Source organism: Anas acuta, chromosome 1 (genome assembly GCF_963932015.1).
Source record: "Anas acuta chromosome 1, bAnaAcu1.1, whole genome shotgun sequence".
Taxonomy (NCBI): domain Eukaryota; kingdom Metazoa; phylum Chordata; class Aves; order Anseriformes; family Anatidae; genus Anas; species Anas acuta.
The window spans coordinates 168997247-169266698 of NC_088979.1; the positions used below are offsets into that span (position 1 = coordinate 168997247).

General features: G+C 42.5%; 3 protein-coding genes and 3 long non-coding RNA genes across 12 annotated transcripts; 2 read left to right on the forward strand and 4 right to left on the reverse strand.

Moving 5' to 3' along the window:
• Window positions 1–4839: 4839 nt before the first annotated feature.
• Window positions 4840–37806, reverse strand: LOC137849554 (uncharacterized). The gene is made up of 2 exons (XR_011091953.1): window positions 37495–37806; window positions 4840–6704 (listed from the first exon to the last, which is right to left on the reverse strand). It is a non-coding gene; the product is annotated as an uncharacterized lncRNA (long non-coding RNA).
• On the reverse strand, window positions 6713–27829 carry LOC137849553 (uncharacterized). Its single transcript, XR_011091952.1, has 3 exons — window positions 27086–27829; window positions 14233–26221; window positions 6713–13822 (listed from the first exon to the last, which is right to left on the reverse strand). It is a non-coding gene; the product is annotated as an uncharacterized lncRNA (long non-coding RNA).
• Window positions 37807–41697: 3891 nt separating the features above from the next.
• On the reverse strand, window positions 41698–124851 carry MSRB3 (methionine sulfoxide reductase B3). Of its 6 annotated transcripts, XM_068669294.1 has the most exons (9): window positions 124662–124801; window positions 115809–115926; window positions 105955–106081; window positions 101677–101748; window positions 93062–93170; window positions 91183–91260; window positions 80823–80851; window positions 48851–48948; window positions 41698–44448 (listed from the first exon to the last, which is right to left on the reverse strand). In XM_068669294.1, exons 3-9 carry the CDS (start codon window positions 106028–106030, stop codon window positions 44284–44286), a joined length of 627 nt encoding a protein of 208 aa, XP_068525395.1. In that variant the 5' UTR covers window positions 106031–106081; window positions 115809–115926; window positions 124662–124801; the 3' UTR covers window positions 41698–44283. The 6 variants fall into 6 exon arrangements, with proteins under 6 accessions (XP_068525395.1, XP_068525397.1, XP_068525394.1 ...); XM_068669296.1 differs by lacking the exon at window positions 101677–101748; XM_068669293.1 differs by lacking the exon at window positions 115809–115926 and having other exon boundaries at window positions 124662–124770.
• Window positions 124852–125160: 309 nt separating this feature from the next.
• On the reverse strand, window positions 125161–173572 carry LEMD3 (LEM domain containing 3). 2 transcript variants are annotated; one of them, XM_068669299.1, is made up of 13 exons: window positions 171798–173564; window positions 153220–153257; window positions 151106–151172; window positions 144284–144351; window positions 142251–142330; window positions 142024–142172; window positions 140191–140292; window positions 139205–139307; window positions 138812–138990; window positions 132330–132411; window positions 127832–127937; window positions 127672–127750; window positions 125161–127375 (listed from the first exon to the last, which is right to left on the reverse strand). In XM_068669299.1, the coding sequence occupies exons 1-13, from the start codon at window positions 173269–173271 to the stop codon at window positions 127212–127214; spliced, it is 2691 nt and encodes an 896-aa protein (XP_068525400.1). In that variant the 5' UTR covers window positions 173272–173564; the 3' UTR covers window positions 125161–127211. The 2 variants fall into 2 exon arrangements, 1 of the variants encoding a protein (XP_068525400.1); XR_011091954.1 differs by lacking the exons at window positions 125161–127375; window positions 127672–127750; window positions 127832–127937 and adding an exon at window positions 133999–134122 and having other exon boundaries at window positions 171798–173572.
• Window positions 173573–190394: 16822 nt separating this feature from the next.
• WIF1 (WNT inhibitory factor 1) lies at window positions 190395–229970 on the forward strand. The gene is made up of 10 exons (XM_068669300.1): window positions 190395–190631; window positions 190722–190861; window positions 211595–211703; window positions 214827–214967; window positions 218907–219002; window positions 220332–220427; window positions 221826–221921; window positions 226096–226191; window positions 226751–226846; window positions 229140–229970. The coding sequence occupies exons 1-10, from the start codon at window positions 190499–190501 to the stop codon at window positions 229259–229261; spliced, it is 1125 nt and encodes a 374-aa protein (XP_068525401.1). The 5' UTR covers window positions 190395–190498; the 3' UTR covers window positions 229262–229970.
• A 15390-nt stretch (window positions 229971–245360) lies between these two features.
• LOC137850296 (uncharacterized) lies at window positions 245361–248951 on the forward strand. The gene is made up of 2 exons (XR_011092445.1): window positions 245361–246554; window positions 246693–248951. It is a non-coding gene; the product is annotated as an uncharacterized lncRNA (long non-coding RNA).
• Window positions 248952–269452: the final 20501 nt, after the last annotated feature.

The window sequence follows — 269452 nt, forward strand, 5'->3', positions numbered from 1 at the left end:
GTCAGGGTTTTTAATACAAGTAGAGGATTTGCTTATAACCAAAAACTGCCTATGGATGTGAGCCAACCAGTGGGTTTGGCATTCATATTCAGTAAGGCAGGTTCAAGTGAGACATTGGGTGTTTCTTGGTGTAAATCCTTGTACTGGTATACAGCTAGAGAGATTTAAGGGTGCTCCCAAATGCCTAATAAAATCACCACTGTAGAAAGACCTGGCTCTATTAGGAGAAGTATAATACCCTCAAGTATAAAATGAAGCTGCTTCTATATTTATTTTTTATCACTCATTATACAGACATTAAGAAACATGGTATACAAATATGATGCATCTGAAATGTCATAGATTGCTGTCTCACAGATGTCTTCTTTTGATTTGTGCTGTGATATTCCCCAAAAATCACGGGGTCATCTGCATGGCACCAGTATTGCCAAGGTGATCAAGACTCCAGGTCATGTAGCCTGAAGCAGGACATGCAGGGTGAGCTCTGCAAGGGTGAATTGGTGTGGCCAGGATAAGGCCTTCCACCTCCTGGGAGAAGGGTTTAAGGGAACACATCCCCTCCTTTGGTCACACAAGTCTGAGGCACCCACTGAGAACAGCAAGAGAGACGCGAGGAAAAGAATTTCAGTGGGCACAGATATTCCCATCTTTAGGTTTAGGGGAGAGCTGAGAAATGGGCTTTGAGGATGATGGTTTGAGACATAAATGCCTGATGGTTTTAGGGTAAAATTTTGGTATTCAAGTGCTTCTGTGAATCTCATACCTAGTACTTTGAAAGAGGAAATACAGCACAATTGATAAACATATTTGGAAATCAGTTATAGTGTTGAGAATAAACTACATGCAGTGACATATATTTTATGTGTATGTATCTTAGGGAAAAGATTTTAACATCAAGAATCAAAACCCATAAGAATGATGAAAACCAATGACTATCCACCACGTCCTTTTCACTATACCATTCTGCCAAACAAAATTGGTGAGACATTTCAATTTACTTACTGTCACTTCCCAAATGTAAACATTCTGAATGGCTTCAAACACTCAAACCTTGCCATGGCATTACAAATCTAAGCCATGATAATGAAGAGTGCAAGTATTTTGCAGACTGAACAGCATCTATGTTGTTCAATGGCTAAAAGATATGTAGCAGAAATTAAAACTTGGTAAAGTAAAATCTGAAGGACAAAATGCTCCTCCTTTTAATGCTTTATTGTTAACTTGAAGGCTTCAGGTTAACTTAATTTCCTTCCAGCATGTGAATCAACAGTTTGACTTTGCTAGATGCGCAGTTCTGTTCCTCTGAATCCTAAAAGCATATTGTTTACACGACATAATCAGCAAATGAAAATGATCTTGTTCACAGAGGGTCCAGTTCCCACAAAGTATCCACACCCTTCCTTGCTCATGAATTATGGATGTCTGGGGTCTGTGCTCTACCAGAAACTTGGCTGGGCTATGTAAAACCATTTTCTGGAGAGCATGTTTTATTTTGAATGAAGCAGGCAGGCAAGAGGCCAGTAGGATTAAAATGGATCCTTTATTTAAAACAACTCACAAAACACAGCAGCTCCTACCATTTTGTTAGTCTCCCCTGTTCCTCCTGAGATCCCTTTTCCAGGCTTCAGCCAGTGCTCCCCAGTACCCCCTGCACCTCTCAGGGCGCATCAGAGGGTGGCTGCTACCAGGGCCAGTCGCCTCCCGAAAGCCCATGGGCAAGAGAACAAGGAAACTCTTGTGGCAGCCCCAGCCGCCGAGTCACTAGGTCCATTATCCTAGCCGCAGCATCAGGAAGGTCCATCCATCTTTCGGCTCCCTCGGCTTATGGGAAATAATTCCTCCAGGTATAACTGGGAAATACTGTGAGGCTTTAATTCTCCGAATCATGACAAAGAGCTCTCAGACTCCCCGGTGAAAAAAGGGAATGCTCTGTATCTATCTAAAACTACACTGCATCCAAATCTTCATGAATTTATTTGGACAGTATTAACAATGGTTTATTGAATACAAGCAAAATAGTGAATGGGACACATCCACAAGAGCTGAAATACCATGAGGTGTCCTGACAGTGCCAAGAATTGCCGTGCTTGACCCAGCACAATGCAGTTTCCTTTTCTGTTCTCAGCAAAATCTAAATACGTGATCTCCTGCAGACCTCTAAGTCACTGCAATAATTTTCTGCTGATTTACTTTCTGTAAAGCAAAATAAGAGCAGGTCCATCTCCAAACCTCAGACAAGTATGGAGCTCTGTTGCTGAAGAAGAGGCAATCTGACTTGTCCCAGGTTGAAAACTCTTTCCTTCCTCGTGACACCCTCGTTAGAAAAGCGGTCTTTTCACCTCTTCAGCCACTGCTCCTTCTTTTGTGTTTAGTCTCACCATGTTTGCTCCTTATCAATTTGTTTGGCTCAAGGACTTTGAGTTTTATGGGTTGTCAACACCATGGGCGCTACTCCTCACTGGGAGCCCTGAAGCGTGGGAACCTTTTTTGCTGCCCCTGTCCCAAAGCCTCCTCTTGCCCGTGTTGCCTCCCACCACAAGGGGCCGGGATGGGCAGAGGTAGGTCCTCATGGGTGAGGAAACTGATATTTAAAATGAGCTAAAAAAAGGAAAAAAAAAAAGAGCAAGAGCCCTGTTAGCAGCAGTTGGCAGCCACTATGTAGTTAGGAGGACCTAGAGGGCTCCAGAAAGAAAGCATTTCTCTGTGCGCTTTCCAAGATTTGTTTTGAAAAGATGCCAGGCAGAGCTCTGCAGAGCTAAGTGGAAGTAGCAAGCATGATGGTGACATCTTTAAACCTGGCTGGCTACCAACGAGCTTTTACGGGGCCAGAGCGATAAGGCTCATCGGAGATTATTTTCTTTGTTGTGAAGTCACGTAGTCCTTGCTCCTGACAGCTCTGTAGGTATTTATCCTAGAGTACATTTTAAATAAATACTTATGTCACTGAGACAAGAGCAACCAACATAATTTATATGGGAAGGCTGACATTCCAGAATTAAGTAGAAAACAAAACAAAACAAAACAAAAACCCATGACATTTGCCATTTTTAAATCACCTCCAGGCAGGATATCCAGTCAGACATTACCACAGCCCAATTAACCTGATAAGAGGAGGGACAACAGTTAATGTTCAAAATGCGCAACCTTCTCCCCTTCCCTTGCCTGAAAGAAAAAGTAATGAGAGTGGGATTATAAATTTGTTATCGTGCCTATTAATAATCAGGCCAAAGGCATGGAGAAGAGACCTTTTGACAAACCAGAAATTAACAAGAACTAGTTTAGGGAGATCTGCTTAGAGTAGATTAGAATTGTCTTTGAAAGGGTTTCCCCCCTCCCCATACAATGCTTTGATTCCCAGTATCATCTGAGGGGAAAATACTGCAAAGTCTGCCAAAAAGCATCAGAAGAAAATGAATATATAGAGGAAAGGCTGAAATGAGATGGTGATCCAAAGGTTACAGGCTTAATGTTCAGAATTTCTCTAGTCCAGTCTTTGTCCTAGCAGCAAAGGACACTGAGTTAAAATATATCACTGTGATTTCTGCTTGCAGATATTACTAAATCATATACATTTTTTTTCCTACATTGTGTACTTTTCTGGCTCATAAGGGAACTAACGTTGAGAGATACACAGTATGTGAAAAAAAAATAATAAATATATATATACATTCTGATGTATGGTGTCCACAAGGGTCACATTTCTGACTTCTACTATTTTTGCTCTGAGTGACTGAGAAAAACAGTCTTGTTCCATGTACAGGACAGAAGGGATAGATGGAAGTTTGCTGAAATCCATGATGCCTCAGATCAGAGGGAAGGAAAGGAGTATTTCTGGAGATGAGTAAATGCAAAAAATACAGAGTTGTCAGAAGCCACCACCAGCAACTAGAGTGAGAACCAGATGTCAAGGGTGTTTAATACTTCATGCAAGTGAGAAACAGAGCCAGGGAAGTAGGGGAAAAGTAGAGCAATACATTAAACTTCTTCTAGTGGCAATTTCACGCTAGAGGTATATAAATACCACTAGATAGACACAGTCAAGGAAAAGCAGCAGTCAACGGAAAGATGACCAATCAAGAAGACAAGCAGCAAGACACACTGATAAAACCACGCATTTTCCTGATATGATGCCATTTGTTGCATATTCTGTCCCTTCTCTTTAGTTAAGTACATAAACAAACAAACGAACAAGCAAACCAAAGCAAAATTCGCTAATGTCTTTTGTATGTCAAAGTGGAAAGAAGGGAAACAGAGAAAGACATGCCAGTTCACACTAAATCAACTTGCAGAGAAAAATGAACGCTCATGAGGCTCTATTGCTGATAAATTCTCTGTGTATGACAAAGTGTCCTAGCTTAACACTCTCCCTGATAGAAGGTATGTTCTGCCACGTACGTTAAAGCCATCTCATAATCACACCACTTAAGTTATTGCTTCCTTTCCAAGCATGGTGTAATCAGGAGAGTGAAGTGCTCCTGCCCATAATATCCCAACAGCAAGGGTGGCAGTACGTGAAAGAATGGCTTTCAAATGGTCTAGGGAAAACATGCCCAAGGGACCATACCCAACAGCTAACACAGGTAACAGCTTGCTTTTTCTTGGGCAGAGGATCAGATGGGGTGGCCCATCCTGGAAAGGAAGGAATTGAGTGTCTAAGAAACCTGGCAGGTGTCTTCCAGCGAACTGCATGGTGGCTTAAGGCATGGGAGTCCTCATGCCTTCCCTCTCCCCTGGAGAAGGCTATACACACTGCAGGGACCATACACCCACATCAAATGCACTTTAGAGGAAAATCCAGGTGAAGGAGGCTGCTCTGCCAGCCTTACCACCTGTGGTTGGTTGTGCACAGAGCCAAGGGCAGGGCTGTCAGCTGCTGGCCAGGGCTGAGGTGCACCGAGCAGGGCTGCCCCTCTCTGGTGGCATCTTGCATGATGACAGGGCTGCAGGACTCTGCCGAGACATTGCTGACCCCCACCAGCGTGGATGCCCGCAGCTCAGCACCCCAGGGGCAGAGGCATCAGCCTGCTCCCTGGCTGGTACCACAACGTCAGCCTAGGCTTGTAATGCGATTCAGGAACGACAGCAGGTTTTTGTGATTTAGCTTACATTGCGTGGGACAGGGTTATCACGTCTACTGGTTAAAATGTGTTTCAACACATGCTTCAGTTTACACGACTGTAGACAAGCCCTTAGTGTGAAGCAGCAGCAGTATTTTTTTTCCAAAGCAAAGATTCAAAGCAGAGCTATTTTTCCTGTGCTGTTTAATGAGATAAGACTAACCTGAGTGAAATCACAAGAAGAGCCTAAGTAAGAACATTTGTGTGCAATTGCATGTGATAAGATCATTCTCAAAAAAAAAAAAAAAAAAAAAAAAGGCTTAAGTGCATGGAAGTAATCATTAACATGAAGAAGGGAAAGGTGGCCCACCTTTAGTTTTTGCAGTGTGAAATTCTATGTCTTTTTCTGTGTCTGTGGAATTTAACACATATTATCACTCAGACTGTGACAGATATGTTTTAGCAGAGCATTCAAGAAAGCCTTCCCCTTTCTATCTGCTCTCCAAGATACCGTGGTAACACAAACCATTCCTTTCTCCATCTGTCTGCATGGCTCCTCATTATTAATTGTATTTCCCAAGGTTCAGGAGTGTCTTCAGTAACCTTGGGAAAACTTGTTTTCAAACTCCAAATGTGGTTTCTTCCCTGATCCCTCTTACATCCCCCTCTTTAAAATGAAAGGCTCCCATTCATAGTTACCCTTTCTTTCCTCCTCTTTTGCCAGTTTTTAGTCCAATATGCTCATTGTCCCTCTATTCCATGACTTCAGACCTTAGACATTTTAACCAACAGTGGAGAATGTTGTCAAATGCTTTCTGAAAAACGGAGTCTATAATATCCTTTCCCCTTCCTTACCAGGGCAGTAATTTCCTCAAAGAATTCCAACAAATTAGTTAGGCATGATCTCCTTTCCCTGAATTGATGTTAGCTGTCTTTAATCAAGCTCTGCTTTTCCAAGTGTTCCCTATTTGATTCCTTAAAGGAGTTTCAGAGTCTTTCCCCCTTCAGTGAAGTCAAACTGACAAGTCTGATTTTTCCCAGTGTCTGGGGAAGCCGTCTTCTTGTTTCCATTAAGAAAAAATGATGAGAAGTAAATTTCAAATATGTTCAGCAGCCTCCCACCTAGAGACACTTATTCCCTTGAATTTTAAGTGCAGCTTTTGCTGTCAAGAAGGGGGACACAAACCAAGAAGACAAGGGTGGGAATGGAGAGACACAACATTACAGATGACAATTGTGTGCAACTGGACAACATCGGGAAAGCTGGGAAACAAATAATGCCGAGCATTTCTGATGAGGTCTGAGACTTGCATGGCTAAAATTCATATTTGGTTTCTCCTGTGGACAAGCAACACCGGGACACACAGCACCACACTGCAAGCTTCCTCAGGGACCTTGCTGGGGAACATCTGCTGCGATGTGACCCGGTCTGTGTTACAGTCTTAGGCAACTCTGTGTGCTTCTGAGGCTTTGTATTGGACTCTTTGCAGGCTGCCCTCTAAGCTGTGCTTTCACTTCAGGTGTGAGTTAACTGGGGAGGAGGATGTAGAGGTTAACCCCTCTGCTGCCATGAGCACGGCCAGCCTCTGCAGGCATGGATGATGTACTGTATGGTACAGCACCTTTCACTGGTAAAGAAACAGACATCTGAAAAAATAACAGAAATCAGTCATTAACTCTTTTGATCGCTGCATTTTGAATGTACAGTGAAAATCAGATAGCCCTCAACAGGCCCAAATGTTTCCTTATGATTGTGAGAACAATATCCACTACCTACTCCTAAAACTGTCTCCTCTTATTTCCTTCTTGTCATCAAGCTCCATTCATAAAGCGTCAGCCTCCTGAAAAGGGACTCCTGGGTCACCAGTCTAGTCTCCCAGTATCACAGGAAATTGCACTAATTGCACTAAGTCATCCCTTTCATAAATTCCTTCCTAAAACTCCATAGGTTATTTGCTCCTGTTATTCCTACAAAAGACTAACTCATCTCTCTGCTGTTTTAATTTTCCTTCTTCCTATTTCCAGACTACATTTTTCATGACCCATTAATGTCCATTTGTCCTTGTGCCAAGATTTTCCTTTGACTTAAATATATTTTCTTGTTTCCTCAAAGGCCATTTTCCTTATGCCATCTTGCTCTTTTCACTGTTCTCCTTCCTTTCACGTTTTTGCTCTCTTCTTAAAATCCTATCTCATTCAAGACAGATAGTCTCAAAAAAATGTTGCTGGATCAGGCACCAAATCTTCCATTGGGCTGAAAGTCTCCATCATTGAGAGTCTGGATACATCAGGAGGAACATGACTTAGATACCATACATCAGCTGAACTGCAGGTAACTGACAACCATGACTTGTGCTGGGTAAATCATATCATTTCAAGACTTAGCAGAAGGGATCAAGACTAATATTTGAGACTCAAAAGAGCAATAAGTGTGGTCATTCAGCTGTGTTGCTCAGACCTGTTCTGGAACAAGATATGGCAGCTATCCCAGCTCCTGCAAATCTTACTCACACGTAGATTTCTTCATTGTAGAACTGATCCGAATTAGTGACATGGAGAAGAGTCCAAAAAGAGCTCCATCCTTACAACTCAGCTCCTGGGGCCAGCACAGGGCCTGGCATAATGAGAAGGGCTAGAGAGTCACTAAAACACTGAGCATTTGCTTTCACTCAAAGAAAAGTGAGTTGCACAGCATTACTCTGTATTTTTTGAGGCCACATAATATCAATCATATTATTCATTACCGCAATATTAATGAAGGACAACCCTGCAAGACTGGTGGTGGGTCAAAGCAGGGTAGTTGTTTTTTTTTTTATTATATTTTATTTTAGTATCTATAAAGAAAGTGTATAGCGCATGGTCACACCTTCATGCAGCAGTCAGACCAGCTTCTCCTTTTGTAACCAACAGCTTTTCACTGCAGTGGCTGCACTGTGCTCCAAGAAGTGGCGTTAGCTCCAATATTAAATCCCAGTCCAACTCAATGAGGGTTTCCAGATCTCCTTCAGAAACGATGCAGCATCCCTTTTTAAAAGGCAGAAATGGTAATGTTTTGATGGGCCATTAAATGACATGTTCCACTGCTACAATTTTGCTATTTTTGCCTGTGTTACCAAGACCTACAGCTGCTTCTTCCTTTTATCAGGTTTCACATTTTTAAGTAGATTTCTGATTGGTTTTGCATTATTACACCTGGAAAATGTATCCTTGCTACAAAGGCTAGAGTCTGATTCTGGTGTCTTGTTAATATCCATATTCCCTTTCTGTTAAATACTGTGATCCAGATAGTTTAAAACGGTTTGGTTTTGTCTTGAAAACAGACAGTCAGCTAAAGATGAGCCTCCTTTTCCAACCCTTTCCACCACCTGCTGTTTTTGGCTGGCTTTCCGATGCTGACAGCTAGGCTGGCCCTCGGTAGGCCGCCCCATGCCACCCACCCTTAGCCCTTACCAGGGCTCCACATGTGAGTCCGGATGTGAGGACAGGGACCTAGTTATGTCCTTTTGATTCCTGCTGTGCCACTTGTCCTGACTCAGCATCCCAGTGAGAGCAACGTGATGCCTGCTACCGCTGCCGCTTGCGCAGCTGGCGAGGTTTCCCCGCAGTTATTTGCCATCAGTGGCTTCAAAGTGCACCACCACCACCTCCCTGGGGCCCACCAGATGCAGGTTTGCGATCGCCTGCTTTGTACTGCGTGCCCGTTGCGACAGGACTTCGGGAAGGAAACCACAGAGAAATGAGCTGTGAGTGCATCCCCTGATCCTCCTATGGTGGGCTCGGAAGTCACAGCGCTGCAAGCCTGCCTCAATGAGAAGTGATTTCTTAGCTGACAGTTGTGCATGTGGAAGGCTAATAAGTGCTCGCACTGGTTTTCAGCCAGCTAATAGAAGTCAGTTGTAGTTTACATCTTGCCTTTGCCTCCATATGCACCAAGGAAGAAGTCACTGGTACTGTCCACTGAAGTCATCTGATTTTTTTCCATGTCCAGTCAACTCTCGGTGTTATTCTCAAAAAACTAATACAGAACATATGTAAATTGGGCTGTAAGAACATATTCAGTATATTTAACTCTGAAAAATGAAGTTAGGATGAAGAATGAACATCAAGAGAAAAGAAAAAATAAAAAGGATGGCTGGGAATATTTTTACCAGGGCACAGCTAATCCGCAACCTGGATGCACTGCTCCCAGATGATCAAGACCTGACTGTGTTTCAATCACAAATGCAACTCCTTTCATTTCTGCCTTAAACCAAAGCGAGCTCGAGTTCTCTGGGCTAGCCTACATCTTTTTCTCATTGCAGAACTTGGCACTACTCAGCACGAATAGCATGCCTTGCTCAAGGAACGGCAAGAGTAATGAAGGCAGGGGCTTTCTGGATCATGCCTGAGATGCATTAGCAGAGCTGTGGGGCACTTCCCGCAGCACCTGCCCAGGCTGCTCCTGGCAGCGCTCAGCACTGTTGGGTTTTCCCTTTCCTGATCCCCAGCTGAAAACAACTTTTAAAGAGGCAGTTCCCATGACATGTTCACGTTTGGCAAGTAATGGCTGATGCTTAGGTGGAAAGAGAGAAATCACCCTTCCCTGTTCGTCGTGACCTCTTTACCTTAGCTTCTCTCCACATCTGGTCCTCTTACCCCATGCCCCCGCCTCCGCTATGCCTTTTCTTCTTTCGTTTTTCTCTCTTTATAACTTATCCCCCTCTTATGTTACCACCTTTCAAAAACACAATAGCGTGGACCTAACATAATGTTTCCTGCTATCATTCCCTCCTCACCTCCTCACCGGTGGTCCTGGTTTCTGCCGTAAGCTCTTTGGGAAATGGCCTTCCCACCACCTCCTCTTTGCCTCTGCTAGAGGGGGGCCCAGTCCTGGTTGGTCTGCGGGCCAATCAACGTGGCTACAAGTAGTGATAACGAGTAGCAGTTTGCTCCTCAGTTAATTAATTTCTACATGTGTCAAGTCTATAAGCTTTCCTTTTCAACAAAAGCATGCATTTCTTGTTCAGAAATTGTATATCTAATATCAAATTTTACATCTCATCAATTCAAGGGACAGAAGTCACCTGACCTGGTGTGTGCTGCTGGCCTAATGCAAAATCAATTTTGAACTTACAGTAATGGAAAGGAATTTTTTCTTGAATCAATTGAAGACGGAATTGTTGCAGAAATTTTCGAATCACTCCACATAATAATCAATAACAATGAAGTCCCGAACCGCTCCTGAATGGTTCACAAGTCAAAAAAGTGCTGAACTTCATCCAATAAATTATTCATTGTGAATTGTTCGCACAGCTGTGCTCTACATACAAGGGAAGTTCAGGGGGTCTAATAATCCCTCTTCATGCAGAATATTTTGTTACATGGGGAAAACAGTAATTCAGAGGATGCTCAATTTTTATGCTCTTGTAATAAATTAAGAAACTGTTTGATTTTGTCATCTGTGAGGGAAATACTCTTTTTTTTTTTCACTGGAATGAACTATCTCAGAATAGTTTTTAATGGAAATGATTAGAATGTTGCTATTAAGAAATCAGCATTGGTCCAGCAATTACCACACAATCCCAAATGATGTAGTACAGGAAAATATATTTGTCCCAGAGACTGTGTGGTAACTTATGGTAAAAGTTGCTTCTTTAGGAGCAGCCACCACAACTCCATCTGTTTTAGCTAAAATATCTGTCCAAGTGACCCCAATTTCAACTTTATGAGGCTCATATTAATAGGGAATCTGAAGAAAATGAGCCAGAGTTTAGCTTCATGTCACTACTCACATTTTCAAGCTCTTTATCAAGTATCTCTTAAAAGTGTCCTGTATGCTAGAGCTCTGAATGCCTGTCTGTAAGTGATGGACTCGTCTTTAAAGAAACAGATCCACTTAATGTGTTCAGCTACAAACATGAGCCTATTGGTGCATATGAACTAACATGTCACCCCGTGATTGATGCTTCCCTGTTACTCTGCCAAAGTACATTAAGTTAAGCTCCTTTTCATCTCCACAAATAGTAGGGACTACAGATGGCCCTCATTTGTAATCCTCAACTAGCACAGCTGAGGGATGGGAGAGGGTGCTGGTACCCATTGCCCGCCTGAAACGGATTAAGGAGATTTCTGTACAGAGCAGCGTTACAAGAATAAAGTCCCAAAGCAAATAATAACAAAAAGGAAGGAGTGCTGACAGTGGCTGTGAGCATTGCCAAATGGTGCAGATGACAGTATCTCTGAGTAGACACTTGTATTCGGTGGTGAATATTTCAGCAGTGTGCACGACTCCCATCTGCCTGTCCTTTGCTGCTTGTCTCCCATGTGCCATGAGCAATGTGCACTATGAGCACTGTTGTACTGGCATCCCAATCACTCAGAAGCCCACAGCTAACCTGCTGACTTCAGTCACGGCCAGGATTTTGTCATTCACTGGAGCAGGTCAAGGCACCTCTCAACGTGATCAGTTGTATATAGGGAGCTCAGACCACTTGTCAGTGGCCATGCATCTACATTTTGAAGTTGTACAAAACAAATCCTGCAGGCTCTGTGCTCAAGCTGCTTTCTGGAGGTTTCTACTATAGTTGTTGGTGCTGCAGGCTGCTGAAGGAAACATTGGCCCCTGCAAGGCACTTCCAAGGTGTATTTTCCCAGAACACTGTAGTGTTTCAGAAAAGAGAGAGGAGAAAAGCCTCTACCTTTTTGCTTGGTGTACACACTACGCAGGTTGAAACCATTTCAGGACACAACATTGGGCACCTTCTCAGCAACAAAAATGTCCTCTTGCTGTTCTCTGAGGACAAGTGTGCAGGGTCCGTGTGGGTCAGCCCTTGGCATTGCTGTGGGAAGAGAAGGAGGCTGGGAGGGGCACTGATCTTCCCCATTGATGCTTTCACCTCATATCAAAGCTATTTCCATCTCTCATGTAGAAAGCGTGCATTGTAACACAGATTTTCTTCACTTGACACATATTACAAGAGTGAATTTATTCCTCTTTGCTTTCAAAAATATTTATTTGGGGAAAAAAAAATAAAAGAAGAAGAGAAAAAAAAAAAAGGAAAGGTGGCTGCAGTTTTGTGTGAGGGGTCTGTGGGACGGGGATCAGCATCTGGCTCTCAGTGGCTATGAGCAGACAGTGCCGAGCGCGGCCTGGAGGAGCAGGGCTGTGCTCCGGCCAGACAGGAAGGGAGCCCCGGCGTCCAGACGGCACGAGAGATAACAGCTGCCTTTCCAGACACCATTATCTGCTCCAGCGAGTCACTGGGACCAGCCAGCGGGCCTTCTCCAGGGAAAGCCACACACAGCTCCTCGGAGCACCACGCTTCACCAGGGGAACAGAGCTGGTGGTGCTCTGGCCTCCAAGCCGGTGCAGACACAGATGTCTCCTCGTGGGGACCTGCCTCTGCTGTAGGGCTGGCGCCTTGCTGGCCCTGCACTTGCAGCCACCCAGGAGTCTGGCCAGGCTGGGCTCTGGCCATGTGAGAGATGAACAGATACTCTTCTTCCACATTTTTGCATGATTTAGTTAGTCCTGACTGACCAAAGGTGAGAACAGAAAGGTCTCCTGGAGCTGGTGCTGATCCTTGGTGCAGCCTCAGTTTCCCTTCTACATCATCCACTCGCTTCTGGCGTCATCAGAGCAATGTCGTGTTGCAGCCAGCTCCTAACACGCAAGGTTTCTGCCATGAAAGTCAATATCCAATGCAAACTCCAGGTCTGGTTGCTCATGGCACAGTATTATGTCTCTTCTCACCACGGTGACCATCATCATTTACATGTTCCTCACTCCTTTCTTGCCTCGGCATGCAGGGAGTGAGGCTCCGTGGCATGGGAGAACCCAGAAATTCCCAAACCTCCCCTTCCAGTGCCTCACCCCAAGCACCCCAGCACAGCTTCTCCACAGGTCCCGAGTAGCAGAGAGCAGCTTCACAGCATCTCATGGCCCTGGGGCCACAGGTTCTCCTCCTGCAGCCCCCAAGGATACCCAGGACCCTCGGCATCATGGTCATGTTAAAGTTCTTCCCACCACCCTTCACCACACCTTCCTGCCCCTGTCACAAGGAGATTGAAGACCAGCTTCCAAGGGATACAGCAGAGTTTGGAAAGCTCCCTGGCTGGAGAAGCAGTGTGGAAAGAGAGAAGCAGGGGAGGGTGAGGAGGTGAAGTGGTGGGAGAACCTGGAGGCTGGGCAGGGGGTGACTCTGAAGTAAAAGGCTCTTTCCCCTTCATGCTAAACTGAGAATATCTTTTCCTTTTCAATACATAGCAAAACTTCATAAAATTGCATAAATTTTCTTGTCAGAGATTCATGTTCATATGTTGCATTCAATTTACTGATATATCTTTATCTTCATCCAGTTTCATTCAGACAGGATTTTTAAAATTATCTCCACAGAGCCAAGTGTTTCATCCCAGAGTCAACTGCATTGTACTTTAGAGTACAGAATTTATTTTATTGCAATTTTTAACAATCATATTTATAGGATTCCAATTAGGCTGAGCTTAAAAATAACAGCACAGTGCAAAGATACATGCATTTGGGTGGTTAACTAGGTGTTGAATAGCCAACATCAAAATGCACAAGTGATGACACAGGCACATAATTATGCATGCAGAGTATCCATATGCAAATTATTGACAGATTCTTATATTTGTATGCATAAAGGCATGCTTCCTTCTCTTATCTGGAAAGGCTATGGGTTGAACTTCTTCATCTGCTTTTCAAAACAAAAGAGACTCCCGAAATGGAACTTATTAGTGCAGGATGGTCTATATTTCCAGGGCAGCTGAAAAGGTAGTAAAAGCAGAATTATTCACTTCTCTTAAAATTTAACTTTTGCAAATACTTGGATGTTTCATATCTAGAGGAAGAATGTTCCCTTTTGGATACAAATAGCTTGATCCTGCATCCACCCCACAACCATATGGAATGAAATTGAAAACAAAAGCCATTTTCATATCTGCTGTCTGTCTTCATTTAAAAGGTGGAGTCGAGTGAACTTTCCCGTTAACTTTCCCATGAACATTCCCATGAATAAGATTTTGTTTGCAACAGAGTCAGACAATTGTGGGCTTTCACATGTGGTGCAGTTGGTACTGATGTGGCCACGTTTGCTGAGTTTTAAAGGCTTGGCATCTATTAGGGTGGAAAATCAAGTGGTTTAAGCTCTCTGTCAGCAAAGACCTATGTACTTACCTTACTGAAGAAGGACAAAAGCCTTGGAGAGGAGCTGCACTATATACTCCCAACAACAAAACAAGACCTGTGATCTGTGTTGATACTAATGTGCAGTAACCTGAAGAAACCACATGGAATAACTATAAATATTTTTTAAACTTATTAACTCATTTCTTTTATTGTATCTGCTAGGAGACAAAAATGGCAGAGCTTTTCCCTGGCATTCCTTTGTGTTACATAGGAGATAAAATCTTGCTTTCCTGAACAGAAAGAGTATCATGAGAAAGGTTCTGCTTTCCAGTTGGTCTCCTCAGAGGGGTCGGCTCCCACAGTGCGGGATTTGTTCATACCATAGGAGCTGAGTGTATCCTGGAAGGTGACTCGTCTGACGAGTACAACTGTGGTTAATTCTGCAGACAGAAGGACAAAAGCTCTTGAGAAATACAACAGTACCTCAAGCGTGCACAGATGCTGACTTTCTTGGTCTAGTGAATGGTTTGCCATAGAATAAGTCAAACTTCCCTTATCACAATTTTTGGTTCTGCTAAAAGAATCACAGAATCACAGAATGGTTTGGGTTGGAAGGGACCTTAAAGACCAGCCAGTTCCAATCCCACAGCCATGGGCTGGGACATTTTCCACTAGACCAGGTTCCTCAAAACCCCATCCAAACCTGGCCTTGAACACTTCCAGGAATGGGGCAGCCACAACTTCTCTGGACAGCCTGTTCCAGGGCCTCACCACCCTCTGAGTGAAGAATTTATTTTGTATATCTAATCTAAATCTACCCTCTTTTGGTTTAAAACTATTACTTCTTGTCCTATCCCTACACTCCCTGATGAAGAGTCAATACCCATCTTTCTAATATGCTTTCTTTAGGCACTGGAAGGCCACTACAAGGTTTCCCGGTAGCCTTCCCTTCTCCAGGCTGAACAACCCCAGCTCTCTCAGTGTGTAAAACCTAAAAACAAATGTAAAATTGCGTAATTTCCAAAGACATACCCACTGTTTATCAGGTAACTTCCGACATACTGTACATTGACTGTGTATCACTGTAGGAAAGCAAGCTTACTCTTGCAAATAGCAGAGACAAGCTGTTCCCTACAAGTAGTTATTGTAGCTCTACTAAAGAATTCAACTTTTCCCCTTTCCCTCTCCAGCAATCTGTTCTAGATTGAATTTTTCTCCCTCAAATCTCTGTTTATAGATCTCAAATGCTGACAAGAGTCCACAGATTCTCCTCTTACCAAACAAGCCCTTTCCATAGGATGTAGGGGGTCTTCCCAGGGGCTAGCACAGGATTTCACACAAATGAGGCAGCCTTCTGCATCCCAGGGCCTGACTCAATTTCTGGATTATCTGCTCGGCGGCAACATTTCAGCTGTTTGAGGAGTTTTCAAGCATCCCACAACCTCCGCTGTGTGCACCGAGGCTTTTATTTCACTGTTGGTTCCCCTGCTGTGCTGCCAATGACTGACGGCACACATATTCCCCTTGCGAGCACGATGGACTGTGCATAGTTCACCAGGGACATCCCAGCGGTTTGTGAACCGATGCAGGAAATATTGTCAACTATGTGTTAGTGATATATCCCAGCTCTTCCCATGACTCATGTATTTAAAGGTTTTTATTGTTATTATTTATTCCAGCAATTGGTGATGACTGGTGCATACCAAAACGGACCGATAACCAATGTGTGTTTGTTTTAGAATATCCCAGGCTAAAACTCGCTAATTTACTTTTAGGGGACTGTCTGAGAAGTCATTTGGTTAGCCTCTATGACCATATCTTATCATGAAGCTTCAGTGACATCTGTTTCATCAGCATGCACACACTCAGAGCTCAGACACACACATCACCCATGCTGCTAGCATACTCATGCTGATACACCTCGCACCCTCACACATCCACCTTGCACACTCACATCTCACATGCTTACACCCACACACGTTTTCAGCCTTGCACACACAGACACCTCACCAACCCACATCTCATACACACACGTGCTCACACAAGCCCATGCCTGCTACCACACACAGGTCTCACTCTCACCTTGCAAACACTCACTCCCCCAGCACTTTGCATGCACCCAGCCTCCCTGCCACCCTCCCTGCCCACACAACCCCTGCGATGGGTGCTGAGGAAGCTCACACCTCATCCCCAGCCTCCTCCCGTGGCAGTGTCAGACCTGCCTTTTAAAACACCAACAGAAAAAAAAATGGCAGTGAAACGGAGGGCCCTTGTCTCCTGCAAATATTTAGTACATCAGGAGCCAGTGCAGTGGGGCAGAGAAATCTAATTTGTTTCTTCTAATCAATCAACATTTGTTAATCAAGCATGACAAACTTTCACTCTCTCTGCCAATAAGGTAAAATGTGATTTAACCACAGCTGATTTTATTGTTACTTTACCAGTCACAACAAAGCAAAACAGGAAAGGGAATGTGCCTGTTGATCAGCTGCCTGTGGTCAATAGGAGAGGAAACAAAATCAGAAGCACAGTCTCTGGGTCCAGCCCAGGGCAGTGTCCCCTTTGCCAATGTCCCTTTGAGCCCATGTGTGCAGTGGGGCAGCACTTGGTGCTGTTTTCATGAAATGCTGTGTTTGCCTGATCCCAAATGTCTAAATGCTTCTGAAGGAGCCCAGCCCATCAAGCCCAGATTGCTGAAGATGCTTTTTTTCTATTTTAATCGACTCTGACTTCATCGGAGTTCAGCAGCCAACTCTCTGGAGAAATCTGGCTTATCCCATCCTGGGTGCAAGCTAATCTCCCCCTCTCCCATGGTGGGGCAGGATCACCTCTGCCCGTGTGAACGCTGCAGGGCTCTGGCTGAACTCACATCTATTTGGATGACTGACCACCTTCTCACCGTCTTTCTAGCTTATGGCTAAAACCCATTGTCTGGGCAAAGAGGGTAAAATTAAGTTTTTGAGAGGTGTTTGTCAGCAGAATATTGCAGGTTTTCTGTTAAAAGAGTCATTTACCAGAACACCACGATTCTGGAGCAACTTGTTTGCTGGAATTCAAACTGACAGGTACTGCAGCTAGCTGCAACTTCCCAGCTACGCGTGCAGTATCCTGGATCAGAGAAAAATCCACAAACCGTGGAGAAGTGGTTAAAGCTATGATAATTGCTACAGTCCCGTATTTTTTACCAGCAGTGAAATCAGCCTCTAACTCCTGTATGGAAAGAATTATTCCATACCACTGTCCATTGTTCTGCATCATTACCAGGAAACAGGGTTATTACAAGATCGGGTCTCTTATGTTAACCCTGGGAAAGAAAAGAGATACATTTTGTTTTTAAAATATATTAAAGAAAGAAGAAAGTAAATCCCTTCTGATCTGGTAAATTGCTACTGTACACATTCATTGAAAAAAAGAAAAAGACTTTTTAAAGAACATCACAAGCATAGCACAAACCAAGTAAAACCGAGAAAAATTGAAGTTAAGGCAGGCACTGTGTGCTCAGCTAAACAGGGGATAGCGTATTAAATCTTTTCAAGAAAGCCAAAGCTGATCTGCTCTGTGTAACAGGTAGCAGCTCTGGCAGACAAGCACCCTGGAGTCTTGCAGAGCCTGGCAACATTGCCACCACGCCACTGTGCCTGGAGTAGGGTCTGTCCTTTGCCTCCGTGGGTTCAGCACATCCTCCAGTGTTGCCTGAGGCAGCCCTGGGGACAGGAGGAGCAGTGAGACCCATCCCCAAGCTCATCCTGTTTCATCCTTCATGAGAAGAGCCAGCAGGAAGCCCTGAGCAGGATCTGACCTTACAGAGCTGTTGAGGCTTGACAAGTCAATCAAGATGACAGCCATTACACATGCTCTATTTTACAGAAATGAAATGATAACATTAATAAAACACAACAAATGGGTCATTTTAAGCATCATTACCTCCCTGTGTGACATTCTCACTGAGGCAGGGGAGAAGGAGCTGTTTCCAGGCTGTGCTACATAATGCTTTTTGTTCTGCTCTAATCATCATTTTCAGATTTTTTTCTTTTTTTTTTTCTTTTCTTTTTTTCTTTTATTTTTTCTTCTTTTTTTTTTTTCTTTTTTCTTTTTTCCTTTTTTTTCAGGGGGCAGATTTTCCCTCTCCTGCCACAAAGCTATAAAGAGGAAGGACTGTAGGATGAGAAGACAAATGCTCCCTGCCCCTTTTGCCTAAGTGGCCACAACACCAGGCTGCTTGTTCACCTGCCTTGGGTCTTCCTGGCTCCTTTCTCATTGTCTTGAGCGGAACCATGGAGCAAGAAAAAGAGGTGGTTCCCACTGGATGACCAGAAATCCTCCCCTCTGTTTGGGCCCCGACCCTGCTGGCAGGGAAGTCAGTTCTGCATCTCATGGACCAAAATGGAGGAGCAGGCCTGGGGGCTGCCCACTCTGCCTGCACACCTCAGAGTGCCAAGGATGGACTTCAGAGAGCAGGAGCTCCAAAACCTTTGCCCGGATCCTGGTGCTTCCATGCTAAGTGATAGGGGCTCACCTGTACCCCACACGGGACATCCTGGCCAGGTCTGGTGCTTGTCCCCAGGACATACAGCAGGATGGGGCCACCACTGCAGGAGGTTTTAGCCCAAGCACTGGCAGCACCCTTCTGGGGCCATTAGGCCATCTCCAGTCCCATGCACAAAAAGCATGCGTCCCACCCAGCAGGCTCACACAGCCAGCCAAATTTGCACATGCACACCCATCACACATCTTCTTTTAATACCTCCTTTTCCTCTCACAAACTCCCCGGCCACCCCAGTTGCATGTGACTGTCTGTAGTTACTTGTATGTTGAACCAGAAGCATTTAAATGTACTCTTTGATCCTCTGCTAGAAATGGTAGCCCAACACATTTGGCTGTTGGCAGGTTGTGAGGGACTGTATGTACAGGCCTGTAAAGCAAATATCTTTGGTTTTGTAGAGAAACCCAGCTGCGCTCGCACACGTGCCATGGCACACACTGCATTGAAGTGTGATGACAATCACAACTGAAAACACCAGACGCTTTGAAGGCCCTGTAATTGAAGCGAAAGAAGAAAGGCCTGGGCTTGGAGCCCATAGTGATCAGTACCAGGCCACGCAGCCAGCAGAAAACTGCCTTTTACGGCATTTTACAGACTTTCTAATTGGCTTCCAGGGCTGGTGGCTGCTGCCTGTGCAGCACTGGGAATCGGGGCCACGTGGGGCCTGAGGCTGGTGCTGCCTGAGCACGGAGACATGCCCCGCGGGGCCTTGCAGCTGCTTGGGAAGGCTTCTTGCCACACCGCTGCCCTGCTTCTTGGCCTCGGGAAGGGTGTTTCTGCTGTTGGCAGTGGTTTCATGATGAGACCATGCACACAGGGCGCTGTACCTGTGCCATTTTGGGGGTTTAATGGGAAATCGACAGGCCCATCCCACTGCTGAAGCCACTTGGAATGTGGTTGCTGTGCCACCGACCAGCGCAAGCCTGTGTAAAGGGGCTTGAGCGCTCCTCATCCTGCCTTGTTTGGTTTTCCCCAGATGAGTCTGCTCTTGCCCTCTCCCCATCTCTCTCTCTCTAAATACAAGCCTGTACATACCCTATAAGTATGTGCAGACCAAAACATACTCATACTGTGGTACTGTCCTTGTTTCCCTATAGGACTGCATGTTAAAGCTGCCCGTATACGCTCCAATATTCCTGAATCCTTTTGCCAAATATTTCCTGGCAGTCTGTTGGGCTGAGTTTGATCCCCTGATGGCAAAATTAGGTGAGACCAATGTAAACCTGCTGTCCAGAGACCTGGTAAACTCAATGCCCCATGTCAAACAGCAGGAAGGACTAACCTCTCTGCTAACATGGGTTCAGCAGGACTTCAGTAAAAGAGCTTTACAAGAAAAGCTGAAACAAGGACAGGAAACCTGACCAAGCATCAGTTTGGAAAACCTGGTGGATCTCTGCCCAGACACGGAGAAGGTGCATGGAGAAAGTTGTTCTCCTCTACCTGAAATATGTGTGGATTCGGGGAGGATTACAGCATGTTCCAGGCAAAGTAATCACACCCTTATGGCTTGGCAGAAAGGCTTGAGATATCTATGTTGCTACTTTTATTAGATACAGCTTAACAGAATCTTGCCAGTACTTGCTGCTATCAGTCTTCTTCTTCTCCACCCCTTCTGCTCCACCACCACATTGCTGTCCAAAAAAGCCCCGAAGTATTCCAGTTATTTTAACTAAGGAGCAGAAGTGTAGCAGTGTCTCAGAGGCTTATCCAAGTGGTCAGATATTCCTTCCCAGAAACTCTCCCCTCTTTCCTCACTCCTTGAATCCAAAGCAGGATTTTCTTCCTTGGACACAAACACTCAGTTTCTCTCAACTTTCAAACTCAAAGATTTTTTTACAACAAAAACAACAACAAAATTGGCTGTAACTGGCAAAGGCATCCTGGCTAGTGCAATTGGCTCCTTTCACTCTTCTACTGCTGGTAGGGGTCTGTCTGGAGCTCTCCTATCTCAGCTGTTCTTCTTTCTCACCTGTCAGTAGCCACCAGCACTGGGCTCTTGCCTTTTTAAGATCCCATTTTGTCCATATGCACATGAGTATGTCTATGAACTAATTGTACGAAGGGAGCTTCTGGGAAAAGGGAAGGAGACAGAGCATCTTCCCTGAATGTATGAAATTCAGGAAACAGAAGCATCACGTGAAGGACCCTAATAATAATTAAAAAGACCAAACAAGGGACATTGCATAGGCCTGTGTGGTTTTGTATATTCACTTGCAATATAAACTAAGGGCTGCTAGGCTGCAGAGGGCCTCTGGGGAATCTCCACTCTGTGAAGAGTCTCTCTTTGAAGGCATGGCCAAGCTGTGCTCTCCTAACAGTTCAAGACCTGCCCAGAGAAACTCTGGCCCCAGGTTTGAAAATGACTCTTCTAGCTGGAGATCTACAAAGCCATGGCTTTGATAGCAGACCTGTGGCAGAAACCATGAGCTTATGGTAATTCTGGCTGTTCCATCACTGGAAAAGAATACAGGACCAATTTTCCCCTGATTCATTTTCTACCTCTTTCTCAGATTAGTTTGAGGTCAAAAAAATGTGCCCAGTTTCATTGTTTTCCTTAAAAACTGATTCTATATAACAATATCAGTCTTAACTTGTTTCCATTTTCACAGAGCCTTATTTTTATAATTAACAACAACATTAAATCAAGAGAGCACTTGTTTAACATTTCAACACATTTTTGTCTGAAGTGATTCACTCAGATCATTTTCCTGGAAAAGGTGATTTCTGGGCCTGTAATCCCCTAGGTATGTGTTTCATCTTCCAATATTGAGCTGGTATGGACACATGGAAAGAAAATCTTATCTTGTTGAATAATACCTAATACCCTTTCCAGAAAAAACAATAATGATTTGGCACCTCTCCAGCTATTAATGCTTTATGAGTAACTAACTCCTCAATACCCAGAATTTTCTTCCCTCTTCTTCTGTACAGGAACAAAAAGTCCCAGGCAAGAATTGACAAACCAATCCATTTGCCAAGTTTCTCAAGCACCACGTCAACATGACTGCCATACGTGCTCTTTGTAATAACAAAAGTCATGGTGTATTCCTTGGTATTTATGTGGATATCTCATGTCATTTCATGAGCTTGCTTGTTCTTTCCTCCCCTCTTTGAATTTTTCCTTCAGCAACAGGTATGAACTCTAAGCGCAATACAGGGGATGTATTTAATACACAACAGTTGTTCTCTTACGTGCAAGTGTTTTCTATAAAGAAACCATCCATCACTGCTGTATAATAAGCCACATCTTTTTCTGTATGGTCTCTCCTTGTGAACTGACATATGTGGGGATGAATATTGTTCCCTGTAAAACAGGGAATGAGCAAATACCAAAGTAACTTCTGGAAGAGAGTTTTTAATTTGCAATAAAATGATTAAAAGTGCCCAGATAGCTTATGAGTCTAAATCCCATTTTCAAAAGGAGGTGAGGTCTAGAACAGGAAAGAGATGTAGATGCCTAACCAACACAAATAACCATAATGCTAATGTGTTGTTCCAGACATATGTTTGATCTTCAGCCCTTCTCCTGTCCTGTACAAGCTGTACATTCATAATTCCATCAGTGACATTCCCCGGGCTAATACATCCATATGATCACCTCAGAGCTTTTGAAGATCATTCTCACTTCCTGCACAGGTTTGTTTCTTTGATACATATTCTTTCTAAGGCTAGTGACTGGTATGAAAAACACCATGAGCATCCCAAGCCCATAATGTGTTTCCTTGCCCACCAAAACAACACGATTCCTAACTAGTCAGGAACTGGTAATTGATTAGTGGCAATTTGTCAAACCACATATGTTTCGTGAAAATACTTTTGATTCTAGAAACATTTGTCAGCCCCAGACTGAAGCTTTCTGGGCGATCCTGCAGGATCAGTATCTCCTGGGAGCACCCTGGTGGGCAGCAGAGCTCTGGGTAAGAGGCATGGCTCCCAGGCTCCGCTGCACAGCTGGGCATGTGGCAGCTTTTGTGACTCCAGAAAGGATAGGACTGAGGGGTTTCTACATGCCAGGTGTCACAGGATGCTGCAGAGTCACCTCTGGCACCACTGAACTTCAAACTGGACAACACTGAGAAGAAAGCACTCCCATGGTGCGATATGGCTGCTGCATTTGCTTTCAGAAATGGGAAAAGCAATGCTCTGAGCTTCTGAGAACAAACTACGTTCAGAATTTAGTTTCTACAGGAAAGGTAAAACTTTTGTAGTCTTTGTTCCATTCTGGAACAAAAACTGTCTGGAAAGGTCAGGATTTCCTACAGAGAGAAAATGCCAAGTTTTGACCCACATCAGCCTTAAATTGCTTTATTAAAAACAAATAATCAACCAACAACAAAAACGTTTTTTGTTAATAATTCAATTTCAGAGCAAGGATTGCTAAATATTCTGGGAGACTGCAACTTCAAAGCTCTTGTTCCTTATGAGGATATTTCAAATATCTGCACCCACTTCCTTCACCTGGCAGCTCCCTTCCCCTCAGTGACTGTGTGATACATGGCTGTGCTGGGGGATATTTCTGCCCAAGCATGGAACTGTCACAGGAAAGGAAATGCCAGCCTATCTGATTAAACCAGAATTAAATGAAATTGTAATGAGCAATGTGTGGCCAAAAAATGCTGTTGTGTACAAACAGAAAAGGACCTAACTGACTTTTTCAGAACAGCTGAGGGAATTAGCTACATTTTTCCTAATGATGTAGAAGGGAGATGTATGGTCAGGTCCTACTGAATGCATGGGTTTCTTAATTTTTCCTAGCATGAAGTGTGGTTCTCTTGCTATTGGCAGGGGACCTGATTCTCTCCTGCTTGCTCAGGGGCTCTCACTCCTGTGTAAAGTAGCCTCAAGATGCATCTTAGGCTCCATGAAAGTATTTTATATTCACCTGCTACTTCCAAGAGCAAGGCACTGAGAAAGTGAGCCTTCTGCCCTGATCAGAGAAGGGTGGCTGATGGGGAGTTAGGGAGTAGTCAGAAAACTGGAATTCATTAATTTCCAAGGCTCTGAAAAAAAATAACACAAATTTTCAAGATATTGCAGGCAAGCAAAATCCTTTCCCCTTTGTACATTTTTGCCTGAGATTTTGCATGTTGTCCTTGAATGTGGCAAAAGCCCCCCTCTTCTTCTTCCATCCTTCCCTAGGAAAAGGAGCCCAGCACTGATGAGGGCAGGCTCTTCTGCGAGCACCCAGCACCCTGCTCCGAGCTACCAGAAAGTGGGTGCCTGTACTTGCTGGTGAGCCTGGGCTTTGGACATCTCCTTTCCACCTCAGCTGTGCTCTCCCTGCTCCCTGTTCTGAAGTCTTGTGTTGTGGTCAGCACAGGTAAGATACTGGGTGTATAAATAGCTTCCTCCCACCTGAAGCTGCAATTTTTTTCTTTCTTAATTCAGCAACTAGGGTGTTCGAGTGGAGGACGTGAGTCTCACCTACTTATCACCGTTGCCTGCACATAATCAGATGCTTTCAGTAAAGAAGATCCAGATTCCTTTGTGGACCTTCTTAACAGGTCTTAACTCCCAGCTTCTTGATACCTGCAAGTGAGCAATTCTGCTTGCAATAAAAAATAATCTCCCAAGAGGACCTCTGATCTTAAAACAAATGCTGTTTAATTCACCACTCATTAGGAGTGTATCTGGATTGATTTATTGAGCACTCCTGACCCCAAATCTTTTGAACAGCATTCCTTCACGATTAAGTAGGGAATGGATTTGGGCAACACTTCTGGCAGGCAGACTGGGAGAACACAAGTGATTCTTAAAAACATTCATATCATGTAACCTAATGAAAATATACTACATGTTGGCATGCATTTGGCCCAGACCAGAAAGGATATGTTTTCCAGCCAGAGCTCAGGTAACTTCTGTAGTAAATAGGGCCAGAACAATTCATTAATTATACATTTGTGGTTGTCTCACCTTTGTGTATTTTGGAAATATGCAGCCACATTCAATCAATCAGGAAAACGGCAATATCTGGGGGTCCAAAGGAAATCAATGTTTTTGGTAAGTACACGACAGGCCAAGGCAGCAGAAAGCATTATATCCTCTAGGGGATCAGTTTCTACTTGCTGCTTAATATTCAAAGAACAGAGAAATGGAAAAAACTATCCCAAAAGTCTTTTATAAGTGACTGGCTACAGATGAATGCTTTCTAGATGAGAAAAGCAAACTTTCTTGCTAGTTGCACCCAAGTAATTAAGAGCATGAAGAAACGGCCTCTGTTCTTTAAGCATGTAAACAAAACAAAAAAAAAAAAACTTTGAATTTTGTAATAAGAATCAAAAGAGTCCAAATTATAACCTCCTACCATGTGCCTTGCCATTCTCATTTGACTGCAAAAACAAGATGAAGCCATGGCTGATGCATGGAATGGGCTGTTGGCTGCCTGCCTTGTTTGGCCAACGAAGGTATATGCAGTAAATCTGGTATGTGCCTTCCCTGCTCTTCTGGCTTCTGGTGAGCAGGAGAGTGCAGTATCTGGCTTGTCTCTCCCTGCAGAGATCCAATAGCAGAGAATTTGCCAGAATATTTGCATGCACATAAATCATTAGGAGCAAATGTTGCTTTAGGTGGCACTTGAACACTAAGCAATGTCATCAGCTCTCATGACTTATCAGAAGATTCCCAATAACATTTTACTCAATATTCCTGCTTAGGGGGAAAAGCGAATGACTATTTTAAACCAGACCTCATGATTGCAGGAGATTAGAGAGCTGGGGAAAGGCTTGATTAGTGATTTTTGAGGATGTAGACTGGGTTTATCCCAACTGTTTTTTTCAGGCACTTAACTGGCCAAATCGGATGCCTATTTCTGATGGGTTTCTTCCATGCCTAGCAGAGAGCAAGGCCTTGCAGAAGGCATTGCTGCACAGTGTTGGCAGATTCCTGTGAACCTGCTCCATCACTTGTGTCTGGACACACAGAATCAAAGGTTTCCCAAAACAGGGGCATGGCCGGGCTGGCTCCTCCTGTCATTGCATCGGGGTTGGCGGGGATGGAGAAAGACAACCTGCATGGCTAGGAAGGGTGCACATATCTCCTTGGGCTTTCCTGAATGCAGGTTCCTGAAACAACCTGTGGCTGTCCTCCTCCTCAAAACATTGCTCCTGGGAGAGATGACAAAGCTACATGGTGTCCTGGCCACTTGTAGAGTTTGTTGTGAAGCTGGTTGTGTTTCCCATCCCATCGTAATGTGCCCTGCTTTGGTCGGGCCCGCAGGCTTCTCCTGAGACACGAGCAGGAGTCCCAGCAGAGATGACTGGAAGCTGCCCACCTCTGCTCACCGTCCCACCCAGGGAACAGGACTGCTCTGTGCTGCAGGCAGGGGGGGGATCCTGCACTCAGTAGGACCTACACCCCTGAGAGCAACACAAAGCCATTAATTACCTCGCAGTGCTAACAACAGGTGACAGAAAAAGCTTTATATCTTACACCTGCTCGCACGGAAAGTTTGTTCACTCTTCTGAGACCTTTCCAAGGGGCCACACAAGTGGCAAGCTGAAAAAAAAAAAAAAAAAGCCAGTTTCAGCCAGATCTGCCTCTCGCTTGTGCCTTCTGGATAAAAAAATATGTGGTACATGAAAGAACCCTTTGAAGTGACTGATGTTGATGCTGCAGTGCATTTGGGAGAGCACACAGAATACCGCTGCTGACGGTGTCAGGCAGCAAGGGGGGCTCTTCCTCCACCCACGGGGAGAAGCCGAGGATATCTGAGAGCTCTTTCTGTATATCTATATTTAAGGGAGTGGGTAAATTTAGACTCTGCTGAAACAGGAGAACGGTTCATGACACCAGGGTGAGCAGAGAACAGCATCTGCCTCTCTGCAGCGGGGCTGCGTCCTGTCTCGCAGCGTGTCTGTGGCGTCGAGCCTACCTTTCCCTGGGTGGCTGCTACAAATTACTCTGACTGCGGGGCAGTTTTCTGACATTGGAAAATGCTCTCCGCAGATGCCAGCAAGTGGATTTATTTTTAACCCAAAGAAAATTTGTGATCTGGGGTCTCCTGAATAAAACACGCAGCCACCTCTACGGTAGGTGGTAATTTTAACAGCGATTTGCAGTTTCTTCTTTCTTCTCTCAGTGGTGAAACAATTCAGTGTGCTAGAGACAAGTCTTCCACACAGAGCTGTCATAAGGTAATTAGAAAGAAAGGGAAAAAGAGCATCATGAAAAGGCAATAAAGAGAGGAAAAAAAAAAACAGCTTTGTGTCATGTCCAGAGCTGCTGGAAAATCCACATCATAAAACAGACTGACGGTTGGTGGAAATTTCCTCATGTTAGGGTATATTTTAAGCATTATTTAGAAAACAAATGCTTAGTCTACCTGTCCAAGGGTGTAACAAAGAACAAAATCCAGCCTACCTCCTCCCATCAGACCAAGAGGCGACCACGCTACCACCCTGCTTGTGGGCACCTGCTGGGGCTGAACCCCTCCAGGAGCAGCTCTGCTCACTTTCAGGCAGGCAGTAGAGGACACCAGTGGCACTTATCTTAAGGGACAGCAAACACTGCAGAGGCTGGGAGCTGGGGTCACCTGGCAAAGAAGCAGGATGGTGCTCGTGTGCGAAGACAGAGCAGGAAAGAAGAAGAGTGAAGGAGATGCATGGGGTCACCTCTGAGCCTTGACCCCGTCATCTTCCTGTTTTAAGAAGGGAAGGCTCTGGGGCACAACTCAGCCTGAAGATGAATTCAGTCTGTTCAGCCGGAAGCGTTTCCCCATTCAAAAAGTCATGAGTCCTTCTCAAAGATTCCTGTGTGATTGAAAAAAGGAAATGCAACTACTTTATAAGTTTGGGGTTATGGGATTAGGCCCATAACAGCTTAACTCAGCTTTAGGGGCCTGATCCTGCCCCAGTGAACACGATGGGAGGTCAGTTATCAAGCCACAGGAGGTAAGATAAAGGTCTGTACAAGTTACTATTTTTAACTCTTAACGCTAGTCTTATTGGGCCCAGCCCAACTTCAGCTGAAGTCAATGAAAGGACTCCTGCTGACTTTAATGGGAGTTGGATTGGCCCTATTGTCCTTTGCTGAGCAAAGTAATTTCAAAAGGTCAGGAGGTGAATTAAAGGAGAAAAGGAACAACTGCATTGATAAGCTATATTCAGCATGCTCACCTTATAAAGAAAAAGTATTGTCTTAGGTGGTGGGAGTAGTTCAAACTAGTCCTTGTAGACTCTGGCAAGGATAAAAAACTATGTTATTTCTCAAAATGAAAGTAAAAATAAAGTGAAAATGATAGTTGCTGAGTTCTGATTTGATGATCTCCCAGTGACTTCTATCTGCTCAATTTGCAGATGAAACCATCACCAAAGTTAGATGCCAATCTCCGTGAAACCAGCTTAGGGCTGGTGTAATTCCAGTGATGTTAATGGATTTCTTCTTGACTGACAATGCTGTGAGAGCTAAAATAAAGTGCTGCGTTTGCAATTGCTTTGGCTGCAGTTTGTCTTGGGCTGTGGACATCTTGCTGCACTTTCAATATGGTTGCAGGTTTCATCTGCAGATGAAGCAAATTGGTTGTCAAAGTGGCAGGGGAAAAATGAGGAAGAGGAGGAGGATTAGTTAGTGTAACTATTGATGGTGTAAAAATGAGAGCAGTCCACAGCTAACTTTCCAAATGCTGCCTTGGTTTTGATGGACTGAGAAGACACAAAGGAGAGAAAACCTCCAGTGTGTTTTCCAGTTGAGCCTCTGTGAACCTTCTGGGTTTTGACTTACTTTGGGGCCTCTCCAAGTCAAAAAACTCAGGTCACAGGTTTTATCACCTTATTCAGCAGATGAAACGATAAAACGAAAAGTTGCTATTTTTACACAATACCTTTTCAGAGCCCAGTAGCATTTTAAATTGCAGACGTCTCCCTCAGAACAGCTCTCATGCACTAGATGTTGGAAGATGCTGCCGACAATCAACTTCACAAAAACTTTTCTTTTCCAGATTATCCCCCTTCCAGAATGCTTTTTAGGATCCAAGCATTATAAAACCTGCTGCCTATCTTGGGAAATGGCTGGAGGAGTTTGGTTTTGATTTTTAGCATTGTCCTCACTAAATGTTTCATGCTGTGAAATTCAGATAGTCTGCTCTCATATAGGCAGTAGCAATAGGAAAATTAAAGTTTACCTTCCCCCCCCCCCCCAATTTATTGCCATTTTCAATATTAAAAAAATTCTCTACCAAGCTGTGATGAATCAGACCCATCTTTCCAGCAGATGGTTAAAACTAAAGGGGGAGAAGGATGGCTTCTTTGGGCTTGTCCACGAAGCCCTCCGAGCAGTTCCCTTTGCAGGCAGGTTCACAGCCCGGCGCTCAGCAGGTTCTGGCCATCAAGGAGCTCACCCTTCCCTTCAACCTCGCCTCCCACCGGGCAGGAATTCAGTGCATGAGCAGAGGTCAGTGTTACTGCCATCTTGCTAAAGGCATCCAGCTTTCATTCACAAAACAAACCACTTCACTGACTTCAGGGCGAAAAGCAAGTAACCCAGCAGAAAAAACGCACAAAGATTGTCTATGAAGTGAGAACCAGTTTGTATAATACCAGTCGCAAAAGGGTTGAATCAGACATTGATATAATATATTTTTAAGCAGCTTCTTAAGTGAGAATCAAGGAAAGATTATTTTGCCCATGTCTAAGCTTAATGGCACACTTACACAAATAAGATGAGAAACTGCAGCTGCAGAGAACACTTGTGCTGCCTGTTGCAGTTTACAGAACAAACATTTGGGATCTATCTGGCTAATCATGATATATTTTTCATGTAATCATCTGTTTATGCTTCTTTGGTTTATATTTCATGGGACCGGGCTGTGTGCCAAGGGGCTGGGGGCTGAAGTCGGCAAACACCCCCCCAGACCCATGGGACCCTTGGTGGGACCCACAGCCCCAGCTGCCCCAGCCCCAGCCCCACATGGGAACAGGACCCCTGGTCCTCCTGCCCCCACACCCCTATCATCCCATCCTTTAGGATACAGGGTGCTTGGGCCATGTGGATTAAACCCTCCCTTTCTTCCCACAGCCCATCCTGTGCTGGAGCCATGGACCAAGCACACGCATGCAAGGACATCCATGTATGCCATGTAGCCTACATTTTAACCAAAAAACACGTGGGGGCTGACCTCCGGACCCACTTCCAAAAACCAGCCTTGAGAGCCTGCTAAAGCCTCCTGAAATACACGTGCAGCAGCAACCTGCTGCTACTTTTATAATCAGAAGAAACAAACCCAGGGTGAAATTTTGGCTGAGCAGCCTTCCAGGCGCTGGGAAGGGCTGGCTGCAGACAAGATCTGCCGTCTTTCTCCCATAGAGGGAGCACAGCTTTTCCAGAAGACGCTGAAGCAGATGCACTTCTGTGGCCATAGCAAAGTCAGAGATGAAGGAAAGAGAAAATCCACAAAGATGGGAAAATAGGAAGCAGTGCCAAGGGAAAGGAAATGCAGAATGGACTTGGAGATGTGGTTTAGTGAAGGACTTGTTAGTGTTAGGTCAGAGGCTGGACTCGGTGATCCTGGAGGTCTCTTCCAACCTAGAAATTCTGTGAGCCCACAAACACGCAGCCCCACAGCACTGAAATGCTCGTTACTCTGATGGTCGCTGAATTTACCCATTTTCCTGAATTACTGGCAAATAAATACTATCGTGTCAATTCTTTCTTCTCCCTCAAGTAACTGTCCCTGCAGCTCCCAGGCCCCACAGTCCATAGGGTGGGTCCATGCCCAGGACCAGGAGGAGCAGTGCCAACCACAGCCACCTCCAGCTCCTCACAGCTCCCTCATGTTCAGACAGCCAGGGCCCTACCTCACCCTGAAAGCAGTCGGGTTGGGTTTCTGGTTAGAAATGAGGAGCCCTGTGGATTTATTTTTTGCCCTGTTCAGCTCTATTTCCCAGCTTCAGCAGCGTTTGTGCAATACTCATGAAGAACTCCAGTTACTTGGAGTGGGTGGGTGGGGTGAGAGGAAGCCAGGAAGACCTCCAAGGCCTGCAGCGGGTATCCCTGCCCTCACCATTTCCAACCTGGAAGGCCAACGTGCAGGGTCTGCAGCTTCTGCAGCTCCCAACAAACCCCAAAGGGCAGTGCTGCAAGCGGGACTGCTATGTGAGGCAGAATGCTGGCAAATCTGGTTGAAAAGGGCAAGAAAGCACTTCTCCGGGCAGTCTCTGTCCTCCTGGAGATGTTTGCTTCACCCACAGCCTCACGGGCTGTGATGTCCCAGCTCATGCACTTGTAGAGAAATTATTTTTCATCCTGTATGGAGCTGTTACACGGTACAAATGATTCGCTTGCATCTCGGACTCTTTCAGCCAGAGCCTGGAGGCCTTTTCCCCATTTTGGGCATGTTAAGTCCCATGAAGGTGTCAGGGATAGCTGAAGGAGATAAAGCTATATCCCAGAGAGGCTGATGGTTGCTGTGTTGGCAACTTTTTTCCTTTCCCCAGTCATTTTTTTTGCAAGCCAGGATGTTCCCATCTCAAATCTCTGCCTAAAAGCAAAGGCCCAAGTTGCTTAATATTCCGGGTGTTGAGGGAAATTCAGATCCCTGCAGTGGGATATGTGCCTACAGAAACCCTTTGTACTATTTGAGACTCTCCATAACATTTGAGTGGATTCAAATTTTCTCTCTCTTTTTACAATAGCAACATGAGAAAGTGCAAAGCCTCACGTATCTGATGATTGCACGAGTGGGATTTGGGGTGTGGGGGGGATTATTTCAGTCTGATCTTTCTCCATTATTTTTTATTTAACTCTACATTCTTCTGTTCAGCTCTCTTTCAGGGAAAAGTGCAAACAAAAAGAAGTGTGTTGGGAACAGCACGTGGAGGGGAAGGTCCCCAGGACACTGTGGGTGCTGGTGGCACCCAAAGGAGCCAGCTTTGCTGATGGTCTGGGGGAGGAATGTCCTCGTGTTATGGGACGGTGATGGATAGCCACCCGCCTCTGGAAACGCCAGGTCTACGCAGACAAAAAATAAATCTCATACGAAATACGTGCTTTCATGGATCATCTAGCCAAGGTGAACTTTTTTTTATATCGTATTGCACACTAGGAAATAAAAAGCAAACTGCACTGACAGTGCCCTCTCGATGGCAGATCTTTATGTGTTTTCCAGAGTCTTTAATTCTCTTACTTCAGAGCCCCTCTCGCTGTGGATTTATGATATGTTTCCTGCCTCCCTCCTCCTCATCTGTTCCCCCAGCTCTCTTACTTGAACTACTTTAAAGTGACATGCTGACACAAACCCACGCGATGGAAGCTCTGGACTGCTTGCTGAGCCTTTGCAAAGGCCACCAGACACACAGAGAGGACAAGGAACATGCAGGTGACATCCTGAAGGACGTCTTGAGCAGCAGAGTTCACCCATCCTGCAGAAATGGCAGCGAGTTTCTCAGCAGCTCCCCACTGCTGCCTTTCTGCTGGGCAGAGCTTTTGGAGGAGTCACAGTTCTCAGGGCTGTGTCCATTCACCTCTGAAATGATGGGGCTGTTCCCTGTAGCCTTCAAAGGGATGCAGGTAGCCCAGCTGCACCATTTTAGGTAAATTTCTTGTTCCTCATTAGGGCAGCCATAAGCTAAATCTCAGGTGTTCCCCGTGTAAATGTGGAGCCACATCTGGAAAAGCTTCCTTCTGCCAGAGTCTGGACTTTCTCTGTCCCTTCATCCCCACATTCGGGATGCCACAGCTACGTGATGTTACAGTTATTATAGCCCTTCTCCCTACCTACCAGTAGAGTTTAAAATTTAAAAAAAGAGTATTTTCACCATAATACTTTTCAAATATTTATGTGAAAACATAGATCTGCTTTTTGATCTTCTTGTAAAAGCACTTGCCAGAAGATGTCTATAAGGAGATGAAGCATTTCCCAGTGTTAGCATTACTCTTAGAGCTCACTATCAAGATTAGCAAGGGAGCAGTTCTTAAAGAGGGCCCTGGAAAGTCATCACAAAACTTCAGTGCTGTGGGAGCACACCCTCACACACTTTTGCAAGGCACTGTGTATTTGGATTATTTCAAACATCTGCCACCTACAGTAAAAATAGTCATTGATAAAACCAGTTCAAACACAGCGCAATGTGTTTTGGTCCTTTTATTTTGCAGCACAGACCAGCCATTATTTTAAAAGAATGAAGCACAACTTCCAGAGCTGCAAACTCATGTCTGCAACTGTATCACTGATTTTAAATAGTAGGTACCTGTACTTCGAACATTTTGCCTAATCCCTCGGAGTCTGCATGTGCTTGTGCATCCTACAGCATCCTGCAGCAATGAGTCCCACAGAGCAACTCCAAGCTGTACAGAAGGGTGCTGCCTCTTGCTTCCACTAAACCTCCTGTCTGGAAATTTCACAGGGTCCCTTCGAATTCTCATATCGTATCATTCTCATATATGTCATATCACTGTTCCCCATCCATCTTCTCAACATCATCTTACAGCAATCTGGTGACCTGCCAGGGCTCTTTGAATGTACATAAAGAAGCAAAATCTTAGATGGAAACAGTTCAGAGGTTCAGACTTCCATACCATACTTAAGCCACCAAGGGAATAAAGGTAAACCCAGTTTCAAAGGGACCATAAAACAGGAGAGATGGACAGTCTGCCTGAAATCTCTTTCAAGTGCATCATGGTTGCAGGCACATTTCTGTGGGCCAAAGGCCTTTTCCATGCTTTTTGGTCAACTAAAGCTGGATACACATCTATTAACCCAGAAGGACAATTTTCTGAAGAGTTTGCTCATGCAAATAGCAGACTTTGCCTTTCCCGTGAGCACAGGATAGGGGCAAATGCTCACAAGGTGAATGCTGACACCCACCCAGGTTCATTATCAACTGCGGGCTAAGCAAGGGGTGAGTAGGACCACATGTCTATGGTGCAAATCTTTGCCCATCTGGCTTTGTTGTTGTTTTTTTTTTTTCTTTTTTTTTGGTGACATGGCCCTCTGTAGGTGGCACTGTCTGGGTATGAATGGCTGAAGCCAGAAGAATATTAAATTTTTCACATCGTGCTAACTTGGTAGTGTACAGCTGGGATAAGTCTTGAGTGCATGTTTCTTTCTGCAGTTCACAGAAGGGACACAGCTTTGCAGTCAATATCAGCTTTACAGTCACTGGAGGCTTTCAAGATGTCTTTCGAGATATTTTGCAAGCATTAGATAGAAGGCTTTTGTTCTCTATTTATGTGGATGGGAAAAGAGAGGCAGAGTGGTGAAGTTATGTGCTACAGCACAGCAACTTGTTACTCCCACCAGGGGTGACATTTCCTCTCTCCTCTCCTCTCCTCTCCTCTCCTCTCCTCTCCTCTCCTCTCCTCTCCTCTCCTCTCCTCTCCTCTCCTCTCCTCTCCTCTCCTCTCCTCTCCTCTCCTCTCCTCTCCTCTCCTCTCCTCTCCTCTCCTCTCCTCTCCTCTCCTCTCCTCTCCTCTCCTCTCCTCTCCTCTCCTCTCCTCTCCTCTCCTCTCCTCTCCTCTCCTCTCCTCTCCTCTCCTCTCCTCTCCTCTCCTCTCCTCTCCTTTCCTCTCCTCTCCTCTCCTCTCCTCTCCTCTTCTTTCTTCCCCAACCTACACACAGCCTGCTGACACCCTATAATTGTCCACAAGTGGGGCAGTCTGAAAGGCACTCTTTGAATCACAGCCTTTCATGTCTCTGGCAAATGGAAAAGCAGACATCGATATATGATGAATATAGTGAGAATTGTATTCTAATTGGAAATAAGACGTATATTACCTTGTACTGGATCAAATAACATGAAGGATTAAAATGGCTGTGCTGAATAATTGAGATCCCAGTTGTATAATTTTTCCTATCATTTTAAAGTCATGCCACGGAACCAGCAATATTCCACTAATAAAAAAAATGTTGCTCATAAAAAGGAGAAATATCAAAGAGCCATCGGTGAATAGGAGCATTAGAGAGAGACGCAGAAATTTTCCCACTCCTCACCTTTCTGCGTGTGCAAGTACCAGGCTATTAAGCTTTGATTCTTTCAGAAAATTCCAAAGACAGAGAAATTTGTGGCAAGCAGCTGCTGTACTCATACAGGCACTTCAGGTGTATGGCAGGGCTGGAGATTTTCTCGTCACCCTTCCACTCTTCAATGCCACATGCAATTGCGGTGCTGTGCAGTGCAGAATTAGCAAGGACTGGCAAAACTCAGCTTGATAACCTGAGCAATGGCTGCATCCAGCTGCACACCTGGGGGTTCAAAACTAGTATTTATGAGGGTTAGGCCAAAATCATCCAAAGGGATGGTTTTCTAAATCTAGGTGTTAGTAAACAGATTCCTGTTTGTCCTCGGTACTGCACGAAGCAAAGGGCTGTAGCCATAGGCATGCCTGAAGCCTCTGTGTCATATTACCAGTAGCTTGAAATTCAGACTGCAGCCTCTTTTAAAAGATAGTATTTTTCCAGAAGTGTTTATTTTAAATTTAGAGCTGTTATTGTTATTTCTGCTCAGTGGTGTAAAAGTCCAGTTGGAAGAGTTTTCTTTCCTCTGCATTGAGGTTGAAAATTCCTGGAAAGCCATGACAATATTCGGCATTCATGATTACACAGACAGACATATTTCATGAAAATTGCATAGCCTTTTAATACAGGATTATGAATGAGCTCTAATGTTGAAATTATATTAGATTGAATTTCAGAACGTATTTAACATATTTCCATACAGCAACCTTGGGATGTCTTTTCAATAACAGTGATTATTACGGGCAGGCTGTTTTTTATGAAAACATTTGTTCAGGGTGGACAAGGCTTCCTGAAAAATGTTGTACATCTTTATGGCTGACGTTTTAGTTGTTTTGAATTAACTTTTTTCACAGCCAGAATGAAACGTTTCACCATATAATTCTTCATGCATGTCTTCAAACAAACCTGGAGACTTTGCTGTGAATTTTCTGAACTGTAACACAATCTTGGGTATGAAAACGCTTTGTGAGCTGGAGGTGAGCATTTTGTCCCAAGTTATCCCGTTACTCTCAAAACATAAATATTCTTAGCTAACGTCTGGCTTTTAAAAGCAGCATTTCCCTCAGCTGTTTTGAAAGCATCTCTAAGTATCATCTTGTAAACAACCCCAGCCTTACTCTTCTGCAGCCCTTACTCTGTTGTCTGCTTGGCCCACGAATCGCAGTGAGGACAAGCTCTTTGGTTCCTGAATCAAGTGGAACAGAGGCCAGATTTTTCCTTGCATAATGGCAAACACATTAAGATGATGTATCGCCCAGCATAGCACATACATTTGGAAAGCAAATGCCAATGGGACAATCTCTGGGACTCCCAACCTTTGGGATCTGCCTGTAGGCACCTCCCAGTCTGTCCTCATGGCTGCTGACCTGGTGTGGCTCAAGGACGGCCACCTGGACCAGTGGCTTAGTGCTGCCATTTTGTCCTTTCTTCCTCCCTTTCAGGAAGTGGCAGAGCTTGTATTCCATTTCCATTAATATCTGTGGCTTAAAATGTAGTTAACTTGGAGATGTATCCACTAGGTAAGGCTCAAAGTCAGGGAGCATGTGTTTGGCAGTTTATATGTTCTCTGCCAGGGCCGGTGGACTTGCTCCTCTGTCCTCTCTTGCTGCCTTTAAGAGGACGTGGGTTATCGGGCTGTGTTGATGCTGTTTTTTTGCCTCTCATTCACACTGGTGGTGTCAGTTGGAAGTAACCCTACAGAAAACACTTACATTGTGCCAGCGCAAGGCACTGAAAGGCTTTCCCTCAACCATTAGCAAGTTTGATGGCTCTCATTAGTTCAGTCATTGGAGAAAAGAGATGTGTGTTTCCTACACTGGTGGTATAAATGCTCCCCTCACTTTTATACTACTGGAAGAAATGTGTATTTTCAGGGGTAAAACAGTAATCCATTCACGGCATGCTTCTGAAACCAACCCTATTTTATTCACCTCCCTGAAACGGTCAGAGCTGTGTAACTGGATGCCACAGCCCCTATACTCCTAACACCTAATAGAGATTCTTTGAAGGGATGTTTTGAAGACATTTGAAATAGGAAGCTATGTGCCCTATCCTCACTGCTGTTGTGAAACTCTAGGTGAGCCCACATAGATGTGGATTTTTATTACAGTTTAACATTGCTGAACACCAGCTTGCTGGTTAAGAATGGGCTGAATCATCTAAAACTGGCTTTTATTTTTGCCCTCTAACTTGACCCGCAGAATGCACCTACTAATTAAATATCAACAGGAAACAAATGTCTTCACCGAGTGAAAGCAGTTATCTATGGCAATTTTGGTTTGTGGTGAAAAAGCAAGGATAAAAACAGCCCACAGACAGAAAGTCGCATACACTTATAACAAAATAATGTTATAAGCTTCTACGTGGCCACCCAGATAGGGATATAATGGCTGGAGATGCATGGTTTCTCCAGAGCAGATTTGATAACCTCTAGGAGACCATGCTGTTTCAGCTGAGCTGTCCTCAGGTAGGACAATTCCCATCCCCTTAAAATGACCAGGCTTGGTCTGTCAGCAAGCAGAAGCAAAGCTCTGCATCCCCCTCGGTCAGTCTCGGCCCTGCAATGCAATGCAAAAGGAAAGGAAAACTGTATAATAAAGTGCCTCCGTTTGCACCGATAGTAGGAACCTTTCTCACTTTTTGTCTTGCTACTCTGTATCAACTTCTCAAGGATCCATTTCTTCCATTTCTGTGGTTTTGTGGGTTTTTGTTTGCTTGTTTGTTTGCTTGATTTTCCCACTAATGACTTAGAAGGAAACCTGGCTTGGAGAAATCCCCACAGCCTGAACAGCTGAGCCAAATGAAAGATGAAATAACATACCTGAAGGGCAGAGGGAAACCGACCATCCCACGTGGCTCCTGGGTGTAGGAAAAGTGCTGCTCCTCTACGGCCAACACGCTTTCAGACGTAACCCACTACTGGGCACTGTCTCAACCTTTGAAGAAATCACTTTCCACTGTAAACATTGACTGCAGTCAATGCAAAATATTTATTCCTCTCATTTGAGGATCCCCCACATGCTTTGAGGTATTTGAGTTCGTAAGTGAGAATACCAAATATTATTCCTGCTGCATGTACGTCAGTCAGCTCTTGGATGCCCTCCCTCTATGTCATGGTGTCAGTAAGGATGAGTTAAGCTGCCCTTTGGCCAGGCTGCTGTTTGGTTTAAAACATTAGATTTGGGTGTTGCTAAAAGCACCTCCCACCACCGCTGTCCTTGTTTTCCAAAGTAAACAGCCTCTGGCGTCTTGTGACCTGAACAGCCCCAAGTGTCTGACGTTGGAAAACAAAAAATATTTGATTTGCAAAGAAAATCTGCAGCCTAAATGATTTGGGGCACTGCTTTCCTTCCTCAGCAGGATGCTGGAATGTCCAGGCTTGGGTAGGATCTGCTTACATGCCACAGAAGTACACAGGAACGTATTTGCCCTTTAATGATATATTAGGCAATGGTTTTGAGCTGGCAGGCTACTAAAAGCCCTAGCCAAACAAAGATAAAATTGCAATTTATCAACAGAGAATACTGAATTCATGGTCACTTGTGACTGCTGGACTGGTGCTAGCCCACAAAGCTGGAGTTGGCAGTATGGAGACAACAAATTCTGAGGTTGTTTGGATTATTTTTCAGTTTAGGAAAAAGCTTTTCACATCTTTTTCCTAGAAACTGTTCAAATTAGGAGCTAGGTAAAGAGATTGCCTTTCTCAAGATCCACATCCATTCCAGCACCACTGATGTTCTCAGGGATACTGCCACAGTGATCTCTGGGAAGTGGCACCAGCAACAACTCATTTCACAAAAAAACAGTGAGCAGCAAAGAAATGGGAAGGGATGCTGGCCGTTACAGACCCAGCCAAATGTGAAGTGGTGCTCTGGAGGTGAAAGGCTCTCGACGCCATTACAGACCTTCTAAGTTTCCCAGTCCCAGGAGTGTGCTTTCAAGGGAAGAAAAACCTGTTTCAGATCATGCCAGATATTTTCTGCACTGCCCAGCAGTTATACCTGAGGATGTTCTCCAGATGTTCGCATTTGTATGAAACATACAATAATAAAGCTGTAAACTGGAGGAGACAATAGCCAGACTGCAAGAAGAAGGAGCGGCCTGGAAAAACATGAAAACTAACTAGCCCACACACAAAATCAACTTGTTCATTTTAATGGGATGATAAAGACACATTTTATTCGCTTTTCCAAAGAACTACTTTTCCCTGCAAAGTGGGCAAACAAAAATTGCTAAGGTTCTTCTATTACCTGTAAGGGATTGTTTGGTTTTTAGGGAACAGCAAGTCCTTGCACCAGGGCAGACAAGAAGGGAGATGTATGGAGTCTGAAACCATATGAAATCCCAGTTCTGACAGTTTTTAGACTAAAGAAGAAAAAAAAAAACTACACCATTGTCTGTAGTGCCAGCTACTGAAAAATAAAAGAGAATAAAACCCCTGCAGCAAGTGAAAAGGAAGGTGATGGAAACAGCTCTGCTATATGAAAACAGTAAAATTTTCTGGCTAGAAGAATTTAGACCTCCGATATCATCTGTACCGAAGCTATAAAGAGCACTAAATGAGATTGCCCTGGCTAAGACATCTGCAGAGTGAAATGTCTTCAGTGTTCGAAAGCTGTCTAACAAGAGGTGAATAAAACAGGAGTTTGAAACTGGGAGCTTTTTCTTTTTTTATTTCTGGAACCGGTTCTCCTTTTCTACTGGCCTACATTGGCCAAGTGAAAGGTCTAAGGCTGGCTATAAGTCCTAGGAGGTCTCTGGGGAAGGTCTCTGAGTGTACTATTTCTGCTTAATTTGGGCTGCTCAAGCATGTCCTGATCCCAAAAACATGTGGACATAACTGAGACCTTTTTGCTTAGTGCATTTAATATTACACTGGTGGCCTGTATAAGGTTTTCAGGATGTCACATGCCTCTGCTGCATGGAGTTTGGCCATTCCAGTAATTTGGCTGATTGTAGTGCATTTAGAAGTACTATCTTGCTTTTTTTAAAAAAAAAAGAAAATCATGGCTTTGATCTGAAGAGCAGTGTCAGGCCCTGTAGAGTATCAGTTCTTGTTATAAGAAGGAAGGAGCAAGCCAGGATGGAAGGCAACTATTCAAATACGCCGGCTTAAACATTTTTGCAGGTTTATTTTGGTACCTGTAGGTGGCCTCATTTTAATAGTCAATAAACCAAGAGCTATCAGTTCAATGAGTTAAGCAATGTTTTTTCTTCTACAGAATTTGGAAGCTGATAAATTTGCTTCCAGTGCCACTTAATGCTCGCCCTTTCTTTTTGTATACAAATGGGTACTGGATGCACTGATTTTAATGCCAAAAGTGCAGGCATCTGCTTTGTCTGCATCCTTACAGTCCTTCAAGGATGAGAAGGATGAGATGTTGAAAGTCTGAGGTAGGCCCAGTAAAGTAGCCTGCATCATCTACTTCCATCCCCTCACAGACCATGGTGGAAGGAGCAGAGAACTCCTGGCTGTGCACTGACATTAACCACAGGCACTTTGTAACATACTTAGCAATAAGAAAAATGAATATAAATCACATATTCTATGAGAGAAGGGTTAACCTCATGTTTTACCCAATTTGGTTGGCTAAATGGATTTCAGAACAAGGCTAAGTGACCGAGATGTTTCTGTACCATCAGTAGACTACCAAGAGCTGCACTGCGCATGGTGCTTGGGAGGATGTGCCCTTCAGCATCGCTCCAACAGAAGACTCGACTTAGCATGTTGTCTTATTTAACTGAGGGAAGAAGCCATTCTTTGGGGTGAGGAAGAGAGGAAACAAAATGGGGCATAACTAGTGGCTCAGAGAGCTCCACTTTGGGCACTGTTAAAGGGCACTAATGTCTTGTGCATCATGCTAGCATGTTGGGCAGGCCCAAGGGTCATTGCCACCTCTGGCACTGGGCTGAAATTGGGTGCTTCAGCTTTACCTTGCCTTTTAATGAGAGAGGACAAAGCGTTTGGACACCACTTACCTGCAAGTACAAATGAGAGGCCAACACAGTTCTTCACAAGCTCCCACTCCCTTCTTGGAGTGATGCCCTTGCTGTATAAACCCAGATGGCAGTCTATCACTGCCCACGCAGGGTATGTATGCTGTAGCTGCTGTGGTAAGGCCCCACTTTTAACCACATACACATAGGGAGTATTTTTAGCATAGCAAAGCCACCCAGGGTACCCAGATGTGTGTCCCATTTCAGCAGGTACCAGTTGGGCCATCAGTCCAGGAGCATCAAACCATCATTGGTCTGAAAGGGAAATGCAGGCCAGAGGCAGAAGCTAAAAGGGATTAATTTTTGGACTAATGAAGATTATATTAAACTGTTAAAATAAATCTGCAGTGTGTCCTAGGACACCCTGCAATGTTTAAGGCCAATTAGCGTGTGAATCAATCTTGCATTAACACCCAGGTCCCCTCAAATATAACCATGAAGCAGGTTTGAAAAGAGCCTGCAAGCTCTTCCCTTCCCTTGCACCCATCTTTCAAAGCCTGCTGCTGACTCGATTTACTGAGCGGCATTACCCTGCTGCCCACAGGGCATTCCCAACCTGCATCCTTAGAGATGGAGCCTTGTCAAAACCCAGATTTCCAGCCAAATTTCTCGGCCGCAGACCAAGACCAGGCACCACAGGGCTCCTACAGCTTGTCTGCCACTCGCCAGCCCCCACACCGAGTCATTCGGAAGCGGCCAAATCTTTTGCTAAGGTGAAAGCTGAGCCCTTCTCTAAACATTTCCCCCTCTCTGCTGGGCCTGGATGCTTGTGATATTTTCCCAGAGGCTGGTAAATGCGAGGCAACCTGGTACCCTGTGGTTCTGTGCCCCTACCAGAAAGCTGCCTGAGATAAAGGGCTGCTATCCAATATTTGCAGTTAAGGGAAAGCAAGAGAAAGCAGCTCCTATGCTGCAGCTATGGGCACATAAACCTGAAGAAAAAAAAAAAAAAAAGAAAAAAAGAAAAAAAGAAAAAAAGCAGCCCACAAACAAACAAAAAAAAAATAAATGAGAAAGGAGAATGGAATTATTTATAAAGAAATTTATTTTCTATTTGTGTACAACAAATATATGAAACAAATTTGATTTGAAAAATGTATATTTGATTTCTTAAAAGTATTGAACTCTTTTAAGGAAAGGTTTCAGTTATTAAAAAGGTACTGAAGGCTAAAATTATACTTGGATAGATATATATGCGTGTACGTATATATATATAAAAAACATGTGCAATTTTTTATATATATAGTATATATAAATAACATGTGACATGATGTTTTAAGGTATCCTATTTAAACATCTGAGTAACAATAGAGATATTATAAAATATAGTTTCCTATTTCTACAGAATTTGCATTCAGTTTTCATAAGCATCTAGACAGTGCAAAATGTAAAGATACAGAAAAAGCTCCCAAGTTTCCTCTGTCCTGATCATAACCAGACTGAACGAAATTTGGAGGGTTCAATACCAGCCCTTACTAGCGTCTTCGAAAAGCAATAAAAGGAAATCTGTCTTACCTTGACCTGTGCTATGCTATAGTTTGCGCACAAGAGAGAACAATGCATTTCCTATGTTAAATGGTCTAACTCCCAGAGATCACATACACCTCACCATATTGACTCATTTCATTGCACTCCATATCCTGCAAAAATAAATCTCCTGTAGGACAGCATACATTACTGCATACTGAAGTTTAAGTAATATATTTCTTTAACATAAGGCAGAAATATACTGAAATTTGATAACACTTAAATCCAACAGCAATCTGGAATTAAACCACATTTATGTACCACATTTTTATAGATGCTGCCTTTTTTACGTTTATGTCAGAAAATGTGGTAGAGAAAATCTACTTTACTTTAAATAAAAGCGAGGGATAAGAGCAGTCCCTCTACAAGAAATTGCTAAAAAGCAATGGGACCAGGAGAAATGCAACTGCCTTGAAGCAGCCAAGGTCAGTCGGCATCAGCCTCTCCTCCTGCTGATGAGCAATTCCTTGCGTGACACCTGGGGGAATACTCACGCGAGTAGGTGCTCACCACCACAGAGCCCAAGTGCTTCAGCCCTGAATATTTATCATCTTTAATTATTTGCATCTATTCTATGTTAAGGTACTGTATGCTTTTTTTTCATGCAGTTCTTATGTCATCAAAAAAAAAAAAGGTGATTCTGGCCATTCTGCATGCTTTTACAGTTGCTATATTTTAATCGAAGGATGTTTGTACTTTAGGTAATGTGTTTATTATCACCGACATAAAAACCTCAATCCTGCTTCCATAAAACTCTGTGGTTGTTTTGCACCTCCTGGAAATAAAATTAGATTCAAACCTGTTAGTTATGCAGTTTGCTAATAAAAGTAACTACTATATTCATTAAGTCTTGCAATACTTAAAGGCAAAGCGGTGTCAGCAAATACTGTGTCTTAACAGCTTAAAGAACAGCATTATGCACAATTCAAGGCAAACTTATCCAACAAAATCTAAAAGCAGCTGTGAAAAGCATCTTATGGGACAGCAAATTTCACTACATGATAATTGTTGCAGGCTTTTTTCGATTTTGTTTTTCCTTAAATCAACCCCCTCACTCATGTCCTACGTTGCAGTTGCCCAAAATGAAGGCTCTGCCCTTGTAGGCAGCACACATCCAGGCCAACTGCACCTCAAAACTCTGTGTTTCCAGAGGGTCTCCCTCTTCCTGCTGCACTCTTAAACTCCCTTTTAGCAGAAACTGTCCTGCTTCTGAAACCTTGACGGGATAAAGAGCCCAGTGTCATTCTGCATCTTCTTCAGTTCTCCAGTTTATCTCTGCACTTGCCCATATAATGGCCCCCTGCAGATTTCAGCTTTCATTCAGATTTCAGGCCTCAGAAGAAGACAAAGTCTCATTAGTAGCCTGCATAAGTGAGCCTTACTAGTTAAAACCTTGATTTAAATACCAAACAAAAGGGAAAAAATAGATGCTGAGACAATGTTTACACCCTTTCAACCACACCCTTGAAATGTTGGCAGGGAATTAGCCAAAGGATGGGCTTTACATCTGATCCATCTCTTCTAGTTGGGAAGGAACAGCCATAAATACAAGTTTTTGCAGGGTGCGGCTGATACCGGGAGATGGCTGAATACATATGACCAAAGGCTGCATGCCTCACAAGTCAGAACAAAGCGTAGATGTGCTGGGAATTCAGGATTTCTTATGCCCAGAAGTTTCCTATAAGCTGGAGATAAACACGATTCCCGTCTCCCACACAAGGATTACTGTTCAAACCTAGAGCAATGCAGCACTAAGGAGAAACTAGTAACTCATAGTGCCAAAGCCTCTTGAGTTAAGGGTACCTTAAAGCAATCTATTAAAAAAATAAAAAAATAAAAAAGAAAGAAAAGAAAGAAAAAAGAAAACCTGTGGAGTCAGTCAACACGTTTTTCAACCCAATAATATAGTAAAATGCACTGGCAGGCAAGGCCTCAGTTCCAGAAAGGAGAGGAAGAAAAAGGATGGTGCAAAATTCTTCCTTCATACGTTTACACATTCTTAGGATATAAGGTAGCAGGCAACTTAGCAAACATTCCTTGTAAGTTGTGTGGGATCAGAGCAGCTTTTCGTGGGGCTTGCGCTGTCCTACAGCTCAGCTTTGCCTGTTGGGGCAGGACTGGTGCTACTGCTGCCTTCCCCGGCGTTGCTCTTCTCTGCTGGTTTGAAGGATAAGGAAGCGGAGTTTGTGCAGTACCGTTTGCCAGTTGGACGAGGTCCATCATCAAAAATGTGCCCCAGGTGAGCCCCGCACTGGAACAAAACACAATAGAGGATCACTGGGTTTCTGCACAGCTCGGTGGCGTCACAGCGGCGTTAAGCAATGCCGAGCAGCTGCTTCCAGGAAAGCACATTTCGGTGCCTACATCACCCTTTTGGGTGGGATGCACAACCCACATTTAGTGACGAGACTGATCTGGGAAGATGATCTTCTGAGATATCACCGGCGCCTAAGACTTAGAGCCCGAATTTCCTGCACGTTTCACATCGTGTCACTGCACGTGTTGAGCTGGGTGAGCCCAACGCTCACCCCACGCTACTTTCTGCAGCATGTAGGGGACAGGGACACGTAGCTGAGCAAACACTGCTGCTCCTGCCTGAGAGAAAGGCACAGTCCTCTGCTTTGCAGAAGAGTACAACACTTTGAAGAACCTGATCCAGTTGGTCCTTATGCAGAAATGAGGATTACTCTCACTGCACATTACGGCTGACAACATATCAGGATAATAAGAGCTTCTTATAATTAGTCCCTTGAATTCCTCAAGTTCATTTTTACAGCCTGCCGTGAGAAATAAAAAAATAAAACCTTGTGCTGGAGAAATATTTATCTTGAACAGGAAAGTCATGCTGCTTTCCTAAAGAGCTTCGGCCTTTCAAGTCAATAGCTGATCTCAGTGAGAGCTGGCATGGTGTAACCGAGATCACAGCGCTGTTAGTGGGCTCGCAGTCAGACAGCAAAAATTAAGGACTGCAAATTATTCTTAACATTTAATTAATTCATAGCATCCCAAATACATAGAGGCAATACTGATTGCTCTGAATGGTGAATGAGTTAGTGACGGCAACCCTCTACCCTGCAGTTAATGTGCAGCTCATGTTCCCTGCTGTTCCTGCTTTTAATTCATCAAGGCAGCAAGAGGGATGTCTGCAGACGCAGGTAAGGTCTTGGATTCGGACTATGCTCTCTCAACAGATTCAAAGTCTACGGGAGGCTCTCACACCAGCAGGGAGGGACAGGAGCTCTTTGGGCTTAATGGCAGATAAAGCTGCCACAACCACGTCCCAGGGCAGGCTCCCAGCTCCCGGAGACGAGCTGCTGGCACAGCTTGGGCAGCCAGCCAGGACCCCAGAAGCACACTGGGGAACACTTCTAGACCATGGCATCAGCAGGATGAGCTCCCCAGGGCGATGGGAAAGGGCACAGATGACTCTGGGTTAAGAAGCAGCTGCTCGGCTTTGCAAGGAAGGAAGACAAAACAAGGCAAATGGGAAAAGGCAAAGGAAAGTTGCATGGGAAGTGCAGAAGACAAAGCCTGTTGTTCTTGAAAGATCACTGTTTTACAACCCTTTCCTCCATACGCCACCTCTTATTTCATTTTCCTTTATACTGGAGGCCTTTTTTTGGGCAGTTTTGGCAGAAAACCTGAGGCATTTCTCAGAGTGGAGTTTCTCACAATGGGGCACTTCACCTGATTAAAGCTTTTCCATACCTTGAAAAAAAATCCGAAGAAACTTAGTGTCCCAGAGAGAGCATTTTTCTAAATGCTCAGCATCCTAATTAAATCATCTCAACTAAGAATGCTTCAAAACCTCCTGGCCAGAAGTGTTAAACAGATCTTTTCCAGATTAACATTTACCCAAAGATAAATCATTCCCTCTCCATTGGACAGAAACAGAACAAGAGAAACCGTAGAGAGAAAGAGTCTGCAGGAGTAATATACTCACAAACATATAGACTACGAAGACAATCTATCAAAAAGGCTTTCCTCACAGAACTTGAAAAGCTGTGCTAGAACTCGAGGTAGTCTCATTACACCTTCTTGTGATGGCAGGATCACACCAGGATTGGATTACTGCAAAATTTGTTACCTTTTGAGATTACCCCTCACCAAAAATTTATGTGGCGATTCTCCCTGTAGAGGACTCTATAACTCATCTGCCCTGAAAAGGAACGTAATTCAGCCCTCTGTATCACACCATAAGAACACTGGTTCTCGGCTGAGAGTACAAAGGATGAATTGATTTTTACCGTCCTCCCCACGCAGAGTAGGTGCTGACCATTTTTCTAGAACGTACATACACGTCTGTAAAGCCTCCCCAAAAGAAACAATCATGCGTCACAGCCTTATATATAAATATCTTGGGCAGAATGCACTGGGGTGGTTAAATGGTTAGAGTAAAGCATCTGAAATATGTGTTTAGGAGCAGGAAAAGGGGGGTCACTGCTAACTGTCAGTATGCTTGGATCTCAAGCCTCCTGGTTCTACTAGGCTGCAGGGAGGTGCAGAAATTAGCTTGCAGACAGTTGCTGCAACCTATTCAGAGCTATCGGTGTGCAAGCAATACTTCTCCAACTACAGAGTTTTATTGGCTTTTACAGGTATAAATAATACTTAGGGAGACCTCAGGGGAAGGAATTCTTGAGCAAGAAAGAGAAAAAAGAGAGAGAGATGCAACCGTTTTTACATTATTCCTCAAATGCATTAGCAATTAACTTCCACCTGCCACTAACCATTTTACCTTTTAAATACATCCCGGGTAATGTGTTTCCAAAAACATGTAAAAGCAATTTCTAGGATAAGCCCATAGATGTCTTTTCTTTATGTTATGGCAGTTTTCCCCCATTGTTTGTTTTCTATAATGCAGAAGATTAAAAGTGAGGTTTTTTAGTCTCCCAGACTGGTGGGAGGACTTTTAAAGAAAAGGCAGCTACTTTTTCATCTGCAAAAGATTAATAAGGCTTTGGGTGCAGGAGAGGGTACTTCCCTCCAGTTTTACTAAGGCCTGCCATATCAATCCCCGTGCATTTCCAAGCTGCAGTAAAATTGTGAGTTTCGATTGTGCAATTCACAGTCCTAGGGCTCCGAGGAAAGGAGGAAATGGTTTTGTTATGGATACACAATGTGGTGGTATTAACCGTGCTGAGCGGTGGCTGCAAAGATGTTCACCACTCCTCGAGCTATTTTCCTGTGTGACTCGATCATCTGTGGGGTTATTGCACCAGGAAGCCAGCGTAACTGCTCGGAAGTTGCCAATGGATTATACAGCAACTCTGGTTGTATTCTTTTCTTAATGCTGTAAATTCACTTTTTGGTTTTGCTCCAAGTTTATGGTGTCTGTATGTGCCTGCTGCTAATACTACGGGTCTCAGGTCTGCTAGTGCTATTTTGTTTGGCAACAGGTAAATGGCACTCCCAGATTCCTTGTCCTGACCACAGGCTGCCTTGGGTTCGCTCTGGTGAGCCGAGGAGCTGTGGCCGTCTCTTGGAGGGCATCAGCAGATACAGGCTCAGCAGGCTGGTAGCACACTTGTTTCAGCACTGTTCAGCCCTGCTAAGCAAGGGTGAAGGAAGTGGGTTACATTTTGTGTTATTCCAGTAATTACTGGTGAAGCAAGAGGTTCCCAGCCCGTGGGAATTTAGGGAAATTGATGTTCCAAAAAACTGTTAAATGGATCTTCATTCTCTTCAAGAATATCATAAATGTAAAAACTACAGAATGATGTAGTACACAAGACATTAGCAGACATGCTGTACTGGGCCAGACCCTCTGCCTAGACCGCAGTTAGTGGATTCTCCATAAAGATGCTGCTGCTTCTTTTCAGGAAGCTTCTTGACTCACTCTAAGCATTTATATACGAGGACTGATTGGCAAGTAAGATGCATAGCATCAGTGCCAAAATCAGTTATCCCACCACTGTCTGGGAAGAGAAGAGCAGATTCTCACGGCCCGGATGAAGCTACTGCTCCTCTCAGAGGAATGTGAGCGTGTGGAGCTAGAGGGCTGCAAGCCGCTGGGTACATCTGCCGAATGCCAGAGCAGCAGCTTCTCCCTCTGCCAGGTAATGACCACGCCATACCCTTTGTGGAGAGGAAAGCAGCACAAAGGGTGGGAGCAAGTCGAATGAGACAGATAACGGAAAATTTGGGCGTGATTTGAATGACTACTGACTTCATTAGTACGGCAGACAGGATTGTTTGAGGCAGCTGTGAAGACTGAGCTGGGAATGAGTGCTGGGAACGAGTTAGCACCGCTGCGTGGTAATGCACAGTGATGGAATCGGCACACAGGCAGGCGCTCTGCTGCTTCCAGCTCCCATCTCAGCTGCTCACATGTGCAGCCGGTCAGCCAGGCGCAGGAGTTCCTTTGAAGGGACCCTCTTCAGGAAGACAATTTCTGTAGACTCAGCGCCGAGCCCGGCCATTTACATCTGCTCTGTTAAATCTCACCCGAGACAAGGACGCGCATTCCAACGAGCCCTTTGTGCCTTTGGCTCGTTCCACCCAGCTGTTATACCTAGGACCCATTGTGCTCTCTTACAATGATTGCTATTTAATGGAACTGAAAGGTTTGCAAATCTGAGGGAAGTACAGCGCTCTGTAATGATTTTTGCAGCCTTTGCCATCAGAACGGTCTTTGTGTGCTATAAACTAACCCGACTGCAGGATATTTCAATCCGATGCATCCCATAGGAGAAATCATCAGTGAGAGTAATTGCATCGGGGCTGATCACATCATAGAAGGAAGGCCAACCTGGAAAAGAGGAACAAGATAAGTAAGAAAAGAGGGTGTCTTTGTGGCAGATGGCACTGTAAAAAGCAGAGACAGAAACACACTTTGAAAAATGTTTATTTCACTCCAGAGCTCCAGAGTCAGAAATAACTGAAATGGACATTTTGGATCATAAATCATGTAGGTATGTTGGAACATTTTCCCCCAAATACAAAGTCCTTTACTGAGCTGCCAGCAGCTGCCCATCTTCCATCTCAACAGAGACTCCTGCACACCTCTGCCACCTCTCAGCCACCAATGGCCACTTATCACCTTCTGCCCTTCAGCTCTTCCTTGCCAGGTATCCCCCTTTCCACAACACCAGCACAAAGCAGCTACCCCAGTAGATACCCATTACACAGCTGGAACTTTTCAGCCACCCCTCAAAAAAAACTCTCATCATAGGCTCTGTTTCCTGAAGCTGGGTTCCCACATAAGAACCTGATAGGCTTTAAGGTCGTGTCAACATCTACCAGTGCCCATCCAAAATCCCACCAGATATCTGTCCCTCTCGGCCAGTCTCCTGCCAAATATTGCAACATGCACAGATAACTCTTGCTCTCTGTGTATTACACACATGCCCACGCAGAGAGAACTTCCTTGTTTGTTCCCCTAATATCTGCTAAGCATTTGCTACAGATGATTTCATAAAATGACTTGCAATAAGCTATAACAAACACAGCAGCAGCTGTGAATCACTGCATGCAGATGAGTAAAGGATGTACACAGCTTTCCATAAGTAACAGGAGTAAAAGTTCCTATTCAGTAAAAGGAGGTGTGGAAGCCATCAAGTTTTCTGAATGCGGGTAAGGAAAGTGTGTAAACTGGAATAAAAAATAGCATATGTCTTCATTTGTATCGTAAGCCATTAAATGGCAAAGAACACTTATTAGGATGCAAGCATAGCAGACATAAACGTTTAAGAGGTGCTCAGAAGTGCATTTTTCTCCATTTTGGGAACCTCTGCACACAAACAGCAGCATTCCTAAGCCTGCAACCTGAATGCATGGCAGGTCCCAAGTCCTGTGCTTCCAAGGAACCTGCTGGCATCACAAGTGTTTCCCCCTCCAAAACTCACTGCAGAAGCAGAGTCATTTCCTTCCCCCAAAATACTGCAAATGTAAGAGACAGCAGATGGATTGAAGTGGAAGAGGTCCGAATGGGGAAAATATCCCACAAGACAGGAACTCAAAACAGTGCAGAAATGACAACCAAAAAAAAATAATATTATAAGTTCTTCCCCTCGTGCAAAATATCACTGCCAAACAAATACCTTCACAAACAGAAAAGGAATAAACATATGACAAGTTTTGCAGAAGAGGTTATCCCGTTGACAGAAAAATTGATGTCTCCTAATTGGTGGCACATCTCCAACATCATTCATCATCTCAGCTGGGCCTCGGTCTAATAAAGGCCTTACAAAGAGCTGGTCAGACATTTTTGATGAAGCACTTTAGTTATTGCAATTTAAATATCTTGCTAACCAGGCATATCTACTTCTCCGTTTGTGTGACGGCAGAGGATTTCCAAAGAGGGACCTGCTTGGAGCAACCAGCTATCTCACCGTGTGAAAGCGTTTGGAGGAGGAACACTGCAGTGCTGCAGCAATTCTCGGAGGCAACCCTCCCTCCTCCACAATAGCAATAAGGGGGAAGCTTCAAAGGCTGCTGCACAGAGATTGAAGCAATCTGTGTCTTGCTGAGAAAATTATCTTGTGAGAAGGGTTTGGAGGAGATGTGTTTATGTCAGCTTTGACATTAAAGAAAGACCATCTATCCTCCTTTCTCCAGACTTTTCCTTTTGGTCTTCCCATTCAACACAGAAGAAAAAAATATGATTTGCTTTGGATGCATTCCATGCGCTTTTAAAAAGTGAAGTCATCTGAAACCTATATAAACAGTCAAGCTCCTCCTAAAGTAGCCTTTGTACCCAACTGGAGTGACTTCAGCTTCCTTCTACACATGCACATGTTTCAGAAGCTCCACCATTGCCACATGTTCCCCAAGATAGGGGCTAGGAAACGGCCTGTGCCTCCACAGGGCAAACTTCCAGCTCTCAGCTATGCCATCTCCTCTGGAGTACCATCACGGACCAGGCCCCAGCATTGCTGTGCCCAACCAACAACTCCATGAGGGTTGAGTGAAATCCGATCAAACCTAAAACAGAGAAGCTCCTGAAGGGCACTGTGAAGGACACCATCAGTCAGCCCTGAGGGGGTGACAAGTGAACTGCTCCTTGTGCTGATGAGCCAGAATCAGCAGGAAAACCAATCCCCCTCTGCTGTCTCATTTCCCCTCTTCAGAGCTAAAGTGGAAAACCCATTTGATAGTTTGCTAAGCCTTCTCTGGCCCTTTTCTCTGCTTTAAGAGCTGCCAGGAACAAGCTGTAGAAGCAGTCTGCTCGCCTTCACATTAGGCAACTCCCAGTGATGTTGGAAAACCAACTAGACCCCTGTGGGTTCTTCATACAATCTTTCTTTCTTCCTAAGCGGTGGATGACCCAGCAGTGTCCCCACTTTACAAGCCCCTGGCTACTTTTCTCGCCTCTCAGTGCTGCTGCTCAGCCACTCCTTTCCTTCTGAGCGCCTGTTCCTTCTTGCCCTAAGGCCGCAAAATGGCTGATCCATTCTGCATTTTAGATTGCTGTTGGCTGTGCTCTAATGCTTTGGCCTGACTTTGAAGCTATCTGGCAGGGCATGTTTCCACGGTGAACTAGGACTGGGGGGAAGAAAACCATTTAGGAGCTCTCCTGCTCCTACTGGAAGGAAGAGTGACCCCTGGTGCTATACAGACTGAGCTCTGGAGAAGGCCCTTAAAAGTGCTAGTGCTTAGACCCAAACCTCCACGGGTTGGGGCAATACAAAATAAGAGCCTGTTGTGTTTGTGCTCACTCTAGTGACCCTTTATATGTGAATCAGACCACTATGTCCTAAGGGCCAATATCTGCTTTTGTTAATAAGACAGACATGCAGGTGAAGAGTTATTCAGATCAAAAGCAGGTATCCTGTCTTAGATCTAAAACAAAGGAATAACATTTTCTTCTGTCAAGCACCAAAATGAAAGCCATGGTGGAAACTGAACATCACTGACAGATCTTTTCCACTCCATCCTGCAGGAATAACAGAAGGGATCTCGTGCTGTGGGGCATCACACATACCACGTGCATCTCCTTCTGCAACCGAAATGCTGAAAGTGGGGCAGTGCCTAAGTAAGAAAGATACAGCAAGCGGTGTGCCTACCATCCAGCCTCTTTTGTGTACTCCTGGTAGAGAAACGAAGTCCCAGCGGGAGAAGGTCATCTCACCCATGTTAACACAGGAAATTCTAAGGCACCTTTATCCTATGGGCTACTCCAGGACTGTTTCCTGGGACAATGCTGACCTCACGCAAAAAAGACGTTTTGTTCCTGTAAACATTTGGAACAGTCCAGCTGTTGAATGATTGATCAATTTTAGAAGCATCTCAATCATCCTACCAATTTCGCACACATTTTGTTGTACTTAGACCTCCAACTTCCTAATAAATGGATGCAAGCAGTTAGACATCTAACTGTTAAAATATGAGCCTATAATTATTTGCAGAAGCAAATCGGCAGGCTGCTTTTGAAAATCAGCCCTGCTAGGCCATTTTTCCCCCTCTTGTGAACTAATATTCCTTTTGACATTTTTTTTTGAACAGCACAATTGCAATCCCCAAACATCTAATGCTCTGACATTATTCCCATTTCATACACCTGCCGACTGGAGACCTCCAGAGTCTTTTAATAACTGTGATGTCTGTAGTTATGTTTTTCATTTTGGAACCCAAAGAGACTAAGTTCAACCTGCATTTTATCATTCTTTGCCGTAATTATTCCAAGCATTTACTTCAGTGAGTTATTTACAGATGGAGAAGTAGGGGGAGATGGAAGATGTTAGAACTACCAAATGACACCAGATGGAAAAGAGGACCTTGACCTGAAAAATACCTTGTTTCTCTGATGTGCTGTATTTTTAGAATTCTGATTCCCTTTTAACCTAATGTGGATTAATGAAAACCCAAAGGCTTTTTAAGGTAGAGGTTCATCATTTATCTTCACTGAGAAAGCTATGTCTGTGTAAAAACATGAAGCATATAGGATTAAAAAAGGTAATAAAGCTTCTGCTTTGAAACTGCTGTAAAGCTGAAGGGCCTTCACTTTCTTCTTTCTCACAGGTTTATTGAAACCGAATCTGAAAGACACAGGCATCCACAGCTGTAACTTCTCACATACAAGTTTAATGTGGAAGTCCAAAGTGACATATTCCTGTTATGTACGATGCCTGTGCAAATGCAGGGCAGTTTTTGCCTAACCTGTTGGGTTATTTTTCATAATATCTCCACGATGATGAATGCATAACAAATATTCTTACTTACAAATATTTTACCATCAGGTAGCACTACTTTCAGTGGAGGTCCAACTGTAGCTAGAAACAGACTCAGGCATGGAAACATTCATGTTCACCAGCAAATGGCTGGACATGAGATATGTAATTCACTGGAAAGAAAACAACTGGTCCTTTCCAGCACCATCTAGGCTTAAGACAGATGACATGGTACTGGTTTTCAGCAGAACATGTGGAGCGCTGCAGTGGTAGCTAGGTAGGGAAGCAGCCAAAGACAAAAAGCAGCTTAATTTTGGAAACAAAAATAAGGAAAAGGGGCCTCTCTAACCCACTGTCTCTAATAGAAAAGTTGGGCTGCCACAATAGGTAAACAGAATGCTGTGCAAAGGGAATTTTATAAAACAGTTGAATTCCTAGCAACAGCTTTTATCAGATAATCATAATCTGTTTGTTTTGTGGGTCTGTGTTTCTTTATGTTTCTCACTTGGGAAAGAAAAAAGTGGAAACCATAAATAAAGGTGGTGTTTGTTTTCATCCATGACGGCACTCCGAGCATCAAAACAACATTCTGTGAAACAGCATATGCAATCCAGATTTATTTCTTCGTTAGTGGGAGAAGGTTATATTTGTTTAAAGTGATTGTTAAGAGAGATCTGACACTTAACATTGAGAATTTCCTTTGACATCTGATTTTTTCAGAACGAGAGTGACCCTGAAGTCTCTTGAGCAATGAAAGCATGGGGCCTGTTCACTTCAGCAATTAATAACTGTATCACGATACAGCTATTGCCATAACTGCTTCCTTAGTCCTTTCACTGTGCTTTACAATACTGCTAAATACAAACTGGCTGTTTTAGAGACTTCCTCTAAAACACTTTTGACATCTCCAGCATCTGGGCTGCTGTTAAAATCAACAGGTAGGCAGGAGCTGGGATCTTCCTCAAGTCTTCTTACAAAGATTGAGTTACTAATGGTTTCTTTCTTGGTTCAGGTTCAACAAAACTACTGAACCTAACTCACTTCCTCCCAAAGGATGGTTTTCTCCCCTCATCTGAACAGTGTCTCTTGTTACTTTAAATCACGGCTAATGTTTTTAAAAATATATCTTACACATAAGTCAGTTGTAGATCTTCAGCATCAAAGGAACCAAACAGAATCATGTGAAGCGGTGTAACCTTAAGCTATAATTTTAAAATGCCAGTAAGAAATGTCTCAAATACTTTTCAGAATTTACTGTTGACCTAGTAACCTCAGTCCAAAACATTCAACTTCCAATAAATGTTTTTATTTTCCTTCCAAAACCAGTATTGGTAAAACAAATGTATGTATTGAGGAGTATCTTGCAATCTGTATACTTATGAGTTATCTTCAGAATTCACTGAAATAACAGAAGTTTTCATGCAGGATGAGTAAACTACAATAATAGTGGAGATGGCAAAACTTCAAGTGGAAGTTATTTGACAAAAATCTGAATACTAATGCAGTATATTCACAAAGAAAGGGGAAAAGAAAGCCCCAGTAAATGCAGCCCTGTAATAACCAGCATCCGGCACTGAAACAAGCAGCAGTCGCAGATGAAGTACATATTTGAAAAATTTGTCATGGGGTGTTTCTAGTGATGAACATCCACAATTTGTTTTAGACCTGTCGAAATATTTTCCTATCACATTATTATGCATGTCTGGGAAACAAAGTTTGTAAAGAACAGCCAGGACTCAGTTATATATTAAAACTACAACTACAGAGATGGAATTCTGACAGAAAATTGTTTTTAACTCAAAAAAAAAAAAAAAAAGCAGCTTGTGTTTTCTTCTTTTTGGAGTTCTATTCCTTCTGCTGAGCAACATGCCCATGTCAGTGAGTGCTATAGCAGACAAATGCCCTTCTCATTACAGCTGGACAAACAGACTCTCACTGCAGTTGTAAAGTTCCAAACAAGGGGAAGTGTTACTGCACTGATTAAAAACAAACAAACAAACAAAAAAGACAAAGGCCCCCTTTTTTTCTGCTTACTTTAGATATTGAATGAAATGTCTTGGTAAGGGAACTTGGTCACAAATAACTAAGGAAGGACAGCATATTCTTGGCCATAAAGGAAATCTTTTGTCAGGATTTGGGCCAAGATGGGGGCAGCTAGCAGATGGCAAGGTCTGCTCAAGACACACAAAGCTGAGTAACAACTGCAGGGTGGAAGTGGAGCCACAAACCGCTGCGTCTCCTGCAAGGGAATCTAGTCATGGGACAAAAAAAGTGGGGTAGGGCTCCTTCTGATGCCACCATGATGCAGTGAAGAAAACCCTCCTCTTTGTCCAATATTACAACTTATCAACGTAGTCCTAAAAACAGATGTATTTCCAGGACAGGGGTTTTGTCCCAGTGCAGGAACATCTCCTCATGAGCTGCAGGCACACCAAACGCCGCGAGGAACCTGACCACAAAGCCTTCCTTCACCTCAGGAGCACAGGAGCTGCTCCCTGCAGAGACTCCTCAGCTACAAGTGCCACCTTGCACCCAGTACCCAGGGTACTTTTACCATGCCCTCTGCCTAGGGCTTGGTCTGTTCAACACATGCTTGAATGCTGCACGGTCTTGTGCGAAAGGATGCAACAGCAACAAGCAGCAGAGAAAATCCCAAAAGAAGGAAAAAGGAATGATTTGTGGGGTTAGATTGTTTGGAGTTAGTGTTGGTTTGGAGGGAGGTTTAAATCTTTTTAACAACCTCTTATGCAAACAAAAGGAGGTAGGCAATAATGTTGACTAGAAAATAAAGACCTTTCTTCACAGAAAAGCCTGACAAAAACAATATACATGTGCATGCACACCCCCACACACCCTTTTTCTTTTAAGTTCTCTGTGGAAAACTTCAGCTGTACTTTGAAAACTTCTGAAAACCGAAACTATTGAAATGGAAAAGTTCATATTTCAGATTATAATGTTCACCTTCTGTTTTGCTTTCTGTTATGGTTTCTAAAGCAAAGCATGCCCTTTCTGCTAAACCCTGTATTTTCTTTCAAGAAAGATTTCAAAGGAAAACTTTTCACAGCCATTCTATGTGGCCGGTGACACAGTCCGAGGAAAGGAACAGCCTGGCAAACCGCTTTAAAAAAGATGTCATGAGGAGCTGCTCTCTTTAACACTCTGCTGTGGGAAACCCAGTGTTCCTGCACTGAGGAACCACCTGAGGACCGACCAGCACTCTCACGCTGCTCCAGCTCCGCACAGGTCTCTCCATGCTGCATCCTTGATCTTCTTCTTTTTTCTTCCAGATTAACCTTCTACAATATTTTTGGCTCAAATAAAGAAATGAAGTAAAACAAATGCGCTGCACACAAACCGCTCAGGATATGGAAGTCATTTCCAACCTAAGCTAAGAGCACTTGTAATTAGGTACAGCACAAACCGTCACAGTGGAAGTCAATTATACTCACTACATGTTTTTACAAACAAATAATATCAGTTTATAAACATCCAGCTCACTTCAGGGTCTTGTTTTCTCTTACGCTATTCTAAGTAAAGATATACCTAAAAAGGAACAATTGGCTTGGAAAAGAAATCTGGTGCAACAAGCAAAAGAAGAAATAGGAGAAGATTTAGAGAGAATCAGCAAAAAGGAAATGGGCCAGTGTGCAGGAGGAGACTGGGGAGAGGCAAGAAGCGAGGAGTGGGAAGGCAGTCTTTGAGTAGATGCATTCAAATATCTCAATGAAAACACAGGAGAATTTCTCCCAGGCATCACCATTTTGTAGTGCCTCCCACAGCAGTAGGCTAGCTGTCCTGTAATATACATCATCAGCCATTGGACACTTTTGGGATGCTCTCTTCTGTAATAACGAGAGGCACTCCGAATTTCTGCCTCCTTGGGCTCATCTTTCCCTCTCCCACAACTCAGGTGGAGCAGAAGCCCCAGCTCAGACCCACCCACGGCTCACACACAGACCAGCACAGGGTACCCGTGCTCGGGATGCCCAGTACAGCTCCAAGTTATATGGGGCCAGATCTTATGGCATGTGTTAGGACCACTGGCCTCACACAGCACGTCTGATAACACAGCTCAGCTGTCAGGCATATCTGATGCTTGGACCCTTTAAACAGCACAAGTGGCTATCTCCCAGGTGAAAACACTGGAGCTAAGAGCTATCGTCTACAGGCTGTTGAGCCTCTGCTGATCCAAATCTGTTCCACAGTCTCCCTGTTACCATTTGTCAGGCTTAAAAATGACACAGGCTTGCCCATAAGCATTTGTTCCTTTCAGGTCAAATGGTATGCTTGCAATCAAGTTTTGCCCAGAAAAACCTTGCATGAGAGAAATCTCAAAGTATCCGTGTTAAATCAGCATCAGCTGATTTGTGGTGTCAGTGGCTGCCTTGTTTCACTACACACATTTGTGCCCCGTATGCCGACTCAACAAGCTCGTGATAGGAGGGAAATAAGGAGCTCCTGTTCCTAGAGGGCACACAAAAAAATAACCTCAGCCACACCTGGATTAGCTCTAAGGAAGACCAGCCTCATGTGTCCAAAAGTAAAGAGGACAAGAGCTTTGTTTCAGCTGCAATGAGATATACGCTGTTATCCCGGAAAGGGAGAGAGGAAGGAGCGGAAAGGAAACGCGCACAGCCCATCATTTTTTGTTTTTTTTTTTGAGGAAAAAGATGATGTGCAACAGCCGGCGAAGACGTCCCTGCCGCTCCCCCTATTTCCATCTGTCTCAGCAAGGCTTGTGCCAAAGGTCAGACAGGACCACGCAAAAATATCCCACCAACTCCGGACCCCGGGCGCGGAGCAGAGGAACTGCGGCAAGCCGCAACCTCCGCCCGAGGCTCTGCTCTTGGCATCTCCTCCACCGAGGGTCTCGGGCCGGGAAAAGGCCTCGACCCGCTGGGAAGGCTCTGGGGAGGCTGGATGGAGGCTGGATGGAGGCTGGATGGAGCATGGAGCCCGTCGGGGCCCGTGGGGGTCCGCCTGGCGGTGAGACGGGGCCGGCGGCGGCAGGGGCCGGCTGATTGCCGTGTTCTTGTCTCCACCTGCTGCTGCTCCCTGCAAGCAGAGCTCCCAAACCCGGCCCGCAGGCACGGCAGGCTGCTTGGAAACCTGCCCGGCAGCTCAGCTTACAGGCACTCGCCACAGCTTGGGAGAGGAGCGGGGAGGGAAAGGCTGCAAAAAATAGAACAATAGAACTTGACCTTTTTTTTTTTTTCTTTCTGCTTTTTAAACCAAACTTTCAGGAACGGTGTCATTTGCCGTCTGGCGCCCCTCCTTGTTACTCCTGTTTGGGTACGCTCCTATACAGCGTATAGCTGATGACTGCACGACGCTGGGTTTGTCCCTTTCCTGTTCTTCAAATCTTTATAATCTTACAGAGTCATTAACTGCTTATTTGGGGTCTCAGAGTGAAGAATACAATAACCTGTCAGCCATAACAGATTTTCCCCCCTGAAGCACAGACCCTGCATTTACTAAGAAATGCCAGAATAATTATTTGGAGGTACTGGCTGTTCAAAATTTGGGGCCAGGCCCCTCACCGCCTTGTTGCACAATGACTGTCCTGTTACGAGTCTCTGCCAACCAGTAGATGAACGAGGGGACTGCACTGCTCACCAGGCACCCGGACCTCTGTGGTCTGCATTATACCAAGAATTACCATGGCAGGAGAGGCTCCAACAGGAGCAAGAGCTCCTTTTTTTCCATTTCCAGTCCTGTGCTGCTATACCCACAGCCCAAAGTGGCAGGGATTCCTTGCATCTTTCACCTTGCCACATAAATCTGAACTCACAGTCAAACCTCATGTGGGTTCCCACCTCAGCCCCTCTTGTTTGAAGTGCCAGCGAGCTCTGATAACAAACGGCAGCTAAACACCGTCATTTTACTCACAGAGGGAAACAAACACGGACGAAGCTCTTGTGTAAGCAGGCTAGTGTGCGCTCCAATCACTCTATAAATTTCTGGAACTCACTTGTCAAAAAGCATCATCTTCAACTCACTGAACCTTTCAAAAAAAGAACACACCAGGGCTCTGGAATTCCAGCCTAACCTGGCTTTCACCCTCTTTAGAAAGGACTAAAAAAAGACAGGGAAGGGATATACAAAGGCATTTCTCATCAACTGCTAAATGGTCCAATATACTCGTAACCTTAGCTCTCTGCTTTATAGCAAGTGAGTGATGAAAACCTGATGGGACAGGCTTGCAAGCTACACTCTAACACTGAGCCACTGGGGTGCATTTTCAGAATTGGACAAAAATATCCTTAAGTGGACACCTGGAAAGGGCATGGGCAGCCAGGGGAAATACTGTCAGGAGAGGAAGAGTTTAAAAAGGCTAAGAAAATCTCTGATTAAAATTTTATGAGGTAAAGTGCTGGCATGGATCAGTTTTCTTGAAAAGCAGGAATCAGTCTCTGAGCTGGCTCCTCAGACACTATTTGGAGACCTCAAAAGCAGAGTCGTTTAGAAAGCAACTTCTTCAAGGAGTCCAACTAAAACTACAAAGACATAAAATTCCAGTCAGACACAGGAAATTCTTAGGGGAATACAAGAATTTTATGAGTCAGAAGATAAAAATCCCTCTGAATACCTAACAAAACTAATCTAATGAAGTAGTCACCGGGAAGGCAGTTTGATGAATCTGCATGTCGTGACGGACAAATTTAAACAAACAGGAAATTGAACAACCTGAATCTGTTTTCGTTTTCACTCCCTGTGCCCTGCTCCTTTTTTTCTTTAAAGGTGCAAAGCAAGCTGACAGCTGCAGAAGCTGCCGAGTGGGTCTGAGGGGACTATTTCGTTTTAGATGAAGTCTCAATTTAAAATAAACAAATTGCCTGTCTTCCTTTTGCAAAGCTGGGAAGTCATTTATTTCTGATTCATTATTTGCACTATTGTAGACCCTACCGGCCCCAGTGCAATCAAGCCCACTAATCATTGCAAAGGAATACAGGGAAGAAAGAAGCCCTGGATGTTAAGGTTATAACCCAAAATGCAGCTTCTTCCATGGCAAGCAGAAATGAGGCTAAATGCTTCCAAGCAGGTATTTCACCCATGCTAGTGGCTAGAAGGTTCAGTCCTAAATGATACCGCTAGATCAGGTCTGGTTTTGTATCAGGGCACATACTTAGCTGTTTACATGGAAAAATTCTCACTAGTTTCCAGAAAGATCCTCACATCCACGAGGGCCTTGCCTTTAGGTGCAGATAATTTCAGGACCAGCTGTGTAAAGTAATATTAAACTGAACGCTACCCCCTCTCTGTCAGGGAACCAGGCAGAGTCTAGACTCAAAACCAAAGTTATACCTATGCATCTTCGGGCATCCTAGAAGCTGTTTTTAAGGAGAGAACAGCTTTTTCAATTTATAACCTTTCTGTTACAAATACACTCATTTTGGAAATAAATAGTAGCAATTTGCACTTTGCACTGAGCATATCAGAATTCTTAAAACCATGCTGATTGTTACTATTCTCACAATGTTGCTTCTAAATTAAAATTATTGTTGCATTAAAGCCCTTCTGTTACTTCAGATTTACATCAGCTTGAAGGAAGTAAACCCATAGAGAAGCCAGAAATTTTTGCTTCTTTCAATTTTTTTGTTTGTTTGTTTGTTTGTTTTTGAATGTCTTCATTCTAGAATGGGAAAAAAAAAGCCTTTAAACAAGTTTTCCTCCAAAACTCATCTTGAGTTAATTAAAATGTTTCATTATACAAACTAATTCATTATGCTGGAACTGAAATACTTTAATTTTTTTATTTTTTTTTTCCTTCATTTTATATTTCATACTAAAAATTTCAGACACAATATTGTGCAAAAAATAATTTTCAGGTGAAAAATGAAATCTTCTTTCCAACAAGACAAACCACTGGTCTGTCAGCTTTCATGGCTTAATGTGCTGCAGTAGACAGTATGTTAGGCACAGGCTGAACTGCCTGCAAACTACTTTTACATAAATTTAGGACACTGCTTAGTTTCCTATCTGAACTGCCTGTCTAGATCCTCCTATTTGGGGTTGATTCTGGACTCCACTTAAAATACTAATTGTTTATATTAAACAGACAAGAGAATGTGTGATGTATTTTAACTGTCAAAAGTGTTGTGAACAGCAGCAGCTGGAAGAAGAATGTTTAATTCCCTCTGCTACCCTCAAGCCTTTTACAAGCCTGTATCAGCAGCTACATCTTCCTCTTGCAGGCAAGAAAAACAGGGTATAAAGGGGTAGCAAAGGGGTAGCGCAGCAAATCTGCCTCTACAGAAAAAACAAGAGGGGTATACAAAAGCACTGCCATTATTAGGTGAAAATAGAGCATCACTAAAACTCCACCAGCATTGATGCTGACGTGAAAGCTGCGCACATTTGTGCAGAGCACAGCTCACACTTGATGGCTCCTCTCCTGTGCTGGTTTGCTCACGCTTAGCTTATGCCAGAGATGTAATACAGGCAATGATGGGAGATATCACTTGAACCACTCGCTGTATGGTACCCCTAAAAAAGGAATCTTGATACTATCGGTTATGGCAATACTCTTAAATCTTCTGGACACGGGGTCAGCAGCATGTGTGGGGCCATCAGTAAGGAGAGGTTTCCTCCCCTTGACACTTCATTCCCGCAGGGCATCTCAGACCCATGCTCAGGACGCCTTCCCCAGGATTATGATTGTTGCATAAGCTTGTGCTAGGGCCAGTGGGGCCCAAAACAAAGCAGAAGTGCTGTTACTGACAGGATATTAATAAAAGCTTTGCTAAGTAACGGGATCAAGTTATTTTCAATATTTATAAAGACGTCAATTTTTCAAAAGCAGAAAAAAAAATCCAACTACAATGATGCTATTTTGCATATTTCTAGAGGAAATCGGAGTATAGCTGCACATAGACACATGATAATATCCAGGAGCAGGAGGGCCTGACACATAAAATAAAGAGATGTACGGGCTTGTGCAAACTGCTGCAGTGCAGGTTTTCCTGCTATGTGGTTTGGTGTCTTTTTTTTTTTTTTTAATGCCACATTTACAGAAAGGATTTGGCACGTTCAGGGAAGGAACACCTCTTTTGTTCATCCTATCAGTCTTCTACTTGTCCAACTGTGTATAAGTAGAAAAAAATAGCCCTAACAAGGTGTAAAATAACACTCTGCATTCAGAGACAGCACGGTACGTCATTTCGCTTTAATATTCACTTCAAAAGTAAACTTGTCTGAAACCTGGCATAAATAGTGCTGAACAAGTTTGCAGGTTATTCTGAGCTTACTGAAGCAAAGTTGCTTCACAGCTCATAGATGCAATTGCTTATTTGGTTGCTTACCACCAAGACTTTTGCTGAGAGAGCCCTTGGATGGAGAGAGCAGGGAAGCAGAGGCCTGGCTGGAAGAGGGATGGGTAACACACAGAGCTTAGCCAGCAGAAACACAGCCCATGCCAGCTGATGGTGAGCAAGACCAGCTAAGCTGAAAAGTAGCAGCAGGTCAGGATTTTGATTCGATTTTAATTCAATTTAATGTTTTTCACACCCTGTGTGTCCAACTTTTCATTTTCCACCTTTACACTTTCTCCTGTTTGTTAGTTTTTCCTTACACTACAGGAAATTTTTCTCTTCCTTTTCACTCAAAAAGGTAGCAAGGTGGGTTTCTGGGCTTTCTCTTGGAGCTGTCTTTGCTTGGGAGTGTGAAGTCACAAGACTATAGCATTGATTAGGTTAGATTTTGGATGGAGCTGTTCAGAGATTTAGTTCAGTGGAGATTTATGACAGCCAAAACAATCCAAGGGCTTCCTGCCCTTCTCCTGCCCCCACCTGCAGATGCATCAGTCCCACTGCTGCCTGACCACTCACTGGCTCTTTGCTTATATATATATATATATTTTTTTTTTCTGGGCTAGCAGGCTGAATCAGTTAACTGAGAGACCAAACAACCACTGGAGGCAATGCAAGGTAAAAGCATACAGGGCAAGGAGAGGAAGAGAAACAGAAATGCAGTGCCTGTGTCAGCAAGGTGTTGAATTGACTCAGCAGCCTCATTAAACCTTGCCTTAGGGGTGATGCTAAAGCACTACAGTGCCAAGCTCAGTGCTGTGTTCTGCCCAAGTTTCGGGGCTCACACATGAACCAAGATGTTTCTCCTACCAGTGAGAGCTCTAGCTACAATACTTCCTTGCCACTTTTGAAAGCTTTCTCTTCACCTGAAAAGTAAGCTCGCAGAGATTGTGAGAGGGGAATGGTCTAGAAATGACCCCAATGTAGCTATAAAATCACTTGGTGCCATTTTTGGCCCCTCAGGCTGCTCTTTGGTGACCCTGACTGTGAGGCAGGAACTTGGCCATATGCTCTGTGAATGAAGTGACCCCACCAGACTGGTTTGCTTCTCAGCCTGTGGCATAAGACAAGGCACACTCCCACTGTCTAAGCTTTCTTTGCCTTTCAGGTCTACATGCAGGAAGGAGAACAGTCATAGGTCTGCGTGCTGACTGCGTGCTGACTTACTGTGATGTCCCTGACTGACAGAAACACTGCAACCTGAATAAGGCAAACCTCCATGTTCAGCACCAGAGATCTCCTCTACTGCAGCATTACAAAAGGCAAAGTATGCGAATTCAGAATTTATTTATTTATTATCTGGGATAATTCTTTCTTCAGAGAGCTGGGAGCAGAGAAAGCACTTTCCACAAAAGGGACTCAACTGCTTAAAAAAAAAAAAAAAAAAAAAAAAAAAAAGGTGTTGCTCAAGAAAAGCTACAGTATGCCAGTTCCCAACCTTGTCTTGATACAACAAAATCTGATCTTTGATGCCAAGCTACCCCAATATTGATCCCACTCTATTCAACCAACGTGGACCTTATTCAAATGCTACGTAACCCTACACAAGTACAATGTCTCTTTGCTTAAGTTCTGAGCAGGCAAAGCAGATTTAGCAGCGTGGCAACCATGGAGGTTGCAGGGATGGGGAAGGAATGGAAAGCACGAGTTGCTGGGCATTCCCTCCTCTATCCTTCACATGTTATATCTGTTTTCAACCCAAACAGTGCACATTCTCAGTGTGGAGTGCTCTTAGGCTCAACAGAAAAGTTCTGCCTTCAGCTGGCTAAAAGGGTCTGTTCTAGGCTCAAACCTCCACTGGAATTTAAGCAGCACCTAGTACCCCAAAAGGTTTGCAATCACACAACACACTTGGTGCCCTCACCCCCTTCTCAGCTCCCCAGAAAGCTGAGGCATACCAAATGTTTTAAATGCTTGTGCTGTAATTGTATCACTCCAGGTGTTCTCAATAGGATTCCTCCCTATAAAACAACTAAAGAGGTAAAATACAGTCCAAGTCTCCGCAGGAAAAGAACGGAGCCAAGAGCACAATCAGTTTCTGAAAAATGACTTGGTTCCCATGCCACAAGCAACAGTCCATAAAGCATCTCACGGAAAGCCCAAACACACCCTGCAGCTTCTGGCTTTGGAGCAAGAACTGGAGGACCTGGGGACCTCAGACCCGCATTCCAAAATGGACCTTACGATGTACTTCCCTCCCTTGCAACAGCTTAATGACCTGCAAATTTTCAGCCCTGGCCATATCTGACATCAGTTTCAGAGCCCCACCTTCAACCAGATTAAAACATTTGTATGTTTTGACATGAACCATGAGGGTGTTTCATTTGCACAGAACCCACCCTATTGATTTGGTCTATTTTTGGTGGGGGGAGAACGGGATGGGGGAAGAAGGATTTCTGCTCTGTTGTATTCAAAGCAGCTTCAGTAGCAAAATTTTCAATGTTCAACCTCTGTACTTGTGTCCAGTACTGCCATCATGAGCTGTAACATTTCATGCTGTTACTCTTAAGTAAAATAGTTTTGAGTCTGCACCCTAAGAAATGTTGTCTAAAAGCCTTGCAAAATTAGGAATAATTTTCTAGGAAGATCTGAACCACAGGGATCACCTTGTAGTGAGCTCTGTGTGCAGTGACTGATTGTCCCCGTTGCTGGTGTTCCCAGGGGTCACAAATGGGTTCAGCCACATTGTGCCAGGGCATCCCAAAAAAAGAAAGGCCATCACAGCCAGCTGATAGCATGATCTAGGAAACCAACCCGTGGATCACATTAATTAAGTATCCAATTAAATGGGCCTGATTTTTGAGTGGATGGCAGATTTGGGAATTTGTTTTAATTTCTTTCTAAAACATAACATTTCCTTGAACCATACCCTCTAGTGCTCTAGAAAACTTTCTATAAATTTTTCTAATTTTGTAAAAAAAAAAAAAAAGTTGGCTGGAAAAACTGGAGTATTTGGAAAAAAATCAAATAGCTCAACTGTTTTCCACTTTTCATTTTTAAAGCATAGAATTCAAGCCTTTGTCTGAAATGTTCCCTTTCCAATATCAATTTATGTTTAAAAAAATCTGAGGGATATACTACCTGTCCCAGTTCAATACACTGAAAAAAAAAAAAAAAAGACAAAACCAAACTTTTTATTTCTCCTTGCCAACTAATAGCAAACTATCCTGCACACACAAGTCCCTCACCTTGTTTCCAAATACAGGTTTGATCCTCAAATAAAAAATCCAACTGTACAGCCTCTAACAGTGGCTACCACAGCCTCTGAGACTAACTTTATCCACCTGTATTTGAACATTTCACCTCTCAATACAGTAAAAATATAGAGCAAAAGCTATACATACATTCAAATACATATCTTGGGTGAGCAGTGCAAACAATTATTTTATTTGCAGTTTTATACTAGCATATCTTTCTGCTATCTCTGTGCTTAACAATCTACTTTCCTATGCCCATCATACAACATAATTTTTCTTTTTTTTTTTTTCTTCATTGATCTTTATTAGATCATTTAAATATTTGCACGGGCTTCAGCAAGTATCAGTTGACTTCCTGAGAGTGGAGCGTTTTACTGTCTTCACTCTTGCTTTGAATGTTTTTAAGATACCTGCTATCATTGCTGTTAACTCTAATTCCCCATCATTCATTAGTTTTAAAACGGACTTGCACAAATAAACCACAATGTTGAATTAATGAGATATGGATAGGAAGTTTCTGTAAATATAGTCGGAATTAAAGATAGAATGTCTGCATAACTTAGATAATTTTTCCTTTACATTGCACTGAAGATGACACTGAATGCCCTTAGTTTATTAACCTTTATGCATTTGGAGAACACTCTACCTCATTCTTTCAGGTTCTTTAATAGACCACTTTTTTTTTTCTTTTTTTTTTTTTAAAGTATGAAGAACAGACTCCTATCCAAAAGGTAAAGCAGAACTGCAGGCTGTAATATGTTTGATTACTTAGGTATTTTAATGTTATTGACTACATCCATCTGTGCAAGGTTTAAGCCTGGCACTGGCCAATACGGTTTATGAAAATTTCTAAAAAGTATGCAAGAACCACTGGCAAAGGAAGGAAAGAAATATACTGTTACTGCTTGTACAAATTATGAGAAACTCATTAAAGCTCAATCACTTGCGGATGAGTAAAAACATTCTCAGAGGCAAAGTGCCAGTGGAAATCTCATGAGTTTCAGCTTCTGAAGTTTCCCAATATCCCTCTTTGCTGTGGGAAGGAGGACGGGGGGAGGGATGGACAAAGGCTCTGTACGGTTCACCCCTTTGGTGCTCTGATGAAGGAAGAGCAAATCAACTTGGGGCCGAGGGTGTTTAGATGAAGGTCCATGTCCTCGCTCCCACCCAAACACAGGCAAGCTGCGCTGCCACTCCAGGTGCCATGCTAGCAGGTACCCTAATTGTGTGAAGACACGGGTCCCAGACATATATTGTGCATCGTCTACACAGGAGGTGGGGAGGTGGTCACATACCCTCTCCATCCTCCCCGGAAAGAGGAGCCCAGGAGGGGCACATCCCACAGGGAGCCTCCCCAGTGCATCCCACTTCCCAGCCAGGAGTAGGTCCTTTGGGCACTGATCTTTCTTGTGTGAGAAAGCAAAAGGGAACATAAAAACTTATGTTAATGTATCATTAAAGAAATTACTTTTACAGAGACTAGAACAAGGGAGTTAAGATTACACTTCTGCTATGTCCATTTCTCTGGGTTTTTAGGAGTAGAACTTAATTTTTATACTGTCTATGCTGTGATGTCTGGAACCAAGAAAGTAAAAGTAGCGGCTGGTATACATTTCAACAGCTGCTCCTCTGCAGTAAAATGCAGCCCTGCTTAGCCAAAACACTACAACGACACGGGTCCAGGTATGCCTGACATATGCCATTGTGAGAGAAGAGCCTCGGATGTGCAGAAAGTAAAGAAACCAGAACAAATTACTAAGAGACCTCCTGTGATTCTCATCTCCAGCTACGGCAGTTCACTGGAGAGCAATGGCCAACACGACTTCAGTTTGCCTCAGCCTAACGCTGACAGTAATGCATGACCTGCTCTGTCAGTACTCCTTCAGTCAGGGATTTCCTCCTATCCTTTAATGCAAGAAGGAGTGAGATTTCAGAGAAAAACTATTATCTTCCACTCTTGGCTTTTGAACTTTTTTTTCCAAAGCCCTCAACATAGTATTTTATGCATTTTTAATTATTTTTTTTAATGTACTAGCATATTTTTTCCACCACTCTTCATCTTAAATGTGTCTTTGTCAGTCTGTAGATAGTCTATCAGTGCTGAGAGTCAATATTCCAAATCCCACCCTACTGCAAATCCATATTCCTGGGACTCCATTTAAATCCCTTAAATATGGAGTGTATGGCACTCCGTAGGGGGGAAGAAAAAAATCACTGAATCAAGGCAAGATAATAGTATGGAAGTGAGTGTATGGGTACTTTCAAAAACCAGAAATCTTATGGATAAACATTTCTTCAAGGAGAGTATAAACAGGGGAATTCTGTTCCCCTGACCATTGCTTTGAAATGCAACAGGCAGAAACAGAATACTTCTGTTTCTAAATTTTAATGTTTTAAAAAGACACTTTTCAGTTTTCACATCTGCATTTATTGTGTCACATGCCCTCGGCTTGGTTAAAATGTTTAGCATCGACTACAAGACTTTGACTTACTAAATGTTCACAAGTAGCAGCATAAAATCAGCAAAATCTCTGCCAACTAAGCTCTTGGAAAATTTTACCTGCTTTCTACAGCATGCTAAAGACCAACTTAATATTTGGGTCCTGATTGAAAGTAAACATAATGTATTTACAACATTTTTGATTCATTCTCATTACCCTTAAGCAGTTTCTCTTTCGATTACATATTTATCATCCTGCCCAAGAATGCACGAGCAGTGGTGAATAATGTATTTACAAAATACATTTTGTCAGCTTTTACACATCTGACCATTCTTACTCCTACTTCAAGGGAAGCAGAAGAAAATCACCACAGTACTCTGGGGTAATGATAACTGCAGACATATAAACAGATTTTTTTTTTTTGAAGATGAAAAGTAAAGGGAAATGAAAAGGAACACAAAGAGAAACAGAACTAAAATAATCACAAGTAAACTCATTCTGCCCATAAACACACTGTTCCCAAGCTGTGTGTACAGGTGGTTTGCTGACACACAGAAGAACTTAAAACTAATTGGATCATTCTCCTCTTAAGCTTATGAATTTTTTCTGCTACTCCTCCACAGCAGCAGCTGTGTGAAGTGACTTGGGGATCTCACCGGCTCAGCCCCAGCTCTCTGCACATTCCTTGGTGATAATCTCTCCTAACCTTAATCATCAAAGTTAATGAGCAAGGATGCGCACTCACTCAGTGATTCAGTGCACTGCCAGCCAGACTTCTCCAGCAGAAGGGCTGAACCCCTCTGAGGTTCCTTATCTCTTCCTGCTAACTCTGGAGGAAGCTCAGATGTCTATGTGAAGGTAGATGGCTACAGTTTGATAAGATAATCCCACTCTTCTTGATCTGATAATAGCCTGTATAAAATATGCTTCCAAATGAAATGCTGCTGTTTCTCCACAGACACACGAAGATTGTGTGAAAGCTAGACAGAAAGATACCCTGAAAAGGATATTGTGTAAATAATCTAAGCACTTCAGCTGCTACAGCTAGTAAAGAAGATCAGATACCGGTGTTCAGGCAGATGCCCAGTGATTTATGCAGAACAACCAAACACCGAGAATATGGATTTTATGACACTGACATGCATGGTGTTTGGGGAAGGGCATACAGTTCTAGGATCATTCAGACACCTGGACCATGGCTGAGGAAATGTCTGGGACCCCTTGCTCTGTGAAGAGCAGCAGGAGGGGATGACAATGGTATATCAGAGAATGGCAATTCAGCCTCCTTCCCCAGATGGAAAACAAGGTTGCCAATACCCTTAATCAGATCATGCAATGATCTATTAATGCTTTCCTTGCAGAAATACTTTCAGTCCCTGTAACTCAATTCACTGTCATCTGGCTTAAAACCTGATGGTGCTGTCCTTTCTCGCATAAAACTCAGTGCAAACTGTGGCTGACTTAAACTGGCAGCTTTAGGCTCCATCGGTGTTTTGACTTAGCACTTAATCCTAAGCAGATGGGTGTTCACATGTACAGTGGCAGTTGCAGTGGTATGACACAAACTTGTCTACCATTACATCTTAAATGCTGTGGTTGCCATTAAATTAAGTCAACAAAAGACAAATTAATGTTCTTTGCTTCATACTCAGATCAACACTGTAAAGATTTTAATGGTGATCGCTGAACATTCCAGTTTGATTAAAAGCAGCTTGCATTTTCCTTCTTACTTCTAGTACTATAACTTGAAATCAGTTTTGATAAGAGACCAAAATGTGAAATAGTAAAAGCTGACAGATCTTTTGTATAGTTTCTTACTGGTCATAAATTTACAACACTCTATCACTGAAAGAAAAACAAAACATTTTGATCCTCATTGAATCTTTTGCCATTAATCATTATTATTTGGCTAGTCTGTACAATCTAATGACACGAAACAATTTTATTTTTTTCAAATAACATTTTCTTCCTCTTTCAACTAATACTGTATGATATCATTCTCATCATCTTGTACAGAAAAGATTTTAAGTTGTTTTTTTTTTTTTTTTTTTCCTCTCTGACAAACCCAGGGAGAAGAAACAAAACCAACTTTTGCCTCTTATTCAAATTCACGACCCCATAAACCATGCTAATCAAAACAGAAGATGTGCAATTTTGGACCACATGTCCTCAGGCACAAAAGATATGGTGCTCAATAAGACACTGCCTAAAATCCAGAAAGGAAAATGCAATTCATGGTAGTGAGGAAAAAAAAAAAAAGAAGAAAAATAGTGCACACGTTGACCATAGTCATCCTGCCCTGTTAAATTCATCAAAAGCACCTCAGTGGTCCTCTCTGCCTGGTGCTGGGCTGTGGGCTGGCCCATCCCATAAGGTAAGCTAGTGAAATCAAAGGAGACATCCAATATGCAGCATACAGGGCTTGAGGAGGGGCACACAGGGCATACCTTGATCTTGCCCTCTCCTCTATCCCCAAGGCTGATGAGGCTGGTAGTGCAGTGCTCATCCCAGTGGTTTTACACAGCCCCAGCTTTCCTCTGGGCTGAACACAGGCCAAGCACCTCAAGACGATCACAGGTCAAATGACCCCATTGCTTTCTGCTCTCCTTACCGAAGCTGTGGGTTCCTCCCAAAGAGGGAAGGGAGTGCCAGGGCAGCTGAGGGAGCTGGGCTAGGTTTGGTTTGGTTTCATTTGGAACTGGAAACCCAACGAGCAGCAGGCTCTGTAGATGAAAAAGTAGGAACACTCCTCAGCTGAAAAGCCATATTTTTCATCTTTTTCCTCTGATTTCAGCAAGACATCAGATGAGCAGGACTTCCTTTCTCCACCAGAAACCAAGCAGGGTGGAATTTAGTATCTCACAGAGGCCATCTAGCCACGTTGCACTCTGCTCTTTCCTCCTTTGGCCTTGTGCATTTTCAAAGAGACATGACAGGAAGCACTATGAGGAACAAGGGATGCCTTTTCACAGGATGACGGATGCAGCAGTCCACCCGAAGGAGGGGTGAGGAACTACTGAGTCAGCATGCGATTCCCAGATCAGCCTCAGTCACTCCTTAAATCAAGGAAGGGCCCCAACCCAACCTTCTCAGCTGCTTGGCCTCCAGCCAAACGAGAGATGAAATTTTCTGTTAGTCACCAGGAAAGAGAGCAGGAGGAATTCTCAGGTGAGCGGGAATGAATGAAACAGGAATGGAAGTACTTAAGATATCTTTTTTTTTCTGCGTTTTCGGAAGGGTGGAGTGGGGACTGATGAATTTACTAATTCAGTGTAAATTCAAACATACTGGGAGGGAGATACAGCTTAAAAAGTCACTTCTTAAGGAGGAAGAAACAATGTCTTGAGAATGCATCAGATTGTACCAAATACAATATTAACAAACACGTTATTAGGATCTCTTGGATATTCATGAAGCACCACCTTTATGATTTCCCCTCCTTTTCTCTTCAAAATTTGTATTATTTCCACAGTAATAGAAAACAGGCAGACTGATCCATAAGCAGTGTGGAACATCTTCAACTCTTGTGGCCTGTGGGAGAGCTGCTCAGCATCTTTCAAGATTGAAACTGATTTCATGAACTGGCCACTGACAAAGACATTTAACTTCCTCCAGGCCCTATTGTGTTAAGTATCATTCATGTTCACAAATGCAGAATTTGTTTGGTTATTGGTTTGTTGTTTTGTTTTGTTTTCAGAATGAATGAATGTGTGAATGATCCTAAGACAATCATGTAAAAACCTGCCTTCTTAGACCCATATCAATGACAGAAATATTTGTCTCCAAGAGCTGTTGGAAGTTTTGTATTCTGTCTTCATTGTTTCTTCTACATGCCTTAGCCCTCACCATATTTATTGTCATTCTGCTATTACTACATTTGGACTTTAATAAAGAAATTTGGGCCTTTATCTAAAGCCACAGTCAGGCATTCTTCTGCAGAGAGCATGCAGTTCAGTAAGGGGAAGGATTCTGGGTCTGGGAAGACCATTTGTAAAAATTGTATTTCTTCTGCACATAACAGATCCCCTGGACACAAATTTTGTGGTACTGGTGACTGTGTAGGCAGAGTGAAAAACTGTAATGCAGTTGAATACATTTACCATGCTGCTTTTTATATTATCTTCCAAAGACTCTTTCTAACATAACTTCATTTGCTCATGCTAAAAGGAGGTACTTTGTAAAAGGCCACCCATGATTTATGGTGGACCTAGGAGGTTGATCTGAATGAAGAAAGTGTTTCCACTGCACTAGGTCTTGGAGATGCTTGATAGCAATAGACATCTCTCTCCCTTGAAAGCCTTGTAATGAAAACAAACCATTTTTTGTTTTGACAGACAGTGGACAGGAGGAAAAAGTAATAGGGAAAAGGGACTTTGTCTAAGGTGGATGCCCATACAACATTAAAAACAGGGAGAAGCCATCCAAATTACATTCAAACCTGCACATCTCAGCCACCTATATATACCCAGATACCAGTAGCTTCTGCATCAGAAGGTAGTGGAGACATGAAGAAATCTTGTATCCTACAGAATTCTCGTTTCCTGAGACCATGCAGTGAGCTAAATAGTATCCCACATTGCCATTCTTCAAAACTTCTGCATAAGTATATACATATATGATGCACAGTGCCGCAATACTCCACTTACAAATGAATTATAGTTCATCTTCCAAATTACAAAGCAGACAAGCAATTTCCTTCCACACTTCATGGTTAAATGAATAGAGTACTAATAATGCAATGAAACAATACAACTGACTTGAACTGTACATGGTGTGGGTAAATTGCATTTGAGCTATATAATGATCTCAATGAGCCACAGCTGTGACCAGAAACCACCCTGCTTGTCCATTCTTGTGGCTTCTTTTGCACATATTCCATTTTTGGCTAATTAAATGGGACTATGGCAAAGTTAATTATCACAGTTAGTCTGTAACAGGGTTAATTTGACTGAATGAGTTTTCTTTTAAAGAGAACTGAAAACGTCTTTATGCTCTTTATGAAGTTTGAAAGCATAGGATAATTCAAGAGTATCACCAGAAATCTCCTTTGCCCACTGAACAAGACTGCAATGAGGGTAGCTCTTGAAAAGTCATTAGGTAGCCTTGTTTATTAAGAAACTGCACAGTGATTAACAGGTCTAAGCAAACATCACAACATTTCCGTGTTTAAGAAATCCAGCTCTCCAGGACAGTAAAGATGTTATGCCGCTGATTGTTGCTAACTTGAAAGAGAAATTTTGCTGACTACCAAAATTAATTCCCTTATAGACCAAACCTATGTGAAGCGACTACATTTATGACAAATAAAAAATCCTCATCCAATCTACTTTATAGCTTATATTATAATTTAACAGAGCACTGCAATTTCCAATTCCATGTAATAAAACCATGATTTATACATCACTCATGTCTTATAAGACTTTTTCCAAATTGTTTCTTAAGGACAGACTTTTTTTTTATATTTACAGTGAAATAAGAAGTAGAAAAGATGATCTTTAGTACTTAGAAAAAAGTGTAAAAAAATCCTCCAAAATAAATCTGATGAATTTGCTTACATGAATGATATTAAAATGGAAAACCTAAATGTAAATGTTTTCATTACAGAACCAGTTTAAACACATTGCAAGCTTTTCAGAAAGATTCCCAGAGCAAGACAAGAAAGAAGCAGCAACAATTATTAAAGTATATGTAAGACAAAAATATAGAACTGTATTTGTCTTTGTTGATATTATATTCCTGGCTAGTGAGCGAAGCCCTTTAACACACATTTCTTGCTACATGCCAAAAAAGTGCTTCGTGCAGGAGTGGCACAGTGAGCAAGGCTCAAGGCTCACAAGGGCAGAGCATTCGTAAGTAGCTGCCTTATTAATGAGAACACAAACAGGATTTATTGGAGGGAGGAATATATCATTCAGAAAAATGCAAAATATACATCACACAGGAAGATTGAAGTCTGTTGTAAGACTGATCGAGGCTGTTGGCCTTCAGTTACTAGATTCACCGATGTAGCTTATGGAAATGAACAGGCTTTCTATTAAAAGTAATTTGACAGTTGAGAAGAATCATGCTTGTCATAGCAAGGAACAGTCAAGCTTGGATACAAGTAAGATGAACAGAAACTGGGAGAAAAAATATCTGCAACTGGAAAACCATGAATAGAATTTGGAAATGTCCCGTTTTGGAGTCCTCTGGCAACCTTCTTCAAAAATCATAGATATGTATTTTTTTCTGCATGCTTACAACATTTTTCATCAGCCCTTCATGAATTAAAACATTGTTCTATATGTTGAAATAATTTGTCCATCTTTTGCCATTCTTTAGAAGAGAAATATGAGGGTGGTGATCAGTTACCACAGGTCAGCGCTGTTACTAGCACATAACTCACTGGGATGTATCAGTTACATGTCCCAGCCATGTATATTCCAGATCACATTGTAGCGTGGCCCTGAAAACATTCAACAGATGGTTCAGCTTGCATCTGGATCTAAGGACGTGTCCCAGTGCTGAACAAATATAACAGACCGTGCTCTCCAGCCATTGCATCCCTAACGATCTGCTTGTAGAGTTGTTAATGCCAAGAGCAAAATAGCACTAACAAGTAATGACAAGTAAGATAATCTGAGCTGCTGTTCTCTTTATGTAGTTGCTCTCTCCCACTGTCTCACTGTGCCAGCTCATGCACCCTTTCAGGAACCCACACAGTTGTGGTGGCAAGGAAGAAAGAAATAATTAATTGAGAAAGAGACTCCGGAGAGGTCATTTGCCTCATCCAGAAAGCTGTGGAGCACCCTTCAGAGATACCCTACAGTATCTCTGCTGATTTTGCCACTTTCCCTGTTACAGACTCTGAAATTTATGCTTTTAAATCTAATTCCCTGGTTGTAAGGTGACCAATGAGATTGTTGATACGATTTTGTTATGAACACCAAACATCTCTTCTGCCTCAGTTCCTGGAAGTACTCGGCCTTGCTAAGATGAAATTAAGAACAGCTCTATCACAGCTTGGATGCAGTTTCTGGATGAAGAAGCTGACATCAATAAACCCTAGGAATTGATTTGGTAACCTGTAATCAGACCTACCAATCCATTGATAGACAGACGATATTACTAAGTTCCCTGCTGCTACAGAGACTTAAGGTTTCAGGAAGTTAAGCGTCTTTTAGGCTTCCCTAGTAGCAAGGCTCAATAAGAGATGCGCACTTTCAAGGTATCTTTTGTTTTTCATTTCTTTCTTACTCAGCAGAAATGCTCCTTGTGCTCTTGCTAGTTGTACTGATGGCTTTCGTACAATGGGACTGATGACAGGCTAGGGGAAATCAGGGCTGATAGTGAGAGTTTGGAAAGTCTACTGCTGAACATCTGGAAGCGTAGCTGGGAGGAATTTATGAGAGGAAAACATCTGACCACCCCAACCTTATAATTTTCTTCAACTGTTCTCTAACACCTGTGCTGAATCATGTAGCCCAGTGAGTTAGTACATTACAGGGGCCTTATTAAGGGAAATAAAGCAGTAAATACAAGAGGTGAGAGAGGTGAGGATGGCAACTTTTATGGGGACACAGGGGTGGCAGCGCTATGCAGCACTGAAGATATGGGGATACAGTCATTCTGGTGGAAAAAGCAACATGCAGAGAGGAGAGCAAACTGCAGAGTCACCAGTAGACACTGTGATTCCAGACACGGCAGGCGAAGGAAATTCCAGAAACTGTCGGGGTCTCATTGACCTGCTTTGTGCCTGACTGCTGGGGTGGCAGGGATCCAACAAAAGCTGGTGTGTAGCTGTCCCTCCGGACAGCCTCTCGCTGCACAGGCAGCTATTATACCTTAATTCCTGATACTAATTGGAAAGTTTTCCGAAGTATTTACACAAATGGTGGTACAAAATCACACAGATGATCTGTGCATTTCACTAAATTTTGTAGATGTGTGTGGTTCAATTGAGTGGAGAAAGAGAAAAGCTGGATTTGGAGCTGCATCTCTTTTTGTGGGAGGAGGGGAAGGCTGGCACGGGGGGGTGATGCAGATAGAGCCAAAGGCATCGTGTGCCCTTGGACGTGCCTCTCTCTTCTGCCACTGCGCCCTTTGACTTCCTTTGCTCAACCCTCTGAGTGACACGTACACAAAAGAGACTCCGCTGGAGTCCGAGTGTATTGTCCGGGGATTTGTGGCTCCCCTTTAACACAAAACAAACCTCGGATTTCTTCCCGTTCACAATTTCACTGCCAAAACTATCACTTGACTATCACATGGCTCACCTCCGCAGCGACAGACAGGATACACCAAATATCACAGGAGACTTCCCAAGAAAGCTCCAGCCCTCCCTGCAGGCAGGAGGAAACTCACCACTACCATTCACTGGTGAGCAGAGGACGTGCTGAGATGGTTGTTTGAATTTTCCATGCTTATTTTTCTAAAGTGGGATTACACAGTTCAGTGGCAACTTCTGAGATCTACGAGTTCTCCCTGCTATCGAACAGCATAAACAAGTATAATTTTTTCTCTAAAGAAAAAAAAAATCTTTCCTTAACATTCCAATATAATTCTTACATTCTTAAATTCACTCTTATACGCCTGGTATTGCTCTGCACCAAAAGCAAATACGAGCCTTTAAAATTTGCTAACCAAGCACATAGCACACCACGTATTTTAGACACTCCCAAAATTCTAATAATTAGAACAAATTTGATTCAGCTGCCTTTTTTTGTGGTTTACTTTGTTCCTTAACAAATTTTGAGAAAAACTATTTTTTTCTAATCTTTTTTGCTTTCAAGTTTTTTTAGAAAAATCTATTTCCAGTTCCAGCAAAATTCATCATATTGTGACAGGAAAGCAAAATTGTTTCATTTCATGGGATCTTCTAACAGCGTGAGGCTAACCCCCTGGTCTCTGAGACAGAAATTCTGCCAGCTAGACTTATAAAGAGTCAGCAGAGTAAAAAAGTTGCTCAGATGGAACTGTTAGTCATGGGATGAGGAATGTGCGTCCCCTACAGATGTTATAGCTATTTATATGATAAATCCCGATCATCACTATAGGAATTTTACAGCCTTCTTTTAAGTTAATTCTCAAGTTCAAATTAATCTTCTTTTGACAATGTTTGCCTAATATTTCAGTGTTGAACACTATTTCCAGGGTTTCATTTATGGTGAGCCTACTGGGCACTTTTAAAGCTGTATTCCAGACTTCGTACTTGCTTCAGAAAGACTTCTTTTAATTCCTCAGTACTTCGCACATATTTCTGGGCAAAAGAAGTACAATAAGCATTGATAAATGCTTAACATGGACACATCAAGGCTCACAAGTTAACTCGAATTAACATTAGGGTTAATTTAGGGCACGCAGCAGGTTGTAGAACAGCTCCCTGTAGGAAAATATTCATTCTAGAATAAAATTATCTCATTCTCAGGTTCAACACTTGAGCTGTTTTGAGTAACATGAGATAAACTCAAACAAAGCATGTTTGTTCCAGTTTGCAGGATCATTGGTTTACTCAGGAATCACAGTCTAGGGAATTCAAAACGAAACGAGGGACATGAAAATACCTTAAGGTGTCTCCGAGGAACTCAAGGTCACATAAATACAGAGTCATTGATTTCAAATGGCAGCAGCCCTTTTAAAAGCAATGCCACATTTACACATTTCAAAGGCACGTGGTATGTAGAACATGGTGCTACATTGAGCATCTTATTCCCTCATACTAGAAAAAGATTTTTTTTTTACCAAGATGCCTCTCTGCCATCACCAATGCATCCCTCCCGTCCCTCCTGGTCACTCTGAGCCACCAGGAGGTCTGGGTGTATTGTTTGGTTTGGGGAGTGGGACAGCAAGTTGTTTGGTGGAGAAATAAAAACAACAATGTTTTATTTGGGTGAAACATGCTGACTTGATCTCAGTGTCTCTATTTCTCCTCTGCTCTCACATACTGGGAACAAAAGAGAAACTCTAAGTGCTTACGCTATCTGACCACCAAGAAGAGTTTCTTGGTGAAAGATCTGAGCACCATCCCTGTAAAGGGAAGGCTGCTCTACTTTTCACAAAGATAAAGATTTTTGCAGCCTTGGTGTTTCTGGACATGAAATGCACTTTAAGGTTATGAACTTTCTGTAATTTCCTTTTTCTTAAAATGCCATCTTAATTGTGTGCTTAATCTTCTTTTTCTATTATCATTTAACAACTGTCCTGGGATGTGACACTGAAAGAGGCAGCACTGATAAGACCAAGCCATTAAATGTCTGTAATTCCCTGTTCCAAAGACAACATTTGGGGCAAAGAATAAACTGAGCCGGAGCCCAGCCTGGGCTGAGCAGCCACCCACACTGGTGATTCACCTTGTATCACCAGGTGAGAAGCCTTCAAACCTTGGGCAGATGGCCAGGGTCTCATGACAGGAGAGCCTGAAACATTTCAAACTGAAGGTTTCCTCAGGGATTTAGGGGAATGGTGTCAAGCAGAAGATGAAAGTGAGGCTCTGCAGAAAAAGGGGGGAATAAATCTAAAAAGTTCCTCCACCCTGGACATTCCCAAATTGTATCCCTGATGGCATACAAAGCACTCTGAAGTGGAAAGCAGCATGGCACAAGGCTTAAAATTCCCTATGACATTCACGGTACCTGTTGATGTTGATTCTCAGCAAACAAAGCTGGCTGACCACCTGCTGCAGAGAATTCTGGTGCAAGTCCAGAGAATATTTAGGAGCAGCAAAAAACGTGGAGACAGAGAAGATTTGGGGGCTTTTACTGCTCATTTACATTTATATATTTTTTGTGTCTACGATAAAAGGTCTTTATTTACAAATCCTTTTCTAACATCTGGTCCTATTCTGTAGGAATAATGCCTAAGGAGTGCCTGCAGAAGAGCAGGGAGGCAGGCAGAGCGACGCCAGCGCTCCTGTCTTTGGATAACCAGGCTTGTGTGAGATATGGCAGAAGTCTGCACCCAGAACAGGGGTCCACACTGAAGGACAGAAAGCCTGTGGAGCTCACACAGATGAAGAACAGACATTTAAGAGCTCACGTTCAACATACAGAGCCGATCACGAAGGCCTGGTGGCATCTACTAAGCAGGCGTTTGCCATAGCTGTGATGGTGCCAAAGTTGTGCTCTGCTACCAAGGAGATCCCTCACCCCTGCCTTGGTGGCCAAGGAGCAGGGCACAGAGCAGGAATGCTGCTTCAAAATAACAAGTCAGAAAAGTGTGTGTAGCTTAACCCAAAGTCCTGCAGGCAGCATTTCCCCTTCCACAGAAAAGTGAGATATTTAACACCATATTCCACAACATTATTTTTTGGGGGGTGGCACAAAATGTGTGAAGCTATCCCCCCACATGAACCTGTTTGGTCAGGATCTAAGAAACAATCTTAGCATACAGTACATTCAAGCAACATTTAAAACAAGTAACTTCAAAATCATAGACTAAAATCATAATAGAAGCAAGATGACTCAAGCACAAAAGATGCTGGAATTAGCTATATAAATGCTTCCTGCTGTAGGTTTCACTCCCATACAGTTCCAAAGATAAAATCTAGTGTGGAAAGAAAAAGCAAAGTAATACCTCACATTGCAAACCCAAATCAAGCTGTAGCTGGGATAAAAGAAACCAAGCTATTTTATAAATAATCTGATCAATGTGTATTGTAAAATGCATATCATTATAAACAATTACAATCACTGCATTAAGCAAATTGATTAGAAGACAACATAGGCCTAAACATAAGATGGCCATGATAATATCAGACTTTCTCTTTTCCACCTTAACAAAAAAATTATTTTGAGTGACCTTGCCAGGCAATGGACATTTCAGCTCGTTTCAGGACTTCAGCCTATTCTTAACCTACTATTGTTTAACGTTTAGGAACAGCCAAGAATAGTTAACCAAATAAATAACATTCTGGTATTAGGAGCTCTGCTTTTTTCCCAACTGTGCCCCTGTTTGCTGTCCTGTGTTTTTCGTCTTGTTAGATACACATTAACCTGTTAGAATGACCTTCACTTCCCTCCCAATCCCTACAACACATTAAAATTCTTTAAAAAGCCAACTGGAGAGAGACTGCCTTTTGGTAAACCTCCTAGAGAGAGCTCTACAGACTGGTCTGGCATGCATTGTGTACATGCATCTGTCACGAAAATTTGATGACAAATCATCTGTTTCCTGACAGATAGGCTGCACTGACTTCAAATTCCCATGAAATGTCTTTGTCCACCAGGAAGAAAAACATTCTCCTTTAAAGCTGTGATCATTCTCAAACTTCACTTCAACCCTCCATTTGCTTTAGCCTGTATTATCATTTATTTGCACTATAATTTCTCTGGATCAATTAAAGCCTGTGGCAAGATACATCTTCCTGATCATCTTCTGGGAAAAAGTAAAAAGACAGGAACTAATGAAAGGAACGAAAGCAAATGTTTCACTGTAATGATGCTGTTTTTAGAGGGTGAGAAATGAAGATCCTTTTTAAGGCTGACCTACCCCAGTTTGTTTAAAACTAAACTGAACTTGAACTGATAAACTACTCTTTTGAGATTAACCTGAGTAGTGTACATTCAGCAAAACACCGTAAATCTAAACATACCTGAATTGGAGTCAAACTTCGTCTCTGACCTGCAAAAGAAAATAAAAAGATCATAAGTTACAAGATCCGCTTCATGCCATAAAAGCCATTTGCCTCCCCACCCAGAAAATATTGCATTTAACAAGACTGCCCATCTGCGTGTGTTAATATTTTATGCATTCGATGGCATTTGAACACAAATGATAGCTGTGATTTTTAATATTTTGTGTTTTTATAATGAACAGTTACAAAGAAGATATTTTAAAAGACAAATCACAAAATGAACACAGAAAATAGAATATAAATTTAAAACAGGATTAAATTATATTCTGTGAATCACGACACACAGTTGTTCCTATGAAATAAATATTGTTTTAATTCATTTTCATTTTTAAAAAGTCATTAACAGGATTTAATTTATTCACGAATGTTTCCAATCTATTTTTGAAGCAGATACCGTTTCATTAATGTCATATGTATTGTATCCAATGATCTGCACTTAATTGTACAACATCCTAGGAGGGTTTTGTTTGTGTGTGTCTTCAATTTACTCACTCTGCACATAGGAATAAGTGGTTTGATTTTCTTAAAAGTGGAAAGCGGGGGGTGGAAGAGAGGGAGAGAGGAAGGGAGCCAGACCTAAATTTTAACTTGTTTTAAAGTCTTTGCAAAAAGACAATGATGTGTGCATTATGCACCATTAGCTTTGGTCGTGCACTACAGATTTTTCTCTCTCTAACAAGTAGTGTTTTCTTCTAAGGGCTTAGCACTTAGCAAATGAACCCTATAACCTGTATATTTAATAAAAGAAAGAAAAAATTAGCCCTTGTGGGAACATCATGTTTCAGATATAGGTTAATAATACTTGTAAATGTAGAAGCCTTTGAAGATCTCAATTCAACTGTGGGAAAACTTAAGTTGGGTAATTACTCTCAAGATGCTGCTGATGTGCTGTCAAGCAGAATTAACCCTATGACTAGGCCTATCTACACAATCTGCTATAAAACAGCATTGTCTATATCTAGCTCTCAAACCAATTAGCGGGCATGTTCCAATCAGGTTTATATTGCCCACTAACAATCAGTGGCACACATGGTCATGGCTGTCACAGCAGGACACAAGGTCCTACCAGCAGGAGTCCTGTTAAAGGACGATATGTCGGCAGGAAAGTGCATTTCCCCAGACGTTCTAGGGGGAAGTACAATGTTGGATCTTTGTACATTACATCAGGGAGAGGATTTATTTTCAGAAGTTACAGTCCTTTTTTTTTTTTTTAAAAAAAAAAAAAAAGAGTTGATAAGCTTGCACATGCAGGTACTTGGAGATGCATTTTACACATACTCTACATATGTTGCATAACTGGCATCATAACCCCGTACTAAGGATCTACACTACAGCAAAAAAAGCACTATCAAAATCAATCCTGGTCAAAAAATGAACAAGTTTGCACTATTAGTGTAAACAGTTATAGCCATCAGAAAAGAAAGCAATTCACTTCTCCCTTCTTGCTCATTCTTCACATTCCCCCAGTGTTCAGTCTTTCATGTTTTAAATATAGCTCAGGTGGTGAAAAGACGGAAGGGAAAAATCATAGCTTATCTTTCTAATTGATAGTGTACCACCAAAACGGTGAAGAAAGCAAACATGTTGCTGACATGCTTTCGAAAATACCACCACCAATAACTGCCCAGGCCACCAGACCGTGCTCTCATTTGGCACTGCATTTCTGCTTGTATTTATACACAGGATTAAGTCCTACCCTGCAAAAGGTGCACGTCCATAACTGGGGGAATTCCACCAAGTTGAAGTCAAAGATACTGCTCCACATAAAGCCACTTACTCAGTATTTTCTTCACAATATTCCCCTCAAGCTGCAGTATATCTATCTGGACTGTATATTCTGGCTCCTCACCACACGAGCAACATCTCAGCTACCTACATGTCTTTCAGTACACTTGGCGTCATGATGAAAATAACAAATAAAGCTGGGGGCAGTTGGCTGGGACAGGTATCTTCTTTGTCTTTACTAGTAAATTAAATGGGTCTAGGACATGGGCAGCTACAAGCAATTGATGGATAGCGAGAAGTCAGCTCTGACCCAGGCTGCAGGGAAGTCAGAGACAACATATGGGTTTTACCCTCAACATCTGTTTATCTGCACAATCACCTTCTCACTGTCTAAATTCCAGGTATTTGGTATTAAGTGGTCAAACAAGAACTCCAGTTCTCAGCTTGCAAGGGTGAAAAACTAGACAAGTAGAACCTTGCACCTGAATACCTTTTTCATTGAGTTGTTAGAAACTCTTCACACCTCCTGCTCACCCCTCTGACAGGCCTCTGGCATTGCACAAAAACCTTCAAAGGATGTTGATGCAGAATAAAAGAAGTACTGACGTTCCAATCTTCTTCAGGCAGGGAGAGTTTCCATCCCAGCTCTGCTTCCGTGTCAACCACCACATTGTCAAACCATTTCCAGTTTTATACAGTAAGCTATTAAACAGGCCCTCATAAGCTATCCCTCTTTGTTTTTTAACTGACCCAAAATTTACTCCCATGGTAAACCAATTCAGGGTGGATTATTTATTTATTTCTGTTTATTCATCTGTGGTTTTTCTTTTTCCTTTTTTTTTTTTTTTAATTTGGCAACAGACATGAAATCAAAAGGTTGATTAGCCTTTACTAGCATGTGACTTTTGCTGTGGACTTCTGCTGAAATATCTCTTGTGATATGGTACTGCACAGCCACCATGTTGCTCCACGATGCCATACGCTAAAAGCTGTGTGAGATGAGGCTGGTGACCTTTTATCCACCTTGGCATGAGCATACCAGGCCCTCCATCTTGCAGCATTAACAACTGGCCCAGGGGCCAACAACTGGCCCAGGGGCCAAAAAGGCTGAGAATAGGTGGGGAGATGGGGTCGCAAGGGTCACTGGGTAGTGTAATGAGCACCTAAGATCCATGCAGTCATAAATTACTGGACAGCAAATCAGGAAACCAATATGGGGAGATAAATGAATCAAACTTTGTCTGGCAACAGCCAAATGGCCATGAAAGAAAATGCAACATGGGAGGTAGCACTAGGAGCCACTCACGGTCATAACCTATGTCATGGTCATCATGTCACCTTGGAAAAACAGGGCAAAATTCAGGGCACAGAATTACAGAAATAGAGATGTTAGAAAGGCACAGATAAAGGGGAGGAAGATAGTAAGGTTCCATTGGAATCAGCACTTTTCCCCTAGATCTTCCAGCACTTACATCTTTATAGCACAACTTTATATACACTAAACAAAGGCATTAGAAACTAGTTGCACATAGGTGTTAAAAATATGCAACGAAAAAAGACAATAAATTGAAAGAAACTAAGTGCTGAAAGTAAGCTCCGAAGGGATGTTCTACTACAAACAAAAATAGTCATTCTGACCCTTTTGTACTTTCACAACCACATTAGCTAGAAGAAAAAACTTCCCTGTACATTGCTTGTTATCACTGTACACATTCTGATAACCTACAACCTACCAGACAAGATGCACTCTACAGAGCCAGGCACTGACTTTGCAAACTCTCTTTTATCATTTATTACACTGAGAGGAGAAGAAAACAAACAAAAAGAACAGCTTTATGCATCTTTTCTCTGTTTGTGCCCCATAGGAGTACTCTAAAAGTCAGGGCATCATTCAGAAATATCGCTGGGAAGGAGTCTATATGAATAAAGAGAGCAAGGGGACATTTATAAAGTGCTTTCCATTCCCAACTGTGATATGACTCAAATACACACAACATATGGAAATACAGATGCTAAGTAGCTCAACTACCAAAACACAATCTGCAAGGAAATAGGGAGCTACTGGAAAGGTTTAGCTAAGGACAAGGTGCCACAATATTTTTAAAGTTCCAGACATAATTAAATCAAACACAAATAATAAAATATAACACAGGTTGTTTTTTTTTTCTGTATTGTAAAGAGGTAGAGGATTTGAACCCGCATGTTTTTTAAAATGCACCATAAACCTGATGTTCAGAATGACAAGTAGTGAGAGAAAGAGAGTGAAGTGGGCTTTTGGCAAAGAGAGGGGAAAGAGGACTTACTGCTGCATCAAAACTGGCATTTTCTTTCACCCTTCCAGATGAAGTTTTTATCAGGTTTATTCAGGTTTGGTTGAAGCCCAATGAGAACAGCCCTTGGAAGCATCACAGCTCTCTCAGAGAGCACCTGATGAAACCTCTCTGATCCTTGTGACAAGTCCTTTCTTTGTAATAGCCAGTCTTGTCACCTGCCTTTAGGACCAGGAAGGAGGCTTTTGTCCCTTTTGTTCACAGGTATGGACATAGCCCTTCTCCCTGAAAGCACGACCCATTTATTGGGAATGCTCATTGACCTTACTCAAGAGCCCAAGCTCCAAACAGCAAGGCAAGCTTCCAGAAAGAAAAAGGCAGAAGTATTCCAATACAGAAACGAATGCCTGATGTAACTATCTAGGAATTTACAAGACCCCCACCATCAGGGAACCTGAGAAGCCCCCAAGCGTTAAGAACCAAGGCTCTCCTTGGGCAGCAGAAGGAGCCACGTGGTGGCCAGGGGACAGATCCTGACAGTGTGAAACTCCTCATCAGCACTTCCCAGAGCTGGAATGCCTCCCTCTCTTCCCCCCTCATGTGGATTCTCTGGTATAATACAATAATATATATATTATTTATAATAATATTATCTGGTATAATCTAATAATATAGTTGAACTCTTGCTCAGGTCTCTCCTCAGAGAGGGCATGAATGCGATCTCTCTCCTGATTTCATGAACGTTTTAAGAACTTAATATCTTTGAGGTTTAATATCTACTCCCTTGTCAAATTTGGCTGAAATTGGCAAGTAGATTAAATAATAAGGTTTTGTTATTAGGAAAGGATTGACACACAGACAGTATTATCCTGTGATCCTTAATTCCTTAGAAAACCTGGCTAATGATCTATTTTTAATCTTGCTTTCCTAGACTACAGAAAAAAAAGTTTGATTCATGGTTGATGGAAGCTGTGGGGATTTCTGTTCTGTGTACTGATGAAAAACCAGATTCAAAAGGAACATTTTAACATCACATTAGTCAATGCATAGCCTGGGTGAGTTCTGTCGAGTGTTTGTTTTAACACAAGGGTTAAAAATGGGTAAATATAGAAAAAAGCGAGAATAATTTTCCTGTTTGTTTTTCAGACTTGCTTTCCTTCTCCTAATCCCAACCCAAAAAACTTTCCAGAGCTCATTGCTTATACGAGTAGCTAAATGAATGCTTAGCATCAGCCAAGCAGCTGCAAGTTAGAAGATATGAAAAGCTCCCTGTGAGCTGATTAGGGATGTATTTATTATAATGATGTCTATAGGACGTCTATTTGTTATAATGATGTCTACAGGACGTCTATTTATTACAATGCCTGTGGCTCCCCTATGTCCCACACACCAAAGGAGTGCCCAGGGAGCATGGCCTTTTCCTGCCACAGCCCCCATTGGGGCAGCCTGGAAATGACACCAACGTGAGACACGGTCAGAGCTTTTGGGGAGGGGAAGCAGTTTTCAGTAGGGACTCACTGCAGGATTTCTTGGTTGGCATGACCTGAGGACTGCCTAAACTAATTCAATTTACATCACTGATCATGGCAGAGGCAGCACTGAGGTGTGTGTAGCTGTGTAAGACGCCACGGTCTGTGTTCAACAGCAACATCACTGCAGGAACAAAATACGTGCCTATTGATGGTCCAACCTTGAAGGCGGATTGAGCCTTCAGATTCCAGATGGCTCCAAGGAAGACAAGCAATGTGCTATCTCAATTTCTGCCTAGAGGATTAGGAGGACTTAGGACAATTTGTCATCCAGCAGTTACACAGCAGACTCAAAACAAAGGCTGGTTTCAATGCTAAACAGGTGAAGCAAGAGGAAACCAATGCTCGATGACAACAACTCTACATTTTTTTTTTAACTCCATCAGCCTTTCTAGGGGAGAGTCACAAAAAGCTGCAGAAGCTTTTTCAAGTTTTAAGATTCTGAACTTCTCTGAGCTACACAAGACCCAAGATTTGGATTTGGGGTGAAAACAGTTTGATAACGCTGCCTGCTGGCTGCTTCCTATACCAGCAAGATCTTACTTAACCCAAAAGAATTTTACTAAACAGAAGTTCCTGGTTTTGACACACAAAACCACAAGGTCACCAAGTCAGGGTGGATGAAGTTGCTCCAGTAGTTTCATTGTTAGAGATGCTGTAGCAATTATTTCATGTAGGCTTTCCCAGCTAGATGGCTAGAGATCTAGCCTGATGACTGAAATCCTCCCTTATGCTGTGGGGAAAAGAGTGGCACCATTGTAATGGCATTGCAGTATCACCCAACCATGCTTTGCTTTTGGATGGCCGAGAGATGTTGAGAGGACCAGATACAGGTCACTGAGAACTGAACGAAAACACGACATGACTACGGGTGTTGCTGTTTCTCCCAGCGCATGTACAGAATAGCCAACACCATTACTGAGAATTCCTTCCAGGAAGCAATAAAGGCAGCAGTGGGTGATTTATTGAGACTTGGCAATTCTTCCCTTGGCCCTAAAAACTGGAAACTAACACAACAATAATATTTCTTTTTTAAAGGGAAGTCATTCTTCTTGGCTTCCCAGTTCAACCCATCTATACCACACCTTTCTCACACAGCCTTGGATACGGCAGAGAACATGACTGTCATTTATTAAATACGGAATAGTGCTCCCTTACGGCAATAACACAAGCTGCAGGTTTCACTCGGGTCCTTTCTAACCTCTGCTTGTGGACGGAATGCCATTTCTGCAGAGAATACAAGACGGTCCCTTGAAAAAATAAGGTAGATGCAAACCTTCAAATATTCTTGGCCCTTGGAAAACACTGAGGATCCCGGTGCCATCACTGGCTCTCTACAAACTGCCATGGAAGCACACAACATTGCTGCAGAGGCTGCCCAGCCACCATAAACGTGGCACACAGAGTGTGAGCACCAGCAGGCACATTTCTCAGGCACCGAGGTTCTTCCTTTGGTAGATGGGTTTTCTGTCAGATCAGTGTGCTGCATGGTGACCCACTCCGGACACACCAAGAGAGGTTTGGTGAAAGGGAAGCCATGAAAAAAAAACACGAGAGGCAGGAGGGGAAGCAGGGCTGCTGCTTTTAGCACAAGCCTGCAGCTAGAGCAGAGTGTAACGTGAAGTGCAGCACAAGGGCTGGCTTGCAGAAAGGGAGATACTTGAGATTAGTTTATTGTGTCTCTCATTTATTGCTTTCTTTAGGCAGCTGTATGGGGATGTAGGAGACTGTCTGGCGTGAAAGTTCAGAGATAGATTAATTAGATTCAATGGCAAGATTATGGATTTTATGCATGAGCCACCTTTGATTGTGGAAAAAGTTAAAGCATGTTCTCCATAAAGCTTGGGAGGTTTCTCATAACACTAGTACAAGTAGGTAGATGAAGAGATGTTAAATTCCTAATTGTTTCTTTTATCTTTCCTGTGATAGAGACAGAGTTCTGTTTTAAAGACGTACCAAAAACCAGGTCTTTCATCTGGAGTGTAAAATTCATGTGTTCCCTGACCTCGTGTGTCACATGGTAATGAAACAACGTAAATCAGAAATGTTAAAAGTTGAAGTTTGTTAATATTACTGCTGAAGCTCCAGTCTCTTTCCTGGTTAAGCTGACAGGTCCATAGTCCAAATATATATATTTACAGATTACAACGACATGAAGAAAAAAATTAATGGACACCCAATGAGAACCAAATGGAAATGCAAGTTTCAGATGACTATCTGGAAATTAAAAAGAAAAAGAAAGAAAGAAAAAAAAAAAAAAGCTCAAAAAACACACGCATGTATTTTAATTGGGGTGATGGACTTTCTTTGTATTGTACTACCACCTTACTCCTAAGGAAATATTTTAGTGATTTATACTCTGTGGGGAAAATTTAGCAAACAACATACATTTTGCATTCTCTTATCTATATTTCCTTCTCTGTTCTTTAGCTGCCTGGCCTGAAGCAGTCACCAAGGTACAAAATGTACCTTCCCTAGTTGAAGTCATTATGCACTGATATTTTCGGGTGGGTGAACCAAAGGTTCTGGCCTGCCTCTTCCTGAGACTGCTGCAAAACATTTCTATTCTTCTGCATGATGACACTGAGATCTGTGGTTCTGCATGTCGTTAATTGCTATTAATTCCTATGTTGGAGTATTTTTGAAGTGTGTAACTATTGCACTGTGTATCTTACATTCAGATCTCTGCACCACAGATCACTGAGGGCAATGACCAACACCACCCAAGGTTTGGATGCAGAAGACAGAATTGTGGTTGCAGCCCCAGTGCTAACGCCAGTTTTATTGGGACAGAGCGAATTATGCCTTCCACAGATCTTGCAGGTGGAAGGGCAGACCTATCAGTGTTCCTGCTTACACTGCAGTGACTGTGCATGTACACTGAAAGAGCCCCAACCCTCACCCCCAAGGCTGTACCTGGCCCCACAGACAGAGTAGATGGGCCCCTACAGCCCTCTCCATTTGTTCCCAGCCCTTGACAGCTGCTTCAGCAGAATTGGCTGAATTTGATGTGGACCAGAGGTGGCGAGAGCTCAAGGTCATAAAGCAACACAAAGATGTTGGGGAGATTGGGCTAGGGCCAGCCTTGGGACACAATGAGGAAGGCTTTTTCAGGTGCCCACTGGCCTGGGAGTTATTAAAAATAAAAAGCAGCTTCCATCTTTCCTCCTCTCTCCTCCCATAAAATCCATGGGGAGTCTCAAAGAGAATCTGAAAACAGGGACATTTCCATAAAGCTCATTTCACACAGGGAAATCCAACTCATTACCTTTAACTCAAAAAAGTCAAGACTATGCCAAAGCATACTGTGCATTTGAGATAATCACAGGTAAGTCTCCTATTGCAGGTTTTTTCCCATATTAAATGGATTGTGAAAGCAACTGGAAAGCAGTTCACATTCAGTTATGTTAACTACTGCTGTCCAAATCTCACCTTACAAAAAAAAATTACTCCTTCTGCAGCAGACGATAGAAAGGAAGCCAGTCTTCAAGGTACAAGGTGAAATCCTGGCTCCATTGTATTCATTTGCCAAATTTGACTTGACTTCAACAGAGCCAGGATTTCCCCCCTAAAGATTTAGCTATAGTAAGCTGGGGAACATCTAAATAGCAGAGTAGAAAAACAGGTTATGGAGCCCTTAGATCTCCATTTGTCCCCACAAGCCAAGCACCACAGTAACACATGACGTGAGAATATTGCCTTGGCTGAGTTCATAACGATCAGTTTTCCAACTCAAAAGATTCACATTATTACTGAAGTTTCTGCAGGTAATCCTAGCAGAGAAATCAAATGTAACAGAGACAAAGTGCTTCTTTCATCTTTACAGACAGTCTTTGCAGAACAACTATCGCTGCCACATCTGGTGATTCCGAAGCTACATCAATTTTATTTTCCTTTGTAAACTACTACTGACCCAATTTTCTCTACTGTTAGTGTTATCCTGACCATCCTGCTTCATGCTGCTGTCAAGGAGTCTCTTCAAGTGGAAGGGACTGAGACAATGTGAACTGAGGGAAAAACAACCAAGAAATGAAATTCCTCATCAGAATGAAGACAAGTGACCACGAGAATGAAAAAATGCATAACAACTGAAACAGTGCAGAACATTGCAATGGCTGAGCAAATTCATTCAGCACTGCTACTAGCACCAAATTTAGGGCAGCAATTCCCACAGTCAAAATCTAAAGATTTTCACGGAACACACAAATTTTGTTATGTCTTTCTTAATTCTTGTTTCAGTTTCCAACTCAGCTCTCCATGTGCATTAATTGGGATGGGTGAAAATCTGTTAAGTAACGTAATTTACCTGGGTTTTGTTTTCTTAACTTCCTGAATTCTGAAAAATCAGCTACTTACTTCTCCATTATTGGATCCAATGCTGTAGCATGGATGCAGCATTGCCACCCAGGATCCAAATCCTAAAGCTGTTTGCTAGTAATGCTGACTGCCAGAACTCAGTATCTACGACTGCAGCAAAAGGCTGTACAATAACTTGCCACGGCTGAATACAAAAATAAAATAAAAAATAAAAAAATCATTTTTTCTCAGTCAAACTCATTCTAATAATGTTATCTCACTATGAAATTTGCTTATTTATTTACTATTTTTTATTTATTGAACTATAAGAATAATTTTACTATAGCATTGTTGACTATATTGCTTCTCTTGCATTCCTTATCAGTTTGAATTACTTAAATTATCTTATACTACTACATAAATACTGGAATATATGCAAGATTATACAGCATATAAACTAAGAGACAGTAATCTCAAAACTACAATTAGTATACTCACTTGAATAAAGGAGTTCCACAAACAACACATTTGTATATTCCTTGAGCTTTGTGATGTGTGTACTCCCCCTCAAAGGCACTGGGAAAACAATAACACTACATTTTAAAAATAAATAAAAGATTTATTTTTTTTAATTATTAAATTAGCTAGGACTTTAGAAAAATATTAAAGAAAAAAAATAATAGTTTGCAGTTGTTTTTTATTAAATGAAGCAAATAAAGCAGGCATGGGAAAAGGGGAATGTCCTCATTAGTTTGCCTCAGGTGTTACGCATCATGCAAGAGGAAGCAAATTGTCACACAGTTTAAAGGACAGAACAACAACAACAACAACAAAAAGAGGAGAAAAACTGGAATCTTCCTCTATTTGGTAAATGAAACATAAGTTTTCATAAGCATGGATTGTTTGAAATTTAGCAATTTAGCTTCATCCTATGCACTTCTCTGGGTTTGCCTTTAGAAAATGTTTTAGCAATGCATTCAGATGCTGAGCTGGAGGTGTAAAGCTTTTGGGTGTCTGCCATAGAGCAGATAATGAAGAGTCGGTGTTTGGTGAGTCCAGGATGGGCTGGAAGGGTGACAGAAGTATTGTAGCTGAAAATGAAATAATTGGTCCATGATTTCAAGCTGTGTGCGCCTTATATTTTTAGTTGAAAAGCAATATTACAGCTTTAAGGGAATATTTTTCTAAGTTAACAATCTAAGAGGCTAGGAGGTCATTCATCTAATACGAATCAGCTGTGCTAGTCCAACAAAAAGCCTATGTGCTCGGCAGCTTGTTTTTATTATCCTTTCACCCTTTTTATGAGGTCCAATTTTTTTTTATAAACAGGATTTTTAAGAATGACCTAATCTCCGATTGTTTGTGCGCATTAAATCACGTCGCTGGTCCCGTACACAAGCGGGAGGGATGCGGGGCAGGAAAGCCTCGCGGCAGAGGCTGCCATTCGTCCCCGTGCCCGGCCACGGTGGTGGGGGGATGGAGGGATGGGGAGGAGAGGGGATTATCCCGCTCCTTCCCATCCGGCACATCCCATAAACATGCTCTGTCAGGAGGAGCGCTGCCTGTTAAGCGGGACCCCATGTGTGGTAAAGAGCCCTTTCAGGTCATGAATGAAAACAAGCAGTTACATCATTAGGGCGTTTGGATCAGAGGTAAAGCCGGGGCCTTATGCCAAGCTCAGTGGTATAAATTAGACAACAAAAATGGTTAGGCCTTGGCAAGTTACCTTCGTGCTGGAATCAGCTGAGAGAGACTTTATTCACTAAAAACAGTCCTGGAAGCAAGTCCTTTTTTTCCTCCAGGATTCAGGGCTGGCTTCCAACGACTAAAGCCATGTGAGGGCAGTTATTGAAAATTTTTGACATTCCAACCACAAATGAGCCAATAAATACCTTCTCCACATGTGCTTCAAAAAGAAATTGGAGTGGGGTGGAAAAGAACTAAATTATGCTACCTTCTTTCTGCAGCCAAAATGTCTATACTTACAATGACCACCTTCAAAACTTCAGCGTCCTGGCACGGGGCCATTTCCCTCGTGGTTCTGCTTACTGTGATGTCTTCCAAAAAGTGTACCTAAACCGCTATTACTTCCACACATTTTGTAGTAAACTAAAAACAGACTCTAAACATAAGCCCCGAGACTTTATAAGACATACAGTGTTCATTAAAAGTCACACAAGACCCCTGGCCGTGGCCTCCACGCTGCAGATGCTTGTCTTTTCGGTGGTGTTAATTTGTAGGGGTTAGTAAACAAGTGCAGAATTCCTGGAGAAAAAAAAAAAGTTGCTGGGGAGGATGAGGAAGCACCAGCCAGAGGAAAGGGAGAGAAGAAGGATGCCTGTGTTTCGAGGACCTCGCTCCCTTCGCCCTGCCTTACCTTTCGGTCCCCTTCTCCTGAGTGACATGGTACTGCAAGGGTGTCAGCCGCTTCCTCAGCTCCTCCTGGGAAAAGACCACCTTACAGTCTTTTTTATCCCTACATGACCCTGCAAAGGGAGAGGATATGGGAGAAGGAGCCTTTTTAGCTTAAATCCTGAATAATTGCTTTGGCAGACGGCCACAGCATAGCTTCTGCATTCACTTGTCAATGACCAGACCAGTCCCTAATGCACGAAGAATGGCTCAGCTGAACTGCAGCTGATTATTTCTTCAAATCCAAGTTTAAAAAGAATTTTGCTCGAGAGCCAGGTGATTCCACTGGAGCAGTGACAATGTGCTACAGCCAAAGCCCTTCCGTGTGTTGCGCACACAATCATTCACAAGAAAGTTACATTTCCCAACCATTAAAAAAATAAAATAAAAAAAAAGCTGCAAAAAATAACTACAACCAAAATGTTCTTTACAAGACATCTATATTGGAGACTTATGGTAATGGGCATATGATGTTCAGCCACAACATCCAACGATTTTGTTACCCTTTAAAGTAGCTCAAAATAAATCTTTAGAATTCAAATACGGTTGATTTAACTTTTAGTAGCATCCTAGTCCTTTTACTTTATAACAGTAACAGTTGGATCTTTTCCCTGCTGAAGCACTGGAATAGGAGCCCCAAGGAGCAGGTCATTTCTTTGCAACAAGAGGCACCAGGTTCAATAGTAAAGTTGCCTTAATATTTAGAGTTGCTATTGAAATTACCTGTCTTTGAAAATCTCATCTTATGTTTTGCTTAATTCACAAACAAAAAAATCCAAGGAGCACATAGGGATTACTGTAAAAAACATTGGTATAGTGCAAAAAAATCACATTATGGAAAAAAAAAATAATAATAAGGCTGCTTTTGAGAATGAAAATTCCCAATAACAGAAATTACCAAATGTTAAAATAACTTTGATATTCTCTTGCAAAAAATGAGCTGTCACAGTACAGCAGGTAAAAAGCGCTCTAATTATGACAGTAATTAAAATATGTTACAATTAGAAATAAACAGTCCCGACAAAAATATTTTTTGCTAGTAATGCATATACACTCATAAAAAGACCAATTGTGTTCCCAAAGTAGAGGGAACAGAGCTACCCATCTGTATGTCATTTAGTACAGGAGAGGCAATGGCAGGTTTAAATTACATGGTATTGGATTGCAATTTCCTAACATTGGATGCTTTTCTGCTTTTTTACCTTGAGTCATTACTAAGGAGTGTTCATAAAAAGTAGCTTAAAGCACAGATGCTTGCAAATCATTTAAGAAAAGATGTTTCTTTCTTCCTCCCCCTCTTCTTTTCCTCATTTTTTTTAATGTGTGGGGGTGGGTGAATAGGGGAGAGAGAAAAAGAATAATGCTGTTGGTCACTACTGACTAACCCTAGGAAGTATTTTCAGGAAGAAAAAAAAAAAAAAAAAGTAAAATTGAAAACATCTGATTGAAGTAAATAGTGCAAACATAAAAAGCTTTACTAGTGAAAGAAAGGTATTGAAAAGCGACTTTATTTCATAGATTAGAAATTACTTTTGATCTAAACATTCTTAAAAACAGATTGTTTTCCACTCCGAGCCATCTCATTAGCTGTGCTGCAGAGCCTGCGTTTTAATGGCAAGCTTTGAAAGAGCGCTGCTGTATGCCTTTGTTAGCTTCAATCTTATTTGGGAGAGGGATAAAGATTTCATTCCAGTTCTCTTTGTTTGTCTTTCAAGAACCACTAAGGCAGTATTCACACAAATTTTGCAGGAATGTGCCCTGTGCCATAGCTTACAAATTATTTGGTTTTGGTGCACTTAAAGGTCACCTTCCAAATTAGCAAAATTTTCCTACATCCTGGCTTTTCAACCTTAAATGTAAATATTGTTTCCTAACTGTAAGTGAGGTTTGTTCTTTATAACATTTGGTTGCTTATTTAAAGATGTCAAACTTTGGAGGTTTTTATTCTCACAACGTGCTGGGCTCTAGGACTAATAAGTCTTTCAAAGGATAGCTAGCAGGGAAAGGAAGCATATGCATTATATAAATAACTATTGTTATGTTGCACTATGCAGTTCAGAAGGAAACTGTTTGAGAGCTGGTCTTCCATCTGATATTTCAGTACCAAAAAATTAGTCAGGAGAGCAGCAAGGAAGCCTACAAACCAATACCTCTTCACTTTTAAAAATATCTTAATATCTTCCTTTTTTTTTTTTTTTTTTTTTCCAGAAGATCATTTGCTCTTTAGCTATTCCAAAAAAGCAAACTAAGCATAACCCCGTATTGAAAAAAGTCATGCAAAACATTAAATGTTTTACAGAAGAGCCAGCATTCCCTCTTTGCTCTCCTTGAATAAATTCTCATCTCTTTCAGAAATGTTCTTCAACCAGTGGGCTCTTCTATGCACAAGGAAATTTCTATATGCTACTTGAATCCGTGACATAGATCCGAAGCAGGGAGCATGTTACAAAATATTTTTCCCCATCGCTTTTAATAATTAACTGCACGTTTTACGATACAGACATGTATTTATGTCTGCAGGGGAATCTTGCTAATCTGCCCGGGGGTAAACTGCAACCTGCCCCAGCAAAGGTCTCTGCAGGTTTCTGATTTAATGCAGTATACAGCAGCAAAAAGCTATGCTTGCACTACAAATCAGAAAGGAAATCTCTTGGTCCAGCCCTCGGCATTAAGGAACAGCCCTCTTCAGTCAGTTGAGCGTACTCTTTAACTGCTAGCCACAAAAAAGAAAGGCTCAGCAGACTGAGTGCACTGTTTCCATACTGCCAAAGAGACAGGGAGGTAATGCAAGACTGAGCCACAACCGGAGGGTGGAAGGATCCATCATCTGAATCATGGCTAGCCTACAAGCATGAAGAAAATGCAATATATCTTAAAAACATCAGGATGGGATTCTGGGAATGGAGTTGGGAAGAAACTACCATGCAAGGGGGGACAAAAACGCCCAACCTGCAGTACACGATCAGCCACCTCTGTCTGGGAACCTCCTTTACGGGGTATGTGGGAGGTCTGCTCCAGTCAGATCTGCCTCTACCTGGTGTGGGGACAATGTAAAGCTACCCACATCTGTGTGCAGCTACGAGGGAAGCTTTGATGGGTAGAGCTGCCAGCAAACCCAGTGGGTTGTTAAAGAAGGGAATAAAGGTGGCCCTGAGCGCCTTCCCCAAAGGAGGGACCCAATGTGGCCTTGTGGGAAGGGGTCCCATGGGCAACAAAACCCTCCTGGGTGACTTTGGCCTGAAGCAAGGCTCTCCACTCACTTGTAAATGCTACTGCTTGAGGCCGGAGCCATCAGTTTTCCATCAGCGTGATTACGTTACAAAGGTAAGGCTAAATTAAATAAGCCTAACTAATTTATTGAAGATCAGAGACTTCTGATTCATTTGGTCTACCTCTGGACTCCGAATGGGACCCAACTTGTTCTCCAGCAGTGAAGTACTCCTAGCAGTGCCTTTCGAGGAGCTGGGGACTTCCTCTGAGAGACATCTTTTCCTACAATGCACGCACAGGTTCTGCTCCAAGATCCGAGTCCAGATGAAATCTTTCCCATCAGTTCACCGTGGTGTGCCCATTCTCCTTAGTGCTCATGGGGAAAGCAGTGCACACAGCCCTTCCAAACCAGGCACTGATGTTTCCACTTCAGGCCACCTGCCTTCAGCCTTTTTCCAGCAGTTCCAGCAGTGCTAAAAGCTTCTGGGATCTTGGAGCAGGATGGAAAGCCTCTCAAAGACAAGGCCAGGCTCACAGATCTTAATGCATAAATATTTTATAAAAAGTTCAGGAGGGTGAGACAAACAAAACCAGAAACACTTCTGGAGCCTTTGTGGTGTTCCTGTACTTAGGAATGGCTTTTCTGAAAAGAAATGCGATGTGTGCTGCAATTTACTATTCACCCACAGACTGCGGGCATTTTAGAGTTCAGCTCTGGAGTCTGGAGGCCTTCCCGATAAAAATGAAGTGAAGAGAAAGTATTTGCTGGGTGTTGACCTGATAATGAAGACATTAAGCATCTCACCTCACATATAAATTCCAATTTCCATCGACCTTTTCAGACCTGTGGTTCGTAGCGCCGGTGAGCAAGTGCCATTTCCTTCAGTACCACCGATCGCAAGGAAACGAGCAACAAGATACGTCCAGGCAGACTGACACGAGTTAGCAGACCATTACTCCTCACCACTCAGCCCTTCACCTGCTCCGGCGTGCCGCAGGGTGTCGAGCAGTGTCTGACGTGCCCTGAAATGCCCTGGTGCTTTGCCTGATGGCTTTCCTTCCTTACATCGTCTTTTGAACCCTCCTAATGATTTTCTCTTCTGTCTTGTTGCTTCCCATCACCACCAAATGAACTCAGCTTTTCAGCTTCGTGGAGGACACGGCATACATTTTCCTCTTCCTACGAATGCTTATGTTCCACCAGCATTAATGGACATTACAGTCATGCACCGAGCACACACCATTAAGACTTCCTGAATTAAATACAGCAAGATCAAATGTTCCAGCAGAGCACAGCCATATAATAAATTGGGCTTCCAGTTTTCAGTACCACTCCTTTTAATATACCTGAGCGTTTTTTTTAGGGGCCTTGCAGCACGTTTTATTATTCATACACCACCACAGCCTCAGTCTACAGAAGGGTCTGTGAATGCAAGTAAACCTGGCTCCTGTGGCTCCTGGCACACATCTTCCCAAAGCCCATCCCTCTGCAAGTGGGTTGGACCTTACTAATCCCTGGTAAATTATCTCACACTGATGCTAAGAGGAATCCTCCAAGGTTAAAAAATATTCGTGTACATTACTTTACACAAATACCCTTACAGATGATATCCCTAACACTCAGGTTTATTAAAATGGGAATCTCTCGTTTTTACTCTTTTAAATTTTGTTTACACAGTTTATGCTGCTTGTTTAGAGTTTTGCCTCTCTCTCTCTGCTTGGGAAAAGGAGGATGGACGGCTCTGTTTCACTTCTGTTTAGTCTGTCCTCTGCAGCCTTTAGTCTGTAGCCTACTGCAAACAAACCGGGAACTGCTGGTCTAGTTAACAAAAATTAAAAAGGAAAACAACTCTTGAAAATGCAAATCAATGCAAACATTTTTGGTCAGCCCGTAAATTTGAATGCTATGTTTTAAAAAACCCTGCATTTGATGTCATAGATCTTTATGTACTCCCATCACAAGCCATTTTAAACCACCTAATCACGCGGCTGCCTAGGAGAGATCCTACAAAAGAACTCAAAAAAATGGGAGGTCAAGTTTAAGTAAAATCCAGACTTGGTAATTAAAGAAACCCTGTAAATGTTCTACACATTGAAAGCCAGATCTGTGGTTCTTCTCTGAGGGATGGCTCCTTTGCTTTCTTGCTGTAGGTAGCTAACTCCCACCCACTGCTGAAATACCATTTGCAGTTTCATGCAAGCATTAGGAGTAATGGGGCGAAGACCATTTCCACTACATTGTGCGTTGAAAATCCAAAAGCCGGGTACCAGGACAACAGCTAAAATTTTGGGTCAAATGCCAGGTTCTTGTCTTACAAGAACAACACCAAAAAAATTTATCCGTCTTTAAAAAAAATGGTTTGCTTAACACCCAGGAGGGTCACAGGGCCATGAGGGAAGGGCAAGCCAGCTCTGGGCGAACTTGCAACCTTCCCATGCAATCGAGCAGCAGTCACCACGTTTCTTTTCTTTTTTTTTTCACCTGGTCATCAGCATGGCTGCTGGCTTGTACAGATGTAAGTATTCCGAGTCACCATCGGAGATCTACCACGTAAGAAAACAACCTTGACTCTACCTCCTTATCTTGCATTAATGCAATCCACGGCATTGCCAGCCCCACAACCTCACAAGCTGCAGGCACCGAGCACTCCAGCATCAGCTCGTGCTGGTGCAGGGGGGCAGAGCTGCCCTGGGGCTCTCCAAGCCCCCAGCTCAGTCAGGATGGCAGCATGCAGTGATGGCAGCATGCAGTGGCTGCTCAGCAGTGGCTGGAGAATAGAAGCACCTTCAATATCATGGAGAAAATCCTCGTGGCATTAGAAGCTGCCTGTTTGCTGTGATGGCCAAAGACGGGGCACAGGGCAGCTGAGCTCTTTGCCTTGCTCTCAGATGCAAACTGGGCAAGACAAGATCAAGATCTACGGGTACAGCAGCGGGGTCGGGAGCATTTATAATGATGGATTTCTCTTCCTCTCTCCCCTATAGATAAAGAGACTTTTGTTTTGCTGATACGATCCTAGCACCTTTCACAGGCACTACATTTGTTTAAATTAAAAACAAGAAAGGCAGAGACACTGAGCACTCTGTATCTGGTCAGTAGATTTCTGTCAGAATCAATAAAAGGGGGCACGACATATGGAAAGGCATTTTATTAACGGCAGAATTAAGCTGAATTTAATAAGAGTGCTCTATGCTACCTTTTGCATTTAAAATATTTCAGTGAGCCATCAAAATAAGTTTATTCACACGGCTTTAATAAAGGTTTAACCCTGCAGCGGAAACAATTAAAAAGTCAGCATTTGCCAGCGGTTACCGCAGTGGTGTGTAGCTTATTGTAGCGTTCGAGCTGTTGCTAAATCCTCCTGCTGCTTCCTCTACAATAGTGATGTGTGGCCTGTGAAATGAGCACTGCGTTTCAAGACCCGAGGTGCCGCCGCCTGTGCTTGGGCTGGGGGTGGAGGAAAGGAGCGGGGTGGGGGAGGTCCCTGCCCTCCTCCAATTCCAAGCAGCAGCCCCGACCTCACCCCGTGAAGGAGTCGGCTGACTCTGGACGTGCTCCTGGAAGGGCCCTGTTAGCAAAGAGGCAGCCAAGGGACAGCAACGGGCACAGAGAGCAGCGGGTGCTGCCGTGTCCTGGCCTCTGGTCCCTGTTCACCCCATGCTGTAGCCACCCGTGTGCACCTAACAGCTGACTTCTGGCAGCTTCTGTGCCTCCGTGCCTGACTCCTGCTCCGTACCCTCGATGCCCTCTCCACATGCCATCCAGTTCCCTGTGAGCACATCCCCTCGGTGACCCACTGGATCACCTCCTCCATCGCTTCCAGGCTTGGTCTGGCCAACTTGAGGGTTAACACCATAAGCATCTCCTGAAATTGCACCTTTTCTTGCTTGCCCTCCTCCAGCTTTTCACCAGATAAGATCTCCTTCCTCTTTGTGTGCTGTCATCTCTCCTTTACATCACATTCTTCTGTTCGTTATGCACTCCTCGGAGGAAGGACAAAGCTGGGAGTTGCTTTTAATCCAAGGGAAAAGAGCGAAGGCAGCCCTGAAAGGGCGTCTCAGACCTCCTGTTAGACACTCATAACTAAAAGAGCAGCTTTTCACTGGAGCCTTTAAAACACAGAAACCCAGTTAGTGCTGGAACGTCACCTTTCACATCCATCTTTTACATTACATTTCAGCAGAAAAAGCAGAGAGCCCGAGTTGCACAGGGCACAGCAGTGGAACAGAGGAAATTTATGAGCTCCCAGAATTAAAACATTCTTGCAAGAAAGGCAAAAATAGCTTGTGGTGGGTACTTTATGGGAGCAGGGAGGGAAAGCAAATGACCTTAAGAGATCCTTCAGGGAATACGTCAAGGAACTGGCTCTGTGCACAGATCTGGGAGCACATGAAACTTCTCCTCATCCCGTGGTACTCAGCACCACAGACCCCCTGAGAAGCCCCTGCCCAGGCGAGGCACAGGCAGAGCAGAGCCTCTGGGTAAGGGAGAGAATGAGGAGGAGAGCAAAAGCCAGCATGAATGAGGAGTGAAAAAGGAGACAAAAAAGGGTACACAACCTGGTGTTAAAAAAAAAAAAAAAAAAAAAAAGTACATTAGCAAGGGATTTCTGGTCTTCTGTATCATTCCAATTTTTGCAAGCATCAGGCATCATAAGAGTGTCACTCCCAATGAGATATCCACAAATAAATTTTGTTTTAAACTGTACTAAATAAGATAGTTTAGACTGAATATTATTATACAAAATAAACATTTGTAAATAAAACATATATATAAACATAAATATTTAAGCAATACCAACATTGAATATAGTTCCATTCAAACAGCTACACAAAGGTAATTTTTTAAACCATTCTCAAGCCATTCAAAAACAATAACTTTATGCTCTATTACGATAAAGCAGCGTTCTATGGTCATCATTATCACTATGAAGCAAAAGAGGCATACGAACACGATTATGTATTAATGGCAGATGAACAGCTTTACATGCTATTTGCTATTGTGCTCACATAGTGCATGCTCAAGTATTTACCAAACTGATAATTCTCATAATCCCTGGGAGGGAGTGAACCAGGTAATTTGTAAGACTGTATTTTAAGTTTAAAAGAAATTTCAAATTGATATTTGCTATTCTTAAAATCATTATTATATAATTAGCTTCATTGAAATGAGTTTTGATTTTTGCCCCCCAACCAGTTCTGAGGAACAGGAACACCCATCCGAGACCTTGCATGACACATGTAAGCCCAGAGCAAATTTCTACATTCAAGTTATAAACCCCAGAAAATAGGGATTTATAACAAAAACATTGACAGGCATTTAACCATAGCCATACTAGAGGGTATTGTTATACAACATATCAGTCTCACTTTTATTTTCTTTCAGATCATGTGAAGAGCCATCTGTAATAGTACGTCTCTGGTGATACAAATTACAGAAAGCTATAGGAAAGTTAAAACATTCATTATGGAAATTACATCTCCGAACATACAACCATACAATATGAAACGTTTTCAGATAGAACTTGAAACACACAAAATTTAAAAGCAGCTAACATTCTTTGAACATACTAGACTAAGGTCTTTTCTTGGCTTTTCATTGCTGAGGCCAGATCTGGCAAACACTACGTGCACAGATAATTTCACTGACATGAGCAGTTTGAGAGTTCAGAGGGACAAACGCATAGGAATAAGTCATGTACGTAGCTGTTTGCAAGATCTGCTCCTAAAAGTAATCCTTTATGTTAACAAGATTACTACTAAAAGTCCAGTTCTGAGAGTCAGGAATTTTCCGTTCACAAGCTCTTCGTTTCAATTTTATGGAAAGACATTATACTGAAACTTGGAATTAACAACGGTTTAATAAAACAAATTATGAGAAACTATACCATAGATATTTATTTAATAAAGACTTACACCATATGCCCAGCACCATCTTCATACAGATGTGTTGTATCTTAATCTAATCCTAGAAAAGCATGTTTTCCTACTAGCAATTAAACACTTCACAACAATTTAATATTATCTAGGACTTTATTGTTTCATACAGGTCCTGGAAAAAAATAGCAAGTCTACTCATGTAATGTTTTCATCATTACTTTTGCTTAATTTTACAAATACCATAAATTTCTTTGATCTACAGGAGAAGCAAAGCCAAATTATCTCATGCAAAAACGTGATTTAAGCAGCACAACATTCAAAGTGTTAAAGAAATAAAGGAGATTTTTTTAAGAAATGAGAACCCATAATAATTAAAAGACACAGCAAAGCAAAATAAGGTATCTCTTTACATCTTGGTGGTCTGCTACAGAAAACATATGTACATGGAATCTGCATAATCATTATTTGTATCAGTTACTTGATGGTATGCACTGAAGCAGCTGAAGTATTTTTTACATTAAAAAATTTGTATTTGTTTTTGTGTTTTAAAAAAAAAAAAAAAAAAAAAAAAGGGGGTGCGGGTTAATTTCTTTTAATTTCTGTGAACTAAATCCTGGCAGGTGCTGAATGCATCCTGCATTTCCAAAGACATTATAAGCATTCAGCTCTAATACAGCATGCTCAAGAAGTGACACTTCTAAGTCACACAAAGAATAACAGAGCTGCAATCACTGCTGGAAATGAGATCTCAAAGCAACGTGAACAGAGTTTGTGTACAAGCACAGCTTTACATGATTTTCCCCCATGCTCATTCTTTTCCTAAAATACTCCTAAATGTTCATGAGGTCTCAGGGCGTACTTTAGGTATGAATGACTCCTAAATGGGAAGCTTTTCATATAGTTCAGGGTGTGCAAAACCACATATGCTTGGTGCCATCTGCTGGGCCTGCAGGGCTACGGCCAGGCTTTGCAATGCCTGCTATGAAAAAAGTGCTGCGCTTAGGGCGAAGCATGCGCTGGCTGTGCACATATTGAAACGTTTAGTCCTAACTTCGGAAAAGAAATATTTTTAAAATACAATTTGGAAGAATGCGTCCACACCGCAGGTGCTAATATACAAATGGAGAAAGAGCAAGTATAAACACTTCTCTGTCCCAGCTATTAATTCGGTTTACGAGTAGTCCAGCATAACTCACACGTGCTTGCAAAAGTGTCTCAAGGAAGAGAAAGGTCACCCCTATTCTAAGATACTTCTTAACATAATTTCATTCATTTAACTCGCTTCTGATCTACCAGTATGACTGTTTGTTAAATATAAACATCACGTGGCACCATTTTGTTCCCTACAGGATGGTCAGAGGTACCACTACAAGCACAGAAACTGAAAGGACAGTTTCTCATTGAAGTCCTTGTCCTGCAAATATTTAACTGCATGCAATTTGAAAGTGCACTATGAAGCCCAATTCACAGCTAGGCAGTGTTTGTCTCGGCCAGAGCCTTTGGCTTGATATTTAAGCTTGAGGATGAAGCCCCTGCCAGCACCTTGCTCCTTTATACTAAAGGGACAGGGGCTCCAGAGGATGAGCAAGTCTCCTTTCGTATCAGATTTTCCATACAGGCAGAAGCAGACAAAACTGCACCATTTCAGACTGAGAGGATACATGGCCTGAAATGATATGGTTGCAGAGCAACGGTTCACACAGAAATGGGTGGTGGGAAAAAGCACTAATAGAGTGTAATGGTAGAAAAAAAGTCATGAGAACTTGGGGCGTTTTCTGTATATTCAAAAGTTGAAGTCACAGTGGATTGTGGCATTTAAACAGATGTTGTCTCTCGATTTCATTCCCATGTTTAATCTGATACATGCTATACCATTTACTTGCAACCCCCTCAGTACACCACACACAAAAAACAAACCAAAGGCAAAGCAAGCCTACACTCATTTATAAGCAGCTGGGGAATTTAGATTACTCTTAAAATATGTGAGATATGTGATTGTATATTATTCTACTGTTAGCAGATGAATTTTGGTTTAGAAAATACATATATACATATATAAATATATATATATATATAAATATAAATATATATATATATATATATATATATATATATATATATATATATATATATATATATATAAAGTAGTTAGCCAGTGGAACTCAATCTATTAATGTTTGCACAGTTATGGATCAAATGCACAGGAATAAGCAGCAGTGCTACTAGCTTTTTATTCCAAAATGTGACTACTGGATTATGCCAGAAAAATTATTTGACAAAGTAAAACAGGTATACAATAGAAAAACCTCCTACAGGCTGCGTTCCTAGCTCACCAACTTTGAGATCCCCTTTCCGGAGCAGGGACAAAATGGCCAGCAGCCCTGCTGCCCCGTTTTTAAGGTAGACACCAGCGATGTGAGCACACATCAAACGATGCATAACAAGGGCTAAGGAAATTTGCTTATCCTGTATTTTTAGGATTTTAAATCTGGCTCAGCAGCAAATAGAACAGGAAACAAAGGTCAGGCCGACACAATGTGGGCTATTCTCTCTCTTCCTCAATATGTGTTTGCAGCTCCTATCTAGGTTAATGGGAGTTTTGAGCACATGTGGGGGAAAACAGAACACAAATGCTGCAAAAATTGGACTCAGATTTAGTTCAAATAAAGTGTAATCAGCTTTAGAAAATCCATCAGCTTGAAAACTGATGTCTTATCACTGAAAAAATCTTTAGAACATCACCTCCATATGCTTGTTAAGTAGAGCTCTGGAAAAAAGTGCTTAGAACATTTTGCACCCTTATGAAACTGTTGTGAGTGCAGTACACGCACCCAAGCTGGTTCTTATTTGATGTTTCAAATACTGATCAGCCAGAATTGTATCTTTTTTTATTCGGGTGTCAAGAAAATTCCTAGTAACATTCAAAATTCACTCACCGTAGCTTTTATTTTCTCTCACATGCCCACGTATGCTGACATTACTAGGCAGATATTACAGATACTGTTTTTGTCCAAGTGAAATACAAAATACTTAGGTTTAAGGTATTAATCGTATCAGTAGTTCACAGAGATGGGGTCTTATGGCAGCTTTCACAGACCTAACAGCAGACCTTGACCTTGGACATTACAGGAGAAGTGCAGCTGCATCTGGGCATTAGGTTGCGTGTTACCATTTAGTTATTTATTTATTTGGAGAAGTGTCATGTAACTAAAGAATATGCTGTCAGAGGAAAGAAAGAATTACATTTTAAATTCTGTTCACTTGTACGTAATTTTCAGTGCATACATATTTAATTCATACTAATAATTTAAAAAGGGACACATCAAGTGCAACTATAGCACACTTTCAAAGATTTTGGAAAACTTCTTAAGTCACCTGATTTAACAGTAATCCATATTCTAAATTCTGTTAAGTATTTTTTTAAATATATAAAAATGGCATTGAACAGAATTGATCTTTAGTTAATTACACTGCTTTTGCCAAGAATGAGGAAAATAATAAAAAAATAATAATAATAAAAAAAGAGGTAATTAATTGGACAAGGAAGACAGACAGCATTGCCAAGCGTTCTAATATCTAGGGTATGGAAGCCCTCATCCAAGCCAATGACTTTCACCAAAAACAAACAAACAAGTAAACAAACTTCTGATTCCAAGGCAGATTTAAAGACAGCAGAGCAACCCATAGCACACTGTTTCCTGCAGCAGAGACACCGGTTCCTAAAAGGGCCTTCATTACGCATGACACAACAAGCAGCACCCATTCAACCTGAGGGAAGCCCACAGGCTCGCAGGGCCACTGGCTGGCTCTTTGTCACCAAATGCAGCAGGTTGAATGCAGACATCACTGTGATATCCTCACCAACAAAACCAGAGGCAAAGAACAGGGGCAAGAGCTGAGTAGGGAAGAAAAAAAAAAGAAAAAAAAAAAAGAAAAAAAAAAGATGAGAACAAATTAAAACATCAAAAATGTTAAGATACATACACAGAAAAAAAATAAAACAAACAATGCTTACAGTTCTATCCAAGACCATCACCTAGGAGTGATGCACCTTTCTTAGCTGGTTTCCTCTGATCCCCCCTTTCAGGTTTGGATGTGTATTACATGGTATTCTGTGGAGCAGATTTCTGGGCCACCAAGTGAGGGAGGGGACATTTTTGTGGGGGGCATTCACAACAGATGCCTAAGATACCTACCACAGAGCAACCTGTACGGTCAGAAGTGAGGAGGCACTGAGGGATGCCACTCAGGGCCTGAGGGAGGTGGCAGGAGTCCTGCTTCAACATCCAGCAATGCGGGACAGAGCGAAGGGGCAGGCTTTTCTATTTGTTTTTGAAAATACAATCAAGCTCCACATTTGTGAATGGTGAGTGCTAGGAACCAGTCCTTGCTAAAAATTGTTCTTTTGATGACTTGTCTGAGGAACGTGACATCGCACTGTAATAAACTTCCCAGTTATCTTAAACCCCCGACTTCTTGTTTTAAAGGCAGGAAATAATTCGCATTGTAAACTGTCCATGAGATATATTTAAACAACCTTCCGGGCAGTTTAAATATAGAAAACGGAGAGATGGCAGTCGCAAGATTTTATTTGAGAAGGATTTAATGCGCGAATACTAATTGTTCCATTTACCCCACGATGGGAAAGAGGAAACGCAGCTGCCTCGAAGCGCTGGCTTCAGAGGGTTACGGGACATCGGGGCCGCGAGCCAGCCCCCACCAAAGGTGATCCCGAGGCTTTCGGTGACACGGCTGGAAGCAGGATTAAACCCCAGGGGGCTAATGAGCAATGTGGCACATCCACCGGCCTCCTCAGAGCTGCCTCCCTCTGTTTCTGAATATCATAGCGAAGGAGCCACGGGACGCGAGCGCCCAGAAATGAACTGAGGAATGGTTTTGTCTTGGGCATTTCCTGGATAAGATTAAGAAGCCGATCGCGGCCTCTTCCGACCCCCTAACGAACAAACGCGTAATACACGGTCTTATATATTACCACATCACTCTGGAGTATATCTGATGGAAAACTGCTTGTATTAACATGCCTGAACTCTGACTTCTCCAAACTAAATTCGCTGCAAAACCAAAACATTTTTGTGTTACTAAATGGAGACAAAAAGGAGGGGGAAGGTAAGTACTGCACAATGAACAGCCTGAGAGGGCCATTAAACATAAATAAACATGTCATTTTCACGAGTGACTGCAGGACCGGTTTAAAAAAAAAAAAAAAAAAGGAGGGGGGGAAAATTCCTCCAGAGCAGACTACCGACTAATAAAAGATCAAAGGTCTGTCCGTAACAAACACTACAAATAAAAACGTGATTTTTTTTATTATTATTATTTTTTTTTCCCTCCCAGCGACCTTCACCGCCAGGAATAAAGGGCGCAGTGAAGGCGTAATTACCGGGCCAGGCTGCAGCCTCGCCGCGCTCCCGCAGCTGATCATAAAACCCCTTCTTCCCACCCTGCCCCGGCGAGCGCGGGGCCGGCCGGCCGCGGCCATCTGGCTTGTGTCAGCGCCGGCAAGGCCGGGGGAAGCGCGGCGCTGATGTCACCGCGCGGGTCAGCCGGGGAACAAAGGCGTATTTTTGCCCTTAAAAAGCTGGGGTGCCCCAGCAGCGGGGGCCTCCGGCCCGCCGGCGGGGGTGATTTATGGCTCGTGCCGTTCCCGCTCCTACTGAGATAGCCCGGCCCCATCTAGCGGTCGGCGCCACGAGAAGGCCTCGTGAAGGACAGGGCTGGTATGGCGGCCATGAGGCCGGCCACAGAAGCACAGAATCACAGAATTATCTAGGTTGGAAGAGACCTCCAAGATCACTGAGTCCAACCTCTGACCTAACACTAACAGTCCTCCATTAAACCATATCACCAAGCACCACATCCAAACGTCTTCTAAAGACCTCCAGGGATGGTGACTCCACCACCTCCCTGGGCAGCCTGTTCCAGTGCCTCACAACCCTCTCAGTAAAGAAGTCCTTCCTAATATCCAACCTAAAACACCCCTGGCTCAACTTTAGCCCATTCCCCCTCGTCCTGTCACCAGGCACGTGGGAGAATAGACCAACCCCCACCTCACTACAGCCTCCTTTAATGTATAGTGAGGTGGGGGGTGGTCAAGGTCATCCCCAGAGGGCTGCCACCATCCAGCCATCCCCAGGCTGCTAACACAGCCTTGTGGGGCTCCTTGTCCCCATGTGGCGACACCGAAGCCCAAGCCACCGGCCTGCAGACTTGGTGGCACTTCAGCCACCTGGCCTTGTCTCAAAACCCCCCATGCTCTGGAAGCCAAGCTGGGTGGCAGGGGACGGCCCCAAGGTTTAGCAAACCCTGCTCTGCCTCTGTGTGGGGACAGGCAGCACACCACGGGCACGACCAGAGTCATGGTCTGGTCTGCGACGCTGATGTCTGCCTCATGTCATGGCCCTGCGCTCGTGCCCAGCTTGCAGGCTGCCAGCAGCTTCAACAGGAGCTTTGTTTCCTGCAGAGCTCACCAAACAGCTTTGTGACAGCTTGGCTTTGCCACAGCTGGCAGTGCAGAAACTTTTTTGTGGATGTTGTTTCCAGTCAGGAGCATTCTCTGCTATTTTGGAGGCCAGGATACCAGAGGGCAGCCAGACCTTCCCCTGGATGGCTGGGCTCTCACAGAGCTGCCTATAGGAAGCCCACGTGCCTATGAAACATCTCCTCGTGCCACTGGGCACAGGCGTCTGATGAAGCACAGGGCAGACACGAAGGCATCATCCCTGCTCTGTGCTTTGTCTCTCCTGCTGCGTGCTCCATCGGGGCTGCCAAACCTGCTGCTTCGTCCCGCTGGATCTACCTCTCCAGACCAAACCCGCTCCACCCCTCCCGATTTGTGAGAAGTAAACAGGATCATAACTCCCTCGAGTGTAAACAGTTTAAAGGAAATGATTTGAATTTGCCAAGGATTATAAAATAGATCTTGACCTCTTGAAAATGTCAAATATTTCAGTGTTCACCAAAATGTTGTTATTTAGTCTCAAGTATTCGTAAAGACTTGGAGGATATATAAGTCCTGAAAGCCCAATAAAATATAACTAAGCATTCATGAAAGTATTTTATTGCAGTTAACATATTTTATTCTTTTATTGCTGACGTTTTGATCGCTATTTTTATTTACTCTGTACATTACAGCAGTGCCCAGTAGTTTCAAGTAGGACTGGGACCTCCCGGCGTTAGGTACTGCGTATACACAAACAAAATCCCTGCTGCAGGGTGCTTACAGGCCAAGATTAAAAACTGCTTGTAAAGAATCAGCAAAGGGAAGAACAAAGTCAAAATCATTACGATTGATGCATTTGGTTTGAAGGTTAGATGGCTTTGATGGGGAACAACACTGACGTAGCTCTGCTAGGTGAGGAAGCCCTGGTTTTCCTGCAGTCAACGCAAGCTTGGCTGTGTACTTCAACAGCTTTAGGAACTGGGTTTGCACCACAGATCTCTTAACAGGAACAGCCAGAGCATGACAAACATAGGAAGGAAACACCATCCTGGAAGTATCTGTGCTGGTGGCTTAAACTTCTGTCATGTGCCCACCTGGACCTCGGCGGGGCCAAGCAAAGGCCCCACACCACAGCTCAAAGCACTTGCCACAGCCCTGTATGATGGCACCGTAACGTGAGGCTTTCCCAGTGCGACAAATGCTCCAAGAAGAGCCCAGTGCCAAACTGACAAGCCTGGGTGTTAAGATCCCTGCCAGGTCTGTCCCAGCCCTGAACACAAGCCCCGAGCAGCCAGGACACCACTGGCTCTTCCACCGCTGTCCCCGCTACATCATTAGGGGGGATTTGGAAGCCTTCTGCTAGAATTATAAACATCCTAACTGCGGGAAAGCCTTCCTTGTAGGATGCTGACATCCCACAGTTGACAGATGGTGAAGTGCTGCCCGCTTTCAAGACCTAGATCAGCAATCGCAAATGTTGGGAAATCACAAGTTAGGCCCCAAAATAAACAAGATTTGTTAAAAAATAACGTAGGGGGGGGTCTTTCAAATTTGTCCTTCGGAAATGAAACATTTTGTATGTACTCAGGTTGTGTTTTCTCAACCTCTGTCTGCAGCTAGAGAAATTTCTCTGGGGGAAGGCCAACTTGAGAGATAAAATTCTGATATTATCACGTGTTGCTTTTAAGAGCTGTAAGAGAAACATCAAGGGTTCTCAGGAGCTGATAACACTATTGTTTTAAGGTTTTCTGCATTTAGTTTAGTTTAGTGTTTCTCCTGAAAACCCCAGTCCAGATTCCTAAAATTACAAGAGAATCCCAGCTCTCACAAGAAAAACGTGAAGTTTCAGCCCTTTCGCAGTAAATTAAAAAATAACAGTAAAGCAACTGGACACCAATTCTTAAGGGAACAATCTTTTTTTCTTGCACCAATAATGAGACCTCAATAGTGTGAGACTTCTACTTTTTTTTTTTTTCCCCATTTCCCTCCCCCCCAACCCTCAGTCTCTGGCCCCATTTTGAGGACAGGAAACAATTACAGATCCCTACACGCTCGCCAGAGAGCCAGGCTCCTATGTCAGGAATTTCAGTGTCACTGGACAAAGCAAAGGAGCAAAAATACTGCCATCCTGGAGAAATCCTAACAACTACAAGTCAGAAGACAGTAAAGGCCTGGGAAGTTTCTATGGTCAAGTGTTACAGTAACAAGTTAATTTTAATTAGTATTTGTTTTGTTAAGTTTCTCCAGTCGAGCAGAAAGTTCAAACAATTGCTTTGCAAAAGTTTTGGTTTGTTTTGTTGTTGATTTAAGTCAAAACCAAACAAACTATAACCAAATGTTTCACTGATAAAACTTAGTGAAATATTTAATATATGCGTTTATTCCAGTCTTAGCATTTGGATTTATTTTCTGTTTTCCAATTCGGCTTTTGCTTGCTTAAATCTGCTGCCAGACAGAACAGCACAACCACCGGGCACTGCAGGAACAAGAAATGCTGCTGAGAAAGCACCATATGAGCAAAATTTTTGGTGTTTCATGGACTTCTGAGTCTAAACAACTGTTTAGTCCCTAGCTACTTTCCCTTAACACAGTCACTGCAAATGCCAAAGGCCCGTAGTCTCTCCCACTCCCTCGATTGCATCTGAGAGTTTTTAGGGTCTTTACCATTTGGGCTAGATGTCTCAGGTTGTCACGGTATGTGCCAAGGGTGAGGGCAAAAACAATGTTTAGCAGCTTACAGAGGGATATTTAATGGGGTCTGATCCAATGTCCAATACAGAACTGCCAGCCACGCAGGAGGATGGTACACAGGAAAGCACCTGAGGAGGGCAATGAGGACAGACAGTCATTTAGTGGAGGAAGAAGGGAAGCATTCCCATTCCCCTCATTGATCCCAGAAGGTCTCTGGTCTTTCACCAGCCATACAGTTCCAAATCCTTCAACTATGGAGGGATTATGCTAGCCTTTCTCCATGCCAAAGGTACTTTCCCCACATACATATGCCTTCCTGCCTGGGCGAAGATCCCTTCTTGTCCTGTCCAAAATTGTAAAGTCAATTGACAAAAGAAATTCATCTTTAAAGAGGGTTCTTGGGCTCTGCATTTTCACATGCTTTTATATCAACTGATAATGCAAACTGAGGGCGTCTCCATAAGTTCCTGATTTGCCATTAACACATGTTGCAAAAGCTCTCTGATTAGAGCAACATACTTTAATAATTAGCAGCTAACAACATGCAGCAAAACATCATAAAGAGAATTATAAATATAACCTTCTCAAAGGCTTACTAAAGAGGCATAAAATATTTTTAGAAGAAACTAATTGTGTTAGCCTTACAAGTATGCAAAGGAACTGCGGCATTTAACTTGCACACTTGTCTGTATATAGCTTTATTTCCACCTCCCCTCATAAAATACCAGCTCCTCAATTAAAGCCACAGCAGTCAGAAGTGCTGAGCCTGAATTCCCACGTCACTTTTAACACTCGCAATTAAAGCACGTTCTCCGTAGCTGTTCACTCTGGAATGTGCAAACCGAACGTCAATCCAGTCTACTTTTAGGAAGTTTACGTTGTGCCCTGATAAAAGAGGTCATTACTGCCATATCCCATAATATCTGAGTGGAAAACCAGGAAATGTCAAGCCTTAAACTTGACGTTACTCCCCGTGCTGCAGAGCAAGCAGAGGGACAGGCGGGATGGGGCGCAGGGGGTCCTGCTGCCCCAGGGCTCCCAACACCCTCTCTTTCTGACCTAAAATGGGGAAAAATGGCCTGATCTAGTAATTTTTATATCCTAGCTGGGATGTTTCAGCAGCAATATTGCCAATATTCATTATTTTAACAGCGCCACCTAACAGAGATGAGATTTCCTGCAGTCACTTTTCGATCCTCCTGCAGGCTACAATCATCTTTTCAACCCAGCAATCCATTAAAACCTTGGAAAACGAGCCAGATTCTGAAACTGCTGCTCACAACTCAGGATGATTTCACCAACTTCAACAGCTGAGAAGAAAATGTGCTAAGTAAGGAGGCAGCACTTCGTGTGCCTGTGAGTTTACGTTCGTATTAGAACGGGTATCCAGGAACAGAGAAGTGATGTGTAAGAGAAAAACGCTACCTCTGGGCAGAGGACAAAGAGCTATATTTAATTTTCATTTAATGCCTGGATTGAGCTAACATTCTGCCTGGTACAGGCTGCCAAAGACGGGAAGCTCGCAGTCCCTTACAGGAATATCCCTCGCTGTTGGCTCAGCTGGCTCTCACGCTGCTCCCATCTCCAGCTCACGAAAACCAGACTGGCAGCAAACAGGCTCGTGAAACAAAAGCCCTGGGAGGTGTGCCCAGGGACCGAGTCGAGAAGGTAGGAGACAAGAAAGAACAATCAAAGCAAAGGCTTTTTTCAACATCTGTACCCTTATGGGGAAAAAAATGAGAGGGGAAAAGCACATCTCCCTGCTCTATAACTGCTCCCACTGAAGAAAAGAGCCGTGACACTGAATTCTCCTTGCAAGTGCCAATTGCACACAGCATTACAGTGGTACTGGTCCCCCCGAACTGAGAGCGTGGGGCAGGGCCAGGAGCCATGTGGGGAAGAGGACTAAGTGGCCATTAGCTAATTTATCACAGCGAGAAAGCATCGGGAGAGAAAGAAAGGATTACCAAAAGTAAGGCATGGGACTCTAATAAGGATATTAAGAGCAGTGTGATAATGAATCACAGCAGTTCAATACTTGGAGTGCACAGGGCAGGAGGGTTAATTAATTCTCCTGTAAGTAACACAAAAGCTAAGAGGGTCCTTGCTCGAGGGGCTGGTTTTGGTCTTGAAGGAGAGGTGTGAAATGAAAGGAGGGAGACAAGACATTGCAAGCCTTGTGGGAAATGGAACAAATGGGAAGAGAAAAGTGAGGTTGCAAGGAGACAGGAACAAACGGTGTCACCCCAAGGAGAGGAAGAGAGGGAGCAGCTGAGCCACGCGCCCCAGAGCCTGGGACAACCGAGGAGCTGTTCTGTTAAGCTGGGAGCCTCCGAGCCTCGCAAGCGCTCCCACATCCCATTGCCAGACTCTTACCCGACGGTTAGGGCTGGCAACACTTCCCACAGGAGCGTAAATATAGGTCAGCTGGGATTTTCCCCCATCTCTTCCTGCTCCTCCCAGATCCGACGCACCAAAATAGCGCGCGGCTGCTGCGCTGTCGGTTCCCTGCCCTGGGAGCCTGCCAGCACGCAGCTCATTCCTTGTACGGAGCGAGTTTATAAGCACAGCACTCATAAACCTCTCGTAAATGGGTCTGCTCCGAGACGCAGGATCCTTTCAACATCTTGAAAATTATCTAATCTCTTCCAGTCCATCAGTCCTCTCCGGTGCGGCGGTAAAGGATTAATTGCTTCTGGTGCTGGCGTGATGAGATACAAGTGTTCTGGAAACAACCTTTTAATTTAACAATTCCTACTGGCAAGCCTGAAAGCTTTTTGCTTTGCTCACCAATGAAGAATTTGTTTTCAGTACTGAAGGAAAAAAAAAAAAAAACACACAACGGTTTTAAACCCCCTAGACTTGTGGGTTACTGCCGTGCAGGAGCTTTAACCCAAAGGTAGGCCAGCACTGAAGACATGGAAGCTATTTATACTCGCAGCTAGATTTGGGGAGGCGTGCTCTCCCTCTCCACCAATATTTGCTTTGTCAAGCTTGCCAGCACAGCAGAACTCGTAAGCTTTCTCTTTTATTTTTAATTCAGGAAAAATCCCGTGCATCATTTACCACTCTCCTTTTTTTTTGCAGTGAACAGAAGCCCTTCAAAGGGAATTTCTGTTCTGCTTTCCCGAAACAACTTCAAAAAGAAAAAAAAGAGAGATAAATTTTCAAGGTTAAAGTGAGAAATCACTTGGAATTGAGTCCTTTTAAGCTGTGTTATGCAGTGCACCTGAGCTCAGGGCTCCCTCCTCAGCTTACAGCGCTGGCCTGCCCAGGTAAGGGCGCACAATGGATATGTGATAGGAGCCACGCCGCTGGGGAATAACGGCTCATGAAATGAGGCAAAGAGAAAGCTCTAGTGAGAACTGATAGGACTCCAACAGGACCTCCTACCTGAAACATCAGCAGAGAGCGCTCTTTCCAAAAGGCAGTCTGGAACATCATCTTACTTGTTCCTCAGCTGAGACAAGTGAAAAAGCCCCGTGACACCTCGGCAAACGCACTCCTGTCCCTGCCAGCATCACAGGTGAGCTTAAATTGAGAAATGGCACTCATCTTCGGAAGGAAACAAGGCCCCTAGGCACATCAGAGCTACAAGGAGTTAGCATTTCAGCCATGTTTTGGCTTCTGCTTTAAAGAGCTCTCAGTGAAAAAAAACTTTATCCGGGGTAAGAGACCCCACAGAACCACTGCTCCCTGCCACTCGGTGCAGGATCGAATGCCATGGGGTTACAACATGTACAGGAAATTACCAACAAACACTCACTAAGAATATGGCCAGAGGAATTTTTAGGTATTTGAAATGCTTTCAGGCAAAAAAGTGGATGGTGCTAATATCTATCTACACGGATATGCATGTAATATGCCCATAAGCGCCAGGAACCCTGCTACAAAAATAAACTTTCCTGGTGTAACAGACACATGGAGCCACGTCCTACCTACACACATCAGCCTGTGCCATTGCACTCAGCATTCAGTTCCTCAGCACAGGTCAGCTGAAAGATGTTATCTCTCCATATTTTTATGATTTACCACGTTAGAAAATATGGTTTTTAAAACCAAACGTGAAGCAGACCCGAGTATCATCTCATATTTTGTAAAAATAAATAAAATTAAATTTGAAAAATTGGGGAAAAAAAATGCTTAGAAGCAGAGCTTTGTAAAATTTCCTCCTGATCCCATGCCTAGCTGGCATAAGGGCACTCCAGGCCAGTTGAGGCTGGTTGTTTGGTTTTTAGCCTCGCAGGCAGCAGCAGAGCATTTCGAGCTAAGGCCATGCGAGCTGCCTCTCCCAGCAGCCTCCCTTACATGGACATTTTCTCCATGGCCGTGCCTAAACCCAGTACCACTCCTCCCCACAGAGAGGAGCCATCTCCCTGCCATAAAACCGCACAGCACCATGAGCTGTCCCGCAAATTACAGCCCCAGCACACACACGTCAGAGGAATAAAAGCACTCTGCAAAAACGTACCTTTGATCACAGAAATTGTGTCACGCTCATATTTAGAACATCCTCAGGAATATACGAGAAAACCTCAGCCTTTTATCCAAAAATAGTTTTAAAAACATGGCATGAAGAAATTCTAATCCTGCACAAAGAATAGAAAAGAATTGCACACAAACGGTAATAGTTACATGAACCATCCCCAAAACAAAGAACCTTTATGCAGTTAAAAAGAAAAATAAAATTAAAACCACATCTAATCCATACCCCAAAAAGTCTCCCCTCGTCAGAGATGTACTGATGTTTTTAAAGATTGCTAACGCACCAAGAAGACCCTACAACAAATAAGGAAAGAGGAGAATTTATTTTATATTTTAAATGTTCCTTGAATACACAGTACTACAATCCAACTGAGTTAATACTGAATGCCAGTGACTGAAAAGGGAGAGAGCAAAGACTATTTCTGCCCTAACAGCAATGAACTTGATCCAGGTATGAAGCCTGCTTGCTTTGAAATATCTGCTCAAGCTGAACTCAACAGATACTTTATTTAAATCTCTGTAACACCATTTTCTTAAAACAAATCTTCACTTCCTTAGGCTGTCTTTAAGCATGTTGATCAACAAAAAAGTTACACTAAATTTTCTGCTACTATTTAATAACCAGGATTCTATGTATATCTACATGTATTTAGGGAATTACAGGGATAAATGCATTTATTCAGGGCTTCCTTTTCTTCATACAAGAAAAAATGTCCAAGGACAAACTTCCTTTAATGCAAAATTTTTCTTGGAAACTGTGAGCTGAATTCCAGTTCTCATTCCAGTGCAGTTTAAAAAAAGGCACAAGCGTAACATTTTATTTTTTTTTAATTAGCTAAATATATTTACCCTGGATGTGCTGCACAAAATTCTGCACCACTGGGCATCCTGACGCTGGTTTTCAATTCATGAGCAAAAGAAATGTTAATTCTAGCTGAACGTATCGAGACAAGCTGTAAAGCCATGATTTCAGCTGCAGCTGCCAGGCTCGCTCCCTGCTCCTCTCAGCCATAGTTTCACGGCTCTGGAGCTCCCACGTGGCTCAGCACCCCGAGTTAAACGCAGGAGGTTTCTTTGCCTGAGCTGTTCTTACAGGCACCACCTATCCAGCTCCCTGCACACACGCTCCCTCCTGCAGAAGCTGGGAGCTTCATAAAGCCTTGCTCCAAAATGCAGCGTGCTGCCACCCTGCTTGGGGTCCCGCTCCAGAGGAGGAAACACCACAATTAATGCCCCACGAGTCCTCATTTCTCCTCTCAGTCCTGATGTCTCACACCACTCCCACAAACGTGTTAGGAAGCCCTTACCAGCTGGGTGTTCACTTTGAGGCTTTAAAAAACACAACACAACAATTCTTGGTTACTAGCCTGATGTGCTCGTTAGGTATGCTATTTCCATAGCACTTGGATAAATATGCAGAAAGTTTCTCATCCTCTTGTATTTATGTGTGATTAATTAGGTGCTCACGGGTATAACTTCTCTAGATGCTTGGATTTATTACGGAGTTTCATAGGCAGATGATAAGAAAATAAACTATAAGCTATGCCATGCCCAGAAGCTGTGGGTGCCCCATCCCTGGAGGTGCTCAAGGCCAGGCTGGATGGGGCTTTGGGCAACCTGGGCTGGTGGGAGGTGTCCCTGCCATGGCAGGGGGTTGAAGCTGGGTGGGCTTTGAGGCCCCTTCCAACCCAAACCATTCTGTGATTCTGTGATCAGGTAAGTCCTCCTGCAAATTTCAGTATTTGTAACCAAACACAAAGAAAGCAACAGGCACAACACATGATCAGGTTGGAAATAGGTCTGAAATATCTAGATGACCTTCCTTGTCACTGTATTTGAGGGACTTTTTTTAAGGAACAGAGGCAAACAGGTAAAGCAGCTGTGATGAGCGATTTGGGACTGCCCTGGCTCTGTTGCACAGATCCTTCTCTATGCACGGCAGCCTGTGGAGCACGGCCATCCCCTACGTCACTGATGGACACCATCCACCTTCAGAAAGGTTTGTCAGCTGGTGGACACCAGTACACAAACACCGACCTTCTGTTTCCGGCCCACAAACCCAAATATTTGATGAAACAGGGGATATACCAGAATCACAACTGGATACTGTGCGGTACCAATTGCTACCAAATTACATGTATGCACAGCCTGTACTGGTCTTCTGCTAGAGTCTGCATGGCCTGATCCTGCTCTAGAGCCCCCGAGCTCCCTGCAAACATCCTGCATCACTTGTTCACTTAGGAAGTAAACACAGCAGGAGCAAGTCCCAGCCCCAGCCAATAAATCATATGAGCAGAGAAGATGAAAGATGAACAGATCGAGAGGGTAATTCCCATCCCACAGACTCCTGAAAACTGAAGGACTCAGTGCTCAGGGCTTTGTAGTACTTGTTTTGGGGATGTTTCTCCTACGACCCCTGTAAAAGTTTCCAATACTGCACCCATGTTCCCTGGTCCAAGGCTGACTTCTGCTGAGGCAGCCTCAGGACATCTCAGCCCACGGCACAAACAAGCCCTTATTTGGGCTGAGCCAGACGGGGTGGGCAGAAGTTTGGATCACAAAAATCGAGGGTAGTAGTCATTACTCCAAACCCCAAGTAACTCTGCCATTGCAATGCAACAGATTAGAAAACTCGCTCAGCTTTGGATTGAACTCGTACTGATTTCGTGTCCTGACCAAAGCATAAAGACTCAGCCTGATTAAATCTTGCTTTCCCTACAGTCAAAATTTCAGAGGACATTAACAATGCTGGAAGCAACCCTTCACCAAAAGCCGAGGAGTAACATCCCATTTCTCCTCAAAGACCACCTGAAACACTCTGCAGAAATCCCATTCCTGATCTCCTGCTCAGGAAGGGCCATTACACCAATCCCATGTAAAACTTGAGGTGAACATTTTTCTCCCATCAGTATTTTCCTGTCAACATAAGGAGTGTTGATGACTGTCCATTATACCCCTGGGCTTGCATTTCTTCTCCTACTTTGTCACAGCTTTGGAGACCTTTATCGAAACTTATCCAACTTTCATTCTCACTCAGAAATCCATTTCAGGTGCTTTAGCAAGATAAATATGAGACTGTGTATCTGAAATTAGGCACACTAATGTCGAATCACTGTACTCCTGGATTATGAGGCTATTTTGTGTCTGCAACCTTTGTCTGAGGTTGCACTTCCTTTTAGGGTTACAAAACTTACCCTCAAGTGTTTGGGAAACAACCTGAGGCAATCCTTCATGAAAGGTAAAGCATCTCTGAAGATGTCTGAAAGGCTTTTGCCTTTCCAAAGCTCACAGGCAAGCTGACAATGTCAAATTTTAAAAAGGGAGAAAGAGTGATCAGTGAGCTGCATGTCTATAGGCATACCTTCAACATCCAGAATGCTTTTAAAAAACATTACAAAAAAAAAATCCATAATGGGCAACTGAAAGGTAATAAAGCAGCCAAGACAGACTTGCAAAAGCTAACCCCGTGAAATAATAATAACATTTCCTTCTGTTCTACAGGCAGGAGGAAGGCAGCAAATGCACCAGAGCTCAAGCATGACAGACTTTTTGACAGAGCCCACAGTGGTATTTTCAGAAGCAAGCTAGAAAAGCATCTCCCCTCTGGATCAAGGTCCTGCCAGTCGGGAGCACAGCTGACTGCCGGGCTGGAAGAACACCCCAGGGAGTCGACAAGGGCCCAGCACTTCTCTGCTGAGAAGTGGGTCTGCAGGGACATCAACTGACAGCAGCAGGAAGCGCTCCGAAGAGCTGGGCAGAACTCAAGAGGATCCCAATAAATTAGAGAAATGGTCAAAAATAGTAGGATGGAATTCCATGCAGCCATGTACAAAGAACCATATTTGGACTTTATCAAAAAAAAAAAAAAACAGAAACGCTCAAAAAATCCAAAAAATGGAAAACAAAAACAAAATGAAGAGTGCAAGACCAGCAGCAGTACTGCAGAAAAGGATGACAGGGTTACAGTGCCTACAGACTGAGCTAACAGTGTGACAGTACTGCACAAAAAGGCAAGTGACAGCCTGGAGCCTATTACAAAGAGAAGCATCATAGATAATAGCAGGGGCTGGAGGGAAATCTGCTCTCCTCAGCAGCGAGGTACCAGCTGGAATATGGGGCTGGTTTGGGGCATGAGACAGAAGTAACATGGGAGAGTCCAAAAGAGGGGAAAAAAAAAAAAAAACAAAAAAAAACCTTCAGAAAGTCTGACATCTGCAAAAATTTTTGAAGAACTTTGTTTATCTGCAGGAGTGACTGTGGAGATGCAACAACGCTCTGAAAACCTGCAGCTTATCTTAAATGGTGTTGCACCAAGAAGCTGTTACAGTGTGTGTATCCCTGCCAGCGTTATTACTTGCCTGGCATATTTTAAATAAAAAGCTATTACTCTATAATTCATATGTAGCAAAGCAATAAAACCTTTCCCCAGCCTTTAGCAGCTACTGTATTTCATATTTTAAAGGACCTCAAGGGCAGAGCCTGAGGGTCTTGCAAAGCATTGGCTGTCATCTGACCTGGCGTGTCTTGACCCCTGCTAAAATAGCTTGGCACAGCTCAGCACCTCTCTGAAGTTCAGAGGCAGGCAGCAGAGCTGCCGTGCGTTTTTGGGCGCAGGGTGCCAAGCTCTGTGGAAGACCAGAAATGAGGAAGAGCACACAGAGCAAGGTGTGCTATCAGCACTTCCCTCTGTCGATACGGAGTTAACGAAACTGATTTTAATACTGTAAAAAAAATGATCCTGAAAATCAGGATCACAACAACTGGGTCAGTGCACGGCCAGACCGGAGCAGGCACAGCAACCTCACACCAAACCAGCACGTGTTTTAGGCTGGCCCAGCACTCCCGGACCTGTCACAGGGGTCCAAAGGCCAGACCACTGAGAGCAACGCCCTTGTGAACCTGACCCCGGGCAACCAGCCACGCAGATCCTTGAAAATACCAGTGGCTAAAAGCTCTGGCACCTTCCCTGCATGCTTTTTGAGCCCCAGAACCAGGTGCTGGGGAATAAAGTTCAACGAGACCAGGGCAATCTCTTAGCCGGGCTGCACATTTTCGGGACTGTTTTCTCTTGGCATGGACTGGCACAGATCGCTTCCTCAGGAAGCCGCTAAGATGCCTTGGGTTGATTTCTTTTTTCCACTCTCATTGTGCAGTGGGAGTGAAACCGATGGCATTTGGCAGTAACTTTCCACCAGCACTATTGTTATTTCCTGGCAGCAGGGAGTTGTTTTCCATCAGGTGCAACGCAAAGGCGTTGTCCCTCTCTGGAAGAACAGGGAGTTAAAAAGCTCCTGGGGGAAATACACCCAAACACCGCGCTTGGAGTACTTTTTCCCAACAAACTATGCACACTACGTATGTTTTGCTAAATTGCTACCTACATTTCAAAGAAATCCTTAATCCCAGCATTTGGATGCTACTGAAAAGAAAGCGTGAGCGGGGGAGCTCGGCAGCAGTCCTGTCTTCACGTTTTGTCCGTGCAATACTCAAATGCTGAATGATGTTTAAAAACAAAACTTACTGGAAAGATCATTTCCACCGCTCCCTGTAAATAAAGAAGCACTTGTGCTATTAATCATGTTACAAAACAATGCCGAGCTCAAATTTAAGTGCGTGAAGACAGCAAAACTGTGTTAGCACCTTATAAGTTTAAGCGCTGCTCTTGCCTGTTTTGGGCTGGTATTGTTTCAACTCCTCAGGTCTTAAAGTCCTTACGGAGAAAAGCCTCTTTATTCCCCGGAACAGTTGCTGGATTGTGTGGCTTTCAGATAATGCTATTGGAACCGAGGCTGTTAAATGAGAACCAGAAGGCTGGAGCTAAGGAGATAAATTATAATTTCCAATCGCCTCCTGATGAATGGAGCTCCCAAAGAGCTCCCGTGGCCTGCTTTCAGACAAAACAGGAGGATCGCCATCTCCACAGGTAAAGAACACAAAAATCCCCTTTAAAGCCCAAACGCCATTCTTCATCTTCTGGTAGAAGCTGATGATATAACGCATGCTCCCATCCCTTTCTTAAGTGCCAAATTGGAAATTACTTCTAAAACACTGCCAGCTAGTTATATACCCACACATTTCCACAGAGGAGGGCTTAAATGCTTAGTTTTGTGCTGCTGTAATAGTTTACAGAGAACCCAACATCCTCCCGAGGTGAATGAAGTATCTGGAAAGATAACAACACAGCCTTACAGAAGCGACAGGAGCGAGGGAGGTTAACCAGGAGCCGCTTCATGCTCTATGAGACAAAAATGAAAGCCCCAAAGGCTGTAAGTTTTCCTGGTTTTGCCCTTAGGTTTTCAAGATCTCTGCTTACACGCGGAAAGTTGCCTCTAAATAAGTCCATGTATGGACACAAGTACTCCAGAGCAAGAAACCACCGATTTCCCTGGAGTCCTGGAGTCTGTTCCAAAATAAGCATACCAGCTCCAGAGTGACTCGGGGGCAGCTAAAATCCCTAGCCTGCTTTATCCTACATTCATTCTATACACACCGCTCTCAATGCACCAGGAATGTGAGGTTCCATTTTCCTGGGGGTCTTTTGGCTGAAGGAACCCACAACCAATTCAGGGCTAGACTGAGCTACAATAAGGTGGACAGCTTACCCCAAGTTGCCATCAGCTAAACCCTGCACGGTGCGAGGAAGTTTGCGCCTTGGGGGCTGCCAAAACTAGAGCTGTTAATGAAATTAGAAAAAGAATACAAAGGGGAAAAGAAAAAAAAATAAAAAGGTCATATTCCCTATGTAGGGCTGACACAAATGTTGCACATTGCCTGAGTGTTGATCTGTAATGAGGACGCACTTGAATTATGCAACTCACCGGAGCTATCTGAAAATTGGATGGCTTTGCTGCATCGCTGCCTTGTAGCGGTGCCAGCCAGATGCAGACAGGCAGACTTCTTGACCTTCTGGCTGAGAAGATTAAATCCTTAACAGCAAGATCTCTTCTCTCCCTCCTATTCCCCCATCCTTTCAAATACACCCAACAACATAACAAAGAAACCTTTAACCATTTATTTAAAGGGAATTTTAACTTTCTAGCATGTCTTAGGTTGGGCTTTAAATAAATAGGCTGGGCTTTAAATGGTAACAGGAAAAAGTATCATCTTTAAAGCTGACTAAACGCAAGCAGGCAAACAAAATCCTCTTCATACCTTCCTAAATATCAGGGCAACGTACCAAGTATCTTCCTCGTGTGCAAGTTTCCCTTATCACACAGCTGTGAGGAAATCTTATGGTACTTGCAAGAGCAAAATCCATATTAACCAAATCCCTGAGGGAGCGTATAAACAGCACCCCTTGGAAAAATAAACAAGGTCATTGAGTCAAAAGATTTTATTTTCGTCAAGGATCAACTGCTTTATATGGCTTTGGTACCAAACATAGAAACATTACAACGGCACTATTTTTAAAGATTGTGTTTTTTCGGGGGGAAAAATAGAATTCTTTTTTTTCTCCTAATAGGTCTTCTCTAATGTGTATTGTAAAGATCCAAGAAACGTCAGACAGGAAAATGACCAACCAACCGCAGTCTGGGACTGAGCTATAGATGGCTGAGCTCCACCAGCCCCGGTGGTTTTGAGAAATCACTGCAGAACTTCGTCCAAAAAGTAAAATCTCCTTACAAGAATTATAGGATTATTTAGCAACGCTGGTTAAACTATTCACTTTACTTAATTCCCTACGTATATTTAAAAAGGTGGCTAAGGGACGCTGCTCTGAATTAAGCCGTGCCTACAGCAACGCGGGCGATTCTTTTCACAACTATGAGCAAACGTCTGAGGAGGATGACGAGCCACATGGAAACTGCTTCCAGACCCAGGCTTTAAAGGGCACCGTTACCAACCAAATTTGGCAGCCCAGGAGCCGTGACGAACGGCGGAGGCATGCAGTTGGGAACCGTCAGCAAGCAGAACCGCGAGCGCTCGTGGCAGCTCGGCGAGGGCAATGGGCAGGACGAGAGGCGAAGCATCAGCCCCTGGGCTGGCAATACCCGGCGCTGTGCCCTCGTGGGAGCAGAGCCGGGTTTTCCTTGTAGGGTCTGCTCGCCCCAAGCAGGCCGTGCCAGGCGGGCACATCGCGGCTTTGGGACCGAGCTGGTGGCCACAGCGGGAAGCTTGGGAGGGAAAGAGCTCCAAGCCCGATGCGTACACAGAGCTCTGCACTCCCCTATAAATATATAAGCTCAAATCCCTTATGAATAGCCGGTATTTATCGCTGGGGAGCAGCAGGCACCTGGCGCTGCCCATGCACACCCCTCGTTAGGCTGTGTCCTTTGGGGTCAGGGTGCCTTGGGGCAGCCCTTACGGGGACCCCAGAGGAGCCGGCGTTTGCCGCAGGTCTGTCACAGCCACACGGAGCTCAACTCAGCCTGGCGGCCGCCCTGGGGACAGAAAGGGGCCCCGAAACCCGCTGCATTAACCCGAAAAGGGGACGGCGGGGAAAGAAAGGGGACGGCGGGACCCCAGCCGCAGCTCGGACGCGCGCACCGAGCCCTTTGGGGTGGGAATCATGAATCCAGAAACCGCTGACCGGGCTCTGGAGGCGCACACGACGCCTCAACTCCCTGTCAGGCCGCCGAAACCCAACTCCCCGAGCCGGGCACGGCGGGGAAGGGACCCGCCGCCCGCCCCCCCCCTCACCCCGGCACCGGGGGGGGGGGACCCTGCGGGGACCCGGCCTGCTCGGGGCGGCCTCGGAGGCCCCACGAGGCGGTGCCGGGGCCGTGCCGAGGTCCCCCCCCACACACACCCCCCGCAGGTGCGGCCCCGGCTCCCCCTTTTCCTCTCCTCTCCCCCCCGGCCCGCCCTCCCCTCGCCGCAGGGGCCGGCTCCTTCCTACCTGCGGCTCCTGCGGCGGCCGCCAGCGCCAGGAGGAGCGCGGGGAGCAGCGGCGGCGGCGCAGCGCGCATGAGGGGAGGCGAGGCGAGGAGGAGAGGAGAGGCCGGGCCCGAGGGAGCGACGGCCCCGGTTCCCCCCCGGTGTCGTCCCCCCCCTTCCCGGGATGGCGGGGAAGGGCCCGGCGCCCAGGCGGGCCTGACGGGAAATTCCTGGGCACCGGCGGCCAACGCCAAATATGAGCAGAGCGCCCGGCGCCCCCACCCCCAGCGGGCTCGGCAGAAAGCGAAGGGCTTTACCGATTCTGTGACATTTTCCCATTTCTACGCCAGCCCCACACTCCCTCAGCCTCAGCTGCCAGCCTTCAGCAAAGCTCGCCCCCCCCAACACCACCCCCACCTCCCAGCCCTGATCCCCCTCAGAAGCTGAGGCAACTCCCTCCAGGCTGCAACCAAACATCCCCAGAGAAAAGGCATCCGAGGAGCTAGGAGGTGAGACACGTGTAAAAACCCCTAATAAACCTTTAATTTGAGTTTGGTTTGCTTTTCTTTTTTTTTTTTTCTTTCTTTACAGGACAGGGTGACAAATTACAACAAACATCTGATCGTTCTCAAATGTTCGGGTATTATACACATTCCCATCTGTCTTGCAGGAAGGGAGATTGGTCAACTTAACAGTTTACGGTAAAATAAGCTGCATAATAGTACATATTACAATAATAATGTACAGTGTTTACAAGAAATATATTTTAGAAGCAAGATGGATGCATTTGTATCAAGATGCGACCTTTTAAAATGCCACAACTATTTTTACATTCACTCTTGCAACAGGTCACAAGATGGGGTCACTAAGGTCAGGTTAACAAATCACTATGATGCACATCAAATACAACAAAATTAGTTTATATACATATATATAATACATATACATGTATATTATACATATACATATATGTATATAGTAAAACTCATCAAAATCTACCAGACCTGGCACAATCCACTTACCCATCAAAAATATGTACTTGTCCTCGGTAAGTAGAATTCTGCATGGCTGATTATATATTATATATACTCATTCATTAGCATCTGAGACATAAAACTGAGGATTTAAAATTTTTCGGTTAACAAACTCCAATAATAAACATGGTGCCCACAAAAGCACAAAGGTAAGGCACAATAGGATTTTCTGTTGCAGAATAGTGTGCATCATGTTTACTTAACCATAAGAAAAACGTGCATTATTTGTGCAAGTCCATGCTGCAAATCCATCATATCTACAAAGTAAAGTGAGTTAACGATAACATTTTCTGGACTGGTGTGCTTCCAGTCTCAACCCCTATGGGATATTCAGCTGGATACTTCGATAAAAATCACTGTGGAAGTTGGGATCAGCAAAGCCAATAATCTTAGATTTGCAACTAAACTTCTCAGCAACAATTTTGGAGTTCGGGGTAAACATTAGTAAATTTAGAGTTTGGTATCACAAAATTTACTGTCAGCTGTACTTCTAGTTTGTATCAACCAAAATTGTTGCAAGGAAGTATGTACCTTTTAACAGTTTGTCAGGTAACTGGTTCAGTACAACAAGTTACAGCATATTGGGAAAGTCACTTAATCCCAAATGGTATTTTGTCACAGCCCTGGCAATTGTCATAATAAATACAGCTTTTCACAAAATATTTTTCCAGTATCTGCCAATTGCTTCTTTATTGCTCACAAATTTGAATTCAATACAATTGGTATCAGACCTCTCACACAAAATCATAAGATATTTTAATATAAAACCTATAAAAGATATTTAACTTGTATCTAACACTTTAAGGTATTTGGCCTCTTGTCATGGTATAGCCAAAACCATATAAAACATTAGGTTTTGAATAAAATAGGAAGCTTATTCACTGCTTCAATGCAGACATCCTCACAGAACACAACCAGTTTTGCCACCACCAGCATTTACATTTATATACAAAACCTAGTACATCCTCATTCAGTATGTTTTCCCTCACACTTACAATGCAACCACTAATGCCAAATTAACTTTTCCCATACCCTAGCTGCAGATAATTATTATTTTACGGCAAGAAAAAAAAAAACTAATATTGACTGAGAAAAAAAAAAATATTTGAACTTATTCACCATCAGGAACTGTAGGTTGTTTGATACAAAATACCCACAAGATTATTTCACAGGAAACTATGGAAATACAGGAAGTCTTTTCTCCATGCTTTTGTATTATCAAAAACACGTCTTGGTGCAAAAATACAGTCACCACATCTGAAAATGTTTAATGAATTCGGTATTCCTCATGCAAAACTTAAATGCACTGGTTTACTATAGCCCCAGAAAACTTCCTGAAGCAATTTTTTTTTTTTCCTGTCAGCTCAGTATTACTGCCTCATTGCTAAGTCCCTTTGGAAACAAGATTTCTGGAACGTTCAAACTTTTATTTAATTCATTAAAGTATTACATACAAAAAGCACTAAAAAAGGAAGACGGCAGCCAAACAGGAAAATTCCTGTTGCAAGTAACAGTCCTAGCAGTTGTAGAAAGTCTTCTCAGGAGCTTCCCTGAGAATTAGTTGTGCCTGTCCGAAGACGGAGATGTGACATAGAGTTCATATGTTTGTTTGATGGCTTTAGTGGAGTGTTGCAGGTAAGTGCCTGGGGAAAACGATGATGGTATCGATCTAGCCGCAGGTATTTTACTGTTACCAGCTTTCCTATAAGGCAAATAGAAAAAACATCTTCTAGTTTAGGATTATTAATTTTGCTTCAGGATATAGCAAATAAACCCAAACATTTTCATTACATGGAAATTAGCTTACCAGGTGATAATGACTACTAAAAAGACTTTTTGTTACAGCTCAATACTGCAGATATAAAACACTTAAGTGTTTTAAGTGTGTTTTTACACTTTAAAAATACTTCAGATATAAAGCACATTTAAAAGGATATTTAAAACCACACCCATCCTCTGCCATTTCTACAAGTTTTGTCATAAACCCCGATTTCTTACCATCAAACCAAGAGCCATGTAATGCCTTAAAAGCCTTTCCAGCATACTCTGGAGATAGACACTTGACATATACACAACCCTGCATTAAGAAAGAGAGTTTTTGTTAAAGTCCAGCTGACAAGGAGAAACAGTATCAAGGTGTCTCTGGAAAGACACTCACCTCACGTGAATTTTTGTCCACGGCAATATGAACAATTCCATCGTTATCACTGCATTTCTCCAAGATTGCTTCTTGAATTGCTAGATGCCAGTGATCACCTATTTCCCTAAGCAAACAATGAAAGGTTTAATCAAGCACATCATCTATTAAAAACTTGCAAAACATGACATAGAAATAGATGTGCTAGTAACTCTAGTAACATGAAAGAACGCTAGTCTGAAGTATACAGATTATGATCCAATAGTTTTCATTAAAAAAATATTTTCTCACATATAATTTATTTTGTGCTTTCCATGAAACCCAACAAAACCACACCTAAAAGCTGCAATACAGCAGTTAATTTGAAGTACATTTCCATATGCTAACAAAACAAATGATCAATATTGTAGTATTAAAATAGTTCAAAGAAGTGCCAAATTTGGGTGAGTTTATGTTAGAGTTCTAAGCCTGACCAGGTGAGCTCCTGAAGCAAATCTCTCCCTCATCCCCATGCCCCATGCTTTGGTTTGCATTACTGAATCACCTCAGAGTAGGCCAACTAAAATTATTTTTGGTTTTAACTCAGTGATGTCATCAAGAGGGCATTTAATGTACCACAGCTGCTAACAGGCATTCAGTCTAGAGTAGGACTAGAGTAGAGTGGTCCAAAGTCTAACTCTTCAAAGTGCATACAGCATCATGCCAGGTCCTTAGCATCCATTATTGTGCTCTACAGATCTTTTCCTCTAACACTAGGCTACTCTGTACATTTTTGATCTATAACATAGAGCTGAGATCAAGAACTTGGATAAAGTGTAAAACTACATTTGAAGAGATACCTCCTTACAACAAATTTAGAATAAAAACTGAGGTTTTGAGCATTCTCCATTCAGTACCTAAAATTATTCAATCACATGACATAGGAATTCAATCTGACATTGGAAAAATCTGTGAGAAAAATACAGAAAGTTTCCTTCGGGTGTGAAGCATATGATACTAAAGTTCAAAACCCTTAAGGATAAAATTGTGCATACAAGTACTTGCATGCAAGTACAACTCCTTACATATAAATATCAAATTTATGGGCAGCTACAGAGCATATACTCTGTCAACAGCCACACAAGTTTTAGTTATGTGACTTGTTTTCATTTTTCTCCTCTAAAAGAAAACATTTTATACTGCTCTTGATTGAAGAAACTACTTAGAGCTACACACAGCCAGTAAGTATGCTTGGATTTTTCAGGCTTCATTCCACTGCAGCTTGCTACAGAATCAAAGGTTTTTTCTTGAAAGGTAACTTCTGTCACTTTCAATGATTTTTTTTTTCCCCGCGGACCAAATTGTTTAGCTGAAGACCAACGTAAAAGTCTACTCATGTTTAGTCCACGGAGAGTAAACATCCTCCTTCCCCACATTCCCAACAATCTCATCCTTGCTAGCTGAGTGGTTTCTTTAAAACTTGACATCAGCTTCTTGCCTTTGGGGCCTACTTAGTACTTCAGCTATTGAATATTTGGTAAATTGGGTCTCATAGTTTGCTTGTTTGATTCTTAGGACTGAATTTTTTAAAGCAATCTATATTTTAGGGGTTTGTCCTCCCCTTCTACCTGCCTGCCATCAGCTTCTTGTCTGAAACTGCAAGCAGCCACAAACTTATTTTTCTACATCTACTTGTGTCAAGACAGTTTAAGAACACTTGATGGACTTTGGTAACATCGAATGCCAGATTTGCTTCTGGTATTTGATGTTGACTGGTTAGAGAATCAATGCCACTTAATCAGTAAGATTGTATATAAACAAAGTGGGACATGGACACAAGTGTGTAAAAGATGCAAATGAAGGTTCCAGTGGCAAGGAGACTTACCAGTGGAAAACACCTACAACTTAAAACCCTGCAAAAATTAGAAGATATATTTGGTCTTTCAGTCTAAGTAGGATATTTTCTTTGTACTAGACAGCTCAAAATGAATGGCTCATGTCAGGAATAGTGTGGCCAGCAGGACTAGGTAAGCGATTGTCCCCCGTACTCAGTTCTGGTGAGGCTGCACCTCAAATGCTGAGATCAGGTTTGGGCCCCTCACCTGAAACAAAATACTGGAGTGTGTCCAAAGAAGGACCACAGAGCTGGCGAAGGGTCTAGAGAATAAATCCTATGAGGAGCAGTTGAGGGAACTGGGTTTATTCAGCCTAGAGAAAAGGGGGCTCAGGGGAGACCTTATTGCTCTCTACAATTACCCCACAGGAGGGGGTAGTGAGATGGGGATCAGTCTCTTCTCCCAAACAACAAGCGACAGGACAAGAGGAGATGGCCTCAAGTTGTGCCAGGGGATGTTTCAGTTATTAAGGAAGATTTCTTCACTAGGGTTGTGATGTTTTCAAGCAGGCTGTCCAGGGAAGTGGTTGACTCACTATCCCTGGAGGTATTTAAAAAACACGTAGATGCGGTGCTTAAGGACATGGTACAGCTGTAGATTTGGAAGTGCTAGGTTAACAGTTGGACTTGATCATCTCAGATGTCTTTTCCAACCTAAATTGGGAACTCGTGGACTTGATGATCCTCGTGGGTCCCTTCCAACTTGGGATATTCTGTGATTCTGTATTCTGAATCGATTCTGTGAAGGGAATATACCAATTCCTTCCAGTTCCGTAACAGTTTGAACAGCGGTATTTTCTAAATTTTCATGCTGTGCTCAGGATGTTAGGGAACTAAAGTCAAAGTTGAAAAAGCCTGGAAATTTTGCCTTGGGTGCATTCCCTCCCTCCCAGCTCAGGACTCATGTCCAAGGGGTCAGATTTTCTTGAGAAGCATGCTGTTATCAGCAGAAAGCCAGCTAACACAAGAAGAGTAGGGTAGAAAATCAGTTTTTCTGCTGGTTTGGTATAAACCAGACATTTTTTCCCCCAAATACTGCAAGTCACTGAATTACTCCCAAGTGCTCATTTCCTGTTTGGAAATTAAACAGAAGTGTACTCCTAGTCTAGTCTGCTTTTTTGTGTTTTACAGAACTTGCACATGAAACATTAACAGTTGAAACCAACTTGGAATTTCCCGTAATGCAACAGGCCCCCCAAAAGGCAGGACTTGCCCTTCCTTGATCCTGCACACGTATGTCCCATCAGCTGGCAATATGGTTCTCACAGGAACACTAACCACGTTTTGTGACCAACTCTTGTCACTGATTTGGTGGACAGATGCAGAAAAACAAAAATGGTTTATCCAAACGATGCCTAGACTGTTTTAGAATACGGGTTTGTGCCTGGCATAGTAAATGCCTAGAACATACACCAAAACTACTCAACATTTTAAGTCAGATGCTGTGGCCTGAGGGCCACACCTGATTTATAAAACTAGAACAACTAGTTTATAAAATTTAGCTTAGATGTACTTTCTAATACTGACCCAATCTATGTCAAGCAACACTGAAGTCTACAGCAAAGGCATAGCCTATAAGGAGGTGCTATTTTGAAGAAAGAAACATCCTAGTTACCAGTTCCATTAACGGGATACATTTTGAACAGCTAACATTTGGAAACAATAAAACCAAGGCAGTATTCCCAAAAATATTACAGTGAAGCTTCAGGACTGGATTTCAGCACTACTCAGACCAATCAATATAGCTCACAGTCTCCTTTGTAGCAAGGACAATTGATGTCACCCAAAACTCTCATTAAATCTTTTTTTTTTTTTCCTACCATTTTTCTAGTGAAGGAGCTATCAATTTGCCTCAAAACACCTAAAAGTTCAGTCTTACTCACCCTACTGCAAGCTGGAAGCTATGAAAGAAGCAACAGTTGGGGTTTCTGCCCATAATAGTCATAAGGTCTTAAAGCCACTGAAAACAGATTTTAGAGTAGGGATAACAAGGTCCTCAACTAAATTAACTAGCAGCTTTTCAATTAATATGGCAAGAAGCTAAAATAATTAAGCGTATCTAGAAACAGAAAAGAAACAGACCAGAAGATATATATCTGAAGTTAGCAATTGCTTGTGTCTCTGCTGTTTTTTTTCCCCTGCTTCCTATTATTCCCTATTCTTATCAATAGCTTTTGCTTTGCATTCAGCTTCTCATATTCTTCAGTCTCAATTAGCATGTTATTTTTACTCTGTAAGGCAGCATAGCATCCTCTTTTCTCCATTATGTAATCATATCAGGGAATAAATTACTTCAGAGGTTTCTGGAGTCCCTGCCCTGGACAAACCAGATTTCAAAGACCACAGAGGTGTAGCTGGCATAACCAACGTGTCAGTGCCCTAAATGTCAGACCTCAACTCCCAACATGATCTAGTCCACAGCCCATGAGGATATAACATGACAGAAGGTGAAGCTTTAAAAGGCTACAATTATTTATTCTACCTTAACTCTTGGCACCTGAAGCAGTTTGTTACTCATTCAAATACACTACATACTTACACTTCTTTCAAGGTATGCATGTTTACTCTTCTTCCAAACCCCTCTCAGAGAACAAAAGTAGACACTTGCAATTGAATACAAAAATAGAGAGTTTTTTTTAAACTTACACAATTGGGTCGAACATATTGCGAATCTTTAGGCATGGTGTCAAGCTGTTTGGCGGCGAATTTCTTCTATCTAGATGAAATGCTATAAGATAAACAAATTTAACAGGTATTATGGAAGTCAATAAATTCTATTTTTAGTGTTAGCTAGATGCAAGGTATTACTCTCAATAATACTTTCATTCACATATGAAAAACCTTCAAGCAAATAAGTCTCCCTAGTATTCTACCACACTAAAAAAAGGGGATCACACCCAGTATTTTATTTTATTTTTAATATTTATAACTTCTAGATTTAAAGAGATAATGCATTCACTTATGTTTGGGCCATAGTAAATGGAAGGAATGGAAGGTATTTTAAATACTATGCAGTTGGAAAGAAAGTGTTGGCATTGTGTCTCTGTGAAAAGACAGATATCCTTAACATCTGGAGCAAATTTTTGGAGCTGCAGGTTACCCAGTTTTAAATACCTAATAAATTTTCATTTCTTCCACTTCTGGGGCAGTCTACTGTCCACTTGTCTAAGAGACAGGGAGATGCTTAGATGGATGTGTCATTGCATTTGTTTCAATAACAACTGTCAAGTAGCCCTCTATGAGGATAGAGCTTGCGTAACCCTAGATACTCTACACGCACGTTGAGAAACTTGAGAAAAACACAAAATGCAGCAGAAGACATAAAAGATGCAAGAAAAATGGAAATTAAAAATAACAGCTGAGTAACTCCTTCAAAGCTAAATGGTCCAATGAAATATTATCTGAGCTTCTAAAATGAATATTATCTTCTTACTAAAGTTCTCAAGTTCTCCCTTTGGGAGTTGCAACAGAAGATTGCATCGTCAGAAAAGGAATACAGGACCCTTCAGATTCAAATAAGGTAGTTCCACGCCATGAGAAGGCCCAACAAAGTGCATAACCTAGTGAAAGAACTTTCAAGGCTTGAAGGAAGTTTTACTTTGAAGATCTGGAGATGAGTCAATGGAAGAGTTTAAATGTAAGATTATAAATCTCAAGATGTAATGATGCACCAAGCTGAGGCTAATGCCTCTCCTTTTTCAGTCCGTACTTTGCTGAAGTCTGACAGATTCAAGACATTACATTTCAAGTCTAAGTTTTAGGCAGCAGTGCTCCTTATTGCTGACCTTTAAAAACAGAATCTTGGAAGTATACCCAACATATATGAAACACCACTGTTCTTCCGTAATCCACTAAAAAACACCTATTGTCACCCAGAAGATATCGCATGTGAAAGGCAAACACTAACCACGAGAAAGTTCACTGCCTGAAGATACAGCATAGATGACTTAGTTCTTACATAAGTTCAAAGCAAAAAAAAAACAAAAAAACATAGTTATCAACTAGAAGTTAGGAAATGTGGGCTCTGAATCTAACCTTAACCTCCACAAATAACTAGAAATGCTCTACTAAGAAGATATACACACATTATCCAAGTCACCAACACCTACAATTGTCCATTTTTTTTTGGGAATGTTTTTCTAAATATGCTGGTGACACTGCATCTATCTCTGAGCTGCCTATAGCTTAAGGACAAGTCCTTTTTTCAATAGCACATGGTTTTGTAAAGTTTTTTGCCCTTGATTAAAAATTATATGTAGGGTATACAATAAAAACTTTACAGAACTAAGCAACATTGAAAAATAGATGGACTTACCTTACTCAGGTAGGTTGGCTCCAGCAGATCAAGGGAGGGTGAAATGTCACCAGCATATTGTACACTGGGGCACCACACCACACTGGAGAAGGTGATCTGGGGTGGCCTAGTCATGGACCTGGACCTGAAAAGGTGCGGGGTTGAGGAAATTATGTGCTGATTGTTAATAGCTAGGTTTATTCAGCACATCCTTTTAATCCAATGATCAAGAATGGTGAGATTATTTGCAGAAACCCTAGGTGCACAGGACCAACATTTCTGCAAGGTTGCTTTTGACCTCCAAAAAAGATGCTGTAATTTAAGAAGTCAGCTAAGCGATGCAAGAGTAACCAAAAAAGAAATTTGTATTTTAGTGTAAACACTAATAAAACCAAGCTCTACCAGCTCCAATTTCTAGTAACCTTCAAAACAAAAGCCCACAAGGATTTCAGGTGCTTGCAAAGATTACTTCAGTCAGAGCAGAACACCAGCTTTTGTGCAAAACTAATCTTCTACCTATTTGGTGTAACCTCTTACTAGTACAAATGTGCCCAGAGCAGCGCAGTATATGAAAATAAAGAGGAATTGTGCTTTTTCTCAAAAATGTTTCTAAGTCATCATAAGCTAAAAAAGTTTTTACACATGAAAAGCTCCATCCATGTTGAACGGAAAAAATAACTACAGAAATCAGCGAAGTACAAAATAATTGCTATCACAGTAATATACATTAAAATGTATACCGGAAATCAGACTGAAAAGGGAGGCTAAACAAAGAAATGGGCAAAGTACTGTACCTATGTAGCAAAATTCAAAATAGTGGAGTAAACAGATACGCAGTGAAGTTCAAGAGATGTCTATGACGATTCTGGAATATGTCTATGATAGAAGAAGAGGCAATTGCACAGACTTCAAAATGAACACCTAAGAAAACGTGATAAAGCTTGCTCTACATCTTGATTCACTAGTGTATTATTCAAAAAAGATTCCCTGTCATCTCTACCACGACTTATAAAATAGCCCAACAGATCTTTAGACGTGGATTTGATGCACATGGTAAGATTGACGACTTTCACAAGATGCAGATAAATACATTTCTGAGGAACAGATTTATTCATGTTAAGTCCCAGATCACTAACTTATGAAATACTAACCCTTCTTATTAAAGTCAAGAGAAAAAAAGATAAAATGATTAATTGAATGTACTGAACTTATGCACTTTCAAACACACAAGGTTCTTCAGTAGAAAGAAAAGATACTGAAGTATTACTACTAAATGTTAAGAAAGGACAATGTGGTTGATGAGGTTTAATTCAGCTAAGTTTACCTACAGAAAACCAGCATGGAATGGGTACAGCATTCTCCCTCAAGCATAAATATTTTCCACAATCTTGCAGTAAAGAGAGCCTTTTCAACACGGAGGAAGGACTGTATTCTCACGAGTGGTGGAGGAGGGCTATCATTCACTCAAGGTAACAGATTATCTTGCATCCTGCAGGATGAAATATCACCCTAGATGTGGTAACCCAGGGTGAATCCAAAGGTTCAGAAAACCTTTTTATCTCGTCTCCTGAACTGTAAAGCAACTTTAGCTATCACTGTTAGTTTAGCTGCTTTGCAGCTCACCCTACGTATTTTTTCCCTAGAGCTCCTGTTACTGAAGACGTGCTTCTTTCAAAAGCAAATTCAACACTAAAAAAATATTTCTTTCACTGCTCTAATTAAATTATACTTCAGCATGAACAAGATTTTTGAATTAACAATTACCCTGTACGTTGTTTTCAGAATACTGCTCATATTTGCCCATCTTACAGTGAGTTTACCTACCCATTCTTCTTTTGACAAACATGCCAACCATACCAGTAGATGGTATCTCACAGTAAGATCACCATCACCAGACGGACTGGAAAAAGCAAAACACAAGCTACCACTTGTAAAAGTCCAGGCTGCACCTGAAGGACTGAACAAAATGCCACAACATTGAACTCTGGATGCTAACACAGATACAGCAGAGGCTAGATCCTCACACATGCTACAGGTCCCATACTTAAAATGCATGGTATCATACATCAATAACCTAGTACACGTGGACAGGTCAAGAGGCTTTCTTCTTCAATTGCACGTACTTGTCAGTATTGTGTTCTGCTACAGACCTACACCAGATCTCAAGTTTTGTTGTTTTTTTAAACTGTGATGCTAACTGGGTACTAAGATGCACAGAAACCAAAAAACTTCGCTCCTTCAGCAACTCCCAGGCTCTTCTGTTATAGCCAAAGTATAAAATTTCAGCTCTTCAAAGGCTGAACTACAAATGTAACAAGAACTAGGAAAATAGCTGTTGAAAGAATTGAAACAGGATAGCACTTAACATATCCTATGCAGCAATAAAAGCATAGAAGGAACCTATCAAATACGCATTCTAGCTAAAAGCCGCAGCTGACAGGTAAAACTATTTTGTCTACTACATTTACAGTATGTGGCAGTAGATATTCAATGCTCAAATTCATATGATACCTAACAGTAGCTACCATAGTAGCTTTCTAAGAAGTTTTGGAAGCTACAATTCTGTTGGAGTCTTGAATGAATATTTCACGCAGCACCTGGGCTATCACAACTGAGAAGTCTTCCACATGAAGGAAAATCCAGACTGATTTTTGATACAGGACAGAATTTTATGAAGTGATTTATATCGCAATCACACATGACAAGAAGAAGTTGAGAGTGCAAATGAGTAGTAAATGAGAAATTCCAGAACTGGAGCATCATGTTTCATAGCCTGTATTGACGAATACACAACATGAAAGATTTAGCACTGCAATATACATAGCTTGCAGACACTATTCATTTTAAATGTCTGAAAATTAATCGTGACAGTATTATAGAGATGGAACAGAGACAGCTGTAAACATCCACCACTTCTGCACTGTACGTAAAACACTCACGTACCCCTAATAGACAATGTCCTGGAAAAAAAGCTCTGCAACTCTCATAAAAAGTTACTACTCACTTCTTACTAAAATTTTGAAGAACTGAAATCAGTGATATAGTTGTCACAGCACAATGCTATGCTATTATTGTTTCAAGACAGTGACTGCAAAACCTTGAGCCTGTAGTATTATTTACAAGGTTAAAAAAAAATCTCGTTTCCAACGAATGATTAAAAATGAGAAGTATAAAGCTAAGAAACAATGGCATAACTTTGATATTTAATCATATCCCAACATAACGTTTTGCAGAGAAGCAAGAAACTCAGACTCTCATCAAATAACACTTCAAGTATTTGCAAATGTCTCAAAAATATTTGGTTTTGATGGGAAAGAATTGCTTGGTTTTGCTTTGAACATACAAAAAGCAAAACTTAAGACCCAGGGGATGAAAGCATACACGTAACATATGGACATGTACAAATGCCCTGGGACAAAACTGAAATGTTAGCAGTCCTATTCAGGCAATCAGGTCTGCTTCAGTATAACTGTTCCAGGCCACAAAGACGCTCTTTCTGTCTGGAAAGGCAATAATTACATTTGAAGAGGTCACTCTAGACTATACCCTCTTTTGTAGGGAACAATAAAAATATTGTTTCTTACAAATAAAGATGTGTACCAATAAAAGCAAAGAGACTTCAGCTGGTTACTATATGCATTAGTTAAACCAAGGTCAAAATTAGCATGCTCCAGAAGAGCATAAAACTATAGTGTAATTGCTTGTCAGTAGGAATTTTGCTTAAGTGCCCAAAAAGGGCAAAAAGTCTGTTGTTTTTAACAAAGCTTCTTTCAACATCTAGTTCAATGTCATAGAAGTAACGCACGATTCAACCTTGGTAACATCCAATTAGCAAATAAGTTGAACTAAAAATTGTACAAGCAGCAGCTCCTTCTTCCCCTGCCATCAAAATAAGCCACCAAGTTTATAAACGAGGATTCTGTACAGAGCTTACAACAGTCACACTGATGAAAGAATGCAGAGTTCAAGAACATAATATGCAAGACAAATTCTTTCAGACTCTCAAGATTTAAACAATTGGTAAAGATTTAACTTTAAACGTTGACCTTCCCTACTCAGATTTTGATAGAAATTATCATTCTTTTATGTTGCAACCCAGAACTCAAGACTTCTGGCTTATATTTTCCATCGACTAAAGCTTAACATGAAAAAAAGGACTATGAAAAGATGACCACAGCAGGCAAATGCAGCCCACTGGATTCTTGCCACTTGGCTCCATGATAAAGTTTAAGTGACAGACCATCGCAAAATTCACATGACAGCCTCCCCTAATAAAGCTAGTGCTTTGTTGTGCCAAAGAGCTTGAAATATGAATGCAGAATATGCAGAACCAGAACACTGCTAGGAGATGCTCAAAATGTACATTCTGCTGATTGAGAAGTCTTATATTTTGAAAGGGAATCTACTGGGGAGGAAGAGCAGTATACTTATCCAACTCTGTCTTAAGGTACTCAACTGATAACTAAATGGTAGGAAATTCTGATCTAAAAGCTCTGATCTACCTGCATTCAGATAAAAATGATTACATAATTTCCAATGAGTCTAAAGGATGTTAGAATTCAACCAATTAAAGGAAAAGGCTTGAGTGGGTTTTCATTTGTTTTTTAATTTATGGAAAGGAACAAGGAACTCATTTTGGCTGTATACCCTTAGTTACACTAGAAAAGCTTATCTTGCTTGAAAACAAGGCAGACGCTGAATGCACGTGACAAATCTACTGAACAAGATGACAGAAAAATGGCACAGTTCATAATTATGACAGAAAATGTCTTCCATTCTCAAGTGACCTCTTAGAGATTAGAAGCAGAAATTAAAACAATTATATTTGCAATACCTTGGCCTTGCCACACTTTCGATGGTATTACTAAAATTTTGTCACATGGTACAGAAGGTTGCATCCATTTCCATACCAGGAACTCAGCATCACCTATTCTTTGTGTCTCCGTGTGAATTCTAGATTCATTTGCTGCAAGAAAGTCAACTGCTCTATTCCAGACTTTCTTCATTTTCCTCCTTAAAAAAATGAAGAATTACAACATTAGCATTATAACAACCTGCACAACTGACATGCATAACTTTATAGAAAACCAGTGTTTTTTCCCCAGGTGTATACAAGGACATTACACTTTGTAACCTACTAACATTAAATTAATTGACCAATTTGGTTTTACTAAGCTGTATGCTTTATTCCACACACTGAAATTCAGTATGTATAGCGGGTACGTACCTTTCCTGAGATGGTATTAGAGAATCACGCACGTGTAAAATAGGCATATAAGGCTGCAAGTCTTTATTTTCAGAACATGCCTCACTGTGACTTCTTAGAACATCTGAGAACACCGTAAGAAAAACATAATTACACAGTTTATACAGAGAAAAATATCAATTCTGACTATGAACAGCTACTCCAAAGCCCCCTTCCAAATTTCAGTAATTTATAGTTTTGAAGTGTTTTTGCTCCTAACCACACTGAAGGCAAATCAAGAAAACTAACCATACATCCAATGCCTCCAAGTACCCCAAAGAACTTTGAAACACAGGAAAAGAGTTTTTACAGTTACTCAATTGCTACATTTAATTGCTAACAATGACATCCACCTTTGGAAATCAAGTGCTTTCCCCCTACCCCAACAAAACTTGACTGACAAAAGAAGTATGAAAACGTTAAAGTAAGAAAACAGCTCTACTACCTCTGTATTTATGACTGTCATAGCTGAAAGTAGTATGACAATTTAAGTAAAACTGCATCCCCCAAAACAGCACTAAAAGCTATGAACACAAACTACTAAAACCACTGTTTGAAGTGGAAAGGCAGAATATCAGAATTCAACCACGCATTCTGTTTTAGCAACATTTTAGGTGTTGGTGTTTTGTATACGGATTGCTTCCTGTATCTGTTTTGTCTTGCATCATTGTTGCCACATGTCTAGTCAACAAACATCACGTTCATAGTTTTTTCAATACAGATAAAATACTGCCATGCCAATGTGGATTTATTACAGCTATTACTTAGATTTAAATCTCCGTAAGAAAAAACTTTGATTAGGTTTAATGTACAATGTATAAAAAACCACAAAGCAGGCATTTTTCCAAGAGCTGTCACAGCATGATGACAACTGAACAGGCAGAAAACCCCATTGATTGGATGAAGTCAAGTACTTTGAAAGCTTATACAGTGCTGATACATCACATATAAGAATAAAGAAGCCATACCTATGATTTTTACCACCATATCATACATCTGCCTTGTTTCCTCTTCTTCTTTTGCCCAACGATATTTCATGTAGTGCAAGACTCCCCAAACCATTGCTACTCCTGCATTAAGATGTAAAACACTCTTTAAACAGAATTAGAACATCAGTTGTTTAACAAATTTTACACCACATACTTCAGAACTTGGTTGAACTAGCTAGCGTTTTAAATTCAAAATTCAAAGCTAGTGATGCATACTGTACTTGCTGTCAGTATTTTTATATTTTACTAGCATAGCAACACCAACTCAACCTTCGAAGAGTAGCTACCTTTATGAAAATGTTTAATTATTTTAACAATAGCATTGTTAATTGGCATTATTGGGGTTTGAAATTTTACTCATTTGTGATGAAAAGCATTAAAACTATTACCTTGGAAAAATTCAAAATCGTATTAAAAGTTGTATAAATTCATAATTTAGAATATGTTAAGATTTAAAAATGCATAATGTTCACTAATTTAAGGACAAGTCACATGCTTTATTTATACAGGTCAAAACTAATTAGTTTGGACTGCTTCAGTTCAGCTACAAATTTGTATTTCTTACCATGATAAATGTTTCTTTTCTATTAGCTTAAAGATGACTGTCCTTTTTGGGGGAATATAGTTAAGAAGGCCAACAGCATAAGCTGAGAATAAAAATCTTATTTCTTTCATCTCAAACTAAGGGCACCATTCACCCACGGTTTCAAACAAAAAAAATGCAGTGTGAGTGATCACACAGCAGTGTTAACTGATAGATAGAGACTGAGGGACATCACTTTAGGCCAAAATGGCTATTACTTAATGAAAATAGATCCAGTTTTTACACAATGCTTCATTTCTGGAAAGGTACTGCATATTAATCTTAAATACAGATGAGAAAGTTGGAACACTAAGCAATTTGCTCAGCATGACTGATGAGACTGGTGGCTGACTCAGATACTAAGTTTTGTCTCCATATTCCAGTACAGCTCATACCCAATATTATCAAGAAGACAGCCATCTGGGTCAACTTGCCTTCAATTATTTTGGTTTGTCAGAAGGCTAATGAAGGCGGTCTTCTATTTTTAACTATGAAGTTGTTAAAATACTGGAATAAATGATCACGTATAGTGATCATTTATAATATATATTAATATATAACAAATGAATATTCAACATGTGCATGAGATCGATTTTGCATCTTCAATATTTCTGTGTGGCCAGTTAGAAATGACTGTGCTTGCACTCAGCTGGACCACATCGTTATTCTGCATCACTTTCAAGTTTACTTAATTCTTGGCCATAATGAAATTATTTGAAACTTAATTAGAGAACTATCACAGATTAAATGAGTAAGTCTTACCGAAGGATAAATACCTGTACATCTGTTGCAGAAAAGGTTAAGAATTTTTGGAGACAAACAAGTAATTCAACTTCTCCTGGAACTTTAACTACAGAGAAGATGATTTTTCCTAAAGTTCCCAGAACAACAGTGAAACATCCTCAAAAAATGAAGGCCACCACATCTTTTTCCCCAAAAAAAAGAACCACTGGATTTGGAATTTTTTAAAACTCAAAAGGTAGTGCTTTGGCAGGAAAAGGCCAGAGTTCCTAGAGAAGGAATTGGTTCAGCTGACTACAACAACAGATGATAGCAAGTAATATGAAAATACAGTGGCAAAAAAGTGCAAAACAGACCATGTTAGAGCTTCTGTCACTATCCTGGCTATAAGTTGTATGGCTGAATAAGAACTTCCAGTGAACACACTGCTTTTTCCACCATGAACTTACACAAGTTATAACAAAAAAGTGATTGTTTAAATAACTTACCCAAAAGCAATATTGATAATCTGTGAGTTACATTAATAAATGCACGGCGAAAACGACACCTGAAAGACATCTTTGGACTAGTGGATTCCAGGTACTTTACATCTGTCACATTGACAACATCCATCTCATTAGGGTCACTGCCAATACACCTGTTAAAAATATATGGCATTTACAAAAAAAGGATACGGTCTATCAGAACACACTGTTATACAAGAAAGACCACTTACTTTATGCCAACATCTTCCCCACTATTCAAGATCCATTGTAGTGCTGTGTTAAGTACACTTTCGTATTCTGGATCTAAATTCTGTCAAAAGACAAACATTAGTGAGTAATTCTCTAAATAAGCAGAAAGTTACCATGCCACAATAAAATACAGATACTGCACATGTTAGTAGTCAAACCTGTGTGACTTTGATCTTAAAGCGTCACTTTTTGCATAACTGTTCAATACGCGAAGCAAATCCACCCATGCTAGGAGCAGCTATGGGACTTACTAATATTCTTCAAATTAAGGACTATATGAAAACTCTAGTCATGATCACACTTCAAGAATTCTAACCTACAGAGAAAACTAACCTACAAAGGAAAAAAAAAAAATCAGCCACTAGGCGGTGCTCATTGAAAGTGTCTTTCAGGAATAAAACTCAAACTAGATATAAACTTAGCTGAAAATAGCTCCTAAAAATCAGCTGAGGTAAATTTTTAAATTATTTTCCTCAAGCTTCTTAAGATTATTTGAAAATACCAGTTATGTTTGTAGTTCAAGAACTGATATCACTACACAGGAATTTACAAATTTAAGTTATCTGCTATCAGTAATCACAGGAGAGCATTCACTGCAGCCTGAGCAGCGCCACCAGAGTTCACCTTACATCCTTTTGTAGAAAAAGCAAAAAAAAATAAAATAAAATATTGTATTTGAACTGAAACCGTCCAAAAAAGTTTTCTCTCCTTAATTTTTAATGAGGCTCTACAGCAAGTACTTCAGAAAAAAAATAGGAGCAGATAACTTATTTTCGCTTTGAGGAAAAAGTTCTATCATCTAACACTCAAATTCCACCAAAAACAAAAAAACACACACACATTTATACTCCAAAAATTAGGAACTGCAGGGTTAAACATGGTTTTACATGAAGTGACAAATTTTCATATGAAACTTGGATTTATAATTTTTTTTTTTCAGTTTTGATAACTGGCATTCTTTTAACCAATGGTCTTGCCTATTATGTTACCTGGCATCAACCTATTTTTTTCCAAGTATTCTCACAATGCACTGTTTTTAACAGATACCGAACATCATTGCCAATCCAGAACTGCAATCTGAGATAAAACAGTTTTTAGCAGCTTCTTCAGCAAGCTCCTAACATCGCCTCCTTTTTGTTTACTATGTAAACGTTTGCCAAAATGCAGTATTTTTGTACATTTGTATATTAAAAGACACATGGGCTTAACTCCCTCCACCCAAAAAAAGCCATACAAGATCTTACACCATTTTAAAACGTGAAAGTAGCTTCCTACTGAAGGGAAGACCAATCTGGGCTAAAATAAACACTACAGCTGCTAAGAAAAGACAAGAAATCATTTTTTATTTAGGGAGGGAGGCAGGGCAAATGACAGGGCAGAGAGAGATCCTAATATTGCAAGCCTACCAAGTTACCATAAAGGCCCTTCTGGACCATTTCTATTTACAGAATCAAGTGATGTCCCCCACAGCTGCTGCCTGTCAGGCTCACTGCAGAGCCATGCTTCAGCCTCTTAGCCTCTTCTCCCAAAGAAGGGAAGACAGTATCTTTTCCAAGATAAGAGCTAAAACTAAGAGACTAAGAGCTTAAAAATGTCTCAAACATTGCATACTGATTTCTGGAAAAGCTTCTAGAGATTTGAGTTTCATACTTTTTTTTTTTTATGTTGGTCAACAATCTCCATCAAATGACATTATACCCTGGTGTTTTAACTAAAGGGGAAGAAAACCTTCATGACACTGAAGCACTGCTACCTACACTTGCATTGCAATTAACCCCACTTTTCTTTTCCCTTCCTTTTTCCACAAAATCTCATGAAATAAAAATGGTAAGTAGCATGTATTGAAGAAGTCAATTATAAACATCTCTGAGTAATACTTTAATACTTAGTTTTATTAGTATAGAATGTCAGTTACTACATTAAATTGAAACGACACTAATACCAAACCAGACAGTAAAATTTTAAGTTATACAACTTTTAGATATAACCAATGAAAAATACTGCAATTGCTTACTTTTAAATATGCAGCTGCCTCCTGGACGGTAAGGTTCCTTTGAATAGAGCTTCCACATTCATGTTCCCCTGGTAAAAATAAAATTGTTTATTTTGATCACCTTATTTCTTCACTATATAGAATAAAATCACCTAACAGAAGCTAAAGGTTAACGTAATCTACACAAGCAGCTATAGACAAATAATTATTTAAAAATATATGGAAAAAAATCAGAAGTGCACCCCGCCAATGAAAAAAAGATTGTCACAGCTAACAATAAATATAAATAACATCAATACAAATTCATGTGATCAGAAAATATACTTCAATATTTACACTGAAATTAGAACAAAAGATCGTATGAAGAGCAATCAAAAGTATTAAAAAGTTGCTGCCATACCCTGCCTCAACTTCTTCCAAATAATTTCTATTTACTTTGAAACATGTATTAGCTATTAAACAGACCAACTTATAGTTCTAGCATATCCACAGCAGTATTTCCAGCACTATGAATTTACCACATTTCAGTTTGCTCCAAGTCACCACAGTAATTCATCAGCTTCCTGAACATGCACAACATACCAATATGCCCTCAAACTGCTGGTTTTACCATCTCCCTAAGTATTTCAGAAAGTTTGCAGAGGCAGTCAAGAAATAAGGTACAGTCAATCTTCATAGCCACATGCCATCTTCTTCCTGATTTACTTCTACTTAACGGAAGGCATCCAATTTACGCAAAAAAAAAAAAAATAATCTGGTATCAGTCATACAGAAAAGGCGAAGTCTAACTCCAGTTTTATCTAACACTTGGCTGGTAGCTCTGAAGAACTGTTAGAGAATGGCAAATCCTTTTTTTCTCTTGATCTCTGAAAAATAATCTTAGTACCCATCCCTGCAATTTTACTGTGCCAAAACATTAAAAATGAAAACTAGCCTGTCACTGAGTCAGGGTTAGGCCTACCTCACCTTCCTCAATCCATGCCAAATGATCGTTCCCAGCGCTATAGCAATGCTAGGAAAGTTTGTATTTTGTATTTGCATGAGTACCTTGAACTTTTGCTTACACTCTCAAAAAAGTATTTAAAGTTGAAACTATTCCAGACAGGATTACCCTTTAAATGGAGCAACTGCAGATATTTACTACCAACACATCCAAGGCAACCTGACAAAATCAGCAAACACTAGCAAGTTATGGGAAAGCATCTTCACGTCTCATTCACAGTAGAGTTCCACAAAAATACATGTTTTTATGAAGCAAAAGTTTTTTGCAGACTGCTAAAGTGATGTTCTGTTTAATACACTTCAACAGACAACTGAATTTTGCTTTGCAAGCGCATCACCATAGTAGGGATGGGCTTCTACTGCTGGGTTACAGTTTATAGGAGTGCTCATATTTCTCTGGCCTAGAACTAAGCCTTCCTGTTTGCGTGCATTTTCCATCAAATACTGAGCAGAAGAGACACTATTTTAAAAGTTGTTTCACTCGATAATTAGCACACGACATCTGAGACTTAGTCAAAGCTCCACAGGTCTACTGTGACAGGAAAACTGCAGAGGTCACTGGTGAATACTGACAGCACCTTTGAAAAAACACTAAATTTAGAAGTTAGCACAGGAATTGGAGTTACAGGTTATTCTCTTAAGGAATTTAGGTAGACATTCACAGAATGACTTGGTTTTGTGCTGCATTAACACTACAACCTGTACATTTACATGTGCTGTCATTTCACGTTTCGAGATCAGCACATTTGGGAGAACCATATCATATTCCTACAATCTCTGGTATAAGCATAGTTTTAGATCTAGAACAGATGGAATGAATGCACCAAAACCAAAACAGATCTCTGTAGAAGCCTTACATGTGATCACACCCAGGTATTAGGTTGTATGACATTGACATGTCTGATAAGTACTTGTTCTTTTACACTTTGTGTTTGGTAAGGCCTGAAGTCTTGAAGCACATCAGTCGTATTTTGACTTAACATAACAGCTTGGGGGAGCAGGAGGAAGAAACTCTTCTGCTAAGGAGTTTGGAGTTTTCAGGGGTTGCTTAGTAAGAATCTTAGTAAAGAATCTTAGTAAAAATCCCAAGTATGAATCAAAACAAAAAACAGCCAAAAGGATGACATTAATACACAGAAAGAAAAAAAGCAATCAGAAGACAAGACTGTGAAAAAGGCATTTTTAAAACAAGCTGCAGCGTTCATCTTAGATTTTCACTCTTCTGAGAACGCAGCACTACACCTTACAAGTGGACAAAAGCTCCCTTAGATGCAGACTAGACTACTTTAATAGTTTTAAATTCTAATCTTCTTTGCCTCCTTCCAGGAATTACATTTATGCAGCATGCAGCCAACACACTGACTTCACAGCTTCTCGTCTCATTTTTAAAAAGCCAGCAGACAGTTTCTTCACAGTACTGCTTTTGAATATTTTTTTTTCCTGACTATACTCCCTCTGAGCAAATTTACCCCTTAGAAAATGGTTTTGCTGCTCGAGATTTGACAAAGCTTAAGGCCCATCAGTTCCAATTACTCACATACAATCACAGGGGAAAAAAATAAAAATGTCACTTTCAACTCACTCCTGATACCAGAAAGCAACTCAGCGTCATGTAGATTGAGTCCTGTACAAAAAGCTGCTGGAGATGCAGTTCTCATTCTAACTCACCTATTGCTGGGAACCATTTAAAGCTTTCTTCTGAGAAACTCATGAATTTGAAAGCCTGCAGAAAGTTAGGCAGGTCACAAGTCAGACAACCTTTTCTGCAAACAGCTGGATATTCCTCTATGCCATTTCTGTCGCTCCTTTAGCTAGTAGTTCTGTAAGCGAAGGCTTATTTTGAATTACTTTGGTGCAATCATTAACCACTTGGCTTGGAAACCCACTTTCCATGGCCTGAGCCAAAAATGTCAAAAATGAGCCATTTGAGGCCCTATATCCAGGAATAAAATCGAAGCAGGGCAAAAATCTTCACACAGGTCTCCTGCAAGACATATTTGAGCACTTTTCTAAACGAGCTCCTCTGTTGCCATTCTGCTAAAATGCTTACTGCAAGCTTGGGGAGCATGGACCTTCCTGCTCAGCCTTTTCTTGGACATGCCACATCAGTTTCAAGTGCCATCAGAGAACGGCTCCAGCTGCATTTGTATAGAGGTGATGCAGGTAGCACACATCCCAGCAGTGATCACAGAATTACCTTTTAGCTTATGTTAATGCACTTGTGCAAGCCATTTAAGAAGCTAGGTTCTTCTCCCAGAAATATTAACAAGAAGCAAGTAAGACTTTAAGGAACCCATGGATTTAACACAGATCTCTAGCGGGTATCTTGCTGCAACACAGTCAACCAGTACAAAAGCAAACAGCTTCGAAAACAGTCGTGTAGCAGATCTCCTGCTTAGAGGTTAAGCAGCAGGCCGCTCAAGTGGGTAGCCAAAAAAACTAAGAAGAATAAATGTTGTGAGAGCAAATACGAACACCTGATCTCCCAAAGGCAAGTTCAACAGTCTACCACTGAGGAGAATCAGAACTTGCTAAATGGTCTTGAAATCACTCAATAAGCAGCACAATACCAATAACCTGAAGAACTAAAGATTAAGGAGAGTGACAGAACAAAGCCTGAGACAGCAATCAGGTACAGTGGCTAACACTTGAAATTGGTGTTAAGAAACAGTTGGTGTTTTTTCAGGATTTCCCTCCAGCCACAGGTTTATCAGTAAGCCTTATTACCTACTGAAGTCTAGTTCACCCCGCATCTCAAGGACCTGTGCTGTCCTTTAGCACAGAAGAAAGCCATCTGAATCTGCCAAAGCACTCTGTGCAGAATGCCAAGCAGAAGCGGCATCTTACTAGGTAAAAATTCTTTATGTACGAAAAAATAGGGTCATATCTGTAGGTAGCTTCTGCTTGTGGGCATGGGGATTAGCATTGTTCATTTTGTGAGCCTGACTGAAAGTGGATGTGATTTATTGAAGTCTCTCCATGAAAGACAAAAACATCCAGTAATTAATATATGCCTAAAGGAAGTCTGGTTTAAATAAAGCACGGATTTTGTTTTAGGTCAAAGTGTTAGGTACAGAACTATACAGTATCAACAAGAAGTTGCTTTTAAGAAAGAGAACCGTTGGACAAGAACATAAACCTCAACCCAAAACTGAGTGAGTAGATTCTGCTTCTCCCTGCAGTTTCTTTTGAGGTAGGCATTACTCACCATAGGCTTGGCAGACTAATAATTCTGAAAACAGTGATGCATTAAGGGCAATCTATTTTTACACAGGATAATTAAATCGTTTTACATAATATCAGAGCACCACAGTACAAAAATGGCAGCTACAGTTGGAACGTAGTATATTAAGTTACATAAAAAATAATTGTTACCCTGACTTTTCCTTCCTTCAAACAACTTTTGTGCTTCATCTTCTATATGAAAAGCCCCGTCATTTGATCTTCCACTGAAGTTGACAAAGCAAGAAACTAGCTCAATAAAAATGTAAGAAGCCTAATTAAACAAACAGGGCTACAAACCAAATTCTGAACTGGCCTTCTTCAAGGTAATCCAGGACATTGAATAAAGCCTAACAGAAGACACTAGTGCAAGTTTCCATCCCTCTTTTTTAATACTAATAGTTAAAACATGAACAAGTGACTCATAGCCAAGTACAAAATGAGGGAAACTTTTCCAAATATGTGACAGGGAGACTGAAGAGAAGCACTTTAGTAAAACTGCATTCCCCTACTCCTCTATTCTGAAGTGCTGCACTATGTACAAGATCAACACTCTTAAACCCTGCATCTTTCTGGCAGCCTTCTGTGTTTTATGACTTTTAAGCAGCTTCCACCCATTGTGCCAGGTCTACATCAATGCAGGACTGAAAGATGGATGGCAGGCTCCTTTCTCTGATACCTTAATGATACCTGGCACGGAGGATAATTTATTGACACTCAGACAGAAGTTAAGTCATTCTTCAGACTGTGTGAAAGCTACTCTGCTGAGCAACAAGGTAATCTTACAATGTGGTTTCAATCTGGGGGATCATCCTGTCACAAGGCATGATTATATTTTTTGAAGGTAAGTGTTAAAGATTCTCCTGGCCAGAAGTAGACTAACAGGGACTAACACATCTTTTGTGTTAGGGGAAGAAAGTTGTCTGTCATCCTGAAGCATATAAACTTTTTTTGTAAGACAGACAGGTGTGTTTATGTATATATTTAAATATATACCTATTTAAATAGATGTACAGCCCCATAGATAAATCCCAGCTAATGAAGAAAATTCACTGTCCTTCACAGACGTAAGAAATGAGTGCCAAACCTTTTTATCCAGGCAAATACATCATTTACTGTACAGCCACTGGAGGGCCAGATAACACTGAGGAAACTGAAAGCTGTTATATTCTCTCTCCAAGAGGGGAACGAAGTAGCATAACTCAGTACTTCCGCTTCATACAACTCGGTGCTTTACAGCACACAGCTGTGGGTCTCAGGCAATCTGCACACCACGAATTAGCTATGATAAAGGATTAGCAGCACAGATTAACTAAAAAAAATCTTTTGGCCCCAATGACTTATAGCACAGAATTAACTACCACCATCCATTAAGTATGAAATGGTTTGAAACAAAAAGATACCAAGACATAAGTGAACAGCAAAAGATCAGCACTGCAAGGCACACACTGTCAGAAAGCAACAAATTTAAAACTAAAGAAAAACATTTTGCACACATTCAGGAATAACATTCTAACACTACTTTGGGTTAAAGCAAAATGTAAACAAGGAGAAATCCATGGAGTTTGTCTAAATATCTGTTTTATTCACCACAGATATTGTAAATACTCTGGAAACAGATACTTCTGCAGGAAGATTACTCATGCAATTTAAAAGTATTACAGAGCTGCTCAAAGTTACAGATTTACTATAAAGTCCTGGGCATATCAAATCATCAGCCTTGTATCTGGGACCGCTGATTCCACACTTTCACCCTTTGAGAAATGTCTGTAGCACCTGACAATAGTGGATACATGGAAAAGGCTTCTCAATGACACTTGCTGTTGCAAAACAAATAGGTGGCACAAAGAACAGTAAGACTTAAAACCACACTGAACCACTGCCTTGTAAACACTATATGAATTAAATAAGCAAGGATGAGACATAAATGGCCTAATAAGCATGAAACAGATCCTGCTGTAACCCCATATTCACCAGATGTCAAAGCTATAAATCCAGTCTTAACTTCACCATTTCTCTACCGTGCTGTGTAAATTTCCGTGCAATTTAAAGCCATGTTAATTATGACACTATGCAAAAGCACAATAGCTTGGAATAGTCAGTCATTAATATTAAGCCTAAACACCATCTCTAACACATTACTATACAGAGAGCTTTGCATTAGTATATAATTAGTTTGGTTAAGTTGCACTAATCTAACAAGGCAACCTTGTTTAACCGCTACTGTTCATTGTATTCATCTTTTTTATTGTTGTAAAATATTATTTCAAGCATTTTTCCACTAGAATGAAATAGCTACCTTTAAAAGACATACATATTCCTCATAACATATAGCAAATTTAAATCTTTTACTAACATCAGTTTAATAAAGCATTAAGGCAAATCAAAAACCTTGGGATCAAAACATGCAGCCTATACCATTAACCCAAAAATGCTGCAATGAAAGATGCTACAGTGATGAAAAAGGGCACTGTAAGTGAAATAAGATTTCTGGTTTCCTCAAATGGAACTCTTAAAAGTTATCAGGGCCTCAGAATATATCAATTGTTACAAATCACTATCTGAGCATGGACTTCTTAGTACCTGTTACAATAACACAGTCACAATAATTTTTGTTACCTGCTACTTGTGCCAACTTATCATGAAGTGCATATAAGCTGTTCATCATGAGACTTATTTCATCTGCCTAGAATTAGAAAAACACATTAACATTAAAATAAGCATTACTAAAGATGCATTTTCTTCTAGTTCAGACTTTATAAACCATCATATTTTTTTTTTGTAAAAATATATATACACACACAAGTGGAAGGCTATAATGTTTTACACATCAACAATGATGTAAAAAATAGACTCTGAATCAAAGTATTTGTTTACAATACAAGTATTTCAGATCCTGACAAGTTGAACTAGACTGCAGCCTGGACTCCATTGGATCTCCAAGTTGAAACTGACAGCTCAGAAGGTTATTTACTATTTTTGTTTTTTTGAAAGCTACTATGTAAAAATAAAAATAAGTAGCTTTTCTGAAAGCTACTATGTACATTTTTAAGTTTTACTCTTAAAAACATGAAGTGACACTTCATGCAAGCCACACTGGTGTGTGTTATGGCCATATTCCCCATGTGAGATTCATAGAAACGTTAAGATTTTTTGCCATCTACAAAAAAGTGGTCTACACAATCTTGTTAATGCTTCCTGCATATCCTGCTGGTATAAAAAGGCCTGTTTCCCAGAACAAGGATGAAAATGAGATGTCCCAACTGTTACTTACAAGAGTTAAACTTCTTTACCAAGACATTGAGCAGTTTCATTGAAATACAGGCAGAAACCTTTGGGATTAGAATGAATTATTCAAAACACGAAGGTAAGAAGCACTTATATGCACTTAGTAATAAATTTCTAAAAGGCTGCGGATTTTTGTTTGTTTGTTTTTAAGTTCTTCCTGGGGCAGACTCAAATGGATGAGATATGAATAAAGACTTTGTTCAAAGATACGCTAAAATTTTTACATCTCATTTTCCAGTTTTGACAGTCTTTATATCTGATTTTACTCACATTGAAAAAAATACATATTTTTAGTATAACTCCCTGTTGCACTAGCGCTACATGACAACATTTTAAAATGTGAATGGTCCCATTATTTTCCGCAAGAAAACTGCTACCAAAAGGAAGAAAACTTCATTTCTTTGATCAGACATTTGACAAATTATTTCCCATAGCCAATACCAAAAATTGCCAGCATTGCCTCCCATATTCTGGTCCTACAAATCCATCACTGAGATTAAATTGGTATTACAGTGGTACTCCCCAGGAAGTTAACCAACCTTGTTAACCCATCCCCTGCCTGGAAAACGTCAGGCATGGCAGAAGAGGGAAGTCAGTCCTCTACCACACGCGTACCCAAACAGCAGCGCTCTAAGGTCAGTTTGTTTGCCTGGGGGTACCACAGAATTTACCCCTCAAAATTTCATTTGTTCATAAGGTTCAGAAAGATTCTTTCTTCTAAGAAAGATTTCAGTGAAATCTGAAAATATGCAACAATTTACTTTCGGAGAGCTCAACCTTAGACAAAAAAAAAAAAACACATATACAATTATCTCGTGATGTTTGCATGGACATGCTTAGGAGAAGACCACTGTTTACAGCCCAGGCAGAAAGGCCAGAAGAGAGAAGCACCAAAATCCATACTTCAGAACTCAATAACCCGGATACCTTCAGTGGTGACATCTCAAAACAGGCTATTCTCATATTCCAGTTCAAAGAGTGAACATAGGAACAAATAATAGAATTGACTCCAAGTGAAAAAGACAAATTTTCTAATCCATTTTCTGTAGATGACCTAGCTCTCGCTCTTCCATGGCACTAAATAAGATCCTGGAGTTTCAAGACAATTATCTCTTACCAGCTTGTGTTTCCATGGCTGAGAAGCCAAATAGGAATAGTAAGGGAAAATTGATTAAATTTAGCCTCAAAAATCTTACTACAACACATTTTTTCCTCATAGCTCTACAAGAAAAGTTATGTGACATTTTGTCAGTATATAAAGCAATCAACCAAATATTATAATACTGGTTATGTTGCCCAAAATGAAAAAGCAAAAAATTAAAACATTAAAGTAGCAAGAAACACCTTATACAAAACATTGTGGAACCCGCACCCTTCTGAACAGATCTAGTATGTTTTTATACAATCACTCAAGACTAAAATCTCAATTTTTATTTTTTACTTACTTTTATATCTCGTAGTTCTTCACTGAAGGGATTCTTGACTATTAAAACAAAGAGAAAAAATTAATTCATTCTACAGTCTGAAAACAGTAAAAAAAAAAAATACAATCATTGTAAGTTTATAACAATTCTTTAGATAAAAACAAACAAGTCCATAAAATGAAAAATGACAATTAGACAGCTATTAACATTTGACTTAAACTCTGCATTTTATATCACATTGTGGTAGCATTTAAGTTAAACCAGAACCTCATTTATCTACGTATTTCACAGCTATTGGCATGCAAACATAAAAAATGTGTTTGCCGTTTGCTAAATTCTTGCTTTAGTGTCTCAACTGCATTGAAATCATAATCTGAGGAGTTTACATTCTTAAGGTGTCTAGTTCAAAAAGAGTGTAACTTTTTTTTAAAAAAAAAAAGCAATAATAATCTACATAACACAAAGCTGTACAACTCAGCAGCATTTTCCGTTTTGATGGGAGTAGGAGATGATGCACAGAGCATCGGTGAAGAGTGCAACGTGCCTAAATGACCATTCCATCCTAAATACGAGTTTCCACAGCTCCTGAAAACAGAAGCTGGTCTATTACATTCCTCTTAGCTACAAGAATAAAATTTTCAAGCAAGAGAAGCTGAAGCTAGCCAAGTTATTTGTCCTATGCTTATACTTGAGAATGATCTCCTAGTGACTGAAAAATTACCAGGGTAGGAAGCAATCCCCATTAAAACACATCACCTCGCCTTGCTGAGCTGCAAAATCTGCCACCCCCAGTCTGAGTCGATGCAGAAGTGAGCAGCTCTGCGTCCTGTTCAAACAGGAAACAAAGTTCCTAGTGACCTCGGTTCACCAAGCTCGAACACAAAAGAGAAAAAGGAAACGTCCTGGGAAACCTGACACAGACTTGAGGGTCTAGGCTGCAAGTGCCATCAGGCTGATGGTGAAAGCACACCAAAACCAGGTAGCTTTTGAAGGGACGCACTGCTCCATGCCGATTTGCAGCAATGAATATTTGATTTGGATAGCAGATCAATAAACACGATCCAAGCAGAGGATGCTCAAGCACTTGTGTAAAACCAAGCCCTACACGACTTCATTCTATACGTGCAAATTCTCAGCCATTGCCTACCAGGCTATCGAGCTACCGACTTCACAAAGCTCCTATGAACTTCATTCATTAACTCAGCAGAACATTTCCAGCACACTGAACTTTTAATCTGAATAGCCTAAAACGGGATTAGAGAAACCCAGCCAAGGCTGTAGCTGACTGCCAGCCTCCCAGTCTGATCGTTACTTACCCAGACATGGGAGCCGTGGGCTTTTCCCAAAGTCAGCCTCACTGAGCAGACCTGAAATCTTGACTGTATGGTTTTAGGTGGGGAGAGGCCACAGAAGCCCAAACAACGTGCAGATTTCCGTGTATCTGACGAAGGTATTTCAGCAGTGTTTGTTTCAGGAACAAACACAGCATATGCCCAGCTGTAAATATGCAAATTGAAAACTACCTGCTGCAGTTCCACGTACCCCAGCACAGGACAGCATGTAAGTGAAGCAATGGTGATGTAAGATCACAACTTCCCCACTCTCAGTGTAAAGTCTGTCCTGTGAGCAGCTTCATATTTAAATAAATTAGAACATTGACTTTATGAAGCAATACAGATGAGGTACATCAATGTTTGATCACCATTTGAGTTTGTTAAAGAGAGGCAAAAAAATCACTTTCCGCCAGAATGATCTGACAAAATTGAGTTAGTCCCTGTAACTGATTATTATAACTCATATAGTAGGATTTCTGAAGTTTGTGATTTTATAGGCAATTAACCAGTGAGATAGATACATGTCATGTAAGATGTTAACATTAGGTTGGATGCCCAATGCCTTAAGAGGTAAGTATGCAAAATGCAACCATAGCCATTTATCACCTGCACATGCAATTAACAACTGATAATGAACCCAGAACTATTTACCACTTAACTTTGATTAACTTCAGTCAATAAGGTTATTCATCAACTACTTCAATAACTCCTCTGGTTCTGAATTCCCCACCACCACCATATCTTTTTTTATTATTTAAAATTTCATACAATGGTTTGGGTTGGAAAGGACCTTATAAAGTACCCAGCTCCAACCCCCTGCCTTTGCAGGGACACCTCCCACCAGCCCAGGTTGCCCAAAGCCCCATCCAGCCTGGCCTTGAGCACCTCCAGGGATGGGGCAGCCACAGCTGCTCTGGGCACCCTCACAGTAAAGAATTTCCTCCTAACATCTAATTAAAATCCACCCTCTTTGGATTTAAAACCATTCCTCCCTGTCCTATCACTATGTGCCTGAGTAAAAAGTTGCTCTCCATCTTTTTTATAAGCTCCCTTTTAAGTACTGGAAGGCTGCAATGAGGTTTCTCTCCCTGGAGCCTTCTCTTCTCCAGGCTGAACATCCATCCCCAGCCCTCTCCTCACAAGGGGTGCTCCAGCCTTCTGTGTATTTTGTCCAGGATTTAAAATTTTCATCACCTCCTCCAATACGTCTCAGTTATTTCATATGACATCTATCTACATATTATTGGGTCAGAAAGTTTTTTCAGAATTCTTAAAATACACAAGTTCACTTCCAACAGTAACAAGTTCTTATTCTACCAAAGTAAGTATTTAATAGCTAATTACTAACAGAAAAAAAGTTTCTTACGTAGCAATACACTTTTGGGGCTTTTCCTCAAAACAAGTTCAAGACCTCGACCATACAGCAACAACTTCAAAGTGGCTTATCTATCAAGTGCAAATGTTTACGAGCTTCAAAGAACAAATTGTCACCTATTTATATGACAAAGCTAAAAGCTATAAAGATCATTCTCCAAACGATCTCCAAATTGTTGTTCTGGGGATCTTCTCCCAGGTTAGCCAACCAAGATCTGCTGCCCTCAGGAAGAAAGGATGCAACAAACAGTTCCTGGACACAGCATCTCAGACACCCAGAGAGAAGCCAAACTGAGAAGCATGTTAATTTTTCTTCACTACACAGGAGTACAAGTTGCAAGACGAAGAAGCTTGAGTATCTTCCTGGAAGGAAAAATGTCAAAAACCTGACAAAGGGAACAGTATCTACTCCCCAATAATACTGTAACAGCTGAACATCCTGCAGGGGAGTTGGATACCTTGGGAGAAGAGCCTTATTCCAAGCAAGGCGACACCCTGTTATCAGGCAGGCTCATTGTGCCTGACTCAGGATGAAACAAAAAGTAAAAACATTAAGGGATTATCATCTTCAAATGAAACTTGCTATCTGAACAGGAAGAGAGATGCTATTTAAACTCCATTTTTAAGAAGTGGCCTGATTTAAATGCTAGTTAATCAGGACCAGGACAACAACATCACCGAAAAGCCTGTGAAAGAAATAAAAGCAGCACACAAATATTATTCTGGTTAACTAAAAAGACTACCAATGACCCTAAAAATATGTAATTCACAGGAACCACTCCGGGGACAAGCTGTGAATGATGACTTACAGACTGAACTCTCTGGGAGTGGCAAAACTGCTCAGCCTCCAGTAACAAGAAGTCACCAGCACAACACGAAGGGTCACAGCACAGCCCCACTGCACTCCAGCCAAAGCTGTCAACACAAATGCTCAGACCGAGCCATCTCACAGAGATACTGGATTGCAGGAAAACAAATAGTCAGCATCAACATACAAGGTTAGTTTCTGCATACCCATGAAAATTATCTTAAAAGCAACAATAAAAGCACTCACCACCCCCGTTTTCCTGCCTAATATATCCGTAACAATTGCTGACAGATGCGGTGTTTACAAGGGTTCCTTTAGTTTTTCCAGTAGGACAAACAGCTCAAAGCAGCATTTCTCCTCTTTTCTAAACCACGACTTATTTTTCCAAACACTAAACTTAGATGCCAAGAAGCAGCCAGTCCTTCCACTACAGGCAACCCTTGGAGGCTGTGGTACCTCGCCCTGAGCAGCGTTACCATCTTGCAGCCACAGCACTCACCACGCTTCAGTGGGTAACATCAGAACTGACGTGGGAAGGACAGCCACATGGGCACAAACCAAAGATTCACGAGCAGTGGCAGGGCGTTGTGCTCATTGGAGAGCCACCTGCTCCTCAATGGACAAGGAAATCAAAAGAACACTGGCAAATATGAACGTCCAAGCATAAAACCATAGCATCTATGTTGATATGGCAAGAGAGCATTCTCCCAGCCACAAGAAGATCCATACCACAAGTTTCCTGAGGCGGACAGAAGCGTGGCTTTCCTTCCCTAGATGGATCGATACCGGTGTTCCCAGCCCCTCGTTAGCCTAGTCCCACACTAACCCCAAACTTTTAGCTTCAGCAACACACAGTGACAGAGGTCCACAAGTTAAATGGGCACACATGGAGAGGAAAAAAAATGCAAAAAAAAACACATTTTCTTTGCTTCTTCTGAACTTACCACTTGCTAACATGAGAAATTCCTCCTCATGTTACGGGAAGCAGTGAGTAATCAGGCTGTGTTCACCTTCTCCATGCTACTCATCCCTTTACTTCATCGCCCAGCCCAGCCCTCAGTTCTCACCCTTCCACACTGAAGGGTCCCAGTCCTCCTTGCTAAGGAAGCCACATGGTGCTTTTCATCACATTACTGTTCCCTGAACCTTTTTTGAGCTCTACTCCATTTTTTCTGAAGTTGGGCACCCTTCAAAACTCAGGAACACCATGGATTGATTACTAATGTTACACTGATGCTCTCCAATGTGTATTATTTAAATATACTTTATTCTTAATTCCCTTCCTAAAAGCTAGAAATTCCTATTAAACTTGTTTCTTGCTTACTAGTGCTCAAGCTAGTATTTTTAACAGACCCATTGTAGTCCCACTATCTACTTCTTAAAGAACAGATGACTCGATATAAGCCAAAAATTGTCTTTCCAATGCAGCTTTAGCAAGCTATAAAGCTACAGGGGCAGAAACAAGAACGATCCCAATTAACCTGTAGACAGTTTTCTCAGTGTGATGGCAGGGAGGTGCCAGACATCACCTCCAAAAGAAGCCAGGGAGCACACACACCGCGACACGCTTCCAAGCCAGCAGGCTCTGCAGAGGCAAGCACGTTCCTCCCTGCAAGCAGAAAGCTCCTTTTCTCCCCCCAGTCTACCAAGACATAAGCAGACTAATCTCAAAACACAAGCTGTATTTTTTCCAGATTTTGCCTTGGAGAAGGCTTGTGCTCAATAAGTGGGTAACTCAAGGCTTTCCATTAGCATTTTCCTCAGGATGAAAACAAAAAATGCAATTATCTGGATAATGCATTGTTAACAGAGGAAGTCACACCACTGGAAGCACAGCTACCCACAACAGACCCTTAGTGCTGCCTTTTCCTACGTGACCTCAGGAACAAGTCTTCAGTAATTTTATACTCTGAGTACTCTCAACATCAACCAGGAGTCCTACCATTTTATTTGGGTAACTCCAGTCAAGTACTGATTCCACCTGGTGACACATTGTGTAGGTGTCAGAGGCAGCCCTGAGATGTTGTCTCTTAAAGCTTCTAACCCCTAACATTCAGGGTGCAGGGAGCAAGAGTTAGTACAGCTCCTGAGATAGGCACACAGGATCTCTCTGCACTTGTTCCGTAATACACTTAAGCTTTTAAGAGGAGTTTCTCCTAAGAGGATGCTTTTCCACGAGTACCTCCCATTGAAAGTGAACAGTCCCTTTGTGATTCCGGAGCTCCAGCTTTCAGACAGCTCAAAGAAAATAATCCTGCCTGTATTTTCCTCTCTGCAATACTCAAAACAAATGAGTAGCTTTGGATGACCTCCATCTCCAGGTTGTTCAACTTCAGGTGGAAACCACAAGGAGACAAAATCTCTGCGCTTTTATATGTAGACACAAAGCCATGTGCCAGGCCGAGCAATTCCTTCGTTACCGATCATCTTTGTGTGGTTTAGATAAAAAAAAAAAAAAAAAAAGAAAAAAATGTACTCCTAAATTGGCAGAGCCCTCAGGAGGGGCCAACCTGTAAGATGAGTACAGTTTGACCACTCCTCAGCCATGCCATTTGGAACAGCAGCACAACCTGCCCAAAGGATTGGGGAACTTATAAGCAGCTGAATCTCTCCCTGACATCAGGTCAGTTTTTCAAATGTCTTAGCCAGGTTAGAAAGCTTTCATTTGTATTTTTCCCCCAATATAATTGGAATTAATTCTGTTTGTGAACAGGTGAGATGGGTGAGAAGGGATGATGATGTAACCAAATTATATTATGATTTTTTTTTTGACAAAACCCTGATGTCAAAGAATGAAAATTTTTCCCCCTTTTTTTTTTTTTTTAAATAGACTTCTAGACACTTCCTATCAGCCCGAGTAATTGTAAAACCTTCTTTATTTTAGGTAAAAGAGATGGAAGTACCAGAATTTTTCATCCAGGTTTCTCACTGCTTCTTCATAAAGAAAAAAAAAAAAAAAACACCTCTATCTTGTGGCTGTATCACCCTGCCTAGAAGCACTTGGATCTTCTCTTGCCTATTTAAATACTGGTTTGCACAGACCTGAACACTGAGAGATGCTCTTAAGAGAGTCACATTGATTCAGTCCATACTTAAGGTGACTAGTGTTTTGGAAGAGCTTCTCATTAGGTTGAGTTTCACTGAAATAAACATACTAGTTTCACTCCTCTACCTGCATTAATTATCAAAAACACTAGAAATAGTAAGTTTGTGTTTTAATGATAAAACTAAATTATTTTGATCTGTGTAATGGCTGTAAAAAATAGAAACAGAAGAGTTGGCTGTCAGTTCTTTAAAAGTTCACTTTAAAAAAAAAAAAGCAAAAAGCCTTATGAATTAAATCCAAAACTGAAACAGTTGCCAAGACATCAGAGCTGACTTCAGAGAAAGTTTTGTCTACCTTACTGCCACTTTCACTCCAGGAACAGTGCTAGCAGCTACAACTTACTGTGCTGAAGTACCCATTTCAAGCAGAGCTGACACCTCACACTGACTCCTGCAAATATTAAGAAAGAGACTGTCTTTCCTTCTTTCTGGTCTCCTGTTTCTTAAATATCACCATCAACCAAAGCAAGACTCAGGAAAAAACCCTGCAGAGCTGTAGCATAGACACTGCTCGTTTCAAAAAGGAGGAAAAATGTGTAAGCTGAGTGTACGAAGAAAGTCTGGGAGTTGACTTTTTCTACTAGAAGACCCTGTAAAAATAACTGTAGACAAATGATGAAGGTACCAGGTAAACGAGCTTGAACAAGAACCAGTGCAACCACGCCATGAAACAGACCAAACTTGAGAACATCACTATGAGCAAGAAAATAATACTGCAGTTTACATCTCCAGTTGTATAGAAAGGTGAGAAACCCAGGCAGAAGAGTCTGGTTGTGCTTCACACCTCACACACAGCTGCAGGGGGATATGCATTAGAAGAACCAAGGGCCAGGCCCTACTGTTTCCAGTTCCCACACACCCCCAGAAGGAGGTCTTCACACCCACCCAACACCATCTCCTCTGTGCCTATATTAATTCCAGGGGAGCACATGCAGTAGAAAAGTACATTTGAGCAAGAGCACATTAAGCTGCTAGGTTATTTACAAAATTATTTTCCACCATCCCTGTTTGTGGAAGGTTAAAGCAACTGTCACAAAAGCATTCTCTTTCCCAGTTTTATTTCTACCAGTGTAAGAAATTGTTTTATGGCACCCAAACTTGCACTTACATTCTTTTACACCATGCTACAAAGCAGACTGTATTTCAATGAGGAAACAGCTGTCTGTGTTCTGTTAGAAAAAAGGCTCAGAAGTGCATTTGCCATGCATTATAAAAAAATCGTTAATATTACATTCCTTGCACACACATACACAAATGGTCTCCATTATAGGCTGCTGCTTTATGTAGGAGGAAAAGCAGAAAAAAACACCGAGGCTGCTTTTATTAGCAGTTGCCAAATACTGTAAGGAAAAACATCGCACTTAGACACCCACCAGAACTTGACAATGGTAAGAATACCTTTGTTTGCAAGAGAATCACAACAGGCTTCTGTATTAGCTCTTCTCTCCTCTCTCCCTAATATTTTAGCTCTGTATACATCATAAGGCAAAGAAAAAGACTTAAAAGACTTGCATAAATGAACACTGAAACGTAAAAAACAAGATATTCAGAAGGGAAACACCACCTTGAAAACACTGCAGCCCAAGCAGCTAAAACGTTCGAGTAGGAAGCTGTCTGCTTTCCTCAAACTCCAGAGTTCAAGATGGAGAGCAAACTCGTAATGCAAGTGTTATTAAAACACAGAAGGTCTAAGAACTATCAGGAAGCTGCAATTAAATACACTGCCATTCCCCCGAGGGGCTTGGTCTGTATAGAAACACTCCTTGCAATCGTGCACTAGCAGGAAAGATTCCTGTCTTAAAGGGATTCCAATGTAAAAATACAGTCACTCTCCTTCCAGACAGACTTCAGGTGCAAAATATTAGTACTACACTACAGTACTATGGCCAGCTTGCAGCAAGGGCAACATTCAAATGGAGAGCACTTAGGCAAGAACTCTTAAAATGCCCTCAGTTACCAGAGCAAAGCCATTAACCAATTCAAGATAAAGCCCGCATAAGGATTTTTTTTTATTCAAAACCTGCTTTCTACTGTACCTGTCCTTTTAACTGTTCAGACATTGGTCTGACCGTCAGTGCTTGCTGCACCAACAGTAGCAGAACTGCTACACAATGGTCAGTCCGTACAAAGCCTGAAAATATCCATAAACCTCTGAAAATAGGTGCCCTAGAGGATCCTAGGGAGGAAGACAGCTTGCTTGCTTTTGTGCAAGACACACAGGTTTAGCTGCCAGCAGGTGCCGTGCCATGACGAAGGTGAGCTTTCAGAGCCTACACAGTGTTCCAAAGCTAGGTGTTTAAACTATACAACAAAACTCACGAAAGCAAAAATTAACTCTCCTTCCTCAAAACAAGCCATTTCCTCTCATGCTTTAAGGCAGCATAGCAGGCCATACAGCTGCTAGTATGATGCCACAGTTTGTGTAAGAAGCTCAGCGCGTTGCCCTCTCTTGAATGGCCAAGAACACAACACATTTATTCATCCCCTTACAAAAGGGACAGACAGACCCTATTTGGCCTTTACACCTCAAATCACCAGGACACCTTGTTTCCAGAGCTGCTATTTTCGTGCAATTATTTTTTTCCAATTTGGTCTTCCCACAAAGCAATGACTTTAGTACCACGCAACATAAAGAGCACAATAAAACAAGCCTGGATTTAACATCCCATTGTCCTTCCCTACTTCATACACCACGTACTAAATCTGCACATTTTTGTTGTTACTTCATAAACAGCACTTTTATCTGAAGGTCAAGAGAAAAACAGCTTTTCAAGTTATACATAAAAAAACACATTGGGAGCTGCTTTGTGGGCAATTCCCTAGCACACAACCACATTTGCGCTCAAGGTGAAGCTAAAAAAAACGCCCACAGTGTTGATCAGACAGAGGTCACAATACAGCCAGGATCATCGAGTCAGGCTGTGCATTTACTGAGCCCATCCTGAAGGGCTGAGCTCTCGGCAGTACTCAGCAGGCTGGTATTTCTGGTTTTCAATGGTGAAAAAAAAAAAATAGAAGCTCAAAGGGCACTGTACAGACAATACAGCACTAGGGCTCTTTCCCATGTTCTTAATGCTCCATTTCCTTTTTTCCTAGGGTTTTATAAGGATTAACAAGTGGTTGATGTATTATACAAAATATGAAGCAGGCAAACACGAAATACCCTTTAAATACAACTCAGCCTCCCATTTCCCACAAGAGTTCAGGCACAGCTTTACCCAGAGCTGCTCCCGGATAAGCAGCAGCCCACAGCCTTTCAGAAATCAACAGAAAACCCCAAAATAAGATGCACCATTAGTTTCTCATCCAGAAGGAAGTCTGCATCTCTAACCTTTTTTTCTTAGCTAGGCAAACTCTCCCCAGAGTGGCACTGTCTTAAAAGCAAGCTTCCCCCTTCCAGCTTTGCCACTGAGACGCACTGTGCCTCTCACCTCCAGAAGCTGCCTTTGATCACCCAGCAGGTCCCAGCTGATACAGAAACAGACCCGATAAACCTGACCTCATGCTCTCCTCTTCAATAGCATGCCAAGGAATTTCATTCATCATTCCCCCTTATTTATGAAGTAACAGCAAACTCCTTCCAAGGCATCTGCAGGGGAAGCAGCACAAGCAGGACTGCCAGGGCCTGGAGGAGGCCTCTCAAGGTTTTGTCACCCATGCACCACTCCATTTGTCACTCAAAAATTAAAAATTCCCCTCTGTGGCCGTCTGGAGCGTGCTGTCTGAAGAAGAACAAACTTTGAGATGTAGGTCAAACGCCAGAGATGATCCCAAAGTTTCACAATTAGTGTTCCACCACTTCCCAGCAGACACGCGGGGGATTCACAACCGGCAGCGACAGCCCACCTCGCATCGCCGCCAACATCCACACAGCCACCTTCTGGGATCTGCAACCCCTTGCTGGCAGTAAATGTTCTTTGATACAATTTCTGCCAGAGGGTTTTGGGGTTAGGCCTAGCTAGGTTTCTGTCCCCTACAACCAGCAGCAGAAACAGAGGCCTAGACACTCAGATAAAGCTTTGCTTGCTGGGGACGTGATGTGCTTTTGGGAATCCTGGCCATGAGACACTCCTCTTGTACGGCCTGATGACACTGAGCAGACAGCAGGGTAAGTAATGCTAAATGAGTGTGCTGAGGCATGTTTTGTGGTGTAACAACAGAGGGAGATGACGGCTATTGAGGAGGTGGATGGTTAAGGTGAGTGGTTTTCCTCCGCTGCCTATTCAAATATCCAAAGGCCAATATATGCATTAACAAGTCAATGTAAAGTCTGAGGCTTCTCAGATAAACAATTCAGAGATTTTACCAACCTTCTGTGGAAAAAAGGAAAATTAAGACCCAGGTGTGGCCTTAGAAACCAGCCTGTTTTATGCAATCCATCCCTACAGTCCTCTTGTGATAAGTCTTATTACTCACCTGCCTAACGAGGACAGACTGATGCTGCATTCACCCAAGGTGCTACAAAGTCCGAGTATAAAAGTTTTTTGTACCTTTCAATAAGGAAAACGTTATGGAGATGTGCCCTGAATATAAACCCTGTATTAAGTGAATAAAGGCAGCATGAAGGAAGCCTCAGAATACACATCAGACAACTGCTTTGTAAGAAGCCGTCTTCCAACTTTTACTTAAATAAACACCCTTCTCTATTTCTAAAACGGAAGAATTACTAAGGCAGTTCTTCTCTACAACCATTCATTTATAAAGTTATGTTGCTTATCTAGCACATCACTGAAATACAACTGATCTACTCAGTAGGTTTTAATGCCACTTAATTCAACATTAAACCTCTTTACCCCATCTCTTCCTCTTCCCACATCAGATGACCCTTCTATATCAATTCAGAGCGCCACTCAGAGTTCACTTAAAGGAATTTAAGACTCCAAAAAGACACTTTATTTCAAGGTACTTGCACTACGAGATGCTCCCAAGTAAGCAGAAAATTTGATTCTTTCCTCTGCAAAGTATTTGTTTCTTGAAAACGCCACAGTACAGCACTTCTCCTCCAACTACACCCAGTCACGTTCAGTTTGCCCCTTACACATCTAGCATGCACACACACTCTTGCTCCTCTCACCCTCCGCAGTAGACTAAACACAGCAGAACTGAGAAATGGCACTAAAAAGCACTGCAGCAAGTACAGCACAGTAGTAGGGAAAAGGGGACAATGACGAGGATCTTGGAGAAAAGGAGCCATCGTATCAAAGTGCAGGAGGTCAGAGCCATAGTCTCCTCACCCCTATTTTTTGTTATTACAACTGGTATCTCTTGATGAGGACAGATTTCTTACTCATGACATGGTATGCTCAAGTTATCCAAAAATACTTGATTCAGCCTTCCACCTCCATTACCAACGTGTCTTCAACTCCTCCAGCTGGGCTGAGAAACAGACTGAATGGACAAACTTCTAAAAAAATCCCCAAAGTTTCTAGGAAAGAATACTAGCAGCACCTCAGACTAGCAAAGCATGAGCCCAAAGCCTGTATTCACCTGGACAGAAACTAGAAGTACAGAGACAACGTCAAGGCAGCATCGTATCAGCTGCACAGAGGCTATACCTGCATGGAGTCAAAGCATCTGGATTGTTTTGCAATTCTTCGTTTTCCAGAAAGAGATTGCGCTCTGACATTGACTGCGCACCTTTCATGTCATCAGTTTCTCCCAAAAACTTGATCTTTTTGTTTACAACAGGGCTCAGCATCAGACATAATCAACGAGAACAAACCCTTTACACAGAAGGGACCCATTTGAAGTCACCTTCAAGTTGTGCAGTCCTTCTCCCATCTACTCTTGCATCCAGCAGTACGCTTCCTTCCACCCTTTGACCCTTTTCTTTTCCAAGTTTTTCTTAATCCAAATTCTTCAGTGGACAGAAGACATCACGGTTACTTTGATCAGAGGCAGAGTTATATCCTGTCCTCATTTATTATAATCACAGTAAAGGCTTTGTCACCTGCTCCCACAACACTAGACCTACCAGCAGCAACAACAGAAGCCAAGAAGAGAAGAGTCAGGGCAAAGATACTGCTGCAGAAGTTCTTAGAGAACATAAATCCCTTGAAAATCACTTCTTCTTCTTAATGTACCTTGATATCAGAATCAACTTACCCCTCTCAAAATCACGAATCACAAAAACACAAGTAATTTCACCAGAGAATGCAAACACTCCTAGGAGTTTTAAACTCATAAGGAATAAATGCCTCATGATTACAGTGGACTTTGTGCTTCTCCGCAGCACTGGACCAGCATTTTCATTAGCAAGAATCGAGGTACTTGTTTAATTTACTTGCCTAAGCTCTTTTGTGAAGTGATCAAACAACTTTTCCAAACAGCAGCTCTAGCCTGCCGTTCACATGTCCACACCATTTCTGAAGCACAAGGCTAGAAGCGTGACAGGGATCAGTCTGGTACAACTCCAGCACTCCTGCCAGCTTCGCTGGGTAAGCATTAAGCCGAAGTTTTGCAACCTAGTACTCCCACATGAAATACACGTCAACATGTGTTAAATGCACACGAGTTTTTAGAAATACAATTGGACCCCAGGAATAGAATGACTGCAGGCATGATTCTCCCCTCCTACCAGGATACTTCAGGAAACAGCGCGAAGGGGGGTTCCTACAACGCTACGCTAAATTTAAGTCCTTGATTATCACAGGCTCCTCCTTAAAAGGCCTCCACCACAACCATTATTGCGCTATCTGTCCTCAGCAGAAAGAAATTTGCACCACACTTGAAGAATGCTATCAGAGTTGGCAGAGGCTCTTAACAGAAGAAACACAAGTTTGCTCTTTGCTTTCCCACTCCTGTCTGGTCTGCAATTCTCCATAAACCATGGAAAAGTTACAGACCTGTCGGATCCTAGATCACCCTTAATTCTCTCATCAGAAACTGATTTTTCTGTTGTGAGAACTACCATGCGCCAGGGGATGGAATGCAAACTTTCAATTCATTTTGATAGCTTTTGAAATCAGATCCTGCCAGACTTCTTCTGCATGCCTGCTCCCCGAGCAAGCAGTCTTACTTGTAATTTCTCATGACGTTACTCCACAAAAAGCATGGCCTACAACAGTAATGCTGAAGAAGTATTTTAAGAAAATCTAAAGTCTTGGCATAAGGGAAGTTTTGTGCGTGTCTACAAACAGCAGCACTTTTAAGGTATGTCTACCAAGTTAGTTCTAAATACTCTGACAGAAGCAAACAGCTACCTCCTTAAAATACACTAACTATAAAGCTGCAACATTTTTGTTTCAAATACACTTTTCATAACAATGTGTTTTTTGTTTGTTTTTTTACTAAAAATCCACTGCAAAGGTGAGTAGGCTGTTTTCTTTCCTTTAGAACTAAAAAGTTCTGAATTTCTCAGCTAAGACGAACTATTTTGCACTACGTAACATTTATTTGGAGTTTTCTGGTATACTCTGCTACGAGTCTTGACAAATTTGTTCCTCATTTTTAAGAGCTGTTTCTGACACACCACAAAGAATGCCAGAGTTTAAAATTGTCAGGAATCCTACAGAAAGTTAACTATTCTGTTTGGCTTTTCCTCATCAAGGCAGTCCAGAGTTTTTCCTATCTACTGATCTTGATCCAAAAGTCACCAAATGCAGAAGAAAGTGAGGTCAGAAATTAGTCTTGAGGATACTCATCCAGATTTCCTTCTGTATCACCTAAAGCAGATGTTTTTATTTGCTAACTAAAGTTTAAAGCAATATACAAAAGGTGAAACAGAGCCATGCGCTCACATGTCAATAGGGTAAGCTGTTATATTGCCAAAGGTAAGTCAGAGTACCAAGCCAGAGTTGCCAAGCACAGGCAACATAAATATCCACACAACACAGGAATTCTCCAAACACCACCACAACAACTCTTCTGAGAGGGTGATCTTAGAAGGCAAGCAGGGTTTTAACAGGTATTTGTGAAATACCACACAACTTTAATAGCAATCTGCAGGCCTGCGAGCAGAATAATCCGCTTCTTGTCTTTCATACAGCAAGTCTAGCTTGTTATCAATGAAATTCCCTGCACGAAATTCCATGCAAGTTTTAACACCTGAGAGATTTAGAAATCTAAAGAAAGGAATGTCAGTGGAAGAGAATTACTTTTAAAGTTTTGCTTTGTGTAAGCTTCCACTTACAACATAGGTAACTATTAAAAGTTTCTCTGAATTAGCATGTCAAAAGTTATAGCAAATATAGTAAGGATTACCCTAACAGTTGTTTCTGTAACAAGTAACATGGAAAGATCAAAAACACTAGGAAGAGATGCCTCTCCTCTAAGGACTTAAGACAACACACAAGAACTTCCTGAAATCTCCAAAGATTTTTTTTTCACTGCATCAACCACTCCCCAGACAAATTATTGTAGCAGAAACAGTGAGAGCAACTTAACTGCCACCTATTTCAGATCACAACCTTAAGCAGCACCTGTACTAGGTGACCTCGTCTTTCAGACAGTATGCCAGACCTCAGAGTAACACCTACTGACCTTAGCAGCAACTTTCCATGAGAAATAACTTCAGAACCAACTCCCAGAAGTGCCCATAGACACTTGAGGTTCTGAGTAACATCACAAAACAAAAACAAAGCAGGAAGAGATATCCAACTCTTTAGGGTAAAGAGAACCCTAGGATGCAGACAGAAATCAAATTTGCCCTTTTCCTGACAAAATACTACACTGACTCGACAAGAAGTTGACACAATCCCATTGCATTGTGAAGGCAGGTGAAGGACAACACACAGTGAGAGCCACATGAATGAACTTACCAGTACAAAGCCTAAACGGACCTTTCTTTTCATATACAATGCTGTCATGGACAGCAAGCACATGTGTGCTTACACAGCAGCTGGTCTCCTATATGATCTGAGTCGTTTATTTCAAGAGCTTACAATGCTTTGGGAAAAGCCCCATAGATATTCATCTGCATTTTAGATAACCAAGTGTCTAGAAAAATCTTACCTCAAGTGACCATATATGGGTTAGATTTAGAAGAATGAGCCTAATTCAAGTTTGTCTTTGAACACTGTCTATCCCCTATCCAGAAAAAGTACTTTATAGCTATTTTATAGTTCTGAATAAGAAAACACTTGAACATTGTCATTTACGTCATGCATAATCCCCTTCTAAAGTTTTCTGCTTATTGCTTCTCATCTATACTACTTTACCTAGCCTAAATCCAACTCCAATGCCTTGTTCTAAGCCTCCCCCACCACAAGCATCTCCTCTGCTCTCACAGTACAGCCTGACAAATCTAAGTGCCAATATTAGCTGCAGTTGGTGATGAATGTTTTTCCGTGTGCTACACTAAGGATACTACCTTATTTTGATTGAATTTCATTTTAGATGAGCAACAATTAAAACATCCAACACTAAGCTCACTGCACACCACTTCCTGCAAGAGAAAAAAAAGCAGTTGTTTATATCTTTGAGCTGCTATCTTTTTTATTTTCTCACTGTAACTATGAGTAACCGGTGATTCTGGAGGTACGTATAGTCCAACACAACTGAATGCCAGACCTGTTTATAACAGCAGTCTGAAGTTGAAAATAACTGAGTTTTTCATAGTCAAACCACTCAAAGCCAATGGAATCTTACTTACAGCCACCTAACAGACAGTAATGAAAACTGTATCCAACTACCTAACTGAAAGTTTGTTTCTTGAGCTATACTATTATTAAAGCACACCAATCAGTTCTGCTTCTATGAAGAAAACACACCATACACCCACGTAAGTGCAAGAAACAAAGGATTCATTCTGATGATATTTAACAAAGCTTTGGGAAGCATCTAACAGAAGACAGGCTAAAATGAACTGGTACCTACTGGAAAGGGAAGGAAGCCTATCTTGTCTGTTTCTTGTCAGTTCTAGGGGCCCACCGTGTTTTCATCCCATACACCCAATTCCACAATTCCAATTCAATGAGTTTGTGCTAAGAGTATGAGCAAGGTAATTCCCTGCTCATTACCACATTTTTCTGAAGCATCCCATTCCTCTTCCTGTCAAAGGAGCTAGCTACAAGAAACGCTGTTTGCTTCTTCCAACACATCCTACTGCCCCTGTTCATGTCACTAGCCCAGAGCTGCAAGGAAAGAGGATAGATGTTCTGGCAGTGGCACTCATGTTTCAAATCCTCTGGAAATCCACCTTCAAGAGTTCTGCTGAAAAGAGAATGAATAGAAAGAAGCAGGCCAAGGACTGCCTTAATTGAACTAAGGAGCAACACTGGACCACCAAGCCTTTGGCTGGGCAGCCAGAACAAAGCAAGGAGAACTTTCCCTGCCTAGCAGTTCCAGCCCTGTTAACTTTGTAAGAACAATATGCTCAAGACAGCGATCCCGTATGTTCGGTAGGGAAGTTCACACATTCAAAACAGAAGCTTTTTTTTTTCCCCAGACTACATTTTCACAGCAGACTTCTTTTCACAGCATTATTGCTATCTGCATAGCTGAGACATTCAGCTTTACCAATCAGCATGACAGACGAGTTTTAACCACTGAATGTGAGTTAGGAAGTTTACCCTAGTATGCTGGAATCCCCTATTAAAATTATCAGATTTTAAGACTAGAAAAAAAACTGATACGTATTTGTGGAATTATACAGCTTATCAGTACATAAAAACATTTATGTACGTCTCTAGCAATTATGGTCAGAAGTTAGTAACAGAATATCAGGATGAATGGTCCCAGTCACTGTATCTAATCTGACACCATGTTACGTTCAGCACCTTCCCCAAGCCAGGACTGACCAGCAGGTACTAAGAGCCACGTGAACAAGCAAAGAAACTATGACAAATGCTCTCATCTTTACTGCTATCGTCTCCTAAACACCAAACTGGGGGGAGAGGGAACACAGAGAGGTAAAGAGTGCAAAACAGAATTAAAACCTATTCTGCTATTATAATGTAATGAATAAGGCTTGAAAGGGAAAAAAAAAACGCACTGCTAATTGTACCCTGTAACATCTAGCAGATCCCAAACTACCAGTAGGATCACTCCATACAAGGCACAATGTTCATGTCCACACGTGGGTATATACATCCCCTACGATGTCTATACAAAGAAATATTTACATGCACCCCACATACCTTACTCAATCATTTCAAGAGCAATGCAAGTTCCCCAGGAACCTTCTAATGCTCTCACATCCCAAAACCAGTTTTTCACATGTTTTTTCATTGCTCCTGATGAGACAGCAACAGCCTGATTTTCTTTCTGGTGTTAAGAGTCTCCACTGACCATTTCAGAGCAGCCACAAATTGAATTAGCATGAATCACCACCCTTAGGTGGTACAATTCCATTTTCGTATGCTTTGTAAATAGAAAAAAGGTAGTTTCTAAATCCATTCCAGTCAGTTGCTTCCTTGAGAAGCCCCCAGAGAGTTTGGGATTTAAAAATGCTCTGAAATTCAAACTAAAGCACAACATTATTTTGTGTATGGTCATATTCTAAATATAGAAAAAAAGCACATTAGAAAACAACACGTAGTATGTCTAGCATTCACCACACAGTTTCTTGGAGTGTTTAACGAAAATCTGAGCCTAGCATCCTTCTCAAGCCCCAGCACACAACCTGCCTCACTATGTCCAAATCTGAGCCTTGCCGAAATCCCAGGTATCCCAATGTGCATGCTTACTTCTTTCAGATTACGGAACTGATAAGTAAGGCTTTATGCTATTAACCACGTATCCTATACACTGAAGAAAACAATCACTTTGTGAAGAAAACATGCTAGAAAACAGGGTATCAACAGATCACAGCAGGGAATAGCCAGGGTTTGAATTTATCCCCAGACGTCTAGCAATCTTTACTATATTGCTTTAGGAAAGCCAGTCAACTTCTCTGTGCTCCATCCTACAGGGGAAGTTTACGGCAAAGTGGAACCCAGAACTGCTCAGCAGGGTATGCCTGGAAATGCAGAGTTGAATTAACAGCAGTACATCCAGTTGCAGACAGAAACTGCCCTTACCCTTGACCTAATACTTACTGTTGACTCCCACATCCTCAGCTACGCCAGAACCTCTCATTCTCAGGTATGTGAATCCCAGTATCAGAAAGAACAAGCATGCAGCAGTTAAGAGGAACATGGACAGGTAATGTGCACTGAAGCCTCCAGTGGTGGATACCTCCTCTCTTTTGAACTGTTGGAGAAGCTCCTCCTCGGGCTCTGAGAGATTCTTCTTGTAGGTGTTTTTCAGGTAGGTATGATTCGAACCCGTATGATTGGAGTGGTTGAGTCTAAGGGAGGAGATGATGCCACCCGGGGGGAGGCTGTTGGTTGCTGAATAGATCCTGGACTCCACGTTATAGCTACCAGCCGTGCTGCCGAGGACATGATTGTTGCTCGTTTTCCTAACGGCGCCCGGAGGCTCGGCGATTTTACCGCTGCCGTCCACGTCTGCGATCGGCGGCGGCAGCAACAACGCCGTGGGGGATTTCTTCGAGAGGCCGAGGCGGTACCGAGGGCCGGGAGGGCTCGAGTCCAGATTCTCGCATCCTCCTCCTCCTCCTCCTCCTCCCCCCACGGCCGCCGCCTCCTCATGGTTCCTGCCCCTGTCTAGACTCCCGGCAGCCGCCTCCGCCGCCGCCCTGTCATTCGTTACGGCTACCCCGGCCCCGCAGCCTCCTCCAGCCCTCTCTTGGCCCGTCTCCATCACGCCAGCGCCGGCCGCGGCGCATTTGCTCGCTATGAATGGAGCCGGAGCCCTGCCGAGGCTCCGTCTGGGCCGGCGAGCCGCGGCCGGCTCCTCCTTGTGTACCTGCTGCCTGCCCCGAGCCCCCTCCTCCTCCTCCTCCTCCTCCGAGTCGGAGTACTTGTCCCTGCCGCTGTAGGCCAGCAGCCGGCTGCCGTTCACCGCCCGGTTCTTCCAGCGCTGCTGCTGCTGCTGCTGCTCGCCCTCCTCCTCCTCCTCTTCCTCCTCCTCCTCCTCCTGCTGCTGCTGCTGCTGCTGCCGGCCGCCTGCCGCGGGCTCCCCGCCTCCCTGAGGCGCCGCCGCCGCTCTGCGGGCCGCCGCCGCCCCCCACCAGGCGCTGCCCTTCCTCCGCGCCGCCTCCTCGGCCGCCGGGGGGGCGCCGGGCCTGGGGCCGCGGCCGAGGGGCGCAGCCCGCTCCCTCCTGCCGCCCGCCGGGCCCCGCGGGCCGGCCTCGGCGTCCGACTCGTCCGAGCTGAAGCCCAGCAGCACCTTCCCGGCCCCGGCCCCGGCCCCGGCCCCGGCCGCGGTGCCCCTCAGGTAGGGGCGCTCTCCCAGCCGCGCCGCCGCTCCGCCCGCCGCCGCCGCCGCCTTGTTGGTGCTGCCGCTGCTGCCGTTGCGCGGCTTGCCCGCCCGCTCCTCCTCGCGCAGCTTCTTCAGCTTCTTGAGGTAGACGGGCCGCGTGCTCTCCGTCACCAGCCCCGGCGAGAGCCCGAAGCGCCGCAGCTCGGCGAAGAGCTCCTCGTCCGTCAGCTGCGCGGCCGCCGCCATTTTGCGCTCCCCCGGCCCCCGCCGCCGCCGTTTCCTACCCACGCGCCGCGCTCCCCGCCGGAACTGACGCGTGCGCACTCGGCCGCGGCCTGGGCCCGCCCGGCGGCACCAGGGAGGGAGGAGGGGGCGCGGCGGGGCGGGCCCCGCGCGGGGGGGGCGGCGGGGATCGCACCGACAGCGGGGCCCCGGGGAGGCTGGGAGGGCACCGCAGGGAGCCCGCGGGGTGCTCTCAGCCCCGGCAGCTCAGCCGTGTGCTGGGTGCAGCCTCGCCGCGTTGAATGAGCCCCGAAAGCCCCCTGTGCGTCTCTCCCCGGGAGGCTGCCTCGTCCCCGCCATCCCGCTCCTCACCCACCGCTCGGTGAAGTTTCCTCGTGCGGGAGGGCAGGGCAGCAAACAAGGATCTGTCCCCTCCTGTGAGGAAACCGATGATGTGCAGAGAAATAAATGCTCTGGGAAGCTGCTTCTTGGCAATTGTCAAGCATCACCCTCATTAGGTTTACAGTTTAGGTTTACAATTCAGGTCTTACAACTATCCGGATGCTTGTGGCTCTTTGGGAAAACACACTCCTTCAAATACAGCAAAAATTAACAATATGAATGCCTCTTTGTCGAGATGATTGTACCCATATGAGGATACGTCATCCCGACATTTCTCAGAGCATGAGGTGTGTGATGATTACCCTAGGGTGTCCCTTTGGCTGCAGGCCTCGTGTGGAGACCTCAAAATCTCCTTCTGACATGCATGCCTCTGTCTCTCCATCCCCAAACGGGAAAAGTTTGGGTTTCCCTACTGATAATCACATCATAAATGCAGCAACCTGAGTTTACATTTCATCCTGACCACAACTGGCCTTTTAACAATATGGGCAGAAGTGGTTCAGAAACAGGATCCAGCTGTAAGCACAGTTACACTTTTCTCCCTCACAGTCTGCCACAGTGAAGGTAATGTGCATGTGCCCTGCTAACATCAAAGCTGAAGTTGCTAACCTCAGTTACTGAGGAACGTTTGCAGAGCTGGAGTTGAGGTAGCTGTGTGCTAAACACCAGGCCAGTCTACAGAGCTACAAGAGTAGCATGAAACTATCTTTCATAATGGTGATGATGAATGGTGATGATTAACCACTGCACCCCACCTGCCATCTGACCTGCCACACCTGGAAACAGAGAACCGATCATCATATTGCTCACCGAAACCTCCTTCAGCATTCTGAAGCTGAAGAATATAGAAGGGTCTCTGTTACAGGGGTGCTTTTCATGGTACCGCTGCATACAACTTCCTGCTTGTAACACCTGCAGAGGAATAATTTCAAATGTTACAGTGCTGTGCCCTTAGAGCAACACGCAGAGCTCCACGTGTAAGGAGGATGACACTTGAAAGAGCTCCGTCACACATTAAACCACTAACATAAACGCACCCGCCCTGCCCCACCTTCCCATTGGTAAATAGCTAATTGATATTCCAAACACCTCTGACATTCCACTCCTCTTCAGGGAGGAGCAACCCAAACCTTCCAGCAGCCACCTGAAATACACATTTGAATACGCACCCCAGGATCACTGCTTACGTCTAACTACATCTGACACTGGCTAAACCACCAGCAGCCAGTCCCAGGTCTGATACCATTAAGACAAGTGCATATCTGGCTAGTGCCCACTCTGGCACCCTTCTTTCATTAGAAGAGCGTATGCTGCCCTAAAAGAGGTGAAGATCCCTTGATCTTACCAATACAACTCATACATTCCATCTTTGTATTACAGCAAGGGCATTAATTAATTTATAAACCTGTTTACTTAGCAATAAGAGCGCAGTAAATACTACAAATTGCTAACAAATTAGTCACCTCCTGCAAAACTATAGCGTGTAGATAAACAAATCAGCTGACTGAAAAGTGTGTATATTCCAAGTCATGTTTTAAAATGTCTGCCAAAATATTTCGAAATGTTTCAAAAAATACGTCTTCTGGTTGATATTGAAGTAAGGATGCTACCAATCCAAAATCTCTGCATTTATTTAATAGCATAGATTAGTATCAGTATCTCCAGGTAGCAGATTTTTCAGTAGATACTCTTTTAAAGGTAACTTGACTGCAGGGACTGTAGAGACTGTTCTTCATCAGGAAAAACTGGCTGTTGGTTTCCAAACAAGATATTTTGTATTTTCCGTGTCATCCTTAAGGACTGGGGCTCTAAGGAAACTTCCAGTTCTTGCATCAGGTGAAATTGTGTTCTGCGAGTCAACAACAATGCTTCTATCAACCTCATTGGGCCTGGGGTTTGAAGTAGTGTCTTAGTACCTCTTATATCTTTCTTTCCCGATTTCACATTTGTGTGATGTTTGTGATTTTTCGTAAGTATTGAGAATCTCTCTCTGACAGTTTGCCTTTCTACAATTAGCATGTCTCATTGCAACTTCGTGTTTTGCTGATATATCTTTTGCAGATACGCTTTTCTTTCCTGAGGGCATCCTATTCATGTTCAAAAGCCTTATGCCATCTCTTGCCTTTGGATTGCTGCTTGTTTGTTGCTAAGATGTGGGCACCCACAAGATGTCTAATGCTCATACTTCCCACTTGTTCCGGGCTGTGTGCGTATCACAACAGTGTGAGCACAGCATGCTAGATAACCTTCATCCCCACAAGGCAGCCACGTCTCCATTTTGCAGGTCTTGCCCCAGTGTCCCACAGTAGTTCCACTCCCACAAACTGTGTGATAACCTGCTGTGACTGTGCACGTCCTGTCTCTAAAAGTAAACAACCTTAGTTCATAAGTCTGAGACTTCGTAAGACAACAGAATCCCCTCCCACAGGTAATACTTTGCCTTTTATATAACCTACATTCATATATAGGTTATTTATATCTCAATTGGGTATTTATCTGTGACCAGGATCTGTAATTCCTGGCACACTTTATTATGGCTCTATTCCTGTCCTTTAATGGGACTGCTGGAGGCATTACTGCTGACTGTGTTTTGAACAAAATACCACCCTTAAGAATGGCTTTTAAAAGTTGTATTTATTTTTAAAAGGGGGCATTATTTACACTCGGGGCTTTCATTAAAATTTGCTTTGTGTGTTCAATACTTTCCTCAGGAACCAGAATAGCTAGGTATATTTATTTTAAAACTTGAACCCAAACTGTCCAGCTCCCCAGCAACCGAGTTTAAAGAAGAATGCCAGATATTATATGACAGGAGATTTCACAAAAGAGTGACAAAGAAGTTATAAGAAAATAAATAAGAATATAGGGAAACCAAGCCAAATCAAACCAAAACCAAAATATACATGGGCTTCAGGAATAAAATAAAGAAAAAATGGTGGCTTACGTCTGATGTATATTATGGTAGTCAATTTTTACCTTCTAGCCTCTTCTTTTGGGAAGCTACCAGAAACATTGTAGTTGTCACAGAGGCAGTTAAATGGTTGAGGGGTCCACCCTGAGTTATTCACAATGAAAGGATAAATTTCGTATGGTATCAAAATGGCAGTCAGCTGCTGGTCCCTAAAGCCTTCTTGCCCTGTTCACAAAGTAGTTGTTGCAAGAAGACTACTGTAAGAGACAGTTAAGGTGGGTGACAAATCAGTTGTGTCACTCATTCTCTAAATTATTGCTGCAGATTGCCTCCAGAGTATTTAATTTAAATCTGAAAAGGAAAAAGTGAAGCTTTGTTTGGAGGTCAGACAGAGTGTTTTTCAGATTGGTTGCCTACTCCCAGCATACAGAAACTCTGGCTAGGTATAACACTCATTTGTGATCCAGAATTGGCAGAGTTATTTTTACACATATATGATGCCCTACTAGCATAGTTGTGGCCAAACTTCCCGACAATACACTCTTCGGGGTTTTGAGCATTTACTTTCCTTTTATTAGGTACCCCTCACAAAAGCTTGCTTTCAAGGACAGAGGAAGGATAAAAGCTAGAGATGCACCCTTAACCTCAGGAGGATATTGGGAAGGGATCCCATCAGTCTGAAATCAACAGAACAATGAAAAGCAGAGAAGTTTCATTTCCTACACTCCTGTACCTTTCTTTCTAAAGGACAATAGCTGTCTGCACCGTGTAGGATGCAGACGTGTTGAACAGACGTGAGGAGATTTTTGATGATGTCCTAAACAACCTTTGATATAGGTGTAGACATGGCACTTTAGTCTGGGACCTCGATAGTGTTTGGCAGCAACACAAAGAACAGTGTAGTCATAGCCATAAAGAGCTCGCTGTTTACGATTCTATCCTTGACTTTGATCCAATGCTAACGTCTTGAAAACTTACGTTTATTTCATTCATGTAATAACATTTAGAAGAAGCGCCATCATTCATGGAACAGAAGAAATGAAGTTTTCTTTTTACATTTTCATTTTAAGGCTAATTGTGTAATACATTTTTCTTGCCACAAGGCTCTGCTTTCAATTTGTTCAATGAATAAGCAGAGGACCAAATTCAGTGTGTTCCGAAGAATTATTAGCCCTACTATTTATGCAATTTTAGCTCATGGAGACTTCACCCAGTTCCATTGCTTTCTTGTACTATACAAAGATGAGAGCAAGTATTCCCTGTCTCATGAATGCACACTTACCTCCATGACCTCCTGTCAGAACTGCATGCAAGATCCATAGGCAGGAAGCCAGCAGCCCTTAGAAAATCCCATGTGTCCATGGAAGCACTTTACATCTCTGCAGCACAGGCTGCCACAATTGTATCGGTATCTCCTGCTCTCAGCTTCTTACGGAGTATTGAATCAATCCTTTTGTTGCTAGTGCTCAGTGGTATGGGCCTTGCATATTTAAAAGATTTCCTTAAGCTGTGCAATTTTCTCTGTCAATAACTTCACCCACTTAGAACATTTCTCCCATAGCGGGAAAAAGAAATTCCATAAGAACAGCTCACAGGCAATGGGAACAAAGTCCCTCTGGCTCTAAGGTCTGCTGTTTCCTACTCCAAGTATATGTATATGCTGCATTTCTATGACTTCACTTTTGTTTGCTCTCATAAAAATCAAGAACATTTAGGGAGTGTTCATGACAAATGAACGTTTGCCTCCAGGTAGGTAGGTTATACACATCTGCACTCTAAAGTCAACTGGTCCTACCTGAACCAAAGCTGCCGTGTCACACACCATGAGAGTTTTTAGCATGCACTACGTGCTCCGTTTGCCTGCCACATGTAGATGACACTGTTGCATTCATTTACCCTCTGTGAGAATGATACACTGAAGTTTTTCCTTCATCACTGCTCACCCACAAACTTCATGTCCCCCGCAAACGATGCCGCTAATCAATTCTGCCCCACTGCTTCAGCTGCTACTCTGTGGAGCGTGCCATGGTGACAAGCCCATCAGGGGGCCACATCCATCCTTCAGAGGTGCTGAACTCGATATGCCAGCAGGGAGCTGCTGTTCCCAGTGCCTGGGCACTGAATGGCAGAGGGGGACAGGTTTCACCATGCTGGAAGTCACGTAATGTGTCTGTCCTCTGCAAGGCAAAATGTGACTATAACCTGAATACACATTCTCCCTCTACTAGTAGTCTCAGTTTGGCATAAATGTAACCAAAATAAAGCACTTTTCAGAGTTGAGCTCCTATGTCAACACGACTGAGCATCCTGACTGGAGACTGGAGCTAAGGATGCCCAGAAACTGATGACTTGGCCCCACAGTAATGTCCTCCGCTTATGTGGCCTATTGTTCTTAATTCTGCATGGTCATTGCAGGCCAAAGATCTCCCTTTTCCCCTCACATGTCAGATTTCATATGAAGGCCAGATCCTTCAAGTCCATTGTGTACCGTGTAGCATCCTGGCCAAAGATTTTATGCAATTTCTCAGACCAGAGACACATCTGATGAGCCACTTTGGTTATTGTATGTGACCTGAAAAAAAAAGATGGCCTTCACCTTGTTGAACTTGCATTAGAACTGCAGTCCTTTTACTGTAAATTGTTGGACCAGCTCCAATATTACTTCTGGGAAATCCACACAGCCGCAAAACCCTAGTCCTCTCCCTGCGTAGCCAGACAGGAGCAATGCTTCCTGCCTGATCTCCAGCTCACCTTTGTGTGACTGTAATTGGGCTGGAGTGGAATATCTCCCTTTTCTTGTGGAAAAGAAGCATAAAAAGAAGAAAAAATAAAAATAAAAATCACTCAGGGGTAAGACAGTAGAAATAGGGGAAAGAGTATCAAAAAGAAGGAAGGTAAAAGGAGTAGAAGAGGGAAGAACAGAAAATAGCAATAGCAAAATACACAACAAATTAAGAGCCAAATACTGAAACGGTTGCTTTGAGCCATGGTGCAGAGCTGTTCTTAACAGAAAATTTAGAGGAAACGTTTGGAGGAGCTCTACGTGCCAATGGCGTGAGGTAGGGCAGGGGGAAGAGGGCGTGTTTCTGCTACCCATCCCCACTGCTTAGGGAGCAGTAGGTGGAGGAGTGAACGCTCCTCTCATCCGCACCATGACTTCATCTGGAGGGCAAACAGTTGTGCTCCAGATGTCTATGGAGAAGGAAAATAGCTCTTGCAGAGCTGAAGAACTGGGGACCCAGAGCACACCGGGTAATGCACCCTCTGAAAAACAGGGTAGAAGCTCTTCTAGCTCACCACTGTTTATCAAGCCAGGCTTCCCCTGGCTAAAACTAGCATGTGTGAATGCTTTCCAGGAAAAAAATAAATAAATACAGTATGAAAAATAAAATGGTACCCAATGTAACAGTGATCTGAACAATTCTTCCCTGCAAAGAACCTGTGAGAAGTGGCAAACCACCCCGTATGCAGCTGGTGTACAAGTGGAGGGTGCTCAGACAGCTGTGATCTGAGCAGAGTGAGAAAGGAGAACAGGATATCTTTCTGCACTCTCAACCCAAAATAGTCAAAAGAGTCTGCCAATGGCATAAAATAAATATCGATACTGTATTTTACAGATAGGGAACACAGGGTAAGATACAAACTTCTACATTTAAGTTTCTACTTTACCTTAAGCACTATGAATAATCCTTTAAAACTGCTTAAATTAAGCATGCATTTCAGTGTTAGCAGAATAAAGGATCCAAATGACTCACCAGAGGTTGTAAAGACAACTGTGGTAGGGCTGTGAACTAAGTTCATGGCACGAGGGCACCAGACGGGAAGTGAAGAGACTTGTACTTCGCTCTTGGCTGTGCCACTGACTTGCTGTGTGGCAAATCACTTCCTCTTCAGGTGACTCAGTTTCTCCCACAGGCAAATGGAAATAATGATTCACCTTTGTAAAAGTCCTGTAAGAATGATGATGGAAAATGTTATAGAAGAGAAAAGTTGGAATTCCATCCCAGTGCTTCCCCACCCCATCCTTTGTCCTCCACTTGCTGGATTTTTTGGAGAATGGTACCTTTGTTACTGTGAATAGTATCCTTGTTAGAGATAACAAAACAGCAAATTGTACAGAATTAAATGCAGGGTGACTACTATTTTTTGCTATAAACAAACAGAAGATGTTCTGAAAGAAAATTCTCCATGTTGCAGTTAGTCAGCCAAAAAATAAAATGCCAGTTAGCTACTCGATCCAGAGGGAAAAACAGTATGTAACTATGTAATTTTAAAAGTTGTCATAACATAATCAGAAACAAGGTAGTTGGATGTTATTATACCCTTATGAGTTGTGTTGAAACAGGTAGAGATAAGAAGAGCTGAGTGAGACAGTGTTAGATCATGAAAGGAAGATTTTTAAAGCCAACAGGTTTGTTAACAGCAGAAACAAGAAAACACATTGCAGTAGAGGTAAGGTGCTAGATGAGGACAAAAATGGGTACAGGCCTTGCATTGTGGGTTTGTGGCCAGGGAAACTGAACTAACCCTGCTTCAAACTCACTAAGCAACATGGGGAAGATGAGCAAATCAAACTTCTCAGTGAGCCTTTTGCAATGTCTTCATTATTTTCTAAATGCCCAGGTTCAGATGGATACAAGACCAATTTTTAGAAATGTTGTTCTTGCCAGATCTAAAAGAAATTAAAAGGAAAATCATCTAGTAAAATATAGGAGGGAAACTCTTCCAGCTAAAAACTAAAATTTCCATTATTAATTACTTGTATGCAAATTTTCAAAATCATACAAGCACATTTTCAACTTAGTGTACATCTGCTATTTGTTATAACCACATGACAATCCACAATCAGATAATTAGCCAGCTGTATCTGAGCTAGCTATGCTGATCAAGATGGTACCTTCAAATTCATGATTAAATCTTTATTTTACATATGAAACTGAACATGTGCAATCTAGAAATTATGCTTCAATTATTATTTTAATAAAGCATTTTAAACTCTTTGGCATTGAGAATATTGTGCAATCTCAGTAAAACCAACTCGAATAGGTCTTAAACATAATTTTACATTTTATCTTACCTGGGCAAGTTTTCCAAACTCCTTTACGGATCTTAAGCTCAGAAGCAACTGCATGCCCATTCTCAGATACATCTGGATATATTTTGATCTTGTGAAAGAATATAAAAATAATTTTAAAACCAAATTGTTCCATGAAATCTGTAAGCACTTCAATTGCTTCCATAAATTTTGCATGACGCTGTGACATTTATTTTGTGCTATTGTCTTGTAATTCAGTTTTAGCTTTCTTCTATAACATATCTTTGTTTTCCATTGCTTTTTTTACTGACTCTCTGGAGCATTTCCTATTCCGGTTTTCATTTACTGAAGCCATGCTTAAGGACATATTACTCTTTATTGCTTCCCTTATGAAATGATTTACCATGCACAGTACAGTACTTTTTACATCATTTTACATCATTCATATTGATGTTGTGTTGGCTGTACAAGATCCCTCATCCATTTTGTTAACTGTAGAAGTCTGGGCCCTTCTAAAGGGGTTATTTGCAGTTGTTGTTATGGTTTTCTGAAGAACCCATCCCAGACAAAAGTGGCTACATACACATCACAGATATACGTATACATTTCAACAGTTTCCTTATCCACCTGTTGCTCTCAGAATTTGCATCTAACTTCCAGCTACTTCACAATCTCACATTATTTCTTCCCCTTTTGATATCTGGTAGTGCTGTAGTACCGTACCTGATATAATGAATGGGTTGCTTACTTCAGGTGCTGCCTGTGTCATTTGGAACCAGAAAGGCTCTTGCTTGCTCTCTGCAGTTTGCCACTTGTGTGAAAATATTTCTGAGTCCTGTCTATTGAGCAAACCTACTTCTTTGGGAATTATAATGATTAAAAATCCTGGTGTACAAGCAGTATAGTCCTCTTGTATGTCACTCAGGCACCTGTTCTCACTACCTGCCCTCATCACAACCCAAAAGTCCTCTGCAATGCCTACTGACTTCAGCAAAAAAACATCACCAGCCTTCTGCAGAGGTTCAGTAGTCTATTATTTTCTCAGAATACCCTATTTTAATTAGATAATTTTCAGATGTGTCATTGAGTAAATATGAAAGACCATTAATGTGATTAAAAAGTTTTGCAATTATGTTTAATGCCAAGGATGTCATATTCTCTTGCTGATTTTTGCCTTTTGCACTTTTTGAATTTGCTGACACCCTGTCCTTCTATGTCTGTTTGGGCATTTCTTCCCTTGGCTTTTTTCCCTGGATGTCAAGATCACAACCCTTGGCATTCAGTTCTCCAGCTCCTTTACCTTCATTACTAAGGGGACTCCAAAGCCTTGCCCTCAGCCCAGATGTCTGGGTTCTCTGTACACAAAACCCCCCTCTTAGTCTCTCCCCCACCAAACGATGCTGCAGTTCAAAGTTGCTGAAGGTTTTATTCCTTCAGGTGGGAGAAATTAGGCTTAGCAAGTGCTAGAAACTCTACAAGATATAAAACAGAAAGTAACACTTGAATTCCCCGGGGAACAGAGAAATTAAAACTTCTGTGGCAGAAAATAATTTACTGGGGAAAGAATATTCCACAGCTAGAAAATGTTAGAGACCCTAATGATAAGCTCATTATTTTCATGGTGTAGTTCTCTGCTGGTTCCAACCACCTCACTGTCTCAATTTTTTCCTCCAACTAGCTTTGTCTATAGCTCAAGATACCTCACTTTTTTTTCTGAGCAATGTTATGTTTTACAGCTTCCCTCCTACTGGGACACGTCATTCTACCTTTGCCTGCATGCCATGTAAGCAGAACTGCCATATGTCCCATCTTCTGCTAACACATGGAGCTTGAATGGAGCTCCTAGAAAACACTCCTTCCAGGTTTCTCATTTCTGTGCTCCCACCTCTCTCGCTGCATGGTAAGAAAGAAGGAGAACTAAGGAAACTATGGGTTTTTATTTCAAGGAGAAAAGCAACTCTATTTTCTGTTCTGCAAAAACATGGCCAAAAAGAAGAAAAAAAAAAAAAGTGACAGGAAAGAGCTGAGAGATCAGCAGCTCTCTACCCTGTCATACTTAAATACATCCTTAAATGTACATGAAGTCCAGGGTGTAGGCAGTGCCACTCCAAGCATTTGATGTTGTCCACATCAGTCGACAAGGGAAGACCGACCGATGCCATCTACCTGTACTTCTGTAAGGCCTTTGACGTGGTCCCACATAATATTATGATCTCTAAATTGAAGAGACATGGATTTTAAGCATGGACCATTCAGAGGATAAAGAAGGAATTGGTTGTATGGCTGCTCCCAGAGAGTGGTGGTCAGTGATTGTATGTCCAGGTGGAGGCCAGTGATGAGTGGTGTCCCTCGGGGTCTTTCCTGGGACCAGTATTGCTTAATACCTTCATCAACAACATAGACAGTGGGATCGAGTGCACCCTCAGCAAGTTTGCAGATGACACCAAGCTGAGTGGTGCAGTTGATACACAAGAAGGAAGGGATGCCATCCAAAGGGACCTGGACAAGCTTGACAATTGGGCCCAGGTGAACCTAATGAGGTTCAACACATTCAAAAGGAAGGTGCTGCACCTGGGCCGGGGCAATCCCAGACATGAGTAGAGACTGGGAGAAGAAGTCATTGAGAGCAGCCCTGAAGAGAAATACTTGGGGGTTCTGGTGGACAAAAAGCTCGACATGAGCCAGCAGTGTGTGCTTGCCGCCCAGAAGGTTGACTGCAGAGGAGGGACCAGCAGGTCAAGGGAGGTGATTGTGCCCCTCTGCTCTGCCCTTGGGAGGCCCCACCTGGAGTACTGCATCCAGGTCTGGGGCCTTCAGCACAAGAAGGATGTGGGGCTGCTAGAGTGGGTGCAGAGGAGGGCCACAAAGATGCTCATAGGGCTGGAGCACTTCTGCTGTGAAAACAGGCTGAGAGAGTTGGGGATATTCAGCCTGGAGAAGTCTCCAGGGCAACTTCAGTGAAGCCTGGAGGTGAGAAGCAGCCAGGACATCATCACAGCAGCACCTGCACCCACAGTCTGTCAACATAACGTACAGTGAGACCAGCATTCTGGCCCCCTTAGGTCCACACCGGTTTTACTGCTGCCTTTACTGAGGCCAGGATGGCACCCCACCCAGGTTTGGAAAGGGAGGTTAGCGGGGCCACGCAGCCCCTTCCTTAGCACTGCTCAAAGCATTGAATGTGCCCAACACGCCATGCAGTGTATGAAGGCAGCTGGAGAATGCAGTTGAATGGCTGTGCTTTGAAAACCACATGATTTTTTGATTATTTCCTTTACCCACGCAGTCTGATGCCAGAGGGGAACATATGGCCCAAAGTGATTTTTTCCCAATTCATAATTCACATATTCTTTACCACATGCAAGGCATGATTTCACACTATGGCACTTGCAATCGTTTCCATATTTAGTCTTCCCTACCACAGGGTGGACAACATACATTTTATTTTCCTGCTCCTAAGGCAGTGTCACTCTGATGGTCTTTTCAGACATTGGCTAATTTTCCAAGAACGCTCCTAAAAGATTTCAATATGCTTTTTGATTACTTTCCTGATAAATTTTAACCTTAGGATTAGTTTTAATTTGGATTTTGCAAGCACTTAGAGCTTTCTTGCTGGGCACATCACAGACCACTTGACCTCTTATGAAAGATACTAGTATGATCCCATAGTTGCAGAAGCTGAGCTTTTAATCTCCAGTGCATGACATGTGCATCAAAGGCCTTGTAAGCAGCCACATTCAGCAACAAATTGTATGGCCTCATACATTTCATTCCTTTCCAGTGAGCAATATTTATTAAATCTGCCCATTATCTCCTCCACTATATGTAGCTGTTACACTCTCTGAAGGTGATGTTGTAAATAAAGTAAGGTTCAAAATGGATGTATTTTCTTTTGGTACAAATAAACATTTTGTAAATTTGATACAATAAACATTTTGTAAAGGATGAATCGATGTTAGTAGTTAATGCTCTGCCATTTCTAAGGTAGAAACTTAATTGCAGCCACTCTTTTCTTCTTCTTCCCTTTTATTTTTTTTTTACTTTGCTAAGATCCTTTAATTTTCTCTCTAAAACTGTATTAAATTCATCATTGCTTAGCACAAAACACCGCTCTCTAGTGTGGAAAAAATAAATCCCAGTACCTCTTTGTAAGACTGAAGGAGGCTATTTATCCCAGACTTAAGCAACTGGGACTGTCAAAAAAGAGCTAAAGGAGACTTAGTTTATGCAGAAATAGGTTAACAAACAATATTAGCAACCTCAGAGAGCCCTGAATCTAACATAGACTGGATTACTACTGCTTGCATCTCATAACAGATTGATTTTCTACCTGAGAAGGTGCAATCTTTGACTGAAATTCCCCTGCATTTGGGACATTTGTAAGGTCTCATAATTTTTTCTGATATGTAGTAATGTGTGAGAACAGACTGCATCTTCTGTCACAAGCAGGGCATTTAGAGGGTATATCAAGGGTATACATAAAGAGGGTATATATCAGAGGGTATGTATTTAGAGGGTATATTCCCAGTGTGGGAGAGGGAGAAGCAGCTGGAGTTCGGTAACACACAGAACACCAAGAAGTGGAGAAGAGCAGGGCGAGAGGACTTTGGTTTCCTTAGCCTTCAAAAACGTCTGGTTTCCTTAGCCACTACAAAACGGGGGGAGGATTTCCCCTTCATTCTGGAAAAGCCAGATGAAATCTGGAAGTGATCCTGCTCGAAGCCAGGCCACAAAGCGGGCCTGCAGCACCCCCAGCGCTTCCCAGGCCCGGCCGGATCCTGGCTCCCCCTAGTGCCCTCCTTCAGGGGAGCCTTCAATGAATTTTATTTATTTATTTATTTATTATTATTATTTATTATTATTATTAATTATATTTCTGCTTTGTACTACTTCAGAAATCCACCCTGGTAAGCAGAACAACACGGTAAAGGACACGGGATTTCTCCTTCTTCCCCAGGAGAACAGGTGACGATCATCAAACGAATTTGCTCATCGAGATTTGAGAAATCTGAAACAGTTGAAACCACAACTGCATAGAAATGATTTGTAAACATGCAATAAAACTGAAAACAAAAGGTCTACTTCTCTTTGATTATGATGACTTTGGTCCGATAGTTTCAAAACAAGGGTTCACATCTCTCAGTCAAACACGAAATCAGCTCCAGAAATGGAACCTGCAACCCGACACAAGATTAGAAATCATGTCACCAGGAGAAGGAGCCGGGAACCAAAGCCTCCAGGCTGATAGCAATGGCCAATTTTGGAATTAATTGATAAAACGGTGTACACTAAAAAGCCACTAAAGTCTAAACTTGCAGCAATCTATTAAGATAATGAGAGAACAGTAAAAATTCATTAATTTAAACCAGTGTGTTTTGAAGTTCAAAAGAAGGTTTTATCTCCCTTTTAAAAGTCAAGAAATGGTACATGAGTTATAAGAAGCATGCAAAACATTACAAATCCAACAATGCGAAAACTTTTAAAACTCCCCAAACGGACACTGTGCACGTAACACATGCATGCATCATAAGGTTAATAATACAGTAGCATAAAACAAAAAATGCCTACTTGATACTTTATTTTATCCCAACCCTTCTTAAGCTTGCCCTAATCTCTGCTATACTATCAATTTTAAAGACATAATTGTATGTTTTCACACCACCGTCAGGATTATCTGCCTGGATTCTGGGATGCTGCAGACAAGACTGAAGGTCTGAAGCCAAGCACCAAGAAATGAAGAACAAGAATTGGTCACTGTCTGGGAAAAATAATTCAGTAACTTGCTTATTGCCTCCTAGGAACATAACAGAAACAAGGACAAGGCTGCCTGTCTCTTCAACAATTAAATGATCACTTTTATTTCTGTCTCATTTGCTACACACTTTTAAAATTCAGCAGCAGATGAGGCAATAGCTCTAAAAATAATTGTCATCTTCAGTAGCCAGCCTGATTCAAAGCTGGGCCAATTCCATGCTCTCCAAATGGTGAGCCAGGACTATTGTAGGAAAATAAACAGAACAGACAATGGAAAGCTGTATCATATGTAATATAAAATAGGAGACGTCACCTACATCTAGACTGTGTGAAATTACAATCTTTGGAGTGATGCTTTCACATATTTTTAACACTACATTGCATAATATATTTTAAAATCACATTATATTCAGACTAATTGAATGCAGTCTTTAATTTTCCATACAAAATTTCAGAAATTTCAACATATTCCAATTTCAGCAAAACTGATTTAAAATACAAATAGTTCTACTTTTTTTTTTCTCTCTTTTTCTCTCTCTCTCTCTCTTTTTTTTTTTTCTCCTGCCAGCTCTTAATGCTCACTGCTTTGGCCTGGCCAGCAGGACTGTAAAGAGATCTAATTTGCACTGACTAACCTTTGTTTCTGCTGAAAGTGGTGGGAATTTTGTGATTCACTGAAGTGAACCCAGTGAAGGCTGAGCACTTCTGAAAATCCTGCTGCAGTTTGGTATCTTTCTCCCTATTGAAACGATGCAGATGTTAGTTATTACCTACTGATGTTCACCGCAAAGAAACAAACAAGTACAGATGTATTTACCATTTCTACACATCTGAGGGGAAGCAGCATGTATAATTTGGGGGATGAAAATTATCACCTCAGGCTGTATTTATGCCCATTACTATTATTATTTATGCCCTTTTCTCTTTTTATGAATCATCAGTGATGATCAAAGGGCATCAGGCTCTGACTTGCATATCCCTCCCTCAACGTATCATCATTCAAACCATCCCTTCATTCATTCCAGGGCTGTCATCAGGGGGATGCTGTCAGCTGCAATGAAGATCAGAGCAGGCCACAAATACACCATAGATGCATTCCTATGCAAGTGAGTGGGACTTGCAGCCACATTCACAAAATAGTTCTCTTTTCATGTATGTTTCCCACGTCACTAAATAAAGAACCACAGAAGTTTAGCTTTTCCAAGTATATTCCCGTCTGCTATCCATAGGGAGCAGACAGGAATGGGAGCTGGGAGAAAGGGGCATTTAAATAAGGAATCGAGAAGAAAATCAATATCTAGATCTTTGTACTTCAATACAAGCTTTGCAGGCTGTATCCTCAATGCATGTCCTCGTGGTGCTAAAAGGAAAGCAGCCCAGGGCAGCAGGCAGTGCCCAGCCCCTGCACTGAGCCTTGCAGGTGCAGCAGGAGGAGGGGTGCACGAGGTGCAAGCACCTCACACGCTCTGCAGGCACAAATACCTACCCACCGAGCAATGTTTCAGTCAGCATCACTTATTTCTGCAGAATCTATGCGGATCGCTGTGGCATTTTCTACACAGTTTGTGTTGTGCCACTGCATTTGCAGAGATGATGCTGCTCCAGGGCTGTTACTTGGCAATCCAATTCCACTCCGCTGCCAGATCTCAGGGAAGCCCCTTTAAGTGGTACATAAGAACACAATGCACTGAATTAGAATATACAAAAATCTTCCTATATTGAGGTCCTCTTTTAACTTTTTCCTAAAAGTGTTATCATTCAGATATAATTTCTCCTCACTGCTTTCCTCTGTAGCTGCAAACTTAACATTGCTTGTGTAAGTTGGAGTTATGAGAAAAAAAAAAAAAAGTTATTTGATTAAAAAAAATATCTACGTGGGAGCACAAGAACAAATCCATTAGCAGTAACATTTCTGAAATAATTAATAGCCATTCACTTGTAGATATCGTGGGTCTCTGCATGATAGAAATCTGTGTGATGTGGGCTTCCCTTCCCTTCCCTTCCCATCTCCTTTTATTTTATTTTATTTTATTTTATTTTATTTTATTTTATTTTATTTTATTTTATTTTATTTTATTTTATTTTAATTTTATTTTATCCCGGAGGCCGCTGCCGGCAGAGGGCGGCCTCGGCACGGAGGCCTCCGGGGGAGCGGAGGCTGAGGCCGAGGCGGGACAGCTCCGCGGCGCTGCCCGGAGCCGTGCCCAGGTGGCTGATCCAGGACAAGCGATAATTAATTAATTAACCGAGAGTCTGCAGCCCCGCCACCGGGATGGGATGGAGCGCAGGAGCATCCAGGGAAACACTCAGAGGCAGAAAATAATCGCCAGCGCCCTGCTGGAGTGTTACGGGGGGAAAGTTAGGGGGGTTATTTTAACTTCATTCTGGTTAGCTTTGGTTAATATATATATATTAACCAAAATATATATATATTAACCAAAAAAAAATATATATATATATATTCCTTCTAAAAGGATGCAGAAAATTTAGAAACAGTTTACTATATATATTTGTTTTCAATTTAAAAGCCGCGGTTCTATTTAAATAACTTTTTGAATAGAAAAAAGAAAATTCAGCTTTCCTAGGACGAGTCCCACTTTCTGCGTAAATGGCAACGTTTTGATGTTTTCCACCTACCCCCCCCCAAAAAAAAAAAACCCTTTCCTCCTTTCACCATACGCGCCCCGACCCTCAGCTGGAGCACGGCGTGTGCCGGCCGGCCCCACGCGGGGATTTATTCCCCCAAAACCCACCTTTGTCACTTGTGGGGCGAGGATGCAGCGGCTCCAGGAGAGGGACAGGGCCACGCACCGTGAGCCGCAAAACCCACGGGGCATCCCCGCGGGACACCCACGGGGGGTTCCCCACGGGGGGGATGCTCCCATAGGGGGGTTCCCACGGGGATGTGCTCCTAAGGGGATGCTCCCACGGGGGGGATGCCCCTTTGGGGGGGTTCCCACGGGGGATACGTGTTCCCACGGGTTGGGGGGGTGACCCCAAGCCCCCCCTCTCCCCGCCCCGCCCCGCCCGGTCCCTCCCGTCCCTCCCGCCCCGCAGCGGCAGAGGGCGGGCGGAGCCGGAGCGGAGCCGGAGCGGGAGCGAAGCGGAGCAAAAAGCAAAGCGGAGCAAAGCAAAGCGGAGCGGGGAGCATGGCCCCGGCGGGGCGGCTGTGCGCGGCTCTGCTCTGCGGTGCCCTCAGCCTGTGCAGCCTGCGGGCGGCGGGCCGGCAGCCCGACACGCTGTACCTGTGGATCGAGGCGCAGCAAGCCCGGGTCCTCATCGGTAAGCCGGGGTCCCCTGCCCCCCCGGGGTGCCGCGGAGGGCTTCCCGCAGCCGCCCTGCATCGCTCCCTTCCTCCTCTGCCCTTCGCAGGCTTCGAGGAGGACATCCTGATCGTGTCCGAGGGGAAGATGGCCCCGTTCACTCACGACTTCAGGAAAGCCCAGCAGAGGATGCCCGCCATCCCCGTCAACATCCACGCCATGAACTTCACCTGGCAGGCGACGGGACGGGTAGGTGCGGAGCCGGGACGCGGAGCCAGGCAGGTGCTGCTCTTCCCCCTGGGGAAGCCTCTCCGGGGCACCCCCTTGCTCCCCATTGCTCCCCATTGCGCCCCATTGCGCCCCACCGCACCCCACTGCTCCCCACCGCACCCCACTGCTCCCCAAGCCGAGCTGTGGCCAGGCAGCCCCAGCTCGGGGGTGACCCTAGAGGCAGCCCTCCAACCCCTGCACCTCCAACCCCTGCACCTGAGGTTCTGAGAGGTGAAGATGGTTCTCTCGTGCACACCTCATTTTAGGACCTTTAACCCCTCCAAATCCACAGCGAGCCCACATCTCTCGGATTCCTCTGTTGAAAAGATAAGCTTAGGTGATGCGCCTTCATGAGCAAACACGGTTTGACACGCTGACAACATGTGTTACTTGGGCATAAAGCTGAACCACGTTAGCCTAAGTTATCATGGGTACTGAACAAATCCATCCTAGCAAACATTATGGAGAAAATGAATTCATTTTTACAGTGCTGAACATTGGTTTTATGTTTTTTTCATATATTCTATATTTTATTTTATTATAAAGAGCTTGGTAAAGATAAAACAATATATACCTTCACTAAAAAAAATGTGAAAATTGGGAGTATAATTCAGCTGATTGCAGCATAACAAATTTGGTTGTGGTTTTAGTTGTTTTAAATCATTCTTTCTAGCTACAGGACTTGTTTGGCTTTGGCTTGTCTGAGGCCCTTGTAATATCTGCTGTCCTCACAATGTCTTTGAGTTCCCAAAACACTTTACCTCCTCTGTTAGAGAGGGAGGGGATATGGAGAGAGACCGGCTCAAGGTTGTTGGAGTTCCCATCCAGCTTTACAAAGAAAAAGAGTTTGTATGCCTAGGGTTGGGATTTAAATAACCAGGAATAATTGGTGTGTTTCAGGACTGTATTCCCTGCTGTTTCTCTATCAACATCTGTTACTGTACATGATGAAAATACCTCTTTTTGGAAAGGAGGTTCGAGGTGTCAGATTGAGCCCTGTCCCTCTTCTCTTGTCCTTCTTTCTCGTGCTCTGTTCTCCCTCTTTGGCTGCCTTCAGACAGCTGGTTAGGGAAAGGCAATTGTAACAGATTGGAAGAGAGTTGCAGGTTAAAGACAATGTAGAGAAGCGTTCTCTGTGAAAAACCCCTTCTGAGCTGCAGCAAAGCTGTTTAACCAATTATTCCTCCTCCTCTTTGCTGAATTACTGAATTCCTGTTAGACAAAAGAAAATTCGCAAATGAAATACATAAATGGTTAAAGCAACATATTCAATATCCCTGTTCCTACAACAGTGTTACCTTTTAGATCTTTATGGGTCAAAAAAGTACTAAAATGGAGAGACTCTGCCTTCGCAGGTCTCATAATCCCACCTAGCTCCTCCTCACCAGCGCATCTGTGTGTGCAGTCAGTACAAACTTTGGCACTCTGCTCTCATGGCTGTGGATATTTCAATCCTGATGCAGGTCTGCAGATGAAGGGCAGGGTTTCAAACAGCAGCCTTAGCTAGGGAAGGGATTTCAGCCCTCTGGTGTTTTAGGAGTTGGGTTAAGAAATGGACTTATATCCTAGAGAAACCACCTACTTTTTGGTAGCACTACGAGCCCTGATGGTTTCTGCAGCCCCTTGGAGGTGCTCAAGTACAGCTGCCTGTTCCCCACAGCTCTTGTGACCCTGTGTGGAAGGCAGGCCACTGACTGTCCCCGTGCCACCCAAGCCTTTACCTGGTGAGAAGGAACAGGAACAAACACGAGGATTTCTGCTGCCCATGGGGCAACGATGCTCACTGAGGAACCAGTTTATACATCTTAACTGGACAGTGCCCACAGCAGTGGCACAGCTGGAGTAGGGTAAAAGTTGCTTGTGACAAAAGAAAAGAGTTTCTCCAGAATTTCCCATATTTTGTAAAGGGGGAGAGATGAGACTGTAGGTGTTACCAGTGGTTTATCATGGTAGTGTTTAGCTTTTAGATACAGAGGTTTTTAGAAGACATCCCTGACATCCGTGAATGTCTTAGAAGACATTCCCTGACATCCAGGAAAACGTTAAACACCTGCTGCTTTTGTTCTGTCAGAACACTTTTTTGTCTGGGAACTTCCTATGTCAAGGAAAGGGAGAGGAGAGGAGAGGAGAGGAGAGGAGAGGAGAGGAGAGGAGAGGAGAGGAGAGGAGAGGAGAGGAGAGGAGAGGAGAGGAGAGGAGAGGAGAGGAGAGGAGAGGAGAGGAGAGGAAAATGCAAAAACACTATTACTTTTTGAAAGAAGAAGGGCACGTAAGACATTGAAGTACTAGACTGCTTCCTGTAAAACAGCCATTAACTAGCATCCAGTTGTCTCCTATTTGGCAAAAAATGAAAACTAAAACTTTTTCTTCTGTGAGTCTCGTGTCTTGTGCCTTACAGACCTCTTACTCTTGTATCCCACTTGAGATTTGAAAACGTTTCTCCAGGGCTCCGAGGTTTTGGGGGCTGGCAATGGTATCTGCCACAGCCCCTAGCAGTATCTAGACCCGTTTTGGGTCTGTAGATACCAGACTTCTCCTGAGTGTGTATAGGAGATCACGTCAGTGCCCTGGCACAGTTCCTAGCCCTGGGATCACCAAGGCAGGCAGGGAGGGAGCACTGTGGGGCCAAGTCTCCCCTGCCACACACCTTGTGTCCCTGCTTGCACCTGTGGGGATAAATATCCCGTGGGCAGGTCACAACTACCAGGTCCTGGGATAAACAGCCACGTAAAGCGTGGGTTAGTAAGCAATCCAACGCAGAGAGTGGCGATGCTTCTCTTCTCTGTCCTGTGCTGCTGTCTCTGTCCAGGTTCTAGGTTAAAAATGCATGTTGAATGCCACGCTTTGAGGACTGCATTATGGCTGCATGCTGTGTAAAGTAAAGTGGTAAAATCCCATTGCATTTAGATGTTACGTTTCTAATGCTGTGACTGGTGTATGATAGCAGACAGTTAAAGCTGTTTTCACTGGAAAATATTAATCAAAGAACAAGACTTGTTGCTTTTAATCCCTGTTCCATTAGTCCTAATTACGTATTAGGAAATATTAGGGAAATCCCAAAATGTAAGTATCTCCAGATGCTGAATCCCTGTTTTTTTCTGGCTAAGTCAAGATGAGGCAAGCAGGGGATATGAGAGGCTAGAGGGCTGCAGAACGGGATCACTATGTCTTTATGCACTTTATGTTTCCACCTGAGAATTTTAACATATAATTACAGATGTTGTGTTCTGTTTAGAAAAAAAAAAAGTTATCAGTGAACTGGCAACTAGAAAGATTGGCCCTTGATAGGCAAGATTACAAAAACAAAAATTAGTGGTAATATATATCATACAGTAACCATCCATGTAACCACTAAAACTCACTGGTGTTGCTTCATGCTCTTATTCTGTATGTTTGGGTTTTTGTTTGTTTGTTTGTTTGTTTTGCAAAAGAGAGAATAATGGCTTTTGGGGTCTTGTCCTCTGGGAGAGATTGCCCTTATAGACTTCCCAGAGAGAAGAACAGACCCTATTATGCTAACTGGTACTCCATGTTTCACTCCAGGGAAACCACTGGAAGGTACCAAAGGTTGTGGTGATAACATCATCTCAACAGCGCTTAGAAGCTTATTTAAGCTCCAAATCCATGAACACCAGTACATCGATTAACTTTCTGTGGCATTTCTGATAGCAAGAAAATTAACTTGATGTGAGTGAGTGTAGGTGGGGGAAAACCATATCCAAAAAAAAAAAAAAAGTAAATCTGCATAGGAAGATGTTGGGGACATGCCTTTGGTCTGGGAGTGCTTCTGGTCAGGGAAGCCCAGAAGACAGGAGGTAAGGGGGCATCCCAGCACGTAGTGCTCAGGGCTGATACATGATGCAATGAGATCTGTACCTGCTGGAAAAACTGGGATACCTCTGTGCAAAACGTTATTGATAACCATGAGTAAAGGGAAATGATACCCACGTCTTAGGGAGAGAGGATATACACCATCAGTATATTTTCCACTACCATTTCCATATTTTGAAGTGGAGCTTAGGAAAGAGATATAATTACAGCTCTTGGAGGCTAATTCTGATGTCAGCAATGTGACCATCAACCCCAAACAGCTCAGTGATGCCTCTGGGATTACCTTATATTGCCAAGACTTAGCTTGACTGTGAAGATAAAAAGGAATACCAGCTATGCCAGGAGAATTTTTGTTTCTCTGACCTGAGGAAAGCTAATAAACTACAGATTTAAAGGCAGTATTGTGACAATAGGGTGCTCCTTTCAAACATTACTGTTTGCTTGATGAACTAAAAGAAAGCAAAGAACAGTGAATTTCAAAACAAATAATTCTTCAAAGGAAACGTTTTTCAAAGAGACTGCCAAACTTTTTGTAAATATCTTATTCATACCCAGTGATTACAGTGATGCTTTCCAGCTTAAGAAGTGCCTAATACTCACAGCTCGTTATTTTTCCTAATGAAAGTATGGCTGGTCTGGAAGTTTGGTCAAGGCAATCGCGTAAACTTGTACTCCTGGGATTTACAGTAGTATCTTCCCTGGATTTCCAGTAGTACCTTTCCTGCATTTTCATGTCACCAAACAGAGGAAATACTTTGTTTTCTGACCTCTGTACCAAAATTTCAATGTGGAATGTGAAGATGTTTACATACTGTGAGCATGATTTTTAGACAGGGGGCTCGCCTATCGAGAACACAGCTCCAAACCTTTAATATTTAGATTCTGTTCAGCTGTGGTATTTTGCATCTCAGTGTTGTAGACATGCCACCAGGGATCAAAGTAATGCTGTAGAGATCCCACTTCACTTAGTAAAGCAGGCATGTGCCAGCCATCTGTTGTATCTGCTGATAGAAAACAGCAGTAAAATTTCTCAAAGTTTGGCCAAGAAGTAAAGGGGGGATTTATTGCTCAGCAGAGATGAGTTACAAGGCACCTTGTAGTGTAAGCTACATCTGGTTTCCATAGTAATTTACATGGTATATGTGTAAACTACACAATTATTCTTTTTACACAGCAGTGTAAAGCTGTGTTAAATAAACTGTTCTTCAAGATTCCCATTGTTTATCCTCGCTATAAATATTCTAATACATTTTTAACAAAAAAGCTTAAGTAATAAAATATTTTCACTACTTTTACAGTAGTAGTTGTGCTGTACAACACAACTGTCGAAAAGCACTGGAACTAACAGGGCACCCCAAAGCTTCAAGACTGTATTTTGTGAGTATGTACAGATTTGTCTCCCCATATTGCTAACAGTTTTTCTGAAATATAAAATCCATGATGTTTGGCTTTCATCTCCTTTATGGAAATGACAATGTTTTCTGTCAACATCACCTCTTTTTCAGAGGCAATTTCTTAAGTATGTTTTTAGTGGCCTGAAGTTAATGCCATTACAAGTAATGCCATGGAATTAAAAGAACAAACTAACCATAATGAAAACTAAATGGAAGAATTTCTTAATGCATTTACTTCTATTGGTACCAGGCTTCCCATGGAGTTTTTTGGTGTAGCTTGACTTTGGAACAAGCATGAATGACATGCTTCTACCAAAGTGACCTATGTACATATAAATATATGAAACCACCTTCTTCTTAGTCCATGCACAGACGTGAGGGATTTGGTGTGATCCAGAGCTTTCAAAGCAGCGTACTAAGTACTTGCATCAAGTTCAACTTGGCCATTCCTATATACTTGTTGAGATCTTACTGGATCCTGAAGACGCGTTGCTCTGCCTTCCCTAGATGTCATGCTGAGTTGTGTGTCTACTCTTTGTGCCCTTTTCCTTAGCAGAGATGTCACTTAGCTCTCCAAGTCCCTATCAGAGCCTTATGCAAAAATTGGCGTTATTCTTGACATGTTCCTCTAACAATAACACTAAGTTTTGTCCCAACACATGGGATCTCTGCAGTATAATATTGACTACCTCCAAACTCTTAGGTTACACCACCTGGTTCATACAATTTGTCGCTATTCTCCACCCTGTCCTGCACCCTCTAAAAGCTCTGTTAATGACTTTTCAGTTTGAAACAACCCCTTAAGCTTCATAAAGTAAAGCTCTAGTGTAGGAATTTACTAAAGTTTTCCTCCACGAGCACAAGTGCAAAACATTCATTTAGCTTTTTCACACTTGTCTTTTTCAGTGAGGTTTTATTTGCACCGTCTTCAGCTGTTAGCCCCATTGACTTGACAGTGGTCTGCTCTCAAAACAATTTTATTAGCATTTTGAAAGCTTTCAAGAAAACGCATCCCAAAATATTTTTTATTTACCTTATTGTGGTTTTACATTTAGTTTGCCAAGGTTTGTTTTTTATTTATCTCCCTTTTTCATTCAAATTCCACTTTCTGAAAGATGCTATTTGATTTCTATCAGCCTCTTTTATTCAACCTCTCTGTTCAACCATATTGGAATTTGTTGTTTAGTTGTTTTTGTTTGTTTGTTTCTTTTTTAAGGTTCAGGGAACTGAAACTGTTTATTTGTGGCCAAACTCTTCACTACAACAGAATGCAACCCAGACATAGTGGAAAACGCAGTCACCCAAAGCGCACAGAAAAGAACAACAGCAAAGACAGTTGCAGTGCAATCCTTAGTTTTTTGTAACAAAACCAACAGCGTCCTTTGCAATGAATTATGTTCATAAAGTTCAGTAGATATCTGGGGGTATGGGTATACATTTCAGTAAAAGCAGAAGATAGTTTTATCGGTATTTTCTGTTACGTAAGTGCCTTTTTTGAAAATTGTAAGGTAAATTGAAGAAACACAAAATCAATCACATTTTGGATAAGTTTCTAAATGTGTGGTTAACTTCACATTTTTTCCCTTCTCTTTGGTTTGTGGAAACTGACATTTTGAAATCTCAGCTGTAATTAACTGTGATTGTAATAAAATGTATGTAACAATGTAATGAAAGACTGACTCTTCCCATGTAAAATATCGTTCAGACCCATGCACAAAAAGCGTCTGGGCTATCTGTGACAATTTGGGCTGAGCCCATTGTGTCAAGTAACAGAAGCCCAGTTCAGTGGGTACACAGGCACTGAGGTCTGACACATTTTCCCCTTGGTAGCACCTTGGCAGCTGATGTGTGCGAGCTGACAGTCCTTCAGGGCCTGACTGTGGTGCTGGCCCTCCCAGCCTCTAACGAGACCTGGCAGACTGGAGGAGAACCTGATGAAGAGCCACTTCATTCCTTACACTTATTTAATTGAAGAAAGAGCTAAAATAGGTCAAAACAGTCATGTTTTCAAACTTCTGCGGGGCATGTTCCCATCCCTTCAGGCCCTTCTGATGGTCTCTCTGTGGTATGTCCATGCCTCTCTTGTGCTGGAGAGCCCAGGCCTGGACCCAGCACTACAGATATGCCTCACCAGGACTGAGTAGATGAGAACAATTGTGAGAAGAAGAATTTGTGAGGAGAAGAATTTGTGAATCTTCTTCCTGGTAACAGTCTTCCTAGCGCAGCCCAGGAGGCTGTTGGCCTTCTTTGCCACCCACACAATGTTTCTGGCTCATGGTCATTTTGATGTTCATCAGGACCCCCAGGACCTTTTCTAGCAAACTCTTCCGCAGCTGATTAGCCCCTAGTGTGTACTGCTACGTGGGGTTGTTCCTCCCCAGGCACAGGCCTTTGCTGTTCCCCTTGTTGAGCTTCTTGCCAGCCCATTTCTCCAGCTTGTCAAGGTCCCCCTGAATGAAGCACACCCTTCTGGCGTACCAGCCACACCTCTCAGTTTTGTGTCCTATGCAGACTTGCTGAGGGTGCTCTCTGTCGTAGCATACTGGTCATTAATGAAGATGTTAAGCAGTCTGGGATCCGGTATGAACCCTTGAGGTGCACCACTACTGACTGGTCTCCAGCTGGACTTCATGCTGCTGATCACAGCCCCCTGAGCCGAGCAATGCAGCAGTCCACCTCAGAGTCCACCTACAAAAATTCCACTTTTTCGCTTCTTCTGTGAGGATGTTGTGGGAGGCTGTGTTGAAAGCCTTCCTAAAGTCAAGACAAACAAAATGCACTGCTCTCCTCTCATGCACCAAGCCAGTCATAAACACAGAATGGGCTAACACAAAACTGAGACTGCCTTGTACAATCACAGCAAAGCAGCAAACAAAAATCTGCCTCAGAAAATATTACAAATGAAGCAAAGACAGTGATACTGTTGTATGAAGGCACTGAGAAGACTTTATACATCTATGATATCCAAAATCCACCACAGTATGTGCTTATTTAAAGTCTGTTCATAGGAGACCACTTAGCTACACAGAAATGCTGAGGAGTTAGCCTGACAAGTCTGCCTGACTTGGAGAAGAGACACTTGGGGGATAGAAATGCCTTAGTAAAGGCTTACAAAGATTTGAGGTGGATTTGTTTCAGCCGAACAAGAAAAACCCTGATTTTTTTTCCATCTATGTATGAAAGTGTGCTTTGTTTTGTAACGGACTGGTGGAACCCAGCCTGTTTGGCCATACAAGGAGAAGTGGGCAATTACCTTCCAGCTGCTCCAGCACTTGCTGCCATCACTGCCAAATACTGCAATCAATAACTTAGAGACCAAACATTGCGTTCAGAACTGCTCCCACAAATCCTCTGAAGTTACCCCTTAGCCTGGATAAAGAGCTAGCTCAACCTAGCCGATGCTAAAGGAAATAAATATGCCTGACATCAAACCTGGCAATCTCCCAGCCTCGGGGTTTGGCCCAGCACCAGGGAAAATAAATTCCCCAAACAGCAGCCCACTAATGAGAAGACCTGTCACCAGGTCTGAGCACTCAGACAGAGAGACCAGTAGCAAGAGCAGCAGAGCCAGCCCTTGCAGTGATGGTTGGCCGGAGGAGGAGATGGCAGGCTCTTGGACCATCCTGGCCATCAGAACAGAGAACCACTTCACAGCTTTCAGTCCTGCGATTATGAACCTGTTTTCATGAGGAAGGCATGGGGAGATCACCATCTTTTGATGAGCAGGAGAAGATAGGCTCTACCTGCAGTGAGCCTACTTGCTCATTGCAATCCACCTACTTGCTCTCAGCTTGCGAATGTGTGAATATTGATATACTCAATGGGAATCTGAGACTAAAAACCACATAAGCAAATAATCAAGTCCACTGAACAGCTTCAGTAAGGAGTACAAGTACCACCTTCAGTCTGTTCCTTTTAAACTTCAGTAAACACTGCTCTCATTTTTCCAGGTTTGAGCCTTAGCCAGTTCTCTTTCTTGCAGAGGTTCTGGGAAATAAATCAAACTGTTGAAACAGAGTCCACTTGAGTGACCAGGCTGAACCAAATTTATTTTTTCCTTGTGAAGCCACACGTACATTGAGTAGCTGCAAGCAGCTACGTGCCTGCAGGATTCAAGGCAGGGACCTTCAGGGAGAACAGACAGGTTGCACACAGAGCACATCAGGATGTGTCAGAGAGAAAAGAGAGGAGCAATTCAGTTATCTGGATCTGTAATCACAAGCAACAGATGATATGCATAGTCACATCAAGAGATGGGAAATAATTTACTAGCAGGGCATGTTGCTCGTTATCTTGGTTGAGAGATATATATATATGGTGCTTTTTTATTTTTTCCCCCTTCCTTTTAGTTTTGCACGGGAACATCTATTCAGATTGAGTAGACCTGATCAGATTTCTGCATTGGCAAGGGAGCACAGCTGAAAGCTTAGGACCTAAGACATTGCTCCCTTCCAGTCAGAGCTGTGATGTGCTGGTGGTAGGTACAGGGTGCAGAAGCTTGCACAGTCCCTCCCAGACAGAAAGCATCACATCAGGGACCACTGGGGTTTCACTATTTCATTTGATGTAACAACAGCATTCTTCTGATGGGACAAAGTCTGTGCGTTATCCTGCCCGCTGACAGAGTTCACATTTGAATCATGTCAGTGTGAATATGCTGCTTACTTCATGGTTCCTTCAAAATCGTGCAGCCAAACATCTGCAGTCAGGTAAACTTCATCATTTATGTAGCTGGTGCCATGCTGCCACTGTTACTGTGGTTTGTTCAGACAGCAATTAACTGAAACCTCACAGTGTAATTGCAATGTTTAAAACATTTCTAAGCATTTAACTTGTTTATATAAGAGCTTTATTCATCCAAAAGTGAGTTTTTCTCATCCTATAAAACTTAATTCATTAGTACAAGTTCAATCACTTAGGTTAATGGGGAAATATTTAAAAGGATAAGAAATCCTGAAGTTTGCTGGCAGGGTGCATGGTTACCTGGAGGCATAGAGCTTGAAGCATCTGCAAGTTCTCATGAAATCTGTTTCTCTACCTCTTTCCATCCCTAACATTTCTCAAACAGAAATTTCTGTCTCTGGTTTTATACGTCTCACTTGTACCCGTGCACAAAGACTGGGATAAGTGCAGTAAGGTCTTTGCCCCCTTCTTGGTTTAGAGTAGGGGATGGGGCATAGCCAGGTTCTTCCCCAGGCCAGAGGACTCGTGAAGAGTGGGAAGCAGAGAGCAAATTTTGTGAGTGAGAGAAACAAAGGGACAGCCGTTGTCCTTCTCTGAAAATGACATTGCAAATTTCTTCCTTCTCTGATTCTTTTATAACCTCTCTAATCAAAACAAAATAAGATCCCCAAACTAATCCTCTCTGGTCTGAAGAGACAGTTTTGTGAGTCTCCTGCATGGGTTGTGTCTGGTTATTGCTTCCCAGGAGAGGGGGCAATGGAGGAAGCAGCCAGTCCAGAGGTTTCCCTAAACGTGCTGAGACAGGGAAAGGAGGGCTGCAGCTTTTCTTACAGTCTGAGCAGAATTTATTGAACTGATACTGGATTATGAGAGTTTGCACCACTGTTTCGCACATTAATATCACAGGTAATCCAGAAGGTCTAGTAATGGTGTGCTTAAATTAGTTCCTATTGTAAAATCTAAGTTATATTTCTGGCAAGTGCAAGATGAGTAGTTGAGCACTCCCAATGCATAGGAAGTAAACCCTTGGACTGAAATTTGTACAACCCACCCATTGAACGCTCACTCGTTAACTAAACACATCTTTCAGTATAACATGGAAAATCCACCTTCTCACTGAGGTGTGTTGTTCACCTGTTGTCCTTTGGAGTATGTTAATAGCCTGCAGTTAAACCGTCATATTTCTGAAAACAGATTTCTACTACTTTAAAAAATCTGTATTTGAAAACGCAGGTGTCTATGTGCATATGACCAACACGGTTTGGGTTTGAGAATTTTCTACCATACGCATTTCCCAAAAAAACATTTCCAACAAATCTTGTGTTCAGCAAGTTGCAGCATCCCAGTTTCTGCCACCTCCAGTTGATATGCATCTCAGTTTGTTAGATACAGCCTGAAAGTTTACAGCAGAAGCTATTAAATTAAGGTAGTCAGCCTCTCTGTGCAAGCATATTTTCCCTAGACCTCTTCAAGCTATTAAATTAAGGTAGTTGGCCTCTATGTGCAAGCATATTTTCCCTAGACCTCTTCAAGTCTTGTACTGCACAGCGTGCAACCGTGTGGTTTGCTGTGTATCTGCATATTAATGCATCCGGTTGACTTAATGGGCCAGACTTTCAAAGGCTACTCAGCGTTTATAACAACCCCTTGCTCTGGGGAAACCTGCAGGACTTCAGCACCACTTCTCCAGGTTTGTAAGATGCTCGGTTTTTGAAGAAGCTGAACAAAGTTGTGTGTCTTAATTGAGAGGTAGTATGGGATCATGTACTTAACGAGGTTTTAATGTCCTGTAAAAACAAGGAGACAGCATTAAGTCTTGCATACAGCATCATTCACTGGTATTTCCTGAATTCTGACTGTTTGACTGGATACTATAAGAATTCTCTAAACTTTATTTTATTACCATAAGTGGTTTAGGGAAGGAAAAAAGAAATAGCTTTGTTTCTCAGAGCCTTAAAAGTTTGCAAATAGTTTGCATGTTCCATAACTTAATCCTGTTGTCTAGACAGCCACGCATCCTTCCCTCCTCAGTGGGAGAGGGGTGCAGAGAGGAGCTCCATCCTTCCCTGGCCCCCCAAGCAGGGCTGGGGAGCTGCTCCTGGGGCCTCTTGCTCCAAGCTGTGCTTGCCTGGTCCTCCTCTGGTACGTCTGAGGAGATCCACATGAGGGAGCCCATATGCTGTGTGCACCACCGAAACTGAGAAGGCTGCAGGAGGAGTGTCAGGCTCTCTTGATCCAGTCTGCTTTGCTTGAGCAGCTTGGCAGCAAAAGTAGCAGAGCACAGGCCTCACCTTTGCACCAAAACAGCCAAGACAGGCTGTGCATACCCTGTATGATCACAAAAGCCTCCTGACGCAGCAGACCTCTCCACTCTCTTCTGTAACTCTTTGGGCAACATTTTCCAAAGCTGTGACAAGACAGCCACTTGAAAGCAGATGTGCAGCCTGGCCTCAGTTCATCTGCACAGTACACCTTAGTGGCATGCCACAGGCAGAAAGGCTTGTGAAGTACCTGGCATGTGTCTCACATTGCTGAGAGGTATGCCATTTTCCATGTAAAGAGTACAGCTCCCCAATTGCACGTCAGGAATGTCTTCATAGTCCAGTGCTGCTCCAAAGAAACCTGGAGCTTAAACCTCAAGCTTAAAAGCATGACAAACGTGAGTCAACTTGCATTATTCCCAGTGCTTGACTTCATAAGGAATAGCAAGATCACATTTCTGGGGGTGGAATCACGTGTGTGGATTGTTCAATTTTTCATCTTGTCTGCTTGGTGGCTCTGGCAGTACCATCAGGAATGTGCGTGTCCTGTTTGGGGGCCATGGTCTGGTGCACGGGTTTGGTGAAACCACCTTCTATCCAGTTGTTCTCAGCTTAGTTTCTTCCCCACTCTAGGATAATGAAATATGAGGGTGTGATGAAAATATCTGACACCTGCTAATGACAAGGGAACTCTCTGCCTCACTCCCAGTGTCGTTCCACAGTAGCTTCAGCCAGGCCAGCAAGCTCGGCTGGATTGTCACCTGCAAATGCTGCTCTCTATCCACCAAGCGTGTAGGAAGTTGTGGATGACTTGGCTTTAAAGAAGATGCTTCATTTCACTGCTGGAAAATTCCAGGGACTGCTGTACCTTAACTCCAAAGAGTCTATCAGACTAGTACTATAACTCAGGAATGAAACTGTACAGACACTGCCTGTGCAAACAGTCTGAAAGACAGAAAAGTTGTGTGCAGAAACTGCTCAGGTCCTCATTTCCTACATGGAAATATTACAGTAATATATGCCCGCAGACGGAGGTCTTATCTCAACAGAAAAATCAGTGCGATTTCAGGTACACAGCAAACACACAAGGCTTTCTTTAACCTTACAAAATATCTCTGGATTTTCACAAAAAGAGTCATTTATAATCTACGTGGCAGATATTAAAAGAGAGCAGTGTTAGGGAAGTCTAAGAAGCGCTAACAACTAGTCAGAAAAGAGATGTTTTTTTTTTCAAAACCTTTTCACCATAATTTTTAATCACTTGTTTGCTTAGGGTACAATGCAAAAGACCATTATCTATGGAGCAGTAAATAAACAGCCTCACCTTCAAGGTGCCGCAAGCTTTCTTTCACTTAGATACCCACAAGTGGAAGCATCACCCTTCGAGACCACAGAAGGACTCGAGTCCGACAGAAGCTGCTGTGAGATTTCATAATTTTTGAGAGAGCTCATTGCTTACATTTCGGGGGAGATATTTATGATAGAGGAGTGCCAGTTAAAGCCAAGAGCAAAACACATGGACTCAATAAAGGTCCAATTACGTGACCTTTGCTGTTTGCCACGCTTTTAACTTGTGTAAGTTATTGATTACACTTTCATGAGATCATAATCAGAAGGTTGTTCTTTGGTAATGGTGTGCTAGAGGAGCTTTATCCTCCACTTCAAAGCTGTCCTGGGAGGCTTAAGAACAAACGGGTGGAAGTTTGAAGCACAGCCAAAATGAATCTGTGTGCATTATCCGTGTTTACCACCATGCAGGAGGAGGCTTAGCCTATTCTTCGGCTGTGAACTTTCTCTCAGCACATCAGACAAGCCACCATCTCTAAGGTTTACATTTGTGCTTTTAAAAAAGATTCCATTTAATTAAATTTACTGCTTGCTCAGATCTCCATCGTAACTTGTCTAAATACTTGTGTGCAATACTTGTGTGCAATACTTGTGTGCCATACTTGAGTGCAATAATTTCCCTAACTGTAGAGGTTTTATTGAAATTATTTTACATTCTCTGAGAAGAATGTGACTAATTTATTAAATACAAATAAATCTATCTATAGCTTCAAACTGCAAACAGTTTGTAATTACGTAAAAATGCATGCCCAGGACCATCCAGCCCAGGTTTACATTTATTTTTCAAGCAGCAAGGGGAAGAAAGTTACCTCACAGTTTAATCTCAGTGTATATAGAGCTGCATAGATGCATTACAGGTGAAGGTAGCAGAACTGTACAGCATTGTTTTGTTAGGAACTGATGTGATAAGACTTTATTTATTTATATTCTTCCTCTGAGGAGCGGTGATAATTTCTGCCTTTTTTATTAGCCTTAGCAAATTGGCATTTTGAACACCCCTGATCATGAAATCGCCATTGGAGACAGCACTGATCTTTTGTTGAATGACAAAAGAATGAATTAGCTCTTGTTGTGCCAGAACAAGAAATAACTTTTCAGCAGAAAGACTTTTACCAATTCACTGGATACCAGAAAAGTGTGTTTCATCAGATATTTCAAGATAATGTAGACTTGTATATCTTTCATTTTTTAATCTGAACTCTGAATACTAATTCTTTTGGTGTACCACTTGCTTCTCTCCCCTTCCCCAAAACAGAGAGATCTAATTTTCATGTGAAGCATATAGGAGGAAACAATCTGAAGGGCACTTGTGTACCATGTACACATTCCAGCCTGGTTCATGCTGAAAAATATCATTCCTTGATAGAGACTTTCATGATTAAATTAGCTGTGCATATTTATCGAAGCCTTAATGATTTTGTTTTCTTGTAGCTTAATTTTTTAGAAAGTAACTCTGGTGAAGCTGGAATAAAATTGGGGAGAACCTTTTGTTGTTGAATAAAGCAAGATAGAGAAGGAGTAAGAAACTCCGAATCTTTCCTCAACAAGTGCTGTCAATTTGTTGTGACTTTGTTCTTTAAGAAATCCTGCATGCTGCATTGCTGCATGCCTTTATAGCAGTGCTCTTGTAGTTACCTGGAGATTGCTGTGGATCTGTTCTTTCATGTGCTGCTTTCCAAGGTGCCAGCCTTGGTAAACATCCCCTCTGCATTCTGAGTCTCTGCCCCCGTTGCTGTTCCTGCACCAAGGGATTGGCTCTGATCTACCCCAAAGGCGTATTTTCGTTAGCAGACTGGCAATGGGGAGGAGCATGCAATAGGTGCTTTTTTGGCATTGTGTTTCAGGCAGCCTGATTTTTTGTCACGTGAGGACAAGTTTCAAAGTTAACTCTCTGCTCAGGTATTTGTGTTATTTCTTTTCAATGGTGTCCCACTAGATCCTTGCTCTTTCTGCCAAGTCATTTTCCAGTCTCGGGTGGATTTCAAATGAGCTCTTCAAATGCTAGAGTTCTTCCAGAGCTCGAAGTCTAACAAGAGAAAATATCCGTTCAAAATGACAAAGTGTTTGCCCAGTTTCTCCCATCATCCAAAGAACAGACAACTACCAGAAACCTAATTGCTAAAGGTAATCTAAATCCATGAATTTGTGTTCTCACCAAGTTTCCGGACAGCAGTTTCTTCATATTACTTAAATTTAAAGAAATTCTTGTCTCATGTCTTGGAGGAAAGGCCAATACATTCTGAAAAAATTCTGTCCTTCTTCCCTGCACAAAGCATTCTCGGTACCTTGTGGCATCATCTGCCAAAATTTGGATCTCCTTTTGATAGTAATCAGGAAATATTTCTTTGATTGCTTTCTAAATCATTCCCTTGAAGGATCTGCACTGCCACCCACAATGACATGCCACAGGAGACATTAAGGACCAGTTAATTATCTTCCATTGACACAGTCAGAGAGTTTTTGTACCATTCTTCTTATAAAATACAAAACCATTATAACCAGAAGTTGTCATTGTTTAAAGTTGCATGTAGGGATTGTTAAAAAGCTGTCTTTGTCATCATGCATAGGTTTTCCTCAGTCCTCCACAGTTTTATAACATGAAGAAGGAAGGCTTAAGATAGACTCTGCAGAGCCGTGAGCATCTCAGCACATCAATGTGTAATTAACACTGTAACACACTGCATTTTTCCTTGAGATATTTTGCTCAATTCTAATTTGGGTCCTCTTTTTTTTTTTAAAAAAACACACAAAAAATCTCTATTTTGCCTTTTGTGTGCATCTCTTTTTGTTAATCCTATTGCTTCACTTCATTCCCATACCCTAACAGCTTTCCAGTCCTTTACCCCTAATGGAAATCTGGCAGTTGGCTGGGATTAAGGTTATCCTGTCCTCTGTGTAGATTGGTTTTAATGGAGAACATTCCTATGAGGGCTGCACATCACTTTCTCAGCAATGTTAAGTGTGCCTCCCACTTTGGGGCTACCTCAGGCTACCTTTGAGGCTGCTGGCAGGTATCATTGAGGTCACTCTGAGGTGCAAAAAATGGTTTCCACATTCTGGGAGGGGACCAATTAGCAGGTAAGGCCAAGCTGCCTTTGCTGGCAGAAAACAAAACCTTCTAGGCAGACGGTTTATTATCTACTGTCTAAGGAGGGATCATTATGTTGTTCATTACAGCAGTGTCTAGACTGCACTGCAATAACAAAATGTGCTGCAGACATACTCATACTCTGGCCAAACTCCTTCAATAGCCTGGTACATGCAGTACAGCGAGAGCCTTCCCCCTTTGTTGAAATTCTTCTCATTTTGCTTCATGTTTCATCTTGGAACATAGAAGACCCACTCGTCTGACCTAATGCAGTTAATATCTTGGAGAAGCAATGGTCCATGCTGTAAACACCTAACAAGCACATACATTGCCTCACTTTGTGATTTTATTTATGGCATATGCAGCTGTGAGCATCTGCTGTGTATAATCCATGCTAGAATCTTCTGGTGTGTGCATAGCCAGAAATATCCACGGATCTGGGATAAAAAGGAACTTCTTAAGTGAGTTTCTTTCTTTAAATGAAGAAAATTGGTGTTAGGGTATACAGAGATGATCTCTTCAAAAAAAATGAGAAGGAAACATGGTTAATTTCTTACATCTCCTTGCAAAGGTAACACATCTCTTTGTTGTTGTTGTTTTGTTTTGTTTTTGTTAGAAAGGCTGTAGGTTTCATTAGGCTATTGAGCTGTGACATACAGCTGTTTAAGCTACTCTGCTTTGCTTTAAGGTGCTGCCATTACTTCTAATCTTACATCTTTCATGTAAAATGAAGAAAACATAAAGCACTTTCCTGTGAATGCTTTGAATAAATATGAAACAAAACCAAAGTGGGCACAGCATGGCATTTAAGTGATGAGAAAACTATAATGCAGTAGATCTTGCCCTGAAGAAGGGGGTTCTGCAGGAATTTTAAGTGTAAAGCCAAACTGCCGACAGATGTTCGCTACCATACTTGTTAGAGGGCTTCGTTATATTTATAACCTTTTAAATTCCTCTGATTTATAGAAAGCGTCCACTTAAAGTCCATAAAAGTTAATCCTGACCATGGAATTATTTGCCTAAAATGAAATTTCCTGCCTTTGCCGAGGGCTTTGCCCCCGTGGGGAAGAGTTGCAGGGTGGCTGTGTGCGGCTACCTGCTGCCTCGAGGCACAAAGTCCCCAGACTGCTCACACAGGGGCTGCAGGGGACTTTCCCTCAATTTTTTTAGGGTCCCAGACAAAGTGTTCACATGCAGGGAAAGAGTATTCTTCCCTGGGTGCATACTGAAGTCAAGCCAAAACCAAAAATTCTCCCGCTCATATAGTGTGCAAATGTCAAGGATCAACAAACCCCAGTTCCTCCATCACCTCTGATAACACTGCTTCTCTAAGATTTAGTTTTAATACCAAATTTTGCCTACCAAACACCAGACACTGCACAGGCTGGCTTCAAAAACAAAGTCACGAGAATGTTTCCGTACAGGAAAATGGATTATAGATTGTGGTTTTTCCCCATTATCCCTCAAACAATATCTGAAGAAATTTTGTTTGCACTAGCAGGTCATTCACAATGACTACTTACAGTATGAATTGTGGCAGTCACTATACAGTGCCCAAATGTCCGGATTTTAATTGCACAGGCCTATCTCCTCAATTAACCATCATGACCGAATTTCATGCTAGACTGAAGCATGGTAAATATTTGCCGAGAATGTGTTGTTTGCTTTTCAGTCATGATGATTAATGCAAGTTAATTGGCAATCAACTCAAATTGCACCAGGACAATGCTGGAGACTGGATGTGGAGATTGTGTCAAGACAGATTGCTTCCAAACTGATAGGATTTATGGCAGCCAAACCTCAGATTGGCAGGTTTGAGGAGCTCAATTACCCTCCTTGCAGCCTCTCTAGGCTGATTTTGTATGGTATTTTTAAGCCAAAATTTAATAGACTCAGTCCAGCACACGTGAATGGCAAATATGCTCTGTAGCACGTGGCTTCATAACCTCGAAATTGTACTAGCTGAGTCTACCTGAGGACTTCTTAGATAATGTCATTTCAAGAAGTTGTATGGACCTTTCTTCAGAAATGGTGAGAGCAGGTATCTATCCCCAGTGCAGAGAGTGGTTTTCCTCCTGAGAAGCCTGTCGCTTGTGCAGCATCTCTTCCCATCATTTTAATCCTGCCTCAGGCATTAATTGCTGCTGTGCCTCTATTCTGGTTAAAAGAATTCCTTCCTTGAAAGGCAGTAAAGATTGTAACTCATGGTGCAATCAATCCCCTTTCCCACAGTGAACTTGCTTTTTGTCTTTGTCTTTAAGCATCGTTTTAACTCCAGAAAATGCAATTCCAGTTCCTTTGCTACACATCAGAGCTTTGGCTCACAGGCTGACCTGCTACAGCAGCCCGGCTAGAGTGGAAACATGGGAGTGGAGCTATTTGGTTTAGTTACCAGTTGTTGTTTACTAGAATAGTAAGAACATAATGTTTTAATATCCCAGCCTATTATGACCTGTTTTAGATATAACCAAACATCAAAGCTAACCAATGAGAAACAGACAGTACAGCATTGACTCAGTCGCTGTAGTATTCTATAGATGTGTGGAGACATATAATTATTTTTCTGAACCAAAGTTTTATTTGAAAACAAAAATGTTCACAATCTAAGACTTTATGGCTTGTTTTCATATTTTGGCATGGTATAATGTATTGGAAAAAAAATCTTTAATTAAAAGCAGCCTTTTGAATAGCACCCCAGACTTCAATTTTCATCTCCTGTTTTACTACTTCTCTCCATGTCCCCTCTCCCTCCCACATATGCTCCATGTGTTTAACCCACCCTTAACAACTTTCATGACTTCCTTCCCTACTGTTGCTTTGTGAGTCCTCCTCTGAGGTCTCCATGCCTACACAACACCCTACATAACAACCTTTCTAAGCAGCTTTGGAGAGCTTTGCTGGTGCCACCAAAGGAGTATGCTGCCTCTGACAGGGCTTCTGCTCAAGTTAGCACAGAATCACAGAAGGTCTGAGGATGACCTGAGATGAGATGATCTCGAGATAGAATAGCCTCTCTCTATATGTCAGGTGCTCCAATACCCCTAGTCATCGTTGTGGCTGTTCACTGGTCTCTCTCCAGTAAGTCCATGTCTTCATGTGCTATGGAAACTGTTTATTAGGAGAGAAAAAGAACAGCCTTCTGGCTAAGGACTTCCATCTCATAGAAGAACTAACTGCCATTTATTGGCCCAAAGTTCTCATAACATTTTGGCTTTAATCTCTCTTTACTTCCCAGTCCTAGATAAAAGGCAGGTTTAGCAACACTGTATATTATCAATAAGTTGCTGTATGAAAATACTTTTTTGACAGTTCCCATGCTAAGGATTCAAGTATTTTTCTGAGAGCAGCAGCTAAAGCTACCTGTAATCGTACGTGTTCAGGTAAATGAAAAGCCTGACTTTAGGGAAAAGGTTTGTTTCCACTTGATCTGTGCACCTGCAGCTGTGCTGTGGGAATGCCCAACTCCATTAACAGCCGTGGAAGCCTCAAGTGCCCTGCTAAGATGCAAACACCTCAGGTGTACACAGTGTGCACATCTACACTGCAGATGCATGACACGAGGCAGGAGGAATCCCACTTTGTAGCAAATACGAAGAAAGACTGAGCAGGTGACTTAACAGAGAGGCCAGGGTCTGGTGGAAGGAAGCACAAGGCAGGCTGTCCAGGCTCACCGGCAGTTCCAGGGGGATTCTGCACAAAAACAAAACAAACAAAACAAAACAAAACAAAACAAAACAAAACAAAAAAACAGCTTTAAGAAGTAGCCCAGTGTTCACATTTTTTTATTTTTATTTTTATTTTCAGTGTTTAGATGAAAGGTGTGGGTTGTAAAAAAAATGTATTCTCTGATTAACATTAATTTGCCATATGCATGCTATTTTCCTTGCTGTTATCCAGGTATTGGATTTTACTGTATGGTCATTTGCAATTTCTGAGATGAGAGAAAACTATGCTTAGGTAAAGAAGCAATTGTGGAAAAAATTGAAACAAATCCAGTGAATGACATAATGAAAGTGTAGTATTTTTCTGCTGTAGCTTATGTGCTAAATGGTTTGCTTCTGTGAATGCAATTAAAACACATAATGATTTCTCATGTCTTTTGTCATAGGCTGAGTACTTCTACGAGTTCCTGTCTCTGCGCTCTTTGGATAAAGGCATAATGGCTGATCCAACTATAAATATCCCTCTGCTCGGAACAGTTCCTCATAAAGCATCAGGTTTGTGCTCTTGGTATTATAAATTTTGTTCCTGTAAAAAATACCCCACAGCCAGTAAAGTCTACACACCTTCTTTTTAACTGAAGTTTTGAATTTTATTGCTAAAGAAATGCTTGTCATGGTGCTTGACAATGAACAGCGTGAGTGCCTTGCCTGACTACAGCAGCATATTTTGCTTGAGCCAAGTCACACGAAGCTTTTGTATGTAGATAAACCAGCAGAAATTTGTGCAAAATTTTTGCATAAAATTAATGTATGTGAAAGTTTAGTGGTGTTGAAAATGGATTTCACTGAAGAGTGTTACAATATTCATATCATAATCGCTGCAATTTAATTGACTGCAAGCCCAATAAGTTTGCAAATACAGACATTGACTCAAAGCAACCAAGAAGTCAGTCAGGAAGGTGAAGTTCATATTAAGCATTAAGATTATTTCCATTTCCATATAAAGCAGGTGAGAAATGTGGAAGGCTGTGCACTCAGCATCCTCTAATATAAATTAGTTTCTCCTTTAATTTTTAACTATCTAGAGAGGCTAGATCAAAATGACCCCTGACTGACTGTGTTTAGGAAAACATCTAATCTACAAATGCAAGGAGGCCAGGGATGAGATCTCCTAGTTCCAGCAGAAGGTCTGGTAAGCATCACGATGGGAGGTCTGATTGAAACCGAGATGGACTTACCCTGTCTGTGGTGCTGGTAGCTCAGTTCCAGGACTAATACGGGTATGTCCACAGTGCTCCCTTATGACAGTGAGCAGTGCACTGCTGTACTTAGGATATATCAGCTGTGTTGAAGTCCTGTGTGGCACTATACTGCATCTTGTCTTTAACAGCAATTGATAATTGGTACATGCACAGTATTCCAAGCATGTTCAGTATTTAGCAATGAGCCACTGGTGTGAAGGCTTTTTTTATGCTGCTTGCTATCCTGCCTAAGTTAACTAAGTTGACGTAAAGAAATAAATGCTATAAAAATAGTGAAGAGATTTAAACTGGATTTAAATCACTCAGGTTCCTTAGACTCCTTTGAAAATCCTATCCCCACATCCCAGTATTGCTACGTGGGTTAGGGTTGTTGAACCTAGCCACATGGTACGATATTGACATATGGTAAGAGGGCTGAAGAAGGTGCCTTTCAGTGAGAGTTTAAAGAACTAAGACTACTCGGCTTAGCCAAAAAGAGGTGTTTGAGAGAAACCTTGAGCATGTAGATATCTGTTCAATGACAAAAGACTGACTGCTCATTTCACAGGGGAACACCTACAAAGATCCAGTGGTTTAAACAAGAGTCAGCAAGTTCAAAACCAAGTCAGGCATTTTTGATGGTGGCAGTGATTAACTTCGAGCACCACACAAGTACCATGCTGGTGCCAATGTGGCTCCACGTGAGCTGGCATGCCTGGTACTTTCCCCAGCAGCATCTCTGCTCATCCCACAGTTAGGAATCTGTTAAATTTTCCTCACTTCTGTGAGCACTCCAGGGGAGGCAGGAGTGTAAATGTGCAAAAGGGGCAATTCTGTGGTGGGACAAATGCAATGTGAGCCACCACGGAGCTCAGTCAGGAGGGTCTTTAATGCATTTTTGTGTGCTGAGGAGTTCGGGCACGTGGAAAGTTCAGAAATATGGACACTTCCAGTTTGGGGAGTGCTGGAGGGTTTCTGACCTGTCCCCTTCATCTTCAGATGCATGACTGGTCCTTGCCCTGGGCACTTAAACCTACAGGCTGACGTCATTTGCTGTCAAATTTCCAGGCAGATTGGGGGTTTGCTACTGATGAAATGAAGTCTAGGAATTTCTCCTGTGCCTTCCTCCCCAGAGCAATTTTGTTCAGCTAAGTCACACACATCCTCATACAAGCACTGAATTATGTCCTGCACTTGAGCTATGAGGAGGTTACTACAGTTTGAGAAGTTCACTGCATTTAAACTGCTTTTTATCCCTTGTAAGAGGTGGTTTTTTTTCTTACCACATGGTTACATGCTTTTCGTAATGGTCTTTTAAAAGACCAGTGTAAAGGCACTTCAGCAATGAAATTGCTTTATAATGAAAACTGCAACAGACTGTTCAGTCCATAGGACTTGCCAGAAGCAGAATGTGTTTCAGCAATAATTATTGCAAGGTATTATACCAAGGCAGAAAATAACAAAAATTGTCTGATTATTACATGCGACATTTTCATAACAAGCAATTTAAAACAAACCAAATGTAAGGCTGTTAGCTCTACATTTTGTTCTGAAACCTCAGGCCAGCTTCAGAAGAAATGAATAAACAATCTCTATTAGCTGGATCTAATTTTTAAATGAGCTAGAAAGAGCCAATTTTGAAGAAATGACACAATCATTTCATCTGAAGATTATTTGAGATCACTTGTGACCATCACAGCGGAGCATTCCAGAGCTCTGAGGTATCAGGCTTGCTTCCTCATTAAAATACTCCAGATTTACTGGCCTTAATTATTTCCTTGGACTCTTTGTAGTTTAAAAGTGCTTGAATACTTTTCCTGGAAAGGCAATCTCTGAATATTGCTACACTTAACAAGTTCTGTCATAGTGATGTTCCTCTATTCATTTTAAATACTTGCACCCACAATCTTATTTATTAAGTGCACTGTCTTGCCAGCATATTATGGAGAAAGTTTTGATTAAATAAGTATTTTATTTAAGTATTAATTGCAAGATCCGTAACAGCAAAAACATACCTAAAGCAGCTTTAAAAAAAAATAAAAACGCATGAGATCTTCTTGGAGAAGTTATGTGACAGCCCATACAAGTGAGGCTCAGAAGTGATCAAGGCAGCTTAGAAAATTAAATATAGGCTTCTGGCTCATTTTAGTGGCTGTGAAAATAGTATCCTTAGATACCTCCATGAGTAACTGCCCTGTCTGCAGGCAGAAGTATGTTTGCCTTAAGATCAGTGTCTGTGCTGCAGACTGTTGGGGTTGTGTCAGCAAAGCAACCCAGGCTGGCCTCCTGTGCTGCAGTTGTTCCAGCCCTGCAGGTGTCTGTGCACAAGGTGACTCTAAAGCTTATCTGTAAATACTTATTATCTCTGGTATTACAATGTATGCTTTTGTAGATATGCATGTAAATATGAATACTGTTGTTATTGCTCTCCTGTAAGTTGTCCAGGTTGGATTTCCTTGCCTCGGCAAGCAAGATGGGGTGGCTGCATTTGAAGTCAATGTGATCATAATGAACTCAGAAGGCAATATCATTCTCCAGACCCCTCAGAACGCCATCTTCTTTAAGACCTGTCAGCAAGGTAATGCTAATGAGGACATGACAAGAACTGTTAGACCAGGTCACCTAACTTTCTTCTCTTTCATTTAGGATAATAATCATTCAGGATAATAATGTGGTCACACAATGTGTAGCAAAAGCTATGAATTCCAGGCTGTTCTGGCTCTATGTGTAGGTTTGCAGCTCATTTGCATTTGCTGTTCATTTACTATGTGTTTACTAAGCTTTTTCTTACTGTGAACTACATCTCCCTTAGCAGACTGGGTTGGAGGCATTCCTCCTCCTGTTCACAGCTCATCATTTCAAGGATGTTGATAGAAATGGATCATATGAGAAGCAAATGTGAGTAAATGATTTGAAGCATTTGGAGGAGAGTCAGAATTATGGAAAAAAAAAGCTGATGCTCACATTTTCAGAAATGACATAATTTTGAGGACTTAACTTCTGGGATCTGTAGTGGGGACACTGTTTTCAGGTAACGCTGTTTGGTGTCGTAGTTCAACATTTATTTAAATCTTAACTTGCACATCCCAATTGAATCAAAAAAGCAAAAATCAGAGAATTTTTGCAAAAGTTGGCTTACCTCCTCTGGAGCTCAAGATGGCAACGTCTTGGTTTGGGATACAACATTGTTCACCAGCCTCATCAGCAGGTTGTGTTGCTGGTCTGATAATTACAAAGTTTATGAGACACTTGAGGCGATAAGAAAATTCCCTCTTCTTTTATTAACACTTTACTATGTGTGTTGTTGATTTGATTTTGGTAGAATTGTTTGCATAGTAAAGCATCACTCAGGGAAGGTGATGGAAGCTGGTCCTCAGTATTTGCAGGCATCAAGCAAGAAGCACACACAAGATGCATCGATAGAGGAAGGGCACCATGAAGCTATTGCAGTGTTTACTTGGAAAACAGGAAACATGTTTAATCAGCCAATCTATGAACTATAGACAGTATGTAATAAGACTTTCTGGATTCATTTGATACATCATGAACAGCTGTAATTATCACTTTGAACTGAGGCTGTGGAGATTGAAAAAATCCATATCCAAGATCAGGCAGTTATCCCTTGCCGTGTGCAATTGTATCAAATTAACCCATGGCACGGCTGACGTACAAAGAGTGATATTTTTATTCTTCTCCTATTAAACCTCCATTCCCAGTCCTGCACTTTCTTCCCTGTGCTCTTTTCTCCGAGCTAATTGGCTGTAGTGTGGCTTCAAAGAGCAAGCAGCAGGAGCAGGAGCTGTTTATTCTTTGAAAGCTCGCTGCACCTGAATAGCCAGGCTGCGTCTCCTTTGAAGCCTTGCTGCTGCCAATTAGCCCAGGGAAAGCAGGGGAGGGGGAAGAAGAAGTGGGGAGAGGAACAGGAAGGAAAATGGGGGCCGAATGGAGGTAAAATCAATCAGACCTTGAGCACAAAGTTGTTCCTGATGTAAACACAGCGCAGAACATTTCATGCCTTTTCATTGCCAGCTCAGTCCAAAGATACTGAACTTAATAAACTTTGGAAATAGTGTTGGGGTAATCTAATAGAGACAGCAGTTACAGGTCTGCATTGTGGCTTGTCCTGGAAAGGCTCCAAACTCAGTGTCTTAGCAGCATTCATCTGAGCTATGGTTTCCGTGCTTTAATTATTTTTATTATTACAATTCTGGTACAATAAATAAATAAAATTCAAAATTTAGGCGTATTGCATCATAAAACTCAGGAAAGCTGAGGGCAGTCACTGACCCTGAGCCAGCTGAGGGGCACAAGGATGGTTTTACAAACTGTAGAGGTGGGCAGAGGAGGAGACATCTCACCCCAGCTCATACTGGGGTAGCTCCCATTGCTGCCCTATATCCAATGAGGTGGACGCCGCAGCATTTTGGGATAGATACTGAGAAGGACGAGGATGTTCCTACCAGTTTGTATTAGTGTAAGGGTGAGTTTCCTCCCTCTGAAAGCTGCCGTTTGTGGTGAGGAGCTCAGATTCCTCCTGCCTGGGCCCCGAGTCACTGTTTCCAGTCTTTCGTGGCCAGCCAGAGGGGCCCCCACCAGAGGAAGTGAGCAGAGTGAGGCAGCAATTTTGTGGGAGAGGAGAGGCTTTGTTGTGGCTCAGAGGTGACCGCACAAAAAATTGTGTTTTCCTATTTTTCTGTTTGAAATGGCATGTATTTAAGCATGCATTTTCTGTAATGAATAGCAGCTCTGCATTTGGTACAAAGGGAGAAACATTTCCAGAAAGAGTCCTAGAGCATACTGTTAGAACAAATAAGATTACGAAGCCCTTACTGTTATTAATGCCACTGCAAACAGATTTACTTCTAAAGTAACACTTTTTTTTCCCTGTGTATCTATGGCCTTAGATGGAAGAGTATTTTAAAATTACCCCTTCTATCCTCTCTCCTTCCTGTCTGTTTGGCAGTTGCACATAGCACCCAGCCACCTGACTGATACATCAGATGTTCTTACCTTCTGTGTAGTCTCGGGGTTACCCTTCATATTCCAGTGAAGAGAGCAATATTACCTGAGTGTGGCAGAAAGTAATACTGCTCATAGCCATAGCTGATGGATATGTCACCTGATAACTATTAGAAAGAGGCAGAATAATTCAAATGTATTTAAGTCCAGGGTTATGTTTTCCTTTGTGTCAAGTTACGGTTTGAAGAATCTTTCTGGGCTGCAAGCACACATCGCTGGCTCATGTCAAGCTTCTCTTTAACCAACACCCCCAGGTCCTTCTCCTCAGGGCTGTTTTCAATCCATTCCCCACCCAGCCTGTGTTTGTGCTTGGGATTGCCTCGGCCCAGCTGCAGGACCTTGCACTTGGCCTTGTTGAACCTCATGAGGTTTGCACAGGCCCAGCTCTCAGGCCTGCCCAGGCCCCTCTGGATGGCATCCCTGCCCTCCAGCACAGTGCCAAAATTACATCCAACTGCAGTCTAATGGGTGATTTTTGAGTTTGGGTTGAATAGGTTGCAGTTTCTGAGTGAAGATCTACCTTTCCTCAGAATTTTTTGAACCTGGTCATTCGGAGTGTCGTGCAGTATAGCATCCACAGGAGAAGGTTGTGCCTGCTCTGCTAGAGCTGCCTCGTGGCCCTGGTCCCACTGATCACAAGTGACATACATTTTCTAATGGGAGTAGGCAGCCCCTCCTGCCTTCCTTCTTGTCTGTGGGATATCTGGGAAGGCATTTTTGAGGAATTGCTTTTCTGCCTGGCAGTTGTGTTTTTGTGGAGTTCCACTGGGTTCATTTTGCCTCTTGTTTGATGGACTCCAGTGTTTTGAGGATGGTGATGATACCCAGATGTATTTCTCTTCCTTGTGTAATCCAGCCAGTGTTGCTAAACGCTTTAACCAGTGTTTGATCAATAGTTGAGATGTGAATAAGAGTTGGATGATGATACAGGATCACTGTGCAGGAATGCTTTCATCTTCCTTTCTGGCCTTCTTTCATCTAGCCTTGAAGCTGACTCTTTCATTTGAAGACAGATTTCATCACTTTGCCACCTTAGGAGCAACAGATGTAGCAATTAATGCAATGCAAGTTGCAGTGCAGCCAACTTCGGGCTGCAGAACTTGAGACCAACCCCGCATGCTAGGGGAGGTCTGAGCAATAATGCAGGTCCTGCAGCAGCTGCCTGCTTCTTTCCACGTGGAGAAAATGGGGCTGGGGTGTGCAGAGCACCCACGTTGCTCATTCCCTTGCAGAACAGCAGAGCGATAGATGTGCGTGATCCGCCAACGAGCACATCGTGCATGTGTCTGCACACATGATCAAACCCGTATTTGTAGATGAACACAAAGGGAAACAATTTCTTTTGAGGAAAGGTGAATCTCCACTTCGGCCAGCATTTGCCTGTCTGTCAAAAAATATTTTTTTCATTATATCAAAGGTGTATATTGGTACTGGGGAAAGCTGAGCAACAGCTGAAGTATGAAATATCCAACTAAGATTGTTGTTATATTTTATGAAGCGGAGTGTCCAGGAGGATGCAGAAACGGAGGGTTTTGCAACGAGAGACATGTCTGTGAATGTCCGGATGGATTTTATGGGCCTCATTGCGAGAAAGGTAACTTAAAAAAATCTTCTCAACTCTCTTCTTTACAATAATCTCAACAAAACTGTAGCTAGTGCATTGTAGCCACTCCTAAAAATATGAACGGCCTATTTTAAAGTTTTCATACATTTTGAGTTCACATATCTAAGTGAATTACTGTTATGATCCATGTTCTAATGGAAACATAAACTGCTCAGGAAAAAAAAAAAAAAAAAAAAAAAAAAAAAAAAAAAAAAGATGTTTTCTTGCTAAGGGATTGTTTTTAACAAAAGCTGACACAATTGTTAAGGGGTCCTTAATCACAGAGAATCCATCTGGCAAAAAGATTAAATAAAATTCTTCTGCTAATAAGGACTAGCTGGAAAACAAAGCACAGGACTTTTGTTCTGCATTGGTTTATTTGGAGATAAGATCTAATTTGGAGACAGACCGACAATGAAGATAGGGAGATGAAGGAAAGAGTCTCCTTTTTCCTTCTATTAGTGACTAATAGCTCCAAATAACATTGCCAGGAGTGAGGGGCCAGGACACAAGACATTGGTGTGACTTGGTGAGGAAAGTAGTTCTTCTTTCTGTTTCTTCTTTCCTCCTCTGCCAGTGGGAGACCCTCGCCAGGGTGGCCTGAGATGGAGCAACCCCCCCCGTGGGCATCCTACTTCAATCTCATTCTCCTCTCAGCTCCCAGATGCTCTGGCTGCATCCGAAATATTAAATACAAAGGATCAGGGACTGTTCTCCGGCCTGGAGGCCAACTGGCATGACACAGTTTGCATTTGTGTGCTTAATAAACTCTCCTAGCTTCCAAAGCAAAAACCTCCAAACTCCTGGCTGGGAGGAAGCCGTGGCTGCTGCTTGCCCCAGGGCTGTGCCCGGACAGCCAAGGACAAAGCCATGCCAGGAACAGCACCAACAATTTCATAAGATGGATGATCCTGTGCCCCCACTTGGCCCCATGTCCAGGCACTTTTGAACTCTCTCGTATGGACGCAGCCTCGCAGCATGTACCAATTGTGGGCAACCACGAAATGAAACATTGCTCCCTGACATGCCTCCCTGGAAGAGCCTCGTGGGGTGGCCATGACTGCAGAGGAGTCTTGGGAGGGCGCAGGGGCTCTGGAAAGAATTGAGAGGAAGCATGCAGGACAGTCTGGTCATCAAACCAGGCCACACTAGAGCCTCCCCTCCCCTAAATTATGTAGCAGTGCTTATGCACAGGTATGGAGTGGTAGGAGGGAAGAATTCATTGTAGAGCCTGCCTGGGAACCCCACTAAATTGCTGACACCTCTGAGCACATTCCCAGTCACACCAGTGATGATTCTCCTTTTCTTCCTGCTCCTCAGCGCTATGTGCTCCTCGCTGCATGAACGGTGGGCTCTGCATCACCCCCGGCTTGTGCATCTGCCCCCCCGGCTTCTATGGCATCAACTGCGACAAAGGTAACTGCAGCCAAACCCCTGGGTGCCACCTCCTGTGGATGCTCATTCCTCCCCATGCTAATTTCCTTCTAGGAGTGCCTTTTGGAAAGGCAACCAAGCAGTGAAGTAAGTTTTACAGGACATAATTTCATGATTCTTCCTGAGGCTGGGAGCTGCAGGAAGCACGCAGGGGCACACAATGCTTTTGCAGCTACATGTGCAGGCATCCGTACCCGCCAGCTGAGTGAGGGGTAATTTAGGTAATCTCTTTAGCTGACCCACTGAAAGCCATGGGACCTACCACAAAATTCACTTAGGAAAATAAGCGATCTGTATTTGAACTTTGGTTTCCTGGAGTAGAATTAGTTTTACTAATTAGTTAATACACTAATTTGCTGCATCTAGACACACACACATACAAAAAATGGTCTATTCATCTTCTGTTGTTGTTGCTGCACTGTGGCTCAGGGATAAAAAGGAGCAATCAGTTGTTCAGAACAGTAATTTGGAACACTGCAAGCGACCACATAGAGAAAACCAAGTGGTTTGCTGCAGAAATACCACTGACCTGCTCATGGCAGAGAAGATTGCAGAACACCACATTGCTTTTGTTGTTGCGCAACTACATCATGAAGTAGAGAGCAAATGCAGAAGGTCTGTGTAGTCTTTCCAGCAAAATAGTGGGAACATTCCTAGGCCTTAAGGAATGCTTGTACAAACTGTTGGAGTCAAAATCCTTCTGATTTGTATGTAGCTCTTTCTGAGACCTTTACTGCATTTTGAAAATATTTCCAAAGTGAAAATATTCCAATATTTCAATGACATTCTCCCAATGTCTTGAAGGAAGTTTAACCCGAGATTAATGTGAATCTCAGATGTTTGGTGAAAAGTCACATCCAACACAATGTAAGTAATTTAGCAAGTGAGAGGGACAGCATTTGTATCTATGTCACCACACAGCAAAAATTTATAAAGGTTTCCTGTTAAACCTCAAATCTCCCATGGCATTAATTAAGAGCTGTGATGAAGTGTCTTCTTGTGGAAGTGACTTCCAGTCCTAGATTGTGCTCTTTATACCACACGTGGCCAGTTTCAATAGCAATAATGACTTGATCCTTCAGTGAGCTCCACACATGAGGACTGATGAAGATGTAACACAACCTGTCCTTGGGAATCTCATTGCTGTATTGTTCATTTGTTTGTCTCTTTCGATGGACGTGTGTGCACGTGTGTCCCTGTAAAATGTTATGTAGGAAATCTGCACTTCAGTCTTTCTTTGTAAACCAGGTGAAAATGTTTTAATGCAACTTTTTGAAACCTACTCAATGTTTATTTAGGGTGAGCAGCAGAAAACATTAAAGGCAAGTCAGACTGAGTTCATATTAGCGATTTAGTTCATTCCTGTTTTATTTGTTTCAGCAAATTGTACAACGACCTGTTTCAATGGAGGAACATGCTTCTATCTGGGAAAATGCATTTGTCCTTCAGGATTTGAAGGAGACCAATGCGAAATCAGTGAGTAGCATCTCCATGTACTTGCTTTTCCTTACATCAACTTATTCTGTTGTCGGTGTCTAAATTATCGAGCATTGCGTGCCTCTACTGGTTGGGACCCCCAGAGAGCCAGGTGCCTCCAAGTGAGACCCTTACTGATAAGTTTGACTCACTGCTAGGCTGCCTCACCCCCTACCTTGTTCTGGTTTCACTAGGAACTGGGCTTGGTGACTACCTTCAAAACAGGTATGCAAGCACTACACTGTGGCAGACTGATGCACTGCTGCCCCAAGTCCATGCGGGGCAGCTATTTTCAAAAGTTGCAGCAATTCACACTTGTGCACAGCAGATTAGGTTTAAGCCCATGCCTCTAAAAGGGCTGTGATAAACGTGGAGTGGATGGATTTGTGGAAAAGGGAGGACTGAACTGTAAGAGCTGAGAACTTTCACTTAATGTATTAAGTTGCATTCACATGGCAACTTGAAAATCTGCGTCGCAAACATCAAAAGACTTGCTATTTTCAGAAGTTTAGCATCAAAGCAATTGAAAATATTTTAGCTTATGGCTGATCTAAGTGTGCTGTGTAAAGCTGGGGGTGGAGATGTGGCCAGGCTGGAACAGACCTGGGAGGTCAGCTGTCAGGCATTTGATCTTGCTAAAAGAAGAGTTTTCTCACAGCTCTGTTAAATTGGATTAATCCTATAGATCCCCACACTTGAATGGAGTATGAACATTTGGGTTTTGGGGACATACACCCACATTGTTCGTTCTGGGCTTAAAGCTTCTACCAGGACACAGTGTGTGGAGCTTCCTTACCTTTCTGTTGTATATAATCCCACTGACTTTCAAAGAGTCATCACAGGAGCACAGAGAGCAGCATTTGGCCTGGGATGTGTACGAGGTAATTCCTTTGTATGCATCAGTAGAGACAGGCTCTCTCGCAGTGACGAAGTGCCTAGCAGCAAAGACTTGGAAACATATGGGAATAAACTCTAACATGCTGTCAGCCAATACGGGACAATACATTAATTACTATGCAAAGAAAGGACACAGATACCTTAGGACCTACATTTTGCACAGTATTTAAGTGTAGATAAAAGGTATGCAAATGTTTCACCATATTCCTATGCATTGCAAGGTATTTTGCAACTCGTTTTTACCTGATCAAAATCTGAGCCAAAGAGAAGCAGTAAAGCTGTATTTTTATGAAATTATTAACAAAGATGGCCCTTTGCTATTAATTCAGATCAGGTGTCACCAAGAGCAACAGAGTGAGTTTCTACTGAATTTACCTTTGTTTATATCGAGTTCATATGTGACACTGACAGAATGTCATTTCTTCCTTCCTTCCCCAGAAAGTCAGCTGTGTTGATAGTTCTCAGATAAGGAGTAAGGCTTGGTTTAAAGTTCAAGGAGTAGGTCATTTTATGCCAGTGTTGTTGGTTATTGGGGTTGGGGAGAATCCTTAGAACTGATATTGCAGAACTTTTAATGAAGGGCACTCCATTTAATTGGTCAGTCCCTGGGGCTCTAAAGCTCAACATTTTCTACCGATGCTTGGAACAGGTGCAATTGACTTTTGCTTCCTGCAAAGGCTTACCTGTGCAAATTCAATTAAATTAATTAAAATACAAGCAGTAAACCAGTTCCTGTACAAAATAATGTTGTTCAGGTTCAGAGGATGCTCAGAGCTAGACTGGGAATCTTTTGATGAGAGCAAGGAAAGCTTTGCACTTGCTTTGTCTTTTGTAAAGCTGGACAGCAATTGTTTGTATGTGATGGATGGCTGCTACCACCTCTGGGCACTGCCCCAGCACCGGCACAACAGTGGAGGACTGCAAGAAATGCTAGATGAGGCTTAAAAACATCAGAAGGGAAACACAACTCCTTCTCTTTTCTTAGATCCAGAGCCAACTACATTCAGTCATGGGGGTCTTGAAATAACAAGCGGAGAAAACTTTTCAACAGGCAGAAAGCCACCTTCAGAAAACCGAGAAGTTTTTTCTTCTTTTTTTTTTTTCTTCTTCCCAGTGTTGTTTAAAGATTTTGAGTGCTTGTCTGATAGTTGAATCACTCTCCAGGACTCTTGGGAAATTTACTGGGCCCAGCCTACCATACTAGCAAGCATTCACAGTCTTCCAGACTTTTTCTCTAGCTATAGTTGTGCATTGCCTCTAATTAGTGTTGCAGTTTGAGAACGGAGAGTTTTACTTTGTTTTGGATTCCTCCTCCATTTGTCACCCACTGTTTTGTTGCTTTTCATTTCTCAGTTAATAGCAGAGAGTTTCCTCCATTCTGTGAAAATATTTTACTCTGAATTTAACTGAGCTGTGCTGAGTCAAATGCTCGCCTAATGCTTCCCTGTGGAAGTCTGCATTGCATGCCTTGACCTATGTTCTCCAGATTTATTTCAAGAACTAGGAAAATTCCTGGATTTCCTTAGCATTGCTCCTTTCAGTCATTACTCCAGATCCAATTGCCTACAAAGTAGAAGGCCTACAGGTTCCCTCTCCAGAAGTTTCTGCAGGGAAATTGTGTTTTTGCAGAAACACTCCTTAGCACGGTTTGTTCCTCTGACTGGTTATAAACTTGTTTTGGGGCTATTAAAATAATTATGCACATCAGGAACAAATGTTTCTTTTATACTGACGATGCACACATGCATCACAGAAGTCTGGTGGGGTTGAGAGCCCAGCAGGCAGTCCTTGGGGTGTTTAGTTCCCAAGGGGGCAGTCTGTGATCGTGAGATGAGTGCATTTCCTGAAGTTTTCACCACAGCACACCAGCAGTGGAAAGAAGGAGTGCTGGTGCTCAGATTGTTGTGTGCAAGTCTCTGTCACTATCCTAAGAAAAAAGGAAAAAGGAAAGGAGGGAAGGGAAGGGAAGGGAAGGGAAGGGAAGGGAAGGGAAGGGAAGGGAAGGGAAGGGAAGGGAAGGGAAGGGAAGGGAAGGGAAGGGAAGGGAAGGGAAGGGAAGGGAAGGGAAGGGAAGGGAAGGGAAGGGAAGGGAAGGGAAGGGAAGGGAAGGGAAGGGAAGGGAAGGGAAGGGAAGGGAAGGGAAGGGAAGGGAAGGGAAGGGAAGGGAAGGGAAGGGAAGGGAAGGGAAGGGAAGGGAAGGGAAGGGAAGGGAAGGGAAGGGAAGGGAAGGGAAGGGAAGGGAAGGGAAGGGAAGGGAAGGGAAGGGAAGGGAAGGGAAGGGAAGGGAAGGTTGCTGCCCCAGGTTCCAGCTTTTGTTTGCTCACAAACTCAGGTAAATATTAGTGCTAAATCTTAGAGATTTAATTAGGTTAATGATACAGACAAATTCTAACAAGGGACTGAAAACCTGGTGATTGGGGACTTCATGTTAAGTGTGAGGAAGGCCCTTGGAGGCTTCTCGGCATGAATCAGGCCCAGCAGAACTTGCATGTGGCTCTGCTCCATCAGCATGGATCTCTTCCATCCTGGGTGAGTCAGGGCCAAGGAAACCATCATACATAGTCAGACCCAGCTTCTTCCTTTGGCAATGTATGAATGTGAGGGAAAGTAATTTCCGGACCAAAAGCCTTGAAAAATGTCTGCCAATCCTAATTACTGTCACCAGCAATGATCTGTTCTTGGCAAACAGGAAAGAAGGGCACATTTTTGTAATGTGCCTTTAGTTTCTGAGCTGTGGCGTGGAACATTCCTCATGGCACCACCAGCAGCATCCTGGTCCTCCACAGCCTCTTGTCACAAGCTGCCAGGCCCAGACGATCTACTTATTTTCTGCAAGTGACTGCCGTTCCTGACAGTTCCTGAGCTTCCCATTGCTTAAAATCTCTCTACTGCACCACCAGATTTTCTTCTGGATTCCACACTTTGCAACCACCAAGGGGAACCTCCTTGCTCATGGAGGTGAGGAGAGCAGGAGGTGACACTGACCGGTGGCATGGGGACACAGCAGTCCAAGTGGTTCAAGTCTGGGTGAACGCTGCTTGGACACATGGGTTTTGGCTGTGCTCCCTTCTTGTCCTATTTTCAAAGCAAAAGAAAGTATGTAAATGGGGAGCAAAAACTTCTGCTGGAGTCCTCCTGACAGATCCACGGTGTAAGATCACACACCAAAGCCTGATGAGTTTATTGGGTACAAGGCAGGCCTCTCACACGGCCATCATGAGTACAGGGGGACTCTTCTGGGGGGTAAGTCCCTTGTTTTCGTGTTTTCAATTTCTAGGTAAATGCCATCAGCCCTGTCGAAACGGAGGTAAATGTACCGGTAAGAATAAGTGCAAGTGCTCCAAAGGCTACCAAGGAGACCTTTGTTCAAAGCGTAAGTACCAAAGCACTCAATTTGTCCTTGCTGGAGCACCGAGCTCACACAGGACCTCTTCCATGACAGCAGCACTAGCTGCTTGTTGTCAAAGTATTTCAGGTTAATTGACTTCCTGGACATACAGCATACACCAGGCTTTGGGGAATTATGAAACCAGACACGTCTTTACAAAAGCCTCCCCGCAGTCTGGTCTGCATTCTGGGCTCCTATAAACCAGCAATGTGTCAGTGTAGCAATAACAGATGTTCCTAGAGAAACACTTAATGAAACACCGGGACGTTGCGACATTAAAACCTGACAGGAGCACTCTGCTGGCCGCCTGTGAGCATGGTGCTGGGCCAGTGTCCTGTACCACCCGTGATGGCAAGGGCCTGCTCGGCCTCTGGGCTTGCTTCCCCCTGCCAGCGGCCAGGCCGGAGCTGCTGCTGCCATGGTGGGGTGAGCTGCCCCCGTGCCTTCTCTGTGGGGACCCCCGCCAACACCAAGGCCTGCAGCGTGTTGTCAGGCGCACGGGGAACCATGTCACCAAGTCCAACATGTGCCCCCTCTGTTACAGCTGTCTGCGAGCCCGGCTGTGGGCTGTACGGGACCTGCACTGAACCCAACAAGTGCCAGTGCAAGGAAGGCTGGCACGGGAGGCACTGCAATAAAAGTAAGTGAGAACCAGTCCCCCAAGTCTGTGCCGGGGCTGCTTATACATGCCATGCAAAAATGGTGGCTTCCAGAGCCTTTCCACCATCATCAGTAGTACCTCACTCCTCTTTTTTTCTTCATCTTTAATCCCAACAATAAGAGACTTTCAATTCTCCATAATGCTAACTACTTAAAAAAAGGAAAAAAAAAAAAAAAAAAAAAAAAAAAAAAAAAAAAAAAAACATACAGAACTGTTTAAAATTGTTTTACAAAACTGGCCCTTCATTTCTTTATGTATCAGAACGTCTAGAGCCTTGTGTCAACTAGTCCTCTGGGTGACCTCCTGTGTCTTCCACCTGTGGTGCAGGGCAGGTTGGAAGTCCTTCAGTACTCCCCAGTAAAGCCAGCTGGCTTTAAAGCATCAAATAGGCATTTTTATGCATAAAGTTCTGTCAGATCTTAGAGCCCATTAAAACGTACAAAAAAATAACTGTTCTTTAGAAACTTGAGGGAAAATTTGCAGGCTTATGCAAAATCTAAGCTTACCATCTTTCATGTTTTCTTCTACTCTTCCCCATTTGTGCTCCACAGACTCTGAAATATATTGTCTCAAAGCAAGGTTGAAGTCCTGAAAATAAGTTTCTGTTGTGCTTATTTGATATCTAATGAGGCAACTGATCATCAGTTGCAACATTTCACTGGATTTGAAACAGCACTATAAAATTATTTGAAATACAGTTGTATATATCCAGTAATAAATTCAGACTTAACTTTATATTTGATGTGCAATAGGGCTTTATAAGCAAATCTTCAAGAGACATTCTGTACATTCTCCCATGAGGGATTAACATTTATCTTAAGCACTGTTGGCAGACTATTCACATTTAATGTATTCAGTAGTAATGATAAAAAACTTTGCAATATTTTGCAGCTATAAAATGCATCATCTAGCCATAAGAAATGTAAATCTTACATGGCAGCATCAACAGAATGATCTTTTTTATTAAAAGCTGTTGATGCCTGTGATGTGTATCATGTTAAAATGTATCAGAATATATGTAGTTGTTTCAGTAAAATTGAGTATTAGATAACTGAAATGAATTATGCCATGAAAATTACATTTGGGGAGTCTGTTTTTCTGCTATTAGCTAGTGGATCTGTATTTAACTATTTATGTCGTTCTCTGAAGGATAAATACCACCAGTATAAGCTATGGTTAGAAAAAAGGTTACATGGAAATCAAGATAGACTTCAATTCATAAGTTCAGTACACACTTTTTCTTCCTGTAACACTCTTGTTATAAAGAACTGAGATAGCAAGTGAAAAAAATTATGTACTAGGAATGAACAGCACTGAAGAAGTAAATGTCTGCAAAACAAAAACGAAATACAGAGCACCAATGAATGAAGATTAAGTAGTTGCACATTATTGCTAGCTCTAAGGTTTTGGAACCTTCATTATGTGGAGTTTGGGCACAAACCTGCTGCATTTGGCACTGCAAAACTCTCTGTATTCAGCAAAGACACTGAAAATAGACCATCAGGGTAAAATTTACCTCCATTTTAAGTGCCTACATGGGGCTTGAATGGCACATTCAAGTCTGCGTGGGATGGCAGTTCACATGGGGAACATCACAGTTTGAAAGGACCATCTTAAAAAAGTTCATGTTTATATCAAATGAATGGCTTCTCAGTCATGACATTTTCTTAAAAATAAGTGGTTAAGAAAACTGAACCTCGAACTCAGGTTTTCATAGTCATTTATATGAGCTTTATGGAGTGCAATGGATAAATGACACTATAAACAATGACAACACAGTACTTTGAATTCCATATTTATTGTTTGTTTTTACTTTCACCAAAAAACAGCTCTGCTAAGCCTGTTTTAGACTACTTTCTTCCCCCTACATGCTTGTTGTTGCTGCTGTTCTTTCTTTTTGTGTCCTGCTATAAGACAAAGCAAAGCTTGCATGCCTAATGCAGGTTGAACCCAAAAAATGCTCAAGGCGAGCCATAGTGCTCGCTGGGGCTCATGGCTGATGTACACACTACTGTGGGCTATGCAGGTGTGAATCTGTGGCCGGGTGACAGCCTGAGAGGACTGATGGTCCCCATCTTTTTGGGTTAAGCCTGCCCAACAGCATCCTTTGCTTTCCAGAGCCAGGGGGAGAATGGGGAAGGGACCACATGTGTGTGAGGTGCAGTTTGAAGTCTTTCTTCAAGCAGGGGGACCATTCCCACTTCAAATATTAGCAGCGCATCGCGAGGCTGCCTCTGTGGTTTCTTCTCTTTTGAGCTGGGTAATTTTCCAGGGTATGGAGCCAGTGGTCTGAGCGCCCTGAGGCCGGCCGGCACCAAGCACAGGCAGCACACGCCTTCACCCAAAAAGGCGGAGGAGAGGCACGCTCCACCCGAATCCAATTATATCTGGTGAACTCCAACATCTGAAATGGTTCGTGTTACACAAAGTTCATAGCCTTCATTAACCTTTCATGGATGGGATGTTAAAATGCTGTTCACTACAGTTAAGATTACTGGCTGGAATTTTATTAGCTTCATTATAAACCACTGAGCTGATATTTACTGCTCCTTTTAAGTTTTATAAATACTTCTATAGCATGATTATATAGGCTTCTTCTTTCAGTGCTTTGGATGGTGTTTTGTACTATACTTTGGTTATGTTTAAACTGCATTTGTTTTTATTATATACCTGCAATATAACATTTTCCAAAAATTAAGTAACAATATTCAAGCAGAAAACCTCCTAGATGCTAACCTGAATCATTTCAGTGACTGCAGATTTAGCTTGTCTAAGTCAAAGGAAAGTTGCCTTTTACATTTTTGCTATTATGTATTTAGACTTTTCCCTAAGAAAAATAAATAAATGTTACCTAATTTAAAAACTGAACTACTCAATTCAGCATTATTTTTGGCCTTACAGTTTTGCAAAGTGTTGTGTATTAAAAATACACTGCGGCAGTGCCATGTAAGCAATATAATATATTTAAAACAAAGTAGAACTATAATGTATGGACTTTTTGCATTGGCTTGAAGCAATATAATATATTGTAAACAAAACAGCTCTTATGTAATAAACTTTTTTATACTGATGGTTATGTGTAAAATAAAGATGCTGCTGTAGTTTTTTGAGTACTGCTCTGCGGGGCCTGCTCCAGTCTCATCAGTGCTGGTTTGGGATGATGGCTTCTCCAGAGGACTCTCATAAATCAGGCATGGACTGGTTTCCCCATCCCCGCTTCCCTGCTACTGGTTTTACTGCACCAGTCTCAATGGCAGTGCTGTTGGACGCTGGCATTGGGCATTGCACATCCAGAAGAGCCAAGTTTTGGCCTGGTTGTGTCCCTCTTTGCATCTCTCAAGCAGAGTTCCAGATGTGGAGACTCAGTTTTCACTTGCTCTATAGGCTTCCTTTCAGGTGCTGCCTTGGAAAGGCAGGAAAGGAGGAAATTGTCCATCCCCGGGGATGTTTGCTATCCCAAGGTGATGCTCTCATGTCCTGGTGTGCTCAGTATTTGTAAGGTCTGGGTGCTCCATCCTGTGACAGACACAGACCATTTGTAGTGTGATGTGGACAGAGGGAAATGCAGATGGTTCTTTCCATGCTGAAGAACAACATCAATTCAACAAATAAATATTGACCCTTGCTATACTGCAGTTCTGGGAGCCTTATTGTCTGGGAGAAACATGAATAAAGTAATACACAGGATTTGGGGCACAAAATCAGTCTTAATGAGTGAAAGGTTTTGAGATACAAAGGGAAAAGACCAATTTATTAGCCTGATCTTGCTGGTCTGATTTAAGCAAGGGACCCACAGGCCAATGGAAAGGACATGCTTTGGCCAGAGAGGGAGGTCAGCTCTCTGAGGGGCCGTTCTCACACAGCCTTCCTGTGGTGTGACTGCAGATTTGACCCCGCAAGCCTGGTCCCACAGGAGACCACCCCTCAGTGCTCTCTGGGTCCAGTGCAGGGAGAAATGTGGGTGGGGAAGCTCAGGTTTGCTCCCTTGGTGTAGATGTGTGACTGCTGTGGCTGGTGGACCCCAAAGCCATGACCTCTACCCAGCCCTGGGCCTGTGCCTCCCACAGGACCCTCGGCACCTCTCCGGCCTGCCAGGGGCTGGCTGGGGCATGGGGTGCTTGTTGTGCTGGGGGGCGGGGGCTTGAGGAGCAGCCCACAGTCCCCAGAGCACCCCCTCTGCTCTTACCTCTGCCCTTGCAGCCTGTGGAGCGCTCCTCACCACGTCAGCTCTCCTGTGGAAAGGATCATCGGCTGGATCTGCAGGCAAGAGGGCAAAACACCAGGCAGTGGTGTAACCGGGGCTTCTGTGGGACAGGAGAGGAGCCCAGCTGCTGTCCCAACTCAGTGCTCTCCCAAAAGCTCCCTCTTAAAATCCTAAGAAGGTAAAAAATGGAGAGCGTGAGGCACAGGGGAGACACTTGAGTGATGGAAACCAGGGAAGAAGGAAATGAAGAAGGAAATATTTTTTGAGATTTTACCGAAAAGCAATGAAAGAAATAGAATGATACTAGGATGAGGTTAAATGTGTAACCCCAACCACTGTCCACTACATGGGACAACTGACTCCTCTGGGTCCTGGGATGTTTCCATCAAGAGAAGTTATCTTGAAATACAAGTCTGGTTCAGCTGAGTGTCCAACACACTGGTAAATAAACACACGCTTGCAAGGCATATCTGTTTTTAATCCATTTGCTTCTTTCTCACGCTGGTGTATTTATCTTCACATTTACAGATTCAACCATTTATTAAAGGACTGAACTATTTGCCCTGAACATAAAACACATCCACTGCTCTGTGCTTCCAGGGATGCTCCAGGAGCTGTTCACAAACTCAGATGTCACATTTTCCAGCTTTTTGCTCTTTGTGAGGCAAAGATTGGCTGATGGGATCGGTCACACATGGCAGGAAAAAATGCAGAAATTTCTGACTTAAGATTCCTCAGAAATTTTGGCTGAACTTCTCCTGATCCCATCAATTTCTTAGAAAGTGCTTTCTTAAAAATAACAAGTGTATTCTTTGAAACTGAATAATTTATTTTGTTATTTGTTCCAGAGACACGAAGTGCTGCTGCTTTGTTTTTCAATTTTCACCACTGATTTTGGGAAAGACCATTACTCAAATGTAGAATATGGTCAGAAATAGTACAAAAAGAAAAAAGAAAAATGATCCTCAAAGATTCCCAGTGCATGTGCACTGTAACACAACTATTTTTTCTTAAATTACATCAACTCCCCACACAGAAATTTTCTACCATAATCATTGATCATGATTTGACCAGCGGTACCCTCTCCAGCTCTAAACTGCACCAACATGATTTCCTTACAGGATGTTTTCAGGTGCAGCAATGCAACAGCAGCTAGTTAGAAAACAAATAAACAAACAAAAAGCCTCTCAAGTAAAATGAGTCCCAGTTGCTGTTGATTCATTATTGCAGCTCTGATGGAGTGGTTGCATGAAATCCCTGCATGGCTTCCAGGGCCAAGTTGCTGGAGCATTGCTCCTTGCTTGCCCCACGGGGCCCAGTGCTGCTGTGCAAACTCTCGTGTGCTCTTAAGCAGGTGCTTATCACAGCAGAAAGTGGAGAGGAAAGAGACGTGTCTTTGTTAAGATTGTTTAGAAAGGGTCGTAGCCAAACCAGAAGCCAGGGGCTCTCCTCATGTTGCTCTCTGAGGCACAGAAAGCAGCAGGGCAGGGGAACAGCGGGGTTTGGAAAAGGCTTGCTGGCAGAGCTGAGCAGCTTTACTGCTTACCTGTGACTTTCCATAGTTCACAACATCCACATTATATTAATTCAAATGAGGCATTACAATTTAAAGTTTTTACAGATTTTTTAAAGCACTCTATCTTTTTGAATTAAAGCAACGTATTCTGTTATTTATACTAATTGCAGAAAGTGTATCTTAATCCCTTTCCAGATAACCCATCAGAAGACAGGAACAGCCTTGTTGCACAAATCTTTCCATGGAAATGTGAATGTTTCACAGGGTTTAACACGCATACCATGTCTGGCCAAGCCACAGCTCATGGGCAGTTTAGATGCTTATGAAAAACATCCTTATAAGTCCCTTCTAACTCTTGCTTTCCTGGTGTATCCTTGGAGGATCTTATCCCTGAACAGAGAGGCCAGCTTGTACTGTGTTGGAAATACAGTGGAAATGCTGACCTAGTTTGACACTTTCTCCCCTTCGAAATTATCAATGTTTCAGATATCATCCGCTAAACCGATTTAATGATTCATCTGGCAATATGGTGTGAGGGTTTTCCAGGTGGTTGTTGTTTTTTGTTGTTGTTGTTGTTGTTTTTCCTTTTCTGGGTTTCTTTGAGATCAGTGGGAGCAAGAACTTCCCAGCGCCCTGTGGAGTCCCACAGCGCTCCCAGGTGGGGCGGGTGCACTGATGCTCTGGAAGCAAACACAGCTCTATCGCCACCAAAGAGCTGAAACTGGGATCACCATAAACCCTGTGGGCCTCTGTAGCTCTGCCTGAATATCTTCACAATGCATGATTTATTAATACCAAGCATTTGATTTAGGTTTTCTCCCTCTACTACTACATTTTTTGTTGTTGTAGTTGAGTTAAATCCCAGTAACTAAAAAACAGGAACAAAAGTCAGATTGACCCCAAGTAACAGAAAATCCACCAGAAGTGCATATGCTCAGAAGTCCCCACTCCTGCCTGTTAGGAGAAGCCTCTCAGTATGGCAGTAACACTGCTTTTGACTGCACTTTTCCCCAGCAGTACCATGGTACTGCAGCGGCTTTGAGCACCTCGTGGACCACCCACAAGCAAAGAGAGCAGCAACCATGTGGCCAGCAGAGTGCCTTGAATGTGGCGTTTCCTTGGGGATTTAGGGGACAATAAGAAAACAGTTTGTTGGTTCGTATTTTGACTGCAATAGGTTTTGATCGCTCAGACGAATCTGTTCTGCTTGAGGGAGAGCAGCCTTCTCTGAAGCAAATGAGTAGCACAAACACCTAAATCAAATGGCTGAGCTGCTGAGTGCAGAAAGTACCTGAAAAGAGACAGGAGAGCAGTTAAATATTTAGATCCCTCTTCACTTTTTAAGTGGATTTGACGTGTCCTCATGTAACAGCTCCGGCTATGCTGCAGTACTCTCAGATCCATTGCACAGGTTGTTCTGGAAGAGTTTAAGATAAAAGGAAAGGACCTGCTGCATGCCACATCTTGATGGAAAGAGGAATGCAAAACCTCACATTTCTGTTTAACTCAGCTTCCTCTACTAGGAAAAAAAGCAGTAAATAAATAAATAAATTTTTGTATGTGTCCCCTCCAGCATCCCAGAAAATAGAGAATAATTACAAGGAAAAAAGTGGCTAATTGGGAGGTACATATTGTCCGTCTGTCTTAGTTCAACAAATAAGGTCCCTAAAAGACAACTTTCAATGTCCCCTTGAAAAAGAGGAAAGAGGGGGACCTTTCAAAACCTTGCAATCCAATTATATATATTAATTATAACCTTGTCTGTTATTAATGGCACCTTCCTATCTACTGTGTAACACTCCACTGAGGCTTTCTCCTCTTATAAAAAGATGATACAACAGTGTTACTTCAATTTTGCTGGGAAGCCAGAGTGCAGCTATACAGCTGCTGCCTCGTTGCTTTGGATCTGGCAGCAGAGCTGCATGGCACAAACCTGACTTAGCTCTTTTATGGGATGCGTTTGGAGCCTAGAAGTGACTCCTGCTGAATGCATGAGTGTTTGTTTGACTTGCAAGCCGTTCTGGGACTGCTGTGTTGGCCACTGCCCTTGAGCTCATCCCAGATCCTTGAGCTATGTGATCCTGCCCGCTTTTCCCCAGCTTAACAGAGCTCTCCCAGCTGAGCTACCCATCAAAGCAGGAGCAGTGAAGATCTGACAGTGGCTCTCTTCTTTTTCATACCGTACTGAATCATCGCTCACATGAAAGGGCAAGAGAGGACCTTGCAGCGATGCTGATGTAATTTTCTGTGACAGACAGGATTAAAGATCCTAACCAGATGTTGTTATTAAGCAGGTGTTGCGCTAGTCCCAGGGAAAAAAAAAATTAAAAAAATCTGCTTCCAGTACCCATATTTCAAAAGAGATCCTGGAAAATTTATGAGAATTGAGAAGAAAGCAGCAAGAGCTATTCAGAATCATGGGGAAGCGTGTCAGACTGACAGACTCTGAACACAATTCAACAGGACCAGCAGAGCCGGCCATACAGCTCCCTGCTGCTAGAAGAGGGGTCTCTCCTCCACCCCACAGCCCATCCTCACAAGAAAAAGCAGTTTTCTGCCAGGTAAGAGCCCTCAACCAGCCTTCCAGCAGATCAGCAAAAAGGGGGAGATCCTTAACAGGTATTTCAGCCACACTCCTTGGCTACTCGCAAGATCAACTCCTTTTTACAAAAGCATCCAGTGCGCTGAAAGATTGAACCTAAAGAAATTTCACACTGGATCCAGGGTACACGTTTCACTGTGAATTCAGGAACCATTAGGTTTTACCTGGGGCAGATTCTGCATCACCCGAGTATTAAAACCAGGGCTTTGTAGAAGATACACTGTGAAGTTACCTCCGTGGTCATCTACTCTGAGCTTCTGTCTAACAGCTGGTGCTGGCCATGAGCATACTAAATGGTTAATGACCCCAGAACTAGGGCCGAATCCCAATCCAGGTGTACTCTTTGGTTTCAGATGACTTCCTTGTTCTCCTCCCTCTGTCCTGCAGAGCACGTCAGGGCAGTGCTGCCCCACATCCCAGAGGTGGATGGAGCAGGTCGGGGGCTGGGGTCACCGCCGGGTGCTGCTCGTGCCCCCACGCCCTGTGCATGAGAGGCACGGCAGCACCCCAGCTAGTGGCAAAGCCACGAACCCAAAGCTGTGCCAAACAACAGAACGTGTAATTTCTGACGAGCTGTGGCTTTTTTATTTCCTCCCTTGCTCCCGAGCTCCTGAGGTATGTTTTTCACAGTCCCATGGTAACTGTTTCTCCTCCATATGCTGGTATGTGGGAATTAGGATTTTAAAAAGCCTTTGTGAAGGAGTTTTGAGAAAAACTTCAAAAAATCACACCATCTGAAGCTCAGGAACAGAGAAAAGTTCAAAAGAAGGACAAAGAATAGCAGCATGCCTACAGTATGAACCTCTGCAAAGACCGAGTGAAAGGCTCAGTGTATTTTAAATGAAGTGTTTTTGCAGATCTGATCGCAGCCGCGTGGCTGCGTACCCCCGTGTATGTTTTCTGGGTTCCACGTATGGGTCACGGTGGCTGACGTGATTGCTCCTGCATATCTTGGCAAGTTGGGTTTTCCAGGCCTGGCTAACCTCCACCCTGGACAAGTGTTGCCTTCATTTGCTGGCAGATCGTTCAAGGGATCTCTTTTATGCGAGTGACAGCTGAAAGACATTAAATCGTACAGTAAATCATTTAACTGGAGCCTAGAATGTGTGAACATCGAACCACAAACTTTGACAGAAAAAAAAATATCAGAATTTATTTTGTGCTTTGAACAGTTTTTAACATTAATGGCACAGTTTAACCACATATAAGAAGCATAATCTGTTCGGTTTTCAACAAGGTCTTCAGCTGGATATTGTATACCTCTGTGGTGGTTTCCTACAATTATTTGAGGTTTCTTACTTGGGATCTTTGTTTTTAAAATGAATTTTTCCCTCTTGAAAGGTGACAGAATGCTAGCTGAGGAAGACAAAGTCTATCCGCACCACAGTTCAGCAGGGGCAGTAGCAAACCTCATGCACTTCCCATTATGCAGGCATGAGAAATGAAGAAAGAGTCTGGGACAAACAGCAAGAAACAATGACTCTCTTCACTCATCCTCAAATTCTCTCGTCCTTGGCGAGGGTCTGCTTTTAGTCTTCTGGGTTTGAAGAAATGCCTCCTATAAACACTTTTATCAAATCAAATAAAAAAATGCCCACGTTCTTATGGGAAATAAAAAGTTGTCTTCGACAAATCAGCATTTTTAACAAGAGCTGCTTTATTCAAAACTCTTAAATCTCTCCACTCAGAAGCATCCTCACCCAGTATGTGGGCAGTTTGGCCCGTTATAAACACAGAAGGGAACTAAACAGGAAAGCCACACTCTGAAGTCAGAGGACCAAGCACAGGAGAAAGCTGGGCTCCCCAGGCTCCTGTGGCACTCAGAAGTGGCCAAAGCTGATCAGAGGTATCGCTTTCTGTCCAAGGAAGGTGCTCACAGCCACCAGCCACATATCGCCTCCACCAGCCTCAACAAACACTGCAGTAGCAGTAGCACCATCCCTAGCACCCTGATATGACCGTGCTGGACTCTCTGGCAATCCCAACCTCTTTGTAGTCCCATATGTTTCTGCTGTGCAGTGCTTTTAACCTCATTATTTTCCTCTTGGCACAGTGGTTGAATGCTGGTGGGGAGCTTGGCTTGTTGGTTTGGAGCAGCTTAATAAAGTCCACGCTAAGAAAGGCACTCCCAGCACTGCCACGTCACGGGAGAGCAGAGGGATTCAGCTGTCTCCTTGCCTGCTGGGTGAGCATCTTTGGTCCTGCAAGGCGCTGCCAGCCTGCCCCGCTGCTGTTCAAGGCTCCTGCCACGGTGGAGTTTCGGCCGTTTTGGCTCTTTACAGTTTGGATGCCTCCTGTGTTTGAAGCTGCTGGAAGCACATCAAACAGCCACGCGCAAAGAATGCCGTCGAAGGATTTATTCAGCCTGGATATGAGTGTTGCTGATGGGAGAAAAGGGAGCAACAAAGATTTCTCAGCCACCATTGTGATCTACCCATTAAAAAAAAAAAAAAAAAAAAAGAGGTTCCTTTTACTATCAAAACCATTTGGCTGAGCATTTTACTGCAGACCCCAAGTAAGTTCCAAATTGCCTGGGTTACATAAATACCTCTACCACCAGTGAGCCTTTGCGAAAGGAAAACATTTAGAATTGAGTAATAAACCTTACTGAGTGACAATCATGTGAGACAGCGCATTGAAAACAAAACAAGCCAAGTGCCGGGCTTTTGAGTTGAAAGCTTACAATTGTAAATACAAATTCCAAAACAATAAGTAGATTAAAATGTTATTGCAATTAAATTAAAATAATTTGTTTCACATTGGTATAATAATATGTTTACATAAAAAAGTAATAAACTATCTCTTTTTTTTTTTCTTAGAAAACCTGATTTTTAATAACAATCGTTTTTCTTAGTTCCTTCCCCCCCACCCCCCCCACCCATATTTTATTGCATATTCAGGGAAGAACATCTTGAAACTTGAATTGAATGAAAAAATTCCTGTGTGGCATGAATTACCACAAGGGTGGTCAGACACTGGTCCAGGCATTCATGGAAGGAGTGGATTCTCCGAGGATGGAAAGGGTCCGTACCCTCAGTCCACACTTGCACCCAGACACAGCCCTGCACCCCCTGATGTCTGAGACCTGTAATAGGATCACAGGCAGCTCCGAACTGTCCCTCAGTGTGTGCTGTTCGTGTTCTGCTCACTGTGTGGAGATAGGTCTGAGACAATAAAAAGCTATCCACGTCAGACAAGCCCAGCCGGAGTGATTCCTTCAGACTTGGTTTGGTTTTTAAAGATACAGCACAGATCAGTTCAATTCTTGGATGCTAAAGCATCACATGTAGTGCTCAGATCCAAACTCCTGCTACGTAACTGTACCTGAAGTCACCTAGAATTTGAGATAATTTAGCCCCTTGGATACACATGTCCAAAAGCCATGCTTCATTGGATACCTTTTCATTTGCAAGACCCACTGCAAATTAAGGCATGATTTCACCATGACTTGCCATGCTGTGCAACAGTCATAATCCCACCTATCATTAATTAGTGATGTGCTTTGCACACAGCCATGGTTTGCAGTGACCATAACCCCTTACTTAGGACTGCGGTTTCCTCAGGGTCTTTGGCCACCCTCCCTACTGGACACTTGTGTCAAAGAAGGGAAGTGGATGGGGAGAAGAGCAAGATGAGATAGTAGGGCAAAAAAAATGCCTACCATAATGTTTATAACACTTAATCTTTTATTATTATTATTATTTCTTATATTTTATTATTAAATATGGGGACAGGTGAAATCCAGGCTTGTTGTCTTGACATTTTCTGAGCAGAGAAAGAAATGTCCAAGCAGGACTGTTCTTAGAAGGGGAAGAGCAGCAACAAGCTGAAAAGAGGACAGAGAGGAACCTGAAATACCTCCCCCAAATCCTACTGCCTTTCACTCTGACAGGTGGCCACTTACCTCCCATTTCCCTGCTCAGCACAAAGCAAATACCCACTCCTTGCAGCACTTTCTTTCCACCGGTAAGAGCCACAAACCTAAAGTACCTGCATTTCAGTTCGTATTTCATGCTAGTTTGGAAATGTGTCAGATTTTATTATTTTTGTGTGCATGTGTATAAGATGAATACCTCCCACTGCAATTAGTTTCTGCTACTGGGAGAGGAACAGGCGGCACCACCACTGCTTTTCTGCTGAAGTGCTGCTGTAGTTTCTGTTCACCTTACAAATGTGGCATTGTCTCCTAAAATTACATTACTAATTACAGCTAATACACCCAAGCCCAGATGAATGCAACTTTGATCTGGATAGCACCCCTACGCAATCCCTCTGGCATGCAAATGGCAATTACACAACAGGGCTCAAATGCAGCTTGAAAGCAAAGATGTAAGGCCAATTTCTGCAGTGCCCCTAGACTAAACAAGGTGCCTATTCCAGTGCCAGAGTATGATTGACTGAGATTTACTCACAAAACATTTCCCACTGAGAATGTGCGACAAACTGCAATTATTACTAGTCCAGTTGATTTAAAAAAAAAAAAAAAAAAATGCCCATATTTAGCTGCAGTTTTGGCTGGGCTGCCTGACAGAAATCAACTGCCAACTACAGCAGCAGGGCAGGACAGAGGGAGAAGGTGTGGGGGTACAAAAGCCAGAAGCAGGCAGGTTGGGGGGATGGCAAGAACGACAGGAAGGAAAGAGAAAGAGGAGAGAAAGGGAAAGAGGAAAGAAAAAAAAAAAAAAAAGAGAGAGAGAGAGAGAGAAAATCGGAGAGATTAAAGGAATATAACGACATGGGAAGCGAGCACAGAAAGGAGAAAAACAGATGTGAGAAAATGAAGGAAACTGAGAAACAAAACAGAGTAGATGGGTCAAAAAATAAAATTGAAAGACTAGCCAAAGATAGCTCCCTTGAACATTTGCCACAGACTAGCTCACTAGGGCATGAGCTTGACTGCTTGCTTCCAGTGTTTAAAAGTGGCCGGTTTGGGTTTCTTCTGCTGCAGTCAAGCACATGAAGTCCCTGTTTCTCATACTAAACAGTTACAGGCCTGAGTGCAAGAGCAGAGAGCCCCTCAGCACAGCTAAAGGAGAAAGCTCTTGCCACGTGACACCTAGTCCTAGATGCTCTGTGTGCATGCTCTGCTGAGAAAACCTGACTGCAAAAAGAGGCTTCATTTAGGAAAAGGAAATGCAAGGTCACTAATTTAGCAGTACACCACGACAGCACTGAGGAGCTGCAGAACAGGCACCTACATTTCATTTGCAGGTATGTAGCAGTTATACTCTGGGGGAAAAAAAATAATAATAATAAAATAGAAGTCAAAGGAACAGAAGTTTTTCAGTACACAAAAACATAGATAAGCTTTTCTGCATGCTTCCGAGTTATGAAAGAGTGTCACAAGCTGACATAAAATGTCCCTTTTTATTGTCAACAATTGAAAGAAAGTCATCCCAGACCTTTGGCTGATGATTCAGAGTAGAACTAAGGTAAGGAAAACTTGCAATGAATTGGGAAAAAAAAAAAAAAAAGAAAAAAAAAAAGCAATCTGAAATCATTTACATTTCTTATTCAACTGAAGAGACACAGGAACTGGACTTAGGAGACAAAATTTTGGTCTTTCACTTTTTTAGGGGAAAAAATAAATAAATAAGTAAATGAAATGCAATTACATCAGGAAGACTGAGGCAAACAAATTACACACATACACACATTTTTGCCTTAACATGGAGAGTTACACAAAGCCAGAGTCTTACTTTTAAGTCCTGATTTACTTTTCTTCTAATTCAAATCTTATTTCTGTGATTTAACATCCACATTAAACACACCAAGATAAAGTCTGTGGCTCTCAATCAAAATCCAGTCTGAACTGATGCAAATAAAAGAGTTATTCAAACACTGAATGGCTCATAAAATTGTCATTTGCAATAAGAACAATAACGCAGACAGCATAAAAATCCCGTTGAAATTCAAGCCAAGCAGAAGGCATTTCAGTAGAAACTAAGTGATGTTTTTAAGGAGTTAGGGACTAAACTGTGCAAGAGAATAAAATCCCTCTGATGACTCACCCTGAGCTTATCTACTGAAATCCTGCATAAATATTCAAGGTAATTACTACATAATCACTAAGTCATGCTGGCATGTGGGCCTAATTTGTTTTGAGAGAGATGAAAAATGTGAATTGTCTCTTCAAGCAAAAGATCAGGGCAGGAAACCCTAGGGGAAGGAGTTCAGGTTCTTATTTGTGTGCATTATTATTTTCAAGTTAAATCAGCCAAGCCAAATTCACAGAGTAAGTCTGACTCCACAGTAAGCTGGCCTCTTTCAGTTCTTTGGAGTATTAAGTAGGGTTTCTATCCATTTCAGCCCCTACTCATAATTATTTAATTTAAAAAAAAAAAAAGGAAAAAAAAAAAAAAGAAAAAAGAAACAAAACAGATAATTATCTAAATACCTTGATACCTGGACAACAGAAGTCCTGAAGTCAAATGTTTCCTTCCATGGCCTGATGCAGATTTTACAAGATCAAAGAAACCATATACCTTTAAGCCCAAATCTCATAAGGCACCCTTTACAACCATGGGTCCAGGCTCAGCAGGGCCGTGCTTGTGTTAACGAGTTGTGAGGTGTCCATCACAGACAGGAGGTAAGAGTGCACATCAGTCTTTGCCAGATGGGTCTCATCTATAAGATTTCTTTAAAAAAAAAAAAAAAAAAAAAAAAAAAAAAAAATGCCTCCCCCTTCCCCTTCTGTTCTAAAAAAAAAAAAAAAAAAAAAAAAAAAAAAAAAAAAACTTGTATAAAAATTGATAATAATTAATAAATAAATAAAAAGAAGCACAGGGTTTTAGCTCACTTTTCATCCTAAATGAAGGAAAAGACACCATAGCACCATAGAAGTTAACCTACTAAACTGAGCCCATTATAGCACAATCAAGCAATGCTGTGCTACATACATTGTTCCATAGAAATTTTAATGAGGGCAAACTAGACTGTGGTCATGCTCTTCTCTGATCTGAAGATCATTGGGTTCAGTCCTCTGCTCTTGTGGAAACATAGCTAAGTGACCTCAGTCAAAAAAAAATATTTGTAAATCTCCATCTGTGAAATACAGGTAACAATTGTCTTTCACAGACTTAGTTTTGTCCTTTTGTCCTTGAGCAAGCAACTGCTTAAAGCCCACAACAACATGTGCGAGGGTAGCCATGAGCAGACCTACATACCACGTAGCTGGAAGATCAGAGTTCAACAGAAAAGGGTCAAAGAGTCCTGAGAAGCACCTCTCTTCTGGAGAAAGTCACCCAGGACACCAAGGCTACAACTGCAGTAACAAACAATGCGTCTTGTGGCCTCTTCCTGAGCCAAAAGTAACGTTCCTGCAAAATATGCAATTAACAAGATGCTAAAATTGTCTGCGGCTATGAAAGTACTCCGAAACAATCATTTTTAGCTCTCAAATTATTTGGATAGACTCTTCAAGGAACCGGGTAAACATACTAGTCCTGCAAGAACCATTCTCAGCTTCAAATTCGTGTGCCACCTTATTCCTGCAGCTACAAATCTCCTAAACATTTATGTTCCCTCTCCTTAGCATTGGCAAAGCAGTCACGGTATTGTAGTCAGATACAGCTTCACAGCTGCTCAGAGCTCTCAGATCCAGCTGGAGCCCAGAAAATCTAAAAGAAAGACTTGTAAATGGGAGAGGGAAGGTGGTCAGTGCTCAGGCTGTGCCTGGGATGCCACAGCACATGGAGGGGGTGCTGGTGGCCCCTCAGTGCTACACAAACAGCTGTGGGAGCAGGGACTGCAAGACAAGACATTTTATTTCAGCTGCTGGAAAAGCAGCACCAAAATTTGAGGTTGATGCTTAGATGCATAACAGATTTGGGGTGGGATCTGTGAAGTGAGTAGGCAATTTGGCAGCTTCCTCATGGACCAGCATCCGTGGAGCTGTACGTATCCTTCCTGTGCCTGAGACTCAGAGCATAAGGAAGGTGAGGGGAGATGCTTTACTGCTCCCCAAGTAAGCTTGAAAAAGCACTTGGACTGTTTTTATGGGTTTCACCTGTTAGCATCTGGCTCTGAGGTTTGCAGCCACCCAAGCCGTGGAGCCCAGCACGCTGCACCAGGTGCTCATGCTTCTGTGGGGGAGCTGGTCTCCAGCTCGGGGACTAACGCAGACACCTGTGGATGCCTTCTCCAAGGGTTCCTGTCCAAGGGACATTTCACATAAAATACAGGACTCCTATTAGACAGGAAAACCCTGGGACTGTCTCCTTCCTTGTCACCACCCCCAACCCCCCTTTAGATTATTTTCCTACATCATGTCTTGAATTCCTTGTTGTGTCATGATCCAGCTTCACATATACATCTCTAACCTCTCACGTGAACAGTCCAACCACCACATTTTATAGTATTGAGTAAGGACAGATGAAGTTTTGTTTTTGGAAACCATGGGTGTAAATGCAGGAGGGGAGAGCATTTGTTACCGATCTTCAGAAGCAAAAGGAGATGTACATCTCTGGCCTGCCTGGCATCACCCTGCTGGCATAGACGGTTTCCTGTTGAATACTCAAATACCTGAAAATGACCCTCTTTCCAGATGTTAAGATCAAAGATTAACTTTATCCATGAACTTAGTCATACACCCAGAACTGCCTGGTGCCAGGCTGGAAGTCCCAGCAGGTTCTCAGGGAGCGATCCAGCACAAAGCCCTGCTGAGCCACACATAAACCTCTTTTAAAACACAGCTATTGTTCCAGCACATAATTCATCTTTTGCCACCCCTTTTTTTGTCTGTCTAGGGATTCCTGAGAATAGAACTTCTAGAAAAGAAAGAGCAGAAGCTCCAAATTTTCTCCAAGTCCCTGGGAATTTCTCCTGTGCTTTAGCTCCTTCTCCAGGGTGAGAAGTCCCTGTCTGCTCCCATGCGCATATGATAAACATATGGATGGTTAGGAAAAAGGGCTTAGCTTTCCTTCCTCCTAAATCACTCTTTCAGTGATCTACTCACAGAACGTAAAGAAGTTTATTTTTATCTCCCATTTAAGACTCAAACCCAACGGGACATGATATAACACGCAAACTTTGCTGAAATTCACTGGAAAAAGAAAGCCTTGCACGTTTTTCTTCCATCTCTCCCCCACACCTCCCAGTCCATACCAATTATTCACCCCCAGAATGAGAAAGTGCTGAGGCTGTTACTTGGTTGTGCTTGATCCAGGTCCCGTCAGCTATTTCCTGCCTTCCAAAGCGCCACCTGGCCCAGCTGTGGCCAATTTAACAACTAATAACCAGCCGAAAGAGTTGCAGTGGATTTATCGAGACATCGTTCATGACTACTGTGCTCTACAACAGACCCAGCAGTGCCCAGAGTTTGCCCACCATCTACTCTTGCCCACAAGACTTTTAGATTAAGGTCATTCAAAAATAAATGAGTAATTCCCTAAGCACAGAAGCTGTAGGGCAGACTCTGCCCTTCTCTGCCTGCAAGGGACTGGGATGAGAAGGAGGCTTGGTGCTGGCTCCCTGTGCCCTCAGCTGAGGAGGATGTCTCTGCACTAGACAAGGGCAGGAAAAAGTCAGAAGTCTCCAGGTAGCCTTGCCTGGGAAGACAGACAGACAGACAAAGGAGGTGTCCGTCTCGCATGGTGTCCTATGGCATTGTGAACATACCCTAGGCAAGGCTTATTCTTTTTTTTTTTTCTCTGTTAAATGAGCTGTATCCAAAGTACTCCCATTCTCGGTGGAAAACATCGCAATAGTCACTACCCCTTATCCACTTCTTTAATTATTTTTCTCCATGAGAGGAAATAATTCTATAAAAATCTTTCAAACTTCAGAGCCAATAGAGCCAAGTCCTGGTCTCGCCTTCTGATTAAGCAATGGGAGAAACAGGGACTCGTATAATAGGGAGAGTGTCCGAAAGGGTAGCAAAGCAATGCCATGCAAATAGCCATACAACAGGAACTGGGGAAGTTGCTGTTTGCAAAAGTTTCAAACCTGCTTCAGAAATGGGTAGGAGACGTTTCAAGATAATTGCAGATCCTTGCTTCATATTCAAATCAACCCTAATCTATTTATTTATTTATTTATTTATTTATTTATTTATTTATTTATTTATATTTTTTTTCCCCTCTCCCTCCTGTGAAAACAAAAGGAGAAGAAAGGAAGTTGTTATCTGTAGAAGTTGCTCTTGCTGCTAGCATGTAGTGTACAAGACATTTTCTTTGTCTAATGTTACAATGAGGTTGACAAATCCAACAATGCTGGCAGTGTTTCCTTTGTAACAATAAAATTTTAAAGGTGTGGCAACTCTACCTTTTTATCAGTGACCCTGAGGGATTTTTTTTTCCTCACCTTTTCTAACCTTACACTATTTTTATAGCTGCAGTTGCTGGCTCTACACAGTAGCTAAGCATTACTGTCTGGCGTGGAGGCACTGGGAAGATGGAGATGCACCCACTTGGTTTGTTTATTTTTCAAGCTTCCTCATTATTGTTGTTTTTGTGGGTTCAAGTACTGTGGGCCTGTCAGGAGATTAAGAGGCCTTTCCTGGCTGCTGAAGCCATTCTCCAACATCTGCCCTGTCCAGAGGGAAGCAAAGCTATGTTAAAGGAAAGGAAAAAAAAGACACCACAATTGTTAGCTCTTTGCTGGTGTGTTTAGGCAACGAGACCAGAGTGGTCAAGCTGCAGAAAAGTTTGCTCAGTTCTGATCAAGAAAAACAAAAAAGCTTCTGGCACATAGGTTTTCATCTTACCGTAAATCAAAGTGGTCTCTCATGAACAAAGCCCTTTTCATATTTTACAAACTATAAAACACTCCAGTGGGTGTTTACTTGTAAATGACAAAAAGAATGACATGCAGATTTTGCAGTATGTTGGAAAACACTGGTCAGAAGTTAGTTTATATTTAAAAGCAGTTATTGTAAACTTGATTGTATAACATGCTGATCTTTAACAGCAAACAGCTGCTTATTCCTCTCAGACATTTATTTTCCCACTTTTCTTCTAAGAAAATGTTTTGAATACTGGGTAACAAAAGGATTTCCACACCATGTAGAACGTTCATGCACATAAAGTCAACATGTGAACATTTTCCTGGGACATCGCCTGAAAGCTCACGTGGTTTTACTACCAGCATTGTACCCAGGGCTGAGAGATACATCTGCCACACAGCGCAGCTAAACAGAGCTTCGTTTTCATGTCTGTGTTTCAAAAGGCTGCTCTTTAAACCGTTCCATCTTGTCTGTAGCCTCTGGAATATTGTCTACCATGAAGAAATGGTGAGAAACATTTGCTGCCAGACCTGGCTCTCCGAGGATGAAAATTGACAGCACATCCTGACCCTAGGCCACAGTCAGCAGCCAGGGCATGACAAAGAGGATGTTGTCACCGTGCTGTCTATCTGAAAACCAAAGGTATAGATGTACACATCATCAAATGCTCTCTTTGCCTTCTATAGGTTGTGGGTTTGAAGCCTTAATTAATCAGACAAGCTCCACGGGAACTTGGAAATAGAGCAAAGCCCAAGCAGGGCTTTTCCTTCCCATGTTTAGGTCAGGAGAACCTGGAGCTGGCTGGCTGGTGTGATTGCGGACCAGCAGACTGGGCTCTTCAGAAGAGAAACCCACGGCAGCTCTTCAGCAGCTGTAGCAGCGAGAGCTGGGAACGTTTGAAAAGCAACATGTTCAGTCCTCGAGGGACGAGGAGCGGGAGGTGCCTCGCATTGCTCAGCGCCGATGTGAATGGATGAGAAGATGCCACGGCCAGGGGAGGCCCGTCCAGCTGCCAGCCACAGGAATGGCTGCAGGCAGGGCTCTCAGCCTGCCTCGTGCCAAGCTGGTTTGGGCACCACACCGAGTGAAAATAAGAAAATAGAGGCATCCCTACTGACTTACCCCGAGGGGAGGACAAGGAACAAGTGTGACTCTGCCATCAATAAGTGGTAGGTCTCCTCTCGCTTGATGTTAGGCAGGGAGTTAAATTTATGCTGGCTGCCACATGTTCCCTCTCTAGTCAGCGGAGCTGTTTGCTGGAGCGACTGCTCTGTTTGTTTGTTTAGGATGGGAAGAATCATGCTGTGGAAGTGCCTGTTTCTCTCCTTTAATTAGAGATGGCGTCTGGAAGGCTCTCTGAGTTACAAACATCTACGCTGGTCAGATGAGACTCTTCTGAAGCAAGCAGTCAGAAAGGGCAAGCTCAGGGTGTTTGGGTGACTTGGCTGGGGACCTAACCATATCTTTCCAGCAGGTATGAATCATGTGGCAGGGGAAGGCTCATGTATTTCTGGAAAACAACATGATTGGGGTTTTACTTAAAAACAAGTAACAAAACAGTCATTAAGCGATGCATGTTCTCTGGCTGGTATGCATCATCAATGGTGTCCACCATGTCATTGGCTCTGACAGTCCCATCCTCTAAAGGAGATGCAATATTAGGGCCAAGGAGGGGTGGAAGGACAGGCAAGGGAGCTGCTGCTGTGTATGATAGCTGAGGAAGCAGATGAGTCTCTATTCACCTAGAGTCACTAGGTGAATTCAGTTTCTCTTAGCTCTAATGTTGGATCACAGAAAAATCTGGTATAGCATAGGGACACAGTAGGTGCAAACCTCATCTGTACAGGGTTTTTAGACCTATTTTTGATGAGTAATGTCATTTCTTGTACTCCTTTCCAGTGATTTTTGATGACAGTAAAACTTCAGATCTTCCTGTTTCCAGTAGGAAAACTCCAAATCTCATCTTCTCTGTTGTCTGTTGCAAGTATTATTATTATTATTATTTTTTGGACCAAGTGATAGGCAAATGGTATCACATCTATGCACAATTCCCACTGAAGTCAATGAAAGTCTGAAGTAGGGACACAACATAAGGGCTGCGTACATCTGCTAGGCTAGACACCACTAAGCAGATGAGGGGGTTATCCTGAAATGTACCTCTTTCGGTTTCAGATGGGGTAGAGTTAATTTTATCTGGCCGTGCCATTCACATTTGCATCACTGTACTTGTGCCAGTAGCTTGTGCAGTCTTGACGTATGGCTATCTGATTCCACCATGGGTTTAAGATTAAAATACCTATTTTATCTGCAATGCCTGAGACTAAGACTGCATGAAGTGACGTACAAACACATACTTAAATAACTGATGTCTGAAGTCCATGGCAGTGCACCATAAACATGGAAAAAGTGTGAAACAGCTTTCTCCTAGCTTATATACTCCACAGAAACCACACTATGGGGAAAATTTTACACCTGGGTCTCATCTTGACACAGCTGAGATACAGATGGGGTGCCTACCTACACCACAGTTAAGAAGTGCTCTACAGTCATGAGTTTAAATGGAGCAAGAAAATCCCTTCTCAGATGAAAGTACACACTAACCCAACCAAAGAAAGTCTTTGTCTCTACAGACTGACCTGCTTCATGCCCTCCTTAACAAGGACCCAGTGCATCTGTCTTGTTTATCTGTTTGATTCTGAGGTCTTCTTGCATCCAGGGCATGATCCTGACTGCTCTGCCTCCTTCTGCAAGGTTCATTCAGCTAAAACGTTGATGTTACAAGACCACTGTCATTAGCACAAGTGCTGTTATTTGTTGCTACTTGTTATGGAAAAAAAAGTCTGACAGCTAAGCATAGTTTGAAAGTTTGAAGGACGACTTTGTCTAAGTTTGTGAATAGAGAGAGCTGTAAATATGTTAACAAGGAACAGGATAAAAATTGTGATCCCAAAAGTTAATTCTAAAAAAGTTTCTTGGTCTTACTTGATTTTCTAGGTGACCACCAGATTGAAGAGTAAACATTGTACCATTCAGAAAACACACGCTGGGGATGGAGAAAGTTTTTCATTTGTTTGTTCTGTCTGTTAAAATTATACTGTGGTTTCTGAATCATAAATCATGGAGCAGAGCTGGAGCTCTATTAGCTGTACTACACAAACTCCATCCTGCGCATAACTTCCCTTTAATCCCTTTGTACCCTATGGTGGAGTTAATACATCCACCTGCGTATTCTCCAGTTGGTAAACACAGAGCAGGTGAAATCAGGAGGAAATTTAAATGAGATCAAAAGACATGTTCAAAAGAAGGGCTTAAGCCATCTGGAATCCCTCAGAGCTGCCAGTCACACGTAGGAGACCCGCTGGCATCTCAAGAGGAATTTCTTGCTTCCCTTTCTTCTCGAGCTGGAGGAAGTTCAAATGAACACTCAGCTCACAGTTGGCACTCGCTTTGTGAGGGGGTTCATTGTTCTGGGAGGTGAGGTCAGACGCAGATTGCAAGGACGCCCAGATTCAAACCCTAAAAGGTTGCTGCTTTTGTTTAGGGAGCTCTTCAGCACAGAAAAAGTGGATTACTCTTTGTTGGTGTGTTTTTGTTTTTTTTTTTTTCCATTGTTTCTTAACATACTTTAACTTGTCCTACATCTTTCTTTAACTGAAGCAGAACAAATCTAGGAAGGCCACAGGAAAATTTGTTTGGCTTTTTGTTTGGAAAGTCTCTTTATTTAAAAGAAGCAAAAGAAACAAAATAAGCCCCAAGCCTTTGATTTCAAAGAGGCTGGGCTGGCTACATGGTAAGTCAAGAAGCTATGGACTGCCCTGCTATGATTGGAATAATGTGTGCAGTTCCATGACAGAATGAACAGGATTAGAAATCTAAAGTAAACAAATACACATTTTAGTCCTAAAGTCAGAACTGCAATTACAGGGAACCAAGTGCTTCAGACAAACATCCAGCAGCATCTACATATCGAAAAGGAACACTGTGCTCCTCTTCTCCTTTCCCCAGGCTTTTACAGCAGGCTTGGCAAAGGGGTGCTCAATGCAGCAGTGAATTTATCACATTCAGAAATGGATTCAGCTCCCACCTTTAGGCTAACTCTTTATCTCAAACTTTATCTTGGACACTGCATTTGAAAAGACACAACCCAAGGGAACAGAGACATTTCTTTACAGAAGCTTCCAGACATTTTTTGTCACAGGGAAGGAGCTGGATAGTTTCAGAAGTCTTGGGTGGAAGGGGGAGTTGGCTTTTCTGGTGGTCTGCCAAAGGAGGGCAAGTGGGTTTCTAGGAGAGTTTGTCATTTTACCTCCTTGCTGAGAAACCCCAAATCTAAGACAAATCTCTTTAGGTACTTCTGTGGTGAGTTTCAACCATATCTGAATGGGCCTGTGTTTGCCCTAAAATTTATCATCCTTTTATGCTGCCTGGCAGCAAGATACACACTGCTCCGCCTTCTAGGGGAGAAACACGTACCTCTTGGAGGAAACCAACCTTGCATACTTTGCAGGAGGGGCATAGCTGGGTCTCTATCTGTTCATCCAGTGCCTACAAGACCTACCACAGCGCTTGGTAATGGTACCTGGCTAACACTGACTCCAACGCTGTGCTCTGAAAGGCAATGCAGGGCACAGAGGCATCATGGCACTGTGGACATGTAGAACAGGCTCCTAAAATACAGGTCTCTAGCATGTTCCTAAGGACAGCGTAGATGTAGTCTTTAGTCTATATTTATTTTGGCCTCAGCGTATAAAGGCTGATATTTGCATGGGATATTAGAAAATATTTCATTACAGCAGTGTCTCTGAAGTGGAGACCACATTTTAGAAGAGCTCATAAAGCAAAGCAAAGTAAAAATATCCTTTCATGTCTCCAGGAGAGACTTAAGTACACACATATCTATCATAACTGAAGCCCACAGAACCTGTGTGTGCTGAGCAGTGCTTCATAGCCTAGGAAGTAATAACTTCAGTTGTAGAAACCCAGGAAGACTCTATCAACCACACACGTTCCTAGAAAACAGATACCTTCCTCTTTAAAATACTTTATAAACTCATAGAGACTTTCACTAGAACACACAAACATATCCTTCAGCAGCAGATTGAATTTAAAAAAAAAAAAAAGAGCAAAAAAAAAAAAAACAAACACACACACACCTCACTGCATTAAAGCAACTCTTATTCTGAATAATTTTTTATGGCTTTTAAATAGAAAAACTATATGCACTGGTGGTGTTCAGCTGGCAGTTCAGAAATTGTTGTGCTAAAGTCAAAGAACTAGGTAGAAAAGCAAGTCCTTCAGCAAGTTCTCTAGTTCCCACTTCTAAAACCACAGATACATACAAGTAATTGTAAAAAGAATTGACTATATCCTCTGATATTTTGCAAAGAATATTACAGTAAAATAGTCAGAATTAAAGGGAGAACGAATGATGTTGGGGTCTGTAAACAAGGAGCCAGTGAAGCTGTGGAGTGCCTGCAAGCAGAGCACTCATTGTACCTGGATGGAAACAGTAATAGATAAAATGAGTTTGAACTAACCCCAGGCATATGGCTGTAGGTGGAACCCAAACACTGGTATCAGTCTTGCTTCAATTCTTCTGTGCTTTCTTGCTTCCCGAAACATAATAGTCCTTTCTTTTCTAGAACTTCCATATTTTAAACGTGAGTGTTCAATAGTAAGGTTGTAACTTTTTGTTCTCTATGTTTTTCCATGAAAAGAGGTCCATTTTAGCTCACATTTCACTACCACATGAAAGACTTACTCTTCATCCAGTCTGAAGTGGGCAGGAATGGAAGAACAGAATGAGGTAAGCAAAGTTTACAAGCCTGAAAAGCAATAGGTATTCTTAAGATCCCATCTGAGTGAAAGGTGCTTTAAGGATCTTTAGAGGGCTTGTATTCTAGGGAAAAAGCCCTACAGAAAAGCCAGAAGAGTAGGATGGCAGCTCAAGGGGAACAGGGCATTATTTTGTGTTTGTTTGGACACTGATATCTTGGTAAGGGCAGGTTTCACCCCAAATATGCAACTACTCCTCACCTTTTTCTAAAATACAGAAAACTTGGTTTCTGAAAACCCACAAGAGAAAATTAACTCAGCCACTCTGTCAGAGATCACTCAGACTGGCTCTCCTCACCCTGGGCCCACAGACAAAGAGCTCAGAAAAGGTTGCAGCTCTGCCATTTTCTCTCTGCTATTCAGATGTTGCACTTCCCAGTTCTCACTAGGTTTAACGCTTGTTGCACAGAGCTGTGATCTTAATTTATTTACTAATCTAGGGGGAAAAAAGAAAAAAAAAAAAAGAAAAAAAAAAGTTTGCTGGGTTAGTAAATTGTTTCAGCTCACATACGTGTATGTGTCTCTCACGCTCCACAGTGAGTGTTAAAGAGGGCTAAACAGACAGACAAGAAAACAAAGAGAAAGAAAGGTTAAAAAAAATAAAAAATCACAGAAAGGTTGAGGCTAGAAGGCACCTCCAGAGGTCATCTGGTCCAACTCCTGCTCCAGCAGGGCCACCCAGTGCAGGCTGCCTAGGACCATATTCATGTGGCTTTTGAAGATCTCCAAGGAGGGAGACTCCACAGCCTCCTTGGGCAGTCCGTGGCAGAGCTCCATCAAAGCACAGAAGTACTGCCTGGTGTTCAGGTGTAACCTTCTGTGCTCCAGGTCATGCCCTTTGCCTCTTGCCCTGCCGCTGGGCACCACTGAAAAGCACCTGTTTCTGTTTTCTGTGTGTCTGGATATTCATACAGATTGATGAGATATCCCCTGAGCCTTCTCTTCCCTAGGCAAGTGTGGTGGATTGACCCCAGCCAGCAGCCAAACACCCACACAGCCGCTTACTCATTCCCCCCTCCCAAGATATGGGGAGAAAACAGAAGGAAGGTGGGAATATTCATGAATCAAGATAAAGACAGAAGAATAAGTGAAGCAAAAGCTGTGCACACAAGCAAAGCTAAATAAGGAACTTGTCCACTGCTTCCCATCAGCAGATCAGTATTTAGTCTCCTTCTGTTAAGCACATGACAGTTACTTGGGAAGACAAATGCCATAACCATGAGCATCCTCACTTCCTCCTTTCCTTGAGCTCTTACTGCTAAGCATGACATTGCATGACAGGGAGTATCCCTTTGGACCTTTGGTCAGCTGTCCTGGCTATGTTCCCTCCAACTTCATGCCCATCTACAGCTCATTTCCTTTGGGGCAGAGCTGGAAAAAGAGAAAGCCTCAACATTGTGCAGACACTGCTCAACAAAAGTCAAAACACTGCTGTGTTATCAGCACTGATTTAGTCAGAAATCCAAAACACCTCACCACATGGGCTGCTCTGAAGGAGATTACCTCCATTCCAGCCTGACCCAGTAGAGCAAAACAGTCCCAACTCTCTCAGCCTTTTCTGATAGGACATATCTTTTAATTGTCTCAGTGGCCCTTCACTGGGCTCTCTCCTGCATGTCCATGCCTCCCTTGTACTGTGTAGCCAAGTACTGGACCCAGCCCACCAGCTGCATCTCACCAGTGCTGAGTAGAGGTGAAGGATCACATCCCTCAACCTGCCGGCAACACTCCTCCAATGAGTGGACACCATTAGCCTTCTTTGTGGCAAGGGCACATTGCTGGTTCATGTCCAGCTAGGTGTCCACCGCGGCACACAGGTCACTTTCTACAATGACTTCTCTGCCAGTCAGCCTTCAGCATCACCGGTGCCTGGGATCTGCAGAACTGGCACCCAGGCCGGCCTAATGAGAGACACAGAGCTGCAGTTATTTACCTAATGGGAGTGAAGGAGTTCATATTTTCAAATAAAATAAACAAACAAACCAAACAAATATCCCAGATACCTTGCTGGATACTTTTTCCTTATGGGGAAATGGTGACTGTGTGTACCAATGAAAGCTTATTCACAGTTTATGTAAAGGATTTAGAAAGCAGACATGCTGCTCTTGGCTAGACACTACATCCAGAGAGGTTCCTACCTACCAGAATCACTAAAGTTCCTCTTTCAATAACTTCAGAGGAATTCTGCCATTTAGAGATCTTGAGAGTCAATCTCTTTGTGTCTAGCGTGCTGTGCTTTGTTCAAGCAAATCCAGAGACCTACAAAAGTATATCTTGCTTTGCTGGCTATTGAAAAACATCATATCTGATTTTCACATTTTGTGGATGGTTAGAAAAAGTTTTATATTGTTTTCACAGCAAAATAACTCAAGCTGTGGTGAAGTTAGAGGTTTGAATGACAATTGACTCCTACAGGTCCCATCTGCAATATTCAGGAAGGAAGAAATACGTGTTTCATGGATTTCATGCTGCAAATGAGATTTTCCTTCATTTATGAGAATTATAGACAACATCTGAACTCAAATACTATATCCAACATGGGAAGGATTTATATTTAGCCCTTCTGTTGACACAGAGGCCATTCACAGAAGTAGGAGGTACTGGAAATTTAGGAGCCAGCGATCATGATTTGATTACCTTTGTTCTGTATAACTAGAATAGAGTCCAAACCAGTAAACTATATACATCCTTGAGGCCTGAAAAGGGCCAACTTTCTACCAAGCTGAAAACAATTGACTGAAGTCAGTTGGGAGATGACTCTAAAAAGAAAAATGTTAATTAGGAGATATTTAAGAGTATTTCACTAGATGCTAAGAAAGCCACAATACCACAACTGGGAAAGAAGGCTGTACTGGTTACAAAATAACCTGACTTAGAAGGAAAGCAGAAGCTAAAAACATTTTTAAGAGAATAAATGAATGAAAGGATGAATTGATAATAATGAATACAGTTTAGGAAAGAGGAACTGTAAAAGGATAATCAGAGAAAGAAAACAACCACCCAAGTAGGATTTTAAGGTTGGCATATCTGAGAACAAAAAAGTATTTTCCTTAGTAGACCAAACCAGAGAAGAAGCCTAACAATGGTGTTTCTTTATTACTGGAGAGAAATGATGGCATTACTGCTTTAGAGGACAATGTTTTATCTCTATTTGGGAAGAGAACCTGTGGAGAGGAACTGTTTGCAAACCCCTTTAAAAATATGTTTAACCTTGAAGACTTAAATACTTCCATATCTAAATTTTAATCCTCTCACATCTTTTCCTGTCTTGTTTTTCTCTTTTCTACATTTAACCAGTCGTGTTCAGTTCTTTTCCACTTTCCATCTCAGTCTCATAGGCTGCTAACTGGGAAGATCTCCTTCACTCTCTAAGGATGGTGTGGATGCCCTGTGAGAGCAGTGCCCAGGCCTGGCACAGCAACCAGCTGGCTCCCAGCTGGGCTACACAGGGAACATGATGGTTTTAGGGTACAAAACCAGACTCTCAAGAGCAACTGTTGGTGATACAGATCACCCACCTCTCTCCGTTGTTTGTGTCTGTGCTGTGATGGTGGCTGTACCTCCACCTCTGTCAAAGACAGCTCAAATCCCCTCACCTGTAGAACAAGACAAGTTCATATGACAGAAAAGCAAAACACAAAGCATCTCCTTGCCTTACTCACACAGTTTTCATACAGCTTACTTGCCTTCAGAATATTCATCGGAGTCAGCACCCTTTCAAAGGAAAGCTAAGCCCTTGGCAAATGTCCACTGGCAGGATTTCTTGCCCAGAGACACCCAGAGAAATGCTATGGCTCCCCAGATCCATTTTTCCTTTCCCTGACCATGTGGGATGTAGACCACCCCTTTGAAGAAGGTAATATAATTACTACTGATCTGCATAAGCTAGCAGAAAAAAAGAATCACAGAATCATAGAATATCCTGAGTTGGAAGGAACCCACAAAGATCATCGAGTCCAATTCCTGGGTCCCTAAAGGACCACCCAAAAAAATCAGACCATGGATCTGAGAGCATTGTCCAAATGCTTCTTCAACTCTAGCAGGCTCAGTACCATGCCCTGGGGAGCCTGTCCCAGTGCCTGACACCCCTCTGGGTGCAGAACCTTTCCCTAACCCCCAGCCTGACCCTCCCTGTCCCAGCTCCATGCCGTTCCCTCGGGTCCTGTCGCTGTCCCCAGAGAGCAGAGCTCAGCGCCTGCCCCTCCGCTCCCCTCGTGAGGGAGCTGCAGGCCACCATGAGGCCTCCCCTCAGCCTGCTCTGCTCGGGGCTGAGCAAACCAAGGGGCCTCAACCTCATACATCTTCCCCGCCAGACCCTGCACCACCTTTGTTGCACTCCTTTGGACACACTCTAATATTTTTATGCCCTTATTATACTGTGGCACCCAAAACTGCACACAGTGCTTGAGGTGAGGCCGCACCAGCAGAGTAGAGTGAGAAAACAGATCCCAAGGCTGCGAAGTCACATAGCTTTGCTTTACTGGCAAATGGTTAAGATATTGTAACAGTGCCAAGGGACCATGACACACCATAAATGAATTAGAACTGGATTAAATATATAGATGTTAATGAAGATGGGAGAATCACATTCCAGTACTGCCAGGTTCTGTAGTCAGCCCTGCTCCAGTTATCATTTTTTCAGCAATGACTAAAAGAAAGAAAACATGAGGCTTGAGAGCCTTAGAAACCACAAAGACAGCAGGAGGCATTATCTGAGTCTTGAGGGCAATTGCTAGATCTTTTCTCATATGCCAGTTAGTGTTACTGATATTGTTTCTTCCAGTAAATCCTGTTGGAATCCAGGTTTCCAAATCACCTAACCCCCAAATTTCTCATTTACATGGCACAGCACAATTCACAGGGCAGATTAAGAAACAAATGACTGTTTGGCTGAGGGGACGAGATCTCCTCAGGACATGTCTACAGGGCTGGGCCTCCTACAGGGCCCAGCCACAGGGCTTCTCATAATCACTTGAAAATTTTTTTAACCAGTTTCTTCACATTATAAGATTATGCTCTACAGCTGGTGTACAGGTTCCTCTGAACTGGGCTTCTCTCAGCCTTATTGTTGGAAGAGTTTCTATTTGCCTAAATTAATTACATACTTGCTGGGCCAAGACTAAAAGCTTGGAACTTCAGAGATGAGTTGTGAAAACTAAAGCCTATCTATAGATAGTTTAAGGCAAGGAAAGCTAAGATTTTATGTACATACTTGCAAAACTACATCTATTATTGGAAGGCATGTCTTCTCTGAGCCACTGTTACAGATTTCCTTCTAGATAAACACAGAAAATAAGGCCTACCATACTATTAGCAAAGATATTTAGCCACTGAAACTGCTGTTGTCTGAAGAGATTTTCCATGCCTGGAAATCAGGCTTCATAAGAAAAACAATGCTGGGTGGATTTCAATGATATGGATTTCAACCATATCATTAACAGAATGGCAAAATCTGAGAAACTGTTAGCACCAACTGTTGCTCCAATAGAAGTTCTCTCTCCTCAAAGAATGCAAAATTTAGCTTTTTTTGAAAACCTTAGAGATGAAGCATAACAAAAGTTGGTCACCAAGGCACATAACTAAGTCTAACTTCTCCCTTTTCAGTTACAGATAGACTTACTAAAATGGAAATGCAATGACTAATTAATAACCACAATGCTCATTAACATTTAACAAAAAGAATACTTCGTTTATTTATGCCATTGGCAGCACTTACATAGTTTCAAGGAGTTTGAAAGCATGTTCTTTTAATAAGTTCAGATGGCGATTCCTACTCAGATAATCTCCTTTTCCATCAAGCCTTGAAATCAGCAGAGAATATCTGCCTCACCGGAGACATAGTCAGAATCTCAAGTCAAAATCTGCATCTTCTACTCAATTTTACTCCTGAGTTCTGAAATATCATGGTCTTCTTATGACCACAATGGTGTGATGACAAGGAATGACCTTTCTTTGTTTTTCCAACAAAGGATTTTCAATTGAATTTTATAGAAAAAGTGGAAACATTACAATAAAGGACTATGGGGCTGAGAAACAGTCTAAGCTGAGGGAAATTAGTTAAAGCTAGAAAAGTAATAAACTTGAAACATTCTGTTTTTAGAAATTGCACACAACAGAACAGTTTGTGTATAGCTTACATTTCAAAGGCCAGGGATTAGAACAACAGATTTGTGTTAAGACACACTCAGGAGAAATAGGTTTACTCATACAAGATAGAGGACTATCCAGATACTGTGAAAAAGCAAATTATAACTGACATGCCAGAAGCGTGACTGAATGCAGAACTCTTGGGGCTAGGGCACATCTTACTGAAAACTAAATTATGTGCTTTTTAAAAGTAAATAAACATATATAAAATTGATAGTTCCAGCTTTAGTATCCAAGCAAAAAAAAATGCACAATTAATCAGACACTGGATGGAACAAAATACCACAGTTATTACAAAATGGTAAAGGTCTCTAAAAAGACAGTGCCACTTATGGACACTAGAGGTTACTAGCTTGTACCCAAGAGGAATGTTTTTTGTTTTGAATTGGTTGTTTTTGAAGCAAAGAAACATTTTTTTATGTTTGTATGTGAGTCTGCAAATGACAGTGGCTGGGTTCTGCTTCTTGTTGGCTTTGGCTCACTGTGCCATACAGAACAAGTCAACTAACTTCTCTGTGCATGTCTCTCTCCAATGGTAAAACTCCAGTAACTTCTATCTTTGTAATCTTCAGACTGTACTGCAACTTCTTTTGTTGTTATTTACTATCAGTATCAGGCCTGACATAATGAAATGCCATTTTTGTTGATTCTTCTAGTGTACTATGGCATCACCAATAGTAAGGATAGAGATCATGGTACACAGAGATCACTCAACAGCTGCGCAGCTCATTCCTTAACAAAATACAACAAAACACAGCAAATCAAAACAAATGAACAAAAAAAAAAAAAAAAAAAAAAAAAAGATTATTTCTTTATTTATTTAAATTTAGAGTAGATGATATAATATTAATAACCATGAATAACTTACTCAGTAGTGACTGACAATGAGTAAAACAAAAACTGAAACAACCTTTCCAGTAGATAACCCTCCAGGAATATCTGTTTCTACAAGAGGACTAAAATACAACAGCCTATCAAACATTCTGGTAAAGACTAGTTATAGCAGTTTGCTAATGAGAAGACTGACTAAGCAATAGTGTTAAAAGGGTGAGTGACCTTCCTTCATCTATGAGGAGCTATTTTGTTCATTGCTTCTGTCATGACAATTGTTATATTATATACTTGTTACGCATTATTTAATTAAGTATTTAATTATAGGTTTCCATCCACAGCTACCTTTAATCATAATACCAAGGAATGACACATGGTGAAAAGGCTGAGATGGAAATGGAAGAGTACAGCCAGAAACAGGGAACCAGGAGACAAGTTTGTGAGTAGAAATCATGAAATGGAGAGTCCTAAAGAAAGATGAATTCTTTAAAAGCATTGAACAACTGTAGAGGTTTAACCAAGAACAAGATCTCCACCCCTGGCAAAAGGAGAAGCAGGAAGAAAAAAGGAGCAAAAAATATTGATTTTTTTTATGATTCTGGGTCAGAGAAAAGATATTTAATGATAGAAGAGAAATTCATAGTAACAGCTATATTGAATTATCCCAAGAGTTCCTCTAACCCAGAGACCAGAGACGTCTAGGGAAGAGTTTAAGAATGGGACAAATGCAGGGATATTTTCCTGGTATGTTCTCCAGGTGATCAGCAGACCTTGAGACAAAGGTGACATCTTCCAGCTCAGTTAGCTACAGAAAGTGAGCCTACCTACAGAATCTGCTGTAGAGATTTTAACAGGATTGTACTCCTAAAGAATAAAACTTTTCAAAAGATATGTGTTTTGCAAGGGATAGAAACATTAAGGTTTTATCTGAATTTGAATGTTTGAATGAGATATGCATGATGGAAATTAGAATGGGAATCAAACAACAACCCCACCCCAGAGGATTTGCTTGAGGAGCCTGACTTAAAAAAAAAAAAAAAAAAAAAAAAAAAAAAAAAGGCACCATTTGCAATTACTGTCCTTGGAGGTTAAGTTACACTTGAAAGCTTTGGAGAGGAAACTAGAGACTGCTGTGTTACACTGTACTAGCAAACTGCAGATTCATAGAAACAGGTGACTCAAAAGAGTCAAATAGTCAAGTGCAAATCCCACATGGATAAGAAATATTACAAGGGAATGTAGTTAATAAATACACACTTCCTTGATGCTATGTCCTATGGTTTTTCTGCTCATAGCTTTGGCACAGTTTTGTGTGAACTTCAAAAGGCAAAAGGTCTCTATAAAATAGGAAACTATCTATAAATGCCTCCAAAAACCCTTCACCTTTAGTCCTTTGTGACCAGGACTTTCAAAGTTCTCAGGAAGAGAATTGTGGAAAGCAGAGATGCACTGATTTCTCTTCCAGCCATGGCCTGACCACCTGAAGATATCTGTGACGTGATGCTATACAAAGGGTCTTTTGGAGGCAGATCAAAGCAGCGTAAGATAAGCCTTGCTGTTCACCGTGTGATCTGCCAGCTTTTCTGGGTGGGAACTTCAGGTCTCACTCCTTACAGTGGCTCCTTGCAGTTCCTTTCCCAGGACATATGTCTGAAACAAGTTGGGAGCCCAAGTCTGCTTTCTGGAGTAGGTGTCATCATCTGTTGTTTTGGGGTACTTAGGAGCAAGACAGAAATTCTAGAAAGGACAGAGAGAGAAGCTCTGCAATGCACAGCATCTTCAAGCCATGAAACAGGGAGCTACAATTGCCCTGGGCAATGGTAGTGGAGGATAAGCATCCCTAGATGCACATATCCCTGTCAAAGAGTCTTAGGCATAAGAAGACATGTTCACGTGTAACAAAGACACTCTGTTTTAGTCTGCACTGAGTCTAGGTGTCTGACTCAACAGGCAAGCAAGAGAGAGGAAAGGGTGGAAAAACTGAGTAATTTGTTTTCGTTGTTGCCTTTTTATTTTATTCTTCAGATACGTGGTCATTCCTTTCCATTTTTCTTACTTCCATGTTGCAGGACACCTCCTTCCCTGGTGTAAACTTTCTTCACCACCCCTACTGACATCCCAGCTGTGCCTTGCAATAGCCTTTCTCCTCTCCTGTTTCAGGGGTGTTTCTGGCAGCTTGTTAATTAAGTAGAGTCCCTGTGCTGATAAATTTCCTTTTGGTGCCATTGTGAAATACTGAATAGCATCAGAAACTTCCTCTAAACTGAGCAAACAGTTGGATCCAAGTCAGAAAGCTTTCTATTGAGCCCAAGATGCCTATGAGCAAGAAAGAAAAGAGAGAGATTGTTTTCTGATGAAGTCACAGCAAACAGTTGACTTATGGCTTACTGCAGAAAGGAAGGGTAAAATTTAATGCAAAACGAGAGCTTAGGTACCTATTCTTCCTCAAACTAAAAGCCACTCCATCCCTTCAGGGCTTCTCTGTCTTTTAATGACTTCCTTATTAATCTATGTATTGTATTCTTGCCAGTCACATCTCATTTTGGACATCTCTGAGCATCTCAGCTTGGGAGACTGGTTCAGTTCTGTCTTTGTTAGAAACAACAACAACCAACAAAAAAAGTACAAGCATTTTCTAAGAAGGACCAAAATCTGCTTCAGGTTTCAGCTGAATCAGAGTAGCTATTCTGTGAGCAACTCAAGTTTTTGTTGCACTTAGCCCTCAGACTCCAGTTAGCAAAAGCCAGAAGCCAGCCTGTTGTGTGGGTTGCTTATTGCTCAAATGAGTCTGCTGTTTACAGAAAGGCACTTGTGTGTTGCATGCCAAACGGAGGGAAGGACAAATTCCTCCTCCCTTCTTTACAAATGAATTTTTGGGAGCAGAAAACCCCAACACTTCTCCAGAAATTAAAATGCCAAAATATTGGGATGTCCCAAGTCAACTAATCTTTTTTTTTTGTGTGTGTGTATGTTTTTGGTGTGTGTGTGTGTCTTTTAAGTAACATGTAACATATGATTTGAGTTAGACCACATAATGTAAACATTGTTAAAATAGAAACTAAAAATCATAAAGTTTAATAAAAAATGTGAGCGTGAGGTCTTGTTGACACTGCTTGAAAATTTTTTTAACTTCATTTCACTTTCACTAAATCTAGCAAAATCCACCCAGAATGTTTCAGCCACCTTCCTTATGAAATCTTATTCCATTTTTCCTGTCAGCTTTATACTCCACTTTTTGGGATCAAACTGGTCTTGTTTCATTGAGCACTGTTCTTTTATACATACATCATCTGATGTTGATTAATGGGACAGAAGGCAGTGCTCAAAATCATCCTGCCAACTCCCATTTTTTCTTTTTTTTCTTTTTTTTTTTACAAGTATAGAGCTCTTTGCTACCTTGCAGAGACTTTTTTCTGTGTAGTTCTTCAGCTTTTCTGCTTGGAGGTTTGTAACTGGCAGATAAAGGGATTTTGCTTATCATCTTGGTTATATTTTTCCACTTAGCTCTCATCAGCAGCAAACAGTACTCCAATTTCTTCTAAACTTTCTGCTCTTTGGTACTCTGGTCACAGACTAAAGCCTGATGTGGTAAATCAGGGTGGCCCAAAATCAGCTGCCACTGGAGCTGGATGCCACTCCTGGGACATCCACTCCCCACAGGCTATTATTGATGGTGATGGTTTTTGGCTGTCTTGATGCCGATGGGATGCTCTTTCCCCATAAATCCTCCTCCTTCCTCCCTCATCCTGCACAGCCTCCTGCGGCCGCTGCTGTGTTGTCTGGATCTCTGGTCTAAGCCACTAAAGGACGTTGTGAGGATAAAGCTGGGGAGGCAGATTTCCTGTACTTCACCCTGAAGTCATGTTCTCTGGTAAGAACTTCCAGAAAATGAAGGAAAAGGAGGTTCTTGCCTGCTGGGGCAGTGTTCCCAGCCTCAAGAGCAGCTCACTGTTTCCTCCAAAAAAAATGGCAACAGCATAGAGGGAGGCATCCCACAGACCAGTTGTCACAACTAAAGAGCTGTGTAAAACCCACAGCTCAAGCTGGAAACTTGGACTGGTTTAGAGACACGTTGCGCCCCAGGAGGACAGGCGAGGGGCATCTTGCTGTCATGTCTCAGCTCCCTTTGATAGCCCCAAGGATCTTCCAAACACTGGTGGAAGAAAGAGTCCATCCTGCCTGAGCTGAGAGCACCATCTGAAGGTAGCTAGGGACCTAAACTGACATCCTCTTCCCATCCTGAGGTGGCCTGAACTTAAATCAAGATGCCATGACACAACTGCTGGATTGCAACAATGCTGTATATGATTTCAAAAGCTAAGAAGGGAGCTTGGGTATAAAGCCAGGCAACACATTCATACTGCAACACTTCTTCTGAGGGTTATGATTTCAGGGCTACGTTGTATGAGGCATTCTCCACCCCAGTCCATCTCTGCATGGGAGTAGTGAGCAAAACAACATAAAGAATACATTTCATCTGTAACGATCTCCATCTGTGAAGGGCAGAGCTGGAAAATCGTGTAGCCACGTGTTCTGCCTAACAGAAGAGCAAGTGGGACTTACCCTCTGTTCTGTGATCCTGGATGGAGTTTAAAAGCTGGTGAATAGTCATGATTCACTTTAGCAATCCAATTTCCAATTAGTCCATCCATTGTGCTAGAAAAAGAGAAGGTAAAAGAAGGAATTCCTTTTCACTTCTACACACGTGATGGCTCTCTTCATCACTGTCAAAATACCTTCATCAAAGCTTTCCATATCCTCCAACAGCACCTCAAAGCAGAACACACCTCTGAAAGAAAAATAGCCGTGCTTCACTCGTTTGCCATTCGCATAGTTCTAGTGACAGCAACGTCCCAGTGCATCCACCTTCCCTGAGTCTGTCATTTGTAGCACTGAAATAAACCAAGACTGAGTGATTTTAACTTTCAAGTAGCTCTGCAGTGATGTTATGTGTGTTGTAATTCCCTTAAATGACTTTAATTTTACTGGAATGACTCTAGTGAGTGTAGAAATATAGTCTTAGATATGTACTTAGCTTCCTTCCAGCTTCTGGCTCTTATTTGAGAAAAGTTGCTTTTAAAAGGCAGGTCATTTATTTGCTGCTGTGAATTTGAATGATCACTGGTGTCTTCATTTTTGAGGACAGCACTATGTTTCACACCAAAATATAAGAAATTGTGCACTGAGTCTTCAAAGACATCCAGGTTCAAAGTAGGGGTAAGAACTTTCGAAATGTTTTTTTCTTTCTAATATCCAAATTTAAAAACAAACAAACAAACAAACAAAATTGAACTTTTCTTCATAGGTAAGAGAGATGTAAGACATCCATAAACAAGCTGGTTTTGGTTTATTTTTTTGAAGAAAATTGAGGTAGTTTATCTTCTGGTATAGCAGATGTAGCTATACGTACCTGATACTAGCAGCTGAGCATCCAATTAAAAAAGATTTATTTTTTTTTTGGCTGAGTCAATATCTAACTGTGAGAGCATGTAACATAGCAGAAAGACTAAAAAAAAAAAAAAATGTAAAAAAAGAAAAGCAAAGTAGTATCTGGTTCATGGTAGAAGTGTAGATGTCAACATGGCCCTGTTCCTCTCCAGACAGTACATACAGGTCACCACAGCGTGTTGGTACAGAGGTAAATCACAAAGCTCTTTCATGGTCTTCCCTGTAAAGCTGCAGACATACCACAAACTTTGAGAAAGTAATTCAAAATATATATGAAAATTAAAAATATATATGAAATATATAATATATATGACAAGCAACACATCACATCCAGGTTGGATGCTGCACTGCACAAGTTTTTACCAGCTTTGGAAAATGCTGGTAAACCACTTAGGCATGAAAGGAGGGAATGAAAGGAGGAAGGAAATGAAAATTACTTATTTTGCTACTTTTAAATAAATGCTAAGTGGAAGTAACTCACATGGCCTCCTTCCAACCCCTCACAGCACCAGGGAGGCTGGGGCAGGCTTGGCCCACCTGTGGCATGTGGCCCACCAGCCCCATGGCACGGGTCGGCCCTCAGCCTCCTGCCCAGCCTCGTGTGGTGACACTGTGACATGAGGTACGTGGGTGTCCTTAAAGGAAAAAATCTGTATACTCAAAATATAGGCTAGAAAAGGATGTCTTCTGGTACTTCCTCTCTTACCCACCTGTGCTCACTTTCCTAACTACCATCTCAGCACCTGCAGTCACTTCAGCTCAGCCTGACCAAAGCACAGCCGGTCTTTTCCTTGGTCAGAGTTGCCCAGATCTCATTTTTTTACTCACTGAAATGAAAGTGAGTAAAAAAATGAAATGAAATGAAGATGAAATGGAGAGCAGGTTGGGAAATGACACGGGAGACCTATTAGGGGTTATCCTTAATGTAGGACACATATTTAAATTATGGCATTGATATCTTTCAAGCTTTCTTTCATTAATCTGCATAACTCCCATGTTGAGATTATTCCCCACAGAGGAGTTCTGTGTTCTTTTTATATAATGTGTGTGTGTATATATATAATGTGTATTATAATATATATATGTAATGCACAATGTAAAATCTAAACAAAAGCAGGTGCTGGGGCTCACATTTCCCTCTGCCACCTGCTTCTGGTTGGCAGCCTTTCCAGTGGATGCACAGACCCCTTTATCTCTACTTTTTTAAACAATAACACTGCTGCCTGCAATTTTAGAAGAGGTCAAGGTCTTCCACCCCTTTCACCCTTATGAACCCACAGCCCAGAGGATGAAACCCATTCACCCTGTACACAGGGCACACAGCCGTGTCCTCATGTCCAGGAACTTGGCTGTGAGTCTGCAGTGGTGCCACCACAATAAGAGACAGAGAAAATACCCCCTTGTGCCCTCAAATAGACAACTCTCAAAAGTTAAGACGCTGCTTATCAGGATGGGAACTGCTCGGGCTCAAGGACACTGATCATGGACATCCCTGAGGTATATGAGGGAGAAAATAAAAGTCATGTTGGAAATGCTTCTCTCATTTTGCTAGGAAGTTGGTGCACACATGGACCTGAGAAAGTCCTAATTGCTGAGGACAGAACTGCAGGTGGACAGAGGGGGCAAGTAATTCTTCAAGGCAGAGGATCCACAGGTGAGAGACCTGAACACAGAGGCTTGGAAATCACTCAGGGGTTGAAAGAGTAAGGCCTTCAGGGTAGGGCAGTGAGTAACTGAGAAGGGCTACTATTGGTTTAGCTAAGTTTTGTTTTTACAGAAATTTAACAACAACACTTTTTTTTTTTAACCATTAGGGTTGAACAGCTTCACACCAGCAATTATGATAGAAATAACCCCGAGACAGGACCACAGCTGATTCATCGCTGTGTCTGATGGTTATTGCTGACCCACTCTTAGGACAAAGTAAATTCATACGAGGCTCACAGTGAACTTGGCAAGCTTCCTTCACCTGCCTGCCACCTGAATTGTGTTTGCCAGCTCCTTCCCCAGAGATAAAATGCGTTTTACCACTAACTGAGAAGCCTTTTTTGGTGTTTTACTGTATTGCTGTAGATATTTTTTTAAAAGACACACTGCTGGGCTGTCTGTACTTTGGTCAATGTGAGGAGTCCAACAGAGCAGTGCGAAAACAAGGGTGGATGACTGGGTAACTGCTTCACACCTGATCGAGGATTAAAAATAAGTTGTGAACACTAAGCTGTGTGTAGTGACCTTCCTCGGAACTGTAGCTTAGCCACATGGCAGGCTTCGTGTGGAGCAACAGTGGCATCTAGTGACCACAACTAGATTACCGGGAATTTGTCTGAACACGGAAAGCCAGGGCATGGACCAAGGGCAGGGGAGAGATCCGGCATGGACTTGGGAATGTGTCCACCACCAGCACCGTGTCTCCTGTCCCTCTGCCAAACACACCGTGGCCTGTCTGCTCCCTCGGGAGAGGGGCCTCTTCTCCTAGAGTGCTGGGGGCCAGACAGCAGGCAGCCTTGTTGCAACTGGCTGAAAAGTTTACTAGTGTCATTAGGAGGGTGAGGAAAACTGCAATTATAAATCCCTGTCATGAACCAATTAAACAGTTATAAGATTTCTAGCAGCACTTTCAGAGTCTGGAGCTCCAAGCTCGCTCTTCATGCAGCTCTGCTCTCGTTGAACACGTGTGGTTGGTTGCAGGCACGCTGTGAATCAATGGTCTGTGAACATTTTAATATTGCACTTCTGTACCTGTGCTGAACGGCTGCGAGAGACCTAGAGACCTCTCCTGCTCTTCTACGAATAAGCCAGCATGTTGCTGACCAAACTTCTCCACGTCTGTGGTGTATCTGCTCTCACTGTCTCCTGCCTTTGAGTCCTGACCCGTGCTCACACCTGTGTGCCACTTGGAAATGCCAAGGGGCCCATTGGGAAGAGAAAGCAATGCGTGTACACACGCAGCAGAGAAACCATTACTGACAGAGAGAGATTACTGACAGAGATTGATTTAAAACCCAGGAGGAGGGGAGAGCTGGGCAGACCTACACAGAGGCACCACCTCGCTATCACAGCGGCTGTGGCTCCCCTCCAGGCACCGTCACACACGGGTGACGCAGTCTCCTGGCCTGCGATGTGTGACCAAACCAGAGGCCCTTCCAGCCAGAGGTCTGAACTTTTGGTGGCACTGAAAGCACCACAAACGTTCATCGTCTCCTCTACGGATTAATTCAGAGCTTTATGCCCGATGAATTTCACTTACCTTTCAGTTGCAAGCAGGAAAGAGATGGGGGTGTGTCCGTAGCCTTTCTCAGGAATGCTGTTTGAATCTCATGCCAGTAATTTTCACAAGACGGATAACTTTAGTTTAGGGAGCACGTACATCTTAGAGCTTACATGGGAGTACTTTGCAGCAAAAAGATTATTAAAAAGGTGGTGTTAGAACAAACAAACAAAAAGCCTAATTAAGTTCATAGTGACAGCAGCTGGCACCGTGTAGTGCCAGAATCAGATGGCTGAAGGCTGAGAAGCTGCCCCAGGGGAAGGCTGCCTCTGGATGCACCCTGGGCTACAACGGGGGTAGACACCAGCATGGGATCAGCTTCTTGCTGACCTCAGGTAAAACAGCGACAACTCCGAACACACGAAGCAGGGAACACCACGTAGCTGATCTGATCCTTTGATTTGTTGCTTATAAACAACCCCAAAAGAAGCACAGGCATGGAGCTTGCTTTCCCTCAAGCCTTCCTACACCTTTTTATGCTTTCACCCTGTTCACATCCACTGCCTCCTCTGCCACTGCCAGCACCGCCTGTCCTCCCTGCTTATTTGTGGCGAGCCGATGTGGTTTGATATGGTTTTATCAGAGGAAGGCTTGGAAACATTTGTGGTTCTTCTTAAACGCGTGGTAACTGCTGCACGCTGGTTTTAGGATTAAGCACAGCAGAAACAGCATTTTGCAGGCTGGGGTGCCTGGGCCAGCCCCTTGTCTAGCCCCAAATGATCTCACACTGCCAACAAAAAGTGCAAAAGTGGAACAAAAAAAGGAACAAGGACAGCGAGGATGAATTTTTGTCTCCTCATGCCTCAGCGTAGCTGATGTCAGGTGATGATTTTGGCTCTGCAGGTGTGCCTGCTCAGTGGATGGGCACCAAGTGACACATTGCAGGGAGGTCAAGGAAACTACAAAGCGGTGAAACCACCCACCTTCTTTCTGTACAATTTCACAAGGCTTAAAATACACAACAAAAACATTAAAAGATTCTCTTAAAATCTGGAACTTGAACCTGAACTGGAAATAGCAGGGTAAAGAGATGCATTTTATTTTTAACGTAATTTTCTGTTACCTTTCTAGCAACGTAATATACTGAAGGGATTCTAGCAGGATTTTTATTCAGTATACAAAACTAAATTTTCTCTAGCTGCATTTGTGGATGAAATCAACTGTTTTCTGCCTGCAATTCTGAAAAACTGACTTCTACCATCTACCACAGAATCACAGAATTTCTAGGCTGGAAGAGACCTCAAGATCATCGAGTCCAACCTCTGACCTAACACTAACAGTCCCCACTAAACTCCCTAAGCTCTACATCTAAACGTCTTTTGAAGACCTCCAGGGATGGTGACTCCACCACTTCCCTGGGCAGCCCATTCCAATGCCTCACAACCCTTTCAGTAAAGAAGCTCTTCCTAACATCTAACCTAAAACTCCCCTGGCGCAACTTAAGCCCACTCCCCCTCGTCCTGTCACCAGGCACGTGGGAGAACAGGCCAACCCCCACCTCACTACAGCCTCCTTTAAGGTATCTGTAGAGAGCAATAAGGTCGCCCCTGAGCCTCCTCTTCTCCAGGCTGAACAAGCCCAGCTCCCTCAGCCGCTCCTCGTAGGACTTGTTCTCCAGGCCCCTCACCAGCTTCGTCGCCCTTCTCTGGACTCTTTCGAGCACCTCGATGTCCTTCTTGTAGCGAGGGGCCAAAAAATGAACACAGTACTCGAGGTGCGGCCTCACCAGAGCCGAGTATAGGGGGACGATCACCTCCCTAGCCCTGCTGGCCACACTGCTTCTTATGCAAGCCAGGATGCCATTGGCCGTCTTGGCCACCTGAGCACACTGCTGGCTCATATTCAGCCCACTATCAAAAAATCACTCCCAGGTCCTTCTTTGCACAACTCTAAATATCATCAAAACCAAATCAAATGCCCATCCATTCAGACCTTCCATTTGATGATGCAGAAGAGAGTTCTCAGAAATAAAGCTCAATCTGACCTTAATAGAATAGTTTCTCAGAAAAAG

Bases quoted from the DNA above. Each gene is read 5' to 3' on its own strand.
- MSRB3 (XM_068669292.1), bottom strand. From the start codon at position 113,914: ATGAGTGCTGTGCTTATAAACTCGCTCCGTACAAGGAATGAGCTGCGT. The intron at 106,082-113,713 runs GTAAGAGTCTGG...TTCCCTACTCAG, and splicing joins TTGCCAGCCCTAACCGTCGG to CTCTTGCCCCTGTTCTTTGC. The intron at 80,852-91,182 runs GTGAGTATACTA...TTTCTTTTGCAG, and splicing joins TGTGGAACTCCTTTATTCAA to GTCAGAGACGAAGTTTGACT.
- LEMD3 (XM_068669299.1), bottom strand. From the start codon at position 173,271: ATGGCGGCGGCCGCGCAGCTGACGGACGAGGAGCTCTTCGCCGAGCTG. The intron at 151,173-153,219 runs GTAAGTAAAAAA...TTCTAATTCTAG, and splicing joins AAGAACTACGAGATATAAAA to GCAGATGAAATAAGTCTCAT. The intron at 144,352-151,105 runs GTAACAAAAATT...TATTTTTACCAG, and splicing joins TAAGTTGGCACAAGTAGCAG to GGGAACATGAATGTGGAAGC.
- WIF1 (XM_068669300.1), top strand. From the start codon at position 190,499: ATGGCCCCGGCGGGGCGGCTGTGCGCGGCTCTGCTCTGCGGTGCCCTC. The intron at 190,632-190,721 runs GTAAGCCGGGGT...TGCCCTTCGCAG, and splicing joins GCAAGCCCGGGTCCTCATCG to GCTTCGAGGAGGACATCCTG. The intron at 226,192-226,750 runs GTAAGTACCAAA...CCTCTGTTACAG, and splicing joins AGGAGACCTTTGTTCAAAGC to CTGTCTGCGAGCCCGGCTGT.